We start from the raw sequence: 216,704 nt of genomic DNA, 5'->3' as shown, positions 1-216,704 counted from the left end.
TGGCCAATAGGCATGTAGAAAGACTGAACATTATGAACCTATTTCACTCCATGTTCCTAGGTGTGGAACAATTATAAAAACAAATACAGTATATATTATGGAATATAATTAATAATACTTATAGCCTAATATATATAACCATTTGGGTTTATGGCTGATTTCCAATCTATTTTAGTGCACTTGTGTCAATTTTGTTGAAATATTCTCAGGATTGAAACCTTGGGACTTAATGGGTTTCAATCACTAGAGATATACCCACTAGGATGGCAGAATTAGAAATTAATATGTGTTGGGGTTGGGGATATAACTCAGTTGATAGAGTACTTGCCTCACATGCACAAGGCTCTGGATTTAATCCCCAGCATGAAGGAAGGAAGGGAGGAAGGAAGGGAGGGAGGGAAGGAGGAAGGAAATAATAGGTGTTGGTGAGGATGGGGAGAAATTGGAACCTCAGTGTATTGCTGGTAGGAATGTAAGATGGTGAAACTGCTGTGGAAACAGGTGGCTCCCTAAGGTGTTAAACACAGAACAGCTACCCGAGTCAGCAGTTCCACTCTTAAATATATACCTAAGAGAATTGAATATGGTTCTCAGATACCTGTATACAGATGTTTATAGCAACATTTTTCATAAGCAAACGATGAGGGCTGAAGATATAGCTCAGAGGCAGAGCTCTTGCCTTGCATGCTTGAGACCCTGGGTTCAGCTGGGCTTGGTGGTGCACGCCTGTAATCCCAGCAGCTAGAGAGGCTGAGGCAAGAGGATCTCAAGTTCAAAGCCAGCCTCAGCAATTTAGAGAGGCCCTAAGCAACTTAGGAAGACTCTATATCAAAATCAAAAATATAAATGGGCTAGGGATGTCTTTCAGAAGTTAAGTGCTCCTGGGTTCAGTCCTGGCACCAAAAAAAAAAAAAAAAAGCACCTTCTGCAGGGCCTGGTTCACAAGGACTCTTTAAAAGCAGGGCATTTATTTATTTGGCACTGAGTATTAACCCAGGGGCATTCAACCACTGAACTATACCTCCAGCCCTTTTTATTTTGAGACAGGGTCTCACTAAGTTGCTTAGGCTGGCTTTGAACTCACCATCTTCCTGCCTCATCCTCCTGGGCTGCTGGGATTACAGGCACACCACTGCACCTGGCAAAAGCAGGGTATTTAATTTTCAATTTTCAGCTGTGCATTGAGCCCTTACTGTAAATCACCTGCCAAGTTTGCTGTATTCACAGCCTGAGATTGGTTGTGCTTTGGGAATAAAGACCTTAGAGTCGATTTAGTAGGAAAAAAGTTTTCTGAAGGAGGAGGCAAAAGCAGGAATCAGAATAAGCAAAAGTTAGGGGTCATCAGCAGATGACCATCTTGGTCATCTTGGTCATCCAAGATTTGTGGTTGGGATGCTGGCTATCCTACTTTAATGATAATAGATACCTAGATGGATCCTTTATTTATTTGTTTATTTATCCATTTGGAGTTGCTGGAGATTGAATCTGGGCTTTGTACACACTAGGCAAGTGCTCTGTTACAGAGCTACACGCCCCCACCCTTGTGATCTTTTCTTTTGGTATTGGGGATTGAACTCAGGATGCTCAACCATTGAGCCACACCTCCAGTCCTTTTTATTTTTTGAGACAGGGTCTCACTAAGTAACCTAGGCCCTCTCTAAGTTGCTGAGGCTGGTTTTGAACTTTTGATCCTACTGCTTCAGCCTCCCAAGTTGTTGGGATTACAGGTGTGCACCACAGTGCCTGGCTAGCTCTGGATCTTTTTATTTTTTATTATTTATTTATTTATTTTTGAGAGAGAGAGAGAGATTTTTTTTAAATATTTATTTTTTAGTTTTTTTCGGCGGACACAATATCTTTGTTTGTATGTGGTGCTGAGGATCAAACCCGGGCTGCAAGCATGCCAGGTGAGTGTGCTACCACTTGAGCCACATCCCCAGCCCTCTGGATCTTTTTAATGAAACCTTGGGAGCAAGGTATTCTTGGCAAGTTGAAAGATGGCAATGTTCAGTTGGCAGTGGGGCCCTGTATCACTTTTCTGTGGATCCCCATCATCCTTGGAATAAGCTCCTCTGTGGCCCCAAATCCCTGAGTGCTCCAGCCCTTACCAGATTCTCTGACTCATGTTCCTTTTTGCTCCAATCATGATGTCCTTCACTATGGTACTTTTGCAGCCCAGGCTAAGTCCCCACTGAGGGATCTGGAATAGATCCCCTCAAACCTTCCTTTTTCTTTTCTTTTTTCTTTTTTTTTTTTTTTTTGTAAAAGGAGCACTGAGCTCTTTACCACTGAGGCACATCCCCATCCTTTTTTACTTTTTATTTTTGAGACCGGATCTTGCTAAATTGCTTAGGATCTTGCTAAGTTGCTGAGGCTAGCTTCAAACTTGAGATCCTCCTGCCTCAGCCTCCTGAGCCACTGGGGTTATAAGCAGGCACCACGGCACCCAGCTTTATATCTCCTTTTGAAAGTTGGCCTCTGTGCATCTTGCTCTGTAGTCCCAGAGCCCAGCATAATGCTTGGTCTAGTAGATGGATGTTCCAGAAGTATTTTTGCGTGTCCTCCATTCATTCAAAAAATATTTATTTGAGCATCTGCTGTATGTTAGGTCCTGTGTACAACATTGGGCACAGCAGAGCAACCCCAGTCCTCAACCCTGGGGCTAGGAAAGGTCAGGCCAAGCAGCAGTGTGTGACATGTGGGGTGAGTGTGGTCACTGGGGAATTACAGGGTGTAATAGGGGTTCCTGCTCCAGACTAGGAGGACCTGTCTGTGAAGGCCTTCTGGAGAAAATGAAAGCTGAGACTGAGGCTAAATAAGAATTGGTGAAGGGGAAGGAGGAGGAGAAGATGATGTGTATTCCAGGCAGAGAGAACAGGATGTGCAGAGGCTCCCCTCTGTGGGAAGAGAGCCCAGACATTAGAGGAATTGAAAGTAGTTCAGCCTGGCTCAGTCCTGGCAGCAAATGGCAAGGGATGATGCTGAAAAGATAAACAGAGCCAGACTGTGCAGGACCTTTTTAAACTGGGCTAAGGCGTTGAGGAAGAGCACTGGGGAGCCATGGCAGGTGTTTGAGCAGGGGAGTGGAGGAATCTCTCTGTTACTGTGCTATGGGGAATGGGTTACAGACAGGGAAGACACTTAAGGATAGAGAGAAATGGACAGCTTCCGGGAGAGTTTGAGAAAAATCAATAGAACCTTGTGATTTATTCGTTGTTTGGGGTGGGACTTGAAAAGGATAACATCCCAGATTCTGGCTGGAGCTAGTGATTTGGTGGTGCTACTACCAAACAGGGGCACTCAGGTTTAGATGTAGATGACAAAGTTATGAGTGGGATAGGGTGTTTTAAGAGAGAGCAGGGCATTTGAAGTCAGTGTGGGATTATTCTGTGAATTTCTCAAGAAGAAAAGCCTTGCCTATTTATTCCTGTGCTCCCAACCTCAGGAGGCCCTGGCCCAGAGAACACCAAAGTGTGCTGAAAAAACAGTGAACAGAAGCTGAGTGTGGTAATCCCAGCATTCAGGAGGCTAAGGCAGGAGGATCACAAGTTTGAGGCTGGCCTCAGCAACTTAGCAAGACCTTGTTTCAAAATAAAACAATGAAAAGGGCTGGAGATGTGGCTCAGACTGGAGCACTTGCCTGTCATGTTAGAAACCCTTGGTTCCATCCCCAGCACCAGGGGGGTAAAAAATGAACAGAATCAGCCTTTGCAACTGGCTGCAAGACCCACAAGACAGAGCAAAACTTAGGAGCCTGATGTCTAAGTCTGGAAAGCCAGGCTATGCTGCTCTAATGAACAACTGGATCTCAGTAGCTTAAACAAGGATTTTTTTCTCACTTCCACTTCATGTCTGAGTTAGTAGAGGCTTTGCTCCAAGTGGCCTTTGCTTAGACACACATACTGGATGTCACTTGGTCACCTTGAAGGAAGGGAATTGTGTCATATTTCATTAGTGAAAGTGTGTCATAGGGCCATGCCTCACTGATAGATTGTGATGGTAACTGGGTGTGGTGGTGCACACCCATAATCTCAGTGATTTGTGAGGCTAGGGCAGGAGGATCATAAGTTCGAGGCCAGAGGCCAGCCTGGACACTTAGTGAGACCCTGACTCAAAACTAAAAAAAAGGGGGGGGGCAGGGATAATAGCTCAGAGCACTTATCTAGCAAATGCAAGATCTTGTTCTCAGCACTACAAAATAAAGGGGGGGAGGTGGGCATGGAAATGCAAATCCACCTCCCACCTCTTGCTTCCAAGTAACAAACTGGTAATGCTGATGCCCACTGCTAACAAGAGCCAGGAAGCCTAGGTTCCAGTTCTAGTTCCCTCTGCTTACCCAGACAAACTTTTTCTCCTCTCTGAGCCTCACTTCTCCCTGTTTGTAAAGCAGGATGGGAAATACTTCCTTCCCAGGGCTGTGGTGAAGATCCATTCAATGTTTATTTTGTTTAGATGAGGAGAGTCCAGTGCTGGGAAGCTGTGATATTTCTTGGGACATTAGAGACACACATTACAAGGAATGTGTGGCTGGAATGGCTAATACCACAGGTAAAGCAGAATCCCTCAGTGTGCTGGGGACAGCAAGGCAGCTAGAACATTCCTCTGTCCCTCTGCCTAACTTCCTGAATTCTTTCCTCTTTTTTCTTTCTTTTTCTCCCTCCTTTGGTACCCAGGGGTCCTTTACAACTGAGCTACATCCTCAGTCCTTTTGATTTTTCATTTTAAGACAGTCTTGCTAAATTGCTGAGGCCAGCCTAGAACTTATCATTCCTCGCCCCAGCCTCCTGAATAGCTGGGATTACAGGCATGCACTAGTGTGCCCAGACTGGCCTGGGCCACTTTCCTATCTTTCATTCCTGTAGCCCTTGTCCCTCCAATGACACAGCAGGTCTCAGGGAGCTCTTTAACAAATGAGGCAAAGTCATTCCTGCCAGAAGCTGAGGGAATTGAGAGTCAGAGTGTTCACCTTTCCTTAGATGGGAGCCAGAACTCAGGTTTAGAACCTGTGGGAGACAGAATAAGGTTCCCCAAGGACATCCGCATCCTAATCCCTGGAACCTGTGACTATGTTACTTTACCTGGCTAAAGGGATTTTGCGTGTTTGATTAAATCAAGGATATTGAGATAGGGAGATGATACTGGATTATTTAGGCAGACCTAACATAATCACAGAAGGCCTTAAAAGATGAAAGAGGAAAGCAAAGAGTCAAAGATGAGCTGTCAGAAGTAAAGATCAAATCAGGTGCGATGACACAGGCCTGTAATTCCAGCAACTCAGGAGATTGAGGCAGGAGGATTGCAAGTTTGAGGCCAGTCTCAGCAACTTAGCATGTTCCTATCTCAAATTCTGAAAAATCAAAAAGCGCTAGGGAATTAACTCAGAGGTCAAGCGCCCTGAGCTCAATTTCCAACACTAAAAAAAAAAAAAAAGAAGGCCCAGAGGTCAGATGGTGTGATTCCTGGGTAGAAGGTCATGAGCAGCTTCTAGAAGCTAGAAGCTAGAAGAGGTAAGGAAGCAGAGGCAGATTCACCCCTAGAACCTCCGAAAGACCATCACCCTGTGGACACTTTGAATTTTATCCAGGGATGTCCATTTCAAACTTATGACCTCAAGAACTGTTAAGATAGTAAATTTGAGGCTGGGGATATAGCTCAACTGATAGAGTGTTTGCCCCACATGCACAAAGGCCCACATTAAAAAAAAAAAAAAAAAGATGGTAAATCTGTATTGTTTCAAGGAAGGACATTGGTGGCCATGTTATAGCAGTAAGAAAAAAACTAATACAAAGCCTTGCAGGCTTGCTAGGTGCCACCTCTGACACATGCCTCCAATCTGAGCAACTCTAATCCCTGCAACTCGGGAGGCTGAGGAAGGAGGATCACAAGTTCAAGGCCAGCCTCAGCAATTTAGCAAGGCCCTAAGCAACTTAGTGAGACCCTGTCTCAAAGTGAAAATTAAAAAGGGTTGGGGATATGGCTCACTGGTAAAACACCTCTGGGTTCAATCCCCAGTACCAAAAACAAACAAACAAACAAAAAACAAGCAGGCTGGACCTGAAGGGTGGGGGCTTGACACTGGACTGTTGACACAGGCAAGTCACATAGCCTGGGGCCAAGAGAGGCTCAAACAGGATCTCCACATTGCTTTGTTTCCCATCTCCCTTCCCACTCCCTTTAATCACTTTTTCTTCTCTAGTGACTCCTTCACCTTGCTCTGTGACCTTGAGCAAACCCCTTCCTTTAGCGGGTTCTAGATTTCTGTATATGTAGAAAGAAAGAGGAGACAGGCCAAGGGCCAGGGTATTCTCTAGGGACCTTGGAGGCCCGCCACAGTGAGTCAGCATTTCCAGGATTCAAGCTCAGAGATGATGCTCTTGGGCCACCGCCTTCCATCCTCAGGCCAGATTCCTCCAGAGAGTCAGTCCTGCCTGGAATCTTCTGTTGCCACGGATAATGCACTGCTGTTCAAACAATGACCTCAGTTAAAAGTCAGGGGGACAATGCTTTATTGAGTTGGCACCTATGAACTGGTGGCTACAGGCCCCCAGGCTTCTTTGCTACTGCAAAGTGGAGGCTGTGGAGGGGGCAGATAAATCAGAGCTGCTGGTTCCAGCTGCAGGGAGGAGCCACTGTCCCTGCTTTGGCCCCTCCAGCCCCCTTGTCCAGCCGAGCACCATCTAAATCCAGGCCTTCATGGAGAAGGTCAGGCAATGACCCAGGTTTTTCTGCAGCCCCTGGGAGTCTAAGGAAAGAGCTGCATGTGCCTCCTGGCTCCCCTGCTTAGGGATCCCCAGATAGGTCAGGGAAGGGAAGGGAAGGCATCCCATTTACAGAGGAACCCTGAGCCTTCTGGATCCAGGTAGAAGGAGGCAGGGTCAATAGTACTGTAATAGGAGTTCCCATGAAGAGAAGACTCCAGAGTCCCCAACCCCTCCCTGCCATTTTCTGTTTTGGCTAAACAAAACATGGATGTGTTCACTGCACTGGACTGCAATAGTTGATGACAGATCGAGGTCACCCAAGAAGTTGATGGGGACAGAGCCAGGTTCCCCTAGGCGGGACTTCCCCTCTGGGCAGACTTTCTCCCAAGTAGGGGAGGGAGGGGCAGGGAGAACTGCAGAAGTCACTGGAGGAAGGCTTCCTGGAGGAAGAGGGACAGGTTACAGTAGGCTCCCGGAAGAAGTGGTGGTCTATCGAGCCAGCTGGTCACAAGGGCCGGCACAGGACACTGGCATCCTCACTGTGGTCACAGTTGTGGGCATCCCAGCGAATGTGAGAGCAGAGCAGTAGGGTGCTCTCATCCCCACGGCACTTGACGTTGTCCAGAAGGATGGGGCCTCGACCTTGGCCAAAGTGGGCCTCACCAAGGGCTGCCAGAGCCGGGCCACAGCCCAGCTGGCGGCACAGGACACCAGCTGCCCGCAGGTCCCAGGCATCATCACAAACTGTGCCCCACCGTTGCCCTAGGAAGAGCTCTACACGCCCCTCACATCGGTTGGCTCCACCAACCAGACGTAGGTGTCCTGTGGGGGAACAAGGCCTGGGGGTAAGGGGGTTGGCCCATGCCAGGCCATCTCCAAGCTAGGCCAGGTAGGGGGTGAAGACGCTAAGGCAGGGTTTGAGACACAGCACTGCCCAGGAAACCCCATGAAGACAGACAAGTGAGACCGATTCAGGATGAGCAGTGTGCCAGACCCAGAGACAGGCCTGAGAGAAAGAGATCAAACGTGTTGAGTGCTTCTGTCAGCTGTCTCATAATTCCAGTACTTCAACACCAGGCCAGCCATCTGGGGATTGTGATCATGTCCTACTGTGTCCCCTGAAGGTCACTGGAGTCTCTACCCCACTTCCTGAACTAAATTTGGAATTCCTTCATTACTCCCCTCAGGACAGGATCCCCACTCTTTCCCTTTAATCCTAACTCTAGAAACCTCTAGATTGCTCTAGTTGGAAGTTCATCTCCTCCTTTCTGGACATCATACCCCTATTAATTAGGACTGAGACCAGCACAAAAAAACAAGTGTTTCAAAATCTGGTGCAAATCTGTTGAGCTGCTATAACTCAGGCTGTGACTTCCCTCAATCTAATCCATCCTTTTCTGATGCTCCCACCTCATTTTCAGCTGGCTGTGGGCACCTACCATCCCTGGGTCGAGGTGTGGGCACCCGAGTGGTCTCAGGGCCGTCCTGCTGGACCTGCAGTCCCACTTCCTCTGGGCCTGGCTCAGCAAGAAGAGAAAAAAGAGATGGCTGTCACGTTGGGGAACATGCTCCTCAGGGCCAGGTCACCTCCTCCTCTCCTCCCATTCCCAGAGAAGTCTGATATGGGGACAGACAGGACTTAACAGGATACTAAAAAACTGCTCCCTGTCCTTTGTACTAATTTGACCCTGGGGCCCGAGGCAGAACGCTTTGTGGCCAGGACTTTGAAGAGGGAGAGGACGCCCCATCAGGCCTGGGCACTAAATGAGGGTGAAGATATTGATTTCCACAGCAATCGATGAACAGAAGCATTTTTCAACGTCCCATTTCCACTGCCATTGGCGACTTCTGGGAAGGCTGATCGACTCTCCCTTGCTTCCCACCTCTCTTACTAGAGTTTGCTGGATTATGACTCAGACTCCAGAGAGGTCCAACCCTAGGGCGGGCTCCCAGACGCGCCCTGCACTGCTGCACGGAGGAGCGCTCCCAGTCCCCACCCTGCCCTCGCACTGCGGAGGCCGCGCCCTTCCGGCCCCGCCCCTCCCGCGCAGCCGCAGAGCGCAACAGCAGGCTTGCCGCTAGTCCCGGCGGAGTGCTCCCGCCGCAGTGCCGCAGAGAGGCCTCACGCGCGTCCCCGCCCATCCCTCTCAGGTCCCGCCCACGCGCGCAGTGCGTGTACGCGAGGCCCCACCCTCTCCGCCATGCGTGCATACGTGGGCCCCGTCCGCACCGCAGAGGGCGCCTCCGCGCGGTCCAGCCGCAGTCTTACCTGCGCAGAGAGCGCCCGCGTCCTCGTGGTGACCGCAGTTGTGCTGCCCCCAGCCCAGATGGAAGCAGTCGCTCAGGCGGGCTTCGGTACCCACACAGCCCACATTGTCCAGCAGCACTGGGCCACGGCCGTAGCCGAAGTGACCGAGACCCGTAGCGCCCAGCGCAGGTCCGCAGCCCGCTTCGCGGCAAGCCACGCGCGCGTCCGCGAAGTCCCAGTCATCGTCGCACACGGTGCCCCAACCCCCGGCGTACAGCACCTCCACGCGGCCACGGCACGGGCCCGGGCCGCCCACCAGCCGCAGCCGCCCGCCTGCGGGGCGCACAGGCCCGCGGCCAGAGGGGGCTGGGCTGGGGCGACCGGCTCCCTGGCAGAGCCCCTGCCCCATCCTCTCCCACCCCCCGCGGGATACCTGCTCGGCCACTTACTTTTCTTCCCCGCAGCCCAGGTGGGTGTGGTGGACAGAACCGACTCCCCAGAAGACTGGGCACCAACTCTGGTACCTGCGGAGACAGAGCGTTTAAAGGGCACTAGGAGGTCTGTCCTGCAGCAGGCAGGGGGACCCTGACTGCCACACCGCACCTCACACTCAGTCCTAGTCTGAGTCACCATGTGTAGTTTAACGTAGAATCTTAATTCTAGACGTTAACCTAATTTTAATCCCAGTAACAGCTACAGACCCAGTTCCAACCTCACTTAAAAAAAAGAGAGAGAGATTTTAACATTGGTTTGTTTTTATGTGGTTCTGAGGATCACCCAGCACCTCACCGGAGCTAGGCGAGCGCTCTACCACTGCGCTACAGCCCCAACTCTCCAACCTCACTTTTAACCTTGATTCATCCTTTAGGTTAACTCCCTCACCAAGTCTCTGATTCCCAAACTCAGCAGCAGCCCCAAATTTTACTTAAGCGCTTTGGAGAAATCTTACCACCGCCTCCCACCCCGCCGAACTTTTCATGGCTCCGGGTTTCATCCTTGTTCCATCTGCTCATGGTTCTCTCACCCACCCTTACCATCTGGCCAAAAGCCCTGGCCTGTGAGTAATAGACCCCTTCCTGTGGATCCAAAACAGCATTCCCAGTGCGCATCCCCACCCACCTTGTTCCTAAGGTTTCAGCCTGAAGGGTGGGCTTTATACCTGATGGCTCAGTGTGCCAGGCCCCATCTGCTCTTGTGGCCAAGGGTGGCAGTGCTGTGAGAGTTGTGGGACCCAGGACTAGAGCAGGAGAAAAGAGAGCAGGATCAGAGGCTGCTCTTTTTTCAGGTGATCCATGGACTCTCAGGAGAGGAGAGGAGGGTCTCTTAGAAATGACACCAGATTTTACTTCCTTGGACAGGGGCTCAGCCCTAGCTGGGATCCAAGAAGGCCCCACTTTTGACAGTAGTGATTGACTTGGGCTAGCCTTTACAGTGTATTCAGGGCTTGCAGGACCTTGTTTTCAGTTCCTTCCAGTGTCCTATGTTCTCAGAAGCCTAATGTGTCCAAGACTGGAGAAAGAGAGCCTTGCCCACTAGGGAGGGCCATTCACAATTCTGAGGGGCTTGCAGAACAAGACTCATCTTGCAGATAAGATAGAGTTAGAGAGGCTGGAATTGTGGCTCAACGGTAGAGCACTCCCTGGGTTCGAGCCTCAGCACCACATCAAAATAAAGGCATTGTGTTGTGTCCATCTACACTTAAAAAATAAATGTGTGTGTGTGTGTATATATATGTGTGATATATATATATATATATATTTTTTTTTTTTTTTTTTAAAGATAGAGCTAGAAAGGGGTGGTCTGCTCAAGGCCATGCAGCAAGGACAGCCCTAGCTCTGTCAGATTTTTTGTATAAGAGGGTAAGGCTTTGCCTCTCAGGGCCTCAACTTTCCCATCTGTAAGTGGGAATGATAGCCCTTGGAGTGCTAAAGTACTTTCCATCTTATACAATAGGGTCCATCTGTGAAATGTTGTTATTGGCATTATTAATCCTATAGGCTGAGAACACTTCTCAAATTGGAGAGAGTCCACGTGGGAGAAAGTTACTATGAGAGCTTCAGGATTACAGAGGGCTATGCTAGGTGATTCTGATATATCTCGGGGGCAATTTTAAAGTACTGTTACTTTTTTAAAAAAATTTTTTTAATATTTATTTTTCAGTTTTCAGCGGACACAGTATCGAACCCGGGCCGCAGGCATGCCAGGCGAGCGTGCTACCTCTTGAGCCACATCCCCAGCCCATTTTTTTTTTTTTAAATCAGGGATTGAACCCAGGGGCGCTTAACCACTGAGCAACAACCCAAGCCTTTTTTATATTTTGAGGCAGGGTCTCCCTAAGTTGCTGAGGCTAGCTTTGAACTTACCATCCTACTGCCTCAGCCTCAGTATTCCACTAAGAGTTCTTGGAAATTGCTAGAAAGTTATGGAGGCATTATTAGTGGAGCAGTACTGCAGTATTGTTACACAGCTGTGGAGTGTTCCCTAAATAGTAATGGGATTTTCTGAGGCACCTTCTGGAGTAGGACTGAGAGAAGTCACTTCCAAGCCCTCCAGGAGAGCTCTTGGAACCGCTAAGGTAGCCAGCCAATGCTCGCTCCTCCCCGCCCAGGGCTCAGTCCCTCTCCACCTTGCCCTCCCCTCCAGGGCCCGCCCCAGAGCCTGCACCTGCGCAGAGCGCGCCCGCGTCTTCGTGGTGACCACAGTTGTGCACGCCCCAGCCCAGGCTCAGGCAAGCTGCCAGGCGGGGTTCGCTGCCTTCACAGTGCACGTTGTCCAGCAGGATGTGCCCCGTGCCAAAGCCGAAGAAGGCGTTGGTGGTGGCGGCCAAGGCCGCCCCGCAGCCTAGCTGGCGGCAGACCACAGCGGCGTCCGGCAGCCCCCAGTCATCGTCACACACCGTACCCCACAGGCCGCCGTGCAGGATCTCCACTCGGCCCTGACAAGGGCCCGCGCCCCCCACCAGGCGCACGCTGCCCTCACCTGGTGAGGGGAGCGGGCTGGGGGCAGGGAACATCTCCCACCTGCTCTGCCTCCCCATTCACACACGTGCGCCAAGCCTGGACGCACCCTTCCGTGCCCCAGGACCCACAACCCAGGCGGAGCTGCCGCCCACCCACCTCCAGGGCATTGCCTCCTCACAGTCCAGATGGGGCAGCTTGTGGGGTCACAGGGCAGCCAACCCTGGTTGGGTCATTCCTGCCTAAAACCAGCCCGCTGGTCCCTTTTCTCTGCTCTCCTGGAGGACTAGAGCACACGGCTTTGCCTTTACTACCACCTGAAGAAAACCTCCCCTTTCAAGGTGCAGCCTCACAACTCTTCCTCCATGAAGCCCTCCTGGCCTCCTGATGGAGGGAACCCTCTTCCTCCTCTGGACTTCCTTAACTGTCCTTCTTTGGGGGCCCTTTCCCTTTTTTATTTTTTGCAGTACTGAGGAGGGCGCCTGCTAGGCAAGCGCTCTACCCCTGAACTACATCCCTAGCCCTTTTTAAATTTTGTACTCTTGCTGAGTACCCAGGTTGGCCTTGAACTTGCATCTTCCTGCCTCAGCCTCCCATTGCTGCGATCGGATGGCAGGCTGCCCTTTTCCTTTTCTTGTTCCTCATTTTTGTGCCTCCCTCCACTAATCTGCTCCCACCCCCAATTCCCTCCTGCTCACCTTCTCCAGCCTTCGGTTTGCAATCTCCCTCTTCCCCTGCTTAGGGTAGAGTGTGGGCGACTCCTAAGGCCTAGGGGGTCCCCCACATCACCCTTACTTACCTTTCCCATTCTGAGGAGTTGTAGGGGGCGCTCTACTGCTTAGCACCTTCCTTGTTGGGGGCTGTGTCAGCAAGAATTCTGGGGAGGAAGCAGGAGGAAGGGAGGATACCTGAAATTTTCTGTGCTACATTTTCCCATCCAGAGAATGAATGACAGGGCAAGGACGTGGATTCCTAAGGTGCTGCTGGGGCTTCTGGCTGCACAAAGGGTCAAAGAGAATCACCCTGGGATTGAGAGGAGGAGAAGCTACCAGACTTCTTACTTCTTCAGTTTTTTCTTTTCCGCAGTGCTGAGGATTGAATCCAGGGCTGCTGTATCACTGGGCTACACCGCCCCCTCAGCCCTTTTTATTTTGAGATGGGATCTCACTAAGTTGCCCAGGCTGGCCTCAAACTTGCAATCCTCCTGCCTCAGCCAGAGTCATTAGGATTACAAACTTGAGTCATTGCACCTAGGAAAGCATCCTTCTTAAAGCAGTTCACATTCCTGGGGAACTTATGCACATTTTCAGGTCCCACCTCAGACCTGCATACAGCCCTGCCATAGTCGGCCACCCTCCCCATCCAGGGCCTCAGCTCACCATCGCACAGAACAGCAACATCCTCATAGTGAAAGCAGTTGTGCACGCCCCAGCCCCGGCTGCCACACTCGCTCAGCATGGTCTCCTGCCCACGGCACTCCACGTTGTCCAGCAGGATGGGCCCCCGGCCCTGGCCAAAAGCAAGGGGCCGCGGCACAGGCAGCGCCAGGCCACAGCCCAGCTGACGACACACCACATTGGCATCTACCACGTCCCAGTCATCATCACAGACACTGCCCCAGGAGCCACTGTGCAGGACCTCCAGGCGCCCCCGGCAGCGGCTCGGGCCCCCCACCAGCCTCAGCTCTGTGAAGAGGGTTGAGCTGGCACCAGGGGGATCACTGGGCCCAATCTGCAGGATGCCCACTTTGCCGTAAGCCATGGGCGTCTTGGGATCCGTCCCTTCTGTGAAATGGAGAGTCTGAGGCAGTGCCTTGGACGTGGGGGCATCTAGAGTCACAGAGGGCTAGTTAGTCATTCCTCCCTGAGGTCCTCTGAGTGCAGAGTACCTGAGGGCAGGTAAGGGTAGGGCAGGGCACCTACCTGAAAAAGTCCTTGGAGTGGCCTGGAGGGCGCTGGCTGAAACAGAGCAGGGGAGAGCTTGGGCCCCTCTGCCCAGCCTCTGGCTGTCTGGTCTGAGCAACACAGCTTTCCCTCCCCATGGTCACCACCCAACTCCTCCCGGTCTCCAGCTTTTCCAAAGTTCTGTCACCTCTCTCTGGAACTGTCTAGATCAGCCTCCCTACCTTACCTTTTCCCAGCGGTCCCTGGACCACTCCAGAAAGATCTGCCAGAAGCTTCCTGTCTCACTCTACTGCTAAATCCCTGCAGGAGTCCTAGCCCTGAGTTCTGTTTACAATGACTTTTAGGGCTTTCTGACCAACCTCAACTTTTTTTTTTCTTTTTCCTTTGAGGTGGTGGTGCTAGGAATTGAACCCAGGGGTCCTCTATCACCAAACTACATCCCCAGTTTCTTTTTTATATTCTATTTTAGGGTCTCACTAAGTTGCTGAGGCTGGCCTTGAATTTGTAACTCTCCTGCCTCAGCCTCCTGAGATAGCAGGTGTGGGCCACTAGGCCCAGCTTTAATCTTCCATCAATCTTGTCTCCAGGTCTTGAACCCTCTGGCCAACCCTACTAATTACAGCCTTGAAGATCCTTCATGATCCAGCTTGGAGCTATTCTGGAAGCCTCCCCGTGTCCCTGGGCTAGACGAGCAATCTCCCCTGATTCCTGGGTACTGTGTATATGCCTCTTCCAGTGCCTTCTGCCTGGTAATGTGGACATGCTTGTCTCATACCTGGGTCCCCAGGGCTCCCTGCTCAGGGTGAGTTAGAAGATGTTCAGCACCCCCTCCTTAATCATGTAAACTGCAGTGGAGATTCCTTAGGATTTCCCCCAAAAGGTTAACCTATGGAATCCTTCTGCTTTGGGTGTCAACTTATGTGCTTAGTGTCTCATGGGACTAACTCACTCTCTCATTAGGACAATGTATGAGTCTTGTAGGATTTAACAGACAGGTCAACTTCAGTGGGGTTCAAGGCCCTCCAGCAAATATTGAGATGGCTACCAGACAGCCATGCAGGACAGTTGAGAAAACCAAGAGCCAGGAAGAAATAGCAGGGGCTGGCTGGGAACACTCACCCAGTGGCAGGAAGAGGAGGAGGGACAGGGCTGGGGGGAGGGGTGAAGGGGCCACGCCCCCATCTCCAGGCCTCCACCCCCTGCTCTTCTCACTGGGCTGGGAACCAGCCGGCATCTCTGCTTCCGTGTACCTCCAGCCAGCGGACAGCCCTTCAGATGGTCCCATCAAGGGGCTGGAGAGAAGTCACAGCTGGAACATCTGGAATTCAAGATTCCCAGTGTTTCCTTCCAGCTGGAAGGGACAACTTCAGAAGGAAATGGCATTCCACTGGGGTTTGACATTCCTGCTGCAGGCAGAGGCAGGGGCAGGGGCAGCAGCTGGGAGATGACAGTTGGAAGCAGGGACAGAAACTAATGAGGAGTTAGGTTTGGCTGGAACCAGGGTTGTGTGAAGAAGGCAGGGAATGGGAGTGAGGTTGGAAGGGTTGGCAGGGCCCATGCAGACAGCCGGATGGCTCAGAGCTCATCCCCCAGGGCTGTGCAATCCCCAGGACAGTGTCCCAGATGGCAGGCACTCCATTAACTGCCCTAACCTAGGGGAATATAGATATTCACTTATTGTTTGATTTTTATTGGTTGCCTTTTTTTAAAATTTTTTTTTAATTTTAATTACAATGCCTTCTATTTATGGTAAAGGACTGTGATTTTCCATTTTTTTTTTTTTTGGAACAATATAAAGTTTCCCTTTAAGATGGATTTAAATCCAAAGAAATGAGTCAATTCAAAGAAAAAAAAAAACAATTAAGGAAATCAGTTCCCATGTAATCCCAGGGACTCAGGAGGCTGCGGTGGGAGGATTGTAAGTTCAAAGCCAGCCTGGGCAACTTAGCAAGGCCCCATCTCAAAATAAAATCTAACAAGGGGGGCCGGTGTTGTGGCTCAGCAGTAGAGCAATTGCCTAGAATGGGTCAGGCAATGGGTTCCATGGCACCACATAAAAATAAACAAATGAAATAAACATATTGTATCCATCTACAACTTGAAGAATATTTTAAAATGTTTTTTTAAAAAGATGTGGGGGAAAATTTTTAAAAAGGGTTGGGGATGTGAGTCAGTGATAAAGTGCCCTGGGTTCAGACCCCAGTACCAAAAAAAAAAAAAAAGGTGGAGGAAGGTCTGAGGGAGTTACCGCCATTTGGAACACTCTGCCTTCTGAAGATTGCTTTTTCAGTGCTAAGGATGGGACCCGGGGCGTCCTGCCAACTGAGCTACACTTCCAACCCCAAGACTTTTTTAGATTTTTGGATTGAAGTATAAAACCAAAACAATCCCCCTCCAAAAAGCATAAATCCTGTGTGGGATTCAGTGAACGCTCACTCTGCATCATCGGTGTCCTAGAAGCCCCCCACCTTCACATCGACTTTTCTGGCAGACTTTAGCTGAATGTGACACCAGGTGTGCCAAAGATGAATTGGTGGGTCCGGTCGGGGACAGATGGAGACTTGCTCAGAGGCTGATGCAGGTTCTCAGGGCTCCAGATAATGAAGGACAGAGAGAGAAGACAGACGCAAAAGATAGCTGGGGACCAAGTTGGCAGGGCAGGGCCTCCATGGGTTGGGGGACTGGGGGAGAGGAACACCCAGCTGCCTCCCAGTCACCCTGATAGGCACTACAGGAGGAAGTGCCCTGGAGGCTGGTTTTGTTGGGATCTGTTGAGAGCGAGGTACTTGATGCCCCTCCCAGAAGGTCTCCCCCTTGCCCACAACCCTCCACCCTGGCATAGTTGGGGAGAGCTGGAGAGGGTGAAAAGCTATCTGGACGCAGACACGGAGTTTTCAACACCCCATTCATGGGGCCTCGTACAGCCCCCAGTGGAATAATCAGCTTTTGTCCTCCCTCTGCCTGGACTGGGGACAGCTGGGAGATGGGAGCTGAGAACCTTGAGGAGGGGGAGAACCACAGGCCACTCTCTGCTGGGGCACACATAGTTTTCTGGACCTTCTCTTGCCTCCCAAGGCCACTCACTTCTCAGGCTGCTGGGACACTCACTGCCCACCCCCAAGCCAGATCAATCTCCAGCCTGGGAGTGTGGGGACAGATAGATTCCAGAGAACCTGCCAGGAATCCTCAGGTGCCCCTGCTCCCTCCCCTGCAAAGGAGAAAGACCCTGCTCCTGATCTCCATGGACTTCTAATCCCAGCTGACCCTAGCACTGTCCAAGTGTCTGGTGAAGCCTGCCTCACCCCCACTTCCAGTCAGCTCCTCTGTCCTGCTCATGTCCTGGAAATGTCCGTCAAGATAAGGATTCACCTTCTTCCTTTCCACCTTCCACAGATGCACCTGAATCCTTGGTTGTCACTTTACAGGGCAGGCAACAGCACAACACAGTATTTAGAAGCTGCTAAGCCTCCCTGTTCTCATCTGTAAAATGGGGTTAGTAACACTTACAGTTGTTGGTAGATGAAGGGAACTAACATTTGTAAAAGGTTTGGCCCACAGTGAGTATCGTAGCTATTATTTTTCTTATTGTAACCCCATCCAGACTATGAATCCTCAGTGGCAGGAGCCAGATCTTATTTAATGGGCAGCAACTGGCACAGGATACTCAGGAAATGTTTGTTGAATGACTGGGTGAAGTTATGGGTGCAGAATCATAGATTGAAGCCATCAGAAGGGGTCCACGAGATTATCAAGGACAATTTCCCATCTGACCAGTGGATAACTTTTGTCACACACACAGACACATACAGACATACACTCGCAAAAGTGAAGGATCCATACCTGGGGGAATGTTCTGGGCTCTTTCTGTCCCTTCTTCTACAGTCAATCCAAGCTGGAATCACTCTCTCTGCCCTCGGATGTTTGGGAGGGGGAAGGATCCCCCCAGTGCAAACCAACTCAGAGCTTTCTTCTTTTCTTTCCAAAGATGGAAGGTGAACAGAGGCAAAGTCCCTGTCCATGGAGCTGGCTGGTGGCCCCAGCCTGTCCCCACCTGACCTTAAGGGCAGAGCAAGGCAAAGGAAGAGTGGAGGTGGCTTGCACTGCCTGGAGCAGCCCCAGAGGAAGGGCACCAGAGAGAGGAGGAGCCACTGGGGTTGGGTGGGGGCCCTTGGACTCTCAGGGCCAGGCAACCCCTCCTCTCCCTCCCCCTACCGGGGCTCCGGTTTCTGAAAGGCCTGCGCAGGGCTCCACCCCTTTGCAGAGCAGCCAAGCATCCCTGATTTCTGAAAGCCCTGACCCAACCCCGGAGTCCCCTGGACCATGTCCTGACCAGCACCTCCGTGGGGGTCTGGAAACATGGCCCCAGGAGCCTGGGTGCATGGGGTGGGCATCCCTGTCTCAGATGTTGCCAATTCCGTCTTCCTGTTTGGTACCTGGAGTTCTGGTACCTTTTGGGGTTTTGTAGTTATAAAAGTCAGGAGGTGACCTATAGTTGCAATCCAAGGCTGGGCTGGGATTCTGCACATGCCCACTGGAACCACAAACTCTCAGAGCTGGAGAGCCCCTGAGAGCCCTCAAAGGGTGGTTCCCAAACCCAGCTGTATCCTGTCACCCCTGAAGTGAGTTTAAAATACAAGCATTCCTCTCAGGTGGTTGGTTTCTAAGATATCCAAGATCCAAAATCTGCAGATGATCTAAGACTCTTATATAAAATGGCACAGTAAGTGCATATAACCTATGCACAACCACACGTGCCTGTGATTTTATTATTATTTTTTACAGTGGCTGGGATGAAATCTCAGGGCCCTGTGCATATAAGGCAAGTGCTCTACCACTGAGCCACACCCCCAGCCTTTCCTGTGTATTTTCAATCCCCCATCTGAATTCTAGGACAGACCTCATGGATACAGAGGGTGACTAAATGCAGATTCTTGCCCCCACCACTTAATGCCCAGAGATTCTCATCTATCAGTTCAAGGGCAGGAGCCTCTCAAAATTAAACACACACACATACATACATACATTTTTGGTTTGGGGAATGGAACTCAGGGCCTTGGACATGCTAGGCATTGTCCTGAGCTACACCCCAAACCCCAAAAGTATGTCCCTGAAAAACTTTTTTTTTTTTAGATACTGGGGATTGAACTCAAGGGAACTCAACCACTGAGCCACATCTCCAGCCCTATTTTGTATTTTAGAGACAGGGTCTCATTGAGTTGCTTTGAGTTGCTTAGTATCTCACCTTTTTTTTTTTTTTTTTAAGAGAGAGTGAGAGAGGAGAGAGAGAGAATTTTTAATATTTATTTTTTTTAGTTCTCGGCGGACACAACATCTTTGTTGGTATGTGGTGCTGAGGATCGAACCCGGGCCACACGCATGCCAGGCGAGCGTGCTACGGCTTGAGCCACATCCCCGGCCCAGTGTCTCACCTTTGCTGAGGCTGGCTTTGAACTCTGAAAAACTTCCAAGGATCAAACAGGTCTCTCTGCCATCTTCAGCAGATCTTTCTCATATGGATTTTTATTTATTTATTTATTTATTTATTTATGGTGCTGGGGATTGAACCCAGGACCTTGTGCATGCGAGGCAAGAACTCTACCAACTGAGCTGTGTCTCCAGTCCTCCAACTAGATTCTTAACACTTAGCTTCTAGCATTTCTGGTATGTTCAAAAAGCAAATAATGGGCTAGGGATGTGGCTCAAGTGGTAGCGTGCTTGCCTGGCATGCATGCGGCCCGGGTTCCATCCTCAGCACCACATACAAACAAAGATGTTGTGTCCGCCAAAAACTAAAAATTAAGTATTTTTAAAAAAGCAAATAATGAGGGCTGGGGATATAGCTCAGTTGGTAGAGTACTTGTCTCGCATGCACAAGGCCCTGGGGTCAATCCCCAGCACCACAATAATTAAATAAGGGCTAAGGATATAGCTCAGTGGTCTAGTACCACTGGGTTCAATCCCCAGTATTACAAAAACACAAGCAAATTTAAAAAACAGCGGCAACAACAATAAATCCACTTAAATACCACTAGTATGAGCAAGGCCATAGATTTGATCACCAGCACCAGAAAAAGAGAAAAAAAAATTAAATGCCACCAATTTTGTATTCTTCCTCTCTGAGAGCTCAACCCAGGCCCAGTGATAGGCCATCTATAAATGCTGCACCTGCCGGTACTTCACCATCTCCTGCTAGGATTTTTCAGTAGATTCCTGACTCTTATTTCAGTTACTGGGCAGCATAAGATCCCACCCAGGAGCAAGATGTGGTGGCCCATGCTTGTAATCTCAGCAAATTGGGAGGCTGAGGTAGGAGGATCCTGAGTTCAAAGCTAGCCTCAGCAAAAGCAACGTGCTAAGCAACTCAGTGAGACCCTGCCTCTAAATAAAATACAAAATAGGGCTGAGGATGTAGCTCAGTGGTCAAGTGTCCCTGAGTTCTATCCCCAGTACCAAAATAAATAAATAATGAAAAGGGTAATTTACCATTGAGCTATACTCCCTGTCCTTTTTTATTTATTTATTTTTGGTATTGGAGATTGAACCCAGGGGGGCTTAACCACTGAGCCCAGGCCATTTATTTATTTATTTAGAGTTTTATTTAGAGTTTATTAGAGTTGCTTAAGGCCTTACCAAATAGCTGAGGCTGGTTTTGAACTCCTGCCTCAGCCTCCCAAACTGCTGGGATTACAGGCCATCACACCTGGATTTTTTTTTTTTTTTTTTGACACAGGGGTCTTGCTAAATTGCCAAGGCTGGCCTCAAACTTGAGATCCTCCTGCCTCGGCCTCTTGAGCTGCTGAGATTACAGGTGTACACCACTGAACCAGACTAGGAAAATAGGTCCTATTCAAAGCCGGCCTTGAAGGAAGGCAAAGGAGATGTCACTGTTTCAAAAGTTCCATCTGCAAAAAGCTCTGGGATGAGGACAGGTGTATTTACTTAGGTACTGGGGATTGAACCCAGAGGTACTTTACCACTGAGCTACATCCCAGCCCTACTTATTATTTATTTAATTAATTGAAGCATTGCCTTGCTATGTTGCTGACGTTGGTGTCACAGAAGGCCTTCTTTAGAACTTGGAACACAAGAGAGAAGAGAGAGAGAGAGAGAGAGAGAGAGAGAGAGAGAGAGAGAGAGAGAGATCGCATGCAAGCACCCAGTGCAATGGTCCACATCCGTTTGGGCCAGTAGTTTGGGAGGCTAAGGCAGAAGGACTTTGAGTTCAAAGCCAGCTTCAACAATTTAGGCCCTAATTAATTTACTGAGACCTTGTCTTAAATTAAAAAATAAAAAAGAGCCCAGCACAGTGATGCACGCCCGTAATCCCAGCAGCAGGAAGATCATGAGCTCAAAGCCAGCCTCAGCAACAGTGAGGCACTAAGCAACTCAGTGAGACCCTGTGTCTAAGTAAAATACGAAATAGAGCTGGGATGTGATTGAGTTAGGATTAGGGTTACCCTTACCCTCAGTGGTCTAGTCCCCCTGAGTTCAATCCCTGGTACCAAAAATAAATAAATAAATGAAATAAAAAAGTATTGAGGCTCTGGCTCAGTGGTTAAGTGCCCTTGGGTTCAATCCCCAGTATGGGGTGGGGGACACACACAAAAGAGAGGATGTTAGAGATGGAGGAATAGATTGGAGAAAGGTTGGGAGGGGATAGCAGCCTCCCCGTCTTCCACTTTCAGCCTGAGGAAGCCGTTCTCATGGGGGCAGGACGCCCTCAGTCTGTTTGCTCTCTGGTCCCTCTTCCCAGCAGATTCTGCACCTGCCTCAGTCCCCACCTGGGTCCTCTCCTCTTTTTGGCTTTCAGGGTTCTGCCCAGCCCACCTCCCCAACCTCCTAGGCTCACCCCCAGGGAACAGAGTCTTCAGCCACTCTGGGCTCCTGACCACTTCCCAGGCCTACCCAGTGTCCTCCATCTCTGCTCACACAGCTGCCCCTGCCTAAGCAGCCCTCCCTTCCTCCTACCCATTAAATGGATCAATTGAACAGAGCTTTCTCTCAGATGTTTTCCATTGAAGAACTTGCCCCTGAATATTTGTACGGAAACATACCAAAACCAAAATTCAGCACAAGGCCTTGGGTTTGATCCCCAGTGCTACAAACAAACAAACAAACAAAAAACTGGGCATGGTGCTGCACACCTGTAATCCCAGCAGCTTGGGAGGCTGAGGCAGGAAGATGGCAAGTTTGAGGCCAGTGTCAGCAATTTAGCAAGACCCTGTTTTAAGATTTTAAAAAAAATAATAAGATAAAAAGGACTGGGTTCAGTGGTAAAACCTCCCTGGGTTCTAAACCCAGTACCACAAAAATAAATAAACTTGAATTTGACTCTCAAGGTGGATAACAATGGAGGAACTCCATCTGCAGGGACATGGTGTTCAGTTGATCCTATAATGTTCGACAGGGGCCCACGGGACTCCTTTTGTCTCCTAATTGAATCCTTGTCCTCACCCTTGCCAACCACATGCTCCCGCTGTTTCTGATCTATACTCCTCACCCCATTCAATCTGGGTCCTGATCCTGTCTTCACACAGACCCTCAGCTCCTTCCTGAGAGCCGGGACAGCAAACATCAAGAGGGTGGGAGCAGAGAAGGGGCGACAATTAGGGCTGACCCGGCCACCAGTGAATGCTTTAAATAAGGAATCCCTGGGGGGTCCCAGCTACAAACCAGGTTCTGAGTGTCCCTCTAGGCGAGGGCTGGAGGCCCTCCTGCCTAACAAGCTCCCAGGTGTTACCCATGTGTCCACACTGGGGACCACTTCACGCAGCTGCAGGGGCCTAGCTGGCTGGGGAAGAGAGGCAAATGGAGCACAGGTGAAGAGCCTCCATCCAGGGGTATAAGATGGCTGGCTGGGCCTTGCCCGCAGCACGGCAGGAGGCACCCTTCGGCACCATGGAGCTGAGCTACGGCCTCTTCATCTGCTCTCTGCTGTGCATGGGCACAGAGCTGTGCTCCCCACAACCTATCTGGATCGCGGCTAGGCCCACCCAGCGGCTACAGCCTGCATCCCCCGTGGAAGTGGAGTGTCTGGAAGCCCAGCTGGTGGTCGCTGTCAGCAGGGACCTTTTTGGCACAGGGAAGCTAATCCAGCCTGCTGACCTCAGCCTGGGCCCTGAGGGCTGTGAACCCCTGTTCTCCGTGGGCACCGCTGATGTGATCAGATTTGAGGTTGGCCTGCATGAGTGTGGTAACGGTGTGCAGGTGAGGCTGGGGCCCTGGCCCTGGTGGGGGGGACAGCCTGGTTGTAGTCATGAAGGGACTCTTCCCTTGTAGATGGGGAGGTGATTCAGCTGAGCCCCGAGCCTGGACATTGGGGGTGGCCATGGGAGAGGCTCCTGGCTGTGGCTACTGAAACCTGGGAGGTAAAATAGAACATAGTGACAGTGACCGATGGGCCAGACCAGGCACCCCACTCTGCCTCCTTCTGACCACTTCCTCACCCACAGAAAGGGTACAGGAGCGATGGACCCAACATAGAACAGGGAGACAGAGGATAACCCTGCGGGTAGCCAGGTACTTGCCAGGGGCATTAAAAGAGTCTTTGACACTTCAGAAAGCCTGCCGTAACCAGCAACGCAGGAGGATCTCAAGTTTAAGACCGAATTTAGGAATTTAGAGAGGCCCTGTCTCAAAAAAGGCTGGGGATGTGGCTCGGTGGTAAAGCAACCCTAGGTACAATCCCTGGTACCCCCCAAAAATAAGCCTAAAAGTTATCACTGGGATGGGGAGGAAGAGGGAAGAGAATTTTGGCTTGCCTCACTCCTATTTGATGGCTTGAAGCTTTAAATTAAAGGGGTTATGGGCCGGGACACGGTAACTTACCCTCTTGTTGAAGATTCCCAGGCTTCCTTTGGGTGCCTGGGAACAGGTCCAAGCAGTAGAGGCTTAATATGGGATGCAGGTTAGAATAGAGACCTCAGGTAACCTAGGCCACGTCCTTCCCTAAGGAAGTGGGGAGGTGGACCTTGGCAAGGCAGCTAGTTCTGATTCCCCTGGACCTCCTTCTGTTGGCCCATGGAGGGCCACTCCTCCCCTCCATCACAGGCCCCTGCTCCTGCTCACCTGACCCTGGACTCTACTTGGCCGGGCGAGGGCAATACAGCTCCTGGACCCCTATAGGCTGAGCTCTGGCCTCAAGTGTGATTTCCCCCAGGAATCTCCCCAAGAACTCGCTGTCCTTGTCTTCCTGGGGAGCCAGAGCTACAGCCTCGGTTGTGGTGTGGGTTTTTTTTTTTTTTTTTAAAGAGTGAGAGAGGGGGACAGAGAATTTTAACATTTTTTTCTTAGTTCTCGGCGGACACAACATCTTCTTTTGTATGTGGTGCTGAGGATCGAACCCTGGCGGCACGCACGCTAGGCGAGCGCGCTACTGCTTGAGCCACATCCCCAGCCCAATCCTCTTTTCTTAAATGAGGGAAAAAACCTCACTAAGTTGCTGAGGCTGGCCTCAAATTTGTGATCCTCATGCCTTAACCTCCCAAATTGTTGGGATTACAGGCAGGTGCTATCACGCCCAGTACTGTAGGAGTTGTTTGAAGAATTAGTATAGCCCTGCGCAATAGCCCACACCTGTAATCCCAGCGGCTCAGGAGGCGGGAGGCAGGAGGATCACAAGTTCAAAGCCAACCTCAGCAATTTAGCCAGACGCTAAGCAACTCGATGGGACCCTGTCCCTAATAAAATACAAAAGGGGGCTAGGGAGGTGGCTCAGTGCTCAACTGTCCCTGAGTTCAATCCCTGGTACCCCCCTCCAAAAACAAAAAATTAGCTTAGTCCCAAATTCTAGAATATCCTGGGGAGCTTCTTAAAAAAAAAAATCCTGAAGTCCAGGCTGCACCCCTTACTAAAGCGGAACGGGCATGGGAGGCAGCCATGAGCATCTGAGTCTCAGGTGAAGCCTCCAGCAAAGCCTGGAAGCTTCTTCCTTTGCCAGTCTTCTGCCTCCTGCCTGATGAGGTTCACCTGGCCCTGGGCTCAGTTAATGCTCTGCCCTGAAATTCTCTTTAATGAGGCTCCACAAATGCTGCTGGCCCTGTCTGGGGCACTTACGATCCAGAACTGCCCTCTGAAGATCTAGGGTGGGGCAGCTGGGCCACGAGGGAAATCCTTTCTAGGCAGGCTCTGTAAGGGGAGGTGAAAAGACCTCTGGCAGGGCCTGCTTGTCTCCTCCATCCTCAGGAGACCACTACACCTTCCCCTGCTTCTGTGAAGTGGGCCCCAGATAAGGTGGAAAGGTGATAAAGTAGTGAAGATTGGCCAGGCGCGATGGCACACGTCTGTAATCCCAGCAGCTCGGGAGGCTGAGAAGGGAGGATCAAGAGTTCAAAGCCAGCCTCAGCAAAAGCAAGTTGCTAAACAACTCAGTGAGACCCTGTCCCTAAATACAAAATAGGGATGGGGCTCGGTGGTCGAGTGGCCCCGAGTTCAATCCTTGGTAACCAACCAAAAAAAGGCACCTAGCTGCCCCTAGGTCTTTCTTGCCTCTCCACCCCAATAAGAAGAAATTGCCCATGGCCAGGTGCAGTGGTACACACCTATAATCCCAGCTACTCAGGAGGCTGAGGCAGGAGGATCACAAGTGAGACCATCAGTGGCCTAATATCCCCGAGTTCAAGTCACAGTACCTCCCAAAAGCGGTGTGTATATCCTGAGGTCACTGGGCACTGCTTCCTATCTGCCTGCCACGTAGCTGATGCAGACACCTACAGGGGTGTCAGGTAAAGACCCTGAGATATTAAGAGGACACCTGCCCAGCCCCTCCTTGCTGGTTGATTTCACCCCAGCAGGCTGCCCTCCCTGCACTCTCACGGGGGCCAAACCTGCCTGGGCCAAGTGATGCCTGTAGGCCTGTAGTGCTAACACCTCCCCTTTGCTTCAGGTGACAGATGATGCCCTGGTGTACAGCACCTTCCTGCTCCATGACCCCCATCCCGTGGGAAACCTGTCCATTGTGAGGACCAACCGCGTGGAGATTCCCATTGAGTGCCGCTACCCCAGGTCAGTGCGGGACGGGCCGTTTTGGCCCCTGGTGGCTATGTCCCTGGTTTGCCGTGGCTCAGGCAGGTGGCTTGGCTGGTTGGAACAGTTTGCAGGTGGCTATGAGAAGGGAAAGTGCCGGCAGCTGTGGTCACTGCCCTCAGCCTGCGTGGAGGCGGGGGTGCCTTCTGAATTGTCTGAGCCTCTGACTTGTGTGGCCTCTTAAGGGAGGTTTAGAGTAGCCCTAGACCTTAGGGGGGGGGTGTGTATTAGGCCATCCCAGGCCCTCCTCAGAGTCAGAAGCAGTCTTTGAATAGTGTTGCTGTGACTGAGACCCTGTGTCAGAATAAAAAGATGGGGATGTGGCTTGGTGGTTAAGCCTCCCAGGAAGGGGAAAAAAATACTGCTGCTACAGTAGTTCCTACACCAAGTCCTGGCCCTGCAGCCCCTAACATGAAACATGTGCCTGTGAATTTTACCACCAAAGCAGGACGTGAGGGTGACCAGGCCCGTGCAGTCAGGGTTGGGTCCTACGTCAGGCTCAGCGGAGGGCATAGGCCTTAGTCCTAGTCTCAAGTGTAGACGTTCAGGAGGATTTAGGGTCAGGCTCAGGCTTTGGGTATCTTGGCCTAGCTGCCTGTGGGCCATCACTAAGGACATTGCCATAGAGAAACTGGACACCCCCTGCTGCCATAGGCCCTAGGGTGGTGGAGGGGGGTGTGCTCTGGGACCCGTGTGGGCAGCTGTGACGGTTCTCCCAGGCAGGGCAATGTGAGCAGCCAGGCCATCTGGCCCACTTGGGTGCCCTTCAGGACCACAGTGTCTTCAGAGAAGCAGCTGATTTTCTCTCTGCGCCTGATGGAGGGTGAGCCGGGGGTAGGGAGCGAGGGGAGCTGGGAGGGGAGCTCTGGGCAGTCCCTAGCCCTGGTTGTGTCCTCCAGAGAACTGGACCTCTGAGAAACTGTCCCCCACCTTCTACCTGGGAGACACCGCCTACCTCCTGGCCGATGTCCACACTGGCAGCCACCCGCCACTGCACCTGTTTGTAGACCACTGTGTAGCCACCCCGACACCAGACCAGAGCGCCTTGCCTCGTCACAGCATTGTGGACTTCCATGGGTGAGGCCTGGGCTGACTTTCCAGGGAGTCTTAGTCACCAGATGGCCCGTAGCCCATGTACCCAGCCTCTAACATGTTCCCTTGTTCCCTTCCAAGTTGCCTGGTGGACGGTCTCTCCGATGGCTCCTCTGCATTCCAAGCTCCGAGGTCTAAGACTGATGTTCTCCGGTTCACCATGGATGTGTTCCACTTCGCTAACGACTCCAGAAATACGGTACTAGCTTTTTAAAATTGCCTAAAAGATTGAACTCTGGGGGCTGGGAATATAGGTCAGTTGATAGAGTCCTGGCCTCGCATGAACAAGGCCCTGGGTTGAATCTCCAGCACCACCAAAGGGGGAAAAAGAAGCATGACCCAGAGTTCAGTTTTTTAATAGCCACCATCTCAGCCACCAGGAGGCTATGCCTGTAACCCCAGCAGCTGAGGAGGCTGAGGCAGGAGGATTGAGTCCAAAGCCAGCTTCAGCAACTTGGCAAGGCCTTTTGCCTAAATACAAAAAGGCTGAGGATGTGGCTCAATGTTAAGTACCCCTGGGTTCAATCTTGGGTATCAAAAAAATATATATATCCTCCTGATATCCCTCACTGGTGTCCCCTTAAGCAAATCTCTTACTGGTAGAGATAGCTGTAACTCTAAACTTGAGGGCCTCAATAAAGGCCACAGGTTCATCTTCTTGGCCTGAGCTAACAAATCCATAAGCAGGGCTGGGGATGTGGCTCAAGTGGTAGCGCGCTCACCTGGCATGCATGCGGCCCAGGTTCGATCCTCAGCACCACGTACGTACAAAGATGTTGTGTCCACCGAAAACTTTAAAAAAAAAAAAAAAATCCATAAGCGGGTAGAAAATCCATGCAGGATGGGGGTAGTTTGGGATCCTAGAACTAGAAGAAAAACTAGAACAGGGACCCAGGTGACCTAGCTGACAGCCCAAATAAGACCAATAACTACTGGCCTTGGTCACCAAGCTGTAGGGCCAGAACCCAGAGGATGATCGGTTGAGTGGAGGTGTTGGTCCTCCAGGAGCAAAGAGCTGCTGTGACCCCCTCTGCTGAGTCGCCCCTTGGACTTGATCCTAGGCTAGACCAGTGACAGAAACCAATAACACCTGGGGGGCTTTGAAACAGACTGCTGGGCCCCACCCCTTGGGCTTGATTTAGTAAATCAAGACTAGAGCTGAGAATTTTTATTCCTAGCAAGTTTTCAGGTGATGTCAACCTTGTTGGTCCAGGGTGCCCCCTTGCCAACTACTAAGCTGGAAAAGAAAACTAAGGGATGGAGAGGCAGGGAGATGGGGAGGAGGATGGTGTGGGAAGCGCTGGCAGAGCAAAAAGTATTGTGGACTCCTACAGTGAAAAATCAAGCTGCTATTAAAAAAACAGTTCCCAGATATGGGAGTGGGAATGGGAAGGCTGGCATAGCTGATCAGGTAAAGTAGGGTGTTTTAAAGATGCAGGAAATTGAACTCGGGACCTTACCACAAGTGAGAGCAATGATCCACCACTGAGCTACATTCCCAGCCCAAAACAGGATTTTTTTTTTTTTTTTTTGTACCGGAGATTGAACTCAAAGGTACTTAACCATTGATCCCCAACCCTATTTTCTATTTTACTAGAGTCAGGGTCTCACTGAGTTGCTTTAGTGCCTCACTGATGCTGAGGCTGGATTTGAACTTGTGATTCTCCTGTCTCAGCCTCAGCCTCCAGAGCTGCTGGGATTACAGGTGTGCGCCACCGTGCCTGGCCAAAACAGGGGGTTTTAATGTTGATTCTCTACTGATCACCTAGAGAGGTCACAAAAATACTGATGCCTGGGCTAGGGGTGTAGCTTGGTGGTAAAGATGTAGTTCACATGTGCAAGGACCTGGGTTCAGTCCCCACAAAGACTACATAATCCCACATTTTCACTTAACAAGGTGGGAAGTTGGGTTTTACAAACACACCTACTATCTAGGTTTTACTGTTAGCATTTTATTTCTTGGTACCAGGGATTGAACTAAGGGTGTTTAACCACTGAGCCATATTACCCAGCTCCTTTGTCTATTTTAGAAACCCTTAAGGCCTCATTAAATTGCTAATCAGCCTCAGCCTCCTGAGCTGCTGGGATTACAGGCTATCATTAGCACTTTACTACATCATCTACTAGCGTTTTGTTTTTTGTCTTATTAAATGTTTGATACATTTCTCTCAGGTGATCCTAGTAAGCAGCCAAGTTTACCAACCAACGAGATGGGCTCAAATGGCTAGGCAGTGTTAAAGGACAAAGGGGGAGTTGTAGAGCATGACATTGACGCTATCTCCCCAGCTCCAACCTTGCTGGGGAGGGGGGAACTGTTCAATACAGATGGGTAGGTGACAGGTGGGGCGGGAAGTCTGATGCTGAGATGGCCGGAAGCTCTCTATGGAGGGTCCTGGGTTGAAATGGGACTGGGGAGAAAGAACAGATAGAAAAGGGATGTCCTGGTCCTCAGGTCAGTGACCTTGTGGGTCTTAGGGTAGAAGATCTTGGTTGGAGCAGGGAGCTGATGTTGACAACAGACGTGGGTGGAGGGGATTAAAATATAAGCCTTGGTACTGGTGCTGGCCAGCTACAGGGGTGCGAGTAGAGCTGGTGACCTCTTTAAGATTAGAGGGCAATTTGGATTCATGGAGCCTAGGACTTGGGCAGGCTCACCCTCAAACGTGGAAGGCATGGCTTGGTGGATGGTGGCCCAAGGCACAGGGAGAAGGAACAACTTTTAAGAGCTGTAAGGGGCTGGGTACGGTGGAGCACACTTGTAATCCCAGTGGTCTGGGAGGCTGAGGGAAGAGGATCGAGAGTTCAAAGTCAGCCTCAGTAACTTAGCAAGGCCTTAAGCAACTGAGAGACCCTGTCTCTAAATTAATAAAGGGCTGGAAATGTGGCTCAGTGATTAAGTGCCCTCGAGTTCAATCCCTGGTACAAAAAATAGCTGTAACTAGGACGAGGCACAGCACACACCTATAATCCAAGCTACTGGGGATGCTGAGGTCAGAGGATAACAAGTTTGAGATCAGATTTAGCTATTTAGCAAGAACCTGTCTCAAAAGTTATAGGGGAACATCTGGGGATCTTGGGCTCTAGGTTAGCACCAAAAGAAAAGTCGGGGGGGGACACTAAAGACAAAAGCAGCTCCCCTTTATGGAGTAAGGACTTTAAAGGACCTGGAAGCTATCTCCTTGTAGGACAGATGGATGGATAGGCAGGCAGCCAAAAACACATCCTAGATCCGCAAAGGTCTAGCTTTAAGTTTCTGAAATGGTTTCACTTGGCCACTAGAGGGTGGCCAAGGCTTGTGGCTCTGCTTGAGGCTTCAGCTAGAAGGTGGTAGACAAGGTAAACAAGGAGGTATCCAAACCCTACCTAGAATATGCAAGGGATCCCTAACTTGGAATGGCTCAGGGCTGAACTGAACCCAGGCTGTCAGAATCCCCCCTGCCACGCTGGGGCATATAGCTCAGGGGAGATGCACTTGCATGCCTGGGGCCATAGGTTAGATCAAAGGGCAAAACAAGAAAAGCCCTCAGTCCAGGTGCTGAGCTGGGGTGTCAGACTCCTGGTGAGTAGCTTCTGGGGACATAGATCCCTCAACTCCCAGGAGGAGTTTATTTTACTAGAAGAATTAAGTGACAGGTCAGAGGCTGTGGCTAGGCCAAGTCTAGCCAGGGCAACTAGCCTGATCATTATCACTAAAGATGCTCGAAGAGCCTGTATGGTGGCGCAGGCCTATAATCCCAGCAGCTCAGGAGACTGAGGGTGGAGGATCGTGAGTTCAAAGCCGTCATCAGCAAAAGCGTGGTGCTAAGCAACTCAGTGAGACCCTATCTCTAAATAAAACGCCAAAATAAGTCTGGGGCTCTAGCTCAGCAGTTGAGTACCCCTGAGTTCATCTCTGGTACAAAAGAAAAACTTGAAAAAGCTGACAGGACAAATGGATAGAAGACACAGGCTGGGCTGGGGCTCAGAGGTAGAGTCCTTGCTGAGCTTGTGAGTCCGGGGTTCAATCCCCAATTCTGTGCAAGCAGGGCAGGGGTCCGGGGGAGCATAGGCCTAAGGAAGAGAAACTCGGGGAAACATTTCCAAGGAAATAGCCAGAAAATTTTTCTGTCTGGTGCAAACTCTAGAGAAGCTAGTACAAGAGATCTCTCTGGTCAAGGACCTTGGGTCACAGAAAACCACTTTCCTTTGAAAAATGGTACTATCCAGTGACTACGTTCCTGAGAAGTAGTTTGTCAACCTGTCAAGTGACAGGTGGCAATCTCAGAAACCCAGCTAAGCTGCCTGCTAGGAAAGTGTCTACCACCCACTGGGTCACCTGGATCTGAGTGGAGGGCTTTCACAATACTTGATCCTCCTCTTATCACTGAGGGGCTGACTTCATGAGCCCAGGGCTCACGGTGCCATGTGATGGAGACTATTTGGGAAAGGATCCATGGAAATGATGGGTTCCAGCTTAGAATCAGATTTGCTACTCATTCTGCAATCTTGGGGTAAATGGAAGGATGGAAGTTCATCTTCCGGACGCCTGGAAGGGCTAAGGGTTATAGAACCAGTTTGTCAAAGTCTCCAGCACACCTGCTATTTCTTTCAGATCTACATCACCTGCCATCTGAAGGTTATTCCTGCCCACCAACCCCCGGATCAACTCAACAAAGCCTGTTCCTTCAACAAGTCCTCCAACAGGTGAGGAGAGCAGATTGTGTCCCTGGGTGGAAATCTAATCGGGGACGCCTGGCATCTACTCCCCCCAGTATCCCCGCAGCCACAAGGACACCTCAAGCCCCTTGTCTTCCCTTCTCAGCTGGTCGCCAGTCGAAGGCTCTGCTGAGATCTGTGAATGCTGCGCCAGGGGGGACTGTAGCACACCAGGCTCTTCCAGGAGGCAGCCCCCTGTCCAGGGGCCCAAGGCCACGTCACGAAACCGCAGACATGGTATGTCACCACGGGCCAGTCGCTGAGTTTTAGTTTTCCTCATATCCTAGGACACCTGTCATCTTGGGGTAATATTTTCCCTTGTCCCTCACTGAGGCTGTTGATTCCGGGGATGTGGCTTAGGACTATATACAGAAGGCTAAAAGGGCTCTGAGCCCCTTCCAATAGCAGATGGAACTCTGCGCCCTGGGATTCTCCTGGGACATAATAGGGAGTGTTGGGAGAATCGACAGCTGTTAGAGCCAAATCTAGTTCAGCTTATAAAGGCAGCAAAAATCCACAATCTGACTCCTGGTGAGGGACAAAAGTGACCTTCAGGTGTCCCACTCCATTCACAGTGACTGAAGAAGCAGATGTCACCGTCGGGCCACTGATCTTCCTGGGAAAGGCTGACCATGGCGACCATGGTGTGGAGGGTTGGCACACTCCTGCTCACACCTCCATGGCGCTGGGCCTGAGCCTGGCTGTGGTGGCATTCCTGACCCTGGCTGCTGTTGTCCTGGGTCTTGCCAGGAGGTGCCACACTGCTTCCCACCCCGTGTCCACTCCTTAATAAAAGAAAAGCAACTCTGGATGTGGTGCAGTGTAGACTGTCTAAACGGCGCAATTCCACAGGCAGGCCTGACTCCGGATGCCTGTCTATGCGGTCTGGAAGCCCTGGGACATAGACCTGTATTTTTCTGGTTTGGGGTCATATGTGGCTTTCTGGGGTACAGACCTCACTTCTCCAGGGGCAACTGTATAATTTGATTCCAAGGAAGCCACAATAGAAGCTGTTGGACAAGAGCAGGGTACACCCAGCCAACCTGTTTTCTGGGTAAGAATCTTGCAGTTCTGGCCTTGGGTGATGACCGTTGTCCATCCCGAGTGTGTTCAGGGTGCATGCTTCCCAAAGCCAAGTCCGTGTTCCCAAGCCTTCCACCTTCTCGGTGTTAACTGCCCCTAGAGCATCCCAGCTTTGGGGCTACTGCTGTGCACCTGGCGGGGGGGGGGGGTTCTCGGAGGCAAAATAGGGCTGGAACCTGCTGGGCAGGGCTCTTGGACACAAGTGGGAGCTGGGATGCTGAAAGGTCCTTCATATTCTTCATCTTTGGCCTGGGGTCTTGCTGAAGGCAGGGTTTCAAATGTGACAGAGCTGAGTATAATGCCCCAGTATCATCCCAGTTAAGAGGCTGAGGCAGGAGGATAGGAAGTTTAAGGCTCTGAGAAACTTAGAGAAACCCTGTCTTAAAGGGCTGGGATTGTCGCTCAGCAATAGAGTGCTTGCCTAGCACATGCAAGGCCCTGGGTTCAATTTTCAGCACCACATTAAAAAAAAAAGCATTAAAAAAAAAAAAAGGCTGGGGAATCTGGGCACTTTGCACGCCTGCAGCTCAGGAGGCTGAGATGAGAGAATCACAAGTTCAAAGCCAGCCTTGAGGATGGTGAGGTGCTAAGCAACTGGTGAGACTGTCTCTAAAACAGGGCAGGGGATGTGGCTCCATGGTCAAAAATCTCTGGGCTCAATCTGCTGTACCATGAGGGAGAGGCTGGTATGTGCCAGGCCCTGGGTTCCAGTCCCAGCACTACAAAAAATTTCCCCTGAAGTACAGTGGCCAGGGATTGGCAACAGGGAGGAAGGGCACCTCCCCTGGCCTGGGTAGGGCAGCAGGAGACTAGAGGGGGTGCTTCCTGGAGGTGGCGTTCCTACAGCAAATCCCCAAAGCACTATAGGGGAGGTGGGTGTGGAAGAACAGAGGACCACGGCTTCCAGGAAAGTGGTGGAGGGGACCCCACAGTCTGGATGAGGGAGCAGCTGCAGGGCTTGGAGCCAACATGGACTCAGCGTGCCCGGACCTACCTTTCCTGCCGGGAAGAGCAAGCGGAACCAACAGAGCATGGCCTGGAGCCTGGGAGAAAACTGTCCCTGGAGCCAAGCTCTCCAGGCCCCAGAACTGGCTTCCTGCTATGTCTAGCTGGGCAGGCAACCTCATTGGTGGAGGATTGAATGAGCAGAGCATGAAGTAGATTCATGGTTCACACACAGCACCCTGGCAAAGAGCTCTGAGGTTGGAGTCAGGTTGTCCCTGGAGGAGTTCCCAGAGAGGGGAACCTCAACTTGGGGCAAGTGGGGTCCTTGGTGTCTCAAAAGAATTTCATAGGGCTGGGGCTGTAGCTCAGTGATAGAGCATCTGCCTGGCATGTGTGAGGCACTGGGTTCAATCCTCAGCACCACATATAAAGGTGTTGTGTCCATCTACAACTAAAAAAAAAAAAAATTCAGCTGGGTCTGGTGGTGCATGCCTATAATCCCAGCGGCTCTAAAGGCTGAGGCAGGAGGATCAAGCGTTCAAAGCCAGCTTCAGCAAAAAGGAAGCACTAAGCAACTCGGTGAGATCCTGTTGATCAAATGTGTTTAAAAAAAAAAAAAAAGGGGGCTGAGGGTGTGGCTGAGTGCTCCTGAGTTCAATCCCTGTTAGCACCACCCCCACCCCCACCCCCACCCCCGCCAAAAAAAAAAAATTCAGCATGTGCTAGTCAGAGATGAAGATGTATTTAGGAAGACAGATAAACATTCAAGGGAGAAAGTCAGGCCATCAAGAGATGACTTGGATGGGCTGGGGATGTGGCTCAAGCGGTAGCGCGCTCGCCTGGCATGCGTGCAGCCCGGGTTCGATCCTCAGCACCACATACCAACAAAGATGTTGTGTCTGCCGAGAACTAAAAAATAAATATTAAAAATTCTCTTTCTCTCCTCTCACTCTCTTTAAAAAAAAAAAAAAAAGATGACTTGGAGCCAGGCACAGTGGTGCACACCTGTAATTCCAGCCTCTCAGGAGGCTGAGGCAGGAGGATCACAAGTTCTAGAACAACTTCAGCAACTTAGAACCTAAGGATTTAGACCCTACCTAAAAAATGAAACACCAAAAGAGGTTGGGGATGTGGCTAAGTGTTAAGTGACTCTGGGTTCAATCCCTGGCATCAAAAATGTCTTTTGGGGTAAAGAAATACACAAATACACGTTCAAGGGAGAATAAGGACCATCCCCAGATGGAAAGAAAGCAGCCCTTTGTTCAGGGGTGTTGCTTTTATGGGACAGTAGCCAGGACTGAACTAGAGGTGGAGTCGGGGCACAGTTACTGCACAATTTCACACCAGTTTTTCCAGATCTGGCTCGAGGCCCTCAGGCTACTTTTTGTGGACAGGGAAATAGGCCACGGGCCTGAACCCAGGTGGGTCAGGTTGCTCAGGAGCTGCTTATTTATTTTTAATATATATATATTTTTTTATTTGTAAATGGACACGAGACCTTTATTTTATTTTTATTTTTGTGGTGCCAGGGATCAAACCCAGTGCCTCAGGCATGCTGGGCAAACACTCTACCTCTGAGCCACAACCCTGGCCCCAGGAGCTGTTTGAGACTCATCTTTCTCTGTATCCCCAAATTCCTATCTCATGATGTCTGATTACACATCCCACTCTGACCTGTGTCGAAGTCCCCTGCTCTGCCTAGCATGGACCCGTTTAGGGGTGGGGGGGGTTCTTTTCTTCAGGGTTATAGCCAGGATTGGCTTTCCTGTGTCACTAGGAGGCCAGCATGTATTCATTGAGAAGTATTGTGTAAATGATTGCTACTCCCAGGATATACTAAGGACCATTCCTCAATGAACACACATTTATTATTTTTCGTACTGGGGATTGAACCCAGGGCCACTTAACCACTGAGCCACATCCCCAGCCCTCTTTTATATTTTATTTAGAGACAGGGTCTCCCGAGTTGCCTAGGGCCTCTCTAAATTGCTGATTTGAACTTCAAACCTCCTGCCTCAGCTTCCGGAGCCACTGGGATTACAGGCATCCACGACAGGATGGCGGGAATACCAGTTTCTTAATGTTGTAACTTCCTGAGTACTAATCTTTCATTCCACTTCTCTCCTTGGCTGACAGAGTAGCTCTGCTGGGGATGGGAGGAACTTTAACTAGGATGTGACCCTGAAGGTCAGCTCCAGCCAGTTCCACGTGGATGTCCAGCAGGGGAGCTGCCCACATCACCAAGAGAGGCGGCCTCCAGCAGTGATGTCAAGGCCCCCTGCCCCTTCCTGCCTCCCAGAGGAGCCGGTATAGAAAAGGAATTGAAAGGCAGCTAGAGGTTGTCCAGTCTTTGATACTTAAACTCTCATTTCCCTAAGGTCTGGGGTAGCTTCCTACACTTGTTCTTAGCCAAAAATCAGAGAAGCATGCAGCTTCCTACAGAAACTTGGGCAATCAACAGTTCATATGTAGATTTTAAACTTCCACTTTATACTTCCTAGTAGCAGGGAGAAATGAGAAATGTTAAAGGACAAATGAAAATCCTTACAAATACGTGATGCAAATATCAAGGATTATGTTGAACTCATTCATTAAGATGTTAAAAGCTGCCAGGTGTGGTGGCACACACCTGCTGAGACTGGCTTTTTAGCTCCAAACCTCCTGCCTCAGTCCTAGCTACTGTCCCTTAAAAGCAACACCCCCCAACAAAGGGCTAAAGCTGGAGGATTTCCGGTTCAAAGCCAGCCTCAGCAATTTAGCAAGGCCATAAGCAACTCCGACCCTGTCTCAAAATAAATCATAAAAAGGGCTGGGTATGTGGCTCATTAAGTGCTCCTGGGTTCAATCCAGTACAAAAAAAAAAAAAAAAAAAAAAACTACAATGTATACAGTGTTTCCAAATACCCAGCTCAAAATATGCTAAAGATTTATATTTCCACCCTGAAGGTGGGCCTGGTGGTTCATACATTTAATCTCAGCTACAAGGCAGGCTGGGGCAGGAGGATGACAAGCAAGTTCAAGGCCAGTCTCAGCAATTTAGGCCTTAAGCAATTTAGCAAGACCCTGTCTCAAGATACAATAGGGGCTGGGGATGTGGCTCAAGCGTGCTTGTCTGGCATGCGTGCAGCCCGGGTTCGATCCTCAGCACCACATACAATCAAAGATGTTGTGTCTGCCGAAAACTAAAAAAAATATCAAAAAATTCTCTCTAAAAATAATAATAGTAATAATAATAAGCTGGAGATGTTGAGATAGGGATTTAGGATAAAAAGAAGATTGAATCTTAAAGGAAATGCCAGCAAGTCACTGAGATTCAGAAAGCACAGCTGTAAATCTTGTGCAACATGCCCTTGCCCTTGCCCTTGTAAGATAAGGGAAATACCCAGCGCAGGGACACTGACTGAAATGGTGCACCTTGCCCTGGGTCCACCTTCAGTCCAGTCCCGACGCAGCCCTTGTACAAATATTGCACCCCCACCCCAAGTCAGGGCCACTTATTACTCTGGAGACCATCTAGGTTCTCCCTTGACTGTGTATCTGCCTTAAGACCCCTGTCTCTGTCTTGTCTGGCTTATGCTAAAATTCTTTTCTATCAAGTATGCTTAGAGCTGAGTTCCCCCTCTCTCCTTGGGAACTCCTCGGACCCTTCTCCAGAGACATTCCTTCTCCTGTGAAAATGTGGCTCAATGGTTAAGCACCCCTGGATTTAATTTCCATACTAGTAATAAAAAAAAGATATTTTAGAGTGTCATATTTTTAATTCTAACAGTTCTTAACAGTTCTACTTCAGGTTGATGTGTTTGGAGCCCCAAAGAGAATTATTTGCCCCAGGCACACACACATAATCCCAGGGGCTCAGGAGGCTGAGGCAGGAGGATTGCAGGCTCAAAGCCAACCTCAGCAACAGCGAGGTGCTAAGTAACTCAGTAGACCTTGAATAAAATACAAAATAGGGCTGTGGCTGTGGCTTAGGGGTTGAGTGCCCCTGAGTTCAATCCCACACACACACACACACACACACACAAAATTATTTGCATTTCTCGAATAGGGATTTTGAGGGTGATTTTGCTAAGAGCACTGACTGTTCCCTTGTGCGCTGCAGGAGGAAGTGAAACTTGTTTTTAGTGGGAACTTAAAGCAGGGGAAAGTCTGGCACCTCTGTTTGCAATGTGCACCTATGTCCCTTATTACTTTAAACTTTGGGTAAGATCCCTGATCAGCTCCTGTCTGTAGACATGTTAATACCTTAGATTCCGTCTGGAACTGGTGATACAAGGCTGATGACCCCAAATTAGGTAAATCTATCTTGTCCTCCATCAAAGCTAAAGGCACCAGGGTAAGAGTAGCTAAAGTACTTTGAAGGCTTGCAGGGACCTGAAAATAAACAGATTGTTAACTGCCAGACTCCTGGAGGGTACCCAGAAGTCTCCAATCATTGCCTGAAACCTTCCAGCAACAGCCTCCTTGCAGGCATCTCACCCCCTGATAAGAATGCCCCTCTAAGTGGAAGCAAATACCCCAGGATAGAAACTGAAGCTACCCAGCTCAGCAGAAGCAATCCTGGCTTCCAGGAACTCACAGAACCAGATCTGAGTTATGGCCAACCAGACCACCATTTGTTTTATTTTTTCTTTTGTACTGGGAATTGAACTCAGGAGCGCTTAACCACTGAGCCGCATCCCAAGATCTTTTTATTTTTTTTTATTTTGATACAGGGTCTCACTAAATTACTGAGGCTGGCTTTGAATTTGCAATACTCCTGTCTCAGCCACAGGAGTCACTGAGATTACAGGTGTGGGCCACCACATCTGGCTCAACCAGAACACATTTTGACCAAGACTGCTTTTTGACACACACACACCTCTCACACTCTCCTCTATTCCTTCCCCTTTTCAAACCTGAAGCTCAGGGCTGGCACATGCCTGTAATCCCAGAGAATTGGGAGGCTGAGGCAGGAGGATCACAAATTGGAGACCAGCCTTAGCAATTTAGCAAGGTCCTAAGGACTTAGTTGAGACCCTGTCTCAAAAATAAAACAAAAAAGAAAGGGCTGGGAGGGCTGTGGCTGGGGCTCAGTGGTAGAGCGCTTGCCTAGCACATGTGAGGTGCTGGGTTCCAACCTTAGCACCACATATAAATAAATAAATAAAATAAAATAAAGGTATTGTGTCCATCTACAACTAAAAAAAAAATAAAGGGCTGGGGATGTGGCTCAATGGTTAAGTAACCCTGGGTTCAATCTCTGGTCCCCACACACACACAAAAAAAAAACAATAAAAAAGAAACCTAAAGTTCATGCCAGCAGCTCTGATCACAGTGCTGATGCCACTTGATACCTCCTGTCTTCCAGGTATACTTACATTGATAAGTTCTTTTCCTGACTTTCTCTATTACTTTTTCTGTTTGGTTTCTGGGGTGAACAGCTGGATCTGATTCACTGGGACCCCCAGAGTCAGGCCTCTGGCCTAGGAACCCTGGTAACATTTCTATCAATTTTCTGCCATTTACAGAGTTGTTAAATTCTTCAGTCAAAGACAAAGCCTCTCCTGGAGGGTTGCTTCAGAAGCATTTTGACTCTTGCAGAGTTTTTCATGGTGCCATCTCCATATAGATAGATCAGGTATTTTTTCGCACTGTACCCTAAGCAGCTCCTGTAAGCCAATGGAAGTTCTCAGGGGAAGGTCAGATACCACCAGACAAGTAAAGCTGAGCAAGCTGTGGATGGAAGCTCAGTGGTACTGTGCATGAGCAAAATTCAATCCCTAGCACCCTCCCCTCTCCCCCACATACGCAGAGGCAACATTAACAACATATTTAGCTTAAAGATCAAATTGGCTTTTGGGCTGGAGTTGTGGCTCAACAGTAGAGTGTTTGCCTAGTGCACGAGAGGCACCGGGTTTGATCCTCAACACCACATAAAAATAAATAAACAAAATAAAGGTATTGTGTCCAACTACAACTATCTATCTATCTCTCTCTCTCTATATATATATAGATAGATAGATAGATAGATAGATAGTTGTAGTTGGACACAATATAAAATATATTTAAATATATTTTATATATATATATATATATATATATATATATATATATATATATAATCATATTGGCTTTTATTTTTATTTTTTACAGCACTGGGAATTAAACCCAGAGCCTTGTACATGCTAGGCAAATGCTGTACTGCTGAGTCCCAGCCTGTAAGGGTCTGGCGAAAAGTCAGAGGAAGAGACCACCAAGAGACTGACTCATGCAATTACAGAAGGGGGTTTATTGAGGATCCAATTCAGCTCGCTGAGGCTCCAGGCTCACTCAAGAAGAGAGAGCAGCCCAGAGCCCAGAGCAGAGGTTAAGCAGTGCTTAAGTATACCTTTTGGGGAGGGCAGGGGCTTTGTATACATCAGAAAAAATCAACATGAGGCACGGGAAAATTGAACAACAACTCTCATACATGATTAGCACATTCATTGGCGGGAACAGGTCTGGGCTGCACAGGGCCCTAGGCTAAATGGCCAGTAGGGCGTTGTCTTAACTGCCTCAGGAATTTCAGGTTCTGGGTGTAGCAGAGGAACTTAACAATACCTGGTCCTTTACTTTTTAACTCAGGCCTTGCAGCTTAGAAACTTTACCCTTTCAAGCCCCTGTTTATTTTTTTTAAATTTGGAGATAGGGTATAACTAAGTTGTTCAGGTGGGCCTTGAACTTGCATTCTCCTGCCTTGGCCTCCTGAGTAGCTGGGATCAGCTTCCTGAGTAGCTGGATTACATGTGTGTACGACCCTGATCGGCTTCAAACTGGCTTTTTAAAAAATTTATTTTGGTGGTGCTGGGGATTGAACCCAGGGCCTTGTTGTGCATGCAAAGCAAGCACTCTACCAACTGAGCTGTATCCCCAGTCCTTCAAACTGGCTTTTATTAGCAATTATAAAGTTAGGCTGCATCTTGTTCTACTAGACATGGCAGAAGGGTTGATTTTTATTAGGTGGCTGGAGCAGAAATAAGAAGACCTCAGCAGATTAGGGGTTGGGGATTTAGCTCGATTGTTGAACATTTGCCCATCACGCACTTAAGTCCTGGGTTCAATTCCCAGTAATACACACACAAAGATCAGTTAACATCAGGTTACTTCAAATTACTCTCCTTGTACGGGTTAAAACACAGGGGACTTCCTTATGCTAGCTAAAACTGGCCTGTTTAAGGATTGACCTTTCTCAGAAGGTCAAAAGCTTAGCATGTGTGACTCCATTTTGGTTTTATTTGTTGAGGCCTAGGCTCAGTCCAAAACAATGGTCTCCTATAAATCTTTTGTCCCATATTTTTTTAATTGGGTGCGCTATAGTTGCACACAATGTTGGGATTTGTTGTTACATATTTATACATGCACACAATATAGCAATATGATTTGGCCTATATTATTCACCAGTATTTCCCCTTTCCCTCCCTCTCTCTGGCCCAATCCTTCTAGGCTCTCCACTGGATTTTCATGAGATTCCACATATGAGAGAAAATGTATGCCTCTTGACTTTTTTTTTTTTTAAGAGAGAGTGAGAGAGGAGAGAGAGAGAGAGAGAGAATTTTAAAATATTTATTATTTTTTAGTTCTCAGCGGACACAACATCTTTGTTGGTATGTGGTGCTGAGGATCCAACCTGGGCCCCATGCATGCCAGGTGAGCGCACTACCGCTTGAGCCACATCCCCAGCCCTGCCCCTTGACTTTCTGAGTTTGGCTTATTTCACTTAATGTAACGTTCTCAAGTTCCATTCACTTTCCTGCAAGTAACATAGTTTCATTCTTTATGGATGAATAAAACTCCACTGTGTTCATATTCCATATACCACATTTTCTTTATCTATTCATGCATCAATGGTCCCATTGGCTATTGTGAATTGTGCTGTATAAACATGGGTCTGCATGTGTCCCTATAGTATGAGGACTTTAATACTTTTAGGATAAATACCAAGGCATGGCATAGTTGGGTCATAGAGTGGTTTCATGCCTAGTTTTTTTGTTTGTTTTGTTTTGTTTTTTTTTGGTTGGGGGAGGGAACTGGGAATTGAACTGAGGGGCACTCAACCACTGAGTCACAGTCATAGCCCTATTTTATATTTTATTAGAGATAGCATCTCACTAAGTTGCTTAGCATCTTGCTAAATTGCTGAGGCTGGGGGCTAGGATTGTGGCTCAGAGGTAGAGTGCTTGCCTAGAATGCATGAGGCACTAGGTTCGATCCTCAGCACCACATAAAAAATAAAAAATAAAGGTATTGTGTCAATCTACAACTAAAAACTAAATGTTTAAAAAAAAAAAATTGCTGAGGCTGGCTTTGAACTCATGGTCCAAGTGCCGAGGTGTAACCCAGTGGTAGAATGCCTGCTGCACTGAACATTCCTGAGGGGCCTCTTGCCCTCAGCCTTATGATATGAAGGCTGGCTTGTCCCCATATCACAACTGATCCCTTCTCTTGAACAGCTCATATATACCAAATCAGGGCACCAGATGATTACTTTGCAGTGAGAACAGCAGTAGAGGTGGGGACACAGGAAGATTGTGGTGACTGAACTACTCAGATGAATTAACTGTGAGCAGGTTGTATAAGTCAGTTATTTCCGGTCTCTTAGGAATGGAGCCAGGAAAAGGGATGAGCCCTTTCAAACTTCCTTCCTTCCTTCCTTCCTTCCTTCCTTCCTTCCTTCCTTCCTTCCTTCCTTCCTTCCTTCCTTCCTAGGGAAGCTTAACCACATAGCCATATCCCAGCCCTTTTTATTTTTATTATTATTTTTTAAATTTTATTTTGAGATGGGGATCTTGCTAAGTTGTTTAGGGCCTTGCTAAATTGCTGAGGCCAACTTCAAACTAGTGATCCTCCTGCCTCAACCTCCCAAGTTGCTGGGATCACAAATGTGTGCCTGGTTCAAACCACTTTTCAAGGGACAAGGACTTAGATAAAATGGTGCTTTGGATTAAGAGCGGTCTACTCCTCAGGACTGTAAAGCCCTGGTGCTTTCGTTGGTGGTGTAGGTCAGACCTGTGTCCTCAGTGGCCCCCATCACCAAGAGATGCCAGGTACTGTCCATTCATCAGAAATAATGAGCACTGCAGCTGTGGCTTCTAATCAATCTCTCCAGAGTATCAGTTGGAGACCAATTAGTGGAGGCTCTAAGCAACAAATTCTGCCTTTCCAAGAAAAAAGGTCAGAAACTCTGCTGAGCCCCTTAGCAATGATATTGAGCACCAGTCTCTTGGCTTTTCTCAGGTTTAAGTTGATCTTTTCTTGCTCCTGGGTAAAGCAGGGGCAGAGTCCAGGATTAGAACATTCAGAGGCAATGAAATCTGCCACTAGGAATCTTAAACAGGACCCTTTTTTTTTTTTTTCCCAGTATTGGGTGTTAAACCCAGGGGTGCTTTACCACTGAGCCAGACCTTTTTGTTATTTATTTATTTAATTGTTGTTGTTGTTCAAGGGATTGAACTAGGGGCGCTTCACCACTGAGCCACATCCCAGCCAGACTTTTTTTTATTTTCAGGGAGGGTCTCACTAAATTGGCCAGGCTGGTCTGGAACTTGTGATCCTCCTGGGGACCCTCCTGATTCACTGGAATGACAGGCATGTGCCACCACGCCCAGCTCTACTAGCTATTTTGAAATACACAATTAGTTGCCATCAATCATAATTACCCTGCTACCCTATAGAGCATCTGGCATCGTTCCTATCTTTCTGCGCCCCTTTTTATCTAAGTTTCTATGGTGAGTGCCAGTCTCCATGCTGTGGCCGGCAGTCACTTTCTTTCTTGGGCAGAGTCATTCATTCTCGGTGGCTGGGGAGTACTGGCAGGTCCTTGGGCAGGCCACAGGAACCATCTTTGAGAAGTTAAAATAAATAAATAAATAAATAAAAGCTGAGCATGGTGGCACAGGCCCAGCGACTGGGGAGGCTGAGACAGGAGGATCACGAGTTCAAATCCAGTCTCAGCAACAGCAAGGCACTAAGCAACTCAGTGAGACCCTGTCTCTATATAAAACACAAAATAGGTCTGGGGATGTGGCTCAGTGGCCCTGAGTTCAATCCCTGGTACCAAAAAAAAAAAAAAAAAAAAAGTAAAAAAATAAAAAGAAGTCCCCAGGGGACTGGGGATGGAGCTCCCTGTTTACCTGAGAAGCTTGAGGCTCTTGTGTTTGTGTCACAGTATAGCCATTAAAAAAAAAAAAAAAAAAAGTGTCCCCTCTAGTTGGACAGTTTATGACAGAGAGATGCCTCACCAAGAACATCTCCCTGTCACTTGACTCTGGGATACTAACCTTTGTGCAAGAGGCTTGTCTAACCTGCCCTACTGTGTGTGTTGGGGGTTTGTGCCTAGTGGAGAGCAGGGGATGCTCCCAAGTAAGTAAGACTTTTTTTTTTTTTTAAAGAGAGTGAGAGTGAGAGAATTTTTAAAATATTTATTCTTTTTAGTTCTCGGCGGACACAACATCTTTGTTTGTATGTGGTGCTGAGGATCCAACCTGGGCCGCACGCATGCCAGGCAAGCGGGCTACAGCTTGAGCCACATCCCCAGCCCCAAGACTTTTTTTTTAATATTGATTTTTTAGTTATAGGTGGACACAATATTATTTTTATGTGGATAGAACCCAGTGCCTCACACATGCTAGGCAAGCGCTCTATCTCTGAGCCCCAGCCCCAGACCAGGAATGCATTTTTTAAAATGTCTCAGCGACCCAGAACATAAATGTCTCAGCTCATCCCCCTACTTTCTGGGTGCTTCTGGGGTTTTTCTCCTAGAAACTTTCTATGCCTGCAAATCTGTGGATTATAGGCAGTCAAACATGTTTGTTTACAAATAGGTGAATCTTCTACTCTCTCCTTTGTTTTGAAAGTTCCTCTTTTACTTAACAATAGATGTTGGCCACCTGTTGGAGTCAGCAGTCCAGAATCTTCCCCTTTCTTTCTGAAGACTTCCTGGAGTCCCATAGTTATTTAATCAGCTCCCTCCTGCTGGGTGATTCAGACCTCAGGGCTCCTTTTCTATGCATATTAAAGTTCTGGGTGAAAGGGGCTAATCCCAGTTTTCCTCATTTGCAGTCCCTGAGGGGAATCCCGCTGCAGCCTGGGGACAAGGCACACCCAACCCGCACTAACCTAAAATAAAGAAATGGCCTTTCCATTCTGTCTGGTGCTGCCTTACCTTACTTCTCATCACGATCAGAACTCTTTTATTTTTCCCTGAATAAAAATAGTCTTTTCAGGTTTTAAAAATGAAACCCATTCAAATCACCTGTGATCCTCAGATGCTCTTGTGTTGACCCCTTGTCCTTCAGACACACAAAGCCAAGGGCAACCTATGAAGGTGGCATGACTCCCTTCCTGGGGGTCTGTCCTCTGCCTCCCCCTTCCCAATAAGGTATAGAACAGAAAGATTTTTCCAGCCCTTTTTATTTTTTTGAGTTTTGAGGCAGGGTCTCTTAGTTGCTGAGGACCTTGCTCCTGACGCAGCCATCTCCTCTTCTGGATTTCCTGTTTTTCTGAAAGTCAGTGCTGGGCTGGGGGCACGGGTCAGCTGTAGAGCACTTGCCTGGCAAATCTGAGGCTCAATGATAAAGCATCCTTGGGTTCAATCCTCAGTACTGGGAAAAAAAAAATACTTTGAAGAGGTCTCTGATCCCTTCTGGCATGTGCAGACAGAGTAAAAGGTGGTATTTATGAACCAGGAAGCCAGCTCTCCCCAGACATTGATTCTGCTACCATCTTTTTAAAAATTTTATTTATCTTTTTAGTGTCTGCGATAGAACTCAGAGATATTTACCCACTGACCACATCCTCAGTCCTTTTTAAAACATTTTTTTATTTTGACACTGGGTGTTGCTAAATTGCTTAGGGCCTTACTAAATTGCTGAGGCTGGTTTGAACTTGCAAGCCTCCTGCCTCAGCCTCCTGAGCTACTGAGATTCCAGGGCGGTACCATGGCATCCAGCCAAATTTCTATTGCTTATAAACCACCACGTCTGTGGTGTTTCCTTATAGCAGCCCAAACAGACTAAGACACCCTGGGTGAGCTCCATATCATTGCCAGGGACTCCAAAGTCCCCATCTCTAGCCCAGATCTTTGTATCTGACTACCCCACCCCTTCCATGGACCCTTCCCTGGCTCCCACACTGGTCCCAATCTTGGTTTCCTCAGCCAGAAATGGATGGGCCCAGGAGCCCTCCAGAGCTCTACTTCGTTCAGATCTCAGCCCTGGGAGTTACCTCCCTTCCCCAGGGCCTTGGTTCCAGCCAAGCCACAACCCCCAAATTTCTGATATGGTCCCTAAAGTCCATCCTGTCTTACTCAACCTTCTCCTTTCCTGCTTTCTGGGTTCAATTCCCCCCCCCCCTTACCCTCTTCATGTGCCCCCACACCAGACCACACAGTTCTTTTCCCTGTTTCTTGAATGGCCAGGCACTCTGCCCCCTCTCTCTTTGTAAGGGCTTTCTAGTACTCCATCCAGGGAATTCTCTCTCTGGGCTTCAGAATCCCACTCAAGCCTCTCTTGTTCTTGTTTTAGGGTCTTGGGGATTAAACCCAGGGGTGCTCTACCACCCAGCTAGAGCTATAATCCCAGCCCATTTTGTTGTTATTTTGAGACAGGGTCTCACTGAACTGCTGGAGCCTGGCCTCTGGATTTGTGATCTTCCTGCCTCAGCCTCCTAAGACACTCGGATTGTAGGCATTCCTGGCCACCACTACTGGCACATCTTCCATGCTTCTTGATCATAGATTTCCCATCATTATTTTGTAATTGGTTAAGTGTCTGACTTCCAAACTAGATAGGAAGCGCTCCCAAGAAAGAAACCAAGTTTCTGCTTCACCTTTGAATCTCAGGTATGTGAGAGTGTGAGAAATAGAAAGTCCCTGGTCCATTTTCAGAATATAGCCTTAATTGGATCCAATTATAGTCATTTTAATTATAGACCTTCCTTTTGCCAGCCCCAATTTTAAAATTAGTTAATCAGGTAGATGGTACCCCGAGCTTCTCCAACCAGGGCAAAAAGCCAGGCTGTGTTAGGGATAAAAGCAGGTGGACTCCCCACCCAGGCTCCCTGGCTCGTAAGGTTCTGGTAGCACACCCTTTTGGCAGGAGTAAACACTGTGCCTACCCAATGTGGAGCATGGTGTTTGATTTCTTGTGGCACCTTGCTATTTCTAACAGAACAGGACCTGGCAGCTTGTATGTACCAGAAAACACTATTTAAAATGAGTCAGAGCCCAGCATGATGGCCAGTGCCTGTAATCCCAGTGGCTTCAGAGGCTGAGGCAGGTGGATCAGAAGTTCAAGGCCAGCCTCAGCAATTTAGCAAGGCCCTCAGTAACATAGCATGACCTTGTCTCACAATAAAAAGTAAAATGGGCTAGGAATGGAGCTCAGTGGTAACCCTGGGTTCAACCTCTAGTATGAAATAAAATAAGTCAGAAAGGAATTTGGTGGCCCACGCTTGTAATCTTAGCAACTCTGGAAGCTGAGGATCTCAAGTTCTAGGAGAGCCTGGACAACTTAGCCAGCAAGACCCTGTCTCAAAATAAAATAAAATAAAATAAAATAAAGAAAAGACAGCAAAAAGAAAAAAACTGAATGAGTCAAAACCGACATGGAGGTAAGGGTCTATAGTAATAACTACTCAGGAGGCTGAAGAAGGAGGATCTCTAGAGCCCAGGAGTTCAAGGCCAGCCTGGGCACATATAGCGAGACACCCCCATCTCAAAAAAATGTGTTAATTACACATTAGGAAGTCAATGAGCAAACAAGGTAAGGACTGTACACAAACAGGCAGGTGTGACTTCGGCCCCACCCCTCCCAGCGGCCACGCCCCACGGACGCCTCGCCCCCAGAACTACAATTGCCAGAAGGCCCTGCGCGGCGAGCATGCGCAGCGCGGCACTCGGAAGCTGCGACGCCGAGTTTCACTCCGGCTACCTCCTGGTCGGACTCGGGAGCTGCAGACGGATCTCTTCCCAGGCCGAGCCGGACTGCAGCCGGAGCGCGGTGGTGTTCTCAGGAAGTCCCCTCGGCCTCCTCAGCCTCGGTGAGAGAGGCGGGCAGGGGTCCCAAGGGCAGAAGGTGTGTGTGTGGGGGACACCGAGCCCAGCTGGGACCGGAAGGGGGCGGTCGTGTGAGTGAGGGCGGCTGGGCCGGGCAGGAGGGGAGCCCGGGGTCCCGGGGGACTGGGCGGACTGGACGCCTGGAGGCGCGAGTCGGAGCACTGAGTTGCCCGGAGCTGGGGACACGGAGGGCGGGGAGGGGACTACCGGGCTCTCGGGGAGGCTAGCCCCTGGGAGTTCGGGTCTCACAGGACCTGGAGGCGCTGGGGGGACCTTGCCACCGCTCGCTGGCCCGGGTGTGCGTTCTTCTGGGGTCTGCGTCCGGGCGTAGGACTCCCTGGGCCCGGGGCTGCACTCGGGAGGAGTTTGCCTCCAAACTCTGCGTCTCTCCTCGCTTCTCAACTGGGCTCTCCCTTCCCGCAAGCTCCTGGGTCACTTGGAAGGGGTCCTTAGTGTAGCTGAAGAGGATTTACAGGACTTTCTTTTTCTGGAGCTCCGTCTTTCTGGGCCAGCTGCTGTCCTCCGCGCTGGCTTCACTTCCCTAAGTACTAACAGCATTGAAATAGGATGGGTACAGAGGCGTGGACCCTGGAGGAACTAAAAATATTTCTGCGTGCCATCCTAGCTCCTTTAGAGTTCTAGAAAGTAGATTTTCTGGTAGCCAGAATCAGGGTCAGCTTAAGCTATTCGGGTAACCAGGCCCCTTGTTCATTTGCTGTGTGGTCTTGGCCAAATTTTTGCCCTCTCTGGTGCATTGATTCCTGGATGCCTAAACTGTAGACTGGCCTCAGAAGTCTTGTTAGGTCCTTCTGGGAAAGGGCTCAGTTTTTTTTTTTTTTTTTTTTTTTTAAAACCATTCCCTTGATTGTTGAGTAGGCTGAGAAAGACTCTACCTTCTGCTCTGCCCAGGCTGTTGGAGAATAAATCTGGCTATTTCCAGTCCCCAGCCACAGCACACCGATTCAACATCTGTGCACTAATTTTTCCTAACTGCTGTTTCTCAACTTAAAACCTGATCATCTTCTTGTTGGCAAAGGTGCTTGGAATTTGTGTCGCTGAGTCAGCAGGCCCTTCAGATTTGCCCGGTTTTTGTTGTTTGCATTTCATATCAAGATGGGAACTCAAACAAGTTATTCCTCCTAAAGATCTGGTGTCTCCATCAAGAAGGGACAGTTTGTGCCAGCTCTCCCGGAGAGACCAGATGAGAGGCAGGGGGAACTTGACTTTGCTGCCCATGCAATCTAGTTTTCAGTAGAGAAGATGGGCACTGCGGAGGGTGCAGTTCCACCAGGATGAGAGAGATCCTGGGAATTATTGTTGATTGCTAGATAAATTCAGGTGGCTTATTGCCAACTCCTCCTGTCCAACCAGTCTTAGAGGATGCTTTTGACTTCGGGACACGCTGTATGGGATGGAGGACATAAGTCATGATTTATGTATTGGAATGGGAATTTTCATTTCTTTGGTTGCACAAACCTCTCCTGGGTGCCAGACAAGATCTCCATCTTCTGGGAACTTGTTTGGGTGGAAAGACAAGACACCCTACAGTTAGTAAGGAGACTTTGTCAGTGTGCTAGTATGGCTCTAGGGGAACACAGGGCAGAGCCCCCTCTCAGAGAGAGTAGGAAGTAGTAGGTCAGGAAAGTTCTAGACGGTGACCCCTAGCTGGGTTGTGGAGGAGGAGTGGAATTCGAAAGCCCAGCAGGGCAGTAGCATTTGCAGAATCCTGAAGGCATCCAGGCAGGGCTGGATCAACTTAGGTGGCTCTGTGGCCAGAGCAGCAAGTGGGGTGAGGGCAGAGAAGGCTGGAAAGGTAGGAGGGTCCTGACAGGTGGTTTGTCCCCCAAAGGATCACATGCTGGAAACATGTGAACCCAGTGTGGTGGTGAGGTGGTGGAACTTTTAAGAGGTGGGGCCTTCTGGAAGGTCATTAGACCATGGGGGCCCACTTTCATGAATAGATGAATGGTTTTGTGGAGTGGATTGGGCCTTCTAGGAGTGACCGAGTTCTCCAGAGAGCAGGTTGATAGAGTGGCCGCCCCACATGCTTGGGCACTCCTGTGCCTCAGTTTCCCTTTACACTTCTCTGTTATTCTTATCTGGACCCTCCAGCCATCAGAGTTAATGAGCCATTCTGTTTAGCAACACACAGTAAACATGCTCTGGGGCATGGAGGAATTTTAGCACAAAAACTTCACTGGGGCCTTTTTCTTTTTTCTTTTTTTTTTTTAGTGGGGAGAGTACCTGGAATTGAACTCAGGTGCCCTCATCACTGAACCACATCCCCAGCCCTATTTTGTATTTTATTAGAGACACGTCTCACTGAGTAGCTTAGGGCCTAGCTAAATAGCTGAGACTGGCTTTGAATTCACACTCCTACTGTTTCAGCCTTCTGAGCCTCGGGAATTACAGGCATGCACCACCTTGCACAGCTATACCTGTGTATTTCTAAGAAAAGTAAAAATGTGAGGTTATATTGCTAAGATTTATGCAGACTGTTTGGTGTTGTTGGGCTCATGTGTTTATATTGCTGCATAAGATTGATGGTGTGAAGGGATCATCCTTCTCTCAGCTGATCATCATTGATGGGCACTTCCTTGCTTCCGTGGTTTGTTCTTTGAGCACCCTGCCCTGAATATTTCCATGCAAGTGTTGTGTTATGCCTTGGCAAGAACATAAACCAGAGGCTGGGCACAGTGGTGCACGCCTGTAATCCAGTGGCTCAGAAGGTGGAGGCAGGAAGATTGAGTTTGAATCCAGCTTCAGCAATGGCGAGTTGCCAAGCAACTGAGACCCTGTCTCTAAAAAAAAAAAAAAAAAAAAAAAACATAAATGTACGGAGTGGTATTTTGCTGGTCCTGGGGTAAGTAAATGTTCAGTGTTTTGGATATGGGTCCTGGTTTTCCAGCTGAGCATCAGCTGAGAGGCCGGTTGCTCCACGTTTTCACCAAAACTTGCCCTTGGCAGACTTTTTTGTTTTGGCTAATTAAATGGGTGTGAAATGCCTTCTTTGGGATGGATCTTGGTTCTTAGGTTCCTGATCCCTGACATTGAACATCTCTTAGGTGTATTAATGTACGTGTTTCCTGTGAAGTATTTGTTCATGTGTTTTGCCAGTATTTCTGTGGGATTCTTGGTGCTTTTTAAAATTGATTTATAGGAGTTCTGTCCCTCGTATATACTGTGTGTATCTTTACCCATCTTGTAATTTACTTATCCCTTTTATATAAGTGTCTTTTGTTGATCAACAGATCTTTTGTGATCTTTTGTTTTGGTACAGGGGGTTGAACTCATGGATGTCTAACCACTGGGCCATATCCCCCTCTTTATTTTGAGGCAGGATCTCACTAAGTTGTTTAGGGTCTTGCTAAGTTGTTTTTTTTTTTTTTTTTTTTTTTTTTTTAAAGAGAGAGTGAGAGAGGAGAGAGAGAGGAAGAGAGAGAGAGAATTTTTAATATTTATTTTTTAGTTCTCGGCGGACACAACATCTTTGTTGGTATGTGGTGCTGAGGATCGAACCCGGGCCGCACGCATGCCAGGTGAGCGCGCTACCGCTTGAGCCACATCCCCAGCCCCTCTTGCTAAGTTGTTGAGGCTGGCTTTGAACTTATGATCCTCCTGCCTCAGCCTCCAGAACTTCTGGAATTACAGGTATCACTGCGCCAACTGTTTTTTTTTTTTTTTTTAAGTAGTGAATATTCCAAATCTTAAACACTGGCTCAATTAAAAAACAAAACTGTAAGTCAAACAAAACACATGTGCAGGCCAGTTTGTCCCACGTCGGTGTACCCTGTGTTGATGGAGAAGGACAAAGATCCTAGAGACAATTGGGTTTACTTGGCCCCTTAGTGTCTTGGGCAAATGCTTCTTTTCTTTGGCCACCTTTTCCTCAGTTACAAAGTGCACGTGGCAGCTGCTGCTCTGGACTGCAGTACCAAGCAGGGACATTTAGAAGGTATTTAGCACAGAGCTTGGGAGAGGGGAAGCCTTGCCACCAGGGCCATTGCTGTTAGGCCTACCACTGTGTCTGCCACACCCCCAATTTGGCCCTGGTAGGCCTGAGAACCAGGGCTGTGTCCTCTGACTTGCTGCAGGTGGTCAGGTTGCTCTGGGCAAAGCAGGAACCACAGGTTCTTGATTCTGGAGGAGGTGGCTGCCCAGGGGGCAGTTGTGGATGCTGGGGCCTGAAATCTGGGTACTCTGTGGCTTTCTGATTCACACTTGGAAGGTTCTCTTCAGACCTGCTCCTGGAGGGCTCAAGTGTGGCCCCTGTCAGAAGAGGAATGCTCACTTGGGATCTGGCCACCTAGAGTGCAAGGGACAGGTGATGTTTGGTTTCTCACCCTCTCACAGAAACTCAGGCCTGGCTTGAACAGTCACTTTCCAAGGCCAAAGCCCCAGCCCAAAGGGTTAGGGTTCCAGCACTTACCTGCATGCAGAAGGCCCTGAGTTCCATCCTCAGCACTACACCCAAAAAAAGGGGAAGAAAGCCCCTCAAAACCCCGTCTTACTGGACTTACAGGACAAGTGTAATCTTGAGGCTCTGGGATGATTTGAATTTTACATTTTCTTGGGATGTGTCTTGGCAAGAAGGTGCCATGGTAAGTTGACAAGGCCTGTCATTACTGAATAATTTGGTTTGGTGAGTGTTATGGTCTTTGGAAAGTGTTTGGTAAGCTAGGCTTGATGGCACATGCCTGTAGTTCCAGTAATTCAGGAGGCTGAGGCAGAAGGATCTCAAGTTTGAGGCCAGCCTCAGCAACTTAGTGAGATCCTACCTCAAAATAAAATTTTTGAAAAAGGGCTTGGGAAGTAGCTCAGTGGCAGGGAACCTGCCTAGTGTGCTGGAGGCCCTGCCTTCACCCCCTAGTGCTATACACAGACACAGCGCATTTGGTATTTTATTTATCTATATTTTGGTACTGGGGATTGAACCCAGGGGTGCTTGGTCACTGAGCTGCACCCCAGCCCTTTCTGTTTTTTGTTTTTAGATGGTCTTGATAAGTTGCTGAGGACCTTGCTAAATTGCTGAGGCTGATCTTAAACTGTGTGTGATCCTTTTGCCTCAGCCTCTGGAACTGCTGGGATTACAAGTGTGTGCTGGTGCACTTGGCAGCGTTTGGTATTTTAGAGACTTTTCTATATGTAGAAGTGTGAATATTCATGCTGTAGAATTTTTTTTTTCTTTTGTGGGACTAGGGATTGAATCCAGGGCCTTGTGCATGCTAGGCAAACACTCTACCAACTGAGCTATATCTACTCAGCCTCATGCTGTAGAATTTCTGACAGCATTTTTTTTTTTTTTAAGTGGTGGTGCTGGGGATTGAACCCAGGGCTTTCTGGTTGTTATTACCCACCTGTACTGCAGCACCTCAGAAGGGTTTTGTCCTTCCCAGCAGTGTGAAGTATTGGCTGTTGCCAGCACTGAGGACTGAAATTAAGTAAATTTTGCAAGTTCATATGCAGGAAAAAAAAAAAAAAAACAACTCCCATTGTATCTAATTTTTTTCTTTTTTTTAACATTAATTTTTTTTTTTTTTTTAGTTGGACACAATATCTTTCTTTGTTTATTTTTATGTGGTGCTGAAGATCAAACCCAGTACCTCACACATGCTAGGCAAGTACTCTACCATTGAGCCACAACCCCGCCCTTATTTTTTTCTTTATTTGCATTGTTGGGGATCAACTTTGGGGTGTTGGCATGCAAGGCAAGCACTTGACTACTAAACTACACCTCCAGCCCTAATCTTTTTCCATTTGTCTGTCTGGTACCAGGGATTGAGCCCAGGGGCACTTAACCACTGAACCCCAGGCGCCCCCCCCTTCTTTTTTTTTTTTTTTTTTTGGAAGACTGGGAAGGTCTAAGTTGCTTAGGACCTTGCTAAATTGCTGAGACTGGCTTTGAATTTGTGTTTCTACTGCCTCAGCCTCTCGAGTCTCTGAAATCACAGGCTTGGGCCACCACACAGGTTCTGTTGTTTGTTTTTGTGGTACTGGGAACAGAACCCCGGACCTCAGACAGGCTAGGCAAGCCCTCTACCACTGAGCTACATCCCCAGCTTTTTTATATTTTAGTTTGAGGTAGGATCTTGCTAAGTTGCTGAAGGACTTGCTGAATCTCTGAGGCTGGCCTTGAATTTTCAGTCCTCCTTTCTCAACCTCCCAAGTTGCTGGGATTACAGGCATGTGCTACTGTGCCTAGCTTTAATTTGTATTTTCTAAACAAAATTTCTACTAAAGTAGAATGTGTCTTTTGATTAGTTTGTATTCAGAATCTGATTTTCCCATGTCTTTGGAGAGGCTTCCTAATAGGACCCCATCTGCACTTATCTTTGAAGGTCATGTTCAGCGTACTGGTCATGCTTGTGGTGTCTAATGTGGGGTGTGGAGCTTTAGGCCCTTGCTTCTTGGAAAGCATCTAAAGTACTGAGGTAACTCAGAAAATGGGTTGGGGGCAGTGGTGCAAGCCTGTAATCCCAGCTATGTGGGAGTCTGGGGCAGGAGGATAGCAGATTAGAGGCTAGCCTGGGTAATTTAGTGAGACCCTGTCTCAATAGAAAAAGGGCCAGGGATGTAGCTCAATGGGAAGGTGTTCCTATGCTCAATCCCCAGTGCCTCTTCTGTCTCCTCCCAAAAAAAGAACAAGAAAGAAAATAAAATTGCTTGAGGGGTAAAGTGGGTTTGGTTGGAAAGTTGGTCCTATGCTGGGGAATCAGGTGGGAAGAGGTCTCCATGTCACCTGGTTGTACTAGTTTCCAATCAATAGTGTTTGGAGGGGCTGGGGATGTGGCTCAAGCGGTAGCACGCTCGCCTGGTATGCGTGCGGCCCGGGTTCGATCCTCAGCACCACATACCAACAAAGATGTTGTGTCCGCCGAGAACTAAAAAATAAATATTAAAAATTCTCTCTATCTCTCTCTCTCCTCTCTCACTCTCTCTCTAAAAAAAAAAATAGTGTTTGGAACTCTATGCTTGCTTTTTTTTTTTTTTAATATTTACTTTTTAATTGTAGGTGGACACAATATCTTTATTTCATTTTTATGTGGTGCTGAGGATCGAACCCAAGGCTCCATGTGTGCTAGGCAAGCACTCTACCACTGAGCCACAACCCCAGCCCTCTATGCTTTCTTTTTAATGCAGTTCTAGGAAAGGAACCCGGGTCTTATGCATGCTAGTAAAGTGCTCTGCCACTGGGCTCTGCCTGTAACCAGAGTCCATCCCCAGTCCTCCAGGCTTTTTAAAACTGAGCTTATATAAAGTAGAAAGAACATCATGGACTTCATGGTTGGATAGACTGGGTGCTTGATCTTGGGTAAATACTTAATCTCCTGGGGCTTTAGTTCACTTGTCTGTAAAATAGGGATAATTCCTACTTTTTTTTTTTTTGGTACTGAAGATTAAACCAGCGATGCAGCTAACACTGAGCTACATCAACCCTCTTTATTTTTATTTATTTATTTTGGTATTAGGGAGTGAACCCAGGGGTGCTTAATCATATCCCCAGCCTTTTTTATATTTTATTTTGAGATGGGGTCTCACTAAGTTGCTTAAGGCCTCCCTAAATTGCTGAGGCCGACCTTGAACTTGTGTTCCTCCTTCAGCCTGAAGGATTACAGGTGTGTATAGCAGCACTGGGCTTAATTCCTACCTTTGAATGTGGCTGAGGGGGTTGAGAGGGTTGGTGAGAAAAACATTAGGCATACTGCTCACCACAACTTAGGCACCAGTGGGATCAGTGGCAGGGGTTGGGGAGTAGCCAGAGTGTTCTGGGGCTTGCTAGAATTGGATGTGGCTGAATATAAAGTTCCAAAACTGGAGAGCTCGGTGTGAGTGGGGACAGGGCTGGTTGCCAAGCAGATCGCTAGCCATGTCATCCTGTCTTGAGTTTCCAGCACCCTGGCAGGGCTTGGACCCCAGGGGTCCTGGGTCTGTGGGAGCTTTACACCCTGACAGAATGCTTGAGCCAGAGTTGTTGGCTGTTCCTCAGAGCTCTGCAGGTTGGTTCATCTGGGGATGGGCAGGCATGCTGAAACACACCCCAAGGCCAATGGTTCTGGAGGCCCTGGCTGCCTGAGAGGTGAGCGACACCTCAGGAGGACCTGGCTCTGAAACCAGTCCTCTGATTTGTGCTGCAGTGTGGCTGGAGACTTGTAATTGCAGACACTGAGGTAGGCCAGCCACCCCTGGGCACCAAGGTGCAATCCTTAGTTGGAGGCTTTGGCAGCTGCCAAAAGAGGCCAGGCACCCACAAGTGGCTCAGTGCTTTCAGGCCTGGTGCACCTCTGTCTCATGGCAGCCCTTTGCTGCCAACCTTCAGCCACACTTTGGGTGGTGGGTGGGTTTTAGAGGGGAAGGGAGGGAGGCTGGGACTTGGGGGGTGTCTGCTGTGTGACTAATGCTGTGTGCAGATTTATGCTGCTGGTCTGTCTGAATCCCCTGTGAACCCAGGTGCCTTTGGTGAAATGACATAGTGGGCCTGCGGCAGCCCATACCTCATCCTTTTCTCAGGCTACTCTAGACCTTACTTGCTGTTAGGCAGTAGACTGGCCTTCTTGTTGAAGCCCTGAGTATAGTGCATTCTGGAGTCAGCAGCAGAAGCCCCGGCAGCCAGTCCCGTCTCTAGCCTGTGAGCAAGTTTTTGCAACCACCTGGGTCCCTGTTTCTGTACTCACAAAATGGGGATGGAATTTGTCATTTGTACTTAAGGAGGTGGTTGTGGGAATCAGCAGATTGTGTGAGCTGGACCCTATCAGCATAGAGTCCTGAGTAGGGTCCCATATGGGTGTGCTCTGACTGCCCCTCCCTTCCTTCCCTTTCCGATCTGGAGCTCAAAGCTGATCCTCCTGAGTCTTCCTCTCTAATGAAATGGCCTTCAATCTGGGTTTGCTCTGCATAGCCACTTAGTAGTACATGTGTGACCTTGAATCAAGTCCCCTGATTTCCTCTCCTAAAGTGGGACAAATGCTGCCTTGTCACCAGGCATGGTGGCACACGCCTAGAATCCCAGCAACTCTGGAGGTGTGAGGCAGGAGGCTTACAAGTTTGAGGCCAGCCTGGGTTAACTTAGCAAAACCCTGTCTCAAATTTAAAAAAAAAAAGGTCTAGTGTCGCAGCTCAGCGGTAAAGTGCCCCTGGTTTCAGTCCATGATACCAAAAAAAAAAAAAAAAAGTGCCATCCTGTCAGCCTAGGGATTAACAGAGACAAGTAATTTTGTATTTGGGGGTTTTCTTTGTATTTTTTTAAAATTTGTTTTTTAATTTTTTTTAGTTGTAGATGGACACAATACCTTTATTTTCTTTATTTACTTTTATGTGGTCCTGAGGATGGAACCCAATGCCTCACACTTGGTAGGCAAGCGCTCTGCCACTGAGCCACAACTCCAGCCCCTTCTTTTGGTATTGTCACTAAGTGTTGGACTCTGTTTTTGTACCAGTGCTCAGGGGCCATCACGATATGGTGTGCTGAAAGACCTTTCTTGGGACAGCTGCAGGTGCATCCTGGTGTCCTCGCCCAGGGCCACTTAGCCGGATTCCAAACTAGGGTGTGTTGGATACCGAGCCCATAGTGAGGCCCCTGCTATGGGCAGCAGCCCTCTGCTGGCCAGCAGGACATGGACCAGCTTCGTGCTTGTGTGTAGCTGCCTGGTCAGTAGAGTTCTTGTCTGTGACAGGTGACTGGGAGAAGCTGTCCTGGGAGAACATTGGTCAAGAAGGCCCATGCATAGGGAGTTGGGTGTGGGAAGGCTGGAAAAGGTGTTTTGATGTTTATCTGGGGTGTCCCTTATGGTCAGTGATGCTGGGGGCACCTGGAGACCTGGAGGAGCCAGACCTGAGCTTCAGCCTCAGGTCTGCCCATGTCCCTGGGGGTCCTGGGCCCCTGGTTCTTCCTGAGACAGAGCTTCCTCATCTATAGTAATAGTGGGTGTTCACTTGTACTCCCTGCACCGGGAGCTCTGGATGCCTCACGCATCATGGGCTTAACCACAAGGATTTGCGGGGACTCAAAAATATAGACAGTGAAAGGATCAACTGAGGATTTGGGTCAGAGGAAAGTCATTGGTAATAAGCTGGGCTAATGATTAGCAACCCAAATTACATCTTCCTATAGGGAAGTAGGCTACCGAAACAACTAGGAATTCATCCTGGCTGACAGAACAGAGACGCATCATGTACTTGCTTATTCACATGCCCCCAGGGAGAAGGCCTGATCCTCAGCGCCAGCCTCAGATGTGCATGAGTAACTAACTGCTGTGACTGTCCTGTTCCCAGGTCTGCTGGAGGCGCCGGGCAATGAACCTGAGACTGCAGCCCAGAGTGGTCTGAAGGCATCGGGGAAGCAGAGGGAGTCCTGGGGAAGATGGCCATGGCCCCAAGCCCTTCCCTGGCACAGGTGTACACCAGCCCTGTGGCAGTGGCTGTGTGGGAATGGCAGGATGGGCTGGGGACCTGGCACCCCTACAGTGCCACCGTCTGTAGCTACATCGAACAACAGTTTGTCCAGCAGAAGGGCCAGCGGTTCGGGCTGGGAAGCCTGGCCCACAGCATCCCTTTAGGCCAGGCTGACCCCTCACTGGCCCCTTATATTATCGACCTCCCCAGTTGGACCCAGTTCCGCCAGGACACTGGTAAGACTTCTGTCTCTGGTACACGTCTGAATGCCTCTTTTGGGCCAGGTGCTGTGCTGTGGGGGTTGTGGATGTGACTCGCAGAGCTTAATCCTACTCCTGAAACAACACTACTGGGGTTTAGGGGCTGTGCGGGAGAACGGCTTCCCCCAGGTGACTCATAGAGGACATGTGCTGTAGGACACGTTGGCCAGTTGCGGCTCACCCTTTCCCCCTGTCTCCCAAACCAGGAATGTCTGCCCTGGCCTTCAGGGCTCTGAGGTCTCTGGCTGGCTGCAGGGAGGTGCTCTGTATGGTGCTGTGAGGGCCTGGAGGTGTGCTTGCTCCTCCGCTCAGTGACTGGACCTGAGCAGGGTACTTTGCTCCTGGGCATTTGTGTTTGCTCCTCTTATTTTGTTTGTGCTGGGAATTGACTCCAGGGACACTTTACCACTGAGCCACATGTCCCCAGCCCTACTTATTTTTATTTGAGACAGGGTCTTGCTAAATTGCTCAGGGCTTCATAAGTTGCTAAGGATGGCTCTGAATTTGGGATCCTCCTCTGCCTCAGCCTCCTGAGTTGCTAGAGTTGCAGTGTGTGCCACCGAGCCCATCTACTTCTGTATTTTTAAATCTGTGATGTGTTTGGATTAGTATTACTGAAAATGGGGCCATCAGCTTCCTTTGGAGCTGTCCCTCTCCCTTTAATCTGTGGTTCTTGATTGGTGTAATTTTTGTTCTCGGGGACATTTGACAGAGTTTAGAGACTTTTTTAGTTTTCATTATTGGGTGGGCAGGGGTTGCTGTCATCTAGTGGGTAGAAACCAGGGACCCTGTTCAGCATCCTAACAGAGCACAAGGCAGGTGGGTGCGGATGACAGTCCCTAGCTTCATGGTGTGCCCAGGAGAACAAAATTTGTTCTTTGGGGCCCACCAGGCCTTTGCCCTGTACAATAAACCCTCGCTCTCTGGGGCCAGGTCTGCACCCAGGCTGAACACAAAATTTGAGAAAGAGAGGACTGATGACACATGGTGGATGGCAGTAGACAACTATGTGTGCTCACCAGGCTGCGAACTGTTAGGTACTGGCTGAGGCCACTTTGAAGTTTCAGCTCGGCCAGTCAGGTCACTGGGACAGACAGACCAACCTATAGAGCAGGAGGACCTTACCATTCCCTGGAAGGACTTTGAACTGTATTCTGAAAGGGGGAGCCATGCTTAGACAGTAGAGTCACATGTGGTTTGGGGGCTAAGGGTGTCCTCACTTCCCCAAAGCTGGGATCCAGGCAAAGGCTAAGGTCAGGAGACTGAATTATCAGAAGGGAATTACTACTTGGCCCTGTGGTACATGTCTATAATCCCAGCAACTCTGGAGGTTGAGGCAGGAGGATTGCAAGTTCAAAGCCAGCCTCAGCAAATTTTCGAGGCCCTAAGCAACTCAGCAAGACCCTGTCTCAAAATAAAAAACTAAAAACAGGCTGGAGATGTGACTCGGTGGTTAAGCACCCTGGATTTAAGCCCTGTACAAAAAAAAAAAAAAAAAAAAAAAATTTTTTTTTGAGGGTTGGGGATGTAACTCAGTGGTACAAGCACATGCTTAGCATGCTTAAGGCTCTGGGTTCAGTCCCCAGCACCAAAAATTATTATTCATTCCAAAAAGCCTTATCAAATCTGAGCCATATTATTTGACCCAAACATCTAGCATTACCTCTTTGCCAAGGAATGTGAATCTCCCTCCCTCTGTCACTTGATCCTTTGGGCCCTAGTTTCTTTACCTAGAGAGCTTTTACACAAACCCATAAAAGAATAGTCAGCATAGCTCAGGGGTGGCACATGCCTATAATCACAGTGGTTTTGGAGGCCGAAACAGGAGAATTGATGGCAAGTTTGAGACCAGCCTCAGCATCTTAGCTGAGGCTATCTCAGAATAGAAAGGGTTGAGATGCAGCTTTACACTGTTGGGTTCAGTCTTCAATAATAGGGGAAAAAAAAGAATAGCCAACACCAATCCTTAGGTACCTGCACTTTATTTTGTTTGGATGTGGGGGTGTATCTAGTGGGATAGCACATGTTTAGCATGCATTTGACCCTGGGTTTGTCCCCAGCTCAAAAAAAAAAAAAAAAAAATGATTCCCTGGGTTTGGGGGTGACTATCCGCTCTGGGTTCATGGGTCCTGCTCCTCTTAAACAGGCACCATGCGGGCTGTGCGCAGGCACCTGTTCCCCCAGCACTCAGCCCCAGGCCGGGGCATCACCTGGGAGTGGCTGAGTGACGACGGCTCCTGGACCGCCTATGAAGCCAGCGTCTGCGACTATCTGGAGCAGCAGGTGGCCAGGGGCAACCAGCTTGTGGACTTGGCTCCCCTGGGCTACAACTACACTGTCAACTATGCCACCCACACGCAAACCAACAAGACGTCCAGCTTTTGCCGGAGCGTGCGGCGCCAGGCAGGGCCGCCTTACCCAGTGACCACTGTCATTGCCCCACCGGGCCACACCGGAGTCGCCTGCTCTTGCCATCAGTGCCTCCACGGCAGCGGAACTGGCCCTGTGTCAGGCCGCTACCGCCACTCCATGACTAACCTCCCTGCGTACCCCGTGCCCCAGGGCTCCCATAGGACCGCTATTGTCTTTGGGGCCCACCAGGCCTTTGCCCCGTACAACAAACCCTCGCTCTCTGGGGCCAGGTCTGCACCCAGGCTGAACACGACCAACCCCTGGGGTGGGGCACCTCCCGCCCTGGGGAGCCAGCCCTTCTTCCGCTCCAGCTTCTCCCATCTGGGACCGCAGCTCCTGCCCCCAGGACCGTCCACTTCAGGTGGAGCCAGGTATCTCATGTTACCGCTGGTCTTTCTGTCCTCCCTTCAGGTCTTGTCGACAGATGGGAAGATGTGGCCGGGTGCCTACCCCCTTGGTTGTCCCTGTTGTATTGTCTTTGCTGTGTCACAGGGTTGCTGAGGTACCATGGTCCTCCATAGCCTGGCATCCCATGGAGCTACCTGACCTTTGATTCTTGAGTCTCATTAGCTGCCACATGGGTTAAAATCAGCAGTTCTTCCATTTCCTCAGGATAAACTGAGTTCTAGACCTTTGACCTGCACTTGTCCCCATGGCTAGTGCTGTCCGTACCCAGCACATTTTCGGTAACTAGGGATGAACTGATTCTCAGTGCCAGGCACCAAAGATGTAGAGAGAGAAGGTATACCTTTGATCCCTAAGCCCACAGTCTAGGTTGCAGGAGAGCCAGGAGCTCAGGGTAAGGAGGAGAATGTTGAAGTATGTGGCTCTGTGGCCACTGGCCACTGGTGGCACTAGTGATACAGCTACCAGATTGGTGCAGTCCAGCCCAGAGTATCTTTTTTTTTTTTTTTTTTTGTACCGGAGATTGAACCTGCAGTCACTTAACCACTGAGCCACATCCCCAGCTCCCCCTTTTTTTTTTTAAATATATATTTTTTTAAGTTATAGTTGGACACAATACCTTTATTTCATCCATTAATTTTTATGTGGTGCTGAGGATCGAACACAGGGCCCTGCTCATGCTAAGCGAGTGCTCTATCGCTGAGCCACAATCCCAGCCCCCCAGCTCCTTTTTTAATGTTTTATTTTGCAACAGTGTCTCTTAAGTCCTTAGGGCCTTGCTAAGTTGCTGAGGCTAGCCTGGAGCTTGGTGATCTTCCTGTCTCAACTTCCAAAGTCACAGAAATTACAGGCATGTGCCACTACATCTGATAGCATTTATATTTTCAAATTGTATTTAATTTTGTGATACTGGGAATTAAACCAAAGTGTGCTCTGTTACTAAGCTATATCCCTAATTCTTTTTTATTTTGAGAAAGGGTCTTGTTGAGTTGCCCAGGCTGGCCTCCAATTTGTGATCCTCCTGTCTCAGCCTCCTGAGTAGATGGGATTATGCTAAACCAGGCACCTCCTGGGGCTTCTTAAATTCTTACAAATTACTTTGAGGCAAATTTGTAAATGGCATTAGAGCTGGGATTCTGGGATTTAGTCAGGTGATTTGTTTCCTTCTCATGGTACAAAGCTCTCATTAGTCTCCCCCTAATATTTGTTGTGGTTTTTGCTCCCCACCCGAGGGCCTCAGACCCTCTTGGCCCTATTGGTGCCGGCTAGGCAAGTGACAAGGAGGAGGTAGCTGGGCCCATGGTGTTTCCCTCTGGTGCTAGGCGGACCTCACATGTCACAGCTTGCCCTGCACCAAAGCCAGGAGGAACCAGGCCAACCTGCTGCTCGGGTGGAGACGCTTCAGAGTGCCTGCCTCCCGGGATGGGTGTGCGTCCTTCTTCCTCCATGGCTGGGGCTGGGAGGGTGTGACTGCACTGTGTGCGCCTCTCTAAGCTTTGGAAAACAAGGCTTGTCCTGGGTCTAGTTTGTAATGTGACCTTCCTTAGTTTCAGGGGCTTGATTAAAAATCTGATCTTTTACCCTAGCAGGCCCGGAGAACGGAGCAATCCTTGGCACCGTGTCCTCCTGGGGCTGTGGTAGAGTCTCAAAGCCAAGTGAATGTCAACAGCACTGGGTGAAAGTTACTTGGCATGTAGAGGGAAGAGGTGGGAGGACAGGCAGTGCAAGTCCAGACCACAGCGAGGGCTGGGGGGAGTCCAAGAGAGAGTCGGTAGCACCTGGGCTGCCTTCTGAGCGAGTGGCAATGCAGGCTGTTAGGGAGCCCATGTCTGTTTTTGGAATGTCTGGGCTACTTTTTTTCCTGCTGCGCTGGGGAGCACACCCAGACCCTGAGCATGCCGGCAAGCGCTCTGCCACTGCCACACCCTCAGTCCCATGTATGTGGTCCTCCATTGCTTCTTGCTCAATCTGAGTGAAACCGGCTGTGTGATTCTTCTCGTGCCCCCAGGAATGTGCAGTAATATGTGGCAGGCTGGGCATTTGTAACTGAGCTGCTGGGTTTAAGTACATTTCCTGGTAGCCGAAGTTTATCCCTTTAAGCACCAAAACTTGTGATGAGGGAGGGTGAAACTGCAACATGTGTCACACACACTCCTATCTTTGTGAGAGAATGACAACTTGCCAACTTGCTTGGCATTTTGATGATTGGGTGGTGATCATGATCAGCATTTATTTTTTTTGGTACTGGGGTTTGAACCCAGGGGTACCTAACTACTGAGCCACATCCCCAGCCCCACCCCTTTTAAAAATATTTAGAGAAAAGGGCTAAATTGCTTTAGGGCCTTATTAAGTGCTAAAGGTTGGCTTTTAGCTCTCAATCCTTCTTCCTCAGCCTCCTGAGCTGCAGGATTGCAGGTTGCTCCACACACACAGCATGATTGGCTGTGGAGCCTGGTGCTGGGTTAGCCCGTGGGCGCTGCCCTCCCTCACCACGTGGCTTGCATCTGCTGTTCTTGCTGCTGCCACCACCACCGCTGTCCTGGCCTGGGAGACGACTCCCCCCTCTGCGTGCTGGCTGGGCATTCTGGCTGTGGCTATCCTTAGGCCTGTGGGATTGGAGACCTGGGTGTAGCGAGAGCCTTGCTTGTAGTTTGCCTTGGGCTTTTGGATAAGTGCTGGTTCTTTTCCATGGTGATTTTCTTCTCTGGATTCAGGAGTTGGGCTGGCCGATTTGTTCCCTTTTGTTCTGATCTTGTTGCTTTGCAGGGTTTACTGAGGGCCTGCCTTTTGTTCCCTCTGCTCCATGGAGACCTGGGTAGCCGGGTGTTTGTGTAGGGCTTAGATTGTGGAGGGCTTGGAATTAGCCGCAGGGAAACTGGAGCTCAGGGGGGTCTTGCATGCCCAGGGCGCACAGCTCACACAGTCGGAGGTGCTGAGGGTTGTGTTTCAGGCCTCACATTCTGGGCTCTTCGTGTGACAGGTGCCTTCTGTGTGCCAGGTTGGCACTGGCTGCCAGTTGAAGGTGGGGTGGGGGTGGAAGAAGCTTTGGATGTCCTTCCCTTCAGCCTCCTCATTCTGCCCCTGAGCCATCTCAGGATGGCGGACAGGTGAATGCACTCTAGTCTGTCCTCCTCCTGCGACTTCCTGAACACAGCAGGAACTTGTGTGGAGGGACTAAAGACAATTGGAGAATTTTCTACAGAACCTGGCTTCCTGGTCTCAAGTTGCTGGAAGCCTCACTGTAGGGTCTCTGCTCTAGGCCTTGGTGATAGAACCAAAAAAAGCAGACTTTCTGCCCAGATGTGCACCTTTCCCTGGGAGGGAGGGCTCCACTTCCTGGGATCTTTCCATAAGGGGAGCAGCCATTTCTGGAGGATATTTGAGCTTGGCCCCTCTAGCCTACTGGGTTCTGACTCATTTGAAGTTGCAGAGTCAAGCTTGGGTTTTTCTGGCCTCTTAGCTGAGGCCGCAGCTCTTTGCTCCCTGGAGAACTGGCCTGGGAAATGAGCAGGAGTCTCAGCGCCTTCACTTAGGAGCCTCAGAGTCATTAGGTGATCACCTTCCTCTAAGAGAGAAGACAGTTGAAGCATCTCAGGAAGGAGCTTGGCTTGCTTATAAGACCTCAGCCCAGGTGGCCAGCTCCCAGTCCTTTTTGCATGATCAGAACACCCTGGCAGGAGCAGAAAATGGCCCAGCAGGATTACCTCCTGATTCTGAGGACAACATGGTTGAGAGATGTTCAAATGAGACGCACGGAGTCGGGGTGCAGCTCAGGGGTGTAGCACTCGCCTGGCCGTGGAGGCCCTGGGTTCCATCCCAACACTACCACTTTATTTTTATTTTTTTAATGATTTTATTCTCTTACATTGCTGAGTAATATTCCATTGTGTATATAAGCCACATTTTTTTTTTAGAGATAAGAGAGGATTTTTTAAAAAATATTTATTTCTTAGTTTTCGGTGGACACAACATCTTTGTTTGTATGTGGTGCTGAGGATCGAACCCGGGCTGCATGCATGCCAGGCAAGCGCGCTACCGCTTGAGGCACATCCCCAGCCCCAAAGCTCACCACTTTAACAAGGTGCTTGATCAAACATTTCTTGATTTGGGTTTGTCTGATCTTTTTCCACGGTTGGACTAAGACATGCATTTTTCAGCAGGAATCCCACAATAACGATGATAAGTCCCTTTGGGAGCATCTTATTGTGGCCTGCAAGATACTGATTTGCCTTGTTACTGGTGGTGATGCCCTCGATCACTAACTAACGTGGTCTCCACCGTGATCTCCGCCGGGCTCCCTGAGATCTTCACTGTAATGAAGCTAGTGAGCTCAGAATGATTCGAGCTCCTCTTTTAGGGTCATCTTTATGGTCTTTGAACTGTTCAAAAAAGAACCCAGGGGCTCCTTCCCTCAGAGGCAGCTGGGGAAGCAAGAAGGTGCCTCGACTCAGTGCGGTTCCCTCCCCTCTTTTCTAGGGAGGCAGTGCCCTGTACTCAGCTTTGCTCTCTTCTTTCCTCCCCAAGTGCCTCCCTTCCCAGCGGTCCCTCCAGCAGCCCTGGGAGCATCCCCGCCACTGTGCCATTGCAGATGCCAAAGCCCAGCAGGGTCCAGCAAGCACTGGCAGGTAGGTGCCCTGAACAGGCTGTTCCCCGCAGGGCTTGGTGGGAAGGATGAGGTGGGGGGGCTTGTCACCTTCTGGGCCCTCAGGTGTATCTAAAGGGGCTCCTTGGGGGATTGCTGCCTCTTTCCGATTGGTGTACCCCTGGGCATGAGCTTGGGTGCCCCCGCCCCTGAGCATTCTAGGGTGGTGGGACCTGATGTGGTGCATTGGTGTGGACCTTTCTCATCCTTTTTAATTTTTGAATTGAATGAGAGTTAGAGCCACCTTTCTGCCCTGAAGTGCTCAAGGCAGGGGCTCTCCAGGGCTCATAAGCCACCTGGTTGTAGCTACATCTCGTCTCCTGGTTCCATGTGTATCATTTGTTGCCTATATATCTTTTTTTTTTTTTTTTTTTTTTTTTTTGGTGGTGCTGGGAATTGGACACAGGGCCTTGTGTATGCCAGACATGCACTCTACCAGCTGAGCTATACCCCCAGCCCTATATGTCTTGATGCTTACTTATATAAAGTCCTTTTACAGTCAGGCCTGGTGGCACCTGCCTGTAATCCCAACTACTTGGGAGGCTGAGGCAGGAGGATCACAAATCCAAAGCTTCAGCAACTTCTCTCCAGCATCACAAAAATAATAAAAGTCTTCTTCTGGGTCTTGAGGCGCCTCTGAGGGCACTCGTAACTTGAGGGAACTGTGAGGTGTGTAAAAGTGCAGGTGTGGCAGTGAACCCCATCATTTGCAACTGGCAGGGGATCGGGTGACAGTTAGGTTTATTGAGTCCTGGTAGCCTGCAGTGTGGGTAGACTTGCCAGGCCTGGTGCAGGGCGGCTATGTGGTGTTGTCATTGGGACAGTGACTCAGAGGAGTGACTGGGGCTCTGGTGCGTGTTCCTGTGTTTGATCCCTAAATAACCCAAGGCATCGGTGAGGAGGCGGAGGCTCGGGGAGTTCAAATCCCTGACGCAGCCCTGGGCTCAGAACCTGGGTTCTTCCCTGTGGTACCAGGTGCTCCTGAGCCTGGTGGAGGAGGTGCTGGACAGGGAAGTGACTGTGGTGTAGAAAGGGGGACTGTGGGTGGCATCAGGGGAGTGGCTTGGGGCACAGGAGGCCCTGGAGCCTCCTGGGGGACACGGGAGGCACCTGGAAAGGGACACTAGAGAAGTGGTAGAAGATGGACAGGGGACTGTAACGGCAGGGAAGCCCGGCAGCCTCTCAGCCCTACTTCCGCTGCTCAGCCATGAGCCTCTTCCCGGCTGAGAGGAAAGAGTGAGCAGACATGCTGACCAGGACTTTCCTGCCCACCTTGGGCCACTCAGCATGGGTGCCATAGGTGAGTCACACACCAACGCTGAGTGCTGCTGTGTGCAGGGATGTCCGTGATGGAAAAGGCCTGACCCCCACAGGCCCAGCTCTGAACTTGGGGTCTTCAGCAGCCGCATCAAGTTCTGCCAGGGTGGCCACTGAGACTGTAATATAGATGTTAAACACCTTTCTTTGTGGCCTTTAGGTTTACCTGAATAGCACTGGCCAACCCCTTCTATACCTTTTTTTTTTTTTAAATTAGGATTTTGTTAGGTTGCTGAGGCTGGCCTCAAACTAGTGGTCCTCTTGCCCTCAGCCTCCTGAGTTGTTGGGATTATAGGTGTGCACCACGACACTAGGCTCGTTTTTATTTTTTTGTGGTTCTGGGCATGGAACTCAGGGCCTCACACATTCTAGACTGGTAGGGAAACAGACCCCCACAGTTCAGGAAGTTGGTTCCAGGTAGGAAATAAGGAGATACTGGAGCCTGTTGCCACATTGCCACCTCTCAGTGGTTGATACCTTTTGGTGGGACCATTTTCTGGGCCACCAGGGAATGAGAGGACCCCAACCGGCCTCCAAGAATCAAGGGCTGGATTCCTGAATGTGCCATGCCTGGCTGCAGGGAGGTGAGCATTTGGGGACTGGTCTTGCAGGCCGGTTTGTAACCACTTCTGTGTGGGATGAAGGAGCTGTGCCTCCAAGTGGGATGGGGGTGGAGCCTGTGAAAGACGAGTAAGTGGCATCTGTCCCAGTGGCCTGCGGCTTACACTCCTGTTAGGAACTTGCCCAAGACCAGCCAGCAAGAGGTGACCCTGGGCTTGAACCTGGTGGAGAGGCCAGAGTGGAAGGAGGACAGGTTGGATCTCAGCCCTGGCCACTAGGTGAAAGGCTGACCTCTGGTGTCGGGAAGGCAGTGTGTGCAGTTGTGGAGAGTAGAAATGGGAGCTCAGGCTCAAGGGCCTCTCCACTGAGGGGGCTGTGCCGAGTCCTGCTGCTGAGGAAGATGCAGAGGCCCCTGCCTGGGCGGCCCCCAGTCCTGCCCGCTGCTTGCTGCTGCTGTGATGAGTTGAGTCTGTGGGTTTGGGGTGGTTTTCAGACCTTTCTCTAGAAGGCAGAGCCACAGGGCAGGGGCTGCCTTCTCTCCAGGTGTGGTGTCGAGCCTTCCTTCCTTGTTGGTGACTAGAGTGTGTGGGGCTAGGTCCTATGGTGACAGGGGAGGAGTGTTGCGATGCTGGCTTCCTGGGGGCTGCCAGTGGTGGCCCTGGGATGCCTTCATTCCTTAGCTGACACGTGGTGTGCCTCCTAGGACTGTGCCCTGGGTGCTAGCAATGGTCGTCAGCAGAGCTGCTCACCCCGTGGTGTGCGTGCTTAGGGGAAGTGGTCAGCTGGAGCGAGTGATTCAGATGGTGAAGAAGTGAGAAGGAAAGCAAAGCAGGCACAGGTGTAGAGTTGGAGGAGGACATGGTCCCTCCCCATAAAGGGTCAGAGAAAGCCTAAGGCCTGCAGAGGTGGCACTTCAGAGATCTGAGTGAAGAGGGACATGTTTAGTCAGAGGACGCTGTCCATCCAGAGATGTTTCTCTAAGGGAAACCACCTGTCCCTGCTCCCAACCTCTTTCTGACACCTGTGCCTGTTCGTCATTCTGTCTACCTGACATTCTGTTCCCCGGGGAATACATTTGAGCCCAGGAACAGTCTCAGCTTGTGGTGGCATTGCAGTGACAGCAGGAAGTGGGTCAGCTCGGGCATCTGGCCCCAGTGTGCGCCTGGGTCTTCTGTGGTGCAAGTGCTTCCTGCTGAATAGCTACTACGGTAACCCTTCCCTCATTTGGCTGTGCTGTCCAGCAGGTGGCTAGCCTTTGCCTCTGTCCCTGACTGGGCACATTTGCCAGGTAGGGAGTTTTGATCTTGTCATGAGGCCACAGTGGCTGGCCTGGCTACTCCTCGCACCTCTGAATCACCTGGTGGGGGGCATCACTATCTGTCCCAACCTATCCTGGAGAGGAATGGGGTCCAGGAAGGAGGTGCCCCTGGTACCCTGCTATGCCCAGTGCCTGAGCCAGGTTTCAAGGACAGGGAAAACCACTCTCTAGTGTGGCTGAGAAGCCCAGAGCTTCTTTCCTCTGGGGAGAAGGTGCTTTTGAGCCAGACTAATCAGTGACAGGGAGTGGACAGAGGGGTAGGCGAGGGTGTGGCGGGAATGAAGACCTCTAGCAGATCAGTGTGTCCCATGCAGTGTTGAGTCATCAGAGAGTAGGAAGGGGACAGCGTGAGGGAGGGTCCAGCTGGGCAGAGAGGCACATGCATCTCCGCCCTGCTACCTGCTGCAGCTCCTCGCAGTGGCACCCGGGAAGGAACCCACTGCTAGGAGCTGGGGGGGTCACCTCAGTTTGGAAGCAGTCCAGAGGGGGGTGTCCTGCCTCCGCCATGTCTCCAGACCATGTCACTAGGTTTGCCAGGTGGGGCAGAGAAAGCAGAAATAGCCCACAGAAGACAGGATGACTGAAGGCAGGAGGGTGTGGCCAGGCCCAGAGGCCCCATGCGAGACTAGTCCTTGTCACCAGCCCTGCTCAGGAGGCAGTTTCCGCAGCCTGGCTGCACCCTGCCACATTGCCGCAGCACCTGCCCCTCCTGAGCCTGGCACTGCCCAGAACTGCCGAGGAGGCTTCTTGGGTGGTGATCTCCCCTCTGCTCTTCTAGAGCAAGTGGCCGCTCCCTGCACGCTCTGGGTACAGGCTATGAAGTTGCTTGGCAGACACCTGGGGACTTTTGGGCCAGGGCTCTGGTGAGCCGGGCCATTTCACCAGCTCTCCCTGGTTCCTGGTCTGGAACTTGTTCCTGCAGCACAGGGAGCTCCTTCTAGAGGCCAGGCTCTCCAGAGATCCTGCAGGTCCTGATGGCCATTTGTGGTGCTGCCACCTCCGACTCAGCAGGGTTTGTGAAGGTCACCTGCTGAAAGCCTCCTAACATTTCTCCCCCTCTCTGCATGTCTGATCTCGCACCCGTGCAGGCATGACGAGTGTGCTGATGTCAGCCATTGGACTCCCTGTGTGTCTTAGCCGCGCACCCCAGCCCGCCAGCCCTCCCGCCTCCTGTTTGGCCTCTAAAAGCCACAGCTCAGTTAAGAGACTGAGGAAAGTGTCCGTGAAAGGTAGTTCCTATTCACAAATGCTCTCTGGCCTCTGCTAAGCCTCCTCCGAGTCTTGCTGCCTCTGGCTCTCTGTGTCGATTTCTTCTTTAACCTCCATGGCCCTTCTCCCTTCCTGTGGCCCTTCTCCCTGCCCTCGCCTGGCAACAGAGGTGGCTCCTGGGAATCTGAGGTTCCCAGCACAGTCGAAGTGAGAGGGGCTTGTTCATGAGGACCTGTAACTTTGCAAACCTCAAGGTGTGGATGAGGCATAGCTTGGGATTCTGGGGTGACTGTTTTTCCATGGGGCCAGTGTATGTATCAAGAAAGGCCCTCAAGTCTGGTGCAGTGACACGGGCCTGTAATCCCAGCGGCAGGGGTGGCTGATGAGATAGGACAATTGCGAGTTCAAAGCCAGCCTCAGCAACAGCAAGGTGCTAAGCAACTCAGTGAGACCCCGCCCCTAAATAAAATACAAAGTAGGGCTGGGGGATGTGCTCAGTGGTCGAGTGACCCTGGTTCCAATCCCCAGTACCAAAAAAATTTTAAAAAGGCCCTCAAAGTAGCTGTCGGGTTTGCTGCCCATGTGGGTTCCCCTGGTGACCACTGCCCTGTCCATCATGTGGCCCGGGCAAAAGGGGTTTCATAGCTACAGAAGGTGCTGGGAATTTTAACAAAGTTTGCGTGGAGGAGCTTGTGGCAGTTCTGCGCTGTTCTAAGCTGGACAGTGGAATCGCAGATGGCGTTCTTGATGGTGCCATGCTGGACAGGGGCCTGGGCTGCAGCCCTGTCAGCCTACCTTTAGTCTCGGCTCTTGCCTACATTAGCCTCCTGAGCTCACGCAAGTTTCTCCATTCATGAGGTGGCACCTCCTGCTAGGTGGGTTGGGAACAGGAAGGACATGTAAAGTGCTTGGCACATGCCAACAGTGGCAGTCGTGAGATGTGGAGGTGTGCCCGGGAAAAGAGCTGGTTTTGGGGTCCTGAGCCCCAGTCCTGGACTCTGTGCGTGCTGCTTTCGCTCTGCCTTGGTGGAGGTGAAACTGGGCAGGGTGACTGGTGACCTCCAGGGCAACCAGTTGCCTGGGAAGAGCACAGGCTCTCAGTAGATCCTGTGGTGTTCTGAGTCCAGATGTGCCTTCCCCGGGGTTGATGGGCTCCTGGTCGGCCCTGGTTGAGAACCATGGCTAGTGGGAGCTCCCTTTGGTTTTGAAAGGCTGCCTGGTGAGCTGGGCCAGGTGCTGGTCCTGGCAGAGGGGTCCCTGGCTCTCCTGGAGCCTTCTGAGGCCACTGGGCTTTTCAAGACAGAAGACTCCCCTCAGTCAGCGGACGTCCTAACTTCCAGGATGGCCTCCCTGTGCCTGTGGCTGGGCTCTCACCAGAGCCATCAAATGGGCTTTGGAAGTCTTGGGAAGGGTGTCGAAGGAGGTTTTAGGGGAGGTGTGTGGATGGGCTGCTAAGTTGTGTGCATGGGGTGTGTGGTGTGTGTAGGACACTTGTGTATATAGGGCATGTATAGGGTATATATGGATGCATGTGGGTATATATGGGTTACATATAGGTGTGGGGGATGTGTGTGGATGCATGTGATTGCATGTGGGCATACGAGTGTGTAAGGTATGTAGGTATATGGTACATGCGTGTGTATGAGACACGGGTATATGGGTACATGGTTATGCATAGGGTGCATGTGGAAGCCTGTGGGTGTGGGTGTGCATGGGGTGGGGATGGGGGCTATGTGGGTGTGTAACCGTGTGTCTGGGACTCCTTTGCTGGTGGCAGCCCCCTGCTGCTTTAGCTTACTAGGTGTGGGACTTCTCCATTTGTAGCTGAGGAGGCTGCGCCTCTGAGGTGGTGGGATGTGGTCATAGCCAGAGAGTCAGAATCAAGTCACTGATTCTGGCCTCTGCTCCTCCAAGTCACCTTCCCAAATAGTCATGAGCCCTCATATTTCTAAGTGTTTGAGGCCACAGGCTGAGTGCCATGCACTTAGGTTCAAACCAGGAGACCCTTCCCTCCTGGACTCAGGGACCAGGAACCCTAGTGTGACCTTGAGGCAGAATGGGGAGCCCCGACAGGTCTTTGGCAGGACTGTGCTGCCTCCCCATGTCTTAGGCTCCTGCTGAAGGCTTGGCCGCCCTCTGATTGTCCCTATTGCCTCGGGGAGCTGCTGTGCTGATGCTGCCATTGCAGGGCCTCATGTCCCTCTTGCAGAGTCTCCCAACTCTGCCTTGCATGTGTACAACCTGAGCTGCCAGCAGCCAGCATATGTCTCCCTGTGTTCCAGCTGCTTTCTAGAGTCACTTAGCTTGGAGCTGAGTAGGCATGTGACTGAGACCCCCCCCCAGTTCTGAGGCAGGTGGTGCACTGTAACAGCGTCAGTGCACCTGTCATTTGCAGTGTGCAGACCTATAAGATACCACATGGGCTGACCTGGTGCATTTTCACCCAAGAGTGGTGGAAGCGGAGTAAACAACACTGCCGAAGCTTCTCTGGGGTGGTTCGTCAGACATTTTTGGCATTCTCAGAGGGGCCTGGGTCTGATTGCCTGGGATGCAACTTGGGGAGTTGCGAGGTGCTGCTCTGTTTTTGCTCCTCTGCCTCCTCCATGCCACGCCCCAGGCCAGGTTGGGCCTTGAGGGTGGTCTAGGCGGGGCTGCAGGCCGCCCTGTGCCTACTCAGGCTGTTCTGGCTTGCCTGCTAACCTTCCATCTTGGCCCCTAACATTTCTTCCTGGCAGCCTGGGCTTCGCCTATCTGCCTTCCTCCCCGCATTGCTCTCCTCTGCTTGGGTGCCTGGGACAGCGCTCACCTTCTCGTCTCTTGCAGAAGGGTCTCCAAAGCCAGAGCCCGAGCAAGTGATCAGAAGCTATACCGAGGAGTTGAAGACACCCCCAGACGAGGTACGTGTCCTGCGAGCCACACCACTGCTGTTCAGTTTGCAGACAAGAATGGACTTCTGCCGAAGGGTCCCTGGCCACACTCAGCCCATGGGGGACCTCCCCAGAGTCTCTGGAGTGTGCGTCAGGCTCCAGGTCTAGTGCCAACCCCACGCCTCCCAAGGGAGGTGGGCATGATTGGGACAAGGCAGCCAGGGATCCAGGGGCCTGCGTCATTCCCACCTCACAGAAGTGTTTGCTTGAGCCCTGCTCTCAGCACAGACCTGAGTAATGCAGGCCATCCCTGGGGCCAGGGGGCTCGAGGTAAGGCTTGGACACGAGACGAGGCTTGGACACATTGGCCTCACTCCCCTCAGGCTGCCACTGGTGCAGGAGTGAGGTGGCCTTATCCAGGTGACACTTGCTTTTCTGACTGGTAGTGCTGGTGAGGGATGTTCCAAAACATGGAAACAAAACCCCACTCTGCTGAGCTACGCCTTGGGGGCTCTGGCACTACTTTCCTCTTGGAGGTACTGGAGTGGGGTTAAAGCTAGGCTGAGCACTGTGGCTCACTCCTGCAATCCCAGCAGCTCGGGAAGCTGAGGCAAGAGGATCAAGAGTTCAAAGCTAGCCTCAGCAACTTAGCAAGGCCCTAAGCAACTCAGCGAGACCCTGTCTCTAAATAAAAAATATAAAGAGGGCCAGTGCTAGGGTTGTGGCTCAGTGATAGAGCACTTGCCTAGCATGTGAGAGGCCCTGGGTTCGATCCTCAGAACCACATTTTAAAAAAAAAGAAGAAGAAGAAAATAAATAAATAAAGTCATTGTGTCCAACTACAATTAAAAAACATAAAAAAAGCTGGGGGATCGAGGTTGTGGATCAGTAGTGGAGTGCTTGCCTAGCATATGTTAGGCACTGGGTTCAATTTTCAGCACCAAATAAAATAATTAAAGATATGTCCATCTACAGCTCACACACACACACACACACACACACACACACACACACGGCTCAGTGGTTAAGCACCCCCGGATTCAATCCTTGGTACCAAAAAAAGCAAACCAAAAACTCTTCAGCAGGCCCTGGCTCACAGGGTACCTCCACTCCTGAGCACAGTGGTCAAGATCTGGCTCTGACCCTGCCCTGGTCTCATCTCTTACTTGTGCTGGCCTGGTGTCCCCTGAAGCTGCACGTCTTATTCCATGTTTTGGAACATCCCTGCTTGTCTATCTCACAGTTTCTGTGTCCTTTTTAAAAAGGCCAGCTCCCAGCTTCCCCTTCTTCTGTCCTCCCGTCTGGCTGTTTTCATTGTCCTTCTGGGCCAGGCTCTGGTCAGCCCTTTGTAGGCACATGTCACAGTGATTGACCCCAGCTGTGGTGTTTCTGCCTTTCCCTCCCAGCCTGGCCCCTTGTGGCCTGGCCAGCTGTTGGCGAGCTCACCCTGTCTGCTCCCTGCAGGACTGCATCATCTGCATGGAGAAGCTGTGCGGGGTGTCTGGCTATGGCGACGTGACTGACAGCAAGACCCTAGGGCCTGTGGCCGTGGGCCGCCTCACCAAGTGCAGCCATACCTTCCACCTGCTGTGTCTGCTGGCCATGTACTGCAACGGGAACAAGGTGTCCATGGTGGCCCAGGGGCGGGTAGAGGTGACCTGCTCCCGCAGCCTTAGTCCTGGCATGCTGGCTCTGAGTAGGAAGCTGGGCAGAACAGCTCTGAGATGTCTGCAGTCCTCGCACTGCAGCAGGAGGAGGGTCGGCTGCTAGGCCTGGGTAGCAAGCGTGGTATTGCTCCTGGAAAGTTAGTCAAGCCCTGGAGCCGGCCTGGAGACCATTGTGAAGGCCTGGCCAGCTCTCCTAGGCCTGCCATGTGCTTTAGGAAGGAAACCAACTCCTGCAGCCAGCTCAGGGAGAGATCCTGGGCTCCTCCTACAGCAGACTCATGTTAACCCTCCCACTTCCAGGCACCTCACATCTTCTTTGTGATGTTCCTCTGCAGTCAGGCCTGTGCTTATGAAGAAAAGGCCCAGGGAGGGGAACATGCCCAGGTGGTGCAGAGCCAGGCCCCTGATTCAGGGTCCTGTTCCACTCTACAGGGGAAGGGTCCCACTCAGGCTATCAGTGGCTGACCCCTGGCTGCTGTTCCTGTAGAGGGGTTTAGCCAGCGTGAGCAGGGGTTGGGAGGACAGTGGAAACTAAGTCACATGATGGCCATTTGGTCATGCCTGGGCCCTGTTCGCAGTGTCCTGTCCGTCATGTAGCGTCCTGCATGCAGCTCATCATCAGTTGCAGGATTTTCTGTATGGTTCCAAAGGTGACTGGACTAGAGACTTGCTCCTGACCCTGATTTTCCTACCCAATGCCAGTCTCCTGAACTTACCCTTTGAATAAGAGCAGCGTGAGGAGTTGTGGTGTAGAACTTCCCTTTTGAGCCTGAGCTGCTGGAGTTCAGGTCCTCTGAGAGGAGGCTGCCTGGGCACCCTGTGAGCCATGCCAGCTTCTCCCTGGTGACCTCCTCCCGCCGAGGCAGTGGCTGGCTGACCAGTTTGGTTGGGCCGCTGGCTCAGTCTGCTGTGTCTTACTGTCTTAGGATGGGAGCCTGCAGTGTCCTTCCTGCAAAACCATCTATGGGGAGAAGACCGGGACCCAGCCCCGGGGGAAGATGGAGGTTTTCAGGTTCCAGGTGTCACTGCCTGGCCACGAGGACTGCGGGACGATACTCATAGTTTACAACATTCCTCACGGCATCCAGGTAAGGGGCCACCTCAGGAGGGGTCAGTCACACCCAAGTGCTGTTCTCCTGCCCCACCCCGGGGATGGGGTACCAGGGTCCCTGCTGCCAGCCCCAGACTCCCTGCTTCCTTGAGGCTGGGGCCAGGGAGGCAGAACGCAAAAGCAACAGTGCTGGGGACTGTGGCTGTGGAGGAAAGCAGTAGCCCTCTGTCCTTCCTCCGAGCACAGAAGGCCTCCTGGAGGAGGGGTCATTCCAGCTGGACTTGGGCTGGTTGGAGGACAAGGCAGACAGCAAGAGGAGCAGTGCTGAGGAGCTGCGGAGCCCCCTGCAGGCACCAGGGAGTGGGGTGGGGCCCTGTTCCTGAGAGATCTACTCAGTGACCACTAAGCCTGGGCTGGACGTGGCAGGGCCAAGGCTGGATTTCAGGAATGCAAGCACAGGTCCTAGAGGAAAGCCTGGGCCAGGGCCTGTCTCAACCTAGGGCAGGAGTAGCTGGAGCCAGATGAGGTCTGCTGTGTGGAGCCTTGGTGAATCCGTGCTCTCCCCCGACCAGGTTTCCTATCTTGTGATCAGGTCAGCACCTCTGAGGGAGGGGACTGAGTTGTATGCGGTGGAGGGCAGGAGGTTGTCACCATCCCTCCCCTGCCACACTACTCCAGCCAGTTCTTGGAGCAAGGTGCCACCCAGTGAGCATGTGGAGGGGTGCCCTCAGGGTCACAAAGAAAGATCCGAGGAAACCCAGTGCTTAGAGCATCCCCAGAGCAGAAGAGGGTCAGTCCTGGCTCTTGCAGGGTAGAAGTGGCAGTGGTGATGCCAGACAGATTGGCGCAGGCTCAAGGGAGGGCGTTCATGGGGGAGGCCACATTCACTTTGGGTCTTTGAGGGACCAGAGTCATTGGGTCACTTGAGCTGGCCAGGAAGGCTGGAGCATGAGCCTGGGCTTCCGTGTCCTGTGAGCCTCTGCAGCTGTCCATGGCCACCCACAGCTCTCACATCTTGGCATCTGTTCCTTTTTCAGGGCCCTGAGCACCCCAATCCAGGAAAGCCGTTCACTGCCAGAGGGTTTCCCCGCCAGTGCTACCTTCCAGACAACGCCCAGGGCCGCAAGGTGAAGACCCGTTGCCCCTATCGCCCCATCACCTTAATGTGGCAGAAGATGGGGCCCACTGGGACCCCCAGGGAGTGGGCCAGCAGGGGTGGGCCACTCTGTTTGCCACTCCTTTCCAAAGCATTGCTGTGGATCCAGGAAGAAGCCAGGAAGAAGAGGCTAGGGCACTTGCTTAGTCAGGACGGCCTGCACCCAGGGTGGGATGGGGTCAGATGGCTGGTTCCTCTGTCTGCACTGAGACCTGAACAGGGACTGTGCAGCTATGAGAAAGTCTGGAAGCACCTTCCAGGCAGATAGAACAGCTGAGCCCAGGCAGGAGCCAGCCCCCAGCGGGAGGCGACGGGATGCTGGGCCTGGCTGCCTTCTAGGCATGCTTTGGGAGGGTCCTCCAGTTTGAGAAAGTGCTCTGGCTGCTGGGAGGTGTGTACTGGACTCTATTTCTTTATTTTTGTGCTGCTGGGAGTCGGGCTAGGACCTCACATAGGCTAGGCCTGAGCTGCACCCCAACCTCGAGGCTGGGCTCTTCCGTGGCTGAATGGGGAGAGCAGGAGGGCAGAGTGGCTGCAGAGTGGTGGTGGCTGCCGAGGTGGGGAGGGCAGGGCTATGGCCAGGACCCACGGGAGACCCTGTGGGGCCGTCCCATCAGCAGTTGGAGTTCTAGGGGCCCCATAGATGGGATCCAGGGCTGGGCCTGGGTGAGCTCATCTCCGGCGAGAGCGGAGGGGCAGGGCCTGAGGGGCGCCACTCATGGGCCCTCCCTTCTCCTCTGGCAGGTCTTGGAGCTCTTGAAGGTGGCCTGGAAGAGGAGACTGATCTTCACAGTTGGAACGTCCAGCACCACGGGCGAGACTGACACCGTGGTGTGGAACGAGATCCACCACAAGACAGAGATGGACCGCAACGTGACAGGCCATGGCTACCCCGACCCCAACTACCTGCAGAATGTGCTGGCCGAGCTGGCCGCCCAGGGGGTGACCGAGGACTGCCTGGAGCAGCAGTGACCCACCAATCCCCCATGGCCACCTGGCAGCTGCCCAGCCCCATGGCTGCCCGGGCTGCCCCTGGGTGGCGGGCAGGAACGTGCCTTTGCTGAGAGGCCAGAACCTTTGTGGGGCACACGTGTGCCAGGGTGCGAGGGGCCAGGCTTGTGCCTGCCCTCCCCCTCCTAGTGGGGGAGTTCTGTGGGAGTCGGCAGCCCTGGGGCCTTGTCCTTGTGGGGGCCAAGATGCAGCTACCTCAGTGCAGGGACAGGCCCTGGGACTCTGGAGGACAGCCCTGGGCCCCAGCGCCCAGGCCTGGCGTGGGGTGAGTGTAGACCACCCTTCCTTGGCTGGACAGGCGTGGGTTCTGAGTCAGCTTCTTATACCTCAGATTTTGTTTGCAATAAAGGCCTTGTAGCCAAAGTCCACAGGCTCTTAGTGTTTGTAGCAGATGCAAGTGTGTGAGGGGGGTCTGCCCCCCATGCACAGGCCCTGTGCATGTCCACTGCGCCAGGACGTCATGCGTACTGCTTGTTCAGCTCCCATCTGGTAAAGGGCGATCTGCAGGAGCTGGGGAGCCCGTGGCACCCTGTCCTGCACAGCCGCTCATCCACAATGGCCCTGGTTTACAAAACACTGGTCAGGTGCTGCTGTCTCTGGGTTATAGATGAGGACACAGAGGGTCAAAGTTTCAGTTACTGGCCAAGGCGGAGCACCAGCCAGAAAGTCTTGAGGCCCATCCTCTCAGTCTTGACCCCTGTGAGGGAAGGAGCAGATGTCCCCAGTCAAGGAAATCTGTCCCCAGTTAAGGGACAAGCAGAGCCACATTATGACTATGGTGGACTAGAGGCACTTTTGTCTTTGTGAGCCCTTTGTAATCCCAGTTACTCAGGAGGCTGAGGCAGGAGGATCTCAAGTTCAAGCCCAGCCTGGGCAACTTGGGGAGAACCTGGGTGTAGGTCAGTGGTAATGTACACATGAGTTCAGTCCCTGGTACAGCAAAAATTCTACTTTACAAAACAATACCAAGATGGATATATTAATACATTTAAAGACAATAATCATTGAGCTACATCTAAGCCCTTTTTATAGCTGAGGATCTCAAGTTGTTGAGGTTGGCTTCAGACTAATGATACTTCTGTCTCAGCTTCTTGCATTGCCACAATCACAGGCAAGCCCCGCACTCGACCCTCTGGTCCTTCACGTCTTGGTGCTTCACCATTCATTGAAGGACACAGAATCAGGATGGAGAGCATTCATGAATCACATACCTAATAAGGGTCCCATCCAGAGTATTAAAAGAACTCTCAACACCTCAAATGACCAAAAAGCAAAAAAAACTCAATTTAAAAATGCCTGGCACAATAGCCCACCCTTGTAACCCCAGCAGCTCTGGAGGCCAAGGCAAGTTGAAAGCCAGCCTCTGCCAAAGTGAGGCCCTGAGCAACTCAGTGAAACCCTAAGTAAAATACAAAATAGGGCTGGAAGTGTGGCTCAGTGGTCAAGTGCCCCTGAGTTAGATCCCTGGTACCCCCCCCCCCACCAAGTTGAGCCAGGTGCTCAGGGCCCTGAAAAAGGAACAGAAGCCAAGATGTGAGAGCTGTGGGTGGCCATGGACAGCTGCAGAGGCTCACAGGACATGGAAGCCCAGTCTCATGCTCTAGCCTTCCTGAGCTGGAATTAGAACAAATTTAAACATGGATAGCACTTGCTTAGCATGTGTAAGGCCCCAGGTTGGATCCCAAACACTGTAAAACAACAACAAAAAAAGCCAGGCACAATGTCACCTGCTTACACCTCCACCTGCTTGGGTGGTTGAAACAGGAAGGTGACAAGTTAGAGGCCAGCCTTGGCAATTCAGTTAGACCCTGACTATAAATGGGCTGAGGGGGGCTGGGGATGTAGCTCAGTTGGGAGAGTGCTTGCCTCACGTGCACAAGCCCCTGGGTTCAATCCCCAGTACCACAGAAAAAACTGCTGAGAGGCTGGGGATGTGGCTCAGTGGTAGGGCACTTGCCTAGCATGTGTGAGCACCACATGTAAATAAATACATAAAGGTTCATCAACAACTAAAAAAACATCAAGGGTGGGGGCAGCAGGAGATGTAACTCAGTGGTGTTACATTGAGACACTGGGGGCATTTTCTGAATCCCCCGGGTTCCATCCCCCAGAACAGCAAAAGGGAAAAAAATCTCTGGCAAGCATGTCAAAAGGTGCCCGCCCCCAGTGGCTTCCTGGAAGAGACACTGGTCAAAACCACTTTAAGACAAAGTAGCAGCGGTGCTCTCCCAGTGCTGGGGGAATGTAAAACAGCTGCTTTAGGGAACGGGCAGTTCCTCAAAAGGGGGACCATGTGACTGGGCAGTTCCACCCCAGGGATCTATCCAGGCTAGGATTACTAGATCATGGCCACACAAAAACATGTTTGCAAATGTTCTTGGCAACAGTATTTGTAGTAGCCCCAAAGTAGAAACACCCAGGCACCTAACACTGATGGATGCTTATGTATCTGTGTGCAATGGACATCAGGGATGCTGAGGGGAGCCAGATGCAGCCACATGCTGTGTGATCCCATTGCTGTGGAATGCCCATCACAGGCACGTTCATGGAGACAACAGGCAGATTAGTGGTGGTGACAGGAGCCCGACAGGAAGTGACTGCTGAATGCATAGTGTACACTTTTGGGGTGATGGCGTTTTGGAATTAGTGGCGATAGCTGCACAACCCTGTGACGATTAAAAACCATCAAACCAAACACGGTGACGCAAGCTTGTCATTCTAGCAACTTTGGAGGCTGAGGCAGGAGGATCACATGTTCAAGGCCAGCCTGAGCAATTTAGTTTCAAAATAAAGAATAAAAAGGACAGGGGATTCAGCTCAGTGGAAGTGCCCCTGGGTTTGGTCTCCAGTACAAAAAGCAAAAACAAAATCACTGAGCTGTGAATTTTAGAGTATGTGAGTTCTATCTAAAAATATACACATAAGCCAGGCTTGGTGACGCACACCTGTAATCCCTGTGACCTGGGAGGCTGAGATGGAAGGATTGAAAGTCCCTGGCCATCCTCAGCAACTTAGTAAGAACCTGTCTTTAAGAAGAAGGGGGGATGGTGTGCTGGGAATGTGGCTCAGTGGTGAAGCACCCCTGGTTCAACATAAAACTATGTAAAACTATTTAGTTCACTTTGTTTTTACTAACATAAAAACAAAGTGAACTAAATAACTGCAGGGCTTGTCCGTCAGCTGTCCAGGGCTCCACTGTCCCTTCCCGGAGTCCAAGTCCACTTTGGACAAGGGAAAGGGAGCCTCACAGGTGGCAGGACCCAGAGAAGGCAGCAGGGCCAGGGAGGCTGCCTGGCGGCTGGAGCGGGCAGGCCAGGGCTGCACGGCCCTCTGCCCCCCACTCCTTCCCTGGGTGGGGCTGAGAGGTCAGAGGGAAGCTCCTGGCACCCAGGGTACAGGAATCTCAGACATGCTGCCCTGCGTCCAGGTTTCCTGAGGCTGGCCCTCCTCCCCAGGGCTGGGAGGCTGGGTGGGGTCCCCTTCCTGACATAGGCTCTGGGCCTGCCTGGTGGTCATCTGGGGGCCCAGAGCCCAGCCAGCCCCCTCCCCTTGATGGGCTGGACTGCTGGGGTGGGTGCTGGGCAGGGAAGCATTCATATTTACAGGTCTTTCCTGCCCTCCTGGCAGCCTGACTAACCAGCTCCTCCAGGCCCAAGGTGCTGGGGGTGGGGTGCAGCCGGAGGCAGCCAGACCAGCCCCTGAGCTCCCCTTGCTCCGCTGGCCATCATGGGGCCCCCTGGGAGGCAGCCTCGCCCTTGCCTGCTGCTCCTCTTGGTGCTGAGCTGTTTCCAAACCAGCCTGAGCCTGGGTGAGTCGGGGTCCTGGGATGGATGCACCTGGCCAGACCCGAGGCGCTGGGGGCACCTGCTGGGGAGAGTGAACCTGGGAGCCCATCCCCTTGAGTCAGGTCCAGTAATCTCAGGGCAATGGGCCTCCAGGACCCTCATGCCCTTCTCCACTGCTCACCCTTGTCCCCCACGGCTACAGAACGGATCCCCTACAAGCCACAGATAACAGCCTGGAACCTGGAAGGGAAGGTCACGGCCACCACGTTCTCCCTGGAGCAGCCTCGCTGTGTGTTTGATGGGCATGCCAATGCCAAGGACACCATCTGGCTGGTGGTGGCCTTCACCAATGGTGTGTGGTGCAGGTCAGGGGCCTGGGGAGAGGGGTGAGGGCCCAGAGGGAACACTTCACCAGTACCCCCAGTTGTTGGGTGCAGCTGGCAGCGGTGGGAAGGGTGAGTGTGGGGAGGGAGGTGAGGTGGGCTTCAGCGCGGGGGGGGGGGTCTCTTAGGAGATGGCAGAGTCTGTTTTGTCTGGACTCACAGGGAGGGGGGTGGTGGAGGTGGTCAGGGCTGAAGGCCATGGCCAGGTGGCTGAGGACTGGTGGAGGCAGGACTCCTGGTCAGCAGGAAAAGGCCTTTTCCTCCCTTCTTGCCCCTGTCACCCTCCATCCTCCAGCCTCCAGGGATTTCCGGAACCCACAGACCCTGGCTGACATTCCCGTCTCCCCACGGATGCTGACCGATCGCCACTACATGACGTTGCCCCTGTCCCTGGACCAGCTGCCCTGTGAGGATCCAGTGGGTGTCAGTGGAAGCTCCCCCTTGCTACGGGTGGGCAATGACTTCGGCTGCCACCAGCAACCCTACTGCAACGTCCCCCTCCCTGGCCCTGGCCCTTACAGGTGGGTGGTCCCCCTCCACCCTGCCTGCCTCCCCCCCCCCTCATGTCCACTGCCCTGGGATTGGGCTGCGCTGGGGGAGGAGGAGCTTCTGTGGAGCCAGGGTGCAGAGCCGGCCCCTCCCACCCGCCCCACCCAGTCCCAACTGCAGGGTGGCACGAGCCCCTCCCCTTTCCTGGTCTCCATTTCCCTCCTCTGGAGGAGGGGGCAATAGTGCCGTCCCATTGGGTACCAGGCAGAAAGAGGCTTTTCCAGAGGCCCCAGCGGGGAGGTGGGGACCAGGGCAACTGGGATCTCAGTCAAGGTGGGAGGGGGCTGCTGTGGCCTCTGGTTCTGCCCAGGGGGGTAGTTCAGGCAGAAGAGATGGGTCCCATCCCCTTCCTCCTCCCCTGAGGGTACAGCCTTCAGAGGGGTTCAGTCAGGGGGCCTGTTGAGGTCCGGGTGGAGTGTCTCCATCCTCCCTGCTCCCTCTGCCCCCTCGGCCACCCACGCTGGGCTTCTAGCCCTACTCGGTGGGTCCCAAGATGGTCTAGAGTTCCTACCCAGCAAAAACACTGAGTCTGCCCACAGAACCTCTGGGTTCTGCACTCTGGGCGGGCCCTGACCGAGACTCCCTGCCTTTGGCCTGGGTGCCTTTGTAAGAAGGTGCTGAGATCTTCCTCCCTGCCCAGAGCCACTGCCCAGATGGATGGGGACTGCTGGTGCAGGTCACATGCCCAGAGAGGCCTCGGGTCCCTGCAGGTCCTCCTGGCAGGGTCAGACTACCACTGGTACCCGCGCATGAGAAGGGCCCCACCCAGCACAGGAGGGCCGCTGGGGACTCTGCTGAAGGTGGCACCGTGTGCAGGGCAGTGGAGCCCTCTGAGTCTCACCCCTGCTCCCTATCTCTAGTGTCAAGTTCCTCCTAATGGACGTCGGTGGCACACCCACGGCTGAGACCGAGTGGTCAGATCCCATCACTCTGCACCAAGGTAGTCCTGGGTGCCGGGACTTCCTCTGTCCTCAGGGAGCCCGCCGGCCTCTCTGGGCCACCTGCTCATCTTCCGCAGGGGCACTGGCTCTGCCAACCCTTGGGTGCCCCACCAGCTCCTGTCACAGGCAGAAATCTTCCTCTTCCTGTGGGACCCAGGCCTGGGCCTCCTTTCCTGGGTGTGAGGAGAAGGGATTGGGCATGAAGACCAGAGTCAGCATCAGGGCTGGCTGGCTGGGGGTGGAATGGAAGGTTCTAGGGGCTTCTCTGAGCAGGGCCCTGAGGGTGAATACGGGCCACCAAGCACGTGCAAAGACCAGAGTGTCTGGGAAGGGAGTTGCCCGGGAGACGGCTGCTAAGGCAGTTGGGGTGGGGATCTTGTCATCTGAAGACCTTGAATGCTGGGTTCCAAGGGGCAGGTGATATGGTCCCCTGGAGGTCTGCAGCCACTCTGTCTGCCATGTGGGACAGGGGTAGGGACAAGCCCAGCAGGTGAGCCCAGGGTCGGGCTGGAGTGACAGGTGCCTGCTGAGATGGACAGACGGGTGGGCTTGGGAGGTTCATGAGGTGTGACGGTGGATGGGGAGAGAGGGAGGTGACAGAACCCTGTGTGCAGGGAAGGCCCCAAGCTCCATCGACACGTGGCCGGGGCGGCGGAGTGGCTGTATGATTGTAATCGCCTCCATCCTCTCGTCCCTGGCTGGCCTCCTGCTCCTGGCCTTCCTAGCAGCCTCTACAGTGCGCTTGTGAGTGGCAACACCCCATGGGCCCCTCTCTCACCCACAGCCCTTCCTGGCCCTGGCCCTGGCCCTGAGGCCTGGAAGCCTCCTGTCCACACTGTGGTTGGTTCTCGGCTCCTTCCAGGGAGGGTGCAGGAACTGCACTTTTCCTTCTGTCACCTGGGAGGCCATGAGGATCCAGTAGTTCCCCTGAGGACTGGTTTGGGGGCCTGCCTCCCTCTGGCCCTGTCCTTCACTGTGTCCTCTGCCAAGGCCCCTCTCTCCTGAGCCTTATGTTTCTCTGTGAGCTTGTGGGTGTCTTAGCAAATTGGTGCCAGCATAGGCAGTCAGAGTGGTTACCTGGAAGAGGCCAGTTCTAGAAAGGGTGGAGAGGGAGAGCCGAGGCCGTGGGGTGAGGGTGCGGGGAGGGGAAGCAGTCCCCCACCCACAAGGGACATAGTGCCTCTTCCTCCTCCCCTGTCCAGCTCCAGCCTCTGGTGGCCCAAGGAGGACCCTGAGCATCTGCGGATCGGCTCCTTCATGGGGAAGCGCTATGTGACCCACCACATCCCGCCCAGTGAGGCTGCCACACTGCCTGTGGGCTGTGAGCCTGGCCTGGACCCCCTCCCCAGCCTCAGCCCCTAGCCTGCGGCCTGGGCCTGGGCCTAGTGGGCAGGGAACAAATGCAGGGAGCGTGTTCCCCACCCCTGTGCCCACAGGCCTCCTGGGGCTCCTGGCCTCTCCCCAGCATGCTCCAGCCTGCCAGGACTCCCCTCCAGCAGCCCTGGGCACCTGGAAGTGACTTTAGGAGGGGCCGTGGTCAGGCTGGGCATCTGGCCCGCCTCTGTCCCTGTCTCTGTTCTGCCTGACCTATGAGCACGGCTGGAGGCACGTGGACCCACAGCCCCAACCCAGAGCTTGCAGACCCCAGGAGCAAACCTTCGAGAACCTGGCTCTGCCCTGGGTAGAGCCCAAGTCACCCTCTGTCACACCCTTTAGCTGCTGCTAGGGTACAGCCTTCAGAGGCATCTCTGCTGGCCCTGGATACTGGCTCAGTTCGAGGGGAGAGATCCCTGGGGCTGCACCTGGGATCCACACAGAGGCCGGCCCCAGCACAGGAGGACCCCAGATGTGCAGAAGGTCAGACAGTGTTGATGACATCACGACTATCCAGCTACAGATTCCGGTCACCATTTCAAATCCCTTTGCACACACAGATGGCCACACACTCATCCATTCATCCCACATCATTCATTGAGTACTTGCTGAATGCCATGCACAGTGTTAGACTCGGGGAATCAGGAAGAGCAGGTCCCGATCTCCGGGAACTCCCTGCTCTGAACCTCAGACCACCGCGTGTCCAGAGGTGACTTTCACTTGATCTCCAACTCATACATCCTTAGATAATCACCCCAGTGGACTCTCCGAGGCCCTCAAGACCCCTTCATCAGAAAGGTTGCAATGCAGACTTCCAAGCTTCTGTCCGCGAGGCGAGTGGTTCCCGCCATCGCCACACGGGGGCGCCGGCGCGCCGTGGCCAGGTAGCCGAGGGCCCGCGCGCATGCGTGCTCCTGTCCACCGCCTCAGCCCTGCGACCCCAAAGTGATCTGTGATCGTCGGGGCTTCCACTGGCCAAGCCAGAGAGCGTGCGGGGCAGTCCCGCTGCCCTATGAGCGCCTACTCTACAGGCTTCAGCCCACACAGCGGCGGCGATTTCCTCCAGGAGAGCTGAGCCTCGGTGACATGCGCACGCACTCCGTCCATCTGCTGCACCCCACCCTGTGTTCCCTGGGCGCTGCTCCCGGGCCTGTCTGACCGCGGCTCCCAGCACACAGGCCCTTGCCCGCCTCCTTTGGAGGTGAATAAATGTGGTCTGGCTTCTGCATGACTGGAGTGACGCCCGCTGGCAGTGGGACAAAAGCACGAGGCCCCAGCCCCCCTGAGGAGGTCCCTGGATTGCTGTCCCTACTGGTGCTCCATCTCTTAGGCCACAGAGAAACCCATGCATGAGTTTCAGGCAGCAGCAGTCCATGCTGGGTGTGTGATTCCACTCAGCTGCTTTCTCCCCAGTCTCACCCTCCTATGGGAAGTCTTTAGAAGCTCCTGAGTCCCTCATCTCTGAGGTCTGTCCCCCATCCTTCCTTCACCCCACCAGACACAGACCTGCAGGTCTGGATGGAGGCAGTTTCAGTCCAATGCCCTGGTGGCCTGGGAGACATCTGGCTGTTGAGCCAGCCCCATTGGGGGACAACTTTTGAAACCCGGCCTCTGTGGAGCCTCTTGGGAGGGGTTCAAGGCTTCCGTCTCCTGGACCAGCTAGCCGGGGCAGAGTCCACCTCACACTGCACTAGCCCTGGAAGGTAAGATAGGGAAGAAGATGCCCTGTTAGCGTTTGACATGTGAAAAGATAAGTGACCCCTCCCAGACCCAAAGATCAGCTAGGAGCAAGAATAGCCAGACTCTGCACACGTGGGGTCCTCCTGTGCTGGGGCCGGCCTCTGTGTGGATTCCAGGTGCAGCCCCAGCGATCCCTCCTTGCGAACAGCCTCCCTGACCACGGAGACTGCCTCCAAACAGATGTGGCAATAGCATGGGGTGAGGACTGAGGGGTAGCCCAGGGGAGTCCAGGGGGATACCGACCTCAGCTGAGGGTCAAGGGGGCTTCCTTGGGGTCATTTCCAAGCTGAGTCTGGAAGGGCAAATGGAAGTCAGTGGAGCACGGCAGAGAGAGCTACTCAGAGAGACCAGTTGTCACCCTTGCAGTGCCATGGATGACGCCAGGGGGTGGCAAAAGACTGAAGGACAGAAAGACACAGGCATGGACCCACAGGTGAAGGGGCTAGAAAGGAAGGGATGGATTCCAGGAATACTCAGGTGGCCCTAGAGTTGAGGGATGAGCGGGAGAAAGGAGGCCCTGCCCGGGTTTCTGTTAAGGAGAAAGGCGTGAACACAAAACCTAGGCCCGTAGGCTCTGAGACGTGGGTACGCCACCCCAGCAGACCCTGAGAAAGGGCTTCTGGGACTGCCATCCTAACAGCTTAGGGGACTCACAGGGCATTAGCAAGTCGCTAATATTTTGCAAAGGTAGAAACCTACCTTAGGACAGTTGGAAGCCACTCTGGGAGGCCGCTTGACCTGGGTATTCTGACCCTGGTTGTGCCCACAATCACACCACAGCATCCCAGAATCCTGGACCAATGCCCTGGCACAGCGGGGCCCTGGGGAGCTGGGCCAGTGCCTCCTGCCCCAGAGTCACATGCCAGAGGGGCATCAGTAGGACCTGAGCCCAGCGCTGGCCAGCTTTGGACAGCCTTAGGCAAAACACAGAGAGAGAACCATGACATTTAAAGAGACTTTTAGTTAAGTGGCGTTATAAGTGCTTCCCAGGATTGTATTTGAGGAAGTGCTGTGACATCCATTGGCCCCAGATTTACTGGCTCAATGGTTAAAAACAAGTGCATTATGAAAAAGAAAAACATCCAGGGGAGAGGGGGGTGGTGACTCGCAGATGACTCATCAGGCCCCAGATCAAAGGAACCAGGACAGGGCAGGCAGGGACAGGCCATCTGGACTGCTGCCACCTCACCTCTGCTCGCTCCACCATCAGTTCCCTCATCCCCACAACCCCCCCCCCTCCAGCCAGTCACCCTCTCTCTGGCTACACTCCCCACCCCCACCCCCATTAGCCTCCCAGCATCCCAGGGAGGCCAGACATGTTATATGGCTGACCACGTTGAGTCTTTGCTCCTAACTTTCAGGGACTTCATGCAGCAAGCACAGAGTCTAGATTGGTCATCTTAGGTTCAAGGGCCCCAAGGTCCCATCCCTTGCCTGACGTACAGACCCTTGTTTGGCTTCTAGTGCCACAGGACGTTTGCACATGTTTCCCTCTCTTTGTAGAACACTCTCCACTCGAGTCCATTCCTCAGCTCCACTCCAGCACCTCTTATTCAGGAAGGCCCTTCCTCACCCCTCAGGTCTCCTAGACAGCTGTGCATCTTTCCCTCTCAATTAAATTTTGCAATTTGTAAGTAGATATAAAACTGAGCCTTTTGAGGGGTGCTTGGGACTGAGCCTTGTGCACGGTCAGTACACCCTCTACCATTGATGTAAGCCCCAGCCCTTGAACTTTGAGTTATTGTACTATCAACTCCATCTGGGAGGGCAGAGAACACCCGTGCCATGTTTGCCTACCAGGGCCCTCACAGAGCCGCCCCCTAGTGGATGCATAACTGTTTATTGACCAAAACACCTTTCAGAAAAGGACAAAGCAGTGGGAGGGTGGCCGTCGTCCAGCCAAGCCCCAGAGAGAGGCCCCATGAGAAACCAGACCTGCTCAGAACTTGACCTTGGACTTCCAGCCTCCAGAACACACATTTCTGTGGCATATGCCGCCCGGTGTGAGGTCTTTGGCTGTGAGACTGATACACCCCACATCGTGCTGTCCTGAGGCCTGGACATCAGCAGAGATGCTATGCCCAGGACGGTGTCAGCGATGGAGATCGTGAAGCGATGGAGACCATGAGTGTCAGGCGCCTTCCAGGCAGAGGGACTTGTGTGTGCAAAGGTTTGGGGCCTGGGGTGACGTGCTGCCCAGGCCAAGGCCTGGCCCTCACCTGCTGCTGGCCCTGGCCCAGCCATCTGCCCTGCCCCCACTTTGAGAAGGTAGAAAGCACCTGCAGCTCTGCCTGCCTCCCCCACACAGCCCCTGCCTCCCCCTCGCTTGGCCTGTCCTGGGCGGGTCGTCCTGGCTTCTGGGAACAGAACCCAGGCAGCAAGACAGGGGCAGAGGCTTCTGTCCTTGGGCCTCCTTTGCTGTGTGAGCCCGACCAGGCAGCTGGGCTGATCTCCCCTGGCCTCCATGTCCCCTCTGTAAAACGAGTGTCCACCCCAGATTTCGAGCTCCTTTTAGGTTCACCCTTTGGTCTCAGCCTCCCTGAAACTCCACTCCCTGTGGGTGACGCAGGCCAGAGGAACCCAGGGGAAAGAATGCGTTGCCCTTGACAACCATTTTTCTCCCTGGCTTCTCCCCCTGAGGGACTGAGAAGAATGTCCCATGAATCATCCTGGCCTCTCCCTTTTCTTCTCCGGGCCCCCTCCTTTTGTCCCCCAGTGGAGGTGGCTCAAGATCTCCCAGGGGGGTGGTCTCCAGGATCCTCTGGGCTCAGGTGTGTGGTCCCAGCCCCTGTGCCTTGGGGCCAGGGCAGTGGCAGAGCCCCCAGGGCAGGGAAATGGGGCTGGGGGCAGGGGCAGGGGCTGAGAGTAGAGTCAGATCACTGGGTGCCTCTTTCTCTGGGGTCTTCTGCAGGCAGAGCTGGAGGCTCTGATCAAACCCAGAAAGTCCAGTGTAGGGGATGGGGCGGGGAGGGTCGATGCGGGCAACACTGGCAGTGGTGGGAGCCCAGGGGAGGCCCCTGGCCCAGCCCGGGGACGGGACACATGGGGGACTTGGTGACATCAGAACTAGAGACTTTGCTGAGTTTGGAGTGGAAGAAGGTAGGATCCGGAACCACTGTGGGCTCACTGAGTGACGGCCTGCCCGGATGAGGAGGTACAGAGCTGGGGTTGGGAGAATAAGGAGGAGACAGGCCTGGGGCAAGGCGTGGAGGGCCCCCCCCCCCCACCCGGTGGCTGAGCAGTGCAAGGAACGCCCTGGTAGGGAGGGCAGGCCTGGACGTGGGTGTGAGTCAAGCCTGGAGAGCAGTGTTGCCCCTGAATCCCCCACCCAGATGCTCCTGGGTTTAGGGCTGCTGCTGGGTTGGCTGCTAGGTCTTGTGTTCCACCCGCTTTTCCTGATGGCACCGCAGGAGCCAGCGTCCAGCCACACAGGCTTCAGTGCCAAGGGCCTCAGAACTTCAAAGAAACCTCCAGCCATGTGGACCTTATTGCAAGCTCAGACTTCTGCAAAACACTGGCATTGAAAATGAATTTAGAAAGTCTTTGCTGCCACCATCCTGTCTCACCCTGACCGCTGCAGCAGCCTTCACCCTGGGCACCCCGGTAGCTATTACCCCTGAATTGGATTAATAGTGTTTCCCCTCAAATCCATGTCTAACTCAGAAGCTGTGGGTGTGATCTTATTTGGGAATCGAGTCCTTTTTGGTTACGATAAGATCAGACTGGATCGGAGCAGGACCCAGGCCCAATGCAATAGGTGACTCTCCTCCAGAGCCTTGGGAGGGAACATGGCCTCACTGGCACCTTGATCTCAGCTTCTGGCCTCCGGACTTGTTTCCAGCCACCCAGCTTGTAGTCATTTGTTACAGCAATTCTAGGAGACTAGTGTAACCCAGCAATGATCCTTCACTGCAGCAAAAGGGACCCTGTGTGTGTGCACGTGTGTGTGTGTGTGTGTGTGTGTGTGTGTGTGTGTGTGTAGCACTGGGGATGGAACCCAGGGCCTTGCACATGCCAGGGAAGTGCTTTCCCACTGGGCTACATCCCTGACCCCTGCTAATTCTTATGGATCATGGTCTTTCTCTGCTCTGACCCTGCAGTACTTCCTTCTCATGGCCAAAGCCACAGTTCTGACAAAACTTAAATGGCCCCATGCCATCTGTACCATCCTTTGACCTTGCTGACGGCACCTCTAACCCCTTCTCATGCTCCCTAACTAACCCTAACTATGCTAACTCTCCCTAACTAACCCTAACTATGCTAATCCCAGCAAACCCACCACGACCAAGATGCTCCTTCCTCAGGGGCCACCGTGGCTTATTCCTAGAGTGGGTACCAGCGTATCCACCCATATCCACGCACACACGGCCCCGCCCATCTGGAGTGGCCTCCCCTGCCTTGCCCCTGGGTTGAACGGCGGCTTGCTCTGGCCATGATATGCTGTTGCAGGAATGCCTAGTCCATAAAGGCCTCCCAACTTCCAGTTTTTTCCTCTTAAATTCTTGTTGCTATGTAGAGAAGCTTAGACTGGACCACTAAGTGCTAAGAAATCTCATGAAGAGAAAGGGGGAAAGAAAGTTAAAAAAACAGAGAGAAGGGGAGAGACCCTGCAGCACTGGGCTGTTCACTCATCCCAAACACCACGTCAGTGAAGCCAAGGTCAAAGCTGAAGATAGCTGCATGAGCTGCCCAGACCGATACCATATGGAGCCGAAGAACCACCCAGCTGAGCCCAGTCCAACCCCACAACGGCTGGAGGTGATCAGATGCCACTGTTTGCAGGCTCAGAGTTTGGGGGGGCACTTGGGGAACCAGGGCTTTATGGTTGCTGAGCCCGTCACTGTCGAACACGCTCCCAGGGGTTCCATGGTTGTCCCTTTCCTGGTTCATATGCCACCTTGGCAAGGTCCCAAGAACTCCCTGCCTAAGATGGCCCCTGCCTTCCACCATGCTCACCTCCTAGCCCTGGGTTTTTGTCTCCTTGGCAGCTGATGCTCCATCTTGCCTGAATTTGTTCATGCAATGGTGGTCCCTCCCCCTGGGGATGTCCACTCCATGAGGGTGGGACTTGGATTCTGTTCCCTGAGGTACCACTGCGCTGGCACGGAGCAGGGCATCTATGACTCTGTGAAAATCGTGAATGGATAAGATCCTGGCCTTTCCCAGCCCCCAAGTTCCCCTCAGAGCTCTCTGCTCACAGGCTGGGCCCACAGAGGTCCTGGCACCTGGTAGACCCTCTATAAGTCATGGGAGATTTACCAAGGAAGCCTTCCCCTACTGGAAGAAAGGGCGTTCTGGTTTACGATCCCAGGTGCTTCAAAGGTCTTTCCCCAATGACAGGAGCACCTGGTGGCGTGGGGAGGGACTGATAGCTCTTCTTCCTTCCCCTCCCTGACCAAAGCCCAGGCCCTGCATCCCTCTCCCTGCTCGAGTGTGGAGACTCCTGACCCCTGGAAGGCACAGTGTACCCTGGGCACCTCCTCCAAGCATGGGCGTGCTGGTTGCCTTGGAGATGGGGCCTTGTTTGCTGACCCCAGACTGGGCAGGCCTTTGGGAACCTTTAACTATCTTCCCTGGGTGAGGTGCGGGGAGCCACATCCCACCCTATGAGTCAGTCCCAAGGTGCTCGGCAAGGCAGGTCCTAAAAAGGCTTGGCACGGACACCCTCTTGGCTCCTCTTGGATGCTTAGTACCCACTCCCTTCACACTGGTACTCAGTGAACCTGGGGACATCCAGACCCAGGGGGAAAGTTGACACCTGCCACAATCCACATCATCCTGGTCTTCTCTCTGCTTGAGGCTGTAAAACAAGATGACATCCACCTGGCCAGACACACAGAGCAGGACGTAGGACACACAGACATAGCATAGGTCAAAAGTAATAATCAGGCACAGCTATGTGCCAGATCTTAAGTCCAGAGCTGAGGATAAGGGTGACCTCTGGCCTCAGTTTAATGGAGAAAAGAGGCTCTCACCAAATAATGCTGTAGCCACCAAGTGACTCGCACCTACTTTTTATTTTTTATGCTTTGGTACTGGAGATTGAACCCAGGGATGCTTCACCACTGAGCCACACCTCTAGCATTTTTCTTTTCTTTTTTTTCATTTTGAGACAGAGTCTTACTAAGTTACTGAGGCTGGCCTCAAACTCACGATCCACCTGCCTCAGCCTCCTGCGTTGCTGGGATTACAGGCATGTGACACCCTGCCTGGCTCCTTTTTATTTTATCCACTGATTGGATCACTGCCTGTGAAGTAGGATAGAAGAAAACAAAACATAGGTAGGAAAGAGACAAAAGGAGATTATGACTTCATTCTGAAAGGCTTGGGCTAAAATTCCTAACACCGTCATTGCCAGCAGCTCCCCTAGCCCTAGTGCTCCCAAATTTCTAGGAAATCTACAAATCTTTAACCACAATTTTAAAGTTAACTGGAAACTCACCCTTATGAAAATTTGCCCCATGCCCTGTTAGTCCCATGAATACATGTATTTTTAGAATAGATCCAGCAAAAGACAATTCAAAACTTACAATTCAGGACACTTTCCCAGTGATATCTACTGATCAGATCATGGGGAAGACTCAAGCCCAGGCACCTGGAAATTGCCAAACCACTATATGGTCTCTTGGTCACCAGACTCATCCCTACACACCTTCCCTTGCCCACCCTCAACAAATTTCCTGTAAAAGAAGAGCCCGAGACTCCAAAAGCCCTTCTCACCCTGGAAATGGCCCACATGCTCCCTTGAACTTGTACTTCTCACTTTCCTAAATAAACCTCTGTGCCTCGATATCTGAAGGGTCTAGAAATTCTTTTCCATCACGTCTATCAAGGACCTTGGTATCTAGAGATGAAGTCCCTCTCTCCAGGACCTGGGCGGACCGTCCCCCTCCAGGGAGAACACTATTTGTAGAATTAATTTACACCCCAAACTGGTTCATTGATCTTTCTTTTCCTCCCTCTGTGGGGCTGGACATCAACCCAGGGTCTTGCTGGGGCCAGGGCCACCGGGCCACCCTCAGACCACGTTGATCACATCACCAAGCCTAGAGAACCTCAGGCTGCGCGTGCTCTGTGCTCCTCTGTCCTGAGGTCACTTCCTCCTGTCTCCCAAGGTTCCTGGCAAAGGCCAGTCTTAGGGTTCTATTGGGAGGGGACACGCAGGAGGAAGAGGAGGAAGGAAAACTCTGACCCCCGCTGGACCACACGGGCGGGGGGCCGGAGCAGGGAGCCCCGTTAGAATGGCTACGGTCAAAACATAAAAATTAATAAATGCTGACAAGGACGTGGAGAAAAGGATCTCTGTGTGTTGTTGGGAATGTACATTAGTACAGCCACTGGGGAGAAGGGTATGAAGGACCCTCCAAAAGCTAAACAGGGAACTAGCATACGACCCAGCCTTCCCACTCCTGGGTATCTATTCAAAGGAAATGAAATCAGCATACCAGAGAGACACCTGCATGCCCGTGTTTCTTGTGGTACTATTCACAGTAGCTAGGAGTCAACCTAGGTGCTCATCAGTGGACCAACGGGTAAAGAGAATGTGGTATATCTACGCATAATATTTTATTCAGCCATAAAGAAGAATTAAATCCTGTCATTTTCAGCAAAACTGGTGGAACCAGAGGATAGAGGACATGGTGTTATGTGACATAAGCCAGACACAGAAAGACAAGCACCCGATGTTTCCTTATATGTAGAGGGAGTAGCCGGGTACAAGAGCGCATACCTGTAATCCCAGCGGCTCAGGAGGCCGAGGCGGGAGGATTGCAAGTTCAATGCCAGCCTCAGCAAAAAAGTGAGGCAGTGAGCAACTCAGTGAGGCCCTGTCTCTAAATAAAATACAAAGTAGGACTGGGGATGGGGCTCAGTGGTTGAGTGCCCCCCCAAAATTAAAAAATGTGTGTGTGTGTGTGTGTGTGTGTGTGTGTGTGTGTGTGTGTAGAGGGGTGTAACCTCAGTGGTAGAACACTTGCCTAGCATGCACGAAGCCCTGGGTTCCATCCCTAGTTCTGCAAGAAAGAAAGAAAAAAAAGAGAGAGAGAGAGAGAAATATCACACAGAGCCTAGTAAAATCTACAATTACTACATGTTAATCAGAAAATTAAAACAAGGAAAAAAAAAAAGGTTCTTCTCATCTTGGGGCCTTGGCTGAGGCTCACCCCAGGATAGCACCCTTTCAGCCACCGCTGGGCCTCGGCTGCTCTTCCCTGGAATCTAGTCCTGGCTTAGGCCCCTGTACTTGGGGACGGAGTCCATCCCTGATGAGATGTCACCATTTTAAAACTTGGAAAGTCTTCAGCATTCTGCTAGAGTGCCTGAGTGACAGGTCGGTCACAGAAAACCCACTGGGTTATTATCGGGTGTTGACTGGAATATTTCACTTTGGAAGCACGTGGTAGGCAACAGTCGGCCCCATTCAAGTGATGTGGATCTCGATCTTCCCAACCACCAGAACTCTGAGAAATAAATCCGTGCTGTGTTGAAGCCGCTCTGTCTATGGTATTTTGCCACAGGAGCCCGAATGGTCTAGGACAGTGTTAGGATGGCCTTAGGCAACTCCACTTTAGAAAACCTGCAGTCTCTCCAGGCACACCCACAGAGCCCTCCAGTACGGCCACACACAAGTCACTTCCCCGCACCCTGATAAACAGAGGGAAGCCCCTGGCAGGCCGTCTTCACCTGGTAAGAGGGAAAGGTGAGAAGATCTGGATGGAGACCACCAGACCAGGTGTTTCTGACCCCAGGGTAAATGAAATCTAGTGGTAACTGGTAAGGATTGAAAGGGGGGTCAAAAGCCCCAAAATTTAGAGCAAATGAGCAGGGATTGAGCCAGCTGAAACAAGGATGGACTCAAGCTGGAGAGCCTGATGAGGTTATGACACCCCATCACTTGTCATCGTTCCTGAGCCTCTGCGTGATCCTCAGCACTCTCAAATCTACCATCTCATCTGGATCTTGGTGAGAGCCGCAACTCCTCCCTATGACCCCCTCCTCAAGCAGTCGTCCACTCCATGCCAGGAAAAGCCTGCCTTGGTTGCGGACCTGGTCACTGCAGTCTGAGTGAGTGTGCATTTGCTGGACATAATGCCTAAGGCAGAAGACTTCTGAACTTAGCATGCAGAGGGGATGTCTGTCACGAGCCTGTCATGATGAAGTGTGTTTTGCAGTGCTTAGAATTAATCTAGAATTGTTGGCTGTGGATTGATTATGTTGATTGCAGTGCCTAGCATTAAGGATGGTCGTTTTCTTGATTAAGAACCTAGAGAGTGAAGTTGTATTGAGTAATTTGAGTGAATAAAGCACTGAAAGGGGCAAAAGTGCGTGGACACTCTATTTCTCCCCTACGACGGCATACGTTGCAATTTTGCCCTCTCGAGGGAGACAGTTAGCCTCCCTCCTGCCCTCATGCAGGATCTGCCCAGAGAGGGTGTGTGGCGTATGGCTGAGCCACAGGAAGACCAGTCGGTAGAAAGTACCATGGGGACATTGAGAAAGAAGGGCGTCATTCTGTTTGAAGGTCAGGGAAGCCGGCTGGGAGGATTTTGCAGAGGTTCCGAGAGGAGCTGGCATCTGGACTTGGTTTTGTAGAATGAGTGGGGGATTTCTCCTTGGAGAGGAGGTGCTTCCTGGCTGGGGGAGGGCTCAGATGTCTGAGGAGCCCAGGGTGCCTCAGGAAGGAAGCAGCCGTGGGGTGGGGGAGCCTTTAAGTTCCTGGTGGCCAGGAAGGTCAGCCTCTTCCCACCTCACTGAGCTTGAGGTGCCCGCCCAGGCGGGCGCGGCAGGATCGGCCCTGGGGCAGCCCAGGTGGCCTCCTCCTCTGAGGCCTCTCCCAGGCCAGGCCCTCCTGGAAGTGGGGTGGGGGTGTCTGGGCTTGCCTCACCCCAGCAACCGATCCTTCTCTTCAGACCCCACCCTGGTGGGGCCAAATCCACAGAGGCCTGCAGATTCTGCCCCCAAACCTGTCGGACCAGTTCTATGGGAGGAGGGGGCACCCAGGAGGGGCAGCTGAGATGGAAGGAAGCAGCCTCCCCCGGCCCAGCACAGACAGCTGCAGACACTGCGGACAGAACTCTGCCCGGACAGACCTTAGGATGCTGGGCCTGGCCGTGAGGCCCAGAGGGGTACAGTCCTGGTGGCTGGTCCTTCTGTTGCTGCAGCTTATTGGTGTCCCGCCGGGGACAGGCCTGGGTGAGTGAAGCCGGGGACTGAGGCCGGGTGCCCACAGAGCCTCAGGCTTCGGGGAGGTAAGTCTCCTCCCTGGCTGCCCTTTCCCGCCTCCCTGGTCTGGGGACTGGGTCCTGCGTTGGTCTGGGAAGAAGCACCACCTAAAGCAGTCACGGACCAGCACCTGCCCCTCTCCCCAGGACTGGGGAGCAACAATGCTTGCTCTCTTCCTTTGGGGTTCCCATGCCCGAATTCTTAAATGGTTCCCCTCCTCCTCCTTCCTTTGCTATGGAAACCTAGGAGCGCAGGTTACCCCTGCAAACCCCAGGAGGATCCCAAACTAGAAGGGCTTAGAGATAACAGTCACCCTCATTTCTCTGCCGCTCTATTTCTCTCCCCTAGTTGTGCAAACATTAAGTGCTTACTGTATGCAAAGTCTCCTGGGCCTCTGAGAGAGTATTGAGGGCCTTGAGAAAGAAGGAATCAAGCACCCTCCCAGACTAGAAGGTTCTGGAAGGTTCTAGTCCAAACCTGTGCAGTTGATGTAGTGGCAGTGAGACATAGTGAACTGGACTGGAGGGGTGGGTGGCTGAGACCCGTATGAGAGCCCACTTGGTCTTTCTGCTTGCATCAGTATTTGGGGCTGGGGAGCTGAAGGCACTCAGGGAGGAGGGAGGGGGTCCGAGCCCCCCAGCTGCAAGGCTGGACACAGGCCACATTGCCAATCCTGAGTCCCTTCTGGCATCGGAGGCTGTGAGGGGAGCCCAGAGGGGGCGGAGGTCCCGGAGGAGAAGGTGTCTTGGGGTCTCAGTGGGAGGTGACGGGAGTTGGAAGAGAACTGGGTGGAGAGGAATGTTCTAGACTCAACCAGCTTCAGGCCCCAGAGCCAATGGTCCCCACAGGAGGGTTATCTCTGGGTCTCAGTGCAGGGCACCTTTGTGCGTCAGCTCCTCGTCCTCCCAAGCCATCCATTTCTCCCATCAAGCAAACCAACCAGGACCATGTAGATGGAGATGTAGTCCCCTGTAGAGGGGCTCCTCAGGCTACCTGGAACGTCAGGAGCAGTGTCTAGCCCAGGGCTCGGTCCCCCAGATGTGAGTCTCACCCCAGCGAGGCCTGGAGCCCTGAGCCCGCACCTGGGCTGGTGGGGGAGCTGTGTGCTTCGGTCTGCTCTTCCTGGGTGCTTCCGATCCCACGGAGACCCACAGGTGGGAGGAGGACCTGGCCTTCCCTCCCAGCTCCCACAGTGCCCACCCTTAGCAGGCTCCCAAGGGAGGCTGGACTCAGGCCATCTGCCCATGGCCCATGGGGCACAGAGTTGCCAGGGAGCCCTCCTGAGCACAGCCTGACCTGACCTCCCAGGAAGAGCCCCTAGCTCCGTCAGACCAGGGCTGCCCAGTTAGGCCTGTGTCTCCCCCTCAGATCGAGCGGTTGCCCTGTTCAGGCTCCTGCATCCCCTCCCCTGTGCCTTTTCCAGAGCACATCAGCTACGTGCCCCGGCTCTCCAGCGTCACCCTGGCCGGGAAGCTCACGCAGTCCACCTTCACGCTTGAGCAACCACTGGGCCTGTTCGATGACCTCAATATCTCTAACTCAGACCCCATCTGGCTGGTGGTAGCCCACAGCAACGGTGGGTACCACGGCCACCAGGCCTTGGTTTTCCCCTGTGCAATAAGCCGGCCTGGGGGGAGCAGCAGGAGTAAGGGAAAGCCGGGGACACAGGAGCGGTGGGGGGTGTGGCCCAGGAGGGTCGTCCGCAGGCCTGGTGGCACAGGGCTGGAGTCCTGACTGGCTGTGCCACCCTCAGCCATCCAGAACTTCACTGTCCCACAGAAGACAAAGGACATTCCTGCCCCCGCTGACTTCTCCCAGAAGGGCTACTACCTCACACTGAGGGCCAACCAGAAGCTCTACCGGCGTGGTGGCCAGGCCAGCAAGCAGCTCCCTGTCCTCCGTGTGGGCAATGATACACACTGCTCCTGGACAAAAGTGGGCTGCAATCACCCACTGCAGGGCTCCGGACCCTACAGGTGAGGGGAGCTGCCCGGTCCCGGCTGAGCTGGGGATGCTCCTGCCTGGGCCAAGCCGGACCCTGACAACTTCCGGTGGGACACCTGGGTTCCCTGTTGTACCAGTAGGAGTGCGAGGCAGGGAGAAGGGGCTGGGGACGCCTCAGTGAACCCTCCTATCTTTTTGGAGCAATGGGCCCCCAATGTAAGCCCCAATCCCCACTGGTGGTCTGGAACACAGGGAAGGATGCATCCAAGAACACACAGTCAGATGTGAACTCTTTCTCTTGGGCTCGGAGGATGCTATTTAGCCCAGGCCCTGTCTTCCCACCCCAGGATGCTCTTCCTATGCCTAGGAGTTGAGGGGAGAAACTGTCGGGCACCAGGGTCTGAGGGTTCCAGAAGGCAAGGGCTCCACCCACAATACTGGGTTTGCTGTTAGGGTGAAGTTCCTGGTAATGAACAAGGAGGGACCCGTGGCTGAGACAGAATGGTCCAAGGAGACCCGCCTACAGCAAGGTAGGGGGCGAGATGAGCAGCTTAAATGGTAGGGGCTGGGGGCTCCTAGAGAGAGCGGGAGGCCTGGGGCACTGGGCACAATCAGAAGCATGTTGCTATTCTGCCGGCTGCAGGTGCTCCTTCTGGCTCAGGTGGAGGGTGGTTGGTCCAGAGGCTGTGTGTGCAAGGGCCCCCTTTGCAGGTCAAATGAAGTCCTCTTCCTATGTGGCCCATCATCCTCCCAGCCCAGGTACTGCAAGCTGTTACGGGGCCCCAGAGTGCAGGCACAGTGGTCATCATTGCCATCCTGTCGGTCCTGCTGGCCATCCTCCTGGCTGCTGTCCTCATCATGCTCACACAAGCCTAGTGAGTAGACAGGGCTGGGACCACCTCCCAGGGCCCTCTGCTGGGGTGGTTTTCCTTAAAGGCCAGACAGGGCTATCAATAAATTGCGCACGGGATCCCTGAGGTTCCAGAACCCCTGGGTTCTGAGCTAGTGATCATCCTTCCTGCTGGGAACGCACCTGAGCGGGATGGGGGTGGGTGTGCATTATCCCTTCCCTCGGGGCCGGCGCTCTTTGGCCGACACCTACCCACTTTCCAAGCTGGCACTGCTCGCCCCCTGGTGGCAGAATTTGGTATTGCGCGCAGACAGGGCGACACCCTGGGAAGGCAGGTGATTGCTTTCAGCACGTGCTGGGAGTTGCTTCAAGTTTTCCTTTGGAGCTCAGAGGCTGGGACTTGGCAGAGAGGAGGCGTCTGTAAGGTTTCCCTGAGAAAAGGAGACACCTTTCCTGGTGGTATTTGGGGTGGCAGGGAGGTGGGGAGGCGTCGGGGCAGGAGAGTGGCAGGCAGGTAAGATCAGGGGCTGAGTCAGGGGCTGCGTCTCACAGGACCCCAGTAGCCAGCGTGGGGGGCGGTTGATTAAGGGGAAACCTGTGGACAAGGTTCTAGAGGGATCCTGTTCAATGGCGTGGGGCACCAGGCAACGGCTGGGATTGCAATCAGGCGCTTTATTCGCCCTCCTCTCTCCCTCTCTCTCTCCACCCAAGCTGCGAAAGCTGCAGGAATGTTCCTGTTCCGATCCCAGAGGAGCCACTGAGCATGGGAAGATACAGCACCCACCACATGGGCGACCCTTCAGCTGTGGGGGGCTCCTGAGCTACCTCTTTCAGGCTGCAGAGCCCCGAAGCTTCTGGAGCCCAGAGAGGTGGCTCTAACTGATGGTGGGGTGTGTGTGTGTCCTTACTCCAAAGCTTGGACCCGTTCCTAGCAGAAATAAATACCCCGACACCTTCCTGCTCGACTACAGCACCCTGCACCCAGGCAGGCTTCCTGTGCCCCCCGCTCCACCTCTGTTGGGAAGGCTCTGGGGTCCAGGGCAGGACCAGGGCTGAGGCTTAAGGTCCAAGGCCAACTGTCAAATCTCTCTTTGAGCCTCCGTATCTGTGATGTGTGGATAGTGATGATGGCCTCCCTGCCCAGCCACACTCCTCCTACCAAAGGTCCCACACAGCAGGTCCAGGTGTGCTGTCCATCACCCCCACGTCCTCCTGGTGGCCCCTCTCCCCAGCTGCCTCTCCTCCTGGATGGAGGATTGAGAGCCACCCTCTTCCCCTTCTTCCAGTAGGTCCAACTTTGAAACTTTGTGCCCACCTTAGTCCATACTTCCAGGTGGGGCAGTGTGGGACGAGGTGGGGGCAGGACGTGTGTGTGAAGCTGTGGTTCCCCAGAGCAGCCTGACTCAGCCCAGAGCAGACCCCACCCCAACCTCACTCAGGGCACCCACAGCTGCTGGCCATCAGCCATGCCTCGTGCCAGGCACTAAGGGGGCCAGAGATGGCCCAGGTAATTCTGTCCCCTGCTGTCAGGGGAGGACAGTGGCACCCAGGTGTTGGAGAGCCATCCTGGAGGCTCCCTTCCTGGGAGAGGTGTGGCTTTGGTGGAGGAACAGGACACCTGTGCCAGGTGGACACTGGCAGGATGCCCAGACAGGAGCCACATGGCTCTGCCGGAGGGCAGGCTGGGGACAGCACGAGCCGAGGGAGGGTGTCCAGGGAAGGAGGGGAGGCTGGGAGGCACCTGGTGCTACGTGCAGGGCCCTTGCCCTCTGAGACAGAAGATTAGGGAAGGAGGGCTGGCTGGGTTCCCAGGTGCCTTCCTGTGGGACCTGCAAATGTCCCTAAGTGGTTTATTAGCTGGAGCAGACACATCCGGCTCCTGCAGCAGAGGAAATGCTCAAGTGACCGTGGGGCAATCAGGCTGGGAGGGGCAGTAGGGAAGGGGACCATCTCCTCTCCGTGGCCTCTCCAGGACAGTTATGAGCCCTGACCTTGGGGCTGGGTGACCCTGGACAGGTCACTTTCCTGGGATGGGCCTCAGTTTCCCCTTAGGTGAAAAGCCAAGGTTGAGCAGCCTGACCTGGAGGGCCTCGTAGCCAATAGACCTTTCCCCACGCCCTGTGTGGGCCCAGCCCTGCAGGAAGCAGATGGCATGTGTCCCAAAGGGCAATTGAGAACATTTGCAAAGGTGTGGGCAGCCTTAGGGGGAGCAGCAGAGGGGTGATCCAGCCTGCCACCCATGGAGTCACATGCACTCTGGAACTGAAGGGTCATGGGAGGAAGGGAGTGGCGTTTCCAGAGCCAGCAAACAGTAGCCACGGGCTGGAGTCCACTGGGCAGGAGCAGAGGCTATAGGTAGAAGGACAAGGCCACTGGAGGAAACTGGGTAGTAAGTGCCCGGCACTGTCCTGCCTTAGCCAGAAACAAGGTGGCAGGGATGCAGGGGTGTGGTCAGACTCCTGTGCACAGAGCAGTATAGAGAGGGGCAAGAGCGGATTTAGAGGGCATGGGACACCTGGGTGACTCTCCTGTGGAACAGAGTCTTCCCACCTTCCCATCTGCAGCCTAGACACAGGGACAGAAAGATGGCCACGAGGCTCTGCTCCAGTCAGAGGGCTGCTGAGGCTGGGTGGGGCATACAGGGGGGACTCTGCAGGGACTGACCCTTGAGTTCTAGAGTCAGGGGTCTTGGCCAGCTGGAGAAGCGGTGGCCCATGATGACCCTTTACCCCTTCCTGGGAACCAGCCCACAGGCCTCAGGAGTGGGAGGTGGGGTCTGAGTCCACCCTGCTCCTTGTCCTGTCTAGAGTGACTGTCCCCGGATGGGTGCTTGTGCTCCCTCCACCCCGCCCACCCTGTCCCTGGTGTCCGCCCATGTCGTAGGCCTGCATCTGGTCCATGGGAGGTGTGGGTCTCCTCCATCAGCCCCCGTCCTTGCCACTCACGCCTATGCTGCTTCAGCCTCTCCCGTGGGTGCTAATGACCCCCGTCTGTCCTCTTATCTGCCTCATATGTCCTTGGTGCCCTGGCCACCCTGGACAGCCCAGAGGCCCCTCATGCTAACATGCCACTCCATACCCAGCCTGGAGCTGCCCAGCCTTGTGCCTCCCTCCTGGTTCTCCAGGCTTCAGGCTGGATGCTGGCAGACCCAGGTCACCTGTGTCCCTGACCCCACGCTCTGCTTCCTACCCTAGACAGAGCCTGTGTACAAGCCTTAAGCCACCTGCTCAGGACATGCCCGCTGCTGAGCCCAGAGGCGGCCTGGGTGGAGAGCAGGCTCAGCGTGCGTGGGATATGGGGGTTCTCCAGCCTGAGGGGAGATGCTGGCCGCAGATGCTGGTTTCTCTGGGCTCTTCTGGGGCTTGGGAGTCGAGGGAGGGGTCTGAGTCTCAGTGCCCGGTCCTACCAACCCACTGGCCATCCTCCCCATGCAGCCTCAGGTCCAGAGCCAGGTCCTAGGGGGCCATGGGGGAATGAACGCCCCAAGAGGGTGATGTCCGGCCCCAGCCTTGGCGTCCAGCCTCACCCACCTGGGCTTCAGCCTCTTTGCCCCAGGAAGGGGTGGATGAGATGAGCAGGACTCTCTGTCTGCCTCTGGCCCTCAGGCCACTGGGTCCCTCCCTACTCACTCATGCCCACTGACAGCAGACGGTCACTAACCCTGTTGGGCACTGGGCCACGTGTTCCCAGCCCTCAAGGCCATCCCCCACCCTCCTCGGTGGCAGCTGGTCATGCTCAGAGATACCACAGGACCCTGCTGGCTGGTTCATGCCACCTGAGACTGCCAGGAAGAGGGGCACTAGTCCTGCCTGGAGCAACAGAGGTGTCCAGGCACAGCTGGGAGGCACCAAGCCTGGGGACCCTGCAGGGCACCTCCTCAGGTCATCAGGGGCCCATGGACACCAGCTCCCACCTACTGACCACACAGTGCAGCTCTACGGGCCTTCTCAGCCCTCCAACTCACAGGGGGACCCACTTGGGAGCACAGGCTTGGGGACAATGATTTTGAGTGGTGAAGTGACATCCTATGAACCAGGTGTCTCCTGACATCATCCTGGTAAATGGACAACTGGGAAGCGCAAGGACCTCGCCTCTCTTCCTGCCTCCTTCTGTCCCTGTTTTCCCATCTCGGTGTGTGGGGTTGTGTGTCCCCTGGGGTTATGTTTCTCGCTGTCCCTTGTCCCTATTTTTTTTTTTTTTTTGCACTGGGCATTGACCCAGGTGCTCTCCCGCTGAGCTCCACCCCCAGCCCTCTTATTTTGAGGCAAGGTCTTGCTAAGTTGCCAGGTTGGCCTCCAACTTGTCATCCCCCTGCCTCAACCTCTGCAGTAGCTGGGATTGCAGGGGTGTGCCACCACGCCCAGCTTCTTGTCCCTCTTTTTAAGCCTGACCAGCCTCGGAAACACACCTTTTGCTTCCAGAAGGGGAGCTGCCTGGGCCGTCCAGGCGTGGGCCTGACCATTTCCCAGCATACGCAAGCTCCAGGCAGATGTCGGCTTTCCCTGCCCCAGGGAAGGGAAAAGCAGGGGAGAGGAGCAAAACACAGTAGAGACAACAGGGACAGAACAGGTGTCAGGGACAGAAACGTTACAATCCATTGCCCCAAACCAGCTGGTACAGAAGTAAAGAGAGGGTCACCCCGGACCCCCTTCCCTGCTGGCCCTGCTTCTAGGAGGTCTGCATGCCCACCCCCAGACTCCCTGCTCTCCCAGTAGGGGAGCCAGGTGCAGCTCGACCCCCTGCCCCACCACAGACACTTGCACCTCCTATTTGGCCTGGGAGGTGGCCCACAGAGGGGTCTGGTGGTCCAGACAGGGTTGTGTGGCCTGGGAGGAGCCAGCTGTCCAGGTGTCTGGGGGCAGGGTACTTTCTGGTCCGGCGCCACCACAGTAATCTTGAATGGGACTGTTCCCACCTTGGGGCACAAGGATGCACGGGGTGCACGTGTGTGTGGGTGTGCGGGGGTGCACGTGTGTGTGGGTGTGCGTGCGCGCACATGCGTGAGCACCAGAGATCGAACCCAGGGGCACTTGACCACTGAGCCACATCCCCAGCACTATTTTATGTTATATTTAGAGACAGGGTCTCACTCAGTGGCTTAGTGCCTCAATTTTGCTGAGGCTGGCTTTGACCTCTTGATCCTCCTGCCTCAGCCTCCCCAGCTGCTGGGATTACAGGTGTAATCTGTGCTCCAGGCAGGGCTGTATTTTCAAACTGGGGTCTCCCAGGAGCCCAGCCACCCTGCTGTGGGACCCCTGCTCTGGGAGGAGAGCCCAGGCCTCGGGTGTGAGCCTTTATTCAGGAGCGAGTATCTGAGCCTGCTGGAGACAGGGTGCATGGAACCAAGGTGGCCGGGGCCAGCCAGGGGAAGTCCCAGGGTCAGGACTGGATTCTGGGGGTCGTGGGAGCCCTTGAGGGATTTTTTAGCAGGACATAGGAGCCCACGAGAGGGTGGAGGTGACCGGGAGGGGCAGGGCCCTTCACGGGAGGCAGGGATGTCGGGCTCTCTCACTCCGACTGTGCGGGGACTCCCCGGGGACCGGACTGGTGGAAAGCCCCCTCCTAGGACAATTTCCTGCCTGGCCTCGGGTCCCCAGATCTCTGACCCCAGCAGTCCTGGGTAGTCTCCAATCCCACCTCCAGCTTCCTCCATGGGAGGATGAGGCTGGGCATTTCCATTCTCTTTCTGGAAGGTTCAGAAGGTTAATGAGGGCAAAGCACGGAACTCCACTCAGGGGATCAACTTCTGGGAAGAGAGCAACCTGCATCTGGGCTGAGGGCCAAAGGCAGAGTGGGGACCGCACCTCTGGTCATGGCCTAACCACCGACTTGGCCCCTCTGACCAGCCGCCGGCGAGTTTCTGTGAATGTCAGGGACACAGAATGGAGGCTTCTCTGCTTCCACGGTGCAGAAGACCCTCCTCTTCCCATGGTGGGCTTACTCCAGCCTGGCCTGACCCAGAGGCCGTTTCTCAGGGCCTGGGGAAGGTGTGGCCATGTGGCCCTGGCTATCCCCACCTTGCCTGCTGGATGAAGAGGTTCTGAATCCCACCAGGACCTTGAAGTGACACCAGGCCTGTGCTAAGGCTCCAAGAAGTTAAAAGCTGTCCCCAAATCTTTCATTGTAATGCTAGTGATTTGGGAGGCTGAGGCAGGAGGCTCTCAAATTGGAGGCCAAATTGTGGCTTTTTTTTTTTTTTTAATGTGGTTCGATCCTCAGCACCACATAAAAATAAATAAATAAAATAAAGGTATTGTGTCCACCTACAACTAAAAAAAGAGCGAGAAAGAAAAAGAACACTGACTCCCAAAGCAGAAACACAGACCAGACAGGTCAGTTTCCATGGTTGTCCCTCCCCAGGTCCTTCACACCTGCCCCCACCACCTCCCCAGGGGGCCCGCCAGGATCTTTCTCTACCTCCCTCCAGCATCCCAGAGGCAGAAATCCCAGATCGTTTGGCCTGTGGTTTGCAGAGCAGAGCAGCCCCTCCTGGTCTCTGGTCTGGCTTCTGTCCACCATGTGGGGTGGACATGGGGGGCCAGGGCCTCCTCTTACAGCTGAAGAGCCTACGACCAACGAGGAGAAAGCCCCTTCCCTCAGAGGGAACAGAACTATCATCTTGCAGCCCAGGGCTTCTCTCGGGGACTTCTGGACAGGCTGTGGGCATCTGTCCTTCTGAATTCCACTCACCCTCCTCAGTCAGGGCCATGGCTAATCAGTACCAGGACCAGTGCCCAGAGCACCCACAGCCTGGGAAGGATGACCCGGGAAGCAGGGACCCACAGAAAGGTGGGGGTGGGAGAGAACGGCTTTGAGATGAATGTCCCCACGTCAGCAGGTAAGTCCAGGGACATAGGTCCATGGCCCAGCCTCTCTGTTTGAACTGGGGGCCACACTTATTTATTTAGTTAATTGCAGATGGACACAGGCCTGGATCCAGTGTTCTTGTGCCCTGGGACCCAGCAATTCTTGCTCCTAGATATTTATTCCCTAAGGGAGATGAATGCTTTTGTGTCCCAAAAGACTTGCGCAAGGACATTCGTGGCAGCTTTACGCATAACAGGCCCCCAACGGAAACAAAATCAATGTCCAGGCAGGTTGGGTGACACACGCCTGTAATCTCAGCAGCCCGGGAGGCTGAGGCAGGAGGATCACAAGTTCAAAGCCAGCCTCAGCAGCTCAGCAAAGCCCCAAGCAATTGACTGAGACCCTGTCTCTAAATAAAAATATTTTGGCTGGGGATGTGGCTCAGTGGTTAAGCAGCCCTGGGCTCAATCCTTGGTACAAATGAGACTACTCCATGGTGACAAGTTGGGGAAGAGGTTATCCCTGGGGGTGAGGGTGTCCGGATGGGGCTCAAATGTCCTAGACCTTGACTTGGGCATGTGTAAAACCTCATCTCGTAGAATCTGTGGATTTCAGCGCACACCTGTGGGGCATTCTAGACCGCCCTGCGTCTGGCGGAGCCTGGGTGGGTGCCGTGACTTGCGACTAGATCACTCAGGGTCACTCCAGGTGAATTTGGGTTGGCACAAAATAATCACACACACAGACAGAAAGTACACTTTTCTCGACCTTAGGGGTCCATTGGAAAGAGAGAGTGAGGCACCTGAATTCTTTATTTGTATATGGGGGGATGCACAAAGGGAGTTTGCATGGAATGTTCTTTCCAAATAAGGCAGAGGGTCAGGTTTCAGGGGGTTGAGTCCAGCTTGGTGATGGCATGTGGTCAGTAGATTGAGTGACATCTTGGCAAGCCACACCCATCTCAGGTGCTGTGTGGGGTCAAAGGCAGAGGGAGTGAGAAGGACTCACAGGGGCACAGCCAGACAGAGCAGCAATGCTCACAGTGCATGCACACAGCCCACCGCTGGCCCGCGACAGGTGGCTCTGGCCTGGGAGAGATGGGGTCAGTAATAGAAACTTCCAGGTAGAGCGAGATGCTAGTGGGGGATGGCAGGGTCCTGCTGGGGGCAGATAGGGCAGGGGACCAGAAAGCTGGAGGGCTGGGCTCACCCCGAGGGGCGGGTCCCAGTTGCCCACGCTGTACCAGGAGCTGGGGAAGCAGAGGATGGGGTGCAGGAGGAAGCAGGCCCAGAGGGGCTCTGGGATGTGGAGCAGGCCCAGCCTCTCTGGGCAAGGGCCAGGCTGAGAACCAGGAGCCACCGCCTCTGGCCTCCATCCCCCACCGAAGGCTCCTGGGTCCCGTCAGCCCAGCCAGGCCCTGTCCCGGCTCCGGGAGACCATGGCGCCAGAATCCCTGACAGGTTTACGTGGCAGCTGCAGACGCACTGGCCTGGTCCCAAGTCCCCTTCACACCCACACATCCGTCTCCCAGAGGGGCCAGAGAGGCCCAGCCAGGGCCCCATGAAGACCAGTCCTGCACAGGGTCCCAGAAGCCAGGTTCTCCTCCGGATCCAGCTGTCTCCCCCTGCCCTGGGCCACCCCGTCCTCATGCCTGGCCCTTTGTCCTCCTCCCGGCCCTGCCCCTCCTCCTGCCCTCTTCCCCGCCTGACGCCGCCACTTCCAGGAAGCCCGTGGCCTCCAGTCTTCAGGGAGGAGTGTGCCCTTGGTTGTTTGCTCCCAGAGACTGGGACATTGGATCCCAGACTCTGGTGGCCCTGTAACCTCAGAGACTCAGGAGGCTGAGGCAGGAGGATCATGAGTTCAAAGCCAGCCTCAGTAACTTGGTGAGACCCCGTCTCTAAATAAAGTATAAAAAGGGCAGGGGCTGGGGCTCAATGGTGGAGTGCTTGCCTAGCAGGTGTGAGGCACTGGGTTCGAATCTCAGCACCACATACATAAACAGACAAACCAACAAATAAAATAAAAGCCCAAATAAGGACGAACAAAGAGGGCTGGGGATAGGGCTCAGTGGTTAATCGTCCCTGGGTACACCCCGGTACACCCCCCCAAAAAGAAAAAAAGAAAACAAGACTCTGGTGTCACCTGCTGGCAGGTGACTCCCAGGACTCGGGGACTTCCATTTCTTTCCACACCTCAGTCTCTGACTTCGGGAAGGGGCAACGGTTTCACCCTCAGGGCTGGGGCTGAGGGGCTGCAGAGCATAAAACCATCTCCTTCCCCCAGGGCTGAGCTCCTCCTGCAGACACTGGCTCACAGGGGATCCCCACACCCCAGGGCATCTGAGGGACATCTGTCACCATCCCCAGGCTGCCTCCAGCCACCTTGGCCTCTGCTGAAGACCATTGTCAGTCACCCCAATGATGCACAGAAGGACCCAAGGTGTTGAGACACAGCTGTGCAGAGAGGGGCTAGGTTCACGGTTTGCTCACTCGTGGAAGTGGGCTAGTGGGAGCAGGCCCTGCTTCTGGGAGGACTAATGAGAGTCTCGGGAAGATACTGTTTATAGCCACCATTACCCCACTTTAGTGATTAGGCAGATAAGGTTCAGAGAGGCTGAGTAACTTACCCACAGTCACACAGTAAGCTACCTTAGTCATTAGACCCAGGATTTGAACTCTGGCTCCAGACGCCGCACTCTTTCCTGTGGGCCTGTTTTTAAAAAGTGTGGTTTAATGCTGTCTGTCTAAACAAGGTGGGTGGAGTGTCGAGACTGATGGGGCAGAGAGAAGCTGGGGACAGTTCCTTCTGACCTATGGAGGATTTTCTGCCTGTCCCTTCAGGCTCTTTGGGGTTGACAAGTCTTGGCACGCTGCTGTCCCTCAGCCCAGAGCCTGCCAGGCCTCCTGGTGCCCCTGGGTGGAGTCCGCACTCCTGTGCTGGCACGTCCGTAGCTGGGTCCTCTGGCCTTTGTGTCGGGGCTGCTCTTGCCACCTCAGTACCTGCTGCCACCCAGCTTCTGTCCCATCGTCCTAAAGTTGGCCACCTCCCAGATGTCCCCTTCTCCTAGAAGGCTTGGCATCTGCAGGTCAGGGGAGGAGCTGCTGTGGAGGGGAGGGGGAAGGTGGGGGAAGGTCTTTCCTGGGGAGGGAGGTGCTTTCCAGGAGCCCCCCCACCCCACAGGAAGCCCCCGGGGCGTGAAAATTCTTGAGCTCCACGGGGACAAAGGCAGTAGCTCCAAAATATTAAAGCCACAAAATTAAAAACAACAAAAAAAAATGTTTACTTAAATGTCTTCTAAATGTAACGCGAGGTCAGTTTCGTCCATTGTTAAATTTAGTATTCCCAAGTGCGTCACTGCACACGAAAACAATTTGTAGGTCACATTTTCTTACTTTGGGAGAATCCCCAAGATTCCCAAGAATGCATGATGTTAGTGGAGGAATCGAGGACAGCAGCAAACCAAAAGAGTCCCTTGTATCTAAATAACTTGGAAAGGTGAAATATTTACCTTCTCTCTCTCTCTTTTTGCAGTCTGGGGATGGAACCCAGGAGATCATTCAAATTAGGCTAGTGTCCCCTCTACAACTGAGCTGCATCCCCAGCCCCAAGTTTGCCATTTTAACCATTATTTTAATTTTTATTTTTGACCCCAGGAATTTACCACTGAGCCCCTTCTCCAGCTCTTCTGGTGTTTGATTTAGAGACAGGGTCTCACTGAGTTGCTCAGGGCCTGATAAGTTTGTTGCTGAGGCTGGCCTTGAACTTGCAATCCTTCTGCCTCAGCCGCCTGAGCCACTGGGATTACAGGCGTGTGACTCCGCACCTGGCCTCATGACCCTTAAGTGTGGAGTGATACTAACGTTCATGTTGCTGTGTGACAGATCTCTAGATGGTTCTCATTTAACCAAATAGAAACCTCTATGGCCCAGAAACAGTCCCCTCCCCCACCTCCCCATAACCGCAATTCTACTTTCCATTTCTATAAATTTTACTATTCTAGACACCTCTTGAAAGTGAAATCCTGCGTCTTTGCCTTTTTTTTTTTTTTTTCTCTGTGTGGCTTGTTTCACTTAGCACGTTGCCGGCAAGTTCCATCTATGTTGCGGCACGTATGAGAGCTGAGTGGGTCTCCATGGTAGGTACATGCCGCTTGCCACATCTGGTTGGTGCATTGATCCACTCTGGCTGGGTTGGTCCTACCTCTTGCCTATTGTGACTAACGCTGCAATGAACACAGAAGTACAAATGTCCTTTGGAGACCCTGTTCCCCAATTCTTTTGGATATTTCCCCAGAAGTGGTATTGCTGGATCTTATAGTCATTCTATTTTTTTTTTTTTTTTGGTACCAGGGATTGAACCCAGTGGTGCTCAACCACTGAGCCACATCCCCAGCCCTATTTATTTATTTATTTATTTTATTTTGAGACAGACTCCTTCTAAGTTGCAGAGGGACTCCTTAAGTTGCTGATGCTAGTCTTGACCTTGAGATCCTCCTGCCTCAGCATCTAGAGTCACTGGAATTACAGATGTGCACCACTAGACCCAGCTCTATTTTTAACTTTTTTGGAGAAAACGAGTAGTGGCTCATTTTTAAATGTTTATTGGGGTGTAGGGTAGAGCTTAGCTGATGCTGTTCCCAAAATAACCCTGACTGACGGGCAAGGTATGTAGCACACACACACACTCGGCTTATTTTCTCAAAGCAAAGCTTTATCTTTTATTCAATTTAGTTGAGATTAAATCCTTATCCCTCATCTCAGTCCATTCAACTTCTGATCCAATCCCCAGGTAGTGCCAAAGCATCAGGGGAGACTGGGCTGGGGCCGCTGGTCCTGGGGGCTCCCCCAGAGCTCTTTTGATACTCAAAGACCAGGATTCTTGCAACCCAAATACTTTTTCTTTTGTTGTGATTGATCTGCTGTGCATTTCAAAAGCATGCATTGAAACTCCAGATGTACTTCCTGTCCTGTGACTGGGTACATAGGACTTCTTCATGGGTCAGGATCAACTGCTTTGGCAGTAAATAAAACAAAGATATTATGTCCAACTACAACTAAAAAATAAATATAAAGGAAAGAAAAACCATGTGCACAGGGATATTCCAGACCTTCGCCCGCCCCCCCTCCGGGGGTGACAGGCACGGGAAGCTGAGGGTGAAGAGGCACACATACTAACGCTTCAAAATTGTCCCCCACTTCCAAAACCTGAGACCCCCATGTCACGCCTCATCTCCAGACCCTTCCCCAAGAAACATCCAAGTTCTCCCCAGCAGCCCTGGTCCCCCATTTGTTGGTTCCTGGCTGCTTCTCCAATCACATGCACAAGCCTCCCTGTGTCCCTCGAGGATGTTTCCAGAACAGCCCAGCCTTCATTGAGCCTGCGTGCCTCTTCCTGCTGCCGCCCCATTTGGGGCCCTCCTTCCAGTCTAACCAACTTTCCGTTGCTATAATTGATACCACAGGCTGGGTAATTTATAAAGAAAAGAGGTTTATTTAGCCCTTGGTTCTGCAAGTCCAAGATCCAGAGGCCACATCTGATGAGAACCATCTGTGGAGTCCCAAGGTGGCTCCAGGCATCACAGAACAAAGTGAAGCATCCCTCCTCTGCAGACCTCATTCATTTCTCTCCAGCACCTTCACCCACCCTGAGGGCAGAGACCTTGGTTGGCTTTTCTGGGGGCTCTCCAGTGCCCTGTGCACACAGCAGGTAAATTACCAAATGACCGAGTGAGTCAATGCAGGAGGATTGAAGGAGGGAGAGAGCTGGGGAAAGGAGCCACGGTTTTCTCAGCAAAGGTCCCCTCTGCAGCCACCACAGAGGTGGGTATAGACGGAATTGTGCAGCTGGCCAGGCTCCTCTCCGGCCTCACCCTCTGACTCACCCCCTCCTCAGAGACTAGTTTCCAGGAACTGGCTGACAGCTTGGCTCCTCCACCCCCACTGAATCTAGTGTGGAACCTGTTCTGCCCCAAGAGTCCCCATGTTCCCAGGCTGTGTTCCTAGGTCACTGGGCCACGTGGAGAGAAGGGCCTCACAGGTTAGCAGCGGTGGACACAGGAAGGGCCACTAGAATGGCAGGTCCAGAGGCAGAGCCCAAGAACTGCCCAGCAGTCCCCAAGCAGCGAGCCTCACACCCTCCTAATGTGGATGCCAGGTGTGTCACAGGAGCCTGGGGAGTGATGGGGACAGCACAACGACTGTCCTGAGAATCAAAGGAGAAGACTATGTGGGAGCCTGGAGTCCAGGTGACATCTAGTCACTTGGGATGCCATTTGGGGTGTGATATGGAGAAACTGGAGATCCTGCAGTGACTATTGTCACTAGGCTGTCTCCTTCCTTTCTAGCAGGCTGCTCTCTGTACCTCCCAGCACAGATGCTGGCTGGTCATTGTCACTGACTTTCTAGTCCCACAGTGACAAGGGGTGCAGTCCGTGGTCCAGTGTCCTGTGAGATGAGGAGCCTGGCGCCATGGCCAGTGGTAGAGGTCTCTGCACCAAGCCACGTCTGGCATGTGATTTGGGGCATTGCTCCTGGTCATGTGTGGCCTTTGGGCCTGGTTCTCTGACCCTCCCAAAGACCCTGAGTCACACTAGATAGGCTTCTAATGAATCCTCTTTTTTGTTGAAATTAGAGCTGGTTTCTATTGTTTGGAACCAGAAATCACAGAGGTGTGGCCCCACAAAACTATGGGATTGAAGGTGGCATTACGGAGGGCCCAGGGTCCAGGAGGGAGGATTTGGGATGCTCAAGTCTGCTTTGTGTAGCCCAGGGCACAGGAGGGGTCCCGTCCCTGCTCTGGGAGCTAAGTTCTAGAAGGCCTGGTGGTAGAGTGGAGGCTGGGCAGGGAACAATGACCTGGTCATTGTGGGTCTAGAAGTCTGGCAGAGCGAGGGGAGCCTGGCTTGGAGCAGAGGAGGCTGAGGCTCTGCGGGAGGGAGGCATGTTCCAGCTGGACCATTCTGGGGTCACTCTGGAGGCATATGGGAGGGGGGTCCAGGCCCTAGCCTCAACCAGAGTAATCTGAAGATGGACAGGGTTGCTTTAGGAAGAGAGGACCAGCTTCCTAGGACCAGCAGTGAGTGAGCAAGGGGTCCTGAAGGGGGTAAAAACGACCCAGGAGAGAAGGTCCCTCCAACCCGGGCTTCCCTGGGCCAGCCTTGGGCTGTGCACCTGCAGGCTAGAAGGGATCAGCCTGCATCCTGCGGCCCCCAACCCACCAGTCAGACCTGAAAAACAGACAAAGGTGGGATGAGGGTGTAGCTCGGTGACAGAGGGCTTGCCTAGCATGCATGAGGTCCTGAGTTCCATCCCTGGCACTGCAAAATTATTTTAGAAAAAAAAAAAAGAAATAGCCCAAGGTTGGGGTAATGAGCCCCTACAAGAAGCCAGCCAAGGTGGGTGCAGTGGCACATGCCTGTAATCCCTGCAGCTCAGGAGGCTGAGGAAGGAGGATTACAAGTTCAAAGCCAGTCTCAGCAATTTAGTGAGGTCCTAAGCAACTTAGAGAGACCCTGTCTCAAAACAAAAAATTAAAAGGTCTGGGGATGTGGGTCAGTGGTGAAGCACCCCGGTTCAATCCCAAGTACCAAAAAAAAAAAAAATCCTGTAAGAACCATGACAAATCATAATCACACAAAAATCACAAGACTGACAGAGTGAAGTGGTGAGGACAAGGGGGATCTGGGGCTCTCCTGTTTGGGAGTGGCCCTGTCCATGGGAATAACCATTGCAGCAAGACAATTAGCAATCCTATGGAAGTCCTGCATGCATGCAGCTTCTGGCTGGGAATTTGTCATCAGTTGCTCACATGCAACATGTGACCCAGGCCATTGCCTGGTGACAGCAAATGACTGCAAGAGACTGCCAGTCCACTTACTGTGGACCCTGATCTGTGGAGGAGATGATGGTAGGTCCACACAACAACAAAGAGAACAGGATCTTTTCATGGGTAGATCTGCACAGCTCTCCAAGATGGAATAAGTGGATCTGTAAGAGTAAACAGTAAGCTACTATTTGTGTACAAAAGAAAATAACATATGTCCACAGCTGAATTATAGGCAGAGAGTATCTCCAGAAGGATGTGCAAGGATTCCTTGGGGAAGACGATGTGTGGCTGGGAGAGAAGGGACTTTTCACTGTCAATCTTCAATAACTTCTGAATTTAGTAGAGAGTGTGTGTAGTGCATAAATAACAAAACAGGAAAACAGAAAACCGCATACACACACACACACACACACACACACCATCTCCCGCATGTCTTTGACAGGTGTGGCTGCTCCTGTCATCTCTTTGCAAGTGTTGAAATGGAACCAGCCCATAGAAGCTCAGGAAGCCACCCAGGGCCACCCAGCAAGGAAGTAGCAGAGCTGTTTGGGACTCAGATCTGCAGGTCAGGCTTAGGGCAATGCAGAGGAGGGGTCCCAAGGTGGGGTGTCATGTCACAGCTATCCAGGGCCAGGCAACAGCCTTCAGATTGGGGAGGGAACTACAAGATGGGCAATTCCAGAAACTCAGCTCTGGCCCTGGGTGTTTGTGAAGGACCGGGTGCCCCAGTGGAAACACCTGCAGTCATCGTGTATGGGGAAGACCAAGCTTGGTTCTGCCAGGGGCCACCTGTGTGACCTCCCAGCCTCCCGCAAGTAATCTTCCCTCCGCAACCAGAGCACCTCACTAGGTCCCCACTGCAGAAGGTACAGAAATGACAAACGAGAAAACCCCCTTCTCCCAAAGCAGATGCTCAAAGACAAAGCAAATGACTGCAACAGATTTAAAAAAAAAAAACAACTTTTTGTAGTTATAGATGGACAGAATGCCTTTATTTTATTTATTTTTATGTGGTGCTAAGGGTCAAACCCATTGCCTCCCACGTGCTAGGCAAGCGCTCTGCCACTGAGCCCCAGCCCCAACCCAGCAATACAGATCTTTAATCTGGGGGGTCTCAAAAACCTCTAGGCAGCCTGGGCTATCATACAGGCTGTCACCGCCTCCTGAGTTTCTCTCTCACACATACACACACACACACACACACACACACACACACACACACACACACACGACATTATTTGCTAAGTTCGTCTGGTCGCTCATTCATTAGACTCACACCTATGCAGGGCTTCTGTAAGTGCCCCTTCCTCGCCCGTTCCCCGGCCCGCGTGTCCCCTAGCACAGTCAGACTACTTCCCACTGCGCACTTTGGCACTTGCCAAAGGGACCCAGGGTCCAGGGACTCGGACCTTTCCGGTGCCTCTAGCCCCATAGCGGAGCCCGCCAGGGGTCGACTTCTCCGTTCAGGCCACACCCTCCCTCCCAGACAGCCAATGAGTGCAGCTGCTTGATCCGGCCCTGCCCCACCAGGGAACCCCGGCCACTGATTGGTCCGCCCGGCGCAGTGTCCCCCGCACGTGGGGCGGGGGCGGGGTGAATGAAGTGGAAGCGAATCCCCCGCCCCCGCGCTCCCCTCCCGGCCCGCCGCCCGCCGGCTGCCCCGGACCCTGGCGTCTGGCTTCTACCCGCCAGGCCCCCGCGTCACGGACTCGCGATGGCCAAGCGCAGCTCGCTGTCCATCCGCATCGTGGAGGGGAAGAACCTGCCCGCCAAGGACATGTGAGCGCCGCCAGGGGTGGGCGCCCCAACTTTCCGGGAAGGGGAACTGTCCCCCTTATGCCTGACCTTTCCGGGGTCCACGCGGCCCGCCCACAAGTGGAAGGGTAGTGAGGGCGTGGCGACTGCTGCCCCCCGAGGGGGACTGGCAGAGAAAATGGGGACAGTGAGAAGATTTGTTGCGGGCTTCGGATAGGGGTGGCGATAGGGGGAGAATGCCAGTGAGCACTGGGGGAGTGACGAGGGGGCGGGGATCGCTCAGGGGCTTAGCGGAGCCCGGGGGAAGCGGCTCCCGAGGAACGGGCTGTGGTAGGACAGGATCCAGTACGGAGGTGACATGTAGGGAGAACTACCCAGGGTGTGGCTGGTAGAGGTGGGGTGCCCCCTAGAAACAGGGATCTTCCTCCCTAATTCCGGAGCCCGTAGTACCCCGAAGTGTGTACCTGACCTGCGCTGGGGCCAGGGGCTGTCCCGGGTCTCGAGGCCAGGACTGGTGCAAGATGAGCAGGGTGTGGGCGCCCGGTCGTAATCGTTGCTTGAGCCCCCTGCTTTGCCTGAGACATGCATTTAATCCCTACTGTCCCCCAGCACTCTGGGCTCACCATTCCATTTTAAAGATGAAAAAACGGAGATCAGAAGCATGAAATCCTGGCTCCAGGTAGCAGATCAAGGCTTTGCATCTAGGGCTCTTAAGAGCTGCTGACAGGTCCCTGGCCCGATCTGGGGGGGCTTTCGGGGGCCCCTTGCATCTTTCTCATTGTGTCCCAGGGCTGAGCTGTGGGACCCCTGTCTCCCCATCTCAGCTCTGCCCGGGGTTTCCTCTGTGTCGCGGAAGGCGGTTCCTTGCTTGGGAAGCCTCCGTTTCCTCTTCTGTCTCAGGACTCTGCGATCCCCCATCCCCCGGAGGAGAGGTGCAAAGCACAGAGCTGGAGGGGCACTGGCTGCTTGGAAGAAGAGGGAGGGAGGGAAGGGGATCCCAGAGGAGGCCCAGGGTCCAAAGTCTGCTGGGCTGGACCTTTCCTGCCCCTGGGGCTCCTCAGCAGGCTCCCGGATGCAGAGAAGTGGCGAGCCTGCAGCGGGGAGCGGGGAGCTAGGGCATCTCTCTGGCACACACAAACAGTGGCCCGGGTAAGCTTCCCAGCACGCTCAGCGCTGGAAGCGGTTCCAGTTCAAGGCCCCCTGGGCCTGAGGAGGCCGAGCTCAGCAGTTGCCATGGCAATGGGGAGGGAGGGGGGTGGGCGATTTGAGGTGGGTTTCTGTGAATGGGAGGAAGCTGTCGGGGGCTAGGAATGAGGTCTGTTGTGGTGGAAGGCCGACCAGCTGTGAGATGGGTCTCTAGAAGGATGTCAGCCCCCAAGCCCCACCTTCAAGCACCCCCCACCCTGGCACTGATAACTAGGTCATCTTGGCTGCTTCTGGTTGGTGGTGGCTGGAAGGAGCGGTCCCTCCGTCTGTCGCCTCCCTCCCAACCCAGCAGCTGGCCCTAGTGCCAGGCTCTGGGCTCTCAGCAGTCCAGAGCCATGAAACCCTTGGGCTGTGCCCACCTGGCAGGCCAAATTTGGTGTTCCCTGTCCCCTGCACAGCTAGGGACTCTGGGCAAAGGATGTCCACATCCTGTTGGTTCTGCCTCCAGAATCCTTCCTCACCCTGTTCCCCGTTCCTGTCTCTCACCTCTCCTGTCACCCCTCACTATCTCTTCCCTGCCTTCCCCAAGGTGGCTGGTGTACACAGCTCTGACCTGTCAACTTACACCCAGGTCTGAGCCATCTCATAAACTCCACCCCGTGCCTGTGGGCCCCGCCCTTCGAAGCCCTGCCTCTGATGTTGGGGTTTTCTGCTTTCCTGAGTGGCCTTGGAGCCCTGCGGACAGCTCCTGCTGGTCTTTCAGGTCTCTTCTCCAACTCCTCCCCAGGGCTTTCCCTGGTGCCCCAGGCAAGGTTCATGGCCCAGCTTCTTGTCCTCCAGCATTTGGGTCAGCTGGAGGATGCCCTTGGTGTGGCAGCCACCCCTTCAGGGGCTGCCTGTCCCCTCCAACTATGAGGGCAGACACTGTGACTCATCCCTTCTGGTACTGTGGGTGACCAGAGGGACCTGGTCAGTGGGAGAGGAGAGTCAGGGACCTTCCCCTAGGCCTCCATGAACCCTGTGAGGTACATTTCAGAATTGGCTGATGAGGAAGCTGAGGTTCAGGTCCCACAGCAGAGAAGTGAGCCACTCTGTCCACTGCTGACTTGCCAAGCACCCTCTCCCGACCAAGGTTGCAGGGGTTTGGGGGCCTGAGCCTCAAGATCCCAGGCAGAGCATTGGCTACAGGGCTCCCAGGGGCTTGGAGATCCTGGGAGGCCTCAGCGAGCACTTGAGGCAGCAGGGTGGCCTGCAGTGCCTCACCACCCCTGGGCCCATCTCCTGAACCACATCCCGGCCAGCCAGGGTTGCATACCTCTGAGGATGGGGAGCTCACCACCTCCCTGGTGGCCATCTTGGCTACAGCCTGTATGAGAGGGACACCTTCCTTGCACAGCTGCCCCTTCCTCCTGCCACTGCCGTTCCTGAGTTTCTACCCCGCAGGGCCCAGAACACAGATGCCTCTACCACCAGCAGCTTTCAGAGCCTGCCTGCTCTGAAAAAGCCATGCTCCCCGCTGGCTCCCATCCCTGGTACCTAGGTCACTGGGCAGGAGCTGGATCCCACAGTGACCAGTGACCCACTGGTTCCCACACCCAGTGGCCCTGGGGACAGGCCCAGGGCTATTTTGGGGTTTGCCCTCTCTTTCCTCTTCCTCAGCCTAGAAACTGCCAAGGCCCTAAATATAGAGGCCCACAAGGAGCCAGACGGGGCCAGTGGACACGGGCTGGGGCAAGGAGAAGCGGGAGAGGGTCCAGCCCAGGGGTCTCACTAAGGTGGAGGACGTGGTCAAGATTCACCAAGAATTCATCAGGCAATGCAGTTGGGCCCAGGTCCTTACACCTGGCCTCAGCCTCCTCTTGACACTGTCCCCTCCCACCCCTCTGGTCTAGTTGTCGAGTCAGCACTGCCCTGTGCATGTTCTGCCCCTGCCCCCAAGCCTGTGCCCACTCAGGCCACCCTGCCTGCCAGCCTCAGCGTTCTCCCTGCATGCATTCAGAGTGGGAGCTGAGCGGAGCAAGAGGTCCCCTGCCCTGAGGGGCCTTGAGGTCAGCAGGCAGTAGCAGGACAGAGGGGACACTATCCCATGGGACACAGCCCAAAGAGGTCCCCTTAGGCTTCAGCCTGAACTGACCTCCGCCTGCTGCTTGTGAGTGTAGTTCTGGGGCCTGCAGCCCAGCCCAGCCCAGGGGCACGCGGGGGCCTGGCTGAGGCCTGGAGCTGCCCAGCTCTGGGCTGGCAAGATGCAAGCTGGGGTCACACACCCAGGAGGGGCTGTTGGGTGATGGCGTGGGGGAGGTCACCGTGCTGGGCTGGCAGTTCATGCTTTACAGAAGCCAAATCAGGCCTGGTGGATGTTTCCTAGGTCCTGAGGGCCTTTGGAGCTGCTGCCCCAGGGAGTCCTCTGCCGGAAGAACTCCTTTAGAGAACTGGCGAGTGGCAGCGGGATTTTATATAAATGTACTTCCTTTTTGTGGAGGCCAGGCTGAGGGACAGTTCTAGACTGTGGGCACCTTCCTCCTTTTTGCCCAGTAAGCACCCTGGGCTGGCTGGAGGCCCCTCTCAACCCTACAAACCCCCCACCCATCTGAGACTGGGGGACCCAAATAGGGCTGGGGAACCGTTCCCTTATTCCTTCCCTCCTTCATTCATTCAGTCAGTGAGTGAACCCCTGGGGAGGCCCTGTCTTGTGCCAAGCCCCTGTCCTGGGCCCTGTGACACAGAAGTAGTCCCCATCCTCAGGTAGCTCTGGCATGTGGGGGAGGCCGGAAGGCTCACTCCCAGGGCTGGGAGGAGAGAGTGGAAGTGATGGCAGGACTCCAGGGGAGCCCTTGCTGTTTCTGAGGCTGAGGAGGGGCCTGGGGACAGTCCCAGCAGCAGGGTCAGTAGCAACAAAGGCTCAGAGGGGGAGAGTAAGGGGCAAGACTTTCGTGGTGAGTGCTGGGATGCTGGCAGGTGCGGGCTGTTGCCTGGACACTGTGTGGGGCGAGGTGGAGGTGGGTAGGAAAGAGTCTCTGGGGCCCTGCCTTTCCCCACCACCTCTCCCAGGCGAGGGGCGAGGGTGGGCGCATGTTCTGGCCTGAGGAGCCTTTGGACTCCAATCCAGGTGCCATGCCTCGGCCTTCACTGGCACTGTCTTCCTCATGGGGTCCCCCAGGGTCGCTGGCAGAGGGAGGGGCTGCCCAGGAGGCCCCGCCTACCAGCTCTGCCCCTTGTCTGTCTTTCCTACAGCAACGGCAGCAGCGACCCCTATTGCATCGTCAAGGTGGACAATGAGCCCATCATCAGGTACAGCCCTGCCTGGATCCTGAGGGCCCCTGAGCTCCCTCTCCAACCACCTGCTCCTCCCAGAGAGGTCCAGCTCTGGAGTCCCCAACCCACCTGTGTCCTGACACATCAGCTGGAAGTTGAGAAGAGCCACCTGTGGGCTGGGGGATGTGGCACATGGTAAAGCGCTTGCTCAGGATGCGTGGAGCCCTGGGTTCCATCCCCAGGGCCACAAAGAGAAGAGAGACACAAAAGAAAAAAAGACAAGACTCGATGGCTCCCCTGTAGCTGGCCTGGCTGATGCCTGACCCTCGTGCTGGTCTCTGCGGCCCTCTGGGTGCCCCACCCAGGGCCTGGACCTCCTGTTGGTCTTTGTAGTCTTCACAGCCCCCAAGAGAGGGATCACGCTGCAGAGTCACAGTGCTGTCACTTAGAGCGTACTTCTTCCCCTGGCCTGGAGCCATGCCTTTGCTAGCTCTCAGGGCATCAGAGTCATTAGGCCCCACCCAGATAAGGCCACTGAGGCTCAGGCTGGGTGACTCTCCCGAGGTCACACCCCTCAGTACCTACGTGGCACAGCCAGACAAGGTCTCAAGTCTGGAAGACTGGAGCTGAGCCCTCCCTTCTCCCCTGCCCCATCCTCGCTCTGACTTTGGTCCCTTCCTTCCTGTGATTGTCCCCCAGTGAGGCCTGCCTCCCTCTGGGCCCAGAAGGACCGGGTCTCCTCGATGCCCTGCCTGTCTGCTGGGTCTTTGCCGTCTATCCCCTCCTTCACCCAGGCTCCTGCCTCTAAGTTTGTGGCCAGAGCGGCTTCCCTACTCTGCACACTGGAGTGGCCGCTGCTGACCCCAGCCAAGGCCACCAGCTCACAGTTCCTCCCCACCTGCAAGTAGTGGCCCAGCCTTTCTCCAGGCCATGGATGGAAAGCAGGGACAGGGGCGTGGCAGCTCTGATGGTCTCAGCAGAGACAGGAAAACCAAGGCCCCAGAGTCCACAGGGCTTGAGAAGTGGTCAGCCTGGGAGGGGGTGGCCCCAGCCTCCATCCAGGCCCCTCAGTCATATGCCCTGCTGAATCCCAGGAGCTGAAGGCGCTGATCTTAGAGGTTCGGCCAGAGCTGGGTGAGGCTGGAGGCTAGGTTTTTAGCCTCCACCACACTTTTTTTTTTGGCACTAGGAATTGAACCCAGGGGCACTTTACTGAGTCACATCCCCAGCCCTCATTGGTTTTTGTTTTGAGACTGGGTCTCACTAAGTTACTTAGAGCCTTGCTAAGTTGCTGAGGCTGGCCTTAAACCTGCAATCCTCCTGCCTCAGCCTCCTGAGTCACTGGGATCATAATTGTGCACCACAGTGCCCGGCCAGGCTTCCTACTATGTGACCTGAGGCCAGCTGCTCCCAACTGTGAGACTAGTCCCATACATAAATGTCCTGTGTCCCATCCAGGACAGAGAGGAAGGTCAGGGAGTACAGTCTGATGGTGGACAGTGGGAGCCGAGAGGGGGACACATCCAACACAGCCTGTGTTACCTGGGGTGGGAGAATTTGTGACTCACACGGCCCCACCTTGCCCTTGCCCCGAGCGGGAGGTGGCCTGGGAAGTGCTGAGGGTCCTCCCCTGCAGGACAGCCACTGTGTGGAAGACCCTGTGCCCCTTCTGGGGCGAGGAGTATCAAGTGCACTTGCCGCCCACCTTCCACGCCGTGGCCTTCTACGTCCTGGACGAGGACGCACTCAGGTGGGTGTGTCCGGCTCTGTAGCTGGGCTGGCAGGTGGCCACTGTGGGCCTGAGAGGAGGCAGGGCCTGTGCGTGTGTGTGCGCGCGTGTGCAGGTGAGCACAGTGAGCAGTGGGTGTGACGGTGGAACGGGCCCGGGCCACGCGGTAGGCACCTCCGTGGGTGTACTTGGTGGTCCACGTGCAGGGGCATCATGTGCCCGGGAGAATGCCCGGGATCCAGGTCAGGTCCAGCTCCACTGGCCCAAGCTCACTACTCCCCACAAGGCCCTGAAATTGTGGGGTGGGGTGCTGGGCCCCCAGGGAGCGGGTACCAGGGCCCTGTCTGGCTTTGACTCCATCTCCCCCTGTAGCCGGGACGACGTCATCGGCAAGGTCTGCTTCACCAGGGACACCCTGGCCTCCCTCCCGAAGGGTAAGATCCAGAGAGTGAGTCCCCCGGGCTCCTGCCTCCCCGCCCCCCGCCTCACTGGTTTGCCCAGCCCTGGCCTCCCGCCCACTGCGAGGTTTCCCTGGGGGCTCCCACACGTCCCCAGCTCAGGGAGAGTCATTGCCATCCTTCTCCGAAGCCTGGGCTTCTGGCCGTCCTTTGCACCCCGGCTCTATGTCCTGGGCCCCAGGTTGGGACTGAACCTCCCCTAGGGGCTGCCAGGGTGGGACTGGAGGCCTGTGCATGCAGAGGAAGGGACTCCTGACACTCTGCTGCCGAAGTGAACAGAGCCTTCCTCGGTTGAGCCAGCTTCTCCCGTCATGGGGTCCCCTCCGTCTGCAGTCTGCCCCAAGCCTGGGGAGGTTGGCCTGCGGCTGATCCAGGCTGGAGAACCCCTTGGATTATTGCGGGATGCAGACCTTGTTTCCAGGTGTCAGCCCTGCCCCAGCCTTGCTGTGTGACCGTAGGCAGGTCTTGCCTTCTCTGGGCTTATCTGAGGATTCAGACTAGGAGGAGTTCCTGGGTGCCTGAGTCCCTGTGACCCCCTTGCCGGCTTCCCCATACACACCTGCTCCTGTCTGTGAGCCTGGGGCCAGCGGGCCTGTGGGGGTGGCCGGCTCTGCTGACTCATGGAGCCTCGTGACCTGCCAGGCCAGAGGCTGCCTCTGCCGCAGCCCCAGCAGCCCCTCTGGGGTCCTCGTGCCCAGTGATGCTGTTTTTGGGGTCCCTTGTCACTTCTCTGTCTGGGCCTCAGATCCCCCCAGCAGCCCTAGAGGAGCTTCTGCCTCCTATTTTAAGGTGGGGAAAGTGAGGACCGAGAGGCAGCCCCTGACCAGTCAGGGCCAGGACCCCCCAGTGCTGATGGCAGCAGAGTGAGTCCCCAGGCCCCAGGTCACCCACCGAGGTTCCCATCCTAGCTGCTGCTGCTCAGTGTCTGGGCCTCAGTTTCTCCAGCTGTCCTGGGACAGCTGTGTCCCTCACAGGTGTCTGAGAGGTTCCCAGGGGACCCTGGAGGCTGAGGCGAGGGTGGAGGGACGGGCCAGACCCCTGGCTGAGCCTCAGCCCCTCAGGTTTCACCGGGTGGGCCCACCTGACCGAGGTCGACCCTGACGAGGAGGTGCAGGGCGAGATCCACCTGCGGCTGGAGGTGGTGCCCGGGACCCCAGCCCGTCGGCTGCGCTGCTCTGTGCTGGAGGCCAGGTGAGGTGTGGGGAAGGGGGACAGGGCCTGGGACACTGGGCCCAGTGTGGAGGGCGGGCCGCCTCCCCTGCTCCATGCCTGGGTCCCAAGGCCGCCTCCCGCCAGAGCTTGCTGTTAAGCGGCTCTGGGGCTACTTTCCTGACTCCAAGATGTCACCTGGGTGACCTCCACCCCAGGGCGTGGCCCTTCAGGGAAGGGATAGTGTTCTGACAGGGAGCTCCGGGCACCCTGGAGCAGGGATGGGGGTGCAGGGGACGATGCTCCAGTGCTGACGCCGGACTGCCCCTGGTTGACCCCAGCATGAACTTGGCCTGGTCAGTGTGCAGGTGCAGGTCCTGGGTCCTGCAGGAGCGAGTTGCTGAGGATCTCCACATGGGGAGTGTGTGTGCTGGGGTGGGGACGCTCGTCTCCAGGAGGGACAGTGGCTTGGATGGCTGCGGGCCTGAGTCACCTGTGGCAGGGCCACCCCCCCCCCCCGCCCCCACGGTATTTTTAGCTGCAGGCCCCACTCCTGTCTGGGGCCGGTGTGAGTCACACACGGTCCTTGAGTAGCGGCTTCCCCTCTGGCTCCAAACCTTCTCCTTGGAGTCCCCCTGTCCCTGGGCCAGTGGGCAGCCTAGCTAGCATCCTGAATGAGGGTCCCCCACCCCAGGAAAATGTCGCTCTTGCAGGGAGGGGAGTTGGGTGATGGAAACCTCGGGCATCCTGTGGTTTTCCCTGCATTATTTTTGGCCCCAGGGCTGGGGCAGTGGACATGGCTGGACATGGCAGAGCCGCCCCCATGCTCTCCCATTCCCTCCCCGCCCGCCGGCCCCTGCCCACCCACTTCCTCCGTTCCCAGCCTTGCCTGGCACCAGATTGTCTGGGGCACCGGTGCCCACATGTGTGTGCACGCACACGCTGCGAGCCCTGGAATCCCAGGCTGCTGTCCCTGGCTCCAGTCCCCATCCCTGGGGATGGGAATCACAAAGCCCTTCTCCCCGGCCCACCCTCTCTCCAAAAACCGCCTCTCAGCTCTCTCCTCTTGGAGACTGTGGGGGACCCAGTGGCTGGCTCTGTGTCGCTGCCTCCTAGTAAGTCCTGGTAGGGGGAGTGGTGGTCCCAGCCCCTTTAGAGCCAGGGGCAGGGGACCTGTTCCCTGCTGTCCTCAGTGAGTCTCATGGAGTCCCAAGGCAGCAGCGTGAGAAGGCTCGTTTGCTGCTCAGGGAAACAGAACATTTTCTCCTTGCTCTGGGCAGAATCTCAAGGCCAAACCTCGGGGTTCTCCTAGAGCTGTGTCTTCCATTTTTGCAGTTCTGGAGATGGAGCTCGGGGCCTCTAGCAGGCTGGCCAAGCGCTGTACCCTGAGCTGCACGCACCCCAGCCCCTTAGGCTTTTTTTTTTTATTTTTAATTTAAAGAAAGGGTCTTCCTGAGTTGCTCAGGGCCTAAAATCAACCTCGTTAAGTTGCTGAGGTTGACTTTGAACTTGAGATCCTTCTGCTTCAGCCTCCCAAGCCTTTGGGATTACAGGTGTGCACCGCTGTCCCCAGCTCCTTAGACAGTTTTAAGAGGCTTCAAACTAAAACATACAGCAGATAGAAGAAGGGTGGACTCTGTTCTTCCACTAGGGGCGCCAGGGCCAGATTTGGGCTTTGTAAAGATCCGTCTATGGAGAGAGGAAAGGGTGATTGACGGGGCCTGCACCTCGCCCACCTCCATCAGAGGGACCCTCGGTCAGCCTCAGTGGGGCAGGTCTCATCCTCTCCATTTTACTAATGAGGAGACGGGCTCAGAGGGGGCCCCTGCCCAGGACTGCCCAGGGAACAGTGGGTGGGGCCTGACCTGGCTTCACTCCCCCCACCCCACCCCAGAGTCAGTGCAGCAGCTGGCCTGTGGCCGCCCAGTCAGAGGGAGCCGTGGTCTCCACCATGGGGCATTCTTGGCCATGTGGGGGACAGGGGGTGACCGCTGTGGGAAGAGGAGGTCAGAAAGGGGACAGGTGCTGTCCACAGCCGGCTTGCCAGGGACAGGACGAGCCCAAGCCTTTCCAGCCTGGTGTGTTTACCTTGAAGCAATGACAAGCTGGAGCAGCAGACCCAGGTGACAGGTGGGTGATCCACTGTCCCTATCCCACCATCAGGGACCTAGCCCCAAAGGACAGGAATGGCGCATCTGACCCTTTTGTCCGAGTGCACTACAACGGCCGGACACAGGAGACCTCGGTGAGGAGGCTGGTGGGCTGGGGAGGGCCGGGGAGGCCCAGGGACTCTTCCCCCACCAGCCCTGCCCTCGCCACCCGCCCCCTCTCCACCATCTGAGAAGCCAGGAGTTTCCAGATGAGGCTCAGGGACGTGGGGCATCCCCTCTGAGGCGACAGAACAGGTCCCAGCCCTTCTGTTGCCAACTCCTTTCATGCCTGGCCATGCTGGAGAGGGCGGGGAGTCGGTCAAGACAGCACAGTGAGGGTGCTCTTAGAAGTGCCACAGCTCCCCATCCTCCTTTTGTCACCTCCAGGAGATGGTAGGGTGGTGGGCACAGACCTGGGGGAGGGTGATACAGGTTCTCAGTGCCATTTCTGTTTTGCTGTGTGGCCTTGGACAATTCTATTTGCCACTCTGGGCCTCTGTTTCCCCATCTGTGAAATGGGTGGTCTTGGACAGGAAGGTTGTTTTTGTTTTTTAATTTTTTTTTGTTTAATGGATGGATAATATTGATGAATCTTTTGTTTATTTATATGCGGTGTTAAGAATCGAACCCAGTGCCTCATGCCTGCTAGGCAAGCCCTCTACCACTGAGCCACAACCCCAGTCCAGAAGGTTGCTTTTTGTTGTTGTTTTTGTACTTGGAATTAACCCCAGGGGCACCTTACCACTGAGCCATGTTCCCTATTTATTTATTTTGAGGTAGGGTTTCACTAAGTTGCTGAGGCTGGTCTCAAACTTGTGATCCTCCTGCCTCAGCCTCCTGAGTCACTGGGATTACAGGTGTGCACCTCTGTGCTCGGCTTTGGACAGGAAGTTTTCACCTCTGCTACTGCAGAGCCAGGGACAGTGTCCAGGGCGACTCTGCCCTTGGCTGGGCCTGGGAAGCCCTGTCGAGGGAGCCCCACCCCTGCCCCTTTCTGAACAGGTTGTGAAGAAATCCTGCTACCCTCGATGGAACGAGACATTTGAATTTGAGCTGGAGGAGGGGGCTGCGGAGGCTCTGTGCATTGAGGCCTGGGACTGGGACCTCGTCAGCCGAAATGACTTCCTGGGCAAGGTAACACCCCTCCATTCCCCGCGCAAGCACGTGCACACACCCCAGGCTGCACCCGGTGTCCATTCCCACCATCCCACCCTCAGGGACCTGCCTCAGTTTCTCCAGAGAGGAGCGCCCAGGAAGCCCAGGACCAGCAGCGCCCCCCCAACTGCCGCTGGTGCTCGGGCGCCCTTGGAAGGTGCCCTTCCCCCAAGAGAACAGTACCTGGGAGGGAGGGGCCTGAGTGTCCCAGCCCCCATCTGTCCTGCCCCCAGGTGGTGGTCAACGTGCAGAGGCTGTATGCAGCCCAGCAAGAGGAGGGCTGGTTCCGGCTGCAGCCCGACCAGTCTAAGAGCCAGCGAGGCGGGTGAGTGCCCTGGGGCGGCTCTGAGATTTGAGGGCTGGCTGCTGGCCACCAGGCAGGAGAAGGGCAGGGGGCTCAGCCAGGGCTTCCTCCAGTCCTTGCCAGCCGGGCAGGCCCTTCTCACCCAGGCAGGACACCGTCCTGTCCTGTCCCACCGTCCTGCGCCGGGTTACACAGCTGTCCTGCCTCTGGCAGTTTCTAGAACAAGCCCTCAGATGCTTTCCCTTAAGGGCCTCTCTGCAGGCCTCAGACCAGGGTGCAGGTCCTAGAGTCAGTCTCTCAGAGCCATAATCCTTTAATGGATGGATAATGTTGATGAATCTTTTGTTTATTTATATGCGGTGTTAAGCCCCTCCCCAAGCTTCTCCAGGGACACCCCCGGCAAACTGAGTTCCAGATGATGCAGGAATGACCATGGAGTATTCCAAACTTAACTGTCTTGTGTTGCTATTTTGTTAAATCTGGCGTCCCTGCCCAGGAAGTCCTTTGGCCTACTTGCACCCCTTGGCTGGTTCTGCCTTGTCACCCTGCAGAAGGTCCCCCATGCCCCCCTCCATGCATACCCTTAACAGGAAGGAGCAGATGGCCGGGTGTGTGTCCAGCCCAAAGCATTTCCATAGAAGTGGCCCAGGGTCTCCTCTGACAGCTTCTGCTGTGTGCGGGGTGTGTGCTGGCCAGCGCAGCCTACTGACCTCCCGGGCTGTGTGTGGGCGGGGGCATGGAGAAGGTTAAGCCTCTGTGGGCACCCTCACCAGGAGGGTCGGAGCAAAGATGCTTAGAGGTCAGATCTCCTTGCCAACTTGCTTAAGCTGCCTGAGCCTCAGTTTCCCTGGCAGGTTGTCGTAGGGACTGGGGATTTGCTTCTGGGGTAAGGAGTGTGTGTGTGTGTGTGTGTGTGTGTGTGTGTGAGAGAGAGAGAGAGAGAGAGAGAGAGAGAGAGAGAGAGAAGGTGCTGTTCTGGGAGTTTCTTGTGATCCTGGGGATGGAACGCAGGGTCTTGTGCATGCTGGGCAAGTGCTCTGCCGTTGAGCTATCGGCCCCCAGCCCCACCCGGGAGTTTACATATTCGAGGTCGAGGAGGCTACCTGCTCAACCCACTTGAGCCAAGCCTGGGGGCCGCAGGAGTCTGAGGCAGCAGGGTGCTAGCCTTGAGGAAGGATAGAGTCCCTGAGAACTGAGGCAGGAGGGGCTTTGGGGAGAGAAGGGCAGACAGAGCCAGGGGCAGGGCAACTGCAGGGCAGGGCAGAGAGACTGTGAGGTTGGCCTGAGGAGGCAAGTCCCCAGGTGGGGCTGGGGGGGGCTGCTGCGGGGTGGGGGTGCTGCTGCCCAGGGCGGCCTGCCTCCCTGGTGGAGAGGTCACAGGCCACCCATTCCAGGGGCAGCCTGGGCTCCTTGCAGCTGGAGGTGCGACTGCGGGACGAGGTGGTGCTGCCCTCGCGCTGCTACCAGCCCCTGGTGCAGCTGCTGTGCCAGGAGGTGAAGCTGGGCACCCAGGTGAGGGGGCCCTGGGGGAAGGTGGGCGGGCCCAGGGCCGGTGGACCTGTCCTAAACCCATCCTGCAGAGCAGCGGCATGGGGCTGGCCAGTGTCCAGGGCCCAGCCACCCTTGCCATGATGCTCGAGGTCCTCGAGTGGAGGGTTTGGGCTCCCTGGGGGTCTCCCAGCCCTTCCTCCCCTGCGTCCTGTTGCAGGGCCCAGGACAGTTGATCCCCATCATTGAGGAGACAACAAGCACAGACCGTCGCCAGGAGGTGGCCACCAACCTGCTCAAGCTCTTCCTGGGGCAGGGGCTGGCCAAGGACTTTCTGGACCTGCTCTTCCAGCTAGAGCTGGGGCGAACCAGTGAGGCCAGGGAGGAGCTGACACTGGACAGGGGAGGGGGTCCTTCTTAGCAGGCTGATGGGTCCAGTGGAGAGGGCGAAAGCAGAGGTGGCACAGGGTTGGGAGGTGGCCGGGAGCCCCCAGGTCCTCTGTTCTCCTGCTCCCCCCAAGCCTTGTTCCAGCCCTCTGCCCACTGGGACCTCTGCTTGTAGGTGAGGCCAACACGCTGTTCCGAAGCAACTCTCTGGCCTCAAAGTCCATGGAATCTTTCCTGAAGGTGAGGCTACCTGGTATACCATCCTCATCTTGTAGGTGACATGACACAAAGATTTAGAAAGGCCAGTTTTATCTCTGTGCTCTCAAAATCATAAGAGTTCCATTCACTCATTTATGGAGAAGCAGTGTGTTGAGTCACCTGGTTGTGTACCTGGCCCCATCCTGGGTGGATACTGTGGGCAGATGGTGTACGGAATGGCTGGGGAGATAGTGGGCAGCTGGACCGGGGAGTCTTGACCAGTGCGGCTCGTGGTGGCCCCCAGGTGGCAGGGATGCGGTATCTGCACGGCGTCCTGGGCCCCATTATTGACAGAGTGTTTGAAGAGAAGAAGTACGTGGAGCTGGACCCCAGCAAAGTGGAAGTTAAGGATGTAGGGTGAGGCTGGTGGAAATCCCTGGGGGGCGCAGCGGTGGGGAAATCTGCCTTTCTGCAAGTGTATGTTTACGGCTCTTTCTGCATGGGTCTACGGGGTGTTGCTCTGCCCATCTGTGTGTTCTCTGTCCGTGTGCGGGTGCTGACCGCGGCGGTCTTGTCCACCTGCCTCGGCCCTCGCAGGTGCTCGGGGCTGCACCGCCCGCAGACCGAGGCCGAGGTGCTGGAGCAGAGCGCACAGACGCTGCGCGCCCACCTAGGGGCGCTGCTGAGCGCGCTCTGCCGCTCGGTTCGTGCCTGTCCCGCGGTGATCCGCGCCACCTTCCGCCAGCTCTTCCGGCGCGTGCGCGAGCGCTTTCCCAGCGCCCAGTACGAGGTGCGCCCCCTGCCGGCAGGACTGGGTCAGAGCTGACGGGGTGGGGAAGAAATCGGTGCGGAGGCGGAGCGGGGATGGGGCCGAAGGCGGGGCGGGGGCGTGGCCAAAGGGAGCGGACTGTCGGGAGCCCGGGCAGGGGGAATCCAGCCCCCACTCTCCAAACCTCTCCAGAACGTGCCATTCATCGCAGTCACCAGCTTCCTGTGCCTGCGCTTCTTCTCTCCTGCCATCATGTCACCCAAGCTCTTTCACCTGCGGGAGCGGCACGCGGACGCCCGCACCAGCCGCACGCTGCTCCTGCTGGCCAAGGTGCGGACCTGTGGACAGAGGCGGGATGACTGGTTGGATACAGCATAGGGGCACTGGCCTGGACCACAGTGCGTCCCCCACTGGCCCTGATACATTCATGGAACTGGGCTTTACAAGGCTTTCTCGTGGTCACCCCCACTGAGCCCCATATCACAGATAAGGGAATGACTTGCTGAGGGACAGAGGAAACCCGAGGCCTGTCAGGTGAATCAGGCCTTTCAACCCGGTCTACTTACCCCCAGGCTGCACCTGTCTGTCCACCAAGTGCAGCAGTCTGATATTAAGCCTGAAGGCCAATAGGTTGGGCTCCAGGGTCTTAATTATCAGGTTCCAAACCATGATTCATTCACCCCTGATCCCCTGTAGGGCGAGGGTGGGCCCATGGGCAGGGTTTCTGCTGTTTCTGCCTCTACAGCCTGACCTGGGTGGGGAACAGTGGTCAGGTCCCTGCCCCCGCGAAGCCTGGTCCTTCCTGCTGTCACCCCCCAGGCGGTCCAGAACGTGGGCAACATGGACACGCCAGTTTCCAGGGCCAAAGAAGCTTGGATGGAGCCGCTACAGCCTACCGTGCGCCAGGGTGTGGCGCAGCTGAAGGACTTTATCACCAAGCTTGTGGACATAGAGGAGAAAGAGGGTGAGTCCTGCTCTGCGCGTGGCCTCAGCTCTCTGTGCCCCGCCACAGCCTCCGGGCCAGTGGCTCCGCCCACGGTTGCCTATGTCTCTTGGCCCCACTTACCGCTTCCCCCACCGCCTCCAGTTCACGTTTGCTCCGCCCCGGGGCCAAGGCCCCGCCCATGGTGGCTGGTATCTCGTAGCACCGCCTGCCGCTGCTCTGCCCCCGCCCCGCCCGTGGCCCCGCCCACAGCCTCGTGTTCATGTTTGCTCCGCCCTACTCCCCGGCTGCAGAGCTGGACCTGCAGCGAACCCTGAGTTTGCAGGCACCGCCTGTGAAGGAGGGGACGCTCTTCATCCACAGGACCAAGGGCAAGGGCCCCCTCACGTCCTCCTCCTTCAAGAAACTACACTTCTCCCTCACCACCGAAGCCCTCAGCTTCGCCAAGACGCCCAGCTCCAAGGTGGGTAAGGAGGGAGGCTGGCGAGGAATTAGAAGACAAGAGGCACCTGTGCCCGTCCCTGGCCCACCCCAGGGGACCACCTGCCCTGGAGAAGGAAGCCAGGCTAGCTGGGCATCTGGTGTCTGGGCTTCAGGTAGTCAAGGCTGAGGAGGATGGAGGCTTCTGTGTCCAGGCACGCGGCAGCGACTGCGGGTTCAGCCCTGGCTGCCGGGTCAGGTGCACTGGGCTGGGGTTGGGGGGCTCCAGCGATGTTTTTGGGAAAGCAGAGAGGAACTAAAGATTCTGAGAGGAGCCAGGGAGGCATGGAGTTCTAGTATCCAGCCCTGCTTAGCCTGTGTACATAGGAGAAGTGTCACCCCTCTGATTTCTTGGTGTCTCAGCCTGTAAATTTGGGATAATCGTGCCTACTTGCCAGGTTGCTGAGATTTAAGGAGACAGTGTTTCCAAGGGTCCTAACCTCATCCCAAGAAGGGCTGAGAGCATGCTTTTCTGATGGACCTGTTGACCCCTTGATGACTCACCTAACCCCAGCAGGGGTGCCATGCCCAGCCCTGAGCAGGTGGGTGTGGCCTGGAGCAGGTGAAGGAACTGATCACCTGCTTCTCTCAAGGAATTGACTGAGGGGCCCAGCATCTCTTCTACCAAAGACCCCCGGATTACCATAATGATTCTTGACCTTCAAATTGAAAGATCCTGCCTCGTAGGCATTATTTCGTTCTGGTCCCCATTTCTGTCAATTACCAGCCTTTGACAGTTAGGTGGCTCTATGAGACATTTGAGGCCACAGGTGTCATTTCTGCCCTGCATAGGGCTTCCCCTTGACTGCCTCCTGGGGAAGCCCACCTCTCCCTGAGGGATCAGCAGTAGTGAGGAGCCCTCACGGCCCTCATGGTGACCACTCTGGGAGGTGCTCTCTGTGGTCAGCCCTGTCATCCCACACCTCCCTAGTCTTCCTCTCCAACCTGGCCAGATTGCCAGTGTTACTCCCAGTTATGGAAACCTGGGTTCAGAAGCACAAAGGGACTTGTTTGAAGCCACATGATCAGGGGTGGCACACGTCTGCCTCCCTGCACCCTCGTCCTCCCCACGATGCTGCTGACTGCATGGTCACCAGTGGCGCGGATGCTCTGGAGTTCTGGGGACGTGTTTGAAGCAGGAGCAAGCCAGGTTCCATGCGGTGGCTGGGCTCACAAAGACTGCTAGAGAGGAAGGCTGGGACAATCAGGAACAGCTCCCTGGAAGAGGCAGGGGTGTAGAATCGCCACATCTGAGTTCTGGGAGGGATCTCGAAGAGTGTCTCGTCCAACCCCATGTGGGTCACGGGTCACCCCACCAACATACCCGAAAGACTTTGTGTGCCACCAGAGATGATGACAGGGAGCTCACCTGGTAAACATAGCCTGCTCTGTCTTGGCAGCTGTTGGAAAGTTGCTTACCTTGAGCTGAAGTCTGCTATGTTCTCTGGTCTCGGCTCCACCACTCTGCCTTAATGTAGTAGAGAACGTAAACCAAAGTGTGGTCTCCGGAATCCCAGCACCCCTGAGCTTTCTACCCATTTTCCATATCTTGCACGCTTCATTGCCAAGTTCCCTCTTGGACTGTGGCATTTGGAACTGTGCACACGGTGGTTATCTGAATACTGAAGAGCAGACTGGATAATCCCCTCCCTGATTCTGGCTCTCATACCTCTACTAGTATTGCTTTGGCTCTTTTGTTATTGTTACATCTCACAATAGACTCAAATTCAACCTTCTGAGACTCAGGTAATTTTTTTTTTTCAGGAAAGAAAAACTGAAGAGTGGGGCTTAATATTTTTTCCTTCATAAGCTCGGTCCTGTTTAATTCTGCCCATGGCTCTAGCTGGCTCAGGTCCTCTCCATTTCTTCCTCAGGTCACACTGATAAATCCAGTGCTCAAGGGTGAGCCAGGCCAGAACCTCAGGGCCTGTTCCTGAGGGTCCCCAGGTGACGGGGGCATGCTCCATCACAGTGGCCTCTGTAGTAGCGCACATTCTGTTTCTGTGGCAGCAGGTGTCCGTATTTGCCCGGATCCGGCTCCTCCGCACATCCTCCCTCCCCACTCTAACGGCTTCTTTTTTTCCCCATTTGTAAGCGAGAACATGCAGTGTTTTCTTTCTGTGCCAGGTTTATTTTACTTAACACAGTGTCTTCCTTGTTGCTGCAAATGACAGAATTCATTTTAGGGGCTGAATAATATTCCACTATAATGGCATCTCGATGTCTGCACACCTGCCCTCTGACCTGCTGTTCTCTGTGGTCCTCGTCTCACGCTGGGCATCTGCCTGTCTTGTCCCTGCTTGCAGCACTTTTCCAACCCTTCTGGTCTGAGCAGGTCTCCTCTGGTCTCCCGGCCTCCCGCTGGCCAGTTTCTTTAGCTCTGTGCGTATACCATCCCTGGGGTGCCCACTGAAGTGCCCATATCCTTAACAAAACCTTATCCTGTCCTCAAGTCTGGGCCAACTTGTGCTCCTTGGCATAAAGCTCCACCTTTCTGTGGGCATGTCCTGTGGATCCCTGTGCAGGACTGCTACCCACAGCCTCCCCTCAGGGGGGACACCTCAACTTGGCATTATTGTGGGGCCCAAGTGAATTTTTTTTTAACTTTTTTTAGTTGTCGATGGACCTTTATTTTATTTATTCATATGTGGTGCTGAGAATCCAACCCAGTGCCTCATACATGCTAGGCAAGTGCTCTACCACCGAGCCACAACTTCAGCCCCTCCTCAAGTGAATTTTTATGGGAGGGTACTCAAGAGTCAGGGAGAAATCTGGTGCAATGGTGCACGCTTGTAATCCCAGCTGCTCGGGAGGCTGAGGCAGGAGGATTCCAAGTTTGAGGCCAACAAGTTTGAGGTCAGCCTGGGAAGTATAGTAAGATTCTGTCTCAAACAAATAAAAAACAGAGCTGGAGTGAGAGATTGGGAGTGGAGATTTGGCGTTGGCAGGTTGGGGACCCCTTAGGGATGTGGTTATCTGGATTTGCAGCTTTTCTCTGTCCCATGCATGTGTCTTCAGGTCCAATAGTGGCTGGGGTGGGGCTGGAAAGGACTGAGAGGCAGGGACAGCAGGTGGGCATGGATCAGTGCAGAGGCACAGCCTGTGTGGGACCTCAAGAGTCCTGGCAATGCTGGGTCCAGATGCTATTCCCGAGCTCCCCCCTCCAAGACCTGCTGGGAACCCCAGGGAACGAGGCTGCTCCCCTCCCAGTGGCTTGGTGCTGTGTCCTGCTGAGGTTGCTCACCTCACTGGGCCCTAGGAGCAATCATCACTTGGTCTCCCATGCCAACCCCTGGGATTACAGAAGGGAGGCTGATGTCCAGAGGCAGGAAGTGGAGCAGCCCCGCCCGGCCCTGAGCCCCTTCCCCTGCCTGTCCTAGAAGAGCACCCTCATCAAGCTCGCCAACATCCGGGCAGCCGAGAAGGTGGAGGAGAAGAGCTTCAGCAGCTCACACGTCATGCAGGTCATCTACACGGACGAGGCCGGCCGGCCTCAGACTGCCTACCTGCAGTGCAAGGTGCAGCCCCGGGGCGGGTGCAGGGAGAGGGTGTGCACTTGTCCTGGGGTCTGAGTCCCTGGGCACCATGGTCCATGTCTGGCTTGGGCATCCCGGGTGGGGTCTTGGGTGGCCCTATTAAGTCATTATTCACTTAAGAATATTGGTGGCACCGAGCTTGGCTGTGCACCACTGCTGTCACAGCAACTTGGGAGGCTGCGGCAGGATGATCGCAAGTTTAAGGCCAACCTGGGCAAGTTGGGGAGACCCTGACTCAAACAAAAGTTCAGCTCAGTGATGAACGCGTGCTGAGCATGTGTGAGGCTTGGGTTTCATCTCTGGCCCCCCCCCGCCAAAAAAAAACCCTACAAAATTTATTGAGCATCTCCTAGGTTCTGCACAATTCTGGGTGCAGGAATGCTGTGGCAGACGAAGAGGTTCCTGCTTCTACTCTAGGGGAGGAGGTGGACCACTAAATGAATATTTTAAATGTCCATGACGATGGAGCCTGGAAGGAGGACTGAGGGACTCTGAGAGTGGGGGCGGTTGTGCTGTATGCAGGGTCATCAGGGAGGTGGCATTTGAGCAGGGACATTACGTCTGGGGTGAGGACACAGGGAACAAGCAGGAGGTCTGAGGTGAGGGGCCCTGGCTTCCTCCTGGGACAGCAGACCTGGGCCAACGCAGGGAGGTCACAGACTCATCCCACAGGCCCTGCCCTCTGGGGTTCCCTTTTGGGTCAGGGTCCAGAGCCACAGGGAAAAAGTGGTGACAGGGCCACCGCGCACAGTTAGCAGGTCCCAGAGCACCCAGGAGCACAGCTCCAGAGTGCCCGGCGTGACTGTGACCCTGTGGGGAAGGCTGGCCTTTCCTGATTGTCCCCAAGCTGCCCGTGGGCAGATGGGAACCCTGGTGTCCAGGTGGCGCAGGAGCTCCGGGGAGAGTGGGCCTCCTGCAGTGGTCACTCTGGGCCTGTGGTCACTCTGGGCCGGCGATCACTCTGGGCCTGCGTCCCTGCAGTGTGTGAACGAGCTGAACCAGTGGCTGTCTGCGCTGCGGAAGGTGAGCGTCAACAACAGTGGCCTGCTGGGAACCTACCACCCCGGCGTCTTCCGCGGGGACAAGTGGAGCTGCTGCCACCAGAAGGACAAGACAGGTGGGCGGGGCCCGGGCCCTGCTCTGTGTCTGTGGAGGGGATCAACCTAAGGAAAGCCAGCTCTCCAGGTGCTCTGGGAACAGAGGGCTCCGTGGCTAGGTGGCTTGGGACACCTGATGTGTGTGGCTTACGTGGTGAACAGGTCGAGGCTCCGAGGGACCTCAGAGCTCCAGAACTGCCCTGGAAGCCAGTTAACCTGGCACTTCCCAGACTCCTGGAACAGGGAGTCCTGGGGACCTGCCCTTGCAGAGAGGCTTCTTGTACATCAGGAAGAGGAGTCCCCTGCTCCTGATGCCAGAGGGCACCCAAGTGGGCACAGCTCTGATACTAGAGCTGCAGGGGGTGGGACTGGGCCCTGGGCATCTAGAACCCTGGGTGACTGTGGAAGTAGTGCGTGTCCACAGCACACGGCTGCTGAGCACTGAATGTGTTTAGGGAGGCCAGCGAATGGGGTTTTTAATTTTTAAAAAACTTTATTTAATTTTAATTAACAGTCTCATGAGGCTAGAGGCTCCACTGGTGGACAGAGTGGTTCAGGAACGTCAGGGGCCTCCCTACCCCCTCCTGCTGATTGGTGGCCTCAGCATTAGGAGCCCCTGGCCTCAGCCCGGGCAGAGCACAGGAGAGGCCACCCACCTGGCCACCTGCGCCAGCCGTGCCCTGGGCTTGCAGTTGAGCAGTGGGTGGGCCGTGGCTCACTAGTAGGGCACAAGTGGTCACCTGACTGGCCTGACCTGTGGCTGTGACCATCGCAACAACACTGTCATTGGTGAAGTAGCCCATGAAGCAGGGCCCAGTGTCCCACTTTACAGGAAAGAAGCTGGGACTGTGGGCAGGTAGCAGGGTTGGCTCATTCAAAGCCCCTGGGGCCCCCTCACTGTGATCTTAGTTCCCTCGGCCCCTGGGCAGGTGGCCTTCCAGAAACCACAGCTCCCTGGCTTGGATCCTGCATCCCAGCTCCAGCCACTCAGCCCGTGGTTCAGGAGCCCAGGCCCATGGCAGCCAGAGGGGTGGGGACCTGGAGGGCCTGGGCCCTACACACCAGCCCCTGCCCGCGTCCAGCCCCGTCCCTCCCAGAGCCGTGTTTCCCTGTCTGTACCACTGGCAGTGGCTGGTGGTTCTCTAGTAACTCTGCCCTCCCCCTGCTGCCAGGTCGGGGCTGTGATAAAACCCGGTCACGAGTGACCCTGCAGGAGTGGAATGACCCTCTCGACCACGACCTGGAGGCCCAGCTCGTCTACCGGCACCTGCTGGGTGTGGAGGCCGTGCTGCGGTGAGGAGGCCCTGCTGAGACGGCGGTCCCCGGGGAGCTGGGCGTCCTGGGGGTCCCTGGACAGGGGCAGCAGGTCCCACACAGAGTGGTGCATCCTGGGAATGAGCTGGGCCAGGGCCAAGGCTGGAGTCAGGCTGAGCGCTGCTCTGTGGTGGCTGGCCACCTTTCTTCTACTGGGGACCAGCACCTTCCTCTCTCCCAGCCGTGTCTGAAGAGGGCCTCTCTGAAACAGGAGGCCGGCTTCTCTTAGGCCCTAAGGGTCAGGGCCATGGCTGCTTCCTGCCCTGGGTGGACATCACAGTGGCCCCAGGACACAGGCCAGCTCTGAGCTCCTGGCTGTCTTGCTGATCCATGGCTCTCAGTCCTGGTTAGAAAGATGCTTAATTTGTGTGTGTGTGTGTGTGTGTGTGTGTGGTGTGGGGGCCTGGCACGTGCCAGGCAAGTGCCCCACTGAGCCGTGTCCCAGCCCAGACAGGATGAAGTTGAAAACAGGATGTCTGGGCCCCATTGAGGGGCCTCCCAGGGTGGGGCCTGCTGCAGGTGTTTGAGGATGGGGCCGCCTCACCCACAGCCCTCTGCTCTCCCCCTGGCCACAGTGGGGCTGGGCCTCCCCATCCTTCACTAGGGCGCAGCCCCTCCCTCAAAACCCCAAGCTCACCCCGTCTGTCTAGAGGCACTCGCTTCCTGAGGGCTGCTGTCCCCAGAAGTCTTGTCTCTGTGGCCACTTGTTCTCTGTCGGTGTGACCCTGGCTCACCCCACCCCCCAGTTTCTGTCCCCATTGAACCTGACCCTGTGCCTGCCCTGCCCTGGGCTGCGGTTGAGCCCTGAGTAGGGACTGGTGGCTCTACAGGGGCATTGCTGGGCAGTGACCTGACCTGCAACCTGGGGCAGTGACTGTGACAGCAGTGTCTTCCTCACTGATCTCGCCACCTCCCCCCCACTGGGAAGTGGCTCTCCAGTCACCCACTGGCCCCCCGGCTGCAGCCTGGCCCCTGCCCTCCCGCCTCCCCATGTAAACTGCAGAACCCTCGGCCATCCCTGGTCAGCGCCCCACCATCCCCGCTTAACCCAGGAGTGGACCCAAGACCAGCTGCCTGTTCACGGAGCCTGGCTGCGTTAGTTCCCGGGGACTTCGTCAACCTGTCACTTCGGACTTTGCAACTGAAAGGAATAGGTTCCTTCTCTGGGTTCTGGACCCCACAAGTACAGTGTCTCCCCGGGCTGCAGGCAGGGTGTCCGCAGCGCCGGCGCCTCCTGGTGGCTGGAGGGGGAATCCCTGGCCTCTTTCAGCTTCTAAAAGCCACTTGACTCAGGCCTGTGCCTGTCCCTACCCTTCAGCTGCCTCATCTAGCCCCTGCTTCCTATCCTCTTCTCTGCCAATCTTGCCTCCCTCCTCTGAGGACCCTTGTGACCACATATAGCCCCCCCGGAGCACCCAGGCTCCTCCCCCCACCTCTCCATCCCTCACTTGTCCACATCTGCAAAGTCCCTTCTGTCCTGTCTGGTCACTTTCCCAGGGTCCAAGGATTAGGACCTGGTTACACTGGCAGGCCACTGCTTGGCTGCCCTGGCCACCCTGTGTGTCCCTGCGTCCCCTCCTTACACTCTCTCTCCAGCCCGTCTGGTCAGCCTCTGCCCCCAGCTCTGTCCAGATTGCCCTTGTCTAGGTCACAGGTGACCGCCACATAGCCAGATCAGTCCACGCTGTCTTCCTCCTCTTGACCCAGCAGCTGGCAGCTCCCTGCCCGGGCCTCTTCCTCCTCCTCCCCCTCAACACCTGGGCCTGCCTTCTGCCTGTGGCTGTCAGTCACGTCCCTGGCCAGTGGTCCCTGAGCTCTGTGTCGATGTCTAGAAACCCCACTGGGCTCTTCCTTCCTTCCTCTCCTCCGCCCTCTGGATGTGCATGCTGCAGAGCTAGGGCCATCCCTTGCCTCGCCGGCCTCTGCATCCACCCTCTGAATGTCCTCCTGATTTTCACTGAGCCCAGATCTAACCCCTTTTCTCCCTCTGGCCTGAGCCTCTCCACTGTCTCCCTGGCAGCCTCCCAGGATCTGCTCTCCAGAGAACCCATGGCATGGGCCTCGGAGACCTGGAACAAAGGATAGCACTGCCTGCTTACAGCCTCTGCTGCCCATGCACTTAAACACCAAAGTCATCAGCATGGCCACCGAGTCCCATATGCCCTGGCCAGTCTCCCTCTCAGCCTTGTCTTCCACCCCCACCCCAGGCCCTTTGCACTTGCTGTGCCCTTTGTCTGAAGGCTCTTCTCAGGTGTTCACTTGCCCATCCCTATACTCTGAGGCCACCATGTCAGAGAGGCCTCCCCTGACCTGTTACCCCAAGGGACCCATCACCCTTGAACCTAGTGATGTTTCCTTGGTCCTTATTCCTTGATGGTCTCTTGACGACACTGTGAGCGACACGCAGGCAGGACTCATTCTCTCCTCAATCCCAATAGCAAGAGCAGTGCTGGGGACACTGGGCCCTCAGAGGCACGGAGGGGGCAGGGTGGGGCGGATGGCACTAGAGCTGTCCTGTGACATCTGGCAGAAGGCAGAGCTGAGAAGGGTGTCCAGGCAGGGACGACATGGCATAAAGATGACATACCCATCCCAGAGGAGCAGGACAGCATGTGGGGCCAACCCTGCAGGTCCCAGAGGGCCTCCTGGGGAGCAGCCTTCTAGACCCAGCAGAGGGGGACGGTCCCTCCCAGAACGGACTGGGAGGCCTGTGAGGTGCTTCAGGCTGCTCACCCCTCCCCCAGCTCACAGAGAATGGGACCCAGAACTGTACTGCAGCTGTCACTGTGTCCCTTAGGAACTCAGGGTGGGCAATGTTATAGTCCAGTTGAGACAGTGTGCATCTGCGAACCCCCAGAGCAAGGCAGGACATGCACTCCCTGGGTGACCGGGTCAGCTGACAGACCATTTCACAAAGCAGACTGTAAGGTGGACAGCCACTTTGTGTATGCGGAATATTTTATTATCACTCATCAGGTGTCACAACATGTCAATATTAAGAGCAAGGAACTTGGGGGGGGGATTAAGGGCTGGGGTATAGCTCTGATTGAGGTATACCCTTAACATGTGGAAAGTTCTGGGTTCCACCCAGCACAAACCAAAAACAAAAAAACCCCACCATTTCATGACCAATTGACACTAGGGACTTTCAGGCCCCAGATGGCTGTGTCCTTTCAGGCAGGCCCTGCAAGGCAAAGCGACAAGGTTGAGTTTGGTATGTAAAAAGCCTCTGGTGGGGCTTGCCTGTAATCCCAGCAGCTTGGGAGGCTGAGGGAAGGAGGATCGTGAATTCAAAGCCAGCCTCAGCAACTCAGTGAGGCCCTGTCTCTGATAAAATACAAAAAAGGGCAGGGATGTGGCTCAGCGGTTAAGTGCCCCTGGGCTCAATCCCTAGTATCAAAAAAAAAAAAAAAAACAACTTTCTGGTTGACCCACATTTGGGGCAGGGGAGGGATTGGCTGGAAGAGGTAAACTGGAAGGTGACCAGCGCCCAAGACCTGTCCCCCCCACCCCACCCCCCTGCAATAGACTGAGTCAGCCCCATCCTCCACGTGGGGTCCCTGGGCCTTCCCGGCAGGTGGGATGTGGCACTGACCCTTACCTACCCTTCACCCCCCACCCCCAGGGAGAAGCACCAGGAGCTGAGTGGGGACACAGAGGCAGATGCTGTGCCCGCGGGCTCTGGTGAAGGTAGGTCTCTCCATCGGGGACTCGTGTCTACCCAAAACCCTGAGTGCTGCCCTCACAGCTGCGTCTCTTGCAGCCCCCACAGACCCGCTGGGCCAGCTGCTCCAGGTGCTGCAGGACCTCCGGGAGGCCCACAGCGCCAGCCCACCCGGGCCGCCCCCTTCAGAGCCCAGCCGCCTCCTGGAGCTGCAGACGTGAGGCCTGCGTGGAGCCCCCCACCTGCCAGGCGCTTGGAAACGACGCTGTGCTCTGGGCTCTGTGTCCAGCCATCCCCACTGGGGGCCAGCCTGGTCCCCCTCGGTGGGTCTCTGGCCCTTCATGGTTGACCTGAAGTCTGGGGGACTTGGGTGGCTCCTGGGAGGCCCGGCCATTCCCTATGCCCTCTGCAGCGCAGATTCTCCAGGGACCCTCCTGTCCTGCCTAGGACAGACACAGCCAGGACAGCCCTGGGGGATCCAGGCCCAGAAGACCAGGCCGCCTCATGCCCCCCGATGCCCCCTCGCTTATGGCCACGACCCCTGCGCCCCCCCCCCTGCTGCCTGGCCCCTGAGCAGGGCACCAGGTACCCTACAGCCAACAATAAACTGCTGTGACTGCCGGAGCTCGGGGGTCTTGGAGTGGGCATCGGGGGGAGCCGGGGCTGTCACAGGTCCTCTGTGCATCTCTCTGCCCACTCTTGCCCCCCCCACCTGGGCAGGAACCCCTCTACTCCTGGGTCCCCTCCTCCACCCCCACAGGTCCCAGCCCTTCCCAGTTGCAGTCTCCCTGAAGCCGACTCCCCAGAAGCCCCTGCCTAGAGCGTCCTGAAGCCTGCACAGCAGGGCCACCCCTCTTCCTGCACCCAGGCCAAGCTGTAGGACCGCAGGGTTGGCCACGCTGGGGGCTGCCCACACTGGGGGCTGCCAGGCTGAGCTCCCAGCCGTGTCCTGGTGACTTGGCTCAGGGTGAGGAGAAGGCCCTGAACCACTGTCCAAGGCCTTCAGCCCACGTTGGCAGGTGGCCACCTTCACTCTCAGACACCAGATGCCAAAGGTCACCCATTTCTGGCCCCGCAGGGTTTATCTTACGCCTTCCTTCCCAGAGGCCCAGGCCGTTCCTACTGTCACAGAGTATGAATGGGGTCCCGTCCCTGTGTCATAGGAGCAGAGGTTCCTCAGGCAGAGTCCCTGGCATTCTGGGAACTTGTGCCTTTGGTTGGTTCATCCCTCTCAGGCCCCATCCCTCGAGGACCCCCCATTGCCTCTGTGTGGCAATGACAACTGGCCTCTGGATCACAGCAGCATTGGTCCTGGGGTGCTGGAGTGACAAGGGACAGGGCCCCTGTCATCATCTTGCCCCATTCCACATGCCCATGCGCCCTTCCTGTGCTGTCCTGTACCAGGACCATGGGCTGCTGCTGCTGTGGGCAGCCCAGGTGCAGGGTGGGAGGAGCCTTCCTGCCTAAGGGCAGAGAAGCCCCTGAGGCCTCCGGGTAGGACTCAGTGGACATCCCCTCCCCCAAGACTGCCCCACTGTAGAGCCTCTGCCATCACAGCACTGGCTGCTGGCTGCAGCTGCCAATACGCAGGAGCATCCAAGTGGGCAGCGTTCCAACATTTTACCTGCGCCAATTCAGTTACATATTCCACCTGTCAGCCTGTTAGCAGCTCTATGTTTTTTAAGCCATCAGGCAAATGCAGTAATTTGCCCAAGATCACAAAATAAGGACACATGGAGGGAAGAGTTGGGCATCCAGTTAGAAGTTCAAATGAATGTTTAAAACCACATTCAGAAGTCAGGGGTGGTGGCACATGCCTGTGATCCCAGTGACTCCCAAGGTTGAGGCAGGAAGAACACACGTTGGAGGCCAGTCTCAGCAATCTGATGATTGCGCCTCCTGTTTCATAAAAAGGAGGTGGGTAGCCAGGTACAGTGTCACATGCCTGTCATCCCAGTGGCTCAGGAGACTGAAGCAGAATGATCACGAGTTCAAAGTCGGCCTCAGCAAAAGCAAGGCACTAAGCAACTCAATGAGACTCTGTCTCTAAATAAAATACAAAATAGTGCTGGGGCTGAGGATGTAGCTCAGTGGTAAAGTGCTTGCCTTGCATGTGTGAGGCACTGGGTTCAGTCCTCAGCACCACATAAAAATACAAAAACATACTGTGTGTTCATCTACAACTAAATAAATATTTTAAAAAATAGGGCTGGGGATGTAGCTCAGTGGCTGAGTGCCCCTGAGTTCAATCCCCAGTAGCCCCCGAAAAAAAGGGGTGAGTGGGTTAGCCCCTGGGTTCAATCTCCAGTACCAAAAACAAAATAACAAAAAAAAAAGCAAATATAGAATGAACATGCATTAAAGATCTGCTGTAGCAACAGAAAACAAGTGCCCAATGAAGACGTTCATGGAGCATTTTTGAGAAGCTGTGCATTTTTTTTTAAAAAATATTTTTTTTAGTTATACACATTAGTTAGCACAATATCTTTATTTTGTTTATTTTTAGTGGTGCTGAGGATCAAACCCAGTGCCTCACATGTGTGAGGTAAGTGCTCTGCCACTGAGCCACGACCTTAGCCCAAGATGTGCATTTTTAAAAATATTTATTTTTTAGTTGTAGTTGGACACAATACCTTAATTTATTGATTTTTATGTGGCACTGAGGACTGAACCCAGGGCCTCGAACCTGCCAGGTGAGCGCTCTGCAGCTGAGCCACAACCCCACTGTCCCCATTTTGAGAGATGAAATGCTCAGCATCTTCAGCCAAACTCTACCATGCGACCCAGAGGGTGGGGGTCACCAGTCAGGGAATCCTTGCCCTTACTGGCTTGACTTCATCACCTCTCAGAAGCCCCACCCAATTGGCTTGGAGAGTTAGGGTCCTGTTCATTGCCTCCTGGATTGGATACCGCCCAGGCACAGTGACATTTGGTCACTCCAGGGCTCAAGTGGGAAACGGAAGTAGTGGTTCCAGCTCCGGATTCCCATGGGGGCTGCAGGGCTGCTGCCAAGCTGTTAGGGCTCAGTAGCTCACCTGGGACCTCTGTTGCTTCAAACAGCACAGGTAGGGCCTTTATACTAAACGGAGTCTGCAAAAATATTAACCATTCAACCAGGGGATGACGCACTTACCCCACCAAGCTCCTGGCATTCTTGAGTCAGTGTGTACCTGCCTCCTCCCCCAGTCCTTCCCCGACTGACCCTGCTAACAAGAAGCCAGTGACAACCCTGCTAAGGGTCTTGCAGCATTCTGCACTAGGAGCTTTGACAGAGGGCTTCTTTATACACATCCTCCTAGCTAGGATACTTCCTTAGGACCAGCACTCCTCACCCCCCACTGGCAGCCACAACTGCCCCCTACCCCATTGGCTCCATTCTGTCACCCTCCAGAACACGTTTCCAAAGAGATGAAGGGGTGTGGAGAGACCAGAGGTGCCCATCTCGGATTCCCGCTTAGCCTGGACCAAGATGTCACGGTAGAAACCAGAGCACTCCCCCCAGCTGTAAGAGCACGCGTGAGCAGTCTGGACTGACGCATGCGCAGAGCTCGCGGCCTCCCTTGGGTGTGCGTGCGCCTGCGCGAGGTCCTCCGGTCCGACAGAGGGCAGTGAGCCGGACTTACGCGAGGTGGCAGCGCCGGCGTGACCCGGAAGAGGTCACGATATAAGGCGCTGGCGGGGGCGGCGGTGGTAGCCACTTCGAGTGTGGGCCGGGCTGCCGCGCCAGGATGAACGCCCCGCCGGCCTTCGAGTCGTTCTTGCTCTTCGAGGGCGAGAAGAAGTAAGCGGAGAGGGCGGGCGGGGCTCGCGGGCAGCGCCCATCGCCTCGGTCCCTGCGGGTCTGGGGCTTCTCCGGCCCGGCGCGGGGGACTGGAGCAGCTTTTGCAGCAGCTCTTGCTTGCCCCGCTTAAGGCAGCCCTGCGAGGCCGTGGCGAGTGCACCCATTTGCAGACGAGGGAAGTGAGTCTTAGGAAAGTTGAGTCACTTGCACCGGGCTTGCAGGAATTGGTGGGGTCTACTATAGTCGAACCCCGCGTCTGGCTCCTAAGTCCTTTTCCTTAGGGACCTGGCAGCCGACGCGTCTCCCACCCGCCACCGCCACCTCCACCTTCCGTGGGGCAGCCACAGCGATGGCTCTAAAGCTGCTGTATGGCATTGCCGGTGTGGAACCTGCAGTGAGTGCCTGTTGCTGGCAGGTTGGAGGCCAGTGGTCAGCCAGCCAAGGCTTGGCTCCTGGAGCCCCCGGTGTGGCCTGATCTGGCTGGAGGCCCAGTTTTACCTTGCAAGTGGACTTCCTGCAATTTTTTGTCATAGAATTTTCTCTTAGGCTTACACGAAGTAATTTGTGCAAATCGCTGAGCCCTGGACTGGGCACATTGAAGACTGAAGCCTTAGCCCTTCTTGTGCTTGTTTTGGTCCCAGGGGTTTAACCAGGGGCGCTCTACTACTGAACTGCATCCCCAGCCCTTCATTTTTTTGAGACAGTGTCTTGCTATGTTCCCAGGCCGGCCTTGGACTTACAGTCCTCCTTGGTCGCTGGGGCTATAGGTGCGTACCAGCACCCTGAGCCTTCTCATTCTTTTTTTTTTTTTAATATTTATTTTTTAGTTCTCGCGGGACACAACATCTTTGTTGGTATGTGGTGCTGAGGATCGAACCCGGGCCACATGCATGCCAGGCAAGCGCGCTACCGCTTGAGCCACATTCCCAGCCCCTGAGCCTTCCCTGAGGCTGGTGTGTGGGGTCCTATGGTCTAGCCCTTGTCGGCCACTTCAGCCTTCCTTTAGACAGACTTGACTGGGGACCATCTTGTGTCCCTAGGAGAGACTGGCAATGTCTGGAAACATTTCTGGTTGTCACAGGGGTTGCTGCTGACATATAGTGGGTAGAAGCCAGGGATGCCCTTAAGGTTACAGTGTACAAAAGAACTCCCCATAGGAAACAAAGCTGTCGTTTTGTGTCTGTGGAGTGCTGCCATAGCGAGACAGGGCGGCTGGGGGTTGGCGCAGCCCCTCCCTAGCATGTGGGGGCCCTGGCAATCAGTGTTCGGCTGACACGGGTATGTGTGTGTGTGTGTGTGTGTGTGTGGTGGGTGGGAGGGCCCTGGGTCACTGTACTGTCGTGAGTCAGGAAGGATTTTTGTTTTTGTTTCTGTACTGCTGGGGATGGAACCCAGGCCTTGCACATGCTAGGCAAGCGCTCTATACCAGGCCCTCCAGCCCTCAGAGCAGTTTCTCTGGGGTGAAGAGATGGAGAAAGGCTCTCAGAGGAGGCAGGACCTGGCCTGTCTGGAAGGGCAGAGTTTAGACTTGGGGAGCTCCTGCCCCTCAACTGTTGCTTCCGCCTCTTTCTAGGATCACCATTAACAAGGACACCAAAGTGCCCAATGCCTGTTTGTTCACCATCAATAAAGAAGACCACACACTAGGAAACATCATCAAATCGTAAGTTCCAGGACAGGGGCCTTCAGGGGGTGGTTAACGGGGCTTTTGGGGCCAAGCACAAGTCCCCTGAGATTCCTTTGTCTCTCTAAACTACAGGAAGTCCTCATCTCTTGCCCGAATGCCGCCATCCTAGTGCTTTGCTCCCAGGGCGAGCTGACCTAGGTCTGCTCACATAAGGCCTGTTTCTCTTTTTATCTGACAAGAGCGCAGGCAGCCAGCCACAGGAAAGCAGGGCTACTCATGCTGATGAGCATTGAGAGGTGGCCAGGGTTAGCTCCCCCCCACCCCACCCCTACGGTGACAGTGACCTCAGTGACAGAGGTCACTGAATAGTCCAAGATATAGAGGCAGAGACTGACTGCTGTGGAACAAAGGGAAGTGAAGAGGTGTTGGGTGGGTCTCTAGTGCCTGCCGTGGGCACCCCACATTGGCTACACCAGTGAAACTCCAGCTAGGTAGGGGGTCAGCCATGTGACTGTCACTTCTGCCCAGGGACTAGTCATTTCCCTGTAGAGACTGGGTTCTTCACTGTAGTGCTGAGGTAGGTAGCGAGAGGGGACAGGGGAGGTATGCTTTTCCCAGTCTGGCATGTGGAGGCTGTGGGTAGCATTGACCCTAGTCCTGGTGCATAAGGTATGGGGATGCCCGTCTCCTGATGACCCCTTCCCTAAGCCAAGCCAGCGGGGCACCCAGCTTTTCTAGGGCCTGCTGCTCCTTTGCTGCGTGAGCCCAGTGTCCCCCTGTGCAGAGGCCTCCCTTGTGCTCAGGCTTGGCCAGGAGTGCTCTGGAGCTCCGTGGTGCCAGTGCAGAGCCCTGTAACCCTGTGGAGCAGGGACTGCTTCCTGTCACCAGCAGCTGGGAGCCTGAATTCCTTCCCCTGCTGACTGGTTTGCTGTTCCAGGGCCCTTTTAGGCCCAGGCCCAGGGTTTGTGTGTCCTGGCGCCTGGCTGGATATTCAGTTTAGGGAGGTCTCTCTGCTGGTAGGCCTGGGTCCCTGTGTTAACAGAAATCTCAGGAATCCAGAGCCCAGCCAGAGTCCTTGAATCCTACTGGATGCTGGATATGTGTTGGGGATCCCATGTAGCACATCTTGAGTGTCTATTTCACTGGAAGATTTCTAGGAAAAGAATTGTGTGGCTAGAAAGCTTGTAAGTCCCAGGCTAGGGCCCCAAGGCCACTAGGCTCTGCCTGGCCTCATGCCATCTGCTCCTGTTTCCTCAGACAGCTGCTGAAGGACCCACAGGTGCTGTTTGCTGGCTACAAAGTGCCCCACCCCTTGGAGCACAAGATCATCATCCGGGTGCAGACCACGCCGGACTACAGCCCCCAGGAGGCCTTCACCAACGCCATCACAGACCTCATCAGCGAGCTCTCCTTGCTGGAAGAGCGGTTCCGGGTGAGGTTGCGGGTGCTGGTGGAGCTGTTCCCTGGCCCACACCCAGGGTGCCCCAGGGCTGTTTCCTGGGAGGCTTCTGGTGGGAGGCATCAGGGATCAGGGACTTCCCCCACCTCCCCAGGTGCTCTGACCAGAGCTGTGGAACTGAGGGGTGCTGTCTCCCTGGGGAGTGGGAACTTTCCTTAGTGCCCAGTCTCCTGCGCTCTTGTGGTCCCCATGGGCCCAGGGGACCTGCTGCTCCTGGAAGCTGTTCTTGTGTCTCCTCTGCTGCTGGGCAGCTGGTGCTTAAGGCCTGTCTGCCTCCAGGTGCTGCCAAGGGGCAGTTCATCCCAGGTGGGGCTGTCCCACCACAGTCTAGGACAGTTTAGACAGGGAAAGAGCCATGGCATGTGAGGTCCCCCTTCTCTGCAGGGTGTGTGGCCATTGGGCCCAGCAGTGGCAGCATGTGTGCCACAGAGCTGTAGGCAGGGTGGGCTGAGGCTTCATCCTGCTGCTGGCTGTCCAGCTCCCCGGAGGGTTGGGGGTGCTGCCTCTCCCCCCTCCTCCTGTGTGTAGTACAGCCTGGGCTGTGCTGGGGAGAAGGGCCATGGCCTGAGTTCCTTGGTGGACCCTGTGCAGGTTGCTAGACCTGTTTCTGGCAGCCTGGCCAGTCCAGCTGAGGGGCTGCTTTCTTCCTTTTCCCCAGGTGGCCATCAAGGACAAGCAAGAGGGGATTGAATAGGAGGGTCAGAAGACACCTGCTCCTCCTGCAAGCCCAGCTCCTGCCTCCACTGTACCCTCCTCTGTAGGCATCGCAGAGGACCGTGGCCAGGCCCAGCTGTGGCTCCTGGCAGCTTCCTCGTGACCTCTTCCCTGACACTGAGGTGTCCTGTACATAGATTGTTTTAGCTTCCTAATAAAGTATGACATTCAAGGACCCAGATGTAGTGGAAGTGACTTCACAGCAGGTAGTCTGGCAGACAACCTGTTCTGGACACTCAGGCCACTGCTGAGTGGACTGGCCCAGAGCAGAAGCAGGCTGGAAAAACGTGCGCACATCCATGAACCTGTCTTGGAAGCCCAGCTGCTGGGTCTGCGTCACTGTAAACAGTGCTCGAGGCGCCATGTGGAAATCGAGAATTTAATAAAGACACTAACAAAACGACCCCCTCCAGCCCCGAGCTAAATAAGTTAAGCCACATCCTTGGTGTGCTGCGTCCCGGGAGCCTGCCCGGCTAGCATCTCCTCCAGACAGCTATGATGTTGGAGTCCGTCAGAGCCGTGAGGTAGGTCAAGGCACTATTGGCCACCACAGTGTTCACCATGGTCTTGGTCACCGGCTGCCCAAGTGCTAAGGGCTGAGGCCATTTAAGGATCTGGTGGGACCAGAGAGAGGGCTGGGTTCCTGCTTCCACACACCAACCCTACACACTGCCAGCCCCAGCCTGGAGGAGGCAGGGCCTGGATGGCACCCTTGGGACGGTACCTGCACAGGGGCCTGCGGGGCTGCCAGCTGTGGAGGTGGCTGCTTTAGGATGTGCCCCACATCGTAGATCCACACGCTGCCCTCCTCATCTCCGCAGAGCACGACCCCCTTCTCTGCCAGGACAGAGGGGCCTCAGGTGAGAGTCAGTCGGGGCAGGGCTCCAAGAAGCAGGGGTGGGGGCGGGGGGACTCACCAGGGCAGGCGCTGAGCGAAAAGTAGGCCAGCTCCGTGGATGACCACTGCAGCTGGGCCAGGACTACCACAGCCACCGGGGACTGGCTGCCTCGGCCTGCCCATGTCTGGCTCCAGCTCCACAGGCAGATGGTGCCCAGGCCACTCCCCTTGGAGGCTGTGGTGAAGGCAGAATGGAGACCTGTGCCCAGGCTGCCCCTGGCCGCTCTACCACTTCCCAAGTGGGATGCCTCAGAAGCCCTTGGACCTGAGCCCAGCCCAAGGATAAGTGACCCACCCATATGGGTCCCAGAGGCCAGGCTGTCCTGCCCGGGCTCACTCACCCACGACATCCTCATTCACAAACGCCAGCCCATCCACTCTCCGCCCGGGTGCCTGGGAGCCCGCAGAGAAGATAAACTCCACCTCGCACACCCTGCGGGAGAGCAGACGGTGCCGGTGGCTGGCCCTGGCATGCAGAGCTGCCTGTCTGCTCTGGTCAGCCAGCCACCTGGGCCCTGGCCTGGGGGAGACTGGGAGATGCAGCCCCAAATTGCACTCTTGGCCATCGAGAGGCTCAGCATCACTCTGAAGGGGGCCAGCTTCTGGTGCCCCAGGCCACAGGGAGTGGATGCCCAGAGGCACAAGGGGTAGGTTGGGTGGGCTGTGTGGCTGGGCCTCTGGGCCCAGGTGCCAAGCTGGGCAGGTGTCTCGGGCCATATGCCAGGACCTGGGGTGGAGCTGCTCTGATCCCGAGGACAGGGGAGTGGCTCACATGAATGGGGTCACTGTGTGCCTGCCCAGTCCTGCAGAGGCCAGCCAAAAAGCACCTAACTAGAGACAGGTCTGAGCTGCGGCAGAGGGGACAAGAAGGCACCAATACACCTGAGCATATGGGACAGGCAGACGTGGCATGAAGAAGCAAGAGGTAGCCAGTGCTACTCCAGGTGTGCAGGGAGAGCTGGATGGGAGCAGTGGAGCCCACGGCTACCACTAGCACTTAGCTGGACATGCCACACCCTTTGCCTCGGCCTCCACTGGCCCTCTGCGCACGCCGTCCCTCCAGGCAACCTCCTCTCCCCTGCCTGGCCCTTGTAGACTGCCTGTCGCTCGTCTCCTTGGCAGAGTGCCCTGGCCAACCCCATGAGGACATCCCCTCCCAATGATTCTTTTGGAGCAGACACCACCCTTTGTGGGGCTGTCACTGGCCACCTCTGTGAGGCCTGTCTCCCTGCAAGGCTGTGTCCCACGGTAGGAACCCATGCTGTGCACTGTCCCATGGGCTTTCCAGTTGACACTGATGCGCCACCTCCCTGCCCTGCACTAGCCAGGGGTTCAAGTCGTTGTCTCCTTTCTATGGACAAAGACATTACGCTAATAAGAAGGTCACATTGCTGAGCAGCAGGACCTGGGCTCAAATCAGTTGGTCACAGTATGGTGAGGAGCGGCCCCGAAGTCTCTAAGGCTGCCAAGGGCAGGGGCATGCTGGGCACCCAGTCCCAGGGCCTGGCTTTCCAGGCATCCCTGCCGGGCCTCACCTCCTCTTTTGAGGCTGGTCCAGCCGCACGTCCCAGCAGCAGCAGCCCCCCTCGCAGCCAGCCAGCAGGTAGGCATCCGGGCAGGGGGCGACGGGGCAGAGGCGCAGCGGGATGGAGGTGGAGTCCAGTGTGAGCAGCTGGCTGCCAGCAGGTGAGGGGCAGCATGAGTCCGGAGCCCTGTGTGACCTGCTGGCCACTGCTCCCTCCCCAGGCCACCTGCAGGCTCACCTGGCCTGGAACTCATAGTCAGGGTTGGGCACCCCAATGTCCCAGAGGATGATCCGCTTGTCATAGGAGGCCGCTGAGGAGGGAATGGGAAGGGGAGAGCAGCCCTGAGGGGCCCTGTGCCCTCCTGCAGGCTGTGTCCCAGGCTGAGACCAGGGTCCCAGGTCAGCCCTTCAGAGGAGGGAGTGGGACTGTGGCTAGGAAATGGGGCTTGGGCCACTGTCCCACCGTCCTGCTGAACTCAGTGTGCCCAGCACCGCAGTCATCTCCTGCCACTCCTTTACCACCTCAGTGGGTTCACCCTGAGGGCCAGCAGTGCCCACCAGGTCACTAACAGAGCAGGGGCCCAGGTTTCCAGGAAACTCCAAGGCCACAGAGCAGGTTGGGCATAAGATCGGATCTAGAGCCCAGTCAGTTAACCATGAAGCCATGTCAGCGCCACAGCTGAACTCAAGGCCCAGGGCACCCAGCAGCCACCAACTCCCTACCATCCCAGGGAGGGGACACATGAGGCCATCAGGGCAGCAGGACTGGGATGTGGGGAAGCCCTGGGTCAGGGGAGAGGGTCTTACTGAACAGGTGAGTCTCATGGATGGGACTGAAGCAGAGGGTGGCGATGGCCTTCTTGTGGGCCCGGATGACCCCGCAGCAGAAACCCGCCCGCACGTGCAGCAGCCGGACCAGGCCGCGCAGGCCTGCAGCTGCCAGCACATTCCAGCGCTTCTTGTGGCCTGCCTGCGTGACCACTGTCAGGGCTGTCCAGGCCACCGAGAAGAACTCCTGGAGGAGGCAGGGAAGCGGTCACTGAGCAGTTACAGTGTGAACATGCCGCAGCGCCAGGCCTGGGGGCCTGCGTGAGGACAAGGTCGGGAGGACTGAGAACCCCACACTTGGCCCGGCAGCCTTGGCACTCACCTCGCCAGGCGCCTTGTACTTGTGGAGCACGATGCCTGTCTGGCAGTCTATCACGCAAACCGCCTCCCCGCCACACGTGGCCACCGTCTGGGAGGTGGCCCCGGAGTGCCCTGTTTCAAGGGGTCATCTGAGTGAAAACTTTCGCTGTAAGCCCCTCCCTGCAGCTCCCTCTTCCCAACCTATAGATCAATTTTTTTTTTTTTTTGGTGGCACTGGGGATTAAACCTAGGAGTACTTTACCACTGAGCTGTATCCCCAGTCCTTTTTATTTGAGACAGGGTCTTGCTCAATTACAGAGGCTGGCTTTGAACTTACCATCCTCCTGCCTCAGCCTCCAGGGGGATTACAGGTATGCACCATCGTGCCCTGTCTTTCCTGATTGCCCCCTCTATCCAGGGATGCCCCCCCCCCCAACTAATGGCCCTGCTGGGAGTACGCATGGTGTGGTTCTGCTCCGGTGGCCCTCCTCCCTCTCCCGAGACGCACCCTCCTCCCAGGCTGGCTCGAAGGCACAGGACCACAGCTGGGTCTTCAGGTCCTGAGGGCTGTTGTTCCTGCTGTGGCACTGCAGGAAGTGCAGGGGCTCCAGCTGCAGGGCAGGCTGTGGGGACACAAAGCATCATGGCTACCCGCTCCTGCTCCCCCAACATGTCACCCCTGGACTTGGCTCCTCACCTGGCTGCTATCGGGGCCTGAGGGGTCGTCCTCCATCTGGACTGATGGGGAGTTACAAGCCCGCTTGGTGGAAGGAAGGTTGAGTGGGACATCATCTGGCCGTTTCAAGGACACCAGCCTGGCCTGTGGAGGGGGTCTAGTGACCACAGGTACACCTGCCTGGGGCTTTCTTCCTCCCGACCACAGGCAGACTGGGTGCTCTTGAGGGCACAGGAGGCAAGGGCTGCTCCAGGTCGCGGAGGAGTCTGCTCAGTGTTATGGTTTAGGTGTTCAATTGGTCACCCACAAGCCCATCACAGTCACTTCTCGTGACACCACTGGGAGGTGGGGCCCAGTGGAAGGCAGTCAGGTCACTGGTGGCATGCCTCTGAAGGGGACATCAGCCCCCTGGTCCCTTCCTCCCTGCCTTCTGACCATCATGACGTGATCAGGGTTCCTCTACCACATGTGCCAGCCACAATGTACCGTGCTGCCACAGACCCCAAGTGATGAGACCAAGTGACTATGGATTGAAGAAACTGTGAGCCAAAATAAACCTTTCCTCCTTGCAAGCTGATTATCTCAGGCACTTTGTCACAGTGACAGAAAGCTCTCTGACAACTTGGGCACAGGCAGGAGTCTCCTGGGCTCCTGTGAGGGCCCTCTTGATTTCCAGTAGCTTTCCCAGGGACTGAGGGTCAAGGCAGGTCCTTGGCTCCAGGAGCCCCATGGAGTCACACTCACCCTGGGCTTGTAGGTAGCTGGAGTTTCCTGGGGCCTCTTTGGGACGTCTGCCTCATGCACCTGGGTCCCACCGGAGGCTACCAATTCCTCAGAGATCATCCGAACCTAGGCAGGGCCAGGCCTTCAGGAAGCTGGGCACAGTCCTGATGCCCCAAGCCCTTCACCAGACACCAGGTCAAAGGGAGCTGGGCCTCTGCAGCTGCTGTCCCTGACCCACCCCGCTCCCCACAGTCACCAGCCACTCAAGGACAGACACCTCCAAGGTAGTGAGAGCCAGGGAAACTGACCCCTGGCACCACGGGGTGAGTACATACTCGCCACTGGGTGAACTCGCGGAGAGAGTCCGGGCCATAGCACACATCCCTGACGGCGGACTTCACAAAGTCAGCCTGGGCTTTCTTGGTCTCCTTTCCAGGGCCCAGTGCAGCCATGAATTTCTCCCAGTGAGCTGTGACCTAGTAGGGAGGAACCAAATCCAAGCCCAGCCCCTCCCACCATATCACAGGAGTCTTTACCCCCTACCGGGAGCCTCTTAAAGGCACTAGCACAAAGCAAGGAAGACTGGCCCAAACCTGCTTGGCCCAGTTGGTCCCAGCCTCACTGTGCCCCGCCTGCACACCTGCTGGGCAGGACCTCCAAAGACAGAAGCAGAGCTGCAGCCATGCACAGAGTAACAAACATGCCAGGCGGTCCAGGCGAGGAGCCCCTAAAACCCAGCTCAGTGTCCTCTTCTGTCACTCCCTCAATGCCCCCCACTGCTCCCAAGCACGCCTAGATAAACTTCTCCCTGACTTTACCCTGTTCGTCAGTTCCCGGTTCAGATTCTCCATCTGAGCACAAGTGGAGGACGCATCCTTGCCATTGACCTTGCGTAGCTTGGGCAGGAGAAAGGAGACTTTGAGGTTGTCATTGACCTAAGAGATGAAGGAATAGTGGAGTCTGAACACCATGGAGTCCCCACACAGGGGCATGGGACTGGTGGGAGACCCCACTTACGGTCAGGAAGGGGTTGCCCTCCAGGCTAAGCTCCTCCAGCTGCGGGAACTGGCTTAAGGCAGTGACATCCCCCAGCTGGTTGTTGGCACAACGGAGGATGCGCAGGTGCGGCAGGCCCAGGTTGGGCGGCAGGGCCTCCAGCAGGTTGTAGGAGAGGTCAAGTTCCTGCAGTTGCTTCAGGCGGCTCAGGAGCTTCGGGTCCAGGTGCTCAGAGAGCAGGTTCAGCCGTGACAGGCTGCGTGGGGGCAGAGGGAAGGCTGCTCAGGGAACAGCAGGCCTCCCAACCCACACCCAAGTGCCCAGGCCGCCGCGGAAAGGGTTTCACCTGATATTTCTTGTGCATGCACGGAAATTTTAAAAAACCTTATAGCTACTTTAGAACCCGGGGCTGCTGTCGTCCTCGGGACGCTTTTCCTGATCCTCTGGGAGCTCCTCAGTGCTTTTCTCTAAACATCTCAGCGGGTGGCGCAACACTCTCCTTCTGCCCTCGGCAGGGGTAGAGCCACTCGGGCCCACCTGGCACACACGCAGGGCAGCAAAGGTCCCGTGCGCCTCTTAGGACGTTTGGCGCGTGATGAGACTCCGCCAGGGCGAGGGGACGATAACGGAGACAGGCAGCGAGAGGGGAGGGCCCCTGGCCTTTCTTCCCGCCCCCGAGCGACCTGGGCGACCCGGGGGGCTGCGGGACCCCCGCGCACGCGGACACAGCCTCCCCCGCCCGGCTCTTACTCCAGGCTCCGGATCTTCCCCAACCGGTCGCTCTTGGGTCGCCCGCGTTGCATGAGCAGCCGCGCCGTGAGGGGGCCCATGGCGAGCGGGCGCGGCCCGCGCTGGCCCCCTCGGTCTCCTGGAGTCCGGCGGAGCCCGGGATGCCCGCCGTCAGGAGCTCCTGTTCGCCGTTGCGGAGCCCAGGAGGTGGCGCCGCGCAAGTCCCGGGACAGCGACCACCGGAAGGAAGCGGAGCCGAGGCCGTGTGCAGGCGCGGACTACAACTCCCAGCGGGCCCCGCGCCGCGCATGCGCGCTGTTCGCCCGGACGGCGCGATGGCGGCTGCAGAGGCCACCGAGGTCCTGCAGCAGTGCGGCTGCAAGGGCATCCGGACCTGTCTGATCTGCGAGGGGCAGCGCTGCGGTGACCCGCCTTGGCAGCTGTCCCCGCAGGTAAGGGCTGGGAGAGGGGCCACTCAGATGGACTACGTTCTCCATATGGAGAAACTGAGGCCCAGCTCGGCCCTGATGCGGGCCGGGGTCGTAGCCTGCCAGGGGCCCCGAGGTAGGGGCGCTGGGGGCCCGAGGTAGGGGCGCTGGGGGCCCGAGGATGGGGGCTTGGAGGAGTGGTCTGGCGAGTGGGAGGCAGCTGCGACGTGGGCGGGTCGGCCCGCAGCTCTCCTCAGGGATTTTGGGGGGGATCTGTCAGCGCAGCTCGCCTTGGCCCCTCGGGGCTCCACAGCACTAGGGAGACACGCAGAAAGGGCGGTGGGTGCCAGCGATGCCCGGAGGCCTTGCACGGAAACGGGAGAGGAGGCACTAATTCGAGAACTCGGAGCCTGGCAATGCTGCAGGTGGCTGCCAGGCGCTCCGGCCAGGGGACCTGCTTGGGTAGAGGGCTGGGGTCATGCGTGTGCTGGGAACGAGGATGGTGCTGGAGTGAGGGAGAGGAGGCTGGGGAGGTCAAAGGGGCCTGAGGACAGAGGCCCCGTGTCCTCTGAAGCAGGTGGACTTGTTTTGAAGACCCTGGAGAGCTCCTGGAGGGTTTTAAAGGAATTATAAGGTGAAATGTGAATTTTGGAAGGATCCCGGAGTGGAGGGGCCAATGTGATGGTAAAAGTGCCCATGGTCCTGTGGAAGCTGTGTGGTGTGCTTCACAGATTTAATCTAGAATTACCAAATGATCCAGCAATCCCATTCTGGTGTCTACATCCAACAGAAATGAAAGTGAGACTTTGAAACCTTTGTTCATCGTGCTGTAGCAGTGTTATTCACAATAACAAAAGGTGGAAGCCACCCAAGTGTCCATCAAGTGATGAGTGGAAAAGTAAAATGTGGGTGGTTCATACAATGGACATTATTCAGCCTTAAAAAGGAAGGAAAGCCTGACACATGCTGAACTGGGGATGACCTTGAGGATATTATGCTGAGTGAAATAAGCCAGTCTCAAAAGGCCAGATGTGGGCTGGGGTTGTGACTCAGTGGTAGAGCGCTTGCCTGGCATGTGTGAGGCCCTGGGTTCAGTCCCCAGCATCAAAAGGACAAAACAACAAGAGGGCACATACTGGGTGCCTGTTCTTATATGTGGAACCCCAAGTAGTCAAAGTCATGGAGACACAAAGTGGAATGAAGGTTACCAGGAGCTGGGGAGGGGAGGATGGGGAGTTAGTGTTTTAATGGATACAGTTTTGCAAAAAGGAGGGGTGCTGGAGATGGACAGTGGTGACAGCTGCCCAACAGTGTCAATGTATTTAAGTGCAGAAGGTCTGAAGTGTGCAGTGACCCTGGGTGTGGAGAGATGGCCCTGTGGCCCTGTGGAGGTCACAGTGTCCTGACTTGATGGCAGTGGGACAAGGAGAGCAAGATGGCCAGGAGACTCCCTGGTTTCAGTGTGTCCTATGTGAGGGGCCCAGACAGGGGGGAGAGGGTTGTCCAAGGCTCAGGATGTGACTAGCTGGAGTTGGAGGCTGGAGGGGGAGCTTAAGAGGAGAAGAGACCCCAGGAGTAGAAGAACTGAGGCTGTAGAGGCCAGGACTGAGGCCCACCAGGTGGTCCTGGCTAGCTCCTCCACATGTCTGTGCCTGTGTCCCACACAGAAGGATGTTTCTGCTGCCTCCTCCTTAGAGCTGGCCAGGGATTCAGTTAGATTGATCCTTCCAAGATCTTGAGTGCCGTGGAGGCCAATAGCGATTTTATTAACTTTTCATTCACAAAGAGGGTCAGGAGAGAACAGTGTATCCAAGGCCAAGGGAACATTTTGAGGTATTGGCCAGGCGGCTGATGACCAAGGTCAACACAGTGGAGAGGGGCTGGGGGAGAATGGCCTTGGGCGGTGAGGCTGCAGGGATGGGGTGGGGGCCGATAGGAGGAGGAAGAGGAGGAGGGGTTGTGGTTTAGGAAGATTCCAGGCCAGGGAGACTGAGAGCATTCCTAGCCCCAGGGGTGGCGGCAGGGCAGAGGGACTTGAGGGGTCTAGAGCCAGCCAGGGTGGAGGGGTGTCGAGGTGGGTCACCCCAAGTGAGGATGAGGAGACTGAGATGTATGCCCAGGTCAGAGCAGGGACAGGGCGAGGCTGGTCATCCTGGATGAGGCTTGGGACTCCCAGGATGAGGGACTGTCTTGGCCCTGGTGAGGCTGGGGGCAAAGGTCAAGTAGTCAATATAGGTGATGAATGATCGGGGTCCAGAGGATGACCACTGGTTATCAAAGAAAGGCCAAGGGGAGGCTGAGGGCTAGCCTCCTGCTCCCCTCCTTCCTACCCTAGACTCCAACATGGAGAAGACAGTAATTAAAAGGGGGGTCCTGGTCTATAAGAGATGAGGCCACCTCTCCCACAGACACCCAGCTCTGGCCTCTTCTCTTTGGAGACATCTCTGTCCCTTTCTCAAATCAGCTTGCTTTCTATGCTTCCCGTGGTGTTTCTCGGTGTTTATTCTTAAACACAGGGAACAAGGACCCTTCCTGATCTGTGACGGGTGGGCATCACTGGGCAGAGAGGCAGGCAGCCAGCCGCTCACTCCCCCTTGAGGATGGCCGGCCAGGTTGGCCCTTTTCTGAAGGAGAGTTCCAGGGAGGACCTCTAGGGCCCAGAGGACAGGAGCTCTGCTGGAGGGGGTGTGTCCCCTGGGCTCCCAACAGGCATCACTGCCTTGAGACAGCCAGGGCTCAGCTTCAGGCTCAGCATGTTCCTCGGAGCCCAGGCTTGGCTTGGATGCTCTCACTTAGGTCCTGTCCTATCACTCTTGCAAGGCTGGGGGGACAGGTGATGCCACCGGTGACACAGTGCCCGCTCCCTGGCTTTGCACCTTGGGCTAGGTCCTTAACTTGGCTAAGCCTTCTCTGTCAAGTGGAGAGTAGAACAGGGCCAGGGAGGGTGGAGCGGGAGACTGAATCTGCGCCTTGGTTTCTGGCTCCTTCTTTCCTCTCCGTCCCTTTTTTCTTGGGCCTTCCCCAGGGGCGTCTCTAGACTCCTGCTGCCCTCCCAGGTGGCTTCAAGGGAGGGAGACACCTTTGAAACCCCTCCAAGGTGGCCTCTGAGTGGAGTCTCCCAAGGTGCCAGGGTGAGCGTGTACCCCTTGAGGAAGGCCTCAGGAGTGACAGGACCTGTCTCTTCTTTGCAGAAGACACACCATTTCCTTTACTGCTCGGACTCTGGCTGGGCCGTGGGGGCTGAGGACTCTGACTTCGAGGGCTGGGCCTTCCCATTTCCAGGGGTGACCCTGATCGAGGACTTCGTGACCAGGGAGGAAGAAGCCGAGATGGTGCGTCTGATGGATCGTGACCCCTGGAAGCTTTCTCAGTCGGGGCGGAGGAAGCAGGTACAGTGCCCTAAGCCATGCTGAGGGCTGGCCTAAGCCATGGGACAGTCATGCTGCTGGGGACCCATAGCTCACCTCTTCTGCAGCCACGCCTCACGGATCCTTGGGTGGGACATGGGCAGCCAGTGCCACTGAGGAGGGTGCATCCAGCATCTGGGCCTGCTCAGACTTCCTGCAAGGCTTGCCATGCCCCTCTGCACAGTGGGCTCTGGGGTGGGATGTCACAGGCGAGTTCTGGACAGTGATCCTCGCCTTTCGGGGGCTGCAGGGGCTGCCAGGCACCGCCCCTCCCATCACATCCCTTATCTTGCACATTCTGCTGGCACTCCTGACTTGCCCTCAGCAAGGCCAGTGTCCCTTCTCATTTTCCTCCTGCTATTCCGCCAGCTCGCTTGTTCCCTCCATCTCCGGCCCTCAGGGCCTGCATCCACCCTCCCACCTCCCTCCTTACTTCCCCTCATCCAGCCTCCATACATAGCTGGTTCTGATGGTTGCTTCCCTGGACACCCTCAACCTTCTTTCCCTCACTGGTGACATCCAGCCAGCTGGAGGATGTGTCCTGCTTAGGCTGCTCCCTGAACCGTGCCCACCTGCTCTGGCTCCCAGGATGCCCAGCCACTCACTGCTGCTCCTCGCCTGCCTTCGCTGTACCCTCCGCCCCCGTGGAGAGCGCTGTCCCCATGCGGATGCTGGTGCTGAGGCCCCTCTCCCTGGCAGAAGCCCTTGCTCCAGTGTCTGCCCTCCCGGGCCCTTTCCACCGGCACTGCAGCCCCTGGCGGCCTGGTCTCTAGCAGGAGTGTGGCAGGTCCCTCTGCCTTCAGTCCCCACCTCCCGTTTCCTCAGGTTTCAGGCCTCTAGGCCTCTTCTGCCTGCAGAGCCAGGCTCTCTGCTCAGGGACAGGCTCTTTGTCCACTTCGGGTCCCAGCAGCCCTTGGTTCCCCACCCCCAGGCTGATTCCCTTCCCTGACCTTGAGGCTGGGGGCCCCACCCAGGTGGCTTTGCTCTTGGCAAGCCTCATGCCCCTGGCCAGGCTGAGGGGGCCCTTAGGTCTGAGCCCCGAGTCTCGCCCAGGGTCCTCACCTCTGAATCCGCCTCCTCCTGCTCAGGCCAAGGCCATCGGCCCTGCGGCTTGTGCTGACTCCTGGCCATCTTGGTGACTCCCATCAGCCTTGCCTTCAGAATGCGTCCAGCTTCTGAGCCCACGCTGCCCCTGCCACCATCTCCCCATGCCAGCAGGCTGGCCGGCGCCCTCTCCCTGTTTTCAGCATGTCCTACATCAGCCTGCCTGGCTTCTGACCCTTCCGTCCCGCCCTCAGGACTACGGCCCCAGAGTCAACTTTCGGAAACAGAAGTTAAAGATGGCGGGCTTCTGCGGCCTCCCAAGCTTCAGCCGTGAGGTGGTGCGGAGGATGGGGCTATACCCCGGGCTGGAGGGTTTCCAGCCCGTTGAGCAGTGCAACCTGGACTACTGCCCCGAGCGGGGCTCCGCCATCGACCCCCACCTGGACGACGCCTGGCTGTGGGGGGAGCGGCTGGTGAGCCTCAACCTCCTGTCCCCCACCGTGGTGTCCATGCACCGGGAGGCACCTGGCAGCCTGCTACTCTGCGCGGCCCCCTCTGCCGAGGCCCTCGGGGACAGCGTGATCGCCCCCAGCAGGTCCGTCCCGTGCCAGGAGGTGGAGGTGGCCATCCCCGTACCCTGCCGGTCCCTGCTGGTGCTCGCTGGGGCCGCACGCCACCAGTGGACACACGCCATCCACCGCAGGCACATCGAGGCCCGCCGCGTCTGCGCCACCTTCAGGGAGCTGTCAGCCGAGTTTGGCCCCGGGGGCGCGCAGCAGGACCTGGGCCGAGAGCTCCTGCAAATGGCACTCTCCTTCCAAGGCAGGCCCGTGTGAGCTGCGTCCTGGGACAGGACCCCGAGCAGGGCCTGGCCAGAGTCCAGCCCCAGCACTGACCACGGCCAGGGACTGAAGTGGGAGCCTGTGTCGGGGCTCCTTTTCTGTGTGTGTGGTGCTGGGGACTGAAACCAAGGGTGGTTTACCACTGAGCTATGGCCAGGCCCTTTTTAATTTTTTATTTTGAGACACAGTCTTGCTAAGTTGCCAGGGCTGGCCTTGAACTTGGCAGTCTGCCTCAGCCTCCAAGTAGCTGAGATTATTGCTGTGCACTACTGCACCCAACTCCCTTCACTAAGGTATTTTTTTTTGAACTGGAGATGGAACCAGGGGCACTTAACCACTGAGCCACATCCCCAGCCCTCCATATTTATATTTATTTTGAGACAGGGCCTCACTAAGTTGATGAGGCTGGCTTTGAACTTGGAATCCTCCTGCCTCAGCCTCCTGAGTCACTGGGATTACAAGCGTGCACCTCCATTCCTGGCCCCCATTAGGTTTTGAGAGAAGCCATCTGACCTGATCCCGTTGTCATGGGCAGCATGTGCCTTAGGTCCTGCCCAGCTGCTAGTTTTCTTTGTAGCACTGGGGATGGAACCCAGGGCCTGGCACGTGCTAGGCAAGCACTCTACCATTGAGCCACAGCCTTCTTTAATATTGAGATAACCTCTAAGTTACCCAGTTTGGCCTCGAACATGTGATCCTCCTACCTCAGCCTCTAGCATATGGGGAGCTGCTTTTGATGGGACAGAGCCTGAGGTCTCCCCTGTGCCTGCACTGTGGCCACCGTTTGGGTTGACTTGTCAACAGTTTGGTGTAAAATGTTTTCTTATCTGTTCCTCTGAATGAATTTTCCAGACACCCTGCCATCTAGCCCTTCTGTTGGGGGCATGTTGGACTGGAGAGTCACTGGTGGTAGATCTGAAGTTCACAAGGTGGCAGCAACTTCTGAGTTGGGCCCAGCTTGGGTCATGCTGACCCCCTGAGGTGGGGGCTTGGGCAGGGACATCTGAAAGCCTGCCCCCTCCCACATCCTCACATTGGGATTTAAAAGGTAGGGGCCCTCACCCCCCGGGATGCCTCGAGGTTGTGCCCTTGGTGGCGTCACTGTGTGGGTGCCCACCTGCATAGGGCAGCTGCCCCATTCGCCCATGACTGAGGGGGTGGCGGTGTTCCCACACCCATATGGCAGCCCCCTCCCTCGTCTTGGCTTATGGCTATGTGATGGGAGCCACCTTAGAGGAACAGGGACGCATCACCTCCCAGGAAAAGGGACCGGCACTACCTCTAGGGTCATCCAGAACAGCTGAGTCGGCAGGTGCTGTCTGTGAAGCAGTGTCCAGCTGCTGAGCTGCTGCCAAACCAGGGGAACCCTGCAGCGACCCAGGAGGCTTCCCAGTGCCCAGCAGCTGGAGTTGGCTCCTGGCCCCCGTGGCTGCCACCCCTGTCCACTCACGGAGCCAGAAGATGGCAGGCTGTCCTCCTGTCGGGGCTCTGCAGAGCCTTTGCCTGGGACGGGATGTGGCGGTAAGGGAGGGCAGTGTGTGTCTGGGAAATGTGACACTGAGACCTCACAGGGAGAGGCACAGAAAGGCTCAAAGCCCAGCAGCCAGGAGACCCGCCCACTGGCTGGCCCAGTGCTTGCCACGCACTCCACGTGACCCTTCCTGCAGTCCTGCACGAGATGCTTGGGAAAGTCCCATTACGTGACAGTCATGTTGATGACCTCCAGAGTTGAATCTGTCCCTGGAGCTGCTCCCAAGATGGGTCGTTCCTGTCACCCAGCATGCTGGAGCTGGAGAGCCCAGGCTGTGGGGTGCGCCACGACCCAGCTCCCAGCACCACTGCCCGTGCGTTTCTGAAGGGCTGGTCCCCAGCAGCTGCCATCAGGGGTACTGAGGTCCCTTGTCTCTGCACTGGGTGGCCGCCTGGGTCTGCTCCCTCCAGCACACTCCCTACAGACCAGGCACAGGCCATGCGGACTGGGCTGTCCTAAGGCTCTTGTGGACGGCCTCAGGAGAGGTCAGCAGTGCCCTTCCTGGTGGCTCAGCAGGCACCCTCGGCTTGCCGCCGTGCAGAGACCTGAAGGGAGCTTGGTGCAGCTTATGTGGTGAGACCTGGTGGTCCTGCCTCGTGCTGAACTCCGAGCCTCCCCGGGTCTCCTGGCCTTGGTGTGTGTTGAACTAAGCAGCCTCTAGGGTGGCCCACGGCAGCCCAAGTGTGGAGAGCAGCACAGGCTGGAAAGAGGACTTGGCACATCCTAAATGGACATGACAGGGGTCTCTGCGCTCAGCCTTCCCTTGATGCCAGAACCCTCTCCTTCCAGAGGCCTCCGAGTCAGGACAGCTGGGGATGTAGCTCAGTAGTGGAGAAGGTGCCCAGCACGCATCCCCAACACCAGAAAAAACAAAATAAACACCAAGTTGGGGACAGAAGTCTCTCATTGGGTCTGCTGGGTGTTGGGTGGTCCCACTATGCAGGCTTTCTGGGGTCCCCACAGAAGAGGTCCACAGAGCAGGTGGCAGCTTGCCACACGGGTAGGGAAGGGTCCCATCTTTCTGAACATTTTTCCTTGAAGGAAATGGTGGCCTTCACTGTCAATGCTCACTTGTCCACTGGAAGGCCCACTTGCTGGCTAGGGCTCGGTGCCGAGCCCTGGGGAGCCACCCTCTGGGCCTCAGCCACCTAGCTCTCTGGTTGGCAGGATGTGGTGCTGCCAGAGTCTCCACATGCTGGTACAGGTTGCTGTGCCTGCTTCCAGCAGCTTCCAGGCTGAAGGGTGGAGCATTAATAAGGGACAGGAATCTCTCCTGGAAGGGGGCCTCTACGCCAGGGGATAACTGTTCCCAAACAGAATTTCTGGGTGCCTTTCTGTCAGTGCCACTAGGCTAAATGAACCCAGGACCACAGGGACCCAAGGGACCTGAGCTTCAGTAGTGCCTCTCCTGGAGGAATTGGGGACCTTTAGCTGACTGTCCAGAGGGTTCCCTTGGCAGCCAACTACCCAGCTCCTTCCACTGTTTCCAGAAAAAGAGCCCCTTGGGGAAGAAAAGAGCAGAAGCCGCCGAGCTGCAGGGTCCTTTTGGGGCTCTACTGGCAGAGGCCTCTGTCCCAGCCCTCTGCCTATCTATTATAGGGAATTCCATGCCCCTTGGTGGGGCAGCCTGTCAGGACCCTGGCCAGGGGCAGCAGAAGGCCAGTGGGCTCCAGGACTCCCAGGCCGGGCTGAGGGTTCCTGGCACAGCAGCTAGGAAGGAGCAGGGCATCCTACCAAGACACAGGGAGGTTGGAGCAGCTTTACTGGTTTATTCCATCCAATCCAGGGTGACCGTTAAAAATCCATGCACAGGACAGAGTCAGGCCACCTTGCATGATCTGCACAAGCATCACACATATGTAACCAGTGGTACCAACGCTGGCTGCAGTGAGCCTCCACCCACCTGGCTCACACAGTCTGTCCTCGACAGACCTTCGGAGAACATACTAATGACACCAGCCTTTGCCCTTCTACACCAGAAACACCCTGCAACTTGCATGGGCCAGGGGCCTGCGGCCCTCACTGCACAGGGCCTGGCATGCCTGTGGGCTCTCGGCTCAGCACCAGGAAGGACGCTAAACAAAACCAGGGCAAGCCTGTGCTGGCTCTGGGGTGGCCGCAGTGCCTGTCACCAGGCCGAGGCTACACTTTGCAAAATCAGGTTATGCCTCCAGAAACAAGTTGTAGCCTGATTGTCCCCCCATCCTCCAGCCTGCCACACTGAGGTTTCTGTGCCACTCCCAATGGCAGGTTATCCCCATCTTGGGACAAGCTCAGGGCAGCCCTGAGGTTCCCCTCCCGCAGGGTCATCTCTCTTCCCTCAGAGGCTGTTCGCCCCAAATCTGAACAGCCACCGCGAGGACAGCACAGGCACCTGGTGTCTAGGCTGCCAGGCCAACGCTGCCTGTGGACCAGGGTAGCACCTGCCCCGCCAGCACTGGGGCAGGTGGCCCAGCCTGAGGAGCTGGGTGCCCTGGGGACAGGGGTACCAGATGGTTCTGGAAAGTGGCATCAGGAGCCTCAAAAGGCTCCAGCCAGAGGAAAAGCCCTCTGTCCCTCCCAGGTCTGGGAGGCGCTCATTCAGAAGGGCCAGCCCGTTTCACCCCTGCCAGGACGTGAGCAGCATCTTGCAGTGATGCCCACACCCGTGAGCAGAGCAAACACGAGGGCCTCCGCAGCAGGGCTCCAGGGGAGCAGAGATGCCTGGAGGGGTGGAGGCACCCTCTGCCCAGGGGACACTGTGTTCAGGCTCCCTGGGCAGATTCCCAACGGCCCCTCAGCATCTCAGAACTGTGTGTCAAGGATTCCATTCTCAATAGCATGTCTCTTTTCCAGAGACCTCACCAGGCCCTCCAGGACCCACAGCCCAGCCCAAAGCCCACAGTAAGCTGTTGAGGAAGGTAAACAGAACACGAAGCCAGTGGCCGTTTATGTACAGAACGAGAAAAGAGGCGCCCCTCTCCAGGCTGCTGCTGGAAAGGGGGTAAACATGGTTTCAGAGCAGCTCAGGTGCTGTGCGTGCCACGGGAGCTCATGCAGTAGCACTGACGGGCACGCCAGCAGCGTGGGCAGGGTCTACCAGATGCCTTGGTGACGCCAGCCCTACACTGCACAGTGTGTAAACAGGGAGGGAATCTGTGTCCCCAAGACCTGGTGGGCCCAGCAGGGGTGTACTGGGGCCCTTGCCATCCCTGTGGCTGCACAGTGTCCTAACAAGGAGGCCACACTGGGTTGCTACAGGCCCAGCAGGGTCAGTGGCCCTGCTGACACCCCAGGCTATCTCCTCTCAGCATTCAGGGCCACAGGAGGCCAGGATGGCTCCAGTGCCCAGCCTGCTGCTAATGCAGCCCAAAGCAGTGGCTCACTCTGGCTCAGGCCTCTAGTGGTCAAGAGGTGGAGCCTCTGGACAGGTGGGCACTTTCCCCTTCTGGTGGCCTCAGTAAATCAGTGTGGCCAGGCTCCAGGCTGCTGGCAAAGACTGTCTGAGCCTGGCACGCCTTGGAGCCCCCAGTGAACTCAGCTTCTTAGCAGGGTATCATGCAGGATGCCCACAGACACTGACCTGCCCCAGGAACGGGGCCTGAGCCTGGGAAGTCTCCCTTAGGCCCTGCAGCCTCACCCCAGCAGCACCCACGCCTGTGGGGCCAACGTATGCGCCAGGCTCCCACTTCCCGCCCCCGCCAGGCTGCCCCACTCCTTCCAGGGCCAGGAGGGGAGCACCAAGCCAAGCTGAGTCCTGTTCCCTTCAGTGGCCCAGCCCTGTCCAACCTCGGGGAGCCATGCACTGGCAAGTGGTCATGAGGTCCACCTCTGAACCCACGACCCTGGCCCTGCTGGCCACAGGTTCTGGTCTCCGAGACTCTCCGCTCACTGTGCTGCCCAGAGCCTATGAGGGGACACATGGGCTTCCTCTGCCCACAGCTCTTGGCAACCCAGCCTCCCACGTCACTGCAGTGCCATGTTCTGAGGGGCTGGCCCAGGCTTCCGGGTTATTTTGGCATCGAGACAGGAGTAAGACTTTGGTCGGGGCCTGCCTGGCCGCATCCAGCAGCCTGGCGAGCATCTGCGTTTCTGGAAGCCCTGCTGCAGCCGTTCTGGTACAGTGGGTGGTGCCATCCCAGGCGCCTGCGCGGCCCTCACACCACCTGCAGGCTGCGCTCGTGCCCGTCCAGTTGCACCTTGAGCTTGTGAAGCTCCTCGATCTCCCGGTTGTGGCGCTCTGTCTTGTGGCGCACCAGTGAGCGGTAGAAGTGGATGGTGAAGACCACGAAGATGAGGCCCACGGGCACCATGATGATGGTGGACACCAGCGCAGCCTGCCAGCCTGTGTGGCCCCCGGAGCCTGGCGTGGGGCCAGGCTGGCGCCTGGCATCCACGGGAAGGAACTTGATCCAGCAGAGCAACACCACCTCAGCCAGGAAGAGCAGGATGCCCAGCACGGTGGAGAAGCCCCAGGCCAGCTCAATGTAGGGGTGCATGCGCTCGTGCGGCGATTCGCTGATGGAGTTGAGGTTGTGGATGTTGCTCACGGCCTCCACGTTGGGCAGGATGCAGGTGCTGATGAGCAGGGCGAACAGGTGCACGGCCACCAGCACCGTGGTGCAGGCGCTGAAGGCGATGAGCAGCGGCGGTGGGTACTGGTACTGCGTCTCCAGCTGCACCTCCACCATGGCCACCTGTCGAGGCACAGTGGGGGGGGTGGCGCCAGGTGGGCAGGGCTACACCTCGACATGGCTTCCTGTGGGCCAGAGGGCTGGGCTGGGTGGGCTGAGGGGGCAGTGCCACAGGTACCCACACTCACCTGCCGTGGGACTCAGCCATACAGAGAGCCCTCAGAGCCCAGAGGGCACCCTCCTCACTGTTCACCTATTTCAAACTTTCCTTTTTTTCTGATTATAACTAAAAAAGCTCTCACGAACCTGAAAAGTACAGAAGAGTGAAAATGTAGAGGGGTGGAGGTGGCAGGGAAAGGGCCTCACCTCACAGGGGCACAGAGTAGGCACCTGGGTGCAAAGCCACAGCTGGGTGAGGCCACGCTGCCCTGAGAGCAGGCTGGCAGCATGTGGCTTTGCTACTGAAACCAGAGTCAGGCCGAGGAGCGGCTTAGCTGAAGAGCAATGGCTGTTTAAACACATAAAAACTGACCTCTCAGAAAAGTGAACGTGGAGGCTACTTGGAGCTGCCCACCTGGACACCTCCTATAGAGAGCACAGGTGCGCCTCTCAGCTGAGAAGGAAAGTGCAGAGAGGGGCTGGGGCTGTGAACTTGCCTCGGGTGTGTGAGGCCCTGGGTTCAACGCTCAGCACCACATAAAAATAAAAAAAGAAAGATATTGTGCCCATCTACAACTAAAAAAAAAAAAAAAAAAAAGGCTGGGGATGTGGCTCAAGCAGTAGCATGCTGGCCTGGCATGCACGGGGCACTGGATTTAATCCTCAAAACCACATAAAAATAAAAAAAAAATAAAGATATTGTGTCCACCTGAAATCAAAAAATAAATATTAAAAAAAAAAAAAAACAAACAGAGAGCCGGGTGGGTGGCGCACACCTGTAATCCCAGCAGCTCAGGAGGCTGAGGCAGGAGGATCGGGAGTTCAAAACCAGCCTCAGCAAAAAAGCGAGGCCCAGTGGTTGAGTGCCCCTGGGTTCAATCCCCGGTATCCCCCCCAAAAAAAGTGCAGGGAAAAGCAGGTGCTCTAGACCAGGAACAGGGTGGGCAGGGTGCTGGCGTTGCAGGTGCAGGGCCCTGTGTGCAGCGTCTGGGGTGCACACATCATGAAGGGCTGTGACAAGTTGTGCAGGAGCAGCATGGGGGATGAAAGAGCGAGTGGCGGAGCTTGGTGCAGGGCTTTGTTTTAAGCCGAGGTTACCCTGTGGTGGTGCTGGGGGTAGAACCCACAGACTCCTGCGTGCTGGGCATGCACTCCACTGCTGGGCCACGCCCCTCCACCCTAAGTCTTTCCACAGCACCCAGTTGTTTTTGGCGGTGCTAGGGATGGAACCCAGGGCCTCGAGCATGCCAGGCGACTGCTCCGCTCCGAGCTACACCTGCCCCTGCAATACTTAATATTTACTTTTTCATGTTCTGGGTGTTGCACCGAGGGGCACTCTAGCACTCGGCTACATCCCCAGCTTTTAAAATTTTTTATTTGAGACAGGGTCTTCCTAATTTTTCCAGGCTGGCCTCAAAATTTCAATCCTCCAGTTTTAGCCTCTGAAAGAGCTGGGATTATATGCGAGCACCACTGCACCCCACAATTTTTAAAATATATCTATGTACCACACTTTTATTTATTTTTGCAGTGCTATGGGTTATATGTAGTACACTTTGCTTAAATAAAAAATTGTTTTGTTGTTTTTTGCAGTGCTGGGAATTAAACCCAGGGCCTCACACATGTTGGCAAGCCCCCTACCACTAAGCCTCAGCCCCACCCCTAAAATTTATTTTTAAATGAAAGACAAAGACCACAGCAGGAACCAGAAGCCAGGCTTATTCTGCGCCCGGAGGTCCCTGCAGCCATTCCTGGACCTGCCCACCACACACCAGAGGGGGAGTTTGCAACGGGCCCTCCCACCTCACCCTGGCCCACGGACCACCCAGTGGAGGGTTTAGCCCAGGCCCACCAGGGTCTCCAAGGCTCACCAAGAACTTTCCCCGGGCACCCAAAAGAAAGAAACTAGTCAAGAAAGGTGGTAGGGGAGGAGGCAGAAAGGGAGAAGGCCGAGGAAAGCCCTCTATCCATTGTTCTCCCCACTATCAGAGCCATCCCTGTTTTAAAAATCTCTAAGAAAAGCTGGGCACACATCTTTAATCCCAGGGGCTAGGGAGGCTGACGCAGGAGGATCCCAAGTTCGAGGCCAGACTCCAAAATTTAGTGAGACCCTCTCTCCAAAATAAAAAATAAGTAAGTAAAAAGGGCTGGGGATGTAGCTCAGTGGTAAATCACCCCTGGATTCAATCCTCAGTACCAAAGAAACAAAAACAAACAAGAAACTTAAAAAAAAAAAAATCTCTAAGGAAGATTTCACAAGTTCCTTTGGCAACTGCTGTGTCAGAGCGAGAACCTTATCCCTCATCCCTTCATGTTCCCATTAGTGATGACAGAACACTTGATAGGGAAAAGAAGATGGAGTAGTCCTAGTGGACCACAGCTGAACAGCTATAGCAATTATGGCTGAGGCCTTGATGAAAGACACAGGCTGAGGAACCGCCTTTCTTCAGTGGCCTTGGGCAGGCTCCTGTTATCACACAGGATATGGCCCAAGAAAGGCTCTCACAAACCACAGGGCCCAGGGTGGGGAACAAAGATGACTAAAAGGCAGAAGATGGAGCTTACACGAAGCAGCCTGGCTCGGCCGCAAGAGCAGAAAAAGTCAGAGGCCCCTGCGCTGTGTGTGTGTGTGTGTGTGTGTGTGTGTGTGTGTGTGTGTGTGTGTGTTAGTGTCTTTATTTATTTATTTCTATGTGTGCTCAGGACCAACCCAGTACCTCACCAGTGTGAGGCAGGTGCTCTACCGCTGAGCCACGACCCCAGCCCTGCACTGTGTCTCTCAGAGATTTTGTGCGGAGGCTCAGGGTCACAGGCTCTGTGTTAGGGAAGGGGAAAGGTGAAGACATCAGCTGGGGGTGGGCACTGGTGCTCGCTGGGCCCAGGACCAGCCTCGCAGTTCTGACCAGGGAATACCGACAGGGGCTCACCTGTCCCTGTCCTTGGCCCAACTCAGCCCCTCCCTGATGACCTGCACTAGTCCCTCCCTCAGTTGCTTCCCACCTTCCCAGAACCGGCTGTTGGGCTGAGTCTGCAGCACGCCGTAGGCTGTGGCAGCTTCCCCAGGGGGAAACGTCTGGAAGAGGAGACACTGTGTCCACTGAGAAGAGATGAATTAGAACCAGCAAGCGTGAGTGCCACAGCCGGGCAGAGGACAGACAGCGCCCCTGGAGGTGCAGGTGACTTGGGCTTCCCCCTCCTGCCTCTCAGTGGCTGCTCACCACCCCGGAGGGCTGAAGTCTGAAAACACCTCCTCTTCTCCAGAATTCACTCATAAAACTTCACTTGCAGGGTTTGTTTTCAAATCTCAAAAGGCTGTGAAGTCTTCAAGTGGGTAAGTGTTCAACACTGTGCAGTGACGGGCCACCCGGTAACCCCAGTGGCTTGGAAGGCTGAGACAGGAGGATTGCAAGGCCAAGGCCAGCCTCAGCAACTTAGCAAGACTCTGTCTCAAAGTAAAAAAATAAAAAGGGCTGGGGGTGTAGCACAAGTCAAGTGCCCTGGGTTCAATGGCCAGCACCACCAAAAACCCAAACAACAACTTCTCACAAGCATTCCTTTAAATCAAACTTGAGAAAACACTCTTTTTTTAACAAGATGAAAACCACAGGAAGAAAATCAGTAAAAGCCAAAGTTGTGCACCACCTGATTACACACTTCTGTAATCATGTTATAAAAATAAAACACAGGACCTTTAAATAAGCCTTTCTCTCAACCACAGACCTAAACACAAATGTGCTGCCTTCCAATGTGCTGCCTCTGAGCTGGGCGACCTCTGCAGCCCCGTGAGATCCCATGAGATCCCGCCCTCCGGGCCTCCAGCCTTCTCTGACTAGAAGGAGGAGGCCAGGGGGACTGAGGAGGCTCGCTCTGCCCGCTTTTTGCTCCTTGCTTTTTGTTTTGTTTCCTACTGGGGGTTGAGCCCAGGGGTGCTTACCCGCTGAGCCACACCGCAGCCCTTTTACTGAGGCTGGCCTCGAACTGGTGATCCTCCCGCCTCAGCCTCTGATCTGAGCTGCTGGGATCACAGGTGTGTCCCACCACGCCCCCTCGGCTTTTTATTTTAAATTGCACTGTCAATTTAACATCCGTGGGTTATAGAAAAACAATTGTTACAAAAAGAAATCAATCATTTCCAGCCCAAATGCACCTCAGCACACAGCAGTGAGGGCTGAGCCCTGCCATCCTCACCCTCTGGGACAATCCAGTGGGACAGGGAGTGGAATCAACAGCAGGCGTGGCTTTGCCAAGACTGACTCCTGTCCTGGGATGACTCAGAGGGAAAGTGGCGGGGAAGCAAGCCAGAACTTCTGCACCACCCGAGGAGGCCACACTTGGCCAGCGTCTACCTCCCCAACCAGCCTAACCCCAACCGATCCTGAGTCCTGCTCAAGTCCTGCAGGTGTCCCAGCTCCTGGGTGGCTCCAAGGAAGGGCTGCAGGGTGCCTTTCCCAGAAGCCCTGTCCATGGAGCGGTTTCCACCCCCCACTACCTTCCAGGCTTGGGGCTCCCCAGTCCCAGCAACCCTGCATGAACAGCACAGTGCTCTGGGAGGAGCGGGTTGGACAGACTCCCTGGTGCACCCTGGCTGTGGGGAGGAGCAACACAGTGCTCTCCGAGGAGGGCCCCCGCCTCGTTGTACTCACCATGGCGAAGCCCGAGAGGAGGGCCGAGGTCCTGCTGGAGGCCTTCAGCTTGGCCCTGCTCAGGTAGAGCTTCCTCCAGGACAGGGCCTGCACTGAGTGGTGGTTGGAGGTGACCAGTTCCAGGTAGCTGCGGCGGACCCAGTCGCGGTAATCCATGCCCTTGTGGCCGGGCTCAGGGCAGGCCGGGGTGGAGGGGTCCACAGGGACGTTGAGCTCGGCACTCATGGTGGGGGCCAGGCTGCGGGTAAGACAGGGACAATATCAGGTGCCCCAGATAGTTCTGGAGCCTTGAAAAGTCATACTTGTGCTGGGAGTGATGGCACACGCCTATAATCCCAGCCACTAGGGAGGCTGAGGCAGGAGGATCACAAGTTTAAGATCAGCCTGGGCAACTTAGCAAGACCCTAAGCAATGTAGCAAGACCTTGAATCAAAATGAAAAATAAAAAGGGCTGGGGTGTAGCTCGGTGGTAGAGCACCCCCAGGACTCCCTAGTACTGCAAAAAACACACACAGGAAAGAACAGCCAGATTCCCAAGTCTGTTTGACCCTCCCAGGGCCTGCAGAGCTGTACAGGGCCCAAGGTAGAGTGGATGTGGGGTCCTGGTCTCTGAGGTGGTCCTCATGCCACAATGTGAGAGCCAGCTGCAGAAGAGGAGGGTCGGGGGCTCACCACCCACCACCACCTGCACAGCTAAAAGGCACCACCCTCTCGGCGCTCAGAGAGGCTCCGACTCAGTGTGGCCGTGGGTGAGTGGAACTTGAAGGCTGCCACTGAATCCCCTCATGTGTGCCATATGCCAGGAACAGGCTACTGTGTGTTCAGAGAAAGCCGAGGGGGTCGTAAGTGAGCTCAGTGGAGGAGGCATGGGTTCCAGCCCCAGCAACACCATGGGAGAAGAAAAAAAGTCTAAGCCCTAAAGAAATAGGACCTGGCTGGGCATGGTACCTCACGCCTGTAATCCCAGCAGCCTGGGAGGCTGAGGCAGGAGGATTCCAAGTGTAAAGCCAGCCTCAGCAATGGTAGGGCGCTAAACAACTCAGTGAGACCCTGTCTTTAAATAAAATACAAAATAGGGCTGGGGATGGGGCTCAGTGGCCAAGTGCCCCTGGGTTCAATCCCCATTACCAAATAAAAAAGAAAGAAAGAAAAAAAAGAAACAGGAATCTGACTCTGCTGCGAGATCCTAAGCCACGCCTGACCTGAGAACCTCAAGCCTTCATCTTCAGAATTGGGGACCTTGGTCTGGGGTGCGACTCAGTGGTAGAGCACTTGCCTGCTATGGGTGAGGCCCTGAATTCAAAACAAAAACTGGGGTTACTCCCATCTCCAGGACCCTTGAAGACAATGCCCCTCAAGATTCAAAGCTGCATTCCATGACCAAGCGCCACCCATGGAACAAACGCTTCCACCTAAATTCTAATCAGCACAGTTCACCCCAAAAGCCAATCTTTAGTTTATATAACTTAAAGAAGCCATCCTGGCTGCAATAGGAACCTGTGGCCAAATGAAAAATCAAAGCCCTCAAATGACATGAGCAACTTTTAAGGAGGAATGGAGACTGGAGACCCTTGCGGTCACCCTCCTGGACACGGGGCTTGAAATGTGGTCCAAACATCAGAAGGACTGATTTGTTGAGATCTGTGAATTTAACCCAAGTCCCTGCTAATCTAAATAGGGACTGGAGGGTCTCCAGGGGCTCCGGGGGCAGCCTGAGCAGCCTGGGATCTGGCTCTAATTAATCTCTGGGGCTTGCTTCAAGGACACAGGCACCTTGCTTGGCCTTAGTAACTTTTGCAATCAGATCCACTGGGCCTCCTGGAAAGCCCGCTCAGGCATTGGAAGCACAGCGGGGTTCCCAGCTCCAAGGAGGGCACCTGGGAGGGGGTGGGCTGGGGGTGTTGACCAGAGTCAGCAGCAAAGGAACCATCCATCCGCGTCTATCTCTAGGAGGGTAACAGGAAGATGTCAGAGGTGGGGAAAGGTCTCCCTTGATCTGCTTTTCTCCTTGTTCCCCACCAGGTCACAAAGTCACAGCTCTTTCTTACTGGCCAACCAACAAGACCCCTGCTCTGCTATCTGCCAAGGGATCAAGTCACGTACAGGAATGCCAACTTGGGCATCTGGGTTACACCTTGTCCTCATTTGCAGCCAGCAGTACTCATCCAAGCACTTTATCACTTGAAGGTCCCTTCCCTTGGGGAGAATTCAAAGAAATGATGCCCACTGAACAATCTATGGGTTAGCTCCAAATAAATGAAAAGTGTCAGAATGTGGAAGTGCACATTTCCTTTTCCCCACACAGAACAGAACTGGGCCTATGGTCCAATGGACAGTTCACAGGGAACTAACCTCCGAGCAACACCAGAGAGCAAGATTAGGGGACTCAGACTCAAGTACTAAACTGGCCCTGAGAGAGACCCTCCCTTAAAAGATAAGATGCTACAGCAGGGAAGGTTCTGAAAGGCAGGAAGACCAGCTTTGGACACGTCTGGGGACAAGGCGGAAAGGCTGGCTGCCTGGCAGGTAGGGAGAAGACACTTGGAGCAGGAGAGCAGCACCGGGCAGGGCCTGCGTGGCCAGCAGTGTAACTGCAGGGTTCTCTCTGGTGGTGCTTGGCCCTGGGGGATGGAGAGACTGGTGATGGGCACCTTTAGGCCCTGCTGAGTCCATCTGTATTGGAACCACATTCACTCAGTGAAATAGTGGGTGGACTGAAAAGACTGGGAGCCTGGTGCCCCCAGGAAGGGACATTGGGGTACAGCAGAGGGAAGCCTAGGGGCCACCAGTGAATGGCAGCTGGGCTCCAGTCAGAGTGGAGATTACAGCCTCAGAGAAGTGAAGGCTGAGGACAGCCTCTAGGGAGAGGCTGAACTCTGCTGCAGATGTCCCCAGAGTGTGTGTGTTTGTGGGGAGTGGGGGCTGGGCAGGAAGGGCTGCCTGCCTGCCTGGAGCTAGATCCCCAAGATAGGAAGCTACTTCCTCCAGAGGTACCAGCCAGGATAGGATTCAAATCCACCCCTCACCCTCCCAGCCAAGACCTACGGGGTGACAGTCTGTGCCCCAAGGGGTGGCCCAGAGTCTGGTCCCCAGCTCCAGGCTCAGGGAGGAGGTAAGGGGGGGGCCAAGATGGAGCCGACATTTCTGTCAGACGCCCAAGCTCCCAAGGATGCTCTCCTGGCTAAATCTTTTGGGGTTTCTTGGTTGTTTTTATCAGGAGCGGTTTGAGAAAAGAGGTCTGGAGAAAGAAGCAGCGATTCCCCTAGGCGGGCTGGTCAGAATCGTTCTCAGGGGCCGGGTTTAGAGTTTGTCTGCCTTGACTTCCTCTGAACATCTGGGGCACGGGAAATGTCGCTGTCACACAAGGGTGCGGGGAGGGGACCCTGCAGCTCCCACAAGCGTCCATCTGCATCTCCTGTCCCTTCCCCTCGCGAAGCCCCGGATTCGGCCGGTGCCCGCAACTTCCGAATCCTCTGGGCACCTCACCATGCTCGGAATCCCGCGGGACTGGCCACCTGGCCGCCCCCACCCCCACGGCCATCCTCTTTCCGCTCCGTCCCAAGCCTCCTCAGGGCCAGTCCCTTCTCCGTCCAGTGTCCCCGGTCCGATTCGGCACCCCAGAGGGGCGGGAAGCACCCCGCGCCCCCCGCCCGGATGTCGGGGGAGCAGGGGGTGCGCCCGCGCCGACACTCACCGGAGCTGCCCTGCCCGCCGCCCCGGCGCCGCTCCGGGCTCGCGGCAGGCAGCGGTGGAGTGGCCCAGTGGCGTGGCCCGGCCGGGCGCGGAGCGCGGCCCCCTCCCTCCTTCCGCCCGGAGAGCGGGGTCCCCCGGCCCCGCCTCCGACGGCCGCCCCGCCCCCGCCGGCCGCCGCAGCCGCTGCCAAGGCAACGGCGCGCCGCCGTCACGTGACCGGCCCACGGGGAGCTGGGGCACGTGACCCGTCGGATGGGGGGGCGGGAGCTCCGGGGTCTCCTCCCCCGCCGGGACCACCGTGGGGCTGCGAGCCGGGGTCACCTCTCCTGCCTCCGCTGGGTGCAGGATGACTGGCCGGCAGCGAGGCGAGCCAGAGGACGGGGCCCCACCCGGGCCACCTACTCACGAGCTGGACTTTCTCTGGCCCTGGATCAAACGGCAAGGTCCGGCAGGGCCGGCCGGTGGAGGGTGAGCCAGAGCACTGACGAGAAGCACCTGGGTTCACAGCCTCCGAGGATGCCCAGCATCGCCCTTGCCCGGGGAGGGTGGGGTGGGGCAAAGGGTGGAAGGGCCAGGCCACGCCCGAGTTTGCCCAGGGTGTGTGTGGGCACCACGCGGAGCCCGCACCGAGCCGGTCTGGGTCGCCGGGGTCACACAGCCCACTCTCAGGGAGACCTGCCGGCGCCTAACCCGGCACAGCAACCTCGGCCCCCCGGGAGCTGCGCGGAGAGCTCACAGACCGCACCAAAGGGCTGCCGCGCTGCCTCCCGCCCCTTCGGGCGCTCTGCTGCGAACCTCTCACCCTTGGGTGAGCGCTGCGGTTTTACGACCGAGATATTCAAACAGGAACGTTCTTTTCAGGAAGTGCACAACATGAATAATTCACAGAGAGGCAGGATGGGTTCATATCAACCCGCCGGTGCCAGACGGCCCCTAAGGGTCCTTCCTTCGTGCCTGGTAGGCTGCTGCGTGCCCTACATAGGATTTTTCCATCTGTCACAACAGCATTCGACCGTGACACATTTATCCAAACGAAAGAAAAATTCCACTCCTGTCACCCAGTCCAGGTTTTCCGGCAATTGCGAGAGTATAAACGTTGCAAATGCCAGGCTAAATCCCTTTACACTTCAGGGTCCAGGAATGTTACCTTTTTATCCAGGACACTTAAAAACAGACTAAACCAGTTTCCTCCAGCTGGTTACTGACTCAACAGGGATGTTAGGCCCTAAAAATGACATAAGAAAATCCCAGGGTCTGATTACTGCCCCTGCCCCTTAGCTATAGGAAAGAGGGCATTTTAATTTCAGAGAGCAGAGTCCTCATAAAGCTATCGTGCTGTGTCTTTCAAACCTCAACCTCAAGTTCTTGATAAATGAACTTAAAAAGAGGAAGAAAACATTCTGTAAACTATAGTAGTTGCATCATAGATGAAAATTCCTCTGCAGGGGCAGCATGAGTGCTCAGTCTTACTCAGGAAGCCTGAAGTGCTGTCCTCTAGAGCTTCCAGTGCCAGGTGGTGACGCCTCCAACCCCAAGCACAATCCAGCATGTCCAGACAGAAGCAGCACCACAGCTCTCAGGGCCCAGGTCCTAACCAAATGAAAGGCGCTCTTCTCTCCCTTAGAAGATGGAGGGAGGACACGTGAAGACACTACTGAAAGCAGATTTAAGTCACAAAAGTGCTAATCAGAGGTGTCCTCTGGCACAAGGGGGCTGAGTGGGAGGTTCAGGTGAAGGCTCACAAGTGCTGATGGCCAGGATGTTGGCCAGTTTGTGCCACTTTCCTAGATGGTGATCAGGACAAGTCCCATCTCTCCTAGGGCCTTAGCTATCCTGCTTGGAAACAGTCCAGTTTGAGGCCATACACACTCAGTGGCACTAAGGTCTTTGTTTTCCCTTTAGGATGGATCAACAGTTGGCACAGCTAATGTTTCCAGATCCCTGGTACCTTGCTTCTGTCCCCTTGACTATTCACTCTTATGGCCTAGCCCTTGCCATCACCCATGGCAGCTCCTCTGTAAAATTTCAAACATTCCACTGTTTTACGTCAGTTTTCCATTACTATAATGAAATACCAGAGGCAGGCTACTTTATAAAGATGAGGTTTATTTTGACTCACAGTTCTGAAGGTATGAGGTCCAAATGCAGTGGCCCAGGCTCTGGGGAAGACCCCTGGGACTGCATTAGATCACAGTGGGCATGTGGGTATCTCTGTGTGGTCTTTCTCCCTCTCAAAGTCAGTGGGATTCAATCACAGGGCCCTCAAATCTAATCTCTTTCCCAAAGGCCCACCTTTAAACTCAGTTGGATTGTTTTTAGCTTCTTAATACTATTATCATAAAACTTTGTGGGGATTAAGTTCCTGAATGAATTGGGAGGACAAACCATTACACTCACTTAGCTTCCATTGGACACGAAGAGGAGAAAGCCCACTCCAAGTGCCTAGTAATGACCCTGGAATCATTTGGGTTTAGCACTTTGTGTTCAGTAAACACTTTCTAATTTTTCTTATTCCCTTCATATCCCACCATGGCTCTCCCCTGACCTTGCTGAGACCCATTCCTTTCCTCCACTGCTCAATCCCTCCAGCCATCTCCCATCTCTTTCTCACCCTCTTTAACATCTCCCCCTTTTCTATTGGCCCAGGGACCAGGTGCAACCCGAGACTCCAAGCTATCCTCTTAGGTCGGATCTCCTAAGCCTGGGAGTCATCTCTGCAGTGCACATCCCAGGGACCCTCGACGTCACCATGCCCACAGCTACATTTTGTCATTTTCCCCTCACACACCTGTCCACCTCCTGGGCCACATGTCCCCAGGGGATATTCCTTCATCCCCCTTTGGTGACATGGTCAACCTGGTATCATCCTGGCCTCCTCCTCTCCCTGAATTCTCCTGCTGGAACTTGCCTCTGTTAAGGCCACTGGTGGCTCCCACCTGTTCCCTTCCAGTTATTCCCTGCAACACAAAATGACAGGTTGCCTCCTGAAAGCAGGGTCAGAGGCCTGCACAGCACTCTGCACTGTTGTGCTCAGGTCCTGTTCCTGATCAAAGTGTTGGACTGCTTGAAGGGAAACTCACCTTCACCATATCCAGTGCCTAGCAATGACCCTGGGATCATTTGGGTTGAGCACTTTGCATTCAGTAAACATTTGCTACATTTCCTGGAACAAGAAACAGCTTCTTTGGACTTGTTCCAGGTTAATTTCTAAGATTGCTCTTTATGGAAATACATGCTAATATATGATAATCGTAGCTCACTTTCATCAAGTATGTCAAAGAGTAAACAGAAATTAACTTCCAAAGGGGAGAAGGGGGAACACGCCTGTTTCCACGATTACCAGATATGCAGTTTCTCCGCCTTCTGTGTGGCCTTAGGAGCTGGACTGAGTTTCAAAAGGTCAGTAGAACATCACTTCTCTAACTCAATTTCACATTTTTTCCAAAAGATAAATGTTAAAAACAGAAAAGTGAATTTAAAGCAGTAATGGTAGCTAAGGTGCTCCAAGCCAGCCTTCCTGGATCTCACACTTAAAATGTATATTTTGGGCCTGAAATGTAATGAATCAGATCTCTGGGGGACGTCACCCTGGTATCTGGATTTCTAAGCAGGTCCCTCCCAGGTGCTGCATGCATGGGACAATCCCTTTTAACCAACCACTGACTGGTGTCTAAACGTTTTCCTGCTGTATCTGCAGTTTGTTGGGTTTGAAGAACTTCTCTGCTTCCAGTGCCTGGCTCTGCTCAATCATTTAAAGGTCATTTACTGAGCACCTGTGATGTCCCAAGCACTGTGCTGGCACTAGGGAATGCAACAAAAACCAGAATGAGCAAAGGGCCTTGTCCTTTTGGAGCTGAAGGTGTGGCAGGGCAGAAAATAATGACAGGTGTTGTGCTGGAGAAACAGGCGGTGGTGAGAAAGGCCTCTCCAAGGGATGTGGCTGAGGCCCCACTAAGAGGACACAGCAGGGCAAGTGCAGGGCACTCAAGGTTGGCCCAGAGCCGGGGAGATGGCCAGGGATGAGAAGGCGGAGGCAGAGTCTTACGGCAGAGCCTGGCAGCTCCTGTTCATCCCCAGTGAGGGAAGCCAGGGGCCCTAACACAGCGGGGTGGGAAGATCTGGTGAGTTTTTAAAGAGACTGGCTACTATGTGGAGGATGGATTGGGGGTAGAGAATAAGCAGAAGTGGCCAAAAGATGCTGGTGTTTGTGGAGTGTGCGGAATGAGAGAGACCAGAGAGTGAGCAAGTCCAGAACCTTCTGATGGATGATGGTGGGGGGTAAGAAAACAGGAACCAAAGATGACCCTGATCCTCAGATGAGGGGCTCAAGTACTGGTATCGATGGTGGCACAGCTCACCACAATGGGGAAATGGGTGGGGGAATAGGCTGAAATTCTCATTCTTCTCATACCAGCTAGAGGCTCCCATTGGACATGAAGAGGAGCCCTCGACAGGCAGTGGGACCCGAGTTCGGGGCTCTGAGGGGAGGAAGCTCACACCCTCACAAGGTTCCAGCAAGGACGGTGTCTAAAGCCAGACAAGACCTCTTGGACAGGACACAGGAGCACACTGGGTCGCCCCAGCACTGCAGGGTGAGCTGAGAGGCAAGCAAAGGCAGGAAGCCAGCCAGCAAGGCCCCGCCAGGAATGCCGAGTGAGTCTACAAAGGCCACCAAGGGCTACCTGGTGAGGGCTGTCTCATCAGTGAGACCATGGAGTGGGATGCGGGAAGCGGTGGAAGCAAACAGAGAACGTGGAGCTGGACTGAGGTGGGGAGGACAGATGGAGACCGGGCTGTGTGCTGGCTCAGGGAGGAGATTCAGGAGACAGGTGAGACCATCTGAGCTGTGGCAGATGACGCTGTGAGCTGGGGGCAGTGTCAGGGTGACCCGAATGCCTCCTTTCTTCCTGCTCTGACAGTTAACATGAGGGATGGGGAGCAGTGGAGGTCTGGGGTATAAAGGGGCCATCTGAGGGCAGTCAGGGCTGGCCGCGGCTGACACCTGTGGTCCTGTATCCACACAGTGTTATGGCAAGGAGCGACAACGTGTAGTTCCCTGCTTCAGGAAAACTGTCCCTGTCACTCCAGGTTGCTCACACACACTCTCTGCCTACAGACACATACGACAATACTACAGAGTGAACCCTGAACCCCTGCTCCTCAGGGAAATACGGAGGCAGGCTCCTCCGGACAATCCCAGCGACTTGTGACGCTGAGGTAGGAGGCCAACTGGTCAATTTAGCAAGATCCTTTCTCAAAATAAAAAAAGGTCTGGGGATCTAGCTCCATAGTAAAGTACCCTTCTGTTCAATCAAAACATACAAACAACAAAACAACCCCCCCCCCCCCACAAAACCAACTGGCCAGTCCCCAGCATGAGAAATGCAGGCTTCCAAATACATAGCCAGGGTATGTGTTAATTTATTAGGACGGACTCTTCATTTCTGCTTCTTGGGAAAGAGAAACTCCTGGGACAGAAGTTATCAGTGATGTCCCATGGCTCTCAGTGGGGCCAGGGAACTCTGTGTGAAAGAAGTAAAACCTTCTGTTTCCCTTCACTCAAACCACTTTTTCCTTACAGCTACTCAAGTCCATAAAAGGCACATACATGTGTAGGAGCTGGAAATGATCCAAAAACGGAGCACAGACTCTCAACACAAACTGTCTCTGTTGCCCTAACTGGCCTCAAGGCACCCAGGTCAAAGGCACTGGGTCAGACACTGAGGTCAGAGCTAACTCTGATCACCTCCCAAGCTCCCTGCTCCAGCACAGCACCCTGCACTGCTTGTCCCTGGGCCAGTGTGCACACAGGGCCTGAACTGTATCCACCTGAGGACACAGCGGGAGGGCTGGCCTCCTCTCTGTCTCTGGCTCCTGTGATCTGGAGTAAAGTTCCAACCAGCTGCCTGGATACTTCAGTCCCCTTTCTGTTTAGATTCCTGGTGACATGAGGATAGAAATGCAGCTTTGGCCCGGCTCAGACCCCTTACAGGGCCTGGATTCTCCCACTGCTAATCCTCTGGTTTCCACTGTTCCCAACAGCACCCCAGCCAGCAGGGCCTGTTCCTGTGGCCCAGCCCCTGAAGTCCCTCCCACACCTCCCCTGGTTCTGGGAGCTGCTGAGCTGTGGCTCTTGTGCAGCTTGCTCTGCATCCTCAGAGGAAGAACAGGATCAGGGACCAGTGACTGCGCAGGTACCAGAGCAGGGCTGTAGGCTGTGCAGGGGTAGGGAGCTGACCAGTAAACAGGACTGCTGGCCTTCCAGGCCCCGCCTCTGTGTCACCTCACAGCCTTTCCACAGCTCTGTGATCAACGTTCCGTGTATGTGAACAGCGCCTAGAGGTTTTCTGTTTTTTGTTTGTTTGTTTTTTACTAAATAAATATTCCCTTAACAGAAACCAGCCCCAAGCTCACTGCCATTTAAATCCCAGAGAACAGCAGCCAGCGGTCAGCGATGAGGCCTTTCCCTAAAGCAGGAGCATGGAAGGAGGATCGAGGCAGTGCCCTCCAGGACACGATCCCTTGTCCCCCAGGCAGAGTCCTGCCAACAAGACTGCAAGCAGCTCCCACGTGCTCCCTACGCAGCGAGTCCTGGGCAGCTGAGCCAAGCAGGCTCTTTTCTTCTGGTCACAATGAGGATTTGGGGCCCCTGTCACAGAATGACCAGGCGCCCAATGGCTGCTGTGCAAGCACCTCATCGCCTCATGATGAAGCTGGGTTCGTCTTCCTCCTCCTCTGTTCCAGATGCCTCCTCAGAGCTACTGGACTGCTGCTCCTGGGACTGACTGGGTCCTGTAACCACATGACATTCAGATTACAGACGTGCAGAGCCACTTGGAGAGTCAGGAGTGTTTTTAAAAAAGGAGGGGAACAGAGGGGACTTCAGGAACTCTTTGATCCTGGACAGCCAGCCATACTCACCAATGCCCCATACCAAAGCAAGGGTCATTGCATAAGTGACCTTAGGGGATGGGGCATCCTCACCAAGAGGTCCAGCAGCACATAAGGAAACCCGACACCCCACAAAACAAGCTTTGGTATAGCTCGTTACTACCAGTGCCTATCACCCACAGAAGGGGAATGACCCCATGCGCCTTAAACATTCAACGCTGGTCTCACATCCCTGCAGAGGGCTCAAGATCTACTGCAGGCAGCAAAAGGATTTTCAAAACTACAGCAGAAGGCTCTGCCCACAACTAACATACCAGCTCCCGCCTCTTCCCAAACAAGGGCCCAGAGGCCTCTGCGGACGCCCCATGAGTAGTTCCTAAGCTTCCAGTGCTTTCCCTGTCACGGCTGCCAGGAGCACAGTGTGGCTGAGCTGGTTGAAAGCACAGTACAGAGACAACTTGTTTCCAGACCCTCCTCCTCCTCCAAGGAGCTGCTGGGGATCAGATCCAGAGCCTTGTTTACATTAGGCAAGTACTTGCCCAATGAGCTACATCTCCAGCCCTTTTTAAATTTAATTTTTTAAAATATTTTTATTTTTTTTATAGTTGTACACAATAACTTTTTTTATTTTATTTGAACCCAGGGCCTTGTACATGTGGGGCGAGCGCTCTACCACTGAGCCATAACCCCAGCCCTTAAACTTAATTTGTTAAAAGATGTATGTTACGGGGCTGGGGTTGTGGCTCAGTGGTAGAGCGCTCGCCTGGCACATCCGAGGCCCTGGGTTCCATCCTCAGCACCACATACAAATAAATAAATAAAAAGTATTGTGTCCAGCTACAACTAGCCACAGGACTTTTTTAGTTGTTGATAAGAATGTTATTTTTATTTATATGTGGTGCCAAGAATGGAACCCTATGCCTCACACATGCTAGGTAAGTACTCTACCACTGAGCCACCACCCCAGCCCCTTAAATTTAATTTTGAAAAAGGTCTTGCTAGGTGGCCCAGGTTGGCCTTGAACTTGGGATCCTCTTGCCTCTGCCTCCAGAGTTGCCCCAGATCTCAATTTCTCATACCATTCCTGCAGCAAAAGGAGCCAGGACTTCTAGGAAAGTGGCTGACTCTGAGTGAGGCAGGCCACATGCCTGACAGGTGTCTGCAAGAAAGGACGGGAGAGCTGGAGAGGAGTGGGGAGAGCCCACAGCAATGGGATCTGTAAAGGGACAGAGGCCAAGTGAAAGCACTCCCAACGGCCAAAGCTGGAACCATTTGTGAATGAGATAAATAATGCAGTGCTGGATCATAACCTGAAGTATAAATCAACACCCACAAGACCACCCTGATGTAAAAGGAGGAGAAAGGACCCCCCACCATGTGCAGAAACGGCCTGCAGAGACCCTGCCATCACAGAGGAGGGCACAGCTGGGCCTCCCCCTCAGCGTGGGCTGCACAGGGCGACTTTCCCTGTTACAAAGGCACCTGACCTCTGTTCTTCCTCCCGACTACACAGCGTTTCCACAGCCATGAGGAGAACACTGGCAAGTCCTGACTGACAGACATTTTACAGTCCTGACCCAAAAGAAGTCTGAGAAACTATCACAGCCAACGGAGCCTAAGGACATATGGTGATTAGACGTGGTGTGGAGTCCAGGCTGGATTCTGGAACAGGAAGAGGGCTTCAGGTTAAAAACGAAGGAAATCAGAGTAGGGCCTTGGCTATGGCTACTACAATCATCACACTGGTTCAGATGCTGACAAGCATACCCCGTTAATGAGTCGTTAAAACAGTGGGGGAAACTGGGCGTGTGAGAACCCCATGTTATCCTTGCCATTGTCCTACATTATCAAAGCGATTCTGAAAGAAAAAAATTACTTAAGAAAAAGCAGGACCCGAGAGAGCGCTTGCTTAGCACTGGGTTTGATCCTCAGCACCATATAAAAATAAATGAAGTGACTGTGTCCATCTGCAACAAAAAAAAAAAAAAAAAAAAAGAGCAGGACCTGAGATGAGCGATGGTGGCTAGTGGATAAGCAAGCCGTGTGCTCAGTGGGTCTGTAACCCAGTGTGTGCCAACCCCATGGAGGTGGGCAAGGTGGATATCAGAGCCCCACGGCATCCCTGAGGGAGGGGTACACAGAAAGGCGAAGAAGGATGAGCACTTCTCCAGACACATGGAAGTCAGACACACGGAAGTCAGAGAGTGTGAAAAGGATCATGCCCAGTAGCCACATGCAGCAAGGCTGAGGGAGAGGAGTAGGCTCAGCAGGGCAGAGGCCTGCAGAAGGCAAAGTAGTGGAGAGACAAGAAGGGGCCTGACCGTGACGGGGATGCTGAGTTTCAAGCTGGGTTACCTCATGGGAAAGTACGGACACCTGGGATCAAATCCTAGCCCAATGCCCATCCCCACTGTAGCTCTGCAGGTGCCACCATTATCACTAGGTGACTGCAAAATTCAGGTAACCACTGAACACCTCACAAGGCTGTGAGGACCAAGCCAGTTAACATGTGCAAAGTACTTAGAACCACAAATATGTAACAAATGTTCAATAAACGTTTCATAAGCAGAACAAGTTGACAGTCCAACCTGTTTTATAGGAGACCTTTGGAGCTGTACAGAGGTGGGGGCGGTGCGGAGAATGGAGACAGCACGGCTTCTATGTATAGATGAGTACGTGCGAACGTATGTGCACACTGCATATTTTTTCAGTACTGGCAATCAAACCTAGGACCTGGGGCCTGCTAGGCAAGCACTCCACCACTGAGCTATACCCTTAACCCTCTACCTATATTTTAAAAATAATTTTAACAAATCCTCAATGAGAATTTGATTTCCTCTCATATATATGGCTCTTGTCCACAAAGAAGAAGAAGAGTTTCTAAAAGCCAGTCCCAGCAAGGACAGGGCAAAAGTACTCACTGCTGCACATGGTTCATGGCCATAAAAACTCTCCTTTGGAAAGTAGCTGGCAACAGATTTCAAGAGCCACGAGTTCTTTTTATGCTTTGAGCTAGTAATCACTACTGTTGGGAATTTATGTTAATTTATGCCTCCCAAAAGAAGCAAGGAGACAGGCACATGCTCTTGACTTTAAGTGTCTTCTACAGAAAACAAAAATGAATCAATCTAATGTCTAATAAAAAGAGAAGGGTTGCTACAGCACGTCAACTACCGGATATCACCAGTCACTGAAAAAATTATGAAGGAATACAGTATTAAATAAAATAAGCAAATGAAAAAATGTTGCAATTACATATAAACATGTACTCCGAGAGAGACTAAAGCAGACTGAGGCCAGGTGTGGTGTGCCGGCCAGCAGTCCCAGCAACCTGGGAGGCTGGGGCAGGAGGACTGCTTGAGCTCAGGAGCCGGAGCCCAGCCTGGGCAACACAGAGACCTCTGTCTCAAAAACCAAACCAGGGCTGGGGTTGCAGCTCAGTGGTAGAGCACCTGCCTAGAATGTGGGAGGCACTGGGTTCGATCCTTAGCACCATGTAAAAATAAATAAATAAATTAAAGATATTGTGTCCATCTACAACTTAAAAAATTTAAAAAAACAAAAACACCATCCTGTCATGAACAGAACAGAGCCCCTCCCAAAGAAGAGTAATTCTGCCCCAGATACCCACAGTGCCGATGCTGAGAAATGCCCCGAGTGTGCCTACTCAATTCCCCTTAAGGCTACCCTGGATTTCCCTGGCAGACAGGCCTTCGTTAGGATAAGGAACGCTGGTATTACAATGGTCCACTTTGGGAGTTCAAGGCTTCAGAATAATCTAAACCGGCTTAATGTCACCCAGTGGTGTCATTTAGACGTGAGTCTCACACAGCAGGTGTATTCGCTGAATTACTGGATGGGCACAGAAAACAAGCAGGGAGAGCTTCTCTCCAACAATAGAAGAGAACTCCTCGTCACTGACCATCACTGCTTTTCAGAGGAGCCAAAAGAGCGTGAGTAGTGGAGCCCCCTCCAAATCCATCGAGAACCCAGTGGCGCCTCAGTACCATCTTGTGGCACCACTGGGAATTACCCCCTGAATTTCTATTCATTTCAACTGGACAAAATACAGAATGAAATAAAAAAGGCGATGTAAAGGGCTTACAAACCATTCTGTGGTAGTTACTCCTACAACACTCTGCTCATTTGATACAGCACACATACAGCCATGTTGTACTAAACTTCCTGCTTTGTAAAGTGCTATGTATGGTCCCAATTAAGTATAAAAGTGGGGCCATGCTCCCTACGAATGACTTTTGCCTTTGTTTGACTGAAGCCCAGAGCCCACACAGAAATGGGAAGAATTTCAGAAAACAACATTTACTCAGAGTAATATTTTCCAGTCTATTCATCCATAATTTATAAAAGGTTGTTGCAACCTCCAAAATGATTTCATGCCCCAGTGATAAAAAGAGGTTAGCCTGCCTCAGCTTGAGAACAGGTAGCCCATCATGTGACTCCAGGATGGGACATGTGCATAGACCTCTCTTTTTTCAGGGGGTGGGGCACTGGGGATTGAACTCAGAGGTCCTCTACCACTGAGCCACACCCCCATCTTCTTTTTATTTTGAGACAGGGTCTCACTAAGTTGCCCAGGCTAGCCTCAACTTGTGTTGATCCTCTTGTTTCAGCCTCCGAAGGTGTGTGTTACCATGCCTGGCACAAACATCTCTGTCTGAGAAAGCCCTGAAGTTCTGGGTAGAGGAGACCCATAGCTGTTGTGGGCTCTAGAGGAAGTCTACCCAAAAGCTGTATGGTCTTGAACATTCTTCACAGTCTTGGACCAAATTAAAGAGCAGTGACTGAAAATCACACAGCTGCATGCACCTGATGTCTAAAAGCATCAGGAAAGGGGCTGTAAGAAACCATGTTCTTTCCTGGAAATGATGCCAAAGGCACAGGCAACAAAACAAGAAATAAGACAAACTGGACTTCATGAACACTCACAAATTTTATGCATCACAAGTCAGTATTAACAGAGTTAAAGGGAAAGCCACAGAATGGGAGACAATATTTGCAAATATATGTATGTGATAAGGATTAATATCCAGAAAATAGATACTAACGCAATAATAACAAGAAGCCCAATTTAAAAATGGGCAATGTAGCTGGGAGTGGTGGTGCATGCCTATAATCCCAACAGCCCAGGAGGCTGAGACAGGAGGATCGAGAGTTCAAGCCAGCCTCAGCAATTTAGTGAGGTCCCAAACAACTCAGTGAGACCCTGTCTCTCAGTAAAATACAAAATAGGGCTGGGGATGTGGCTCAGTGGTCAAGTGCCCATGAGTTCAATCCCCAGGGGAAAAAAAAATGAGTCAATCAGAGGCTCTAGGTGGGATGGAGGGAACACATTCAGTTCCATCTCTCCCTCTGGGTGTGGCTATGGCAGCTGGACAAAATACAGACTCTGAAAAATAAGCAAACTGGGGAAGAAGAGCAACACACAAAGTGCCACTGCAAGCTGTGAATCTCCTGCTGTTGCTTTTCTCTATCCAGTATCCCTCAAGCCTGGACTCAGGGTGACCCAGAACCCAAAATTAGAGACGGGCGCAGACAAAGCTCCAAAGAATCCTGCCAGTCTGGCTGAGGTAAGCAAGGGACTCCTGGCCTAGGGGTGGGCGCACCATTCCCCTTCTCTTCAGATCCTAGTTCCCAGGCAACCAGGCAATCCTGTAGGCCCGGGCAGCAGCAGTGGAGAAGGGGTGTACGAGCATTGGAGCTCTGACAGAGGAGAGCATTTCTTTCTAACCAGAGGAGCCAGGTTTTAAGGGAGTTAGTTGCCTGTTGCTTTTCCTCTCTATCTCCCTCCTGATCGTCAGGTCAATTGCTCTAAGAATTGGACTCAAAGAATCAAACCCAAAGTGGCCACTGGATGGCACACGCAAGGCACATCTGGAGAACACAGCAAACTCCAAAAGCTGATCTGTCAGAGGAACCACAACCCACAGAGGGCGGGAAAGAACCCGAGTTCTGGACACACGAGGTTGACTGCCTGCTGGACAAATATCAGTGAGACTCAGAAGCCTTACTGCACACTATTCAAAACATCCAAGATACAGAGAAAAATACTCAGCTTATGAAGAATCAGCAGAATCTCAATTTGTAGGGAAAAGGCAACTAACAAACGGCAGATGGAATTATCAGATTCTCTAACGCATCTGCTTAAAACACAGGAAGAAAGGCCACGGAAACACAGCCAGCGACCTGCTCTAATGAACAACTGAAGGAAGACCTTCACAGGAGACAGACCAGAGGGACACCTGGAGCATCAGGGACCAGGGAAGAAGAGCACACAGTATGCATTGGTTAGTACCTTTTGAAGTCTTTAAAATATGTTTGAAAGTAAAACATCATCTGGGCTGGGGCTGGAGCTCAGAGGTAGAGTGCTTGCCTAGATTGTGTGAGGCACTGGATTCAGTTCTCAGGACCAAAAGTAAATAAATACATAAAGGTCCATCAACAACTAATAAAAATATTGAAAAAAGTAACATCATCTGATCACATTTTCAATGTTAGCAGATGTAACTAAGGGTAAAAGAACATAAGTGATGGAAAGCTCTAAGCAGATCTAAGCAGAACGTGACAGTAGTATGTGCTTAACATCCCCTAGAGTCATAACAGCTATAAAAAGGGATAGAATTAAAAACACAACAGGGCCAGGGGTGCTGCTGACACAGAGCACTTGCCAAGCAAGGCCTGACTTCCAGCCTTTCCATCCTTAACACACCCCCCGACCATGCACATAGAATGACACTTGAAAAGTAATGGCATAGGTGGGTTAAGATTCAAGAAGATGAGAGCACTTCTAGAATGGCACACTAATCACCTCCCAAAATCAGCTCTTCCAGAAAAGCAACAAGAATACTGGCAAAGATTATTTTTAAAAAATTAACCTTTTGCTTGGTGGGTAGTGTACACCTGTAACCCAAGATACTCAGGAGGCTGAGGCAGGAGGATTATGTTTGGGGCTAGCCTGGGAAACTCAGACCCTGTCTCAAAGTAAAAATAAAAGTAAAAAGGGCTGAGGATATGGCCCAGTGGTAGAGTAGCCCTGGGTTCAATTTCCAGTATTTATCAATTAATCAACAAATAAACCAACCAGGTTGAACGTATCTCAAAGTTCCAACCTGAGCACTGTCCCTATTTGACCTGTCTAGCAGCTCCCAGAAAACTTCTCGCAAGGCTTGTTTTGAGCTGTCCTGACTCGAGAGTTCACTCAGTGTGAAGAGCTTCTTCCTCTGGGTGTTTGTCAGAAGCAATCAGTGGCAGCCACTTACCACTGCGACTCCCTGAGGCAGAGATAACAGCTGAAGCAAAGACGAAATGACCAAAAAGCTTAAGAGGAGAAGCTGGGACACTTGAGGGCCACACAAATGCACAAGGCTGTGCACAGGCCCAAGAAAGACATACAAAGGCCCTAATTTCTCACTCTGCTGTTCTTGGGGCTATGTGCAAGCAGGAAATGGAGGCAAAGGTAATCTGCAAAGCCCTGCCAGGGCGCCGAAGCCATGCTCCAACACACACAGCCCTCAGCAAAGGCTGGGAGACATACTGGTTCAAGGCATTTAAAGAAATATTTACTCTCCGGCTGACCACTGAGTTAACCAAGCAGACACTTCAGTGATCACACACAACAAAGAACACAGGCTTTACAGAATTAGTTCAGGAAGTCACTAAATATGAAACTCAAGAATGACAATAAGCAGCAAAAACAGCACATCCCAGAGGGCGGGGCAAATTATCCTGCATGAAGGAGAGCTATTTCCTAACACAGGGTCAAGCTACAACCCACCAACAGAACACTAAGACCCGCTGTTATGCCCACTCCTTCTCCTTGGAGGGCTAAGAAAATACCTGCTGGTTAATTTGAGGAATTGTGGGAGGGCAGAGCAGTCACACAGTTTAAAAATATCATAACGTGTCACACAGTACAACTCATGAGGAAGCAAGTCCTAAAAGGGGTCAATCGTATTTCACCTGTAAAGGAAGCCCAACTGTACCCCCCAAGCTAACACCCTCAGTGGTTTATGCAGGAACCCAGTCACTCACAGCACAGACACCAATGTAGAAACAAGGCAAACTGGGGTCATTTTTGTCCCTTAGCATCCCTGGCCCTTTCTACCTGAGGTCCATCTCTCCTTCACTTAGCCTATGGCTCCCAGGCCTTTGTGATGGGTTCAGAAGCAAGCAGGACTGAAGCATGGTGGACGCTGCCCCAGCACCCACCCCACTCCTCCTTATTAAGAGAACATCTGGGGGGGGGGGGCAAAGTAATCAGCTCCCAGTGATGATCATGAATAGTTTAAAGGATTTATGACAATTCTATTTTCTATTCACCTTACATGAGGGCAGCTAGGAATGGCAAAGTGACCTAATAAATAAATAAGGTGACTTCTGCAGGACACTTCTGAGGACTTTTTTTTTTTGTAGTACCAGATTGAATGCAGAGTTTCTGTACATGCCAGAAAAAGCACTCTACCACAGAGCTACTTCTCTAGGCCCTTCTGGGGGACTTTTTGCTTTCTAGTTAAAAAAAAAAAAAGACAGACAAGTACCATCTCTCTATCCTTCTGCTTTGAACAGAGGTATAATGGGCAGGAGCCACGCAGCCATCTCACACACTGAGGACAAAGGCCAAGAGAATTGCAAGAGTGTTGAACCCACCAGACCGACATCTACCACCAGATTTCTTATCATGTAAGAGAAACAAACTACTCTTTGTTAAAGCACTGTTAAGCATTCTTAACTGACTGGAAGTATGACTTAATTGGAGACAAAGAAACACAAGATTTCTGCTAGGAACACTGGGATGGTCCCTCAACCTTTCTTCTTGGACAATAAAGAGGCAGGATGTACCCTAGAGAGCAGTTGCAGGCACTTCACAATCACAAGGCACAAGCTTGTAGGAGGCCAGGAGGTCAGGACCAAGAGGAAACAACAGTAATGCCACTGAGTTCTTGCCCCAGTCCTACCTGAAGGGAGGTCTGCCCTGGACTGAACAAGAGCCAGGGTCTTTCTTTTCTTCCTAAGCCAGTTTGTTTTCTGATACTTATAAATAAATGAATCCTAACCCAAATAAGCTGCCACTTCCTCAGTGGCCAGCCAACCAGCCCCACACCCTATGCTTTTCTGCTTCTGGGCAGCTCAGGCCTGGGATCAACACCAAGAGAAAGGCTACAACCAAGGAGAAGTGGACACCACTCACCCTCTTTTTGTTTCTTTTGCTCAAGTTTCATCTTCTTTGCCAACAGTTTCTTCTCTTTTAACTTCTGGCTACAAACAAAAAACACACATGCTGATTCCTTAACTATCTTGCTGTATATTTTACAAAATAAACACTTATTCATAGCCCCCCATTTTTAAAAATATTGATGAATCTTTATTTTATTCCTTTATTTATATGTGGTGCTGAGAATCAAACTGAGTGCCTCACACATGCCAGGCAAGTGCTCTTGCACTGAGCCCCAGCCCCAGCCTCCTTTTATAGCTCTTTAAAAACCTTTTTGTTGGAAGCTGGGTGCAGTGTCACATGCTTGAAATCACAAAGACTTGGGAGGCTGAGGCAGGAGGATCAGAGTTCAAGGCCAGTCTCAGCAACTTTGTAAGGCAACCAATTCAGCAAGACCCTGTCTCAAAATAAAACATAAAAAGGGCTGGGGATGTGGTTCAGTGGTTAAGTGAATTCAAGTCCCAGTACCAAAAAAATTTAAAAATGAGAAAAACAAAAAAGTTAACATTTGGGCACAGTGGCATGACCCTGTAGTCCCAGTCAGACTCCATCTCAAACACAAAACAAAACAAAAACTACAACACAAATACTTTAATAACAAAATAAAGGAAAAACTCAGCTAGGCGCAATGGCACAGACCAATAATCCCAGTGACCCAGGAAGCTGAGAATCACAAGTTCGAGGCTAATCTCAGCAAGTTAGTGAGGCCCTAAGCAACTTAGTGAGACCCTTCTCAAAATAAAAAATAAAAAGGGCCGGGGATGAGGCTCAGTGGTTAAGTGACCCTAGGTTCAATTCCAGGTACTAACAAATAAATAAAGAAAGAAAAGGAATAGGGGTTAGGCTTGTGGCTCAGTGGTAGAACACTCGCCTAGCATGTATGAAGCACTGGGTCTGATCCTCAGCACCACATAAAAATAAATAAAATAAAGGTCTTTTTTTTTTTTTTTTTTAAAGAGAGAGGAGAGAGGGAGAGAGGGAGAGGGAGAGGGGGAGGGGGGAGAGGGAGAGGGGGAGGGGGGAGAGAGAGAGAGAGAGAGAGAGAGAGAGAGAGAGAGAGAGAGAGAGAGAGAGAGAGAGAGAGAGAGAATTTATTTATTTTAGTTTTCGGCGGACACAACATCTTTGTTGGTATGTGGTGCTGAGGATCGAACCCGGGCCGCATGCATGCCAGGCGAGCGCGCTACCGCTTGAGCCACATCCCCAGCCCTAAAATAAAGGTCTTAAAAAAAAAAAGAAAAGAAAAGGAATAATCTCTTATGGTTCTGCCATTCCAACATTAAACTATTTTCATCATGAGTCAGGATCAAATCCTAAGGAGTCCTGAGGTGACTAAAGCAATCTCAGAAATACTGGAGAAAGGAGCTGGGTTTGTGGCTCAGTGGTAGAGCGCTTACCTAGCATGTGTGAGGCACTGGATTTGATTTTCAGCACCATTTATAAATTTAAAAAAATAAAGGTCTATTGACAACTAAACAATATTAAAAAAAAAAAGGAAAAAGAAAAAAAGAAATACTGGAGATACATTTTCATGTGAAGTTGTATGAACTGTTTTTAAAATCCTGCTCAGCTCCCTACAAATTGAAGGACCGTTTATTTAGAACCCTGCAAGCACATACACAGCTTGTACCACCATGTAGTCATTTGAAGAGGTCAGACTTTCATTTAAGGAACAAGCTGAAGAGGAAGTTTGGTTACAGCATTTTCATAAATTCAGTGTTAAAGGGCAGAATTGAAGGAGACAAAGTAATATGTGTGCTCACAAAAGTCCGGATCTCTAATATCTGGGGAATCTGTACTAAGCAGGGGGGTAGGTAGGAAAAAAAGGCAATCCTCTACCTGGAGGCTCTGCCTTAGGGCATTCACACCCACCACTCTGTAGGTCACAGAGAATAAATTTTTAAATTTCTTTGAGGGATCTGGCTATGCTGCCCAGGCTGGCCTTCAAGTACTGGGCTCAAGTGATCCTCCTCCATTTCTTTAGTGGCCTGTGAGCCAGAAGCACACACTACACTTTACTGCCTCTGGGCAGCCCAGCCCTGGGAATCAACACACAGAGAAAGGCTACAATCCATAGTGGGCGCTAGCTGCCCAGCAGCTGGCACTATAGGCGCACACCACCATGGCTGGCCACACAGGTGAACCTTTGAGTATAAGACTTGCCCGTTCATCAGCCAGCCACTTTATGACACCCCCCGCCCCGCCCTCAAATGACATGATGACCTGATGTGCTTACCGCTTTTTCCGACGCTTTGCAGTCTGCTCCTCTGCAGCAATTTTATTCTTTTCCAATCTCTTCTGAAACTCTGCATCCAATTTTTGCTACAAAAACCCCACATTATTTAGTTATACTCTGGACTGGGCAGACTCATGCACAACAAAATACGAAAGAGAAAACTGGAGAAGGCGTGTGGAGGACTTCTTGAGGACAGCAGCAGTAAGGACTGTCTCTCGGCCAGCACCTTGCCCACTGACCAGAGTGCAGCACAACAATGGCTAGAAGGAATTTTTAAGTCCTAACCTTAGCAACAGTTACTAAATGACTCATCCTAGCAGTATCTCTCTCTCTCTCTCACACACACACACACACACACACACACACACACACACACACACACAGTATAATATCCACTACTGAATTCTTCTTCCCAGTTTTCTTTCCAAGTTTCAATTTGTTCATCTACAAAAGGAGAGAAACTATTAAGTCCTTTCTGCCAGCTCTGTTTGGAAGAATAACGAAATCAGTCACAGAAAAGCACCTGCGAAGAATACAAAGTGCCGTCTTTCATTTCTTCTAGTCATTCCCTAAAGGTTGATGAGGCAAAGGAGGAGCCAGCACAGGAGGAAGAGGTGCCTTTGTTGCTGCTGCTATCTTCTGTGGATCTGCACAGGAGGTCACTGAAACCAAGCAACAGAAGCTGAGAGCGAAGATGCCCCCTCAAGAAGGAAATGAGCCTCAAGGAGAGGACAACTGGAAAGAGAAAGAGTGAAATCCAAAATCCCTTGAATTTACTAGTGAGTGAACTTCATGGAGCGCTGGTGGCTGACACGCCTGAGACCAGCTCTGTTGGGGTGTTGTCCTATCTGTCACTGAAAAAGGTTGCATATTCTCCTGCCTCTTTTATGTTTTTAAACTTTAGAGCTTATGTTTTGATGCCTGAAATAAAAACCTTTGCATCTGTATGGATGTCAAGTTTGTGCAACATTTTCCTGTATTTTCTCTGGATCTTTATATAAAAACTTCAGACTAATTTTTGGTGCCTGGGACAACAACCTGTTCTACTTCCTCCCTCCTAGAATAATTTAAAAATAAAAATGCCTCCCATAATTCCTTTTTTTTAATATTAATTTTTAATTTTAGGTGGACTCAATATTTTTATTTTATTTTTAAAATAAAAGAGAATTGAACCCAGGACCTCAGGCATGCTAGGCGAGTGCTCTACAAATTGAGCCACAATCCCAGCCCCCAGAGCATTATTTCTGACAATGGCAAATCTACTGCAGTGAGCTGGGACAGGTGTGACAAGACAGCCAAAACTTCCCACTAGCATTGAGAACATCATCACCAGAACACAGCAGGCCCTAAGGAGTTGTTTGCTGCTGTTGTTGATACCCTTTGGTATGTGTATGTGCTAGCAATATGAACATTTGTGCATTTAGACAATTTTCATGTCGTTTTAAAAAAGATAAAATGTGGGTCCAGTTTGTCTCAATTTTTCAAAGAATGTGGTTCACTACTTCCTTTTCTGCTGTGGCTCCTCTCTGTTCCTAGCAATTGCACACAAAAAAATGTGCTGCCAATCTTTTCTTGACTAAAAGAATGGCTTCCTTACTTTTGAGAAATTACAAATGTCGAGTGGGGACTGGAGATGCAGTAGAGCACTTGTCTCACATGTGCAATTCTCTGGGTTCTTTGGGGGGTGGGGGTGGGAACACCAAAATGTTTAATGGTTCTCCCTTGTACTTTTTTAAAAAATATTTTTTAGTTGTAGGTGGATACAATATCTTTATTTTATTTTTATGGTGCTGAGGATCGAACCCAGTGGCTCACGCATGCTAGGTGAGCACTCTACCTCTAAGCTACAACCCCAGCCCATCTTGCACTTTTTTTTATAGTGCTAGGGATGGAACTCAGAGCCTTGTGCACGTCGGGCAAGCACTCTACCACTGAGTTACATCTTCAGCTCTAGTTTAAAGGTTCTCCCCCACATCCCTGAAATTATGACTAAGTTGCCTAGGTTGGCCTGAAACATCTGGGTTCAGGGATCCTTTTACTCCAGACCAACAAGTAGTAGGAATATAGGTGTGCACCACCACACCTGGTTTTTAAATTATAATTTCTTAAAAAATTCTCAAGTCTAAAAAAAAAAGAAAAAAAAATCATTTGACCTCTGTCATGAAGAAACGCCAGCCTTAAAGCTAGAAAACCCAAAACTTCAATGAAGATGACAAATAAAAAGCACATCACCATTCACACAAAATAGCTAACTGCACACAGGCATCAGCTAAGAAAGAACAAGAGAGAATTGACCACTCTAGTAGCGTGGAAGATCCTGCTTGCCATTCCTTTTCATGTCAGATGGCCTGGAGGGGAGAGGCCACTCTCCAGTGCTCTTCTATACAAATGGAAGACTCTGTGCCTCCCTCCTCTCTTAGGGTGACCATCTTGCTGCACTGAGTTTGACCTAGGAGTGGCCTGGACTCTGCTTTCCATGCTGTGTAAGGCAGACCCTATGCAAAGTACCACCAGCTGCATGAGTACACTTCTTTGAACCTTTTCCCCTAAAGGCTATAAAAGTACATAACCCCATACTACGGGGCTCCAGCTCCTGGCTCACTCACCTTCTCAGCCATGGCATCCATGTAGTCCTGTCGCTGGTACTCTCTGCGGCGCAGATGCCTATACACGTGGAACTCTCCACTGCCAGCCCCAGCACTTGAACCTAGAGCCAGAATGACCCAGAGTTCCAGATGAAATCCAGTTACCATCACAGGTCACCCTTAACTAAAAGGGACTGAAGTAAAAACTGGAAGTAATGGAAGGCACCATGCCTGCCTTTTTCCACTTATACCCCAGAGCAAATGCAGGGTTTGGCATGTCACAGGGACCATTAAATTGTTGTGTGAATGTTGACTATGAAATTACTAAACATTCCATTCTAATGTATTATCAAGAGGAGGAAAGACTGTGATTTAAAGACCAAAATCTAGAAGAGAATGATGACCCCATGTCCTCCATTATTTCACATTTGGCTGCTAGATTTCTAGCAAGTTGGAAAGGTATCCACGATATTTTAAGTAAAAAGATGGAGATTACAAAAATAATATGTGCAGAACACCTGTATTCTTATAAAAGCATTTTTTTCTTATATCAGTGATGTTGACTATAAAGAGGTTGGAAGGCTTTATCAAAACACTTCAAGCAGAATTATGGAATTACAGGAGATTCTAAGTTCCTTATATTTTTATGTATTAAATGTATATATTACATAATCTATGTATTAAATATGTATAAATTCTTTATATCTCTAAGTATTACTTGTTTCTATTTACAATTAGAATGTTAGTAGATAATCCAACAAAATAATAAAGAACACAGAAGAAAGTTGTCTAGTGCCAAACCATAAGCAACTGTACCCCATCATTGTAAGAACAAAATTCTGGACCACTGAACATTTTTTTTTTCTATTTAAAGATCTATTTAACAAATACTTCAGGAGATACACATGTGTGTGTGTTGTGTGTGTGTGTGTGTGTGTATATACATATATCTTTAAATTTATTTATACACAGATAAAGGACATTACCCATTACATCTCGGACAAATTCTGGGGGAGGTCGAGGTGCCCATTCACTCATTTTTTCCGGGATTGGAACTGCTTTGTCCTGCAATATTTAAACAGGAAAGCATCTGTTAAGAATAAATCTGCTGACAAACTTCCATCTCTTATAACCAAAGACTAGCGAAGAGGGCTGGCTTTGCTACTCAGACCCAGAGCTGATTTTTCTCCTTGCCTGCCGTAGGCAAGGGCTACACTTCCCAGGGCAGAACTCAGAAACCTGTCACCGTTAATGGCCAGTAACCTCCAACTTGAGCCCTACTCAAGGAGGAGAACCAAGCTTTTCTAGTCAAAGGTCTAGGAAATGGACCATCTCATCGATTGTTTTTAGGATCTGGGGAAGCGAGGCCTGGACGCGTGAGCGAGGTGTTCTGGCTGCCCCCCTCAAACCGTGAGTACTCTTTGGAAGAAACAAGCCCTTTTGCTAACTCACAGCTTCCAACTTCTCAGTCTAACGCTTCTGTCCTCGGAAAGTCAACCGAAAAGCATGAAGCCCTCCGCAGCACCTTCAGGCAGGTTTCTACACAAGGACAGATGGAAGCTCGCCATCTCTTCCGGGACAGTTCCCAAGGGCTGCTCTGGCATTAATTAGGGTGCCGAGACCTCGAGTCTGGCGGCGGGGGATGGGGGTGCGCGGACCCCCAGAGGCGCCGGAGCGGAGAGGGGTGGGCCTCGGACGCGCCGCAGAGCCCGCGCTTCCTCTCACCGGGTTCTTCATGAGTCGCTCCAGCTTAAGCTTCTGCTCTTCCGCCGCATTCTTGGGGATGACGAGGGCCTGCGGTTCTTTCTTGGGCCTCGGCGGTCGCACAGACGAGGCGGCCGGACTCGCCATAGCAACTCTCCCACTTCCCGGGCGAGCGAAGACCGCGGCGCGCCCTTATGACAACAGAGCCGGAGACGCATGCGCAGTTTCCGTGCGCGGGAGGCGTGGCCGCGGGCAGGGGCGGAGTCGCCGAACGGAAGTGGCCTGCTGAATATTCATGAGCCTGAGGCTGGTCTGGCTTATTTTGATCCAAGCGGCTTGATTTCATTTCCTGTTTCTGAACAAATCTGCGCGGCCGGACGCCCACGTCTCTGGAGGCGAGGTGGCCCCTCACGCTCTAGTGGTCCGGGCCGACCTCTGCAGTTCCAGCGGGCACCGTGCTGCAGAGGGCTCTCAGCTCCTGCTCCCGCCGCGCTCCCCTCGCCTCTGGGCTTTGTCTTGCCAGGTCCGTGGGTCCCCGAACTCCCATTTGCGACAATCTCCATTTATATAAGACGGCGCAACATGTCACTGAGCTTCCTGAAAACTGGGAGCCGGATGTCCTCTGTCACCTTGGAATTCCTCAGCCGAGGGCATGAGGCTGTTTTACCAGAAAGAGAAGAGCCGCCCCTCCAGTCTGGGAGCCGGCCAGACATTCACAGCTAGGCCTGAGGTTCTGTGGAACGCAATTAACTCCACCGAACACCCACATCACACAAGGCCTTCCTGGGACTGTGATGGAGCGAGACCTAGAGCGCTCCGCAGTCCTGTCTGAACTCGCGAAAGCAAGAATATTGCTCCTACCAGAAAGAGACCCACATCTTCCCACTCCAGCTAATACTAGTAACTGCAGCTTCTTACCTGCGCCAGCCCTGATTCCTTCCTTTCCTTTTACATATTGTGACCAGTTTTTATTTTTATTTATTTTTGTTACTGGGACTTGAGTCTAGGGACACATTACCACTGAGTGACATCCCCAGCCCTTTTTATTTTATTTATTTATTTTTGAGACAAGGTCTTACTAAATTGTTGAGGCTGGCCTGGAACTTGTGATCTTCCTGCCTCAGCCTCCCTCCCTGTCGTTTGGATTAGAGGCACGTGCCACCGGGCCTGGCTATCATTAATTTTACATGTCAACTTGACTGGGTCATGGAGTCCCTGAATATTTGGTCAAACATGATTCTGGGTGTGTCTGTGTGTTTCTGGATGAGATTAATATTTAAATTGGTAGACTGCGTATATCCTTCTAATATGTGGCTCTTATCCAATCAGTTAAAACCCTGAATGGAACAAGACATCCCTCCTACAAGGGAGACGGAATTCTTGCTTGATGGCTTCTGAACTGGGATCCAGTATTGGCTTTTGTCCACCAGACTTCAGACTGGGGTCTTGGCCTTCCAACTGGGACCAGAACTACATCATCAACCCTGGTGGCTCTCCAGCTTCCTGACTCAGCCTTCTGATGTAGGACTTGTCAGTCTTCATGATCTCATGAGCCAGTGCCTTATAATAAATACATTATCTTGGTTGTTTCTCTAGCGAATCTAATATAAATATTTATTAAGATATCTGATCATAGAATTGTCCTCACTTCCTGATAGCATCTAAACCAGAACAAAAGCATACTTTCACAAGTCACCGTATACAAACCCAAATCTTATTTCAAGCCTTGTCAACAGCCTCTGCCTGAGATAAATATGGCCTTCCTTCCTGTAACAAGCCAGAACCCCAGTTTGTTCAATTACAGATGTGTTCCTGTTAGTCTTTACAGCTTCTGTTTTCTTGTTTGCCATTCGAGAGCCCCTGTACAGTAGATGTCCGCCTATATTTCTTACGGTATCCCAGTGTCTGGGGCATTCCCAATGCCATTTCTTACATATCCCAGTGCCATTCCACAGCAAGGCACTCTAAATAAACATTTACTGGATGAACACAGCATCTTAGGGACAGGAACCTCAATACTACTGCTGTCTGCTCAGCCCAGAACAGTTCTCCCACTGGGTTCCCAGGAGGATGGAAGGTGGACAAGAGAAGGATGCTTCATTAGTTCTCTAAAGGCTATTCCTGGATGCCCCATAGTGGGTGATTTTCCAAGGGTGAGGGGAATTCAGGGAAGTCCTTGACTGGCCTTGGTCGGTCATTGGAATCCAGAGAGGGCTTAGCCTGGGTGGGTTCATACACACAAATTTGTCCTTTATTGTACACTTTAGCAACCTGGTACCTCACTTGTCTCTAAACACTCTACAAAACAAGGACTTTGCCTGGAATGTCTTCTCTTCACTGAAGAACTCCCACTCAGGGGGTTCTTACCTTGGCTTAAATGTCACTTGCTAGTTGGGCACAGTGATGCTCATCTGTAACCCCAGTTGGGGAGACTGAGGCAGAAGAATCACAAGTTTGAGGCCAGCCTGGGCAATTTAGCCAGACCCCATTTCAAAATAAAAAATAAATAAGGCTGTGGATGTGGCTCAGTGGTTAAGTCACCTGCTGCTAAAAAAAAAAAGAGCAAATGGACACTCAATAAATAAGTGGTTACTCAGTGAATGACAACACGAGACATTATTGCAGCACAGAGTTACAGAGCTAGGAACACTGGGCCAGCATCTGACCTGTTGGCAGCTGTTGCTACAGCACCCCCAGCTCAGGGTCAGGCACACAGATGGGGTGTGATGGACAGTGAGCAGATGGAAGTTCAGTGAATTGATGATGTGAACAAATGCACGAAGGTGGTAGAGAGCAGGTGGTATGACAGCTGGTAATGACCTTGATGTCCAAGTCCATCCATGTCACTGACGTTCTTATGGTCCTGGTTATACAGATAAGGATGAGAGGGAAGAGGCCCAGGCTCTCACAAAGTCAAATCTGGGTCTCTGGTGGCCTGAGTGATTAAGGGGCTCACATATGGATAGAAAAAGACCCTGGTGGAGAGTGTTCACCTGGCACCCTCCTACAACAGGAAGCAGATTTGAGAGTCTGCTTTTTGGGATGAAAGATTCCTCTCCCTCACCTCTGAATGCCCCACAGGTCTCAGACCCAATTGTGCCATCCCACCCACCACCAGGGGGCAGCAAAGCCCCACCCAGACCAACCATGTCTTTAAGCCCAGCCACTGCTGGGGATCCTGGAACTGGGCACTTAGAAAGCAAGGTCTCCCATTCAGGGAAGACACTGTGCTTTGGGGTTTGGGAGACCTGGTGCCAAATTTTGGCTTCGCCTACCCTAAGCTTGCAACTTAAGCTCTCCAACACGGTTTCCTCACGTGCCAGGAGGGCACCAGCAAACCTACCCTGGAGACAGGTTCATACACCAAATGATGTATGTGTCCAGCACAGCGCCTGACACCCAGAGGGTGACTGCCTGCCCCAGTATGGTCCCAGAACTGAGAGGTTGGGATGTGGGACTTCTAATGTCAAAACCAAGAGTCTCAGGAAAACTGGAACAGTTGATCACTCAAAAGGGCCACCCCGTCTCAGTCCTTGGAGTCATGGATGACACTGAAAGTGCTGAAGCAGTAAAGCTGTCTACGAAGGTTCTAGAGTCTGAGTTTCTCACGGAATTAGCGAGTCTGTGGTCTTTTTACAAATGTCCTGGGGCTGCTCAGGGTTCTGGAAGTCCTAGGTCAAGGGCTGCATCTGTTCAAAAGAAGAAAACAGATCCATGAACAGAGATAAAAACAAAGAGGGAGGCTGGGGCAGCGGCTCCATGGTAGAGCACATGCTTAGCACCCATGAGGCCCTGGATTCCATCCCCGGCACCCCTGGAAAGCAAAAAGGAGAAAAAACTGTAAAAACAAGTCAAAAACAAAGATAGACTATCTCCACTTCAGAAAGGAGCTTGCCATTTTTCTAAGTGTACGTTAGCAACCCAGCAGCCTCACTCCCGGGTGTTTAGAGAAGTGAAAACAGATGTTCCCACTGAATAACCTGTATGTGAAAATGTATAGCAGCTTGACTCCTTATTGCCCCCTACTGGCAAATACCTACCTGTCTATCTAAGTGGGATTTATCCTCTCAGTGAAATTCTCCTCAGCACTAAAAGGAAGAACCTGTTGATACTTGCAGCAACATGGATGAATCTCAAAAGTATCTGGCTGCCCAATGTGGTGGTGTATACCCGGAATACCACCTACTGGGGTTGAGGCAAGAGGATCACAAGTTTGAGGCCAGCTGCACCAACTTAGTGAGACCCTGTCTTAAAACAAAAGGGTTGGGAATATGATTTGGTGGTAAAGTGCCCTTGGGTTCAATCCCCAGTACACCCCCCACAAACACACACACACATATCTGAAAGTCCACAACCTGAGCAATTCTATTGACTGAGCATTCTGGAAAAGCCAAACTAAAACAGATCAGAAGTTGCCAGAGACCAAGAGTAGGTAACAGGAGGAGATGAGGGGCATATGGCCTGAGGGAACTTTTTTGGACTGGAAATGTTCTATATCTGAATCATGGAGATGGTAATCTGACCATACACATCTGTCAAACTCATGGCAGCATATACTTAAAAAGGGTGATTTAATTCTATTCAAGTCCCATCTCGATAACATTGACATAATAAACAACAGCTGACTAGCTTTTCACATTTGGGTGTTTGGGGGAAGTGGTGCTAATATTCAGCCCACAGTGCACCCCACATGCAGCTTGAGCTCTATATAATCTGCCCCACCCAGCAGAAGGCCAATGGTAGGGCAATAAGTTTTCCAAAGCCCAGAGGCCAATGTGCTGGGCTCCACATGCTCAGAGTCCTGGCTGTCCTGGTGGCAGAGTCCTCTCTTAAGCTGGGCCACGCTGAGCAGACATAGCAGGCACCTGGGCCGGCAGCTGGCATGGTCTCCACCCACCAGACTTCCCAGTTTGGGTCACTAAAAGGCCTTCCTGTCCCTGAACTTGAACCCTCAGGTCTGCTGGGTAAAGGGCACAGCAGAAGCGCTGCTGTGTGCATTAGTTTTCTGTTGCTAATGATTGAATAGCACAGACTGGGTGATTTTAAATGAAAAGGTGATGATTTGGGTTCCGGGTTCTGGAAGTCTTAGGTCAAAGGCTGCATCTGGTGATGACCTTCTTGCTTGAAGAGTCCCAAGGAAGTGCAGTGTATTACCAGGTGAGAGACAGGGAGTGGGTCCTGTGTGCTTCTTACGGTCTCTCTCCTTCTTCTTGTAAAGCCACCAGGATTCACTCATGGGGACTCTACCACAATGGCCTCATCTAACCCTCGTCACCTCCCAAAGCTCGCCTCTGAATACCACAGCTGAATTAAGTTTCCACCTATTCAATATCTTGTCACCATGGGGACCAACCACATTCTAGCCATCCCAGATGTATCCCCATCTGGGCTGGTCCATGACTGCTCTGTGTCCTTGGCCCCTCTCAGCTCTTGACCCTACTGTTCCCACCTGTGACCCACAAACCCTCCTTGGATGACCTTCCATGAATGTGTGGACCACTCACAGATCCTCTGCTGAGCTCCACACACAGGAAGAAACCATATTTAAAATGCCCCCAAGACAATGGAAATCAGTCAGTAACCTTCAGAGCGCTTTCCATGTGCCAGGGTCTTGGTCTACTGGGCCCTGTGCATTACCTCATTGAATTCTCACAAGAACCTTATGCAATAGATTCTATTTTTAACTTTCTTTTTTCCAGGCCTGAGGATTGAACCCAGGGCCTCCCACATGCTAGGTAAGTGCTCTACCAGAGAGCTACACCCCTGGTCCCCTACTCACCTAATTTTAATGGTAATTACTTTTTTACTTTTAGTATTTTAATATTTTTACCAAAACATCAACCCTAAAACTCCATTTTCGTTTCTGGAACTCCACATACCTAGAATCAATCAGAATGTATTTTCTATTCTGTGGCTTTTGGTTTACTCTCTTGCTTGTATCTTTTTGTCCAAAAGCTCTTCATTTGAATGTAGTCAAACATTTCTATTTTCCCCATTGAGGGATTTTTGTGTTCTATTTTTAAAAAACCCATTTCTTACCCCAAGGTTGTAAAGAAACTCTTTAATATTATTTTTAGATGCTTTATTGTCTTGCCTTTCGCATTTAGATCTACGATTCACTTAAAATTATCTTTTGGGTTTGGTGCGGAAGCCTAATTTCATTCTTTCCATATTGATGACTAAATTTCCCAGAACCACTTATTGAAGAAACTGCTTTTCCTCACTGTGCTGATGCTTCATTTCAAATCTCAGCACAATTTTATTCTGGCCATTGCCGTTGGCAACAGCTGAGCGCAGGTGTGTGCTAACTCTCAGGTGCACCAAACAGCTCTCTGTTTATGCCCTGGGGCCCACTTGGTGCAGATCTGGAATCTGCAGGGGAGTTGTTACTTGTGGCGATACCTAACTAATGGGGACAGGAGTTGGTGGCTAATTGTGTTTCTCTTCCTTCTCTGTCTCAATCTTCCTAGTCTCCTACTTTCCATCCCTTTGAGATCACTGCTCCTAAATAAATTACTCACACTTCTGGAGGGAACCGAGGTACTGGACATGGGTACTGGAGATGGCTCAAGAAAGCAGCCCCCCCAGGATGGGATCAGGGAATAGAATTATGCACTGGTCAAGCTACAAAGAAAGACCCTCTGCTGGGGTGAGTGGAATGGGATAACCCTGGCCTGGAGTAGCATGATGATGACTAGTGCTCTCTCCTGTTAGATGTAGGTAGAAAGTGAAGCTTTGGTTTAGGTACCAATTGCCTGCACTAGAAAGAACTGGGAGCAATGGCGAGTGTTGGTTGCTTTCTGTTACCTATTTTGAGGGCTTGAAAGGAGAAAATGCAGATTCAGGCTAGCCGACCTTCAACTCAAAGCAGGCTACAAATCAAAACATCTCCAAGGCAACAGTTACTGCCAAGGGGAGGGCCATCACCAGGTAGACCAGATGGCTGGTTTTACAAGGTCCTGAGCCTCTGACCTAACCCATTCCTGTGATTGTGCAATTGGTCCATGAACAAGGGAGCCATGTGAAGGGCTAACGGCCATGTCTGGGCTTCCTTCCACCATGCTGCTGGATTTATTGCAGCTGCTAAGTGCCAGAACATGGTGACCCTTGATAGAGCACTAACGTCTGAGGAGCCCAGTCAGCCTCTTGGTGGCAAGTGGCCTTTCATCTTAAAGGCAGAATTGATTTGTCTTCTTGGAACTGATACCACATCAGATACGGGGTTGCCTTATCCTACCTCACCTCTGCCAGCACCGTCATTCAAGGGTTTGCAGGATGCATCTGATTTGCTATTGGGGACCTCACATATCATCTCAGGCCAAGAATCATGTCACGGCAAAAGAGGGGGGGCTACATGGTGAGAGAAACAGCTACCACATCCCTGAACACCTCCGACCCCCAGCACATAGTGTGGACTGTTCAGTTCTCAGATCAGATGTCCGCTGGAAACGCATCCCTAGTGGATGGAGTGATGGGTTCCAGTGATGGGTTCCAGGTCGTGGAATGTGGATGGAACCTACTGATGATATATGGTGCTGGATTCCCTGTGATTTGAATTCATAGGTTCGGGGAACAAAGGAGAAGTAGGGGTGGCCTTTCTCACTATGACTCCTGCGATCCTCTGGGTGAAACTGTACTTCTCATTTCTTTAAACTTAGGCTCCTTTGAATCAGAAATTCAGATTCCTGGCTTGGGAAAACAACCTGGAGGACCAGAGAGGGATCCGGTGAATTGAACCAACTCATTTTGAGATCTTCACTCCTGTGGAACAGCAGCCAAAGAAATGGAAGAGGACGCGTGACCTTGATTGTCACGGGGACTTAGGTGACTCCAGCTACATGGAGGAGTAGGTCTGGAATGTGATAGATTTATTGGGCACCATTGCTTGGTGATTCCACATCCAGTGGTGACTGGACCTTATGAAGGTAAAGCAATTCAGAGAGTTAACTTTTTAGGGATGGAAGTTGAGGTCACACCACCATGTCAAAGTCCTGGCCATGGATGAGGGAAATCTAGAATGCAGGGGGCAGCAGGGACAGGTTGGATATAAATTATGCTCTGGGGTCAGTTAAGGCAGTGAGGACTACAGGTTGTCTCATTAACCCTTGTTTACGGAGTCTTTGGTAGGGACTGTGTCCAGGGAATTTCCTACTTATCTTTTTTTTTTTTTGGTTATTGATTTCTAGCTTATTTGAATTGTGATCAGAGAATATGATCTGATTATTTCAACCCTTAGAAATATATTAAGACTACTTTATAGTCCAGTATACATTTTTTTTGTAAATGCTTCATGCATACTTGAAAAGTGCTTGCAATTACTAATTAGATATGGTTTCCCATGTTCAGTGATATGCTTTCTGGGAAATCAGAAGCAATAAAACCCTGATTTTTAGCATTTGCCCACCACACTATAAGCACCCTTACCATGGTCAATTTCAAGTTATAATGTGATATCAACCATCTCATAGACATCTTCAAAGTTTAACAACTGGTTCTTGTGACAGGATATAAGCCAGTTCTAATATCTCACTGTACTTATGTCTATAAACTTAAGTGGTTTATCCTGCACAAAAATCAAACAAAGTGGAACACAGACTTAGGAATTAGACCAGAAACTTTGCAAATGCTAAGAAAACACTCCATATTGGTGCAGGTACTGACTTCCTTAATAAGACCCCTAAAGCTCAAGAAATAAAATCAAGAATCAATAAGTGAGATGGCATTAAATTAAAGAGCTTCTGCATAGCAAGAGAAACAATTAAGTGTGTGAAAAGAGAGACTACAGAATGGGAGAAAAAATATTTGTCAGTTCTTCCTGTGACAAGGGATTATAAAACAAATTCAAAAAAACTTAACACCAAAAGCAAAACAAAATTAAAAAAATAAAAACTACCCACAAATAACCCACTCAATAAATGAGCAAAATAACTAAACATATACTTCTCAAAAAAGGAAACACAAATGACCAACCAATACATGAAAAAAATATTTGACATCTGTAGCAATTAAGGAAATGCAAATCAAAAGTACATGAAGGGGGCTGGGATTGTGGTTTAGCAGTAGAGCTCATGCCTAGCACTGGTGGGTTAGATCCTCAGCACCACATAAAAATAAAGGCACTGTGTTGTGTCCATCTACAAAAAAAAAAAAAGTACGTGAAGATTTTTATCTCACTCCAGTCATAATGTCATCTATCAAGAATACAAATAATAATAAATGCTACTGAGGATGTGGGGGGAAAGTATGCTCATACATTGTTGGTGATACTGCAAATTAGTATAATTGCTCTGGACAGCAGTATGGAGACTCCTCAAAAAACTAGGAATGGGCTGGACTGTGGTGGTCCATACCTGTTATTCCAACAACCCAGGAGGCTGAGGTAGGAGGATTACAAGTCAGAGGCCATTCTGGGCAACTTAGTAAGAACTTGTCTCAAAATAAAAAATAAAAAGGACTGGGATGTGGCTCAGTGGTTAAGTGCCCCTTGGGTTCGGTCCCTGGTACAGCAAAACAAAACAACCTAGGAACTGAACCGAACCCAGCTATTCCACTCCTTGGTATTTATCCAAAAGAATTAAAAATCAGCATATTTTAGTGATATAGTCACATCAATGTTTATTGAAGCACAATTCACAACAGCCACATTATGGAACCAGAGACCCATCCATAGATGAATGAATTAAGAAAATATGGTATGGAGTTGTACTCAGTCATGAAGAATGAAATTATGGCATTTGCTGGTAAGTGGATGGAACCGGAGAACATCATGCTAAGTGAAATAAGCCAGACTTAGAAAATCAAGGGTCAATTGTTTTCTCTCATATGTGGAAGCTAGAGCAAATTAAGGGGAAAAAGTCAGGGGGCACAGATTATAAGGATATAGCAAAGATCAGTGGAATAGAAGAAGGATATCAAGAGGGAGGGAGGAGGGATAGAAAAGGAGAGGAAATGTGTAATGAATTTAACAAAATCATGTATAACTATACCACTGGGAATTCCACCTTTATGTATATATAGGAAGCACCAATCAGAAATAAATAAATCAATGTGCAAAAGGAAGATCAGTAGAGTAGAGTAAGGAGACTAGCAGGAGGGAGGAGGCGTGGGAAAGCAGAGGAACAGGGACTGAAATGGATTAATCAAACTCCATGCATGTATGGTTTTGTCAAAATGAGCCCAACTACTATGTGTAACTATAATGCTCTAATAAAGAAGTTAAGTTGTGCAAATGATTCTTATCCTTACTGTTTTTCTAACTATTCTATAATTTTTTTAAATTGAAAAGTGTGAAAACCTCACTATTTTTGGATATAGCTATTTCTCTTTGCAGATCTGTCCATTTTTGCTTTAAGAATATTATTAGGTGCATGCAAATTTAGAGTCTGTTGTTTCTGTTGGATTTCCTACATGATATCTTATCTACTAGTGTGCCTGGTTACTTATTTTTTTTTGTACTGGAGATTGAAGCCAGGGGTTTCACTAAGTTACCCAGGCTGGTCTTGAACTTGCAATCTTTCTGCCTCAGCCTCCTAAGTAGTGGAATTACAGGTGAGTGTCACTCTGTCTGGCCTAGTTACTTTTTTCTTTATGGCACTGGGATGGAACCCAGTCCATAAAGGCAAGTGCTCTACTCCTGAGCTACACCTGCAGTCCTGCCTGATTATTTTAAATAGGTATTTATATTAGCTGCCTCCTGAGAGGATTTAAATTTACTTCTCCCAGGATACACATTGCTAGTGCTTGAGCGTTCTAGCAATCTATGACTGTCTTCATTGAATTTCAGAAATTGAGATGATTAGAAGCTGGACTTCAGTCTATGTGAGGGTTGGTTTATTTCTGGTATCCTCTGACTCTTAGGATATAGCTTCTTTTTTCCCCCCTCATTTCATAGCACAGAGACTTTAATCAGGACCCCAATCTTGGCAGGTCTTGTATTCAAATAATAGTCCCCTAGTCCAACAGGCCTGTCAGAAATCTTCTAGGTCTTTTAGACATTCATCCACTTTTTCCAAATTGGCAGATAACTCCAGGAAAAATATGGTCTTCAATGTTGGGCTCACCTCATGGGATTTCTGTCTTTTCCCAGATCTTAGCCTCATAATTCTTTCCTATCTCCTTAACATTCCAAAGCCTTCAAAGAGATTAAAAAATATTTTGACTAGCCTTTCTAACTTATGCAGTGAGTGGGTTGCTTGGAGTTACTTAATGTGTCATCTCTAGGAATGAAAGTCTTAGTAGACACTATCTTTTTTTTATTATCTCCATTTTTCAGATGATGAAACTAGACCCAGAGAAGTTCAGTAACCTGCCCAAGGTCACGTAGCAGTAAGTGATGGGATTGGGATTCCGATAGAGCATCTGACCCCAAAATCTAAGTGCTTAATTACTATGCTATAATGTTACTAGGCAACCCGACTCTTTGGCTGAAGGCTTTGTATGCATTGGGCCTTGTTCCTCCCTGCAGAGGGCCTCACCTTTCCCTTCTCTGTTGCCCAGGGGCCCCACAGCACCCACTCAGGCCTCTTCGGTACCTCTTTTTGGCCCCACCAACTTCATGCAGGTGTCTCCCCAGGGACAGGGCAGAGCAGTGCAGAAAACAGAAGTTCAGAGGCAATTAAAGCACAGAGAGATGGGGGACAGGGTTGGATGTCACCTCCCCATACTGGGTCCCTGGGTGGCAGTGAGTTTGCATGATCTTTATTTGGAATTGCTCCACCCCTTGCTGACTCAGACGGAGCTTGAGTCAATGCACGCTGCCATCCCGAGCTGCTGCAGTGTGTGTGTGTGTGTGGGGGGCACATGAGGGACCTGAGAGTTCCCCTACTGAATTGCCTTCTGTGGGGACACCTCTGTCTCCCTGGGTGGCCCAGATCGTCTTGAATGGGGAATGTGACTGGCTCCTCCTCAGTTGTCCTTGTCCTTGAGACCCTCTCATCCAACTCCACAGGGAAAAGAGGCCATCAGTCAGAAACACTGCCATCTGCGGCTCCCTCTTCCCCTTCCAAATGGTTCACACTTTCACCTGCCTTCCCTCCTGTCTTAGAGCGAGAGAGGGTGCACAGCCAGGAAGACCACAAGCTTTGGAAATCTTGTGTTTGCCACTTGCCAGGGTTAATTGATCCTGGATGAATCATCAATTCTTTTTTTTTTTTTGGGGGGGGGGAGGGGGTGTGGGTACCAGGAATTGAATTCAGGGTCACTCGACCACTGAGCCCCATCCCCAGCTCTATTTTGTATTTTATTTAGAGACAGGGTCTCACTGAGTTGCTTAGCACCTCACTTTTGCTGAGGCTGGCTTTGAACTTGCAATCCTCCTGCCTCAGCCTCCCAAGCCGCTGGGATTACAGGTGTTCACCACTGCATCCAGCTGAATCTTCAATTTTTGAGAGCCTAAATTTCTAATCTCTAAAATGTTAATCACACTGGGCTGGGGCATGGTTCGGTGGTAGAGCACTTGTCCGGCACATGTGAGGCACTGGGTTCGATCCTCAGCACCACATAAAAATAAATAAATAAAATAAAGGTATGGTGTCCAACTACAACTAAAAAATAATAATAAAAAAGAAAAAAAGAAAAGAAAAGAGATTTATTTTGGCTCATGATTCTGGAGGTGTAAGTCCAGAGGCTTGATCTGGTAACAGTCTTCTTGCCGGCAGAGTCCCAAGGTGCCACAGAGCATCACATAGCAAGAAAAGGGCACTTGAATCTTGTGTCTTTTTCAAAAGTCCTGTGTCTTCTGTAATCTTTAATTCTGCCTGATTTATGACCTGATTAGATTTTTTTAAGCTTATCTGCTACATTTCTTGACTCCAACCCAGGCCTAGTCATTTCTTTAGAGAGCCCTCTTTCCTTCTAGAGGAGAATGGTACTTAGAGACCATAGTCAGTCACCAGGGATGCTCTTGTTACCGAGTTGCTGTTAGAGCTAGAAAACAAATCATCTGGAAGTCGGAAAACAAACTATGATCACATATAAACATTTCCCACTTAAATTTAGAATCGTAAGGTTTAAGCTCGTTTGATTTAATGTCTCTATTTCTCTTCCCTCATCTTGGTTCTTTGCAGTTCTTTGGTTCCTAGGATAGATTCTGTGAGGAATGTGCTAGTGAATTCCTATGCTCATTTGTGTCACTGACTTGACAGGCAGATAGGTCATTTGTTTTGATGCCCCCTTTTAGGAACTGCTTTGTGGGGTTTTCTTCCTGTGCCTTGCCAAAGGGAGGGAAAGCAGACAGACTCAAACCGGGAGCCATGGTATCTCAGTTTACAAAGGAAAAACTCTCTGGTCAAGGTTCACCAGATTTTCACTGTGCCCTCCCTCGAGACCCTAATCTAGAGACAAGTTTCCTTCTGTGGGGGTTTGGGGGGGATCAAAGTAGTTGATGAAGATCCAGAGGAGAGGTTAGCCCCAGCCTGTGCACAGGTTCAGAAACTATTATGTCAACCCAGTAGCAAGAGAATCTCCCCTGGAGCCTGAGTATGGTCACCAAGTATCGCTCTCCTCTAAGAGAAGCCAGGACTCTCTGTAGACATGGCTGATCCCAGATTTGTGGCGAGATGTGCAACCGATGAGCCTAGAAAAAAATCTAATCATGCCAGAAACCAAAGACAGACCAAAAACTACAGGTGGTTTTTTTTAAAGGACACAGGAATCCACTTGAAGGGGCTCCTGCTGGCTCAAAATGCAACAACCTGAGCTTCAGAAAACATTTAATACCAACAATGATTTAAAGCACATCAAAAGTGGGCAAGACGACTGCAAAACAGAACAAGAGCAAACCCAAATCACCGCGCTTCACAGGAGATAACACTCTCTGAAACGTGTGACATCACCTTCTTACACCAAGGAGGAAACCTAGTAGACTGGATGATAAAGAGTTGGAAGATAAAAACTTATTGTGGGGTGTGGCTCAGTGGTAGAGCGCTTGCCTTGCCTGCGCGAGGCCCTGGGTTCCATCCCCAGCATTGCAAAAACAGCAAAAACCCTGATCTGATGGGCCATCTCTCCCCTGCCACGGGATGAAAGCGGAGGCAGGTGCCACTGTCCTTCTGCTGGCTCCTGAAGGGTCTTTGGGACACTTAAGTCGTGAAACACAGTCCTGACTCAGGACCACTATGACTCAACCTGGAACTCACTCAGGGGTGTCCAGGAGGCTGACAGACTGGTAAAGAAATGACTAGCCCTTTTTAGATTCAGGTGGTTTATTATTTATATAGGTGGCAGAAGCAGGAGGTGTTGGCTCCCTGTTCCACAAGACACTGAAACCAAAGGGGCCTGAGGACAATGTTCCTGAGCTCTGGGACATCTTGTTGTGGAGGGGTCGATTCCATGGTTGAACTAACAGATGGACCCTAAGGAGGGGCAGGGGGGCTCCTGAGAGCCATCAGGAAGAGCTGAGAAATGCCTCACCTCAGCCCGCCTGCAAGAGAGGAGGCAGGTCCTCGTCATGGTCCCGTGCTCCCTGGAGACCGCCGGGCACGCTGTCACCGCTTAGGTCTGCGGTGGATAAGCCTCGCCTATGGCCCACAGAGCCACATGCAGCACACCAGGGCACCGTGGGGAGCCATTACCCTCACAAGGTGAAGACTTCTCCTGCGCCCCGCTCCAAGGCTGGCAGCAGGGGTCCTGGGAGGCAGTCATGGTCGACTCTGCCCCCGTCAGGGAGACTTCCACATGAGCAGATGCCTGCCATCCCCTCAGCCTGGCCAAAGTCTAGATGAACCCCTTCCCTGTGGACCCTGTATCCTTCAGGGGACCCCACACCGGGTCCCAGAGGCACTTCCTGTGATGTGATCCTCAGGAAATCCTCATGTCTGCCTCTGCAAGATAAGAGGTCACGGGCACACTGGTGTCTTCAGACGAGATGGAGGACAGTCTGTTCTCCCTCGCAGGAGTGTGTCCGCCACATCGCAGGGACTCACCTCCTTCTCTCTCTCCCTACTCATTCACGGGCTTGAAATAGGTGAGCGGATTCCGGAGACACCAAAGGAGCTCATGACCATCTCCATTTGTAAATTATGCATTTGATGACGTGGCTCTAAAATTTCACATCTGTGGCAGTTTTGAGTTTCAGTGGAAAATTTTGACATCACGGTCCTCTCATTCCAACACATTTATCCGTTCTGAGTGTCACAGATCCACGATCTTTTATAAACTTAAGTTACCCCATTGACTCTGACTGTATTTATTCATAAACAAATATTCTCTATCAAATATATTTACATATCCAATATATTTATGTGTTATATTTATGCATTATATTTTATATATTTGATACTATATAATATGTTCATGTAATATATTTACACATTATTAATGCATTGTATTCATGTATTATTAACATTATATAAACATAATATATGTATATGTTGCTAATATATTGTATAAATATAACATATTCATATATTATTAATATATGAAATATATTTTTATTTGGTAAATCGGTTGTATTCATTCATCTACTTTTACTCAAAAGGACTTTGTTTTACTCTTCAGTATAAGAGATCTCCAAGGGACCTTACTCTTGCCACCACCAAATGGATCCTGAATCCAAATACAACGGTGACACGTGGTGTGTCTTTGTACATTTGGGCTATTTTTTCCTGAAGACCTACCTTAGGCACAGTTGTCTTCCTAAAGTGAAGGACGTGGACGAGGTGCTTCCTCTAAGTAGTCGGTCGGTCATGAACTTCCTGGTGTGGAGAGTTGCTGTGTCTGTCCTGATGGCGTCAGTCCTCAGGCATCCAGGGAGGAAAAGAACTTAATTTTATTGTTGTTGTTCTTTTCCTGCCTTTCTTGGTATTAACGGAATGTTCTCCATTATTCTGCTCATCTCTTTTGCTGGATGACTAGCTGACACTGTTTTTTTCTGTTATTTTAGGGGCTGCCTTGGATTTACAATGTCATCTTTACAATGTCAGCCTTCGAGAGGTGAGATGCCCTTGCACACGGTAAGAACTCTATACAGTCGACTTCCAAAACGCAGCTCCTAGCCAAAGTCATGCATTTGCTCCACAAACACCATAACACATTATTACATTATTTTAAATATATATATTTTTTGTTGTAGATGGACACGATACCCTTATTTATTTATTTTTGTGGTGCTGAGGATCAAACCCAGTGTCTTGCATGTGCTAGACAAGGGCTCTACCACTGAGCCACAACCCCAGCCCCTACAGTTAAAATAGTTTAAATAGTTATTTCTTCCACATTTTATTGTCCTCCTCTCCCCTCATTTGGGGACTCCAATTGCTTGTATATTTGACTGTTTGAGGTTGTCCCATAGGTCACTGATACTCTGTTTATTTTGTTAAGAAATAGCTCATTGAGCACTGGGGATGTAGCTCAATAGTAGAAAACTTGCCTAGCACACCCAAGATCCTGGCTTCAATCTCCAGCACTTAAAAAAAAAAAACACCTTATGTAATTTCATTTCATTTTTCCTTATTTTTGGCAAAATCTATGTGATAACATAGAACTTGCCATTGTAATCATTTAAAAGAGTATAGTAGTGCCTTCTTAGCCACAATTTCATTTTTCATAGTTTAAAAATACCCCAAATCAACTGAAGTCCCAAAATACTAATGGCTAATTCCAGAATTAAATAATGCATATGTTTTAAATTGCCGTTCTGAGAAGCATTATAAAATCTCATATCTTCTTGTTCCGTTCTTTTGTTCACAGTATCCATGCTGTATATGCTACCTGCCCTGTAGCAGCTGAAAGAGAGAGGGGTGGGGGGACTACATTCACATAATTTTTATTGCAATGTATTGTTATGATTTCTTAATTTTGTAACTAGTAATTGTTGTTAGTCTCTTACTGGGCCTGATTTGTACATTCAACTTTATCATAGGTATGTATGTATAAAATATAGTATATGTGGTTCTCAGTACAGTAGGAAGTTTCAGACATCCACTGGAGGTCTTGGAATGAATCCCCCACAGATCCCTGGGGAGCTACTGAACAGTTCAGGGACATTAGTTCTATTTGTGGTGTTATGCAACAATCACCACCACTTATTTCAAAAACTTTTTCATCACTCCAAACAGAAATGCCAAAATCATTAGGCAATAACTGCCCATTCCCTCCCCACTCAGTCTCTGGTGACTTTTAATCTACTTTTCTGTCTAAGTATTTGCCCAATACAGATATTTCATCTAAGTGGGACCATATAACATCTGTCTTCTTACATCTGGGGATGGAACCCAGGGCTTTGTGCATGTTAGGCAATTGCTCTACCACTGAACCACATCCCCATCTTTAATGGCCCTGTCATTTCTTGCTTAACTTTGGTTGATTGATTTTTTCCATTATGGGTTGTATTTTCCTCATTATTCATATGCCTGGTAAATTTTTTTGCGGGGGTACCAGGGATTGAACTCAGGGGCACTCCACCAGGGAGCCACATCTCCAGCTCTATTTCGTATTTTATTTAGAGACAGGGTTTCACTGAATTGCTTAGCGCCTTGCTTTTTTTTTGAGGCTGGCTTTGAACTCATGATCCTCCTGTCTCAGCCTCCCAAACCACTGGGACTACAGGCATGTGCCACTGTGCCCGACTGCCTGGTAATTTTTAATTATATTCTAGACTTTGTGACTCTTACCTTATGGGATGCTGGATATTTTTATATTCTTACAAAAAAATTTTTTTTTAAGTTCTCTTTTGAGATTCAGTTAGGTTCCTGAAACAGTTTGCTCTTTTCTGCTCTTGCTTTTGGACTTTGGTAAGTAGAACTGGAGTGATTTTGTCTAGGGTTAGTTCATCCTTGGATGTTCCCTGAATCATTGGCCCATGTGGAGTATGGCTGGCCTGTGTGGCTCTGGGCATTGTCCCCTCTAGTCCTTTCAGGTGGCTCTTTCCCGGGCTCAGGTGCTCTCTTCACATGCACGCAGTCATTAATATTCAGCTGAGGTCCCCACAGAATTCCCGTGCAGCGCAGCCCCGCTTGCTGCTCTTGCCTGTGAGGTCGGCCATTTTGCCTTCTGGACCTCTGTCCCTTGATTCAGCTCAGAGAGGCTGCTGGGCTCTCCCCGGGCACCTTTCTTCCTGCTGCAGCC

The 216,704-nt window shown here is 53.0% G+C and overlaps 11 protein-coding genes and 4 long non-coding RNA genes across 31 annotated transcripts; 8 read left to right on the top strand and 7 right to left on the bottom strand.

Moving 5' to 3' along the window:
- Positions 1 to 6,489: 6,489 nt before the first annotated feature.
- On the bottom strand, positions 6,490 to 15,126 carry Ssc4d (scavenger receptor cysteine rich family member with 4 domains). Its single transcript, XM_078023865.1, has 10 exons — positions 14,930 to 15,126; positions 13,829 to 13,864; positions 13,286 to 13,591; positions 12,706 to 12,783; positions 11,614 to 11,928; positions 10,109 to 10,186; positions 9,399 to 9,473; positions 8,971 to 9,282; positions 8,141 to 8,218; positions 6,490 to 7,523 (listed from the first exon to the last, which is right to left on the bottom strand). Exons 1-10 carry the CDS (start codon positions 15,093 to 15,095, stop codon positions 7,207 to 7,209), a joined length of 1,761 nt encoding a protein of 586 aa, XP_077879991.1. The 5' UTR covers positions 15,096 to 15,126; the 3' UTR covers positions 6,490 to 7,206.
- A 7,257-nt stretch (positions 15,127 to 22,383) lies between these two features.
- Zp3 (zona pellucida glycoprotein 3) lies at positions 22,384 to 32,416 on the top strand. The gene is made up of 8 exons (XM_078022214.1): positions 22,384 to 23,017; positions 25,695 to 25,813; positions 26,554 to 26,657; positions 26,734 to 26,911; positions 27,008 to 27,125; positions 31,518 to 31,609; positions 31,728 to 31,858; positions 32,197 to 32,416. The coding sequence occupies exons 1-8, from the start codon at positions 22,658 to 22,660 to the stop codon at positions 32,409 to 32,411; spliced, it is 1,317 nt and encodes a 438-aa protein (XP_077878340.1). The 5' UTR covers positions 22,384 to 22,657; the 3' UTR covers positions 32,412 to 32,416.
- A 15,113-nt stretch (positions 32,417 to 47,529) lies between these two features.
- On the top strand, positions 47,530 to 78,351 carry Dtx2 (deltex E3 ubiquitin ligase 2). 9 transcript variants are annotated; one of them, XM_078023859.1, is made up of 11 exons: positions 47,598 to 47,707; positions 51,193 to 51,262; positions 57,993 to 58,348; positions 60,519 to 61,155; positions 65,666 to 65,814; positions 70,116 to 70,256; positions 73,060 to 73,133; positions 74,568 to 74,726; positions 75,697 to 75,858; positions 76,859 to 76,948; positions 77,722 to 78,351. In XM_078023859.1, exons 3-11 carry the CDS (start codon positions 58,081 to 58,083, stop codon positions 77,947 to 77,949), a joined length of 1,908 nt encoding a protein of 635 aa, XP_077879985.1. In that variant the 5' UTR covers positions 47,598 to 47,707; positions 51,193 to 51,262; positions 57,993 to 58,080; the 3' UTR covers positions 77,950 to 78,351. The 9 variants fall into 9 exon arrangements, with proteins under 9 accessions (XP_077879987.1, XP_005328562.2, XP_077879983.1 ...); XM_005328505.5 differs by lacking the exon at positions 51,193 to 51,262 and having other exon boundaries at positions 47,570 to 47,707; positions 65,714 to 65,814; XM_078023857.1 differs by lacking the exon at positions 51,193 to 51,262 and having other exon boundaries at positions 47,570 to 47,707.
- A 3,094-nt stretch (positions 78,352 to 81,445) lies between these two features.
- Upk3b (uroplakin 3B) lies at positions 81,446 to 86,248 on the top strand. The gene is made up of 6 exons (XM_005328504.5): positions 81,446 to 81,796; positions 81,976 to 82,125; positions 82,452 to 82,677; positions 83,566 to 83,645; positions 84,261 to 84,390; positions 84,849 to 86,248. Exons 1-6 carry the CDS (start codon positions 81,715 to 81,717, stop codon positions 85,006 to 85,008), a joined length of 828 nt encoding a protein of 275 aa, XP_005328561.2. The 5' UTR covers positions 81,446 to 81,714; the 3' UTR covers positions 85,009 to 86,248.
- Positions 85,539 to 87,699, bottom strand: LOC144367464 (uncharacterized). The gene is made up of 2 exons (XR_013426874.1): positions 87,460 to 87,699; positions 85,539 to 86,716 (listed from the first exon to the last, which is right to left on the bottom strand). It is a non-coding gene; the product is annotated as an uncharacterized LOC144367464 (long non-coding RNA).
- Positions 87,700 to 96,524: 8,825 nt separating this feature from the next.
- On the top strand, positions 96,525 to 100,732 carry LOC101965158 (uroplakin-3b-like protein 1). The gene is made up of 6 exons (XM_005328591.4): positions 96,525 to 96,951; positions 98,405 to 98,557; positions 98,735 to 98,957; positions 99,379 to 99,455; positions 99,680 to 99,800; positions 100,487 to 100,732. Exons 1-6 carry the CDS (start codon positions 96,774 to 96,776, stop codon positions 100,593 to 100,595), a joined length of 861 nt encoding a protein of 286 aa, XP_005328648.4. The 5' UTR covers positions 96,525 to 96,773; the 3' UTR covers positions 100,596 to 100,732.
- A 15,289-nt stretch (positions 100,733 to 116,021) lies between these two features.
- Positions 116,022 to 142,004, top strand: Rasa4b (RAS p21 protein activator 4B). Of its 3 annotated transcripts, none has more exons than XM_078023850.1 (21): positions 116,022 to 116,185; positions 120,539 to 120,595; positions 122,196 to 122,309; positions 122,661 to 122,722; positions 123,808 to 123,937; positions 126,059 to 126,140; positions 127,048 to 127,179; positions 127,434 to 127,525; positions 128,899 to 129,016; positions 129,213 to 129,363; positions 129,555 to 129,619; positions 129,882 to 129,994; positions 130,175 to 130,367; positions 130,539 to 130,676; positions 131,166 to 131,310; positions 131,583 to 131,752; positions 135,153 to 135,287; positions 136,287 to 136,422; positions 137,575 to 137,695; positions 141,342 to 141,406; positions 141,480 to 142,004. In XM_078023850.1, exons 1-21 carry the CDS (start codon positions 116,121 to 116,123, stop codon positions 141,599 to 141,601), a joined length of 2,406 nt encoding a protein of 801 aa, XP_077879976.1. In that variant the 5' UTR covers positions 116,022 to 116,120; the 3' UTR covers positions 141,602 to 142,004. The 3 variants fall into 3 exon arrangements, with proteins under 3 accessions (XP_077879976.1, XP_077879975.1, XP_077879977.1); XM_078023849.1 differs by having other exon boundaries at positions 116,024 to 116,185; positions 135,150 to 135,287; XM_078023851.1 differs by having other exon boundaries at positions 116,024 to 116,201; positions 135,150 to 135,287.
- On the bottom strand, positions 129,672 to 131,595 carry LOC144367463 (uncharacterized). 2 transcript variants are annotated; one of them, XR_013426872.1, is made up of 2 exons: positions 131,413 to 131,595; positions 129,672 to 130,684 (listed from the first exon to the last, which is right to left on the bottom strand). It is a non-coding gene; the product is annotated as an uncharacterized LOC144367463 (long non-coding RNA). The 2 variants fall into 2 exon arrangements; XR_013426873.1 differs by lacking the exon at positions 131,413 to 131,595 and adding an exon at positions 130,913 to 131,091.
- Positions 142,005 to 145,008: 3,004 nt separating the features above from the next.
- On the top strand, positions 145,009 to 149,136 carry Polr2j (RNA polymerase II subunit J). The gene is made up of 4 exons (XM_005328503.5): positions 145,009 to 145,161; positions 146,735 to 146,824; positions 148,046 to 148,220; positions 148,906 to 149,136. The coding sequence occupies exons 1-4, from the start codon at positions 145,109 to 145,111 to the stop codon at positions 148,939 to 148,941; spliced, it is 354 nt and encodes a 117-aa protein (XP_005328560.1). The 5' UTR covers positions 145,009 to 145,108; the 3' UTR covers positions 148,942 to 149,136.
- A 190-nt stretch (positions 149,137 to 149,326) lies between these two features.
- On the bottom strand, positions 149,327 to 155,889 carry Lrwd1 (leucine rich repeats and WD repeat domain containing 1). Of its 2 annotated transcripts, XM_078023853.1 has the most exons (16): positions 155,658 to 155,886; positions 155,292 to 155,444; positions 154,929 to 155,163; positions 154,730 to 154,846; positions 154,247 to 154,387; positions 153,933 to 154,037; positions 153,210 to 153,332; positions 153,021 to 153,135; positions 152,535 to 152,644; positions 152,192 to 152,399; positions 151,623 to 151,695; positions 151,395 to 151,535; positions 150,201 to 150,292; positions 149,879 to 150,034; positions 149,686 to 149,798; positions 149,327 to 149,575 (listed from the first exon to the last, which is right to left on the bottom strand). In XM_078023853.1, exons 4-16 carry the CDS (start codon positions 154,760 to 154,762, stop codon positions 149,435 to 149,437), a joined length of 1,551 nt encoding a protein of 516 aa, XP_077879979.1. In that variant the 5' UTR covers positions 154,763 to 154,846; positions 154,929 to 155,163; positions 155,292 to 155,444; positions 155,658 to 155,886; the 3' UTR covers positions 149,327 to 149,434. The 2 variants fall into 2 exon arrangements, with proteins under 2 accessions (XP_077879979.1, XP_005328559.2); XM_005328502.4 differs by lacking the exon at positions 155,292 to 155,444 and having other exon boundaries at positions 155,658 to 155,889.
- A 40-nt stretch (positions 155,890 to 155,929) lies between these two features.
- Alkbh4 (alkB homolog 4, lysine demethylase) lies at positions 155,930 to 162,218 on the top strand. 2 transcript variants are annotated; one of them, XM_005328501.5, is made up of 3 exons: positions 155,930 to 156,088; positions 159,256 to 159,453; positions 160,770 to 162,218. In XM_005328501.5, the coding sequence occupies exons 1-3, from the start codon at positions 155,945 to 155,947 to the stop codon at positions 161,349 to 161,351; spliced, it is 924 nt and encodes a 307-aa protein (XP_005328558.4). In that variant the 5' UTR covers positions 155,930 to 155,944; the 3' UTR covers positions 161,352 to 162,218. The 2 variants fall into 2 exon arrangements, with proteins under 2 accessions (XP_005328558.4, XP_077879980.1); XM_078023854.1 differs by having other exon boundaries at positions 155,959 to 156,088; positions 159,347 to 159,453.
- Positions 162,219 to 164,637: 2,419 nt separating this feature from the next.
- On the bottom strand, positions 164,638 to 176,822 carry Orai2 (ORAI calcium release-activated calcium modulator 2). Of its 4 annotated transcripts, none has more exons than XM_005328500.5 (3): positions 176,403 to 176,822; positions 172,304 to 172,541; positions 164,638 to 167,564 (listed from the first exon to the last, which is right to left on the bottom strand). In XM_005328500.5, the coding sequence occupies exons 2-3, from the start codon at positions 172,526 to 172,528 to the stop codon at positions 167,025 to 167,027; spliced, it is 765 nt and encodes a 254-aa protein (XP_005328557.1). In that variant the 5' UTR covers positions 172,529 to 172,541; positions 176,403 to 176,822; the 3' UTR covers positions 164,638 to 167,024. The 4 variants fall into 4 exon arrangements, with proteins under 4 accessions (XP_005328557.1, XP_021584245.1, XP_077879981.1 ...); XM_021728570.3 differs by lacking the exon at positions 176,403 to 176,822 and adding an exon at positions 175,998 to 176,155; XM_078023855.1 differs by lacking the exon at positions 176,403 to 176,822 and adding an exon at positions 167,690 to 167,807 and having other exon boundaries at positions 172,304 to 172,443.
- Positions 176,823 to 178,082: 1,260 nt separating this feature from the next.
- Prkrip1 (PRKR interacting protein 1) lies at positions 178,083 to 198,859 on the bottom strand. Its single transcript, XM_005328499.5, has 6 exons — positions 198,663 to 198,859; positions 197,924 to 198,002; positions 196,959 to 197,059; positions 194,353 to 194,438; positions 192,093 to 192,160; positions 178,083 to 182,788 (listed from the first exon to the last, which is right to left on the bottom strand). Exons 1-6 carry the CDS (start codon positions 198,786 to 198,788, stop codon positions 182,691 to 182,693), a joined length of 558 nt encoding a protein of 185 aa, XP_005328556.1. The 5' UTR covers positions 198,789 to 198,859; the 3' UTR covers positions 178,083 to 182,690.
- On the top strand, positions 198,822 to 200,236 carry LOC110598464 (uncharacterized). Its single transcript, XR_002484305.3, has 2 exons — positions 198,822 to 199,164; positions 199,971 to 200,236. It is a non-coding gene; the product is annotated as an uncharacterized LOC110598464 (long non-coding RNA).
- Positions 200,237 to 201,238: 1,002 nt separating this feature from the next.
- On the bottom strand, positions 201,239 to 214,464 carry LOC144367062 (uncharacterized). The gene is made up of 2 exons (XR_013426268.1): positions 214,256 to 214,464; positions 201,239 to 202,330 (listed from the first exon to the last, which is right to left on the bottom strand). It is a non-coding gene; the product is annotated as an uncharacterized LOC144367062 (long non-coding RNA).
- Between the last annotated feature and the right edge of the window lie 2,240 nt (positions 214,465 to 216,704).

Source organism: Ictidomys tridecemlineatus, chromosome 10 (genome assembly GCF_052094955.1).
Source record: "Ictidomys tridecemlineatus isolate mIctTri1 chromosome 10, mIctTri1.hap1, whole genome shotgun sequence".
Taxonomy (NCBI): Eukaryota; Metazoa; Chordata; class Mammalia; order Rodentia; family Sciuridae; genus Ictidomys; species Ictidomys tridecemlineatus.
The sequence above is the reverse complement of the archived record's forward strand: the minus strand, read 5'-3'. Positions and strand labels throughout refer to the sequence as shown.

What these genes read in the sequence shown, in the direction of transcription:
- Ssc4d (XM_078023865.1), bottom strand. Translation starts at nt 15,095, where the DNA reads ATGGGACCATCTGAAGGGCTGTCCGCTGGCTGGAGGTACACGGAAGCA. An exon ending in AACTCCTCAGAATGGGAAAG is followed by an intron (nt 11,929 to 12,705) that starts GTAAGTAAGGGT and finishes TCCCCTCACCAG; the next exon opens with GTGAGGGCAGCGTGCGCCTG. An exon ending in CGCGGGCGCTCTCTGCGCAG is followed by an intron (nt 8,219 to 8,970) that starts GTAAGACTGCGG and finishes TTGCTGAGCCAG; the next exon opens with GCCCAGAGGAAGTGGGACTG.
- Zp3 (XM_078022214.1), top strand. Translation starts at nt 22,658, where the DNA reads ATGGCTGGCTGGGCCTTGCCCGCAGCACGGCAGGAGGCACCCTTCGGC. An exon ending in ATTGAGTGCCGCTACCCCAG is followed by an intron (nt 25,814 to 26,553) that starts GTCAGTGCGGGA and finishes CGGTTCTCCCAG; the next exon opens with GCAGGGCAATGTGAGCAGCC. An exon ending in AGCATTGTGGACTTCCATGG is followed by an intron (nt 26,912 to 27,007) that starts GTGAGGCCTGGG and finishes TTCCCTTCCAAG; the next exon opens with TTGCCTGGTGGACGGTCTCT.
- Dtx2 (XM_078023857.1), top strand. Translation starts at nt 58,081, where the DNA reads ATGGCCATGGCCCCAAGCCCTTCCCTGGCACAGGTGTACACCAGCCCT. An exon ending in CCAGTTCCGCCAGGACACTG is followed by an intron (nt 58,349 to 60,518) that starts GTAAGACTTCTG and finishes CCTCTTAAACAG; the next exon opens with GCACCATGCGGGCTGTGCGC. An exon ending in ACATTCCTCACGGCATCCAG is followed by an intron (nt 75,859 to 76,858) that starts GTAAGGGGCCAC and finishes TTCCTTTTTCAG; the next exon opens with GGCCCTGAGCACCCCAATCC.
- Upk3b (XM_005328504.5), top strand. Translation starts at nt 81,715, where the DNA reads ATGGGGCCCCCTGGGAGGCAGCCTCGCCCTTGCCTGCTGCTCCTCTTG. An exon ending in GGTGGTGGCCTTCACCAATG is followed by an intron (nt 82,126 to 82,451) that starts GTGTGTGGTGCA and finishes TCCATCCTCCAG; the next exon opens with CCTCCAGGGATTTCCGGAAC. An exon ending in TCCCATCACTCTGCACCAAG is followed by an intron (nt 83,646 to 84,260) that starts GTAGTCCTGGGT and finishes CCCTGTGTGCAG; the next exon opens with GGAAGGCCCCAAGCTCCATC.
- LOC101965158 (XM_005328591.4), top strand. Translation starts at nt 96,774, where the DNA reads ATGGAAGGAAGCAGCCTCCCCCGGCCCAGCACAGACAGCTGCAGACAC. An exon ending in CCCGCCGGGGACAGGCCTGG is followed by an intron (nt 96,952 to 98,404) that starts GTGAGTGAAGCC and finishes TGCCTTTTCCAG; the next exon opens with AGCACATCAGCTACGTGCCC. An exon ending in GGTGGTAGCCCACAGCAACG is followed by an intron (nt 98,558 to 98,734) that starts GTGGGTACCACG and finishes TGCCACCCTCAG; the next exon opens with CCATCCAGAACTTCACTGTC.
- Rasa4b (XM_078023849.1), top strand. Translation starts at nt 116,121, where the DNA reads ATGGCCAAGCGCAGCTCGCTGTCCATCCGCATCGTGGAGGGGAAGAAC. An exon ending in TGCTCTGTGCTGGAGGCCAG is followed by an intron (nt 123,938 to 126,058) that starts GTGAGGTGTGGG and finishes TCCCACCATCAG; the next exon opens with GGACCTAGCCCCAAAGGACA. An exon ending in GAAATGACTTCCTGGGCAAG is followed by an intron (nt 127,180 to 127,433) that starts GTAACACCCCTC and finishes TCCTGCCCCCAG; the next exon opens with GTGGTGGTCAACGTGCAGAG.
- Polr2j (XM_005328503.5), top strand. Translation starts at nt 145,109, where the DNA reads ATGAACGCCCCGCCGGCCTTCGAGTCGTTCTTGCTCTTCGAGGGCGAG. An exon ending in CTCTTCGAGGGCGAGAAGAA is followed by an intron (nt 145,162 to 146,734) that starts GTAAGCGGAGAG and finishes GCCTCTTTCTAG; the next exon opens with GATCACCATTAACAAGGACA. An exon ending in CTAGGAAACATCATCAAATC is followed by an intron (nt 146,825 to 148,045) that starts GTAAGTTCCAGG and finishes CTGTTTCCTCAG; the next exon opens with ACAGCTGCTGAAGGACCCAC.
- Lrwd1 (XM_005328502.4), bottom strand. Translation starts at nt 155,737, where the DNA reads ATGGGCCCCCTCACGGCGCGGCTGCTCATGCAACGCGGGCGACCCAAG. An exon ending in CAGCTACCTACAAGCCCAGG is followed by an intron (nt 153,333 to 153,932) that starts GTGAGTGTGACT and finishes CCCCCTCCACAG; the next exon opens with GCCAGGCTGGTGTCCTTGAA. An exon ending in CCATGAGACTCACCTGTTCA is followed by an intron (nt 151,696 to 152,191) that starts GTAAGACCCTCT and finishes TTCCCTCCTCAG; the next exon opens with CGGCCTCCTATGACAAGCGG.
- Alkbh4 (XM_005328501.5), top strand. Translation starts at nt 155,945, where the DNA reads ATGCGCGCTGTTCGCCCGGACGGCGCGATGGCGGCTGCAGAGGCCACC. An exon ending in CTTGGCAGCTGTCCCCGCAG is followed by an intron (nt 156,089 to 159,255) that starts GTAAGGGCTGGG and finishes TCTTCTTTGCAG; the next exon opens with AAGACACACCATTTCCTTTA. An exon ending in AGTCGGGGCGGAGGAAGCAG is followed by an intron (nt 159,454 to 160,769) that starts GTACAGTGCCCT and finishes TCCCGCCCTCAG; the next exon opens with GACTACGGCCCCAGAGTCAA.
- Orai2 (XM_005328500.5), bottom strand. Translation starts at nt 172,528, where the DNA reads ATGAGTGCCGAGCTCAACGTCCCTGTGGACCCCTCCACCCCGGCCTGC. An exon ending in TCCTCTCGGGCTTCGCCATG is followed by an intron (nt 167,565 to 172,303) that starts GTGAGTACAACG and finishes GTGCCTCGACAG; the next exon opens with GTGGCCATGGTGGAGGTGCA.
- Prkrip1 (XM_005328499.5), bottom strand. Translation starts at nt 198,788, where the DNA reads ATGGCGAGTCCGGCCGCCTCGTCTGTGCGACCGCCGAGGCCCAAGAAA. An exon ending in TGGATGCCATGGCTGAGAAG is followed by an intron (nt 194,439 to 196,958) that starts GTGAGTGAGCCA and finishes GGGTTTTTGTAG; the next exon opens with CAAAAATTGGATGCAGAGTT. An exon ending in GCAAAGCGTCGGAAAAAGCG is followed by an intron (nt 192,161 to 194,352) that starts GTAAGCACATCA and finishes TTTTGTTTGTAG; the next exon opens with CCAGAAGTTAAAAGAGAAGA.